Source organism: Siniperca chuatsi, linkage group LG20 (assembly GCF_020085105.1).
Source record: "Siniperca chuatsi isolate FFG_IHB_CAS linkage group LG20, ASM2008510v1, whole genome shotgun sequence".
Classification (NCBI taxonomy): domain Eukaryota; kingdom Metazoa; phylum Chordata; class Actinopteri; order Centrarchiformes; family Sinipercidae; genus Siniperca; species Siniperca chuatsi.
The window spans coordinates 21,379,089-21,667,446 of record NC_058061.1 but is presented as its reverse complement, the minus strand read 5'-3'; the positions used below and the strand labels follow the sequence as shown (position 1 = coordinate 21,667,446).

Here is a 288,358-nt window from a genome sequence, read left to right as displayed (position 1 = left end):
CCAGTGTGCGTAATAGGATTACTAATGGGGAGCACAAATGAATAGTGGTAGGGAGAGTAACAGAGCTCCGGACAGACCTGGATGAAGTGTGATTTCTATTCTGATGCAGTGGGCATATTGTAGTGCGAAAATAAGCACTATAAATCATGTCACTGTCCCAGATGTAAGGAGTCATTAAATTTTTCAAATGAGTGAATTTTAGATAACCTCAGTGCATGTCCCTTTAGAAATGAATTTCAGGACAATAAGGCCATGTCTCATTAATTCGTTGAAATGAATTATTTTCCAGTGTCCATTGCTGTGACCATGGCAAGAATATTAAAGGGTCAGTTCACCCAAATTACAAAAAGCATATTTTCTCACTTGCCTCTAGTGTTATCTAGCCTAGTTTTGGGTTTATTTGCCCAGGTTTCAGATATTTCTGTCTCCACTGCAATGTAATGGAAGTCAATGGAATTCTGTTTGTAGTGCTCACAGCATTAAAAATGACGTTTAAAAATTCAATAGCAACATGTATTTTCAGAAACAGTGCCCCAGTTACTCTGGATCAGTGCTTGAATTGGAATAAAAATGGTGCTAGTACTCTAAGCAAGCAGCCTGCATAGCATTCACATGCTACATGCTTTTGGGGGCACAGATTGCCCGTGAGAACGATTTATTCAACGGTACAAATGACTAATTCATTCTACAAAATACTAACAGTAATTAATGTCCAGCCCGTCCTCACCAGAAAAACAGCCATATAGGTTGTGCCTGCAAGCAGCTTATTACGACCCATATTGACGTTTATTGTTAGGCTGCGACCCCTTGTGGCGGTAGTAATTATGACTGGAGCAGTATAAAGAGTGACAGGGTCTGCATATGGAGGCAGCTGGGGTTGACAGATGGGTCAGACAAACACAGGACTTTCACCCAGGAGCCTGGGATGTTGAATTATTGGAATTTTTAAGTTACAGTGTCACATACCTAAAGTACTTATTTGAACCCAAACCGTGATCTTTTTCTAAACCAAACCAAGTAGTTTTGTTGCCTGAATCTAACCAAACTGCTACTTTTCACAACGTTAACCACGTGTTTAACGTCACGTGACTTACTTGAAGTGCGGTACGCCTGTCGCTGGTACTCTCCACCGGTCATTTTGGGGAAAGTCATTGGCAATTGACCTATTCTGTCGTAGGTATGAGGACTTGTTGTTAATGTCGGGGATGTAAAAAGAGTAGGCCTACTAGAATATTTTAAAGTAAAAGTACTGTTACTTTAAAGAAATTTTACACATGTACAAGTAAAATGACTAAAAATGTACTTAGATAAAAGTAAAAAGTAGGTCGGTTAAAATGTACTCTGAGTTAACGTTACTGCATTATATTTTTAAAAGGGGGGTGGAAGGAGGGTAAAGAAAAAATTGTATATGATGTTAATGTTATATGATAGACCTATTAAAGTAAAGAACACATTAATATGTCAACCTATACTATCACACCACTGAGCCCCTATGTCCAAAGTGCCTTTGCCTTTCATTGATAGGAGCAGCAGAATAGAAACAGGAAATGCGGGAAAGAGAGACGGGGGATGACACGGGCTGGACTCGAGCCACCGCGGAACCGGCTCTGCATATTCTACCGGCCGAGCCACCGAGGTCCCCCAACATATTCCTTTTCTCCAGACGGCACACAGAGTATCAATTATACAGCCGCCTTCCTCAGTGTAGCCTTACTACAATTAACCAGAAAAGAGGACAAAACTCAGACAATTAAAAATTAAAAATGACTGACAATAAATAAAAAGAGCTATGGACACCAAGCAACAAGCATTATTAGGCTACAGAAATTAAATAACCTGCCACTTCCCATAGAATTAACAGCAGAATAAATCAGCACCAAGGCAGACAACACAGAGATGTATAGACAATAAAACTCCAGAGCTGCACAGTTTTTGCACAACGTGTAACACGCACACACGCACACACACTGCTACGTCAGGGTTAGGGTTATGGACAGCTCAGCATAGAAATAATCCAAACAATTCCCTCAATTAAAAACTGAAACAATGACATTTTTGCTTTGGAATGAGGAGAAGTCTCGTTCTTGTCAGCAACTACTATTCTGCACTGAATAGCACTGTTATGTATCAGCTGACATAAAAACAGATTAAACAATTCCCTCAAATTAAATTAATAACAAAAGCAATGCCGTACTTTGGTTGGGAATGAAAAGTGTCTGAAACGAAACTGGTAGTTTACAATTGTGCCTCACGCTCTTTCAGCACCATGGACAGCTCACTACAGGGAGAGATATACACATTGAGTGAAATAAGTAGTTTATTTTATTAACAATATTATTATTACTAACTTTATTTCTGCCAAAAATGTGTTAAAAGACCCAATCTGAGGTAGTCCTGTCTAGATCTTCACCTTCATCTATGCTTGAGTGCTGAAAAAGCTCTAATAAGTTCATCTTTGTCCATCTCTTTGACCTCATGCTCAGTTGAAGTCTGAGCAAGAGGTGACAGAAGCTGCTGGAGCATGGTTGATGGTCAGAGGCGTTTTGATGAGCTTTAGTCACCGCTGGAGGATCCACCATGAGCGTGTTAAAATGTTTAGCATGTTAGCCAGACCCAGCATGCACCTGTTGGTCATGCAACGTCGTGGGTGTGTTTGATTTGGGTCGCTTACCGAGCTCCCCGGGTGGTGCAATAAACCAGTGATTAAATAAATTAGATGTAACCTTTTTTTTTTAATATACCTCTGCCAAGGTACAATAATGCTAACCATAACCCATAATAATGTAAATCTATATTATTACTGCATTGTTGTACTGTTCACAGACTGCTAAGCCAGGCCCGGTTGCGACAGCACCTCTCACACAACCGGACACTCGGCTTATAATACTTAAAAGTAAAGATATTTAAAAATACTCAAAAAAAGTACACAAAATAACGACTTTGTTACAGTAACGAGGGTACATGTAAGTAGTTACTTCCACCCCTGATTAATGTGAGCAAATAATCACAGGCCATGACCATTTATGGGACAGATGATTTTGGGGGTCTTATCCAGCAGCTTTCTGACTGAACTAGACCACATATTGTGCCTCACACAGCTGCACATCTTTGCCTTATTTCACAGATTGTTTGCGCGAGAAAAGGGCCTTTGCCTGACACTTAAAAAGAACCGAAGCCTACGAGCGAGTTCGTTACCATCACATGGCATGCTCTTCTCTTTGCAACATAAATCCAACGCACCCTTTCCATACTTAAGCCGTCAACGCTCTGCTCACTCTTTTGCTGCAAGCCTGCTGCCACTCTCCTGAAAACTGTTATCACTTGCTGCAACGACTGCTGCCGCTCTTCATATAGCATTTCAAAAGCCCCAGCATCCACCTGCAGGCACCGAGTCCACGGTCACTCCCCCCTCCCTGCTGTGCTGAGCTTGATGTTTCCCTGCGTGGAGTGATGAGGTCAGAGCCTCGATGCCACATATCAATGCTGTACATATTCCACACTCACATAATAAATAATTCCATATGAGGTAGCTGACTGAACCACACTGTGACTACCTACATTTATTAGAAAGTGGTGGGACTGAATATTAAGTAATGGTTTCAAGATCAAGGAGGCCATTGACATCTGACGCCAAAGACCATCTTTAACAGGGGCTACCGTGTCTCCTCTTTTATACGACTCCCCATTGTCATGTCAGCAAAGATCCATACTTAGGTCTCGTGTTGACAGCTGAGTTGTCTCCATGACAACTGAGCAAACTCCATTTGCTGAGGAAGTGGTTGAAAGCTCTGAAAAAGCTAGTAAGTGGACATTGAGTTAAGAAATCTAATGTTCCAGTACCATGTACCGGCGTGTATTGGCCCAACTCAAGCAATGCGGATAATCCATAGACCTCGCTGGTTTCATTGGAACTACTTTCTACTGAGGAAATAGTCCTTAGGAAACTGTTCACAGCATGCAAATTCCATTCACACCCATTGTATTGGGGTAGCAGCAGAAATCTGCTTATAGATCCAAATATCAAGGCATGAGTTTGGAATTACAGATCTATAAAATACATTCTTGAATATTAGGCCACTACCTTTCCTCCCAAATGGCAGCTCTCTTCTATTTACTGTTCTCTGCAGATCCTGGATTTTTCAGAGAATTTTGTAGAGGACAACACAAGCTATATTAGATGGTGGCTTATGTGTTTGGGGACTGGATAGATGCTATCCTCTCTTCAAATGTATCCTCATATCAACTGGGCTATTTCTGCTGTGTTTTCTTTTTTTTTTTTTTTTTGAGTGGCCAGAATGTGACGTTGACTCCTCAGATTCGCTGTGCCCGCAGGCAGTAATAAACTACAGACATGTTTCTGCAGCTCAAACTCCACCTTCGCTGCCCCCTCTCTGCGACACAGGCCATATCATTATCCTCCCAAACAACAAAAAATGCCTCTGCAATCTTGGTGTTAGTGGAATTTCTCCTGCTGCCTTCTGTCAGCCGACTCTATCAGGCATCTCTGTGGCTGAGACTTACACTGAATGCACAAAATCACGAAGAAAATCCACACTTGTGATGAATGTGCTGGTGCTTTTTTGTTCCCTGCGAGGAAGAAGAGAGGATAAGAACATGTGAGGATTTACTGGGAGCTGACACCATAAAGCTGGTTGAAAGTGTTTGTATTGTGAGAGATCCTGTTGTCTAATAAGAAAGTACAGCCTAACCTGGTATAGAGCTCCTCTGTTAACATGAGTAAAGTGACACAGATAGTGAGCGCAGACTACAGTAAGGATACAAGTGTTTCTGGCTGCGGTCCCAGGAAGCTATTGATCCTAGATGTTCTGTGTTATGAGTCTGTCTGCTGCTGGATCTCTGCAGTGCTCGTGTGCATCTGTTTGTCTGGCTGTGGTCCAGATAAGGAAGCAGAGAGCGAAGCTTGAGACGAGATGGTGCAGATGACAGTGTAGTGTACAGTGAGCATACTGAACGTGATTCTGAAAGCGTTTCTATCTCTCGTCCTTTCATCCTTTGCAACAGCTTCTGATTGCTCGTCTGCAGGCATCAGCCACAAACAACACTAGATGGCGGTGTTTGTTTCTAGTAGGGAGCTTAACTTCCCATGCACATTAATACTGAGGAGAAAAGTTGTACTCTTAGATTCAGATATTGATATTCCTATGCAATAAAGCAACCACACAACATTAACTGATAAATGCTCTTGTTTGTAATGCTGGTTACTTCTAGCAGTGCAGTTTTTTCATGTATTGATTTTTGAATTAGTCTGTATTGGGATAAGCTTGCCAGCTTTTTTTTTTCCAGTTCTTACTCATACAAAACACTATTTGAGCACAATTCTCAGTTTCCTTCATTTACCCCCTGAGGATACCATAAGCGGTGATGCAGTGAACAATACGAACAACAGAACCTTTGGAGAGGCTGTGACGGAGCGTCTTCTGCTGCCATTAGACCGACAGAGGAATGCAGACAGAGCTCGTCGTGCCAAGTTAAGCAAACCATCAATATGCTATTGCCTGGCAACAATGATTCGCCCGGCATAATGTGAAAATTGGATTGCAGGACTCGTGATTAGAGTCTCTCTGTTCCTGCTATCACCAAGGTGTTACTGAGCGTGTTTATGCTCTCAGCACTGGCGTGCTTGTTGGAAGTATCAGAACAAATACAGCCATGCACACTCTGCTAAGTATCAACGCGCTAATTTATGCCTAAGAAGGGGGTTGGGTAGGGTAGGGTGCGTGTTTTAAGCATGTGTGCGTGTCTATTTTTAATGGGAGAAGCTGTTATAGGAAGGGTCAAAGAGGCATGCGTGGGTTTGATTATTGGCCAGAGAGAGACAGAGTCCTGCTCTTACCCGATAAGCACTGCAGCAGAACAAAATGCAATGCATGGCCCTGCACTGACAGCCACTCGACCCCTTGTTTGTCAGTAGAAGGCATTGGATCACTTTCCATGTATCGATCAAAGCAAATGGAACGACTTGCGTGGAACACAGTGGCCAGACTTGATGTGATTCTGATTGGTGTGTGTACGTGCATGTGTGTATGACAGGCAGGTTGACGTGGTGCCTGGGGAGACCTGATTACACCAGACCTCTGTCCCTGTGTGAGACAGGGGCCCTCGCCTCGTGGCCGTGTCCTTGACAATGCTGTCACATCTAGTGATGTTAGATTCTTTTTGAACGACTCTTAAAGAGGAACGAGTTAACTCGATTCGCAAGCGGAAGTGAATCCAAAATCCTGCTTCTGTGTGGCGCATGTGCAGTTGTGCATAAGAGCCAGGTTACCTTTCGACTTGTTTGTTCCGCACACACCCCCTGAGCCGAAGAACGAGTGAGAGCAACAGACTGACAGCAAAAAATACAGAACCAAAAGAGTCGTTCATGAGTCGGTGGGTGAACAGAACGAACTCACGAGAACTGGTCTTCTCATCACTAGTCACATCCACTGCACACACACACATACACAAACTCTGAGAGACGGTTGACGTTTGAGAGACTGGAGAATAAACTCATCAATAGAGAACCACTGTTATCTGTCATCCTGTCCACCTCTAAATGTTATTCTGGGCTTGGAAATGGGCACAGAGCACCTTGTGACAAAAAGGTATTTGTCTCGGTGCTATCCTCACCCTAAAGGACAGTTACGGTTTATTACAACTTTGGTTTTATTTTTGTAGTTTGGTCAAACATTTCTATTAGTTATGATAACTAACTGTACTCACCAAGTAATTGTTAAGATCTGAGAATACCAAGAACCGACAAGTTTTAAACAAGGCAGCAGCAGAGTATCTAAATCATGTTATTTGGACATGAAACACAATTATGGTAAGTACAGTGAACCAGGAAGTCAGTCTGTGACTTGTGATGGAAGTTTACAACAGAAAGTTTGGGTAATAATTTTACGGTTTCACTTTCATTTTGCTGACCTGACGGTTTGTTTAAAACCTGTTTGATCATCAGACTGCTGATGTTTCTTGACGTCTTGACGTCGCGTTCAGATCTCCGCATTTACCACCAATTAGGGCTGAACCCAGAACAAGTATTTCCTGGCATTTCAAAGTCTGGTCCCATTTCTCAGGAAAAATAACAACAGGATCCCAGATGTTTATTGTGTGTGCTTATGATTCTGGGTGCACCTGTGTGTTCGCATGTGCTGAAACAGAAGCAGATATAGTCCAACCTTAATCGGCCGTTATTACATTAATACACCTGGATCAGCTTTTCATCTACAGCTGTTTCTTCCAATTACTTTTCATGCTAAAACATGGCAACTTACAGTTCAGCTGTGTAGCAAAATATTTTTTTTTAGATTAAAGCGTCTATAATTTAGATTTTTTATAATAACAATGTGTCAAATGACAATATGAAAACATTGTGACAATGTGAAAGGGGTCACGGCCAGCTGTTTTCAGTGTACTGTTTTAGTTCCACTGTACATCTACTCAGCACCAAATGGTGCTAACCGACACAGTTAGCGACTAGCTGGTGAACATAGTGGAGCATTTAGCAGCTAAAGAGACAGATATTTCCCCCAGGAGTTGGTGGAGACCCAAAACATCTAAAAGAGAATGAATATTGCACTTACATTTGTCAGTTGGCCAGAAACATGACTCCACATTAATGCTAATGTTGCTCCACAACTGCTGGATGTGTAAATAAGCAACTGTTTGCTAACAGTTTGCCATACCAACTTAAAAGGTGATGATATGTCAATATTGTGTTCACAACAAGTTTCTGTTGCCCCCAAGTGCCCAGAAAAAAAGTGAATGAAGCAGATTTCAAAATGTGTAAACACAAAGTATTCAGACTGGTGTGCATGAATATTGATTTGTTCCACCCCTGATAGGAGTAAATGTTGAAAACAAGACAATCAAGTGATTCTGTTTGGCCGGCATTGTGATTTTGGGGATTTTTCCACCTCAAAGAGAGTGTACTTCTAATAAGAAATATTGTTCCACAAAAAAGATTACCAGATAATCTTACAAACATGAAGGAATCTAAATTTCATTTGATATTTAACTATCCACAGATCTGTTTTGAAAATCAAATCATTTGAGAAAAGAGAAGTCGTGGGAAAGTGATCATTTTAAAATTACGGGAAAACCTTCAAACACTATTACCATTAGGAATAATGGCTATGATGCTACATAAATAAGACCCCTGTTTTAATAAACTGGAATCACCTTTTAACAACATGTCAAAGATGGGTACAGAGCAGGAAACACACTCACACATGCATTACAGCACACTCACAGGAGGGGGGGGCGGTTATTATGAAGACAGTTATGTGGCCACACATTTCACCCATGCCATGTGTTATAGGCATGGGCGCGGAATCTCATTCTACTGCGTCTGAACTCATGTCAGCTCCACCAAGGTGGGTGTCACCTCATTCAGAAATGAGGCGTCGCTCTCTCCGGCAGATCGCTGCTCCCTCTGCTCAGTGACAGGGCCCAAGAGCTTACCAGAGGCAGAGGTACGCAAGTGATAAATCTAAAGAGACAGTGCAGAGAGGAGAGGAGAGGAGAGGAAGGGGAAAACAGAGGGATGGTGGAAGGAATGGAGAAGGAGCGAGGGGGGAGGGATGGTGAGAGAGGAATGGGGGAGATTGCAGGGGTGGAAGTGAGGGAAGAAGGGGTAGATGTGATGCGGAGGAATGAAGGGTGGAGAGGTGAAGGAGCGCACCAACCCCTCTGCTTCATATCAGCACGACTGCAGCCTTGTTCGACCTCAGACAGCAGAAAATAGGCAGAGCCATTTATCTGTGTACAGAACTGCGGACACCAGATGAGCAAACCTGTAAACCCTGATCCGAGGTCAGTTTTCTCTCTGAACGGCTGAGTTCAGAGGTGGGAGATTGGAAAAGCTGGTCCTCCACAGTCTGACACGGCGCCGCTGCTTCAACAAACAATCAGCACAATTCGTTGAGTCATCGTGGTTTTCCCAATCCTGACCCAGCAAATCACAAAAGTGATGACTCTTGATGGAGATCAGGCTGGTGAACTGCTCTTACAAAAAGAGGACAATTTAAAATTTCCCTATCAGCAGCAGTTTCATCCCTTTAATATTGTCTTACACATACAAAACGAATGGTTGATATATTGTCCGTTCCCCTTAAAGATGATAGAATATTGGACAAAAGTAGTGGATTATTTTTGGTATTTGTGGAGTGAACATGAGGAAATCCTCCAATCAGCATTACCTGAGACTTTCTGAGGTTTTGCCCACAAATTGCTGGATGTAAATCTTAACACACAAGTGACAAACCAAAACTGATAAATATTCTATGAGCACACAAGGGGTCAAGTTGGCTTTTAGCTCTTCAGCTTTTTAAAGGCAGACTATTTTCAGCTTTTCAAAAGGAGAATGTTTTCAACCTCATGAGAGAAAGTTACATCGTTCTACCTCTTTTTCCTTTCATATATTTTGCTAAAGGCTGTGCTGTGTGCAGCTTACTAATATCACATTCATGTAATGTGGGAGTTATCATCCAAGTCATAATTATGACTGGGAAACTAGTTTTTGTCCTGAAAGCTCCAATATATCGGACTTACCACTAAATAATACAGAAATGCCTGAAAAAAACAAACATGGCGGCTTCACGTTAGCATTGTTAATGTTGTTCAGTTAATTAAATGCTAATTTAATAGTGCCCAGTATCTTAGAGCTGGAGTCCGGGACTTTTACATATAAGTGAATGTCCGTTATATTCAAGCCTTTGCAAAACGAGTTCACACAATGCTGATTAAGCCTATCAGCGGCAGGTAAATCTCTCTGTGTTTCGCAGCATGCAGAGTTTTTAAATCTGGTGTCTGTGGCGAATGATGCGTTTTACGACAGCCAGCGATGATTGGTTTGGTTTTGATTTGATTTGGTTTGCCAGAGGGAAACAGGGAGCAACGCAGAGCCACGTAGAGAGCTCTGCGATCCGCCATTGCTGTAAAAAAAAAAGTCCATTGGAGAGTTTATTTTGTTTATTGTTGTTAAATTATATATATATTTATATATGTGCATATTTTTTTATGTGACTGCCCATTGCCCTCAGCATGAAAACCAACATGTTGTTTGTTCATACAGAATGAAATTTTGCTGACAAGTTTTTTGTGGAAGTAGAGTGCCAATGTTATAGCACTGGGAAGATGGATGTGCATACAAAGTGTCCGACTTTGATACTGTGCTTTGCATCCCCTCTCCTGGCAGGCTCTTTGGTTTGACATGACCACAGTCGCTGTCGGGCACATCATCCTGCTGAAGAAAATGCTCCAACCCTCCTTCCAGACATAATGTTGATATTGACATTTTTTAATGTTTTTAATGCTAACGTTTTACAAATGATTTTTTTCTTCACTATCTGCCTATGGCTACGTATAATAGTATGGTTAAGGTTAGGGAAAGATTGTGATTATGGCAAATAAACTCGGGTTAAGTTATGGTTAGGTAACTAAAACACGTTTTTAAGGTCAGGGAAAGATCACGGTTTAAGAAGAGCAAACATTAACTGTTGGATTGTCATGGGACGTGAACTGTGGCCCCTCCCTGACTTCTAAAGCCTTACTTTCCTCTTTGCTACGTAAAGGGCACACAACTTCCTGCATGGATGTATGTATGAACACAATTTCTAGGGATACTGCCAAAAAATCTGGGGTCACTTTGGAAGGCCATGACAAACGACCCATTTAGCCATTTAGGTATGAGGTACTGACATTTCTTTACAAACATTTAAGATACATGACGTAAAAAATATAACTGTGGAGGTGCAGCAGGACCAACAGTTGATAAAGTGATATATTGAATTTAAAATGTTTTTCAGTCTGAATCTTTTCCTCCAAGCTTTGGATAAGTATTTGTAATCACGAAAAAAATCTTATTTTCTGGCTACAAGTTAAACTATGAATAGAATAACTTTCCCTGATTGCATCTTTAAAGCAGAAATATAACAAATACACATGAGGAAAAAAATACATTTGCAGTGTTGAAATATTATAGCTAGAGATTAGAGTAAGAGTAAGAATATGAGCTGCTTACATTCAAGTTCTCCTACATCTCTTTGTCTCCCACTCTGTTACCCTCTCAACACCTCTCTTATTAGTTTCCATCCTTTCATAAACATTAATAAAGACAACAAATTGGGACTGTGTCAACTATGTTCATGAGAAGTTAGGAGGGAGAGCCAGAGAATGGGAGAGGGAGGGAAACAAACCAATTACTGGCATTGATTTACTTCCAGGCTGCCTTACGGGCGGCTTAGCTTGCTGGTCAGGTTTCACGTAATTCAGGGGATTGCATCCATCGCCATGTACTTCAGTTATCGCTGCAATCCCATCTCAGTCTCCATGTAAGCACGCTGTGAGACAGGAATATTAATAAGCAGCTGTGGCGTTCAAATTCTGGGCCCATACGATCTTACGTGATCCACAGTGACACCTCTTCCCTATTTCTCCACTTTCATGTTTTATATTCTCCTGGTGTGTGTGGCGACTTGAATACAAAGAGACCTCATAGCATGTTTCTTTTATACCCCAGCTCTCAGATGTTTCTGGACGAAATCCTTTCAAACATGCCACGGCGCACTTCCTCTCAATACACGATTGATTAATGTGGCACGCACTCTAATCATTCATGGGAAGGACCTTTTCTTGTTGGGCATCTCTAATTATCAAGAGCTGAGAAGACCTCATCCCCCTCTTTTTGATGGTCGAACGCTCCCGTTAGGAAAAGCACTATTATACGGTTCTTCGGCTTCAGAAGCTGAAGGACAAGATCTGAAGGACGAGAGACAAAAGGGAGGCTTGGGCATCCATTATGACCCCCTCCACTCCAACTCAAACACATTCAAATGCACAGTCTTCCCATTTCACATTCCGTCTTCATCTTTCAAACTTGTCCTCTCACCTCTTGACTTTCTCCTGTTTTTCTGTCCACCACCCCCTCCTCTGACTCTTCAATCACAAGCGTTTGGCTGCCAGTGGGATCAAGCCACAGCGAGACGTATGAGCGTGGAGAAAAATGGATGGCTAATTCAATCAAGTCTATTATTCCTCAGGCAGCGCTGTGTTATCAGTGGCACCGCAAAGGTGTTTTGATGCATTGCCTTCGTGCTCAGCCTCGCCCCCTCCCCACTCCCACAGAAATCAAAGTTGTTGTGGTCCTGGGGGGAGGGAGACAAGCTTCACAGAGTCATCAGAGACCAGAGAGGGCTTGTTTCAGCGGGGCGACTCACAGCAGTGAGCCGTTTACAGACGCCACAAGGAAGCTGCTGTCACAGCAGTGAGAAGTCGAGTGTCAGGTGTCAACATCATGTGCAAACAAGGACTGAATCATACACAGTCTGCGTTTAGGTAGAGAGATCAGTTCGGTATGCAGCATCAAACTGATGTTGCACCTATGAACGTAGTTTTTTAATTGCATAAATAAACAGATGTTTTTTTGTCCTTTTTGTGATTTTTGTATGATAATTGACTTAACTTCATGATTAATTCACCTTTAACATAGCATCTCAAACTCTGATTTCACTCTTAAATTAAACCCTCTAGTAGCTTTAAAGCTGCTCTAATCAATATTTTTATGTGAAGAATGGATCAAATGTGTACTGTAAAATGTGTCACAAACCCACAGAGAATTATCACCCAACTCAGCAGTTCCCCTCAGCTCTACAGAACATTTTAGCTTCTTTAAGCTCATTGCTGTTTTATGGCCAACAACTTCACTGTTTTGGTTCAGTCTCAGTGCTCTCATGACGATTTTCAACCACGGCAGGCGGCTGTTTTCAGGAAAAAAGCTCTGATAAACTGATTGCACACTGCCTGCCCTGCACCAAACAGCAGACAGACAAAGTTAGCGACTAGCTGGTGAACACAGTGGAGCATTTAGCAGCTAAAGAGCCAGATATTTTTCTGACACTTTGAGGAGACCAAAACAGAGCTAAAAGGAGAGTGACTCTTGGATATCCATTCGTCAGGTGACCAGAAACATGACTGTAATGCTGCTCTGTGTCTGCTACAGTAGACGTGTAAATAGGTAACAATTTGCTAACACATTCGCCATAACTTTAGAAGTGACACAGTGCCGTATCACATAAACAGTCCACTGAAATCATATTATGCTAATACTGACTTATATAAATCTGTTTCTCCTGTGCTGGCTCATTACCTGTGTCAAAACATGCAGAGGTACAAAACGTCTGATTCCGTAATCAGTATGAAGCTATAGCCTTCCAGCATGTAAAGGGACATACCAGTTTAGCCACCTGCAGTATGTCACAAAGATGGACGCAGAGAGTAGTAGGAAGAGAGAGCAGGAAAAGAAGGTGTGAGATGTAGGGGGTGTGTGAATGTAAAGTGGGAAAACTATGGCAACAGCTGCCAACATCCAAAAATATCACCGGTCTATCTGCTCTCCATGTCAATGTTTTGTCAGCATGGTGACAAAAAGTATATAAATCTATAGCGTAATTTAAATGACAGGCAAGATAGAGCGTAGCACACATATTATATACGATATTTTGTTAATGTTATTTAAAGAGTAGGTGTGAACTTATTATCTGATGTACTGTGTTTACAAAAGAAGGTTGTTTGGCTTTTTGCTGTCTTGAGTGTGGAGGTTTTTGTTTCAGCATTCTCTTTGTAGACACCATTATGTCATTTTGTTGATTTTATGAAGAGTTTTGAGAACATGCATTTGCAAACTGGAACACAGTTTTGGTGTTTGTGTCACACAGTCTCAAAAGTAGGACTTTTTTTGAACCCACTGGTGGGTCCTGCAGGGCTGATGGTGTTAACTAAGATTTGTGTTGGAGAGAGTGTTGACGGATACAAATCCTTTATAAAGTCCGTAACACCTCTCCAGCATACTGACAAACATATTAACTCTCAGTATCAGGTCAGTTGCTTCTTACCAACTGTAATGCCTTGCACTGTATGTGCAGTCATTTCCTTAATAACCTGGAGTAAAATTTGATTTGTGCGTGGTGGAATATAAAAACCTCCAGGGGCTTGACTGAACATTCCCCACACAACAACAAATGAAAAAGAGAACTATAAGTAGTCATGAACGGGGTCCAAGCCTCCGGTGCGGCCCACGGGCGCGATGCAAGTGACAGGTGTAGAGCAGCACAGAGATTGGACAACATTCAGCTCAAAAACAGGAGTTTTGAAAAAAACTAATTTTGTACAGAGCCTCGGAGGGGAAGGGGAAACTTCTGGCCCAAGTTTTGCGCAAATTGGACAGAGCAACATGGAGATATGACATCACTTCCTGTTTTGACTACAACCCAGAAGAAGTTTTTGCTTTAAGAAATTTTTGGAATATCAAAATTCTTTTAATAACTGTTCATCATGAGAGTCCATAGATTCCATATGCAATGTATGAGTGATTTTTTTTAAAGTTTGGAATGTGAAATGTCTAGAAACTTACATTTGTTATAATAAGCCACGCCCACTTTTATCAATCCTTACCAATTTTATGTATCAACGGAGTCATGACCCTAGATTGTGCAAACCGAATGTCATATGAATCCATGTAACTGATTACACAAAATTTTGCACAGAGCCTCAGTGGGGCGTGGGAAAGTACAGGCCTAAGTTTCATGTTAATTAGACAAACCTATGTGAAGATATGACATCATTTCCTGTTTTACTGCAACCTACAGGAAGTTGTTCCTTTATAACTTTTTGGAATATCAAAATTCTTTTATTAACTTTTGATTATGAGAGTCCATAGATTCCACGTGCAAAATTTCGTGCAGATTGGACTCACGGCCTAGGAGGAGTTCGAAAAAGCAGGTTTTGCATATTCAGAAAATGGCGAAATGGGCATGGTCTATATCACGAGATGCAGCTCAATTCAGGGAACACGTTCATGTAAGGTTTTCGAATGCGCGATGTACTATGTGGTAGTTACTGGCTAAAATGTGTTTTGCTTGATTATAGCGCCACCTGCTGGTGGACATGTGTTATTTTTGACATCTGAGGTGTGTGCACCAGTCTATAGCTCCCCTGTGAATTTCCCTTGCATAACTCTTAGTACCACTTTTACCAATTTAACAAAATAAATAAATAAAAAATAAAAATCTGAGCGATTTCAACAGGGCTCCCAGCACTACGATGCCTTGCATTCGTGGTTCCCAGCCCACTCAGGCTTGGACCCCTAATGACAAGCTTAAACACATTGGATAACAATATGCAAATGACAGCAGTAGTAGTCAAGACAGTTGGGAATAAATTGACAGGGATGTGCACTGTGAATGATGAAACAATATAAGTGAGAGTAAATAGGTTTGGACAGGGGGAGAATTGAGACTAGAGACAGATATGGACTGAAACAGAAAAAACAGACAGTGAATGAAATTTAGACTGATGGCTGAGTAAAGACGGAGAAAATCAAAAGAACAAAACAACAGTGCAAATTCATAAACGATGTGCGAGTTATAAAAAAAGATATGAAAAAAGAGAATGATGAAAGAGTGAGAGAGATAGAGAAAGACAGAAAAGACACAGAGGGAGCTGGAAGGACAGAATAGTAAATAGATTCTCTCTATTTAAGACAGGCTGTGCGAGAAATCATTTTCCCTCACGTCCAAGCTGTGTTTCATTTAGGCCATTAATCACAGCTATAATGGAGAGCTGAGCCCTGTGCTCCTACACACTCTCTTGACATCACACACACACACAGTAACATGCTGTATGGTAAGTACTAAGTAGCCACCCTATGGCCACATGGGAGGGAACTACAAAACTACTGAAACAAAGCTGATTTCACAAAACTAGCTGGTTGCCAAAAAAGCAGCCTTGTCCCCCATGTGTGTGTGAATCAGGGCGTGAGATAGAGGAAATTGTACAGATGGATTTTCGGTTGGTTTTCAGTGTAAAAATAACCGCTGCAGGGCTACTTCATTTTCTTCAGAAAATGTATCTGAAACACAGCTGTTGATTTCGTGATTGGCATTGAAAATGAATGCCTTCCAAAAGTTTTGCTACACAGTGATATCAAAAGAAATTACTTCAATGATTTCTGTCTTTCCATATTTTTCAGCAAAAAACTATAAACTAAAGTAAACTATAATGATACAACCGCTGTTGTGCATATTTAGCTATTCTTTAAAGAAAATTAAACAGTTTTTGGACATATTTTTGTTGCTAACATGAAAATGGTATGTCCTATGGACGTTGATACAAGGAGTCCATTAAACGATTTAAGCTGTCTGTCCCATTACAACATGTAACATTTGGGAGGACTCATTGTGCTGTTAAGTTTTTATTCCACTCAAAAAGTGAAAACCAGATAAACTAGCTAGCTAGGCTAACTTGCTTTCACTGCAAAAATGAAAGCGAGTTAGCCAATGTTGCTAACGTTATGATTCTTACCAGACGTTGCTTTTCTTTTCATGTTATTTCAACACTTGCTGAGTTGAGTCATCTGCAGCTACACACTCAGACCTGTGTTTGTTCTGCATTATGAAAAAGGAGGGGGAGGTTTAGCTAGCGTTTCTTTCGTGGGTCTGGATGTGGTGACAGATGGCCAGGCTGTCAAAACTCACAGCAACGGGTAGTCCTGTGACTTCGGCACTCATTTGTTACCCTGTGATTCGAATCATATGGAGTATAGTATGGAGTCACGGAGTCACGTAGGGAATGCTCAAATCACAGATGGGGCTAATCAACAGCTAAAAACTTCAGCCCCGAGCTGGTTAACTGATTTTGTGGCTGTTGGAATAGGCCTTTTTCACAGAAGACATTTTGACATGTCACAGTAGAAGAAGCACAGGTGTAAATAATAAAATGAATGATGGCTGAATTTCATTTTTCTGCTTCATTTTCAGGGTCCTGGTATTGTTCATGCTGTGCTCTCGGTGGGCACACTCGTGGTCATGCTTTCAACTGCGTTTTTGTACTACTTCATTTATCAGCCTCTCAAAGTCTCTTATTAGCTTCAGATATGGATGTTTGAAAACTAGAATTACCACCCTGCGGTTGGATGCCTCCACCAACCAATCACGTTGCAGTTTACATCCATGTCTGTCCAGACTCATATAATATATTTAGTGAATACTAGAATTGAATAAAAAGTATAAAGTGTATTTTTTGGCTAAATGGAAGTTATCACTATACTGATGATACATATGTATGTATGATTCTAGTGAATATACATTGTTGAACTGATTAATGAAGGATTATCGTCGATGTACAGGTACATGTGTACTTGATTACTATGTAAAGATTGATTCTCACAGAGTATAGCTACACAAAATGTGGTGCTTTTGTTTTCTCCTGGCATTTTTAGATGTGAAGCCTCTCAATGAGCTGTAGGTGAAACTCACTCACTCACAGGATCACGATTAGCTAGGCGCGCTCCAATGACACTCGAAATTCAGAATGAGGCAGGAAGTGAAAGGCAGAATGGATGAGATGGAGGAAAGCCTGTGCTGTGCTCATTGTGTCGTCCCAGTCAAGGCGCAATTCATTCTTAAATTATGGCTAAAAACCTATTTTGAGGTCACAATGACCTCTGAGTCAAAAGTGTCACCTATTCAGTGCCTTGACCTTTGACCTTTGACAAGTTCATCCTCGTTCCTGAGATATCGCGTTCACGGGAATGGGGCAGACGTGAGGTCACAGTGACCTTGACCTTTGACCTTTGATCACCAACTTCAGCTTATAAAAACAGGTGGATGGAAGCCCACCTATGGAAATCTGTACGGTTTTTGGCAAAACTTAGCACCTATGACCTTACAACAGTCTCATAACCAGTGAATAAAATAGGCAAAAAAAAGTTTCACTCAGATCAAACTGTCTGTCTGACTTCATATGGGTCAAGCCTCAACTACTATAATGTGAATTATTTACAAAAGCATCTTAACCAATAAACAACAGAGGCAAATATTCAGTAAGCTATGCAGTCTCATCCACCATTAATTAGAATGGGACATTGATGCTCACATGTCGATTGAATTGCAATAATAACACACAAGGAGGGGTTACAATCAAGCATGACAGCTATTTTTGCTTATAAGGACTAAGGGGCTATTGATATGTTGATTGACAGTGAGATAGAGCAGTCGGTTTGTGTGCAAGCCTTACTTAAACAGTGAGTGGGACGCTGACACTCCGCTGGGACAGACAGGGTTAACAGGACACGTGAATAGAATGAAGCCGTTGTTAATGTTATTAGAAACAACTTTGACATGACAAGCGAAAATGTCTGTTGCGAAAAAAGGTGTACTGAAGTAATAGATACTGCAGATGCTACACCAATCAAATTACTGACATTGTCAGTCGGTACCAAAAATTCAAGCCCCCTGAAGAACACTAATGTAGGGGGCGCTATCACTGCAGAAACATCTTATCCAATAAGTACACAAGTCAAAACAAACACCAAGGATATATATATACTAATTTCCTAGCAAAAATGTATTTCCATTTCAGTTTGACTTATAGAGATAGATAATTAATCTTCTCCATGCTAATGCTGTCCTCATAAATATTAAGTATGAAGATCAGACAAATCTTGGGTTGTGGAGCAAAAACAAAGAAGTCAAAAGATTAACATTTTACCCATGAAAAACTTGTGTGTGAGTTTTCAGTGCAAGCCTCAAAGCGCTGCCCTTAAGAAAAGCCTGGAGTCTGTCCTCGTCTGATGATGTCACCTCCTTCTCCCCAGAACTCCTTCATCAGCAAGGTCAGGAGGCTCTCAGCGTGGGGCTCCGCTGTGGCAGCGCTAATGCAGTCAGCTTAAGATAATGGGGAGTTTTTGGGCAGTGGACCTTCAGCGTGACCCTGGAGGCGAGGTAGAAAAGCTGACAAAATTATTCATCAGCTGTCACTGATCCCAAAAAAAAAAAAAAGAAAAGAAAAAATATGCAATGAGTCCCATGCAAATGAAGACGAGTGTTTTTGCCTGTTGGACCCTGGATTCTGCAAAGGCCCAGAGTGAAATGCACAAACAAATCAAAGAATGCACTCACGCCCCCATCCTTAGGAGCTCCTTTAAACAGAAATCAAAGCAGAAAATAAATATTTGCTCCTTCATCGCTCCATTGCATCGTATGTTATCCTGCATTATGTATAAGAGCTGCAAGAGACAACCTCTCTGTGATGAGACATTATGTCTCTGCCAAAACGTGTGGCCGTTCTTCACGTCCTTATTTACAGTACAGTCACGAGCACCTTCAGTATACACAATGCGGTGAAGAATCAGGGGGACGTACAGTATGCATGACATCAGGAACACGTATGCATTATACAGACTGTAACAAACATTTGGTTTATTGGGTTTGCTCATTGAAACTGCCTTCCTCTTGTCCAGCGTAGGTTGCATTAATAATTCATCAATTTTCTGTATTTTGAGTGCCCTTTATATATTTATACCGTGGGCATGCCAGCATGATGTTTGGGAGTGAAAAGTTTGTGGCCCATTTCTGTGCTGAAAAAAGGCCACCATGTGCTTCTCCATCCTCAGACGTTATTGTTTGCCAGTGTGCTCTGAAAAGGGGTTTTGTTGGGATCCATTAGCATGTTTTGTACCCTGCAGCTTTTACAGTGAAAACCCCTCAGTACCCCCCGCTGTGGTGCATATAACCCACATGCATGCACAGAAGTAGGAATACATACACCCCCACGCTCAGCCCATCCCCCACAGCACACAGACACACTCAGTGGGGGGAAATAGGTGGGAGGTCAGGCTCGAAAAAAGGATGGAAGTCGGCGTTAGTTACTATGGTAGCCAGTCAGACCCTGCTTCCCTGAAAGCTCAGCGTAGAGGGTGGCATCACTGTCAGTAAATAGATTTCTTCATGGGAACACCACTTTACCAGAGCGTGTCGGTGGCTTTTCAGATCCACAGAACTAACACAGAATGATCAAATGTGTTACACAAAAATCAAATGCTTTGCAGCCTACACAGGGTCAGCAGATTGCAGAGTTGTTATTCCTATCTTGGTGAGGCCACCTGGTAAGTGGTGAAATATGGGACAGGTCAATGCAGTGAGCTAGCACTTGCCTGGGGGGTTGCAAGTAATGCACAGAACACACTTCATTACTTTATCTACTTTATCAGTGTTTCTGCTAGTCTGATCATTTAAGTTGGCTTTTTTTTTGTCATGACTACATCACCTATGAGCTTCCTTTTACTTAAAGGGATGGAACACTCAAATTACAAAAAAACCTGTTTTCTCACTTACCTCTAGTGGTATCTATCCACGTTGTGACACGAGGATGCTGCAATATTGTTAATGTCGAGATCGCTGCAGTAAAAGCAGCAGCCATTCCGCCATTGTTGTTGTTGTCCTTTGTCTAGTCGAAACAAAGGACAACAACAACTGCTGGCCTTAGTTTACATCCTGACATACTGTCCCCGCTGATGCTTCATTGCATCTTGCAGATGTGTAGCGTTAATTTCTTAAAGGGTCACTCCACGTTCATGTCCCACTCAGGATGAACTGTAATCACTTTGGTGATCCCCTGACTTTCCATCTGGCACCATCATCAGGTCAAAATTTGTATTTGTCCATTACTTTGGTTTATGAGCAAATACCTGCAAAACTTCTGACATCAGCCCATTCAGCCCATCATCCTCAGCTGTACTTTTTATTTAGTGCTAATGTTAGCATGCCAACCTAAGATGCTAGACCTAAGACGTGCTCAACTAAGATGGTGAACATGGTGAACATTATAACTGCTAAACAGCATGTTAACATTGTCACTATGAGCATGTTTGCATGCTGATGTTAGCATTTAGCTCAAAGCACTGCTGTGCCCAAGTACAGCCTCACAGAGTCGCTAGCATGGCTGTAGACTCTCACAAGTACCCCAGCTTTATGGAAGTGCAATACTACATCAGTGGATTACACCTTTAAGACACAACATGTGAATTAAACAGCCCAGAACATTGCTTGTAATTTGGAAATTAAGCCTACGTTAGCTCCAAGCATATTCAGAGCAGTTTATTCAATCTCTGTAGTGAGTGTTTATTCCCAGTTTGGTTCAGTTTTGGCCAGGTGAGAACAATTTGAACATCACTGGGCAAAGAGCCCAGAAAAGTCCATCATGGCCCGCTAAAATACACGGCATTGGAATCAGATTTGTTCACTCAACCCATGCAGGATTACAGGTTAGCAAAACTCCTGAACCTACTTCTAGATTCAAATATTGTTTATAAACCCTGGCTCTTATAATATGGCAGCAATCTATACAAACCTAATTCAAAAATACAATAAAGTAAAAACAAAGACCAAAGAAAACCAACTTTAGGCTTCATCACACCTTAAAATGCTTGTTCATGGTGCTGTTTCTTAGACTTCCTGTCACTTGTTCGCACAGGAAGCGCTACTACAAGTTTTTGCTTATCCCTCTTCACAACATTGTCTAAGAACAAAAGTATATTTCTTGGAGACCAGTACTTTAACTGAGGCACTTATCTGTAAGCTTTGTTCCAGGTTGGAATGACTCAAAACGACCACAAAGGCCCTAGAGACACACTACAAACTCAGACCAACAAAGAAAGGCTCTTTAAAGAGGTTGTGCTGCACTTCCACCCTGCTCTAAGCTGTTAGAGGCTTCCCTATGAGTCACCTGAACACTTCTATTTATCACTGTCTCGCTGTTGCAGCAAAGTCATTCCTCAGCTGGGACAGGAGGATATGTGAGAAATGTTTTTTGAGACTTGGGAAAGCAGTAGGCTGCTGTCTAACCTTACCCTGTCCATGTGATATTTCTGAGTGGGCCCTCAGCAGCAGGTCAAGCTATGCCTCTCTTCAATGCCGACATTCTACTCATCCTCACGTGATGTAAACTGGAAGAATCAAGGATGAGATGCAACAGATTTTCTGGCATCATTTTAGCCACACTACGTGTGTCACTCTAGGGATGGCAATGTTGGTCTGTTGATCTAACATTCTGGTATCTTGACAACTGCTAAATGGATTTCCATGAAATTCTGTACAGACACTATTGATGAAAATAATAGTAAATAGACAGTAAATAAATTAATAACTACTAAATTAAATGATCACTATTTAAAATATGGCTTTAATGATTTCTAAGTAGCATTTTGCTAATGGTCCCCATATAATAAATCTAATGACTTTGGTGAGCCCCAGAATTTACATCAAGTGCCACCATGAGGTTAAAATTTCTCCTGGCCCAACCTGGTTCATGACAAAATACCTTTAAAATCCAAAACACACTGTGTTATGTTTAAAGTGGCAATCCATAAGATTTCAGTCCTGGTTGATTTGGCCACACCTAGTTACTGGTGGTAACAGCAAATGAGGTTTAATACTCCAGGTCCCAGAATTCTGTGGGCAGCATAACAGACTATTGTCGTTTTAATAAAGAAGCCAGACAATAATTGACCTTTTTCTATCATTCTGTGAGCAACCGTGATCAGATTTTATGCTGCACACGGCATGATTCTGCAAACAGCTGGGCACAGTGAAAGGAGTTGGTTACTGAGGAGTTGGAGGTGTGCAGCCTGTCGCCTGCAGCTCTTCATCTAACAGCTCACTGTGGCTGCTCCTTCCTGTTCCATTACTCCCTGCAATATTTCAAACTGATCCGCTGTCAAAAAATGCCGAAAATGACCGTTGTCTTGTTTTGTAGAACCATTTTTTTATGAACGATAGCGATAAGTGCTAAGCTCACTGACAAACACACTGAATTTCCTGTGACTCCGTTATAATAAAAGTCAACTCATGTTTCGCTAATTAAATGCTTTTAATTTGAAGCTGCAGCAGTAGAAAATGTTCGGTTTGCATTAGCAGTAACTTAATAACAGAATTTTTCCGGGAACGTTGCCACAGACACCCAGTTCGTAATACATGCAAATGTAATAGCTTAAATATAATTTCATCAGTGGGCCATAGGCTCACCCACCATTATGTTAACTCATTTGGCAATAGATAGTGACTTAACAGACATTTATTTACATGAAAATCTTCGAGTTTGCCACTTTAAGCACTCCTTAGCATGCTAATGTTAGTGACATGTAATGTATCATGCTAACTGTAACCTAGGCATAACATGTTAACAGCTATTGGATATTAAAATGCTGACATTAATGTTTAAAGCTGGAGTGCGGGACTTTTACATATAAATGAATGTCCGTTATATTCAAGCCCTTGCCAAACAAGTTCACACAATGCTGATTAAGCCTATCACCGGCAGGTAAATCTCTCTGTATTTGGGAATATACCGCAGTTTCTAAAATCTGGTGTCTGTGGTGACATTCGTGCGCTGTCGCACCGGTAATGATGCCTTTTACACAGATAACCATTGGTGTAGCTTTAGCTTTTCCGTGTTGGAGAGCGCTGAGACGGACTGAGGCAGACACAGATGTGGTGTTACTGCTCTTTGGTTGGTCAAATATCTGGAGTAGACTCTGTAGCTATTCCATTTACTCTACCTAAATAATGGATTATTGCCTTGGAACTGTGGAAATTTCTCTGTATTTTTGTACCTATTTCTGAAGATGAGTCTGGGGCGAGCTCACTGTAGGCACATCTTACATCATAGGCACGCGTCAATAATGTTTGTGTAATTACTTTTACTGCAAGAAGGGGGAGACAAAAGTTCCTCACTCCAGCTTTAAAGTGAGTACATGACCTAGCTAACTTGTTGAGCATTAGGCAACTAAACTGCATGTTAAAATGGTAACTGTGAGGACATTTTTGTTTTATTATTCTTATGGCTGTGATGGACACAAACACAGGACTTTAACATGGGAGACCGTTTTGATTCCCGTGTGAAATCAATAGTAGAAAGTAGCCTATTTATTCTAAACCAAACCAAGTAGTTTTGGTGCCTTAACGTAACCAAACGGCAGCCGTCACCTGAAATATTTCTCAGCAAGCTTTATTTTGAAAGTCTAACTGGACGTTGCATATTTATTATTGCTTATTTGACCAGGGGGGAAAAATGTGGTGCAGGCACGAATTCTTTCTGATGCACAGCCAACTTTATGTTCTCTTTTTTCAGTGACACTCTGGTCTTTATCTTAAAAAAGTGGATCAAGGATAATAGGTAGAAAAGGGAATCTATTACTTCTGTTTCGAAAAGACTTCACCCCTGGACAGCAACAATACAATCCCAGAATTACACCCAGCCTTGTCACTTACCGGTAAATGAAACAGGAAGTGTGCGTGCATGTGTGTGGTTGGCAGCAAAGTGGAAACACCAGCGAGAGGATCAGGGGTAAATGAAAATAGATTAAAGGGATTCATCCAGTTATCAAGCCACTGCAGACAATCTCTGCTAAGTGATATCAGGGCTATTCAAAGAGGAGGACTACCCCCGCCCCAAAATCTGGTGTCCACCGCCTACATGTGTGAGCTGTATTTGGGCTCTATAACTGTAACTATAAATTTATTTAAACTGGGAAGAGGATTACTGATGAAATGCTGCAGTTTAGCAGTGTCCATGTAGGCTCACTGTTTTTCACTTTGAGCACTCTGAAAAATGTGATAGCTTTCAGTATGAACTTTTCATTCTGGTTACTGTGATGTGAACAGCCAGTCCCTCTACTCGATGGAACTTGAGCATGTAATTGCAATTGTGTGTAACTGCTGCATTGACCCTCTTTTAGAAAAAAATTCATCTGCTAACAGTTGGTTATATTCATTCATATTTAAACATTGTAGCTGTTTCATTAATTGAAATAGCAAGAAGTGGCTGCAGTAGCAATCTTGTCTGCTATTTCCACCCTTAAACAATTTAGACTAGTTTGACATAAAATCTTGCATACAAAGCAAATTGAGGAAGACTGTGAAATGCAATTGAAAAGTCTGGAAAAAGATAGTAAGTTTAGTTAAATTTTTTTTTTTGTCAAATTACTGTTTACAAAGTTAAGAATAATCTTTCAAGGTCAATCTAGATTTTATTTTATAGACACCCTGCCTTTCAGAATAAGAGTAATTTTTTCAATGCTGGATTATCAACTGGCCCAGACCCCTGGGGCCCCAAACGCCCCAGGCTCTCACTGTGTGTCAGTTGGTTTGTGGTACGTGCAAATTGGTTTGGGGATATGCACCACTTAATTAAAACAGAGTTGCAAAGTTAGGGGGGAAATTTTGGGCGTTCAGCGTTCTGGAAATAAAAGGCCCATTCATTTTCTTCAAAGACAAGGTTAAGTTAGTAGCAGTTGGAGCATTTTAAAGTAGGAAAATAAGCAAGAGTACAAGCCTATGTACGTAAAAAGAAAAAAACTCAACTCCCAGAGAAGTTAACTACAACTCCCATGGTGCATTTTGGTGAAAAGCATCCATTTGCTACTATGTACTACGCAAAATCTACCACGTGCACTGCTGTACAATGAGTGGAAGCTAAAGACATTTTTTTCTAAAAAACTGATAATACAATTTGCAGCTTGAATGTACCCTGTGGAGTTTTTGACCACTAGTAGCGCTACGTTTTTATGAGTGGGTCCCTGTTTTGTTTGAACCGTGCACTCGCATGAGGATGCACATGCACATGCACATGCACGTGCAACGCTTGTTTCACACTATTCCACTGAGCGACAGTTAGTGGTGGTATAAGATTTTTTAAATACTTAAAAAATCGGTTTTGTAGTTTCATGAGGAAGGATATGCATTCATCATGTTTGTTGGACCTCAAGGATACACACAATGCTTTTTGGTGAAAAAAACTTAATGTAAACAGTGCTTTTTTTTGCATATAAGAAAACTCTACAGGGCACCTTTACATTAATTCACTTTCACAGTGGAGCCGTGTTTCAGTCCCAACTGCAACAAAGAAGCATTTTGAATCCGCTACAGCTCGGATTTGCGTCTCTGAATGGCTTTCTTGGCTGAAGCTCTTGGGTATCGTAGTATTTAGTTATCCATCATGCCAAACTGACGGAGAATTTTTTTTTTCTCTGAACAATATTAAAATGATTAAAACCATAACGTATCATTAGATTATAGTGGATTAGTACGGCCATGATTATTGTCATTTTTTTTTATCACATAAGCTAGAAAGGATTTTTAAAATATGTCACAGAAGCAAAATGACAAATTATTTGGCACTGTGGGTCGGATCAGAACTTGGGCAGAATAAACAGCCCTGAGCTTTCCTACACCAGTGCTTTGATCTCAACCCTTTACTCAGAACTGAGACATCAGAGCCAGATGTGTCACATTGACATCGAGATGAGGGCTCGGTCTCTCATGGTCTACCATTATGAAGATTGTGAATGCTCCCCTACCTCCATGTAAAACCTCTTTCCCCTTCTGCGTGCTGGAGTCCACACGTCAGAGGGACTCCTTGGCAACCAAGTCAGCTCTCTCTCTGCGTTTCATTCATATTTTTCTGTGACCCAATTTTCCCTGGTTTAGGCAGCATGAAAAGATGAGGCACAAAGGCAATTTTTCACAGGGCTTAAAGCCTTTTTCATATGAGACAAATTGTGCAAATGGAACAGGGTCACAAAATTGTTGTAATGTAATCACCAGTGCCATGTGAATTAAGCCCAGTTGTATCACACAATCATGTAAGAGCTGATTATGGTAATCCACAGTGGTTATATTTCTCAGGTATTGTAACCTACTGTACGTACAGTCACATTAACGGCTAAATGCCTCATTGGAAAAACAAGTGATCTGCAAATACTAGCTAACTGTGGAGAGGACAAAGTTTACAAAGTCAAAAGTTATTTCCATATCCAAACAGAAATGTGGATTTATGTCTGTGCATGCACTGTAAAGACATTTGAACATGAAATCATGAGAGCCATATCAATACATAATGTATACTCATACTGATCCAAATGCAGTTTGCAAAGGCAAAACAGATGGGCAGATAGCAATGTGTTTTTCAAGCATTTTATCAGACTGATTGTAGATGCATTTGAACTCACTCCTGAGACCTTGCTTAATGATCTGTGTACCTATTGAAATCAGCCTGGAGGATATTGATGCCTGTGTCTGATAAACTAAGGAGAGCTTGACTTCCAAGAGCAGCTTTTGGATCTCATCCAGGTGAGCTTACTTCACTTTGTGGCTCAGTTGGCTGGAGAATTAGAATGAGGCCTCTCTCTCTCTTGCTTTGGCCTATGGCCCTGAAACAAAATGATTATTCCTCACATTTCAGCTAATGACTTTTGCACATCAGCATATCCCGCTCTCTAACACATATCAATTAGTTGGGACTGCATGAATGCCTGAAACACTTGTGTGGGCAGAGTGCTGACACCAGCAATGTGACCGAGTCATCCTCGCTTGACTCTTAAGTAGTTTCAATTCAAAGTCAAAAGGTCCCAATTTAGAGAGCCATACCAAGTTGAGTTCAGTCCAGTCACAAGTAGACTCAATTAGTCAAAAATAATTACTAGTTCTACATTAGGACAGTGACATGTGGTAAACATCCAAAGTACTTATTATTAAGAAGAGAAAAGTTTAGTCTTGCTGCGCAGATAGAAACTTAATAAGAAAAGAAATATGCAAAGTAGGAGAGAGGAAAGAAAGAATGGAAGGAAGGAAAAAATAAAAGTAGGGCTTAAAGAAGTAAAGAAAAAGGTAAGGAAAGAAATTAAGATAGAACAAAGGAGGAAAGGAAAGGAGTGAAGTGTGAACTAAAGAAGGGAAGAAATAAGGAAAGAATGAAGGTCAGAGGGAAGGAAATATGTAAAAAATAACGAAGGAAAGAATAAAAAAGATGTTATGCGCTTATCTCATGTTCAGTATACAATCTAAATTTGCAAAGTACGTAGTAAAAGAAAAATAGAAAGTCTCACAACAATAGAAACACTCAATTAACACTTAAAGTTACTTGAAAGATCATAGCTTAAAGTTATGATCTTTAAAGCAGCTATAATCAATATTTCTAGATCTGGCAAACTTAGGTTTGTCAGGAGGTAAGGAACAAGAACACTTGTGTTTCTCTCTAATACAGGTCTCAGAGTTTCATTCCAAATGTGATGTGTATTGATCACTGTAGGCAGCAAACATACCTTGGGAGGCTCAGTCAGAAATGCAATAGAAGATTAGCAACAAACTGTGGGCTGAGAGAGTCCATTGCATCAGATTGTTTCAATAAAGAAGACAGTAATTCGGCTGGGCCACCGTGATCAGGTCTCATGCTGTGGGCATGGCAGAAGAGGTTTTCTGTACAACTGGACAGCATGGTAAAAGGAGTTGTTTAACTGATGACGAGTTGGAGGTGTGCAGCCTGTTGTCTGCAGTTCTTCATCTAACAGCTCACTGTAGCTGTTTCTTCTTGTACTGTTCCTCACTGCAATAATAAAAACTGATCCACTGACAAAAAGCGCAGAAAATGTCCATGTCTTGACTAGAGCTGAAACAATTTGTCAATTAATCAATTAGTTGATTGTTAGAAAATTAATCTGCAACAATTCTGATAATCCATTAATCACTGAAGTAATTTGTTAAGTAAATATGCCAAATGTTGACTAGTTCCAGCTTCTCCAATGTGAATATTTCCTGGTTTTCCGTAGTCTTCTGCAATAGTAAGACCAACGATTATCTTTGGGTTTTGGACTGTTGGTCAGACAAAACAAGCAATTGATTGATTGACTCATTGATTTTCTTTTATTTTCGTGTCATGCACACAAAGTGCCCAACCCTCTTGGGTTTACAAGACACCAAAAATTTGCAGTTGCAGTGTTCAAACATTTCATTTCATTACAAAATTACAGGTTATTTTACAGCTTGGTCTTACACAAAATATTCTGCCTTCTCTGCCAAGCTTGGCAATAAAATCTGCTATAAAAAAGGTTCCTTTCCAAGTTTTTCAGAACCATCCAGTCAAAAAACAAACAAAAATGGAGGACATTTTACTAAAAAGTACATCCCTTACATCTTTGTAGACAGGACAGCAAAACAAAAAATGAACCTCATTCTCAATTTCACCTAGCTCACACAACAAACAAAGTCTGTCTTCCTCTGGAGTGGCATCAAACCTGCCGGTCTCTAGGGCTAATGGTAATGTTTCACATAGTCGATTGCTTAACTTATACTTCAAATAAGGTTCTAAACTGTAACTATTCTTTATGAGACAATCATTTCGGAATTTTTGACATTTATGTCAGATGTTTGGAGGTTCCCATCCCATATCTCCAATGGCCAAAACTGAAGGAAATGTATGGACTCCTAACAAAGATTGAATAGCTCTATGATGCACAGTATTACAACTTATATGTTCACACCAGAAGCATAGTCAGACACAGGACACACCCGTGAGTTGTGTAAGTATGGAATCCCAGATTACCACATTGTTTAACTTTGTTCAGTACAGATCTCAGTGCTCTGCCCGCGGAAGAAGCTACAACACTGACAGCTTCTTTAAATGTTGTGCTCATCCAGCATCAAGCCAAGATATTTATACTGATCAGTATATGACAGCGCTATTGAACCAAAATTAAAAACTGAATTTCTCTCCAATGATTTTTGTCTACAATGTACATGCGTTTTGGCTTGATTTACAACTAGTCTCCTTTTCCAGCACCATTCTTCATCAATTTAAATATGACCACTTGGGCTTTGGGAAATCATGATGGGCATTTTTCACTATTTTCATTTTATAGACGCATTCTGAGTGAACAACAGTGCAGAATACCACTAATCTTGGTGAAAAATCTATTGCATATCCTGTGGCTGCTTCGCAATAAAAGCCACTCCATGATTCGACAGTTGAACGCTTTTAATGTGATGCAGCAGCGGTAGGAAATGTTCGGTTTGTATTAGCAACAACTTGTTAGCACTATCAGTAAACAGAGAGGCTGTTAGGCTATTATCAGGTAGATGGAATGACAAACATTAACACTGGTGTGCATGCATGCATTGTTTTCTGTGAATCCCTTGTGCATGTTCAAGCAATTTGAGTCCAGCACGGGAATGGCGGACTCCGCCACTAACAATGAAAACTAAGTACAGCAGAGTAAATGTACTTGATTACTTGGACCTCTAAATTACAGCTGGATAAAGCTGACATTTCCATGAGATTTTGTGACTGGTGGTGGGCCCATTTAAATCAGTCCACTGAAAGTGACAATGGTAAGACCATGGATGGTACTTTGTCCATAAGCTTGTGACCATGCCATGTATTCATCTGTATGCATTACTACCTGTCAGGGATGATGTTTCCCTACATGTCCACTGTACTTGTTCGTACACTCTCTTTTCCCCTCCTCAGTCCAGCCACCATATGCTGACTGCCCTCCGCTGGTGCCCTTAATTCCTAATGACAAGAACAGGAAGGTTAAAAGCAGCACAAGTGAAGACAAGTGACAAGAGTCAGCTCAGACCCGAGAATAGCAACCAGCAACCAGGCCAGTCTTACGCTAGCCTCTTTGTATTGGAAGAAATGTGAGAATTTTTTTTTTTCTGGCCTGAGATAGCGCAGGCTGCTGGTAGCAACTGATAAGCTAATAACTGCAGCATGGAAACGTGTTAAAAATATAATTTCAAATGGGGAGAAGGTAATCAAATGTTGGCATCGCATCAAAGGTTTTTTTAACTGATGACTAAATATATGATTAAATAAGACTCAATATTACAGAATGTATTGTAAAATGTAATGTTATTTTTTTTTTTACATTTATGGCCCATTTTGAATTAACATTTTAACAATCCAGCAGTTATTTATTATTAACATGCTGCTATTCATATTTTCTGTCACACTGTGATCTGCAAGTTGCCATGACAATAATTCAGATGACTCAAATGAAATGAATTTATGGCAGAACGAATAGAAATTAGTGTACAATCAAAAAACTTAACAATCAATCAGAAAAATAAGCTTGTTCAGTGATTTAAATGAGTCTGGTGTTTTGCCCATTGATGTACATATATAAACATATAAACCGGTATTCAAAAATGGTCTGAGTCTCAAATAAAAACTTGGCACAGCATGAACGAATAAAGGTCACTAACAAAGGCCAGGTAAAAACAAAACCTTAAAGGGGGTGCGATTAGCTGTAGCCTAATACAATGACTCACATAAAATTCAGCATAATTATGCTAATTTCATTAGTGCAACAAAGTCATGTCACACTCACCAATCTGCTGCTCTCAGTTTCTTTTTTGACAAGAAGTACGCGGCTGTGACATCACTCCCTTGTTCACTCATTCACTACTCCCCATATACTGGACACTCAGTAGTCACTCTATGGTGATATAGTTACTTATCATCAGCATTTTGGGTCATCACTGACCAGTGTAGTGCCGTGCAATGGTAATTTTTGGAGCTATAAAATGCAACGCATTGTATTGTGGGATTGTTGGCAGAAAGTAGTGTACATGTCGTGAATTTTATTGTGAAAAATCTGTAGGAAGTGACGAGTTTCATTCACAGTAGTTTAACATAATTCAAGAGAAAGTGTAATGACAGGAATTAGTAAATGAATGTGTTAGCGCCACAAAGTAGTGAGAATGGCATGTCTCTGGTGTTGTACTGATGGAATAAATGCTGTGAAATGTACAATATACTGAAGTTTATCAAGACTACAGGTATCGTGGAGGAGGTTTTGAGTTTGCATTAATCTGCGAACAGAGTAAATTAAGAATAAAAGTCTGTCTTCAATATATGCCCCTAAAAGCCTGATTCTCTCTGCTATTGAGGTAAATTATTGGGAATAATTGGGATTCACAGTAGCAAACTAGCTAGCTACCTAGCTACTTTAAAAATAGTAACAGAAAAATGGCCACAAAATAGCGACAAGTATGGATGAGAAAGGTGACCAGCTTTCTTGTTTGGCCTTAAATATGTCTCCAAATAACACCTGACATCAGCTGGCTGGGTAGGAGGAGAGAGGGTGCACAATGGTGAAAGAGAGTGAGAGTGACAGTAAGAAGAAGGAGGGAAGGTAAGGGAAATGAAGACAGCCAGACAAAAAGAGGTCAAGGGAGACAGAACAAAGTGAGTGAGCAAGTAGAAGTGATGCTAATATCTGGATGGCCTGTCAGCTGGACAGAAGCAGGACTGTTGGTTTGGTAGTTTCATCACTGTGCTCAGAGGCTGATGAAAACAAGCAGTAACAAACAGTTGAAAGGCTGGCAGCTTGGAAACAAAACACAGGTCCCTTTGTTTTTTTCACACCCTACATGCTGTTTCTTCCCCACCTTGCGCTGTTGTTGCTGTGAGACTACAGTACAAATCGAGAGTTATAAGAGCCTGAAATTGGTCAGAAATCTCAGAGGCATCATTGTGCTGGCCATCAGAGTAATAGACTGTCTGGATGCATTATCTGGTTGCATTATCTCCCTCTGGCTGCGGCAGGGGCTTGGATCGGATCCCGGAGCAAAGTGATTGAAAAGCAAGAGGAATCAGGCATGGGCCTTGTGAGCCAAACCAGTAATATATGATAAAATACAGCAGCCTCACTAGCTTTGGATGTCAGGAGGTGAGAGCAAGAAAAAGATTCTTTATAAGTACATGCAGGAGTAGTCCCTCATCCTGGACGAATGAGGGACTACACCGTCTTACATGCAGAAAGTGGAAGGACTGAGAGGAAAAGCATAAACTAACTTAGGATGATGGAATGAGCTATTTGCAGGATGACAGTTTATGTTTACATGGTACCTCGCTCAATACAAACACATTCCAGGATAAAACACTGTCAGGCCAACGTCGTGGCAGCCCACTACACAGACGTAGATGGGCACATACAAAGAACCTATGTCATACTCCTTGTCGAACTTTTCAAATAATAAAAGTCAAAGCCACTCTTCAACAACACCCCTGTTGTGAATAAGTTGCAGAGCTTTATAATAACCTGTGTCTGCAACAGTGGAAGTAATAGGACCGAACCTATGGACTGAGACAAGCAGCCATTTTATAATGAGGGATGGAACTGCTCAGCCATACAGCACCACTCTTCCTGTTAGGATCCTTAAATTAAAGAAGCAAACGATGCGTGGAGCAAATTCTCGCCCCTAAATCTCCAGGGCTACCTTTCTCTGAGTGGAATCTAACTCCACTTTCTACCAGCTCAACTCTCATCTGCTCTACTGAATCAACCCTGCTCTCGGAAAAGGGAAACAACTCTGTCTTCGGTGTATCATTGAATTGGAACTGTTTTTATGTATGGACATTTTTCATCAGTGCGGAAGAGCTGTTACTTGTGCATTTCATCACTCTGATATCTATGGCACTTACAGCAGCAGTTTCTTAAACTCTGGAGTGTTTACCCCTTTATTTTAGATTGTTGGGCTTGTTAAGAACATGGCCATTCAATTTCAGATGCCACCAAACCCTTACGCTGAGACTTACACTGAGAAACGTGGAAAATTAAAGAAGATTGTGACCACCTTTCAAGTGAGCTGAAGTGCAGATAATTAGGAGTGAGGATGTAACGTGAACCAATTAGTTATGATGCCTGAGTTTCAACTCAGGCATCTGAAGAGCAACACTATTAACTTATCAACATTCTTTAAGAGACTATGTGTAGATTTTTTGTGTGATTACAGAATCTTTAAAATTATGATGCTGGCATAGGTTTTGTCAAAAAATTAAGATAATTCTTTTATCCCATTACTTAGTGTCCTTAGGTCAGAGCTATGAGTTGCACTGCTGTCTTTTCTGATACTGCCACTAGGAGCTGCCAAAGTCAGAAATTTTGAAATTTTTCATATGGTGTAGGGGCTTAAAAGGATAATTCTGGTTTAATGACATCTTGGGTTGTATTTTTGTAAGTTTGTCCATAGTTTCGATGGGTTATTAAAATTGTACTCATCAAAGTAAATGCTAAGAACTTATGAGGAGAATGTGGCAACATCAATAAAAAGAAGTTCAACGGGACAAGAAACAAGCTGTCAGACAGTCATACAGGTTTAAACAAACCCCTATGTTATTCAAACTTAATGTTTTTAAAATTGTCACTTAATACAATATCTGCATGTGGCCAACGCAGAAGTGAATTCCTTGAATGGCCACTGGTCAATCTCCATTAACCCCCATGTTAAAATGTCCAAATTTACAGCAGAAATAAACATGTTAACAGCCTGGTACAAAAAACGGTTTTGGTCTCTAGAGCTAATTTCCCCAACTGTATGGGGGCTTAAAGTTATGCATAATTAAGGACATGGCCACTTTGAGTGACAGGTGGGTGCCCTCTCAAGTGGCTTGCCGCTAAGTGGTTTCATCAACCAGGTTTCATCCAGCCAACCTCAGCTCCACCTCTTTGCCCATTTTTGGATTAGCCGGAGTCTGGGACTACCAACATGGCGACGGCCAGAGCCACCGGCGCTGCCCACTTTGAGCTACACAACGGCTCTCGAGAAACCTATGGGTGACGTCACGGACGCTACGTCCATGTTTTATACAGTCTATGATGAAAACTTAAGGGACCACCAAAGTGATTACAGTTCAACCTGAGGGGGGCATGTGTGTCTGTACCACATTTCAAGGCAGTCAATCAAAAAGTTGTTAAGACGTTTGACTCCACAAAACCAGAAATGTCAAACTCATGAAGGCACTAGACGAAAAGTCAGGGATCACCAAAGTGAGTACGATTAATCCTCTGGGGACCATGAATGTACTGTATGTGCAAGATTTTGTGGTAGTTCATTCAAAAGTTAGTTGCCCTGACCAATCCACAATCCACTCTCCTTGCACCTTTTAATAACAGAGGAAAGCTTCTTTTCACAAACACAAACCGCCTCTGCTCCAACCTGAGCGGGATAAATGTACAGGCGGGTAGACTAATAGAAAATCTCCCAGCCATGCATCATAAACTTTGAAGGCTCAAACTCAGGAGAAAGAGGGGAGAATGAAAATAAATGAGGTATAAACACACACTGGATAAATGTGTGCTTTCGAATCAGCGTAAACACTGGTTATTCATTATCAAATGGGCAGTTTAATTGGTGGTAGAATATATGCCGGCACCCCCGTTGGTATGAAATATCATACGACAGCTTTGACAGAGGGTCGACTCCTCCACAATTTCTTTTGAGAAATGAGATCCGCTGTTATGATTAGAATCGTAAACCAGGAGTCAAACTGCAAACCGGCTGGCGTGCTTACATATGGATTATGGGAAATTTGAATCTGTTAATCAAGCTTGTCGGAAATTATATAAATAACAATTGGCAATTGCCACAGTTGAAACTAATTATCCACATTCTTTATTAAGCACTGTTTGGTAATCCCTCTAAAGATTCTCTGCAGTGGCATCTTTCCAACACTCGCCCCTGCAGTCAGCCAGTCACAAGAGAGAAGAAATTGTTTTGCATGTATACTTCATCAAATCCTGATTTTCCTAGTTGGCTTGGCCAGATACTCCATCTACTATGTGTAGAGTTTAGTCCAAGACGGGCCTTAGAGAGATTCCCTGCAGAGACAGGGATCCGCTACAGAACCTATAAAAACTATTCACTCCCCTTGGAAGTTTTATTGTTTTACAACATTGAATCAAAGTAGATTTAATGTAGCTTTTTTGACACTGACCAACAGAAAGAGACCCTTTAATGTTAAAGTGAAAACAGATCTCTACCAACTGATCTAAACCAATAAATTAATAAATACATGTTTGCATAAGTATTCACCCCCTTTAACAGAACACACCTCAATCATCACAGGTACAGCCAGTTGGTTTAGAAATCACATAATTAGTTAAATGGAGATCACCCATGTGTAGTCAAGGGGTTTCAATGGTTGTAGTATAAATACACTTGTACCTGGAAATTCCAACTTTTGGTGTGTTATTATCGTGGCAAAACTTCCACAATGAAGACAAAGGAACACTCCAAGCAATTCGGCAAAAAGGTTATTGAAAGTCAGAGGATGGGGACAACTTCCAAGGCACTGAACATCCTTTGGAGTGTGGCACAGCTGTAAATCTGCCTAGAGCAGGCCATCCTCAAATACTCAGTGAGCATGGACACCAAGAGACCTACTGTATGACAACTCTGAAGGAGTTCCAAATTTTAGAGGTTGAGACTGAAGAGAGGGTGCATACAACAACAGTTGGCCGCATGAAACAACAATGGCAGCTTTCTGAATGAGTGGCAAAGAGACAGCTAGTCTTGGCCCTAAACACCCATGCTTCACCTACGCCAAATGTTTTCACTTATTTGCCTGATTAGACCTGGTCTGATGGTTGTGTAGACATGTCGAGACTGTGCTTGATTGACATCTGTGTGAACCTCTGATTAGTTTCGTTTCGTACCTTTTTAAGATGGGAGAGGTTAGACCTTTATAATTCTTATTGGTTCAAGTTTGGTGACTTCATATAAATCCAGCATAGCGCCATTCAACTTTAACCTCAGTAGAGGTCTAATTTGCTAGAATAAGTGAAAACACCTGTGAGTGGTGAATGGTGTGCAGGGCCTTTAAAATAAGACTAAGCGTCCTCAGCCATGCTAGTGGCTCTGTGAGGATGTGGTGCTTTGAACTAAATGCCGACGTCGGCATGCTCACAATGACAATGCTAACATGCTCAGCAGGTTAGCGAGCTAACATTTTGCTAATTAGAACAAAATACAGCTGAGGCTGATGGGATTGTCATATACTTTTACAGGTATTTGGTCATAAACCACAAATGAAAATGTTGAGCTAATGATGGTGCTAGATGAAAAGTCAGAGGATCACCAAAGTCATCAGGATTCATCCTCTGTGGACAATGAATGTCTGCACCAAATTTCATGGAATTCCATTCAATAGTTGTTGAGATATTTCAGTCTGGACCAAAGTGGTGAACTGACCGACTGAAAGACCAACATTGCCATCCCTAGAGACATGCCGCTCACATCACTCACTCACATCACATCTGGGTTACAGTTTGCAAGGAGGCACGTTGGAGACTCTGAAGTCAGCTGGAAAAAAGGTTCTTTGGTCTGATGAGACCAAAAGTCTGAGCTTTTTTTGCCATCAGGCTAAACGCTGAACAGAGCACGTTTTCGTTACAGGGTCTTTTTCCACTGATCATTGTCAAAAAAGCCACATTAAATCTACTTTGATTCAATGTTGTAAAACAATAAAACATGAAGACTTACATGAGGTGGTGAACCCTTTTTATAGTCACTGTATTGGAGCCCCTGTTGCGACAAAGAGATCCCTTGACATCAGGGACCCTTCGCACCGGCCTAAGAAAGCCATACATAATTTAGATCAATTTATTGCGAAGCCACTTGGAGGCTGATGAGCTGTCAAGAAATGCAGCGACAAAACTGGGCCTCTAAGGGCAATAAACAATCCCAGCTAACAAGCCTCCTCTGGCAACGTGGAGCACAAATAAACACAACAGTGTTGTCAGAATCAAATGAAAGCAGACAAACAGAAAAGTTGAATGCGAAGGAGGTTGTTAGTAAGACACACGAATCATTTTCACACACACATCGTGGGAACGTAAATGTGCTTTTGACGATAGGAGTGCTGCATGAAAGCTGGAGTCAATGAGAGTTACTGGAGTAGGCATGCACACAATTATATAATCAACATCATATTCTCTTGCACTCGTGAGTCATTCTGGAGATTTGGGGCTCTCTGCTGTTGCCTGCCATCCATACGGTGTCTGTGCACTGCATCTCTTGGTGGAGCTGAGCCTTCGCAGGCATTCACAGTTTAATCAATTTGATTTGCTGCGATTTAAGCTCACAACTTATTCAGGCAAAAGTTAGCGTGCATTTTGTAGGATCTGTGAGAAATTCTAAGGTTTGTTATGTTGCGAAGTCAGAAGGAAAACAACATAAAAAGCTCCAAGCCAGAAAACTAACACAAATCTCTACTGAAGTGCTGAACAGAGAGACATATTTGTGAAAATGGTCCCATGAGTGAGTCATCATGCCTTTACCCATGAGTGTCCAATTTGCATAACCACAGTTGCAACCACTAGGGGAAGTCAGTTTCTCTAAGTTAAGTTCTGTCCTATTTTGTTTCTCAGTAGTTCCAATCATTGCCAAGGGAAATACTGCCATCATCTCAGCACTTGATACTGTACAAGGTTGAGAATTAAAGATCTTTTATCCAGACAGCAGATGCCAACATAATTAGATCGAGTAGAATCCCCCTCTCGCTTCCCAATTGATTCTACAGGAGGGTCACGCTGCAGCTCACATTTCATACTTCTGCATCTATCACACCTTGTATATTCAATGACGTTTTTCTACCATCTGTTACCTGTAGGTGTTTCATGCATACCAGTACACTGCATCCCTGCAGAGAGGGTGCTAATCTTAAAGAAATCAAGTCTCCATTTTTTTCTGTTGGGAATGTTAACATTGAGGTTTCAAGACCATGTGACTGATCAAGTGGCAAGGAGCAACTTCTACTGACACCAGCCAAGGAAAGGTTGCTGGAGCTGCTTTAATACACTGTTCTACCCCTGCCCCCAAGTATGAACAGATGGTGAGTTTTGGCAGCGTTTTGTTGGCTGGAAAACACCCTTTTGATTGAGATGCCCATTCTTTTACATGTCTAAAAAATGATGCGAAGAGAGCAAACTGTGAAAAAAAAAGCATGGAAGCAGAGCCAAATTATATCTTGCTATGTATGCAATGTCTTATAGACCATCTGGATGGTTCATTTGACTGTTCAGGTTTCACTTCACTTCCAAGAAATCTCTGTAAGAGTCAGTGACTACAATCAGGTTTACCCCTCATGCAGTTCAGACAAGTTATGACTGTGAATGCTATTTCTTTGTTGATTGTAGTGGAATCTTAGTTTTAGGAATAAATCTGAATAAAGAAGAAGGTCTTTATTTTCCTGCTGTTAACTGCAGTAATCAGCTAATGGCCAACTTTGGTCACAAACCACAGGGCTCTTCAAGGTGTTACAGTCACCATTAGCCTTATATTGGTAGTGACAGTGCATGTACGCCCAGGTTTCTAAGTGACTTCTAATCCAGTAATTGGTAGAGAGAATGAGTGAGAGAGAGAGAGAGAGAGAGAGAGAGAGAGAGTGGGACAGAGAAAGAGATGGACAGAGAGAGAGAGAGAGAGAGAGAGAGTGTGTGTACAGAGGACACAGAGAGGATTGACCCTTTTCTCTCTTTCTCTAATTAGCAGTATTAGACAAAGAGCCCTGTGAGAAGACAGATTGCATCCCATCTAGAGTGTGAGATCACTCATGTTGGAGTGGCCCTCTGAGTAAACTCAGTGCAATGTGCCAGCATCTGAAATAAATCCGCTAACCCAACACACCTCCTGTGGCTCTAGAAGGACGGGAGCAGAACCTCTGAAGGCAGATCACTGGCAACAGAGCTGGGAAATAAAATCAGTGAAAAAATCTATTTGTTCTCTGCAACATTTTGCTTATGATGTATTTCAGTTCAGTTCAATTTTATTTATATAGCGCCAATTCATAACAGAAGTTATCTCATTGCACTTTTCCTATAGAGCAGGTCTAGACCATACTCTTTATAATATTATTTACAGAGTGAGCAAGTACTTAGCGACAGTGGCAAGAAAAAACTTCCTTTAAGAGGCAGAAACCTCGGGCAGAACCAGACTCAATGGTGGGCTGCCATCTGCCTCGACCAGTTGGGTTAAGAGAGAGAGAGAGAGAGAGAGAGAGAGAATAATAATAGTACTAATACTGATAGGAATAATAATGATAATAACAGTAATAATAATAATTGTAATAACATTAATAATAATAATTGTACTAGTGGTTGTCGAGCAGGAACAGACGGTGCCTTGCAATCATAGAGCCAGACTCTGCAGCTCCAGAGGCAGAAACACCTGCTAAAAGCGACAGAAGGAGAGAGGAGAGAGACTAGAAAGCACAAAAATATGGGAGAGGGAAGATGTCGAGTTAGTAACATGCATTAATGGGATAAAAATGCATGCAGTGAGCTCGCCCTAGGCTTGTGTTCAGAAATAGTTACAAAAATTCAGAGAAATTTCCACAGTTCCAAGACAATAATCCACTATTTAGGTTGAATAAATGTAATAGCAACACAGCCTACTCCAAATATTTTACCAACCTGTCCAAGAGCAGTATTCTCTTCTCTCTCAAACAAGGAAAAGCTAAAGCTGCGCCAATGGTTATCCGTGTTTGTCCTCGCCATCGCTTTCTTTTTTTGGCTGTAACCCTTTCTCTGAACGCCAATTTTCTTCTTTATCTTCATCATCAGAAACTACTCCGTAGCAACGGTTGCTCCAGAGCCATTTAGAAAGAGTTGCGTCATCTTTCAATTCAAGTGGCCGGAACGTCGACACAGACACCAGATTTAAAAACTCTGGTATACTGCGAAATACAGAGCGATTTACCTGCCAGTGATAGGCTTAATCAGTATTGTGTGAACTAATTCGGCAAGGCCTTGAATGTAACGTTCATTTATATGTAAAAGTCCCGCACTCCAGCTTTAAAGAATAATCAAATATAACTATTAATTGGTACATCTAATGATCATTTTATAAATGCTTTCAATTTAAAGCAACTTAAAGGGTTTTTAGATATATATATATATATATATATATATATATATATATATATATATATATATATATATATATATATATAGAGAGAGAGAGAGAGAGAGAGAGAGAGAGAGAGAGCTCTCTTCCTCCTAGACAGGTATTTCTATTTTATTTGGCTGTGTATAGTCAATGGAGGTATAAGTCATAGTGGACATTTCTATAATAATAATAATAATAATAATAAACTTTATTTATAAAGCACTTATCAAAACAAAGTACAAAGTGCTTCACAGAGAGAGAAATAAAATACCACGGTGAATGATAAAATGCATGAAGGGCAAAAAAAAGAAAAAGAAATGATAACAATAAATTAAAATCCAATACAATAAACAGACAGCTCAGATAGGATCAGGATATAGCTCACCTGGTAGAGGGCGTGCCCCACATACAAGGCTGAGTACTTACCGCAGCAGGTCAGGTTTGAATCCAACCCGCATGTCCTCCCCTCTCTGTCTCTCTTCAGCTGTTCCTATCAAATAAAGGCAAAAAAATAATAGTGTTTTAAAAATAGTGTGTTTTAACAAGAGACTTAACAAGAAGACAATGACTCAGACAACCTAATTTCTTCAGGCAGGTGGTTCCAGAGCAGCGGGGTCCTGATGGCAAAATCTCTCTCCCCCTTAGTTTTCATCCTGGACTAAAGGAGGAAGAGACAGAAGACCCCTGCCTGAAGATCTCAAACTACGTGAGGGTTCATAAGGGATTAAAAGGTCTAAAATATAATCTGGTGCCAGTTCATGAAATTAAAAGTAATGAGTAAGATCTTAAAATCAATCCTAAATCAAACTGGGAGCCAAAACAGGTGTGATATGATTCTGTACAGTCTGCAGTCGTTTCAAAGTTTTTTGATTAAGACATGTGAACAGACTGTTACAATAATCAAGGCGTGAGGAGATAAAAGCATGTACAACAGTTTCTGCATGACTAAGATTTAAGATTGTATTTTTGCAATATTTCTGAGGTGATTGAACAAGATTAGTGATATGTTGCTCAAAACATAAATTGCTATCAAACAGGACACCATGATTTCTTGCAACAGGCTTGATATGTTGTGACAGGTAGCCAATAGATGGCAGTATTTGTTTAGTGATATGTTGGGGCCCAATAACAAGGATTTCTGTTTTATTTGAGTTGAGCTGTAGAAACTTTATTGACATCCAGTTTTTTATGTCAGAGATGCAGTCCTGCAGAGAAGTCAGTGTACTAAGGTCTGTAGACTTGACAGGAAGGTACAACTGTGTGTCATCCGCATAACAATGAAAAGAAATCCCATGTCTACGGATGACATCACCCAAGGGGAGCATATATAGGGAGAAAAGGATTGGTCCCAGAATTGAACCTTGAGCCACACCATAGTTGATATGGGAAAAGGATGACATGAAGTTATTAATGGCGACACAAAACTTCCTATTAGACAGTTTGATGAGAACCAGTTTAGTGCAGTGCCAGATATGCCCACCCTGTGACTCCATCTATCTAAAAGAATGGCATGATTAATTGTGTCAAAGGCAGCACTCAAAGCCTCAAGCCAAGTTTTTTTTTGGATTGGTACACAAACAGTTTTAAAGTAATGTGGGATGCTGCCAGTGGGATGCAGCCAGTAGACAGCAAGCTGTTGAAGATAAATAGCAAATGGGGCCCAATACAATCCATGACATGATTTCTGTGAGTTCAGGCAGAGTAATTGCAGAAACATTGCTCAAAGAATCCCTGAGCAGGTGATCCACATCTAAAAAGGCAAGATTGGGGGTAATACCAGATCTTTGATTTTTAACTCTGCCTTTCCTGCAAAGTGCAATAAAAACTTTTCACAATCAGCAGAGGCACAAGGAGAACTGGGTTAACTAAGTGGTCGACAGTTTTGAATAGGAATCTTGGATTGTGCTGATGGGCAGAAAAGTTTGGAAAAATGGCATGTTCTTGCATCTTTCACCATACCATTATAAAGGAGCAATAACTATTTCATAGCCACAAAGTGGACCTGTAGACTTGATTTCTTACATCTGCGTTCTGCTCTTCTACAGTTCCTTTTACAGCTTACAGCTACAGTCATTTAACCATGGCTGTTTTCTAGTCTTTGAGCTTGATCTATTTTTCAGAGGAGCTATGAGATCTAAGGTTGAGAAACACTGATAATTAAAATAATTAACCAAATTGTTAGTGTAGGAGCAATCAGGAAACACATTGCCAAGAAAATTGAACAATGTACAAAATTTAGAGGCACTATTATGACGTTATATTTGTGCCTCATTCACAGCCGGGTCTGTGAGCATGATTGGCTGGCTGGCTAGCTAGCAATCCCCACAGGCACTAGCTTGCTGATGTTGCAGTTTTTGGAGCTTCTCTCTGCTGCTTTGGTGCTACAGGAACAAAAATATGAGCTGCTGTGGATTAGTCGCTCTCCTCCTGGGCCTGTCTACTTCGTTGGGTTAGCATCATAGCTAGGCTAGCGTTAGCTTTCGCAGACGCCTGGAACAGTATAGCCAATCAGTGTGCAGGCAGTCAGTAGGTGTGTGTGTGGGGTAGGCAGGAGACGCTGTCACGCTGCTTGCTGGGAGTTCAGAGAGCAGCGGCACTATGAGCTGTACAGGAGAGAGTTAGACATAGAAATGAGCTGCACATGTCTGATAGTCGTGCCAGACAATGTGCCCAATGTGGATATGAAAACTTGGGCTGTGATATTATGATTGATAGCTTGTGCTGTGTACACGCTCTATGTAAGATGTTTTTCTCTGTGCAAGTATAACTCATGCAACATCTCAGGCCAGCAGCTGTTCTGCACCATAGACTGCAACAGTTAGATAAGAGAACGTGGGGGAAGGTACAAACCATATTAACAGAGGTGCACTGAGAGAACAAGCTGTGAAAAAATACTGAATGTTGTGTGACAGGGTGTGGCTTTAACATATAATCAACTGCTTTGTGCCTTAAACTTCAGACACAACTGGGGAGCTGTAGATTCAAGACGGTGAGCATGTTGTGTCTCCAGATATATTTGTATTGTTTGTTTGTTTGTGTGGATATAAATACTTGTGAAAGACATTTGTAGGTCTCATGTGGATCCCTTCTCATAAACCAACTCGGAGAGAGGTTGGCATACCTCGACACCAACTATCAATCACTGATCACCATTTCTTTGCTGCCCTGCATTGTTCTTTTCCCCTTTGTTTTAAACGTCTACTACTGCTGTGATTTAATTTATTTTATATTTACAAGTAATAAAAAGTTAATAATGCATCCATTCTTCTCCCACTACTGCTTAAACTTTCTCACAACTGTTTCTGCATTCCTGGGTCCTTAAACTTTTGCTACCATGTCGAATTCCAAACTATACACTCAAAAGTATAGGAAGGAATGGGAGTCACATTCTGACTTCAAGGGTTGGTTGAAGCCCTGTATGGGCAATGATTCAAGGGCATACTGTCTTTACTGCAAGGCCGACTTTTGTGCCAAGTTGAATGACATAAAAAAGCACATGTCCACTCAAAAGCATACTGAGAAGTCCAAGCAGCATAATTCCGCTAAGCAATCCACATTGCCAACTTGATTCATCCAAGCAGTCTGAGGCGATCATGTCCATGGGTATTGCTGAGCACTGCTCAATCCTGGCTTGTGACCACTTTGGAGTGGCATGCAAAACTGCCTTTGCAGATTCTGCTGCTGCCACACAATTATGGAAACGATGAATGGCGTGCTGGCCCCATGTTTCCTTACAAAATTAGTGGATGGTATTGGTGACCAGAAATACAGTCTCCTCCTTGATGAATCCACTGACATTAGCGTGTCAGAGTATCTTGGTGTGGTGGTCCGCTACTTTAATGAAGAAAAGGGAAAGGTGATCTCTACATTTTTAGGGTTGAGTTGGAGGGTGGGGATGCCAGGTCAATAGTCAGAGCTGTTTTGGCTTTCCTTGAGAAATGTTCCCTCAAAAAAGAGAACCTCCTGGGCATTGGCACAGACAATGCATCTGCAATGACAGGGGTGTACAATGGGGTACACAAAATTCTGAGAGAGAGAGTAGCCTAAAAGATCTGGTCCTCATCCGCTGTGTTTGTCACTCTTTACAGTTAGTGGTGAGTTCTGCCTCTAAGGACACAATCCCATGAAGTGTGGAATATATAATAAGAGAAACTTACAACTGGTTCTCTATATCTCCAAAGCGAAAAGAGGCATAGAAGGAGGTCTATGAGACAGTAAACTGTGGTCAGAAGCCTTTGCAGATCACAAAGGTATGAGCCACACGTTGGCTGTCCATAGAACCTGCTGTGTCTCGTAACCTGGAGCTGAAATTACACTTTAGCCTCACCAAGGCAAGTGAGCACTGTTACATGGCAGATGTTCTACACTCCATGTACAGTGACCCACAAAACATCCTGTACCTCACCTTCTTAAAATATGTTCTTACTGAGGTGCAGTCTGCTGTCAAGGCGTTTGAGGGGCAGCAGAATGACCTTTTGAAGCTGCATGACTGTCTTATTCATCTAATCAGGTCAGTCTGCAACAGAGTCCTTAACCCGTTGGCTAAAACTGATGTGCTCAAAGAGCCCATTGAAGGGCACATCAGCCCCAAGCCATACCTTGGCTACACATTTGAGGCCAAGGCAGCAGAACTGAGCCTCTCCCCTATGAATGAGAGCAATGTGCAGATGAGATGTGTGAGCTACACCATATCATGGCAAATGAGCTGAAGGCAAGGCTCCCCAATAACATGGAGACACTGCAGCATATGTCTCTCTTTAATGTGGGGGAGACACTGAGGCACAACAAGAGCTTGGCAGATATGTCCAAAATTTCCAGCCTTTTGGGATACTGCCCTTCCACCACTGACAAAGTCAACAGTGGAGGAACATCCACCTGCTTAAGTGGGAAGAAACTGCAAACACATTGGCATTCTGGAATGAGGTAAAAAACTATAGGGATTCAGCTGACCAAAACCCATTTGAGGAGTTGGCTACTGCAGCAGTCTCTGTCCTCTCCCTCCCACACTCAAATGCTGAGGTAGAGAGGCTATTCAGTCAAATGAGTGTGGTGAAAAACAAACTCCGGAACCGTATGTCACTGCAGACCCTTAGCTCTATTCTGTATATTAGATATGGCCTGAAGCTGGCTGGGGATGCATGCTATGAGCATAAGCTGCCAAACAAAGTCCTGCAACTGTTTGGAACCTCAGCTGGCTATTCATTTAACCCATGCCCCTCAAGCTCTGCACCTAAACTCACCATCCAACAGGAGGGAAGCACTGAGGATCTTGACGATGATGATGATGACGAATTCTATATATAGCCTAATACACACACCTTTACATTCTTGTAAATAGATACTGATTCATAAATAGTTTTGCATAAATAGAAAAATAAATAAATACAGAGTTTTAGATAATAAATAGTTGACTTTCTACAATACATACACAGTACAGAATAATATTTTCTCTGATTCTTCAGTGAGAGTAATTAGTTTGTTTGAACTTCTCTCTCACTCTTACTCCTGTAAATATGTAAATAGTTAGTTTGATCTTGTAAATATTTAAATAGTTTGTTTGATCTTCTCCCTCCCTTTGTAGATTTTTTAAAACGTTTTTACTTCAAATATACAATGTTCCTCTAGTGAGTTTGTGATTATTTGGCTAAAGATATCTCTATCTCCCTTTTTATATGGCTTGTTATATGGTGAAGATCCTGATCCGAAAAATTGGTTGGCTGTGACTTTGCTGCACATGTGTGGAACGGCAGAGCGACCAACGCAGACCTCAATTGTAGTGCGTGATGACATCATCAATATGCAAATGGCTGTATGCCGTCATCTGGTGACTTTTAGCTACTTTTGGAGCTAGTGCTAGCTACTTTCATTGGAAAAAAGTTGGCAACACAGTTTAAAACAATGCAGAGGTGATCAGATACAAACATGTCCCTGATTTCCACAGATGGTGTTCTCAGACCCAGACTAAAGACTAAGAGTTAGTGATAATTAAAAATTCAGTAGCAAGTACATTAAAAGACTCATCAACGTGAATATTAAAATCAACACAAAGAACAATTATATCATAATTTAAAACAAGACTGGATCAAAATTGAGGGAGCTCCAACAAGAAGGAGCCAGCTGGTTTAGGGGGGCGATAAATAATAACAAATATGACCAGGAGTGGGCCACCAAGTTTAAACATGAGCCCTTCAAAGGAAGAAAAATCCTTGCAAGCTATGAGGTTACATTATTAAATGCTTCCTATAGATAGTAACAAGACCACCACCACCACCGCAATACCTAGGGCGGCTAAAGCAGTCATAACATGGAGGGCACAATTCAGTAAACTGACCGTGATCACCAGGACATAACCAGGATTCAGTTAAAAACATGAAATCTAAATCAATAGAAGAGATAAAATCATTTCAAATACATGTTTTGTTGGAGGGGGATCTTACCTCATCGCAATGCATCCTGCAAACATATAGTACTCAAAATAAGTTGCGTCTTTTCTCTTGCTTCCAAAACCAATGCACTCACTAGTAGATCAAGATCTTTATGACACAAGGCAGGGGAAACACTACCGCTTTTGTCCACAGGTGTCGCCAAAATCAACACAGAATGAAAGTTCTTTGTAGTTGCTTTAATTAGACCGTGTAGTCCCTCATTTGTCCAGGAGTGTTCTATCGTAGAAAAGGTTTCAGTCGTAGTCATCTGGACACTGTTTTCAGAATCAAAACGTTTGATGAGATGAGGAGTCTATTGTGCACCATGGTGAGTGTAGTTAGCATCTTTTATTTGTTTATGTTGTTTGTTAGCTTGTTAGCTTGTAACTAGCAGTGGCTGACACAGCGTTTTTTTTTTTTACCATACCATAAAATTTGATTGATTGTCAATATAAAAATATTGATTAGTGCAGCTTTAACCCCAACTTTAGTTTTCATGTGCAGATATTGCAGTGACCACTGAAAATGTTGACCATGAATGTTTTGCAGTTAAATACACATATACAAGGTGTCATTATGTTTCTGTCATCCACTTACAAGATAGATATACTGTATAGATATATATGTGTGTGTGTGTGTGTGTGTGTGTGTGTGACTCTTACACATATATAACATGTGTAAGAGTTTAGTTTTTTTCAAGTAATCTGAAAAACCCAACCACTATAAAGCTGATTTTATTATTAGTGTTTAATGAGGCTCAATGTGTTTTACATAGGAGAACTAAATACTGTATATGAGTATACAAAATCATATATTCAGAAATCATTTTCTTTGCATGAATATAGCTGTTCCCCTGAACCCAAAACCATGAGCTTTACATCTAGATACAATGACATCAAACCCTTCAGATCTTTCACCCAGTAAATGTGAGAATGAAAATGTATCTGCCACAGAAACTACACAGAGAGAAATACATCCCTTTTCTGCAAATAATTTGTTTTCCAGTTTAGTTCATTCATTCTGCTTATGTGTAGCCAAGAGACCCACAGCAATTTTCCGCGTTGCACAGAGGCAGTTACACTAAAATAAACACCCTCCTTCAAGTCCTGCATCAGAGCTTTTAGCAGGATAATTTTGGAAGGAAGATACAGTTTATCTAAGGACAAGAACTCTGAAGCTGAAGGTCCTCCGCAATGTAAAGTGCAACAGCCTTATCCATCACACGAATACATCCAAACCAAACCCTCCGATTATCTTGACAAACAACATTAATCTAAGCTTAAGCTGGATAAAATAATGATGAGGTGAGATAAAATCACTGATAGATTGGCAATGGAATATGTCTTTATCATCATCTCCATCTTCCATGCAGAAATACAACGATTTAAAAAAAACATGGAGGTAGTACTTTTCTTTCTGATGATCCCATATTGAAAAGTGCTGAAGATGATGCCTGGAGGCTTACAGAGCGGGATGGGCGGGGGGTACGGCAGCCCATACCAATGACATTGATCCCTGAGCAGGGCCTGCAAGAATGCTGAGACGGCCATATGCACAGTTTTTATTCTGGTAAGGAAAGTGCGTTATGTTCCAACATCAAGTCATCTCAGGGCTGTTTTGATGAGCTGGGCGGTATTTGGGCCATTTCTGTGTCCTTCAGTTTTAAAACAGCAGCAGAGCAGACCGGGAACCAGAGAAAAGGCCCTTTATTGTGTTATGTAGCAGTGTTCTGAAGAAGGGCCTTCTTTGACGCTCCCAGGACCTTCCTCCAAGGACCCCTGGGTGCAATGTTCTACCAGGCCTTGAATCACAATGCACTCTCGCTCTCGTTCCAGGGACCCGCTGGGCTCCAAACACTCTGAGCTTTATTCTAATATCCCTTTACAGTTTCATGTACGGCCTTACATGAGTGTGAGCAGCTGTTAATATTTCATCACATTGTATTATCCACATTCTCCAACTGATGCAAAATTTAATAAATGTACACTATTGCCAATGTTTGTTTCTTCTCAGAATATTCATGATTATTATTATTTTTACATGGAGAAACAGTATTTACAGTATTTAGCTGATGATGTAATACTTTTTCTATTGTGTCTTTTGAAAGTATTTATTGTATGTTTTGGCTTTTATTTTTCTTTCACATTATAATTCACATCCATTAAAGTAAAACCATGAAATCAATGTCCAGAAGACATTTTGAGATGTCACAGTAGGAAAAGCACATGATGGCTGAATTCCATTTAGCTACTTCAGTTACAGGGTCCTGATATTGTGCATGCTGGCGCCCTGTCACACTGTCAATGGCAGCAAAGCCATTGTTAATGTTATTGGCCACATCTGTGCTTTAATTATGAGAAGTCGCAGTAATTAAGTTTCCATCCAAATTTAGCGCAAATCTTGTTAAAATTTCCAGCAAATCGACAAAAGAAAATGCAAATCAATGTGCATTTCTATCCACTGCTGTTATGTGAATATTAGCAGCTGGACGCATCGAGATAAACGGTGGCTATAATTCTCCAGTCAGGAGCCATTAAACTATTGCAGAAGAAGAGGGCGCAACAAGATGTGTAATTAAAAGAGTGCCAGTCAAACCTCAAATGAACAAAATTGATGTGAAAAACGTGATGGAAATATTGCATTTATGTTTGTTTCATGTATTAATTTGAGAAAGGTTACAGTCTCCTCATTGCTCCTCAGAGGTCTGATGTTTTCAGTTGCTGCTACTTTTAGTCTCCTCAGTAGAGCAGACGCTTCACTGGACGTTTAAGTCACATGCTTCATGTATGTCATGATTTATTCACAAAGTCTGTTTCCATATTGCACATTTCTGCTTTTATCGTAAATGAGCCAAACTGAAAACCAGGTGGATGGAAAGGCACTTCATGTTTGCTGTGAAAAGGCCCCATCTGACCAGTCAGCAACAATCAACACCAAGTGTGTCTGTGGATATTGTACTTTCTATGGTGCGTATGCAAGTTAGCTTTTTGATAACCTAATGTAAATCAAGAAGATGAATATTTGCCTCATATCTTCAGAAATAAAATGACTGAGGTAAGGTAAAACCTGGGGTATGAAAAAATTTGAAAATTGATATTTGTAGCTGAAAATAGATACTGTTTTCAATTCAATTTATTTATATAGCGCCAGTTCATAACAGAAGTTATCTCATTGCACTTTTCCTATAGAGTAGGTCTAGACCATACTCTTTATCAGCAGGTCAGATCCAGACTCTGCAGCACCAGAGGCAGAAATACAAGCGACAGAAGGAGAGAAGAGAGAGACGAGAAAGCACAAAACTACGGGAGAAAGAAGATGTAGAGTTAGGAACATGCATTAATGGGATAAAAATGCATACAGATGGAGAGACAATAAAAGTAATACCACACAATATTGTTATGGTAGGCATTTTAAAACTGATACATATGACCTGTGTGACAACATTGACATGTGTTATGGCGTTTTAGCAATGTTTTCAGTCAAAGATACGCTTCTTTTTTAATCTATCTAGCTGCCTACACAAGCTGCATAACGGCTCACATTTTACCAGCGCTTTAACTCTTCAAGTCTATTTTCTTCCGTTTTACACACGCAACTACAGTGATTACGTGTCGTGCTCTGAACGCAGCCAAAACGCAGGTGACCTACACTCCCACACTAACATGCTGCTCACACTACGCCTCCTGTGTGGACACACATGGAGTTACTTCCACTGGGTTCCACTAGCATTTGCTAACAAGCCATTTGACAGCAGTGGTGTCAGAAATGTCCTCTTGCCTGACCTATTCTATTGGTATGTTTAGCTTGTTACTATACTTAGTACCTTGTAGCTTACCTGTACTTTACGATGTCCAACTGGGGCCAATGGGAAGATGACTTCAGCTATGCCTCCATCAAAGTTAAGTTATTTTAATGAATTACTTTGTTACTATTTTAAAACACTGGCAAAATTAGCCAAATCCCTTAAGAGCTGTCACAAAAAGTGCTTGAAGCAGGTTGATTTGTATTTTTTGCTTTCATGCTTTGAATAAAACTGTATTCAAAACAACTGGATTACATTTGGCAGTGTGTTACTGTAAACACTGAGTTTACATTTCAACATACAAAAAGAACTTGAGAGATCAGATGTACTGATTTTCACATTTTGTGTTATGCTGCTGAATGCTATATATCTGTATATCCTGGTGTGGGATAACTGCACTGTAAAGACTTCTGTGCAGTATAACCCCTGTCATTTCATTGTTTCCCCATAAGAGGCAGCGTCAGCAAGCAGACACCCTCTTTACACGGACTCATAATGAAGGTCAATCTGAGGCCGTCATTCTCTGGAGTCTCAGTAAGCTACTGTTTGTCCCCGACATGTCACACACACACACACACACACAAGGAAAAAACACAAACACACACAGAACACACTAATATGTATGTGTAGTATGCATATAAACACTCATGCATGCATGCAGATGCATGCACACTCCCAGTGACACAAAGCCAGCTCAGCACAGCTGTAGTTTGGTTTGTTGGGAGCATGGCCATCCAGGCAGAAGAGGTCGTTTCCCAGCATCACTCATGGGTACACCCTTTTGATCTCTCTGTCTCTCTCTTTCTGTCTCTGTCTCATTCCCTGTTTCTCTCTTCCTGCCTTTTCCTGAGTTTCTTTTTTTCTTTTTCTTTTTATATACATAAAAGATAAAAAATGTAAGAGTGTAGCCATTTTTAAAGTAAGAGTCGAAAAAAAAGATAAAAGTTGCTGATGGGGTCTTAAAAGTCGTCAAATCTAGTTAGAAAAGTTGGCCACACTGGCTGTTATAGTCATCGCCAGTCAGTGATTTTTTGACATATGATTTTTGTGATAATTGTGACATTATGCGAATACAGTTTAAATGAAATCATTTGATTGGACAATTTTTCTGTCTATGACTCGGACTTACAAGATGGAGGTTGATGTGAACGTTTTGTCCACCTCGGTTGCTCATAACTACGGTCTAAACAACATGACGTGAATGTATCATACAAGCCAAGGACAGACAGCATTTTGCTAGCAGCTGTTCAAAGTGCTAAATGATTTAACCTGCAAACTGACATTAGCAGTGCACCCTTCCCCCAGTGGATGTTTGGTTGCTTTTTCAGCAAGACAAGGCACAACACAAGACACGTGTCCTTAACTAGAAAGCTAATGTGGACGTACATTAGCAAGAAAGCTAGTGTGAGTTGCCGTTCAAAGTCTGAGGCTCTTTTTGTGTTGTGCTAACTATGTGCCAACTATTTTCAATGGAAAGTAGCCAAAACCTGCTCGAAAAGTTGCTAGATGACGTCACATGCTAATTTACATAAAGCTCAGTAAGTGAAAATTTGCATGTACATAAAAGATTAAACATTAACAGATATATATATATATATATATATATATATATATATATATATATATATATATATATGTATGTATAGATAGATAGATAGATAGATAGATAGATAGATAGATAGATAGATAGATAGATAGATATATAAGACTGTATAGTAAATAGTGAGTGATTTCAGACACAGCCAGAGAATCAGCATCATTTATACTGGTAGATGCACAGACAGGGCACCAAAAATAATTAAAATTTCTTCCTTTGTAAAATGAGATTTGTAATTTACAGATATCCGTGCTGTAGTAGAAAACAAACATGCAATTTAATTTCAGATGGACCATTTCTCACAGTTTGAATGACAAGCTAAGACTGAGGCTCAGAAAAAAATGGAACTATGTAAGGAGCACAGAGAAACACCAGATATGGAATAGCTTTGTTTTTCTGGCAGCCCTCAGGCAGCTTTCAATCCCCACAGCAGTGAGACACAAGCAGTTGATGGGAAATACAGTAGCTGAGGCATGTGAATATGGCCCTGGCCCTGGACATATGGATGATGCAGAAATAGAGAGCCTGGTGCACTCATTAGTATCTTACAAATCATAACACATAAAGGCCTTTTGCTTTCAGCATCAGCTACTATTTGTTCTCTCTTCGTTCAATTATCAATGTCCACAATGTTACTAAATTCATGTGCTGGGTTTGTCTGCAGCTCGAGAGCTACACTAAGGCACATGAAAACAGCTCTCAGGAGGGATGTAGGGTTTGAGGGAACTCTGGGTAATGAGCTGAAAAACTGCATTGATAATCTTGACCGTCACTCGCCGGACTGACGTGAATGTGCTCAATAAATAATGTGCGAGGTGCAGTCTCAATCTTATGGATCCTCCCCTCGCTGACCCTCTCACTAGTCTATATCTCACTGAGGCTGTTTAATTATGTAAACTTATAGTCGGAGAGAGCGAGGGAGGAGAGGAGAGACAGAGAGTGAACTGACAGAGCCGAGGGTTATTTAACTTTTATTTTGATGCCTGTGTTGTGTAATAAAGTGTGTGTGTCGGGGGGGGGGTCACCTTCAACAAACAAGAGGAACAGAGCAAGAAGCGCTCTCTGAGGTGCTTGTTGTTTTTGCTAACCACTCCTAATGATGTTAAATCTTCAAATGTATACAGAGAATGCCTGATTTACAAATGAACCTTGTGGTTTTTATTCGCAGGAGTGTGTTTGTAGAAAAACACACAAAGAGGAATATTCAGAACATTTTCTCAGCCCAACAATCTACGCAGAAAAAAATGAAAATGACAGTACACGGCTAAAATGAATTTTCCTCAGCAACAAAGATAAGACCAACCTGGGAAACAAGCTTTGCTCGGGTTTGGGAGACAGAGCAGATATCAAAGAGAAATGGAGGGATAGTTGAAAGACCTATGAAGGGAAGGACGCACATCAGTATGACAGCCTATTTGGAAAATGTATGCTCTAGTATTGCCTCTGTGTTGCTCTCACTTCCATGGGAGAGAACGCGGTCAGAAAGCGTACTGGATGAGGGCAAGGGAAGGACAAGGTTGGTGTACTCGTTTCATTTCTCCCCCTCTGCTCAAGGAAACCCCTGCTTTGAGAAAAATGGTCCTTTTTTGGCAGCTGTGACCCACTTTCACACATTCATTCTTGCTATGATATGCACACTTACACACATACACACACCCACAAGCCCACACATGCTGTAACGCATCAGTGAAGAGGAAAACAGAGGCATCTGGAAAAGTCGTCCTCTGGGAGGCATTGACATGATTTGCGGGGGCTCACTGCGTTTCCCATAACTTTGGTAGCGCAGCGCTGTGCTAGGTGACTTCCCAGTGCATTCGCTGTGGCGACTGATGGCTGCACAACTAATTGGTGAAACACATAAGCCGACCTGTGTGGGGAGCTGAGGAATGTACTGTACCATACTGTAAGGACGCATGCGAGACCACACAATGTATAAATAATTGCACATTAATGTTTAACTCTAGTTTAAGTATGTCCTCAGGAGGGAGGGGGAGCATTTAAGTTCCCCGAGGCTCAGCTGGAGCTGAATCGACAAATGTCATCTTAGATGTGATGGCCTTGTTTGTGGTTTTCGATGGTTTTTGAATTCCCTAACACATACTGCAAGCTCAGGTTATTGTTACTTAAGGAGCTCAGAAAAGAACATTTCAGCACACAAATTTGTGATGTGTCCTTGGTTTTAAAGCTCCTTTGTGTTGGATTTAAAAGACTCTGGCGCCCCCAGACATGACACTGTGGTACATCTGAGAGGGGTGAAGGAGTAACTGACGATATCAAATAGGGTGGCATTAATTTGATCACAAACACCAGCTGTAAACCATTACTCACTGAAGAAAAACGAGATCACAGATGCTTTGAACAAGACGCTGCAGAGGCTTTTTTTTTTTTTTGTCAGTGCAGTTTCTTAATGGGAATAAATTATCCATTTAAAAGTGCGCTTCACATGCTGATGCCTCCATGTGGGAGCCAGAGTTCCCACAACACTTTGAAAAATGGGATTTTCAGCACCTAATGTGATGTCAGTGGGCTACACACAGCGAGGTTATGATTACCAACCTGGTAGGTCTGTGATGCTTTTTCATCAAAGGATGCTAAGTGATCTCACGTTGATCAGTCCGGGTTCTTGTCTGGGGGTGGGGTGGGGGTGGGGTTGCTGCACCACCTTGTAATATTGTTAATATGTTCGCAGTATTTAGGAGCAACCCAATTCAATAGTGAGGGAAAGCAATCCGAATATGCTGAAGTACAGTATAAGTTTGAGTCGAAGCCAATGTGGCCAGTGCTGAGTTCCTCTAATGACCGTTAGAGTAAATGTAACGCTAATGTAAAGTATTTTAGAGCCTCAATTGTTAATTGCACTTTTTGTACTATGGGTGCTTGCTGGTGATTTTTAACAGTGTTGATGCAGTTGTAAAAAGATTTTCATTACAGTAAACCATTTTAATACTATTTATGACCAGCATTTTTCAGCAATAGCCAGTCATTGAATTGTTTGCCTTTCCCGTGCACGATTCAAAATGTGATACACAAGTTGCTTTTTTTCTGTTGTATTTGTTACAGAGTAGCTGCTCAAGGTGTGTTTGCTGGCAGCATAATAATAATAATAATAATAATAATAATAATAATAATAATACACTTTATTTATACAGCACTTTTCAAAAACAAAGTTGCAACATGCTTTACATGGTTGAACCAGGATTCAAACATTTCAGGACAGAGGCAAATAAAATCAGGCAATTAAAATAATACAGCAATAAAATGAAATAAAATAAACCCCCTAACAATAAAGATAACTACTACTAATAAAACAAATACGACATATTGGCAATAAAACGGTGTGCTAGAATTACTAAAAGGCTTTTTTGAAAAGATTCGTTTTGAGAAGTGATTTAAAAGATGCCAGTGATTCAGCAAGCCTCAGATCCTCGGGCAGGGAGTTCCAGAGCCGAGGGGCCCTCACTGCAGAAGCCTGGTCACCTTTAGACTTGAGAAGGCACTCAGGAACAGCCAGCAGAGCCCTGAGGCCCTGCGCCCTGGCTCTTAGGGAAGCAGCAATTCGGCAATGTAGTCGGGAGCTGAACCATGAAGTGCTTTAAAGGTGATCAGTAAAATCTTAAAAGCAATTCTAAAGATAACTGGTAACCAGTGAAGAGCTTGTCTTCTAGTATTTGAAAACCGAGCAGCTGCGTTTTGTATCAGCTGAAGGCGTGAGAGATTTTTTTTTTTTTTTTTTTTTTTTGATACACGTGTCATTTCAAACGGAACTCTGGTACCTGTCTTATTGAAGCACACTTTCCATTATCACCAGTAACCACAGGTGTTGCCCAATCAGCCAGAACTGGAATATCAGGGATTGTAAGTCCAATATTCACTCAACTTTCAGTTTCGCGGCCACCGTAGTTTCTCCTACACACTTGGAAGGGGAGGGCGATGTGAGCGGTATTCAAATGGTTGCAAACTACAATTTCACTGCTAGGTAGCACTAAATCCTACACACTGGACTTTTAACAGTCAACGTATACACTAGTGGAACAACATCACACCACTGTGCCCTGATGTCCAAACCAACAATCCATTTCTATAGACGGCACTTTGCAGCCTGTGCATACAGCTGATTATCAATTATAAATATACAGCCGCCTTCCTCTGTATAGAATATGTACTAGAATTAACCAGAAAAGAGGACAAAACTCAGACAATTACCAAAATGGCCGACAATAAATAAAGAGTCTATGGACACTACAGAGAGTGCAACAAGCATAGAGAGCCACATACATTAACACTGACACTGCTTATAGAATCAGCACTGAATAAAACATCATCGAGGCAGAAAACACGGACATGTATAAACAATATAAACTTTCACACACTGTGTGGCGCACACACAAAATGCTATGTTGCTAGGCAACGCAGTGATTGTTGAAGTTGTTATCTGTACAGTGAGTTACAACAATCAGAGTGAGTTTGTTATTTACTCACCTCTCTGAACGGCTTTCTGTGAGCCATGAAGTCCTCCACTATAACCCGTCCACTCAGCCTCTCTGTCCCAGCATCACCAGTCCACTCAGCCTCCCTGTCCCAGTATAACCAGTCCACTCAGCCTCTCTGTCTCACTATAACCAGTCCACTCAGCCTCTCTGTCCCACTAAAACCAGTCCACTCAGCCTCTCTGTCCCAGTATCACCAGTCCACTCAGCCTCCCTGTCCCAGTATCACCAGTCCACTCAGCCTCTCTGTCCCACTATAACCAGTCCACTCAGCCTCCCTGTCCCAGTATCACCAGTCCACTCAGCCTCTCTGTCCCAGTATCACCAGTCCACTCAGCCTCTCTGTCCCACTAAAACCAGTCCACTCAGCCTCCCTGTCCCAGTATCACCAGTCCACTCAGCCTCTCTGTCCCACTGCGCTCCTCACAGTCTTTAACACTGAATGAGCTCTCTGTGACAGGGATTATTGTTGAAAACAGCACAACGGCCTCACACACCTCACTGAAGGTAAAAGTCACTGCTGGAGGATCCACCATGAGCATTTTAGCATTTAGCATTTAGCCAGACCCAGCATGCACCTGTCGGTCACGCAACACTGTGGGTGTGTTTGATATAGGTCATTTAGTGAGCTTGCTGGGTGGTGCATTAAATCAGTGATTAAGATAGAAGCAACCTTTTTTAACAACCGAGGGACAATAATCCTAACCTTAACCCATAATGACATCATCCTTAATATTAATGCATTGTTGTGCATTTTTCTACTGTTCACAAACTGCTAGCCCCGGCCCGGGTGCGACCGCACCCCCATACCCCCCCGACACTCGGCCAGTGAACGTACATCTTCAACATGAGTTGCTGGCCTGAAAACCACGACAATAGAGAAACAATTCTATGTTGGTTCATCTCCAATCACATTACTCATTTGATCCCGTTAATATAAAAAACATTCAATGGCTCGTTTTTTTACAGTATAGATTTGGAATATCCCAAGATTTCCTGATGACAGTTGCAGCAGGTTATAATAATCTGTGACTGATTGCTTACCCTTTGGAAGAAAGCTTCCAATTCCTATATGAGGGCACCATTCCCCAGGCACACACACTACACCATCAGCTCCCATTCATTATATTCTACAAATCAGCACTACAGTAATAATCATTTATATCCCCAACCACTGAGCTCTCTGAATATATGGCCCTGATCAAAAGCCAACACTGAACATCAAACGGGCTCATTCAGTTGTAAGTCTGGCTGTAAATTAGTTAGACATTATAGCGTGCCAGTGCGGGTGCCAGGGACGGGAGAAGGGACAGGATTTTAGACTAACAAGACAGTTATGGGAAGTGATGACAGCACGTTGGCAAGTGCCATTACTCCAGACCTGACCCACTAATCATTCTGAGGAGGCAGCTGGAAAATGGCTAAAAGCTGAGAGAAATATCGACAGGGTTAAAATCTTTTAGTACTCGCAAAAGTGATGCAATGCATTCAGTTGGTTTCATTTGGCATTAGCACACCATACAGAGAAGATAATGTTTGTATTGTTCACTTTTATTGACAGAATATGAGGCTAAAGCAGCAATACATGACACAAGAAACATCTCTTCATATCTTGTCCTTTTTGGGAAGTCTTCTGTTTCCATATTAGAGAATCTGTCTGGGTTTTAATTCTCTGCCCAGCTCGACACTCCACCAGCCCAAAGCCTATGGCTCAAACTTGTAGCCCTGTGGGCAAAAACGGAGCATTATCAGAAATTCTTGACAAAGCACTTTCTGGAGTAGGACTCAGCAGCACGCATAGTTAAACTCAGGGGTACAGTTTCTCTTAAAAGCTCTTGTACCAGCCCTGGCTCTTTCTGCAATTTGGGAAACACAGTTTTCAAAAGAAATTGGGTCATGGTAATGGCAGAAGAACATGGCATATATAAAGGACTGGCCCCTGGAGAGAGAGCAAGAGGAGTCAAGAACAATGGTGGCCTGCGCAGACGGGGCCGCGCTTCATTGCTTTGTCAGCGCTGTAACAGCAAAGTGTTGTCAGCTGAAAAACTGGTATTCTTCAGCCTGCCTCTCTGTTTCCTCCACATTTAGGTAATGTGTATCATCTCAGGGCAGCGAGTGGGCACGGCGCTGATCCTGGGTCATTTCATAAACAAATAAGAAGCTTAAAGTGTTTCTTAGCCTTTAATGATTGTGAACTTTAGAGCCTTTTCGGATGAAGTGGGGTCTTTTGGTGGTCATGTGGAAAAAAGAGAAATCCAAGGCACTCCTGAAGCCTTTATTCTGCATGGCTAGTCATAATTGCAAGCTTAAAATTACAGAGGGAAAAAAAGAGATCCAAGGCACTCAAAAAATCTGTTAAAAAGCCTTTATTCTGCTCAGCTGGTCACTGTGAAGTTTTTAACTCACAGTTATGACTATACAAACAGCAATGCAGAAGCTTTGAAACAGATTTTTGCAGTCCCTTGAATCTTACTTTTAAAGTTGGCGATAAACAAATGTTATAAGTGCCTGACTGTATCAAGGAGAGAATAGAACAGAATGGGGTAACAAATAAAGTCCCACTCTTTAGCATTTATAAGGAGTATATGAACACTTAATTTTGGTTTATAACAGACTATAAAGTGCTGTGAGTTGCCTGAACATAACCACAAAAAACCTTAACCATGCTTTATTTGAAACAAATGAAATATGTTGTCAGTGAACATTTAACCTGCAACTCTAAACACAACTAGGTGACTGCTGAATGTGCACTTACCTGTGGCTGACGTTAACAAGCCAGCCAAAAACATGTAAATAAGACAACTTTGGGATTACCAGGAGTTGCATTTCTCCTCTTCTGGTAGAGGCTAACCGCCTCCCCCCCAACCTCCAGCCCCTTCGCCAAGCTAACACGTCCTGGAGCAGACGGTCCACTGACTGCAGAGAGACCAAACTGATATTAACCCTCCATCAAACTCCCAGTAAGACAGCAAACAAGTCAAACCCCAAATGTCAGAGCGTTACTGGGATTAGTGACTATATACTATGTAATTACTGAATTTTAAAATTTTAATCCCTTACACCACTGCCCAATGAATTACTGCCCAACACTGTTAAAGACATGTCATTATGTTTTACTGTGTTATCAAACATGCAATAACTGTTTATACAGTTATTGATACTTCATCTGATGAGTTATAGTTTTTGATAAATACTGCACATTAATGAACACTTAAAATGAGTTAGTGTTACTGAACAGTGGCCACTGTGGCTAGAAGTGGCCCTTACAGTATAATGGCAAATGCTAATATGGAGTGTAACAACAGCACAAGTACAGAGTAGTCATAAAGTTAGCAAACTCACGCAGTAATGTCAGTTACACAGCAATATCTATCTAAAGTTTGCTAACATTAGCCGCCTTAAGCTACAAGTCATACCAGACCAAGCAAGGCTGCAGCAGCTAACCCCCTGAGTGTGCTGAAGTGAGCTAGGTGTGGTTTAGAGCAAATGAGTTCAGCTTTATTAGTAAAAGGATGAATGTGCTATTTCTTCTTTCAAATGTTGCCTAGTCTCGCTTTACAAATGCCATTATATTTGCTTACGACTGAATTATAGTGTGTTATAAACCATTTATTAATTGTTTATATCATGCTTATAAATGCTAAATAAGGCAGGGGTAAACAGTGCTGTGTAAACAGAATAGAACAGAATATATGATGTAAATAATGCAACCAAAAGCCATATTCATCCATACAATCGTGCCACCAGTGATGATGCACCCATAAGATAAAACAAGGGATGTAGTAATAACACCAAATGCAGCCTCATGCAGGATGCATCCTCAATCATGTTTATTGCAGGAACAGAAATGAATCTGAAACATTAATGGAACATCATCTCAGTCGGTCACAAGCCGCAGCACACAGATGTAGAAGACTCAGGATAAAACATTACCTTCTGTCTATGCATTTTGGTTGCTTATAGACCAGCTTTAGGCCACGTTTGGAGATACAGTAACATGGTCTGTATTCGTACTGTGTGTTTGTATGCTTTGCACCACTGTGTGCTTTTATCTGATGCTCGGCTTCCAGCCCTGATCCATATGTCTCAGAGCACGTCTATATCTCCTGCTGAAGTCCCAGAGAATAGTTCACTAGTGAGTTTAAATTTTCCATCACAACAAGTATGGATGGCATCGTAAAACGTGGTTACCAAGCAACTGCTTCTCCGCCTTCCAATCAGCGGCGTTGTTGGTTTGAGATTGAGACACAAATATCATCACACTCTCTTTTCCTCCTCTGCATGTCACTCAGTTTGCAACACCTATATTGAATGGATTCATTTGATATATAGTAAATGAAAAAACAAAGTGCTTTTGATCAAAAAGTATTTCAATTTAGTCCCCTGAATGACAAATCTATTTCTTAAGTCAGTCTATCTACCTGATGTGCTGAAGGAGTATAAGCCATTCAGGAGATACTGTAAGTTTTATAGGAAAGGCATTTTAAATTAGGATCTTTTTGTACCCTAACCTGCTGCCAGTCACACCACTGGTGATAGTGAAAAAAGATGCTTATGCAAAGCATTTTTTCCCCTACTGTTCCTGTCAGGGAGCTTTTGAAATCCCTTTTCTAATGAGAGCTGGCATTCCACCTTCCTTCAGTATTTCCTCCGGAGGGGAAGCAGGGAGGGTTAGCGACAGAAGGATGACAGCAGCGAAAGTGCCACAGTCAGGAAAAGTCTTCTGCTCCCAGCTTATAGAGAAGCCATACTTGGGTTTGAGATTTGTCTGTTTTATAAACAATGTCACGTGACTGAAAGGCAGCGGTCAGCTGTGTGACCTCCATCTGCAGCAGCGCCATCTGATCTGGCACCGCTGGCTGTTCCCGCAAAGCTTTGACGGGCGGTGCTGATGGAGCTGGATTCAGGCAACTTCTAAAGGTCCCATCATAATCAGTTTTCTTTTCTTTTCAATTATCAAACAGCTCAGAAAGGATCATTTATTTTGCAAATAAATGTAGTTTAGGTACAAATATTTTAAGGACAAGGCTGGGGGTATTCTATATATTCTTTTATTGTAAACACATCCCATGAAAGGAACAAAACCTAAATTTTTCTGACTTCACAACTCTGACTTTGTCCACTGAAGATGTATAGTTTCATTTTTTTAAAAAGCCTCTGTGATTGTCTAAAACAGCTGGTCACTGTAGTTTCTAGCAAACAAACAGGAGGAAACAGTGCATCTGTTAGGGACTATTTTCAACTGTGGATTAATACACACGTGGTGCTCTAGTGAGGATTTCCCGGCAGCAGGACCGTGTATGTGGGATTGAGTCAAAATAAACTACAGTGCGTGTGTTCATGGTAATGAAGGAACATGTCACCCAGTGCAACGGTGTGGCTCACTGATGTGTTTTGAATCTTTTTTTTTTTTTAAACAATGCAGCTCTATGGCACAGAGGAATAAGGCTTTGGATACACACATATAATAAGTATGATACATTCATTGTTGGTTTGAGTCTTTTATGGGATTTGTTGACGGTAAGAAAAATAAAGAATATAACCTTTAAGCCTTTTTCTTAAAATTAACATCACAACTAAGTCTCCACAGACAATGCTGTGTCCTAATTGGCCAACGCTAGGTCATGAGTCCAAGCACACTAGGTGATTTAAAGCTTGATTTATAACCCTGATTTGGCCATGGTAATTTTCAAGATTGTGGCGAGTGTGCACTTATTTGCAATGAACAGGGCAGGTCATCATGGACAGTTGGCACAGAGCAGCTTTACAGCTTTAATTAGTGTGTTCTGACCTCCTGACCTGCTGAGTGCTGGCTTTCCAGTTCAAATACTGCAAACTGGCTACTACAAAGATATTTTGTAACCCTTCTTCAGTAATGATTTGAAATCGAGCAGAGTGGTGGTAATCAGTCCATGCTAGTTGCACATATGTACTGGCTATGTAATGCAGAGAGTGGGCAACTGAAAAGCGCTCAGAATCTTTCATATGAACAGTGAAACATGTTTGGTTTTTAATCTTTCCACAATCCTGTGCTGTACTCTTGTTAAAGCCTCAACTCACAACAAGACATTTCAATAGCCACAACTGAATTTTCAATAGAGGAGGAAGGACTTAAAGCATTAAGTGATTTTTTTTGGCCACTTGGGGGCAGTGGAATAAGCTCAAAACACAACATTGTCATATTATCACTTTATAACGTAGTTTTGACGACAAACAGTTGCCTATTTACACATCCAGCAGACACAGAGCAACGTTAGCACTGATTTGGAGTTGTGTTTGTGTCAACCTACCAAATGTAAGTCCAATACTGACTCATCTTTTAGCTCTGTTTTGGTCTCTAAATACTATGTTCACCAGCTGGTTGCTAACTTTGTCCGGGCAGGCAGTGTACAGTGGGTTTATCAGAGCCTTTTTCGCTGAAAACAGCAGCCTGCTGAGCGGAGTTGTGGGCCAGAAAACCAAAACAATGAGCTAAAAAAGGGTCAAATGCTCCATAGAGCTTGAGAGAACTGCAGAGTCGTTTTTACACATTACACATGTTCATTTGATCATTCTTAGAGTAATAAAAATATTTATTAGTGCAGCTTAAGAGAAATAGCTTGACCTTGATATCATTTTTGCAACTCAACATTTTCTGCATCTTAGTAACGATGTTCCACAACTTACCCTGACAAGTTTCCAAGCCTTTGCAAAAAATTTACTTTGAGCGCTCTCTGCTGAGTATACAGCTCACTGTGTAGAACTATTTTAAACATCCATGACTTATTCTGCATGTACTTCTTTCCATAACACAAATCCCATCTGCTATATGTACTATACATTTTGTTTATATCAATGTGCAAAACACAGTCTAATGAGCACAGGTGCATCACAAGACTTTTGTCCATTTTCTCTTGATTGTTGCTATGTATATTTGCCTGAGACTAAAAAGCTGCAAATGTCCATCAATTCTTAAGCTTTTGCACTGTTCAGTCTTTCCACTGTAACTTGCAACTGGAAAAGTCGTGTAACATGTGTAACATTGAGGTTGTGATAAGGTTGCTGGAAAATTGATTTTGAAAATGCAATAAGTTTAAATTAAACCACACAGACACAATCGCATTTTAACAATGTCTACAATAAACATCCATGATCACATGTTAAATGTATATACTGTAAATGACGAAAAATGTAATTCCTCTAATAGGCTTCCTTTAGATTTTTTTTCCTCCAGGCTATCTCTCCAGGCTCTTATGACACACTCTCTCTCTCCTCTGATCTTTACTAGTGCTCCTTTGGCCCACATCATTACAGCCTCCTGCCTGCCAGAAACACTCCCCAGAAACAATGTGCTGTATTCTCATCACGTTGCATGCATTCCCAACCAACCACTACGATTTAAGGTCCCGCTCTCACCCCGCAGCTTCCACACCTATCTGGAGCTGCTGATGTCAAGACACCCTCGGTAGATTGTGATCGGAAAGTGTTGAGTACAAATATGGCGTACAGCTCAGTGCTCTCCAACCAAACGCCACTGAGAGCAGTTTTTCATCATAACCTGCTGATCTGGTCCTCCTGTCCGGTTAAATGTGTCAATTAGTGAAAGTCTTCGTTTGGAAAGACCTACACTTAAATTACTTAGATTTTAAGCTGTAACATGTCATTTTAATGACTGCTTGAAATGCCCATCAATGGACTGGTGTTGGAAATTAGCTTTGTACAGTACATCGGACACTGCTTCCGCAACTGTCAATGTCTTGCTGTTCTCCCTTACACATAAACTAAATATACATGGTTTTCATTGGTGACCATGGATAATGATAGCTACAGAAGTAGCAGGCATTTTTTAACAAGGACAGCGCTGTGTGTAGGAGTGTGCTGTACAGCTTTGGTTCATTTCAGTGGAGCAGTGTTGAAACACACTTCACTGGTAATTTAGCCCTATCAGTTCTCCATAATCCCCCAGGTGCCATGGCTTGGCTACAGACCAATATGAACGACTTTATCTGAACTAATGAGTGTATTAAGTGAGAGAGCACAGCCAATTACTGTTTCATTCTGAAAACGATGCTTGTTTACAGGCATGTACCTGCAGCACGATAACAGTCAGCTGTACAGAAGGTCAAGGAACTGTGAATGCAAATACACACGCGAGTGTTAAGACGTGCAGTGTGGAGGTGGTTGCCAAGACATCCAGCAACCATGTTCTGCGGACAGACGTCTGTGCAGCCATTTAATTGTAGAAGTGTTAATGCCAATAACCAAGCTTGCTTTCTTGCTTGCTTGGAGGAGGTGGTGGGGTGGGGGTGGGGGTGCAATTTACCGATACTTGGCTGAGTTCTGACGCCAGCACTGTAGTGATGTAAGAGGCGGAGGGAGGGAGAAAGCCGAGGAGGAGAGAAGAGAGAGGGAGAGCCGGGGCTCAGAGCGCTGATGTTCTCCTCACTTTCGGAGACCCAGACAGAGAGCAGCTCCCCAGCGGGTATCCTCACTGAGGTAGGCTGGCTTTTTTCACACTCCCACCTTTTTGAATATCTCAAGAAAAATCAAATGTAGCCTATTACATTTTCTGTTTTGAATTTTATTTGAAAACATGAACAGAAATTGTCCTGTATCCACATTCAGCTGAGTGCAGCGATGGCAGGGATGCAATGCTTAACATAAACATAACACACATTCATTTGGAAGATGACAGTGCTGTGTGGGTGTCATGCTACCAAGTTGAATGCGTCGTGCAAACTGCAAGACTTCAAATAGGATCATTTTTCATGACTAAAATCTGCCAAGTTATTTGGACGTGTAGAAGCCTACTAATTAATGAATGACGTGACTCTGACGTAGAGGATAATGCCTAATGAGCCCGTCTGGCTGATTTGTTTCTCCAGCCTAACTTTGACTTGAGCAGAACTGACTGGGTCTCCAGGAAACAGCGACGCACCGCGGCTCTCACACGCCGCTCAGCCGAGGGAGAGCGCGCAGAGCCCGGGCACCCGTCAGCTTCCCTCCCGGTCGGGATATGGTGCTCTCCTGCCACCGCTCCCCGATGCTACACACAGTTGTCTTCAGCATGACGGCGGCACAGGAGACTGAGCGAGTGGGGGAAGACTCGGTGGCGAAACTTACACAAGACTAAACCCTTGCATGTTTAACCAGACTTGAAGTGTCTTTGCCAAAAACATAAAACTTGAAGAGTTCTTCACACTACCATGGGGATAAGGCACCTTTTGTTGCTGCTAATATATCTGGACCCGCTGAGCGTGCTGAGCGCCGCTACAGGCGCTAAAAAACCCAAGCAGGCGCCCAGGAAGGCTCCCAAAGCCACCGCGGTCCCCACGGTCGTCCCGCCGAAGACCCCGCAGCCGGCGCCCGCCAGCACCCACGACACCTGCCTGGGCTACTACGACGTGAGCGGGCAGTATGACAAGCTGTTCGAGTGCAACAACACGGACCACCGGTACTGCTGCGGGACGTGCTACCTGCGCTTCTGCTGCGAGTACAAGAAAGACCGGCTGGATCAGAAAGCCTGCAAGAACTACCAAACGCCGGGGTGGGTGCAGACGGCCGCCCCGTCCCCCATCCCGACCGGTGAAACGTACGATCCGAGCATGGATCAGACCAACACGGCGGTCTATATCACCTGTGGGATCATAGCCTTCATCATCGTGCTGGGAGTGTCGGTCAAAGTTGCGTACGACAAAGCTACAGAGCCGCCTCAGGAAATGAACATACATAGGTGAGTGGGTAGAAGACTGTAAAATCACATAATGCGAGAAAGACTTGTGAATCCATGCACTGTGTAGGCTTATAAGTCCCATACTAAGAGCTCATCATTTGCACCATATAGAATATGACATGATATACTATAATTCAGACAGACATAATAGACCCCTTTGTAGACAGGGGTCAAAGGTCAAGACTCATGTCATAATATCTGTGTTTAAAGTGGAGGTCAGAGTGTTTTCATTCCCTAAATCAGAAATAATGAACTAGAAATCAGACTGGCAGCGTACTTCTGAGAATCAGCAGATATTAAATCCCTAAGAAGTGTACCTAAAATAATTATGGAGGACTTGAAAGTGAACTAATGAAGTTAATTATTAACTTAGGTTTGGGAGCAGGGCCACGCCTCAGCTACACCTCTAATCACCCGTCAAGCCTACCTATACCTGGTCGACCCATCCTGTCCTGTTTGTCTCAGTTTTCTCGACCCACTCTCCCTTTCCCTCCCCCTCATCCATTTACCTTCCTACCCCATCCCTCCCTCTGCCCATCCCTCCTCACATCCATTCACCCTCTCTTCCCTCCTTTCATCCCCTCTCATTCAATCCCTTGCATACCTCTCCCATCTCTCCTTTTCCAGGTACCGTCTAATTGGCTCAACTCAACTCCAGAGACAGATCCCTCACACTGAGTCTCCTCCTCCCCGGCCTTCAGTATATCCGTCCCAGACCGGCCCCCACGTTCATCCCCATCCTCACATCCATTCATCCATCCTCAACATCCAATACTTCCCCCATTTCATTAAACCTTAAAAACTCACAGTCAGTGTGGTCCTTGTTAGTGAATTACAGTGACTGTGGTAGTCTGGTGTTCACGAAGAAAGAGTGTGTGTGCGCATCTGTTATGTGTGGGAGTGAGAACATTTATATTGGATGTTTGTTAGTTTATATTTGCAGATCAAATCTTTCTTTTTTCCATTAAGCTGGGATAAAAATGGCGTCGCTCATGTTTGAATCTAACTATAGCCCAGATATTTGGCTCATGAGGCAACCAAGTCAGGGCGACCACAACCTACCCAGAGTCCTACGCCACCCCCACCCCCACCCCCACCCCCCACCCTCTGCACATCAGCACATGGCTGTCTGGTGTGTTCAGTTGGGGATATGACAAGAATGTTTAGCAGAGATTGGATACCATGGCAAATTATGCATCTCACCTTCTCAGCTGGCTCCTGCTTCCTCTTGGGGCTTCACCATATGAGAGTTATCATACATGAGTGGACCACATGTTGTAGACTGTACCCACATCAGTGAACACATGCTGACACACATTATTTCCTCAAGATTGAATAGCTTTTTTTTTTTTTATTAGATGCATTATTCAACACTTGAGCAACCTTAAGACTGTGAATAATGGATAGTGTTAACGTTGGGGCTGTGTCAAGGTCGTGTGACATGCATGCACCGCTGCACATTCAATAAGTAACAGGAAGAGGGGGGGAGCTAAAATATTAATTTAAAAGCAAAGGTTACGTTGGTGATACATTTGTCGTACAAAAGCTTTGAGCTGCTGCAGTGCTGCAAAAGTAATTTGATTTCCTTTTTCAAATGTGATGCCAGAAAAGGCAAACAAACACTTTTTGAACTTTCTTTCATCATGATTGCTTCTCCCTCTTTTCCACTCTCCCCCCTCGAGGGCTCCATCCTACCATATGCACCTGGTGCGGTCTGAAAAACATTCAAATTCAACCCAATTAGACGAGATACTCACACATCCAGTGTTTCTCTTGCAAATGAACATTCGTCATGTTCCCAGACGTAAACAAAAAAGCAAAAAAAAAGCAGAAGAAACAGAGCAGCCCTGAATTACCCATAATAGCACAACACTGTCTTAACAATTAGCAGCCATTCGGCATGCAGAAAACAGCCGTGCTATCGCTTCATTTTTAACTCAGTTCAGCTGCACTGAGAGAGAGAAACTACAAGAAGAGAAACATCTTTTTGGTGCTGTATTAACAGTCATTCTTGTTTTTTTTCCAGGGCCCTTGCAGACATCCTGAGGCAGCAGGGGCCCATCCCCATATCGCAATATGACTGTGAGAATTTTGCGGCGATGAACGGCTCACCCAAAGACAACACACCAGTCAGAACCTCATCCAAGAACCACTACACTCCCGTTCACACCTCCAAATCCAACCACGGTAAGAGCTATCCTCTCTCTCCACTCGATACTCAAAGCTTCACAAGAATCCACTAGTTTACGTGTCATGACTGTTGATCAAAAATAGCTTGAAGACAGATTTCAGCAGTTTAGCCCTTTGCTCAGTGTGTCTATGTAAAGCATTTGCGATATATTCATTATTTCCGTGCAAAATTCTGCATTCCCCTCCAAAGAGCACCCACTGTGCTCACCCTTTCAACAGTGTAATCTCCAATGTTAACATCCAGTAATCATCCGATTTGAGCAAGAGAGTGCGAGGGAGAGAGCGACAGCGGAAAAGAGGGGCCTGCTACTGGAGATAATTACAGGCTGGCAAGGTAGCGCGGCCCTGCAGTCTCTGACAGGCTGGAAGTGATGACCTCTCAGTCTCTCAGTGGGTGAATCACACGCAGCACGCACGGCGTGATTTAACCCCACGATTCAGAGAACAGACAGGGAGCATAAATCGGTAATATGGCCGAGAGCTGTGCAGGAAAAACGGGAGTCCAGGCGAACCCAGTCAACGCCGGCAGGTTCTTCGGCAAAGCAGGCGTTATCAGATCGAGAGAGGCAAAGACACTCAGGGAGAGGGACACAGATGGAAAATAACAAGATATTAGAAACACAAAGGAGTCGCTGAGATGGAGAGAAAAAAGAAAGACGTGTAGCCTCAGTGCAGGAGAAGTAAAGAAATATTTCAATGTTGGTTTTAAACACTGGAATAGTTCACACATTAGGTGTTGATTTTGCAGCCGTTGAAAAAGGATGATATGTGTGTAGTTAGTCAGCTACCTGACTTATTTAAAAAAATACTTTTTCCAATGCTCCTTTAACCGGGCATTACAGTATGTAAAACAGGACTTTTATTGAATCCTTACCCTACCCTGGTTCCCTGAAAGCCACATATACCTTCTCAATGCCCGGGAAGACAGGGAAGCATGTGTCCGGGCGCGTGGAAGGCCTCTACTGGTTATGACAGAACTGCAGCTGCATTTCTGAAGTTCTGAAAGCCAAACATCACAGCACCTGATACAATACATGTAGTTGTTACAGTTGATTTGAGCTACAGGACAGACATTATTTTTTTTTTGCATCTTTGTCTGTAAATAAATAATAGATTGTGCATACTCCAGCTGTATTTGGGTTTACCGACTCTTGTATGTCATGTAAACTTGGCCTCTTTCTGTCACATTGCCCTCTATCAAATACTTACTGGGAACATTTTCTTGCAGCTCAGTGTTTGCTGCAACCACAGTCTGTGTTCATACACTTAGTGTCTCCCCCACTCAGTCGCTGCATCAGTCTATTACTAATGGTCACTAGCTGGCCATGCAGGGGCCACGGCTGATACGTAGCTGCACGTGGCAGGCTGCCTTCAGTACAACCTTGCATGTATTTATACTCAGTAAAGGGCATCACTTTATCTGTCTATCTGACGCTCTGCTTGGCTGCGACTGTTTTGCCTGCTTGCACACAATCACTGCAACTCAGGCCGGCTCAGCTCAGTCTACAGCAGCAAAGCCCCCCCCCCCCCCCCACCTCATCAGGGACCACAGCAGTCCTGACGGGGCTGGACATGAAAGGCAGTGACAGGCCGGGCAAAAGCGTGGTTAATGCGCGCCTATAAATTGGGAGCTCCGCTCGATGTCCTAACAGGCTCCAAGGTGCTGTGGAGAGGGAGCCCACTCGCTCTCATAGAAAATGCATATTCATGTGCACCTAAATGGGCATTTGGCACAGAGCGGGGAGGCAGGCCTCTTAAGGAGAGGGTCCTCGGCTGGAGTCGTCGCCGCTAAGAATGGCACCTCACATCCAGAGGCTTTTTGGAGACACTTTATAATCAGGTGGAGAGGCCTCATAAAGCAAGTGGCTAAAGGGCCCAAGAGGATCCTATCAACTTATGTCAAGAGTGGGTATAAAGTCAGTTTCTCATTTGATCCTCAGCATGAAATGATGCCCACTAGCTCTCAGCAGTAATCACTTCCTTACCGAAGTTTTTTTTTTCTTCTTCATCCTCATAGTTTTGTTTAGGCTCAGTTCTAAAAATACATGCTGATTTATTTTTTCACATTGCAGGCCGTGTGTGGTGACACGGTACCCTTGCTGCACTGCAAAACTTCTCTGCATTTTTAGAACGATATATTCCTCTTGAAAAAAAACAAAAAAAAAACAGGGCCTAAAGCAAAAACAGCACAGACAGCATAATATGATACCAGCGCATGTGCTACTATATTTATTCGCATCCACTCTGCATTGTTGTGGGGCTCAGATCCTCTTTTAGGTCGGGGTGTAAACACACGACAAGGATCAGACCTCGAAAGGGAGGAGTAGATACCTTCACAGTTGTTCGCCTTTGGTTAAAGTAAACAATAACCGCTTCTCTGAGTAATGCAGTTTGGCCCACAGCTCTCTTCAAATGTAATTTATTTACCGCACACCGCAGGCAAAGATTTGCCCCTTTTTTTTTTTTTTTTGAAAAGTGTTGCTTGGTTTCCTCTCTGACATTTTCTTAATGCACAGAATGATGAAATATAGTTTTCAGGTAGTGCAGAGAGTAGCTGTTTCGTCTGTCTCAGTTTACTCAACAGAAACCAAAGAAAAAAAACAATTACTCCTATATAGCAGTTCTGCAAAAAAAGAATAGGCAAATTGGATTATGAGTTATGGGGCTGTGTTTACTGCACCAGAAGAATCAGAATAAGCAGAACGAGAAGACTGACTCTGCTAGAGTGTATGCTCATGCAGAGGGAGCAACCTCCCAAGCTGAAAGGTCAGCTGCTGTGGACAATGATAGAAGGTCGTGATGATAGAATAACATTTCCAGCTATTTAGCAGCTTTGACGTGACCTTCAGGTATTTTTAAAGCACGTAGCTTTGTGTGTGTGTGTGTGTGTAGTGTGTGCTCTCTGAGAGTTACTCAATCAAGAAGTTTTGCCCAAATAACAAAACAGTGATTTAGTTACTCTAATTATTCGCCAAAATGCACTTTTTTAATCATACTCAGTAAGCCCACCTGCCCCAAGCACTGCCACACACACACACACACACACACACACACACACACACACACACACACACACACACACACACACACACACACACACACACACTAGGCTTGCCATGGTAGTCGGTGTTACTGGTGTTAACATGGTGTTCGGGCATACAACAATTACACACCCATTACTTGCCCACCGCCCCCACCGCCGTTCCTGCTTTTTTGCATAGAAATAAAACCCATTTAGTTCATTTTCGCTTATCAGCGCCCACGTTCATCAAATGAAAAACTCTAATTTGTAAAATACTAAGCTGTTATCAATAGTTAGTCGGACGACGGACAATTATAAACTGAAAGTGTCTGCTCCGTACAGAGCAGCAGGAGTCAGATTTCACTTGTCACGTGACGAGAGTAAGGAGAGTTGACCGACAAGACGATGGCACAGGATTTGGTGTTGAAGCAAAAAGCAAGCTGTTTTTTTTGCAATATTTCAGATTTAAACCCAATGCTAATAGGGAACCTGATAACGTTAATGAGGCAATCTGTAAACTTTGACGGATGAAGGTGGCAGCATCTGGAGGCAACAACACCTCTAATCTACACACACAGTAAGCATTGGTTTTGTTCAGAGTAAGGGGAGGACCTAAAGAGCTAACGTTAAAGATCAAAGTAGGCGCTCTACAGATATTGAGCGTCATGGACGAATATCTTTTCTTGTACAATGTCCGGTGTAATCGGTAATACCGCTGTTGTCACGAGTTTATTAACTGGTGGGAAAATTTCCTCACCGTGGCATCCCTAACACACACACAGACACACACACACACACACACACACACACACACACACACACACACACACACACACACACACACACACACACACATAAAACACTTCCCTCTTCTTCCTGCAACCTCCCTCCAATTAATCCTTAAAGTGTGCAGCTAAAACATCTCCACTGTGACCTCGCTGGCTCCCCATTGGCCAGATAATCATCACCTACGTGTTAAAAACAACATTTCTATGCTGACTGCATCAACATGTCTAATAGAAGCTTCCTCCTGTGTTAAAGCTCAGCGTCTGAGAGACCCCACCTAATTGTCTGCTGCCCTAGATCTCATTATTGCCCCTTATTATACAGCTGGACCTTTGGTCCCCTGGGTGTACGTGTGTGTGTGTGTGTTTGAAGAGGTTTCAGGTGTGGAGGCAGGGATCCATCAGCATCTCTTTCCAGTAACAGTACCAGTTAATTATGGTGTGTGGGTCAGGACTTACTGCACTGCACCATTAGTTTTTGTGAGAGGGCAGGGGTAGGGTTAAAAGAGGTAGAAAACGCCAAGATGGCGTTTAAAAAGCTACATTTTATTTTCTAAAGAGGCTTCAGCATGTATCTCTCTACTGAGAGAGCGCAAGAGGAAGATAAAGATATGAAGATATGCGATGCCGAGCTCCAGCTGAACAACTTAATCGAGGTGATGTACACAACTCCATGTCCACTCCAGCAGATCGGCATCTGATAATGCTATAAAATCAGTATACCATGTAAATTACCTCTGCCTGGCTGTGTTAAAGCTTAATCGACCTTGGAGGGGGATACCCTCCCAGATGACAGCCACACAGAACCACATCCAGCTCAGTTCATGATATAATTATCTTATTATTCACATTTTCCCACACTCAGAGGTAATTCAGAGGTGTAGGTGTCCAGCGAAGAAGTCTGATTAAAAAAGTATTACCATATGAATCCTCAGCGCCCGCTAGCTCCAGCGGCCGTTCATTTCCACGGCACGTAGTTGAGGTGAAAGTCATGATTTTCTTTGTATCGAGGATGATAAATTCATAATGCGTAGCCTTCCCCCTGCAGGCTCTTCATGCTACCTCACCTTAATGAGCTGGGAATGGGAGCAGGAGGAAAGGAGGGGATTGCTTTTGAAGGGTCTTTCAGATTCAAGGGTTGTCGCAGTGGAGTCGTGGAGTGGCCTACCAATGACAAAGGTGAAACGGGAGACAACAATAGCGTGTGTGTGTCACACACAGAATTGCTGGTATGATGGAATGGGAAAATAACCCCAGCAGATACTCTATCTGCAGCCATGAAAGCAGCACAGGGAGAGGTGTGATTGAGTTCAAAGTGCATTGGTATGTGGGTGGTTGAAACATATTGCTTTTTTTCCTGAGCATCGTCGCACTATGTTTGCCTGTATGGTTCACTTTTCCACCATTTTCCATCTATCTGTGCCTGAGGGAAAGACACCACAGGGTCGTTCACCATGAAAATGACACAACTGGGGCCACTGAGAACATGATGGAAAAGCCCAAACACTATTTTCTCGTCTTTAACATGGGACCTGGTGAACTTTATTTTAGCGTAGTGATCCCTAACCTTTGTGGCTTGTGACCCCTTAAAGGTGAATTCTGGTCATTAGAGCTGAAATGATTAGTTGATGAATTGATTAGTCAATTGACAGAAAAATAATCTACAACTTTTCTGACAATTAGTTGTGAGGATTTGATGATTTGCTTTGTCTAGTGATAGTAAACTAAATATTTTAAAGGGGAACTCCACAGATTTTACACATCAGTCTGTTCACAGGTGTTGAGGAGTACTACTGCATATGTGAAAAAAGGTTGTGACTCCAGAGGGAGCTGTGTGTCTGATGAATTGCCTCAAGTGATGCCACTTGAGTCAGCGTCGGTTGGGGCTGAAGACTACAAGTTTGAAGATGAAACAAATCTGGGGAGTTAGAAAGAAGTGAGCTTACCAGACTTCTGTAGCCCGCTCCTCATCTCTGCTGGAGGCTAGAGGCTGGAGGCTACGATAGCTGCTACTAGCACAACACACCCTGAATCTCTGACTGAACTGTTGGCGGTTAAGTTGCATTGTGGGTAATGTAGGCGCCAGGTTTTGACAAAGAAGAAGAATGTGTGGAATAAAAAAGGCGATATCTCTGATTCTGCTCCGTTGATTTTGATCCTTTTTTTTCTGTTCTTTTGGAGTGCTGTTGGACAAAACAAGACATATTATTCTGCTTATGTACATGTTTTTATTTCACACTTGCTTTTGGCAATATAAACATGTGCTTCCCATGCCAATAAAGCACCACTGAATCGAACTGTAATTGAAGACGTCACCTTGGGCTTTGGGAAATTGCATTTTTATAGACCAAATGATTATTCGATTATTCAAGAAAATAACCGCTAGATCAGTCAATAATGAAAATAATTGTTAGTTGCAGCCCTACAAGTGACTTAGTGTTACTCTTCCATAAAGCTGAAAAACTTGTGAGACAGATTTAAAAAAGAATGGTCAAAATTGAAGCAGTAGATGCTGAGATGCCCTGACTTTATCCCTCTGTTCACACATACAGACTCGAAGCGGCAGGCTCACTCTTGCCTCTCACAAGCCCGAAGTTTGTGACTAGCACTGAGTATGACAAACTCAGCTCTGCTTGGGCAGATATTTTGTCCTATTGCCACTAGTCTTACTCACAACAAAGTCATTCATTTCCAGAGCAAGATTTGTTTCCATGCATCATTTTTATTATTCAAGTATTGGTAGCTTGTGATATCACAGAGAATTGGGAAGCTGTTGACCGCGACACTCAGCATGTCCTCCATGTTGTTTGACGTTTTACGTAGTTGAGTTGAAGAGGAAAAACAACTGTGCCTCCCTTTTTGAAGGGAATCAAACAAGTCCAACCGGGTGTCTCCAAGCTGTTGCTCCAGAGTGTCAGAGGACATCTGAATGAAGTTGAACCTTTCTCCACTTCCCCCATGTCGTGCCTTAGTCCCTAATATGGCTCAAGCTTAAAAAGACTGGGTATTAGAATCTTTTAGAATCTTCATGTATTAGTCTATTTCAGTTATTGTTTTGGATTGGTCTTAGTTGTTTTTATGGTTTTTGATAGCTCTTGGTTTGTTTTAAGGTGCCATTTAGGTTGTTTTTAGGATGAAATCTTACTTAGGATGTTATAATCTCATTTCTGTTTAATTCTTATTTTTTTGTTATCTGTCTTGTCTTTAACCCATTGTTTATTGCTGCCTATCTTGGCCAGGTAGTACTACATGTGACTAGTAAACTGATGTGCACTTGATGTGTAAAATTGTTGGATTGCCCCTTTCAAATGTAGAAATATCTGCTTATGACCTGTTGTCATTGGTTGCATGCCTCTATGGGTCAACCAGATGAAAAGCTTAATCAAGTAATTCATGAAATAAAAAAGTCAAATCATCATAAATATTTTTTTTTTCTGCTTTCCTACCTGCCTACCTCTGGTAATCTACTTGTGATCCCTCAGATTTATCTTGTGACCCCCTGGGAGGGTCCCATCCCCCAGATTGGGAACCACTGTTTTAGCTGTTGCTAATGTTGCTAATGATGAACTGATTAGAATACTAACACTGTGTGTATATGTCTGCCCGACTGATTGTGTCTGTGTGTATGTGCGTGTGCATGCATCCCTGTGTGTTTCCACTTAAATGTGTGTATGTGGACGGTTCTATATGTTCCTGTGTGGTGGCCCTGCATGCCTGCCTCCGTGTGTGTGTGTGTGTGTGTGTGAACAGGTCTCCACTATGGAAAGGAGAGCGTCCGGAGCAGCGGAGGCGCTGACCTTCACAACTTCATCTCCTCTGGCTTTGTGACATTGGGTCGAGGCCATCCAAAAGGTAAAGTACCTTTTACTTTCTTTTCTTTTCTTCTCTTTTCTCACACAGCAGATTGAATTAACTCTTCTTATCTACGAGCACTCTTCTGTATACCTGCTGAATGCTAAAGCTACCCGCGTAATGTTCCACTTACAAAACCGGTGATCAACAGCAAGACACAGACAGAGGTGAAATGTTTCCAGATTCAATTTCCCTCCCAAGCAATTCACATGAACTTCTGCCTCTGCATTTTGCAATTAAATACAAGCAAGCACACACTTACCGCTGCTGATGGGCGACAACGGGGTGGAGAAGGTGACTCTGAACTCACACACACGTCCACAACACACACACACACATGCAGCCATTAGTCGGGGGGCAGAGTTTTCCCATGGGTAATACACTAATTAGTATGCAGCCATGTTGTCTGAGCTCTTGTGATTTATTCCCATCCATTTTGGCTCCACAAACCAGCCCCTGCGTGTGTGTGTTTGTGTCACCTTGCGGGGGTTGCAAGGCGAGCCCCTTTACCTGATACTGCTTTCGAATGTTTAATTGAATGTGTTTGTGCCAGAGCGGGAATGCTTGTAATGTGTCATGGTGGCTGACTGCTTTAGTAAAAATCGACATGATTTAAATGTAATTTGGTTCCACTGCTGCGTATGTATTTCCACTCTTCCTCTTTGGTCTCAAAACCTGCTGATTTCCTGTTCATCATCCTAATTACAGTAGCTGATGACCTGTCGTTGCATTAATAAATACCACTTCAGATTTATGTGTTGCTTGGCAGGCATGTGTGGCTCCTCTCCCAGCAGAATCTGATCGTCTTTTACAAAGTATCATGGCTTTGTTTCCAAGTGCACAAAAAACTGCAGGGGCTTCTCTCCACTTTCATTTTTAATGGCGAACCATCACATTTATGTTTACATGAAATTAGCTGTTTTTCTCCTTGCTTTTTGCTTCATTTGTTTTCATCCCCAGAGGGGGTCCAGTTCACAATGGTATTCATATTCATATGCAGCAAGAAAAAAAACAAAACAACAAACTCTGCTGATATTCTCTGTAGCGCCCCCCACCCTGCATCTCTACCAGAGATGAGTAATGAGAAAAAAATGATTAGGTTTTATGAATCCTGATTCTTTTAAATAGATTTTTCGCTCTGTACAAATATCACAACAGCATCACTCCGGCATCTCCGGCTATACACTTGTCACAACAGCAGCATGGGGTATGGTTTAGCGTTCAGCAGCTGTGCAGTCAAATCTGTGTTTTCTTGCTGTGGGTAGCCTTTGATTCTTCTGCTGCAAAAACAAATGAAACGTGACAGATTGAGATCTTGGAAAGGTCTGCTGGCAAAATTTTTTATTTCTTGTAAAAAAAAAAAAAACAAAAAAACTATGTGAAGCACATACAAGAGCCTCAGTTCTTTAAAAGCATTTTTCTTACCAACGTCTCTGTTTGACTGTCTTGGGCCCAGAGGCAGCTATTACTGTGGATTGAATCCTAAAATCAATGAAACACTGGTCTGAAGTTTGGGTTGGTTATTGTTTCTGCTTGGTATTATCTTTAGCATTTCACTAGTGTACAATCACTTCAGGGTGGTGGAGGGAAACGAACAGTTTAACCAAGCCTCCCCCGCACTCTCATGGTCTCTTTAAAAGCACTCTTCATATCCACAAAAGCGGAATGGCTTCAGCTACATTAAAAATTACTTCTCTCCTTGACTGATTGAAGGATATAAATTGCTCCTACCTAAAGTGTGTTCAGTGTTTTTGACAACACACAGTCATTTCTCTCTCCAGTTTAATGATTCACAAATAGTTAGTAAATCACTTGATCCTTCACTTGACCCAGCAGTGAATTTATCCAAAATCTGTGGATGGATTTTAACGTCCAGAGCGGTGAACCTGTGGGCTGATGTGAACTTGCAGTGATGCGATGGAGTCACGTTGAGGTTAACAGCAAGTAAACAGTCCGGTTGAATTTAAATCATACCGAGCTTCATTATTTTTGAAAAGGTTTGCACAGCTTGGTTTGCTCTGGCTGAGAGTAACAATGCTGGGGAAAAAAAAAGAGAATGCAAATAGGTATTCACTGGTGAGTCAGGGGAAAAATTCAGTTTCCATGTGAATCTGGAAACAGATGTTGCCTTCTTTGCTGTGTCTCAGTTGTTTTTTTTTTTTAGTATATATGTTTTTTGCCACACTGACAGAACAAGGTGTAGGAGTCATGATGTAGTCCTCTGGCTTGGATAAGCCAGCGTTGCTTAATTATACAGGCATACGTGTTTGGTTATTAATTATATGGCAAGCTGTGTGTGTGTGTGTGTGTGTGTGTGTGTGTGTGTGTGTTGCAGCGCAGCCCTTGGGGAGGACATGTTAGGTCAGAGCAGCTGGATGCTTCACATCTGTGTGACGGGGTACAAAACAACCCTGCGCTGAACTCTAAATGAGATCTGCCATGAGCGCTGGGTGGGAAACTAAAATCCAACCTCATACTGCGGTCCAAGAGTTAGTTTGTTGTAATCTACCTTTTTGGTGTACTAACCTTCAGCTCAGCTTGCCCTGTGCAATTCTACTTCAGTTAGTGGTGTCCTACATTTCCCAAAATGCCTTTCAGCAACCTTTTAGAGAAGGGTCATGAACTTGTTGTTGCCATCTCTAGGATACACAGAGATTTCATCTGTGTCCTAATTTCATACTACGTACTAATTCGTAACAAGTTTTGAAGTTTGAAGTTGTTTGTTCGCAGTGGAAATAAAACTTTTCTTGTGAATCAGCTGCAGGAAATGCGCTGTACCTGTCACCAAGATCAGTGGAGCTTTGTTTGCAGGGACGTGCACAGACCTTTTGAGGCTCTAACCTGAAAAAAGGGCAGGCCCCCCCACCCAACCTGATTTTAGGTGTCCCCCATCAGCATGCACCTAAATGGTATAAAATCTGGAAATTTAACTAACCACAAATCAATTTTTAAGAATAATGAAATATAAACAATTGTGTGTAAGTTAACACATTATTATGTGGGGCCGTACAAGCCACAATACATTCTGGCCCTCTCACATACATACATTCTCCTTTCACGTACATATATTTTCAGCATACATATATATTGCAGCTCATTTATTGCGCTGTGATTGAGGTCAGGTCTGAGGGGAGGGGGCAAGGAGAGTGTGATTTACATCTGCATACAGAACGTCATTCTTCCTGAACTAGCAGTCCCCTCGTCCGCTCTGAAGCCTCTGGCGTCGCCGCAGACTCCTGGAAGCCGTCGTCGTAGATGTGCGATCATGTCAGAGGCCATCGTTTGGATTTTGATGCGCGTCTATTCATGCAGTTGTACTGTACAGCCATTGTTTGACTACTTAATGGGATTCCCAAATAAAAACATTATATTACACATCATATATTAAATAAGTCTTATGTGTAGCATCACCAAAGAAGTCTATAATGATAAAACCGTTTCCATGTTAGGTTTGCTGAGAAGCACAATAGATTTCTGCTCAAAATGTTCTTATGGCCGTATAAAATTAGTAGTTTCACTGTACATAACTGTGCAGGGAAAGTCACCTCCATTGTAAGATACTGGCAACTTCCTCATAGCAGGCCTACTTGAACTTTCAAAAAACGTTTTGACTCTACTCTGAAGATATGTAGAGCCAAAAAGTTTGTTTTTTAAAAAAATGCCAGGAAAAAATGCTAAACTACAGCCGCAACCACGTTAATCCTCTGACATGGCTGCACATCTACAACGATGGCTTTCAGGAGTTCGCTTGGAACTCCCAAACCGCAATTAAGTCTGTTTCTCTCTGCTGTTTTGTTCACATAGAGCCTAACGTTAGCTAGCTGTCACATGGCTAGCAAATGTATGAATGTGTGAGTGAAAATATATAAATATGAGAGTGAAAATGTGTGGGTGTAAGAATGAAAATAAATTCATGTTTGAGTGAAAATATATGTACGTGAAAGGAGAATGGATGTATGTGAGAGGGCCAGAATGTATTATGGCTCATACGGCCCCTCATACATTATTGCAGATATAGTTTCTTGTAACTAGTTTCAGCAGCAATAGGATTTTGCGTTTTGAGCTTAACACTGCCATCTATCAATTTGATTGTAAAAGACGTGTCCCTGTATGGTGATCACACCGTTTCAACATGGCACAAGGGTCCTTCATTTAATTACTTGTGTATGACAGCAGAAGCTATGTAGTAAAGCATTCAAACTTTGAGGAAACGTTTTTGAAACCAAAAAAGTGAAAACCACAATATTCAAACTTCAAACATAAACTCTTTGATGATTATGAGTTGACATTGTATACATCATGTAAAGTACAATTTTTAAAGGAGATTTTGCAAATTCGAGCCATTGGAAATTGAATATACTTCACTGTATCATCCAAAACCAAGTATTTGTACTCATATCTCATATCTCCATGAATGAATACCACAGAATGTCTGGATTTCCATAATAAACATTTCTGTCTATGAAATTTCCATAATATAAAGACAGTGCCAGGCAAAATGCTATCAGTCTTTCCAATCCAATACCATTTCATTTCTATAGCGCTTTAACAAAGCTGTTGTCACAAAGACACATTATAGACATACATGCAATTCTGAATTGTAAAGAATACCATTGTCCACAGCGTCTATCTTTCTCTTTATCCCACTCTTACTGGCCTGTATAGTAACTCAGCTCAGCATGCTCTACCTCACTCTGGTCTGGAGCCTTGTGGTTGCGCCTCATCTTAAACTGAATTAATCAGAGTTAAGAATACCATTGTCCACAGCATTTTCCATTCAAAACTGATTGGGCATTGTAGAACTACTATTTAAAATAGCAAGTACCTTATATATACTTTGCCGGTTCAACAATTCTAATCATTTCAATTCTGAACATCCGACTGAATCATCAACTTCCATCTCTCACTGCGAAAATACACTAAGACAACTGAATTTTCATGGACGTGATGCTGACAGTGACTTGACTCAGTGCTTCCTGGTGAAGCCCAGGAATTAGACTGGAGGAGGCTATATCTAGTTTTGTATGTATAAATATGTACTAGAATACAGAACAATTACAGAATGTCATATAGGATTTCGTGAATATATTTTCTGACCTTACCATCCCATATTTCACTACAGCTATTAGAAGTATTTTACTTGATCACCAGGCTCTCCAATGCTCTCTGAACTGGAGCTTTTGGGGTTAGCCCCCTACAGAAAAGCCCTCACACAACGGCGACAATACCAAGTTTGGATGCTACAGTGTCACATGACAGCGGACATCTCTCTGTCCCGCAGAGACATGCCTATCAAAAAGTAATAAAAGTTTGGATGATATGGCGGTTTAATTTAGTCTAACTAAAGCAATTATGGGCTACTTGTATTTATGCAGCCACAACAGCATAAATAAAACAATTGTTTAATTTATTTTTTCCCTCCAGAGGGGCAGCTCAGCCAAAGAGGGCAAATGGGCTGTTGCTCAGGCAACGTTCGCCCACCTTTGTGCACGTTCTTGGTGCGGGATGACCACAATGAGTTGGTACATGAAGAGCTGCAGGTCACCTTTTACTCTGCCACGCTGCCCTATGCAAAACCATTTGTGCCAGCATGGCTTAAATGAAAGAAGTAGTGTACAATGGATGGTCACTGAGAAGATGCTACCTACAATTATTCATTGCAAAAACAGAAAGAAAGGTACATTTAGATGAGTGCCAGATGAAAGTAACAATCTGAAGTCTGAAACCTTTTTGGATTTCTCCCTCTGACACACTATATAGGCCTCTACATAGAATAACCACTGTATATAGAGAGCAGTTAATAGTGAATGAGTGAATGATTTGAGACATAGGCTGAAACAAATTGCAGATGTTGGTGAGACAGACAGGAAGATATTGCAAAACAACAATAAAAAAGTAAAAAAACAAAGTATGAAATTGTTTCTTTCTGAAGAAACTTCCGAGGGACTGTGATGACGATCTTTCTCTGCTAAAACTAGAACAATAAATGTAAATCAGACAGTAAACTCTTTGTACTAATAAAATGGAATTAGGACACAGTGCTGCCTACAGATGTTGTTTTTGTAATTGAGAAAAAAGTGTGCATTTCAAACCTAATTTGGAAAACCAATCTTGTTGCTGCATTGCATTCTGGTCTTTTGAGGCTGTAGAAAGCTGTCGCTGGAAGTTGCTTGATCGAAAAACATTCTCCTCCAGCAGTAGCTGATTATGGATTGTCGATTAAGTTCAGCTGTTCAAAGAAGCACATGAATATATCGCATGTAAAATACATTTGAAGTATTTTTTCACATATGGAAAACCATTTCAGGTAGGGATGCCCAGATCGATCAGCCGCCAAACGTTATCGGCCAATATTCAGTCAAATAATATGCGATATAATATATTAATGCTCTCTAAAAGCCAATCGCTCAAACCGATCGATGATGCAAAAAACTTGCCACAATTCTCAGCTGAGTTGTTGTCATTGTTGCATGCTAACCATAGGTGTAGTGCTGCTGGAGCGCCACTCCGCCACTTTTTTTTCTCCAAGTGAGGAAATAGAATATTTGCAGTTGGTTGAAATTGAAATTCATAGCGTATGTCATGCAAGAGAGCCAATAAAAACAAATGGAATGGTCAAAGTTGTTATTTTGACATTTAAGGTGTGTTGATTGATTCACGACGTCAGCTCATTCATTGAGCAACATGCACAAAAACATTCCACCTTAAAAGCTGCCCTGTAGCTGCCGGTAGCCTTTGAGCGGCAGTCTGTAGCGAGCTAACGTTAACTAGTAAAGATGAAAAGGCGGCAAAACATCCTTTCAGTCATCGCTCACTCTTCTGACATTTTCTGTATTAGTGGAGCATTTGGAAGGAAAGGAAACATGACAAAGCCAGCCTGTTAAACTTGGCCAGCTTGTGCTGCTCCACAACGCCTGCAGGAAATAAAATTAATAATATTTATGGAGCACTTATCAAAACAAAGTACAAAGTGCTTCACAGAGAGAGAAATAAAATACCACAGTGAATGATAAAATATAAAATAAATAAAATACATAAAAACAATAAAATAAACAGACAGCTCAGGTAAGATCAGGATATGTTTTCCGATAAAAATGCGTTTTGAGAAGAGACTTAAAAGAAGACACTGACTCAGACAGCCTCATTTCTTCGGGTAGGTGGTTCCAGAGCCTCGGGGCCCTGATGGCAAAAGCTCTGTCCCCCTTAGTTTTCATCCTGGACTCAGGAACAGACAGGAGACCCCTGCCCGAAGATCTCAAACTACGTGAAGGCTCATGAGGGATTAAAAGGTCAAAAATATCATCTGGAGCCAGTTCATGAAGAGACTTAAAAGTAATCACCAAGATCTTAAAATCAATCCTAAAACAAACAGGGAGCTGAAACAGGTGTGACGTGCTCGTACCTCTTGGTCCTGGTTAAAAGCCGAGCAGCTGAGTTCTGTACAGTCTGCACTCCTTTCAAGTTTTTTTGATTAAGACAAGTGAACACTTGCTTGGCTACGTTTTCAAAGCCTAGCCTATTAGATGAGCTTCACCTCTGCATGCACTGCAACTGGATGTTTCCAGTGCAGCTCCTTTTGCTCGGCACAAGTAAGTAAATGAAATCATTCACAACACAAACTACTTGTGTTCATTCGCCTGTAATTTGTTGCTTAATGCCGGTAATTACAACCTACTACATCCATGGTATTGCCTAATACTACCTAGCTAGATGTAATATTCTCAACATGATGAAACTATTCATAAAGTCAGTCAAACATTTGATCGTGCGGTCAGTTATAGTTGACTACTGTATGTAAACAGTAGGAAAAGCGGTTACATAACCTTCGAAACGAGCCACAACTTGCGCTCTGGTACTTAAACAAATAGCACTACGCCTGGAACCTAAAGGAGCGCTTCACCCCCAAAATGAATTGTATATCAATTACTTACCCCGTGGTGTCTTGAATTCCTGAAGATTCTTCTTTCCTCAAATGCCAATGCGTCCACGTGAACGTAGAACGAATCCAAAACACGCTATCCAGACTTGATGGCCCTCCCGTTAAAACTATATCAAAAGATCCATTTTAAAAAACATAAAGTCAGTCACTGTATGTAAACTAACCTTGAAACGAGCCACAACTTGCGCTCGCACTACGCCTGGCCATATAATCCAAGTCTCACGCTATTGGCCCTCCCGTTAAAACTATATCAAAAGATCCATTTTAAAAACTCTCACAACTCGTGCCATATAATCCAAGTCTCATTTATCTAGTCGTATGCTCAATACTTCCAAAAAGATCCCAATACACTACAAAGCAGTCAAACTGACCTATACTACTGCCGTACCAGCTGCTAAACAAAAAACGATCGCTATCGGCCGATACGGCTCATAGACGCTGTGCAATCGGTATCGGCAGCAAAAAAAACGTGATCGGGACATCCCAGATTTCAGGTGTTTAATATGCGACCACATCGACATGATACAGGCACATATGATTTTCAGACATTTCAGATGTAAAATATGCAAAAAATGCAACCTCAGTCATGTCTGCAAATCAGCAGCTGAATGAATTATTAGTTTGTGCAACACAGATACGGGTGGAGAACAAGACACAGCTAAAATGACAGAGAGAGAGAGACCTTTCCATTTCATTCACATGCACACGGTGTCTTCATAGTCCACTTCACACCAGCTTTCAGACCAGTCACATCTCCTCCGATGGAGAAGAGCGGTGTGACATTTCTTTGTCCCATCAGTCAAACTCCTCCCGAAGCCTTCTGCTTCTATATGGAGTCAGGTGTAGTGTGAGGGTGGGCGGCCATCTGTTCCCTGCATGATCTCCCTTTGCTCAAAGTCCTGGGTTTGCCTTAACACTGAACACCAGAAATACTGGCTGCAGAGGTGGTTTTGATCAGGGATTTTGGAGTGAATGCTTTATTTCTTTTTTTTTTTTTTTCTTTATTTTGGGGAAGATTTAATGGCTCCAACACATGGGGTCACACACATGGGGTTTGTTTGTTATGTTTTTCAAAAGTGTTTAATTCCAGCCTAGTGTTTTCCCAGAGTGACAATCTTTTAGTAATGCTAAACTTTATTTATCACGCACAGCTGCTTACCTTGGTCCTGTCCCCTCAGCCATCTGTCCAGATCGATGCACCGCCTCACACATTCCTCTGCTCCTGTGTATTCTGTTGTCCTCTTGTCCAAAATTAGGAGGCAGGAAGGTTGAGGCTTCTGTCAAACTGAGCCAAACTAATGAGGATGCTCACTGATCTGTTGTGTGTGTGTGTGTGTGTGTGTGTGTGTGTGTGTGTGTGTGTTGTCAGATGGGACTGCACTGTTACACTGCCTTGGGTGTAAAAACTGCAGAACTCAGTTTGAAGCTTCAGAGTCGCCAGTAATTGTATAAAAGTTCTCTGGAAACGCAATCTCAGAAGATAGATAAGAGGGAGCCACAGCAACTTTGCTTCCCCTTGTTTGCTGGCGGTGGTGATGCAACGCTACACCACATCATCGCTTCTAGCCTACGCAGACTGAAGCCCAATCGCAGGCTTATATTAATTGTTCTTGTCACAGAAGAACTGCGGTGTACTTTTCTGTTCACTCACTGTCACCGACTAAGACTCTGCACTGTAAATCACTGTCACATTGTCACGCATATGCCTGTGTGCTGGAGTGTGTTTAAGAAGAGAAAAAGTCAGCGTGCAGGCGCTTCGGATTGAGAATCTGCCACTGATGTAGCTAGATTACAACTCTTAACACCTTGATTGATTGGAATTTTCTGCCTCAGACAGGAGAGTGGATTGACAGCCAGCATGCAAATTTGGTAGTGTATTAAAAATGCAGCTTGCCAGCTGTTATTGGTTGAATGCATCCATTTTAATTATTTTTCCATATGTCGGTCTTATTGATGTGAAACGCAGCCAAGCCACAGCATCCGGAGAAGTGATTACTTCAGACAAAGCCTCTATCCTTGACTTAGCGTGTGCCATACTTCATTACCTTGCTAAGCCCAACTTTTAATTCTGCCCTGTGGAGGAAGTCAAATTGGTTTTCATGGCAGGCAATTATTGTTTTTATGAATATGATGTGTCTGGAATGGTGGATATGGTGATGAAGCAGCAGATTTAGCAGGGGATGTTATCACAGAACTTTTATTTACAGCACAGCACATTAACGAGTGCAAGAGCCACTAATTGACGTGCTTCTTAAGTTGTACTGTAGAACAACGCAGTACCAAGAGACCGTAGTGACTATCAACAGAAAAAAAAGGATCTAACAAAGCAAACACCAATCATTTGGTTCTGCTGTTATGTACTAACAGCTGTTTGCCTTTAATTTGTCCTTTTTGTTTACCTTTTGTGAAGATCTTGATGAAACGGTATTAAAAGCCCCTCTCTGCGTTTCAGTACGTCCCTCTGATTGTGAAACAGTCATCTCCTGTTCCTCCGAATGAATCAGATGCCGTGGAACAACAAGCCCACAGGCAGTATCATCATTTCCAGCCCATGTAATCAACACTCCAGGCTGATGAGGCAGAAGATGAAAACATCCGCCCCGTGAAAACCTTTGGTGTTGTTTAAGGTACACAAGGAAAAACAAGTCCAGGCAGGAACTGACTCAAACGGTGACCACGAAAAGCTCCGATGCATCATCAAACCAGAGATGAAAAATTAGATCTCTGATGCAAAACACACATTTTCCAGCAAATCAAATAGTGTAACAGTCACTGACTCCAACTTTCTCTCCAATTTGTCAGCTGCTATCGCCTCAGTGATGGTTTTGTGCATTTTGCCAGGCTCTCTGTGAGGTGGTGTGCCAGTTTTTAGCTGCATTACTGAGACCAGCGATGCTTTTTTAACCTCCTCTTTAGACTGAAAAATATCTATGAAGTAAAACCACAGTATACAATAGTACGTTGTATCAAAATAATTTTTTATATGCTGTATAAACTATATGCAAGAAGGGCAGCTACCAGGGTCATATGAGATGGAGGTTGTCGAGCTAGCACTAGTGCTAGTACAGTAAGGCTACATTGTGCTTACTGCCGGCTTTAAAGCTGCAATAATCAATATTTTTATATTGACAATGGAAAAAAGGACCTGATGTAATGTGAAAGGGGTTGCTTGTAGTGACAGGGCCCATCTCTGCAGTTCCCCTCAGCTCTAAGGAGCGATTCGGCTCATTGTTTTGGTTTTACGGCCCGCAACTTTAATATTTTAGCTCACTCTCATCGCTGTTATCAACCTTATTTCCAGCAGCAGCAGGCAGCTGTTTTCGATGAAAAAGCTCTGATACACCCACTGTGCACTGCCTGCCCAGCACCAAACAGCAGACAGACAAAGTAGCAGTAGCAGCTAAAGAGCCAAAAAAATCAATGCAGGTTCAAATAATACAACACAATTGGTTATCCAAGCTATTATGACATGGTAAGATCACCACTGAGTAAGATTCGTCTCACTGTTATTTAATTTCATAGAAATCATTACAATGGGTACAATCACGTCTGTTGTCTTTTTGCTGCATTGTGTTTGGGCTGTGCCTTCATTAGCACATAATCCAGCAACACATTTTGAACAGAGTTGGTGGAAACGTTGCTGGGCCAGCAGCTAAAGAAAATTCTGTGATATGGACTTATCCATCAGCTGATTTATGTTGCGCTCGTTGCCATTACTGCGGTGGCAGATTCGAACTGACACAGTTATACTGACAGTGAAAGTAGGGATGTTTGTGTTTTTCATAGTCAGTCAGCCATTGCTCCCTCCAGCAGAGAAACGCACTGTAGCCTGGGTGATCGTGGAAGTTTTTCAGTCTAAAAAAACACAGCAAAATGATTTAATGAAGATAAATTAAAGTGAAATTTCTCTCACGGAGCAGATGCTTTCAGATTTTCTCTTTTTAAGTGTAGTGTTGGAGGAGCTGATAACAGCACAGCCCAGTAGTTTTTTTAGATTATAACCTTTATTTTTTACATTTCAGTGATTATATCCTCAACATGTGACATGTTCTACAGGATCTCCTGGACAGCTATACGAAAGCAGTTAAAAGTCATTTATTTTTTGATGTGAACTACCGCCACAGTGATGGCGGCTTGTTTAGTTCTGCCCTCTTCTCTATGGACTCTGCCCACTCCATAGAGATGATTTTGTAGTCATTTTGTAGTCTTTAGTCAGACACAATTTGTTTCTCTCATGATGACAGCTGATACATTTGCAAATGTTGAATTGAGGATTACATTTGATTACAGAAAAAAGGTAATTGCTTTGTAAATAAAACCTAAATTCAGGAAAAATAACAGAAAAACACAGCAGGTTTTTTTATTAACAAGCCGCACCATATTTTTCCTTTGCTATGAAAAATAACTGGGAAATTTTACATTTCAGGGGCAATTGTGTTGTTTGCTTTTCCACTTATTACTTTTTTAAAGAACAAGTAGTCAGTCAAGCAAGAAAAGTAGCCTCTGTTGATCACCTTACACGTCAAAACAGGCCCTCAAAAGTCTCACATAAATAATACAGTCTTATTGAAAATTAATGAATTATCTCAAGACATTAGTGTTTGCTTTCCTGGTGATGAGTTCAGACTTAAATCTGTCTTAATCTATGTACATCACAGGTTGCTCTACCAAAGATTTCTTTTCTTCCCTCACTGACAAAACTTCCTCTTTAAACACTTTGAAACCAGGTCCCACTTCAGGGAGCAATCTGTACCCCCAAATCAGTTTTAGGGGCTGAAAATCCAGCCAAGGCTGCTCACTTTTCGCTCAGTGGCTGTTTTTGATTGACGGCGTGCTCCCGTCGGGCACAAGTGTACCTCCTCATCTAAATTGATGGTCAGGTTCGGGGGAGGTGGCACGGCTGACCTGCTGGCTAAGCACTCTGCGGAATATCCAATAAGAAAGTGTTAATAAGGTCCTGGAGAGAGCAGGGCCGGGCCGTGGCACTCATTAGTGGAAAGAGAGATCAAGACAGATTTCTCTTCCACACAGTACGGAGAGATGACTGGACATTTCTATCCCTTGCCCTGTCTCTGGAGCTTCCTCTGCTGAATATGCAGGAGATGCCAGGATAAAGACAGAGGTGAGGAATTGTGCTACTGTATGTAAAAGCAGAAAGGAGCAGTATTTTATTTTATTTTTTTACTGGTAAACACAGTGTCTGCTCAGTTAGGGGTTAGCAGGGTGTTGGTAGGTAAAGTAAGAGAGTGTGACATGACTGTTTTATCATTCACTTTGAGCTGCAGCGGGAGCAGAGAGGAGTGGAAAAGAAATTGTGTGGTAGAGTGACTAGCTGAACCTTTACGGTTTTTCTTCACCCTCATTTACACAACTCGCTAGCAATCCTTGGTGTCCTTTAGCTGAGAGGACTGAATTAATGACTATCTCTGGGTATTGAGAAATTAACACATGCGACAAACACCTTGTAGCATTTCCAAAATACTACCAGAGCTCAAATATGTTGAGGTCAGTGAATGACAAGCCACCCTACAATTCCTGACAAGACTCACGGGTATCCTGAGGAACAATAGCACATCCAGATACACTGCAGTCAATTACAGTGATGTGAGATGCGGGGGCAGACAGAGGAAATGACAGTTGGGAGACAGCTCTCTTATCATTGTCCTTCTGTTGTGGCCACTTTGAAACAAGTGGAGCTATTTGTCTGGCAGTGAGGTATGCCGGAGGGAAGAGAAAGAAGGCTTTTATCTCTGAGAGAGACGGGAGAAGGGAATATGCAAGAAATGTAGTGCAAACAGAATATCTGAGTGGTAAAAAGTGAGCGAGCTAAATAAGAAAAGGGACTTTGAGAGCAGGAGTTTGGCAGGTAAAATGGCAGGAGAAGAGATAGAGAGTCCTTGCAGGCAGGTAGTCAGGGACAATGGGCTGACAAGGCTGCTGTGATGTTTGCTCGGGCACGGCAGCGTACTCTTAATGCGCAGCATCAATCAAGATGCTGCCCACCGCACAGCATGGCAACTTTTATCGCTGCTCATTAAAGTAAGTGCAGATATTTTATGCATCAGTTGGAATGCAAGGACTTTTTCATGCTAATTTCCCTCCTTTAGATTCGTTATTCATCATCTCTGATCAACGGGGTCCTGTGCACAAATAAAGTGGAGTGGAGGCTGTGCGCCTGATGAATCTGGAATCCGCCATGTGCTGAAGCATCACATCTGTGGATTGCTACCGCTGCTTTAGTTTATTTAGCAAGCTCAGGAGTTTTATATATGTTTTTTATATATGTTTAATGAAAGTGTATACTATATTAAACCCTCCTCCAGTTGTTTAACAAGTCTTTTCTTTAGAGTTGAATTAAAGAAGTGTAACATTAACTTCTTTTTACAAGGGAGTATTTATCATCCTTTAAAGTGGAGAGCAAACATAGTCTGGAAATCAAGGTTCCTATCCTCCAACTCCTCCCCTGGGAGCAATTCCCTGATGAAAAGAACATTTCACAACTTTAAATCCACACCTTCTTTGCCCCCCCTTCACCCCCACTTCTGCAGGTCCCTCCAAGACTGATAAGATGACTTAAAATGCCATGGCCTGCTCTGAAAGAAAATGAACTTGTGAACTTTGCCCCAAATATCCATCCTTGTGGACCATTTTGCCTCCCTCGCGAACGCGTTAGCAGATGAAAGGAGGCTGGCATGAGCATGTGCTTTGGGTCTGGTCCCAGTCTTTCAAGCTTCTCCACACTGGGGCTTTTTTCCTTCTTCTTCTTCTTCTGCATCACAGCGTACTCAATGGGAATTCAATCCCGTGTTTAGTTTTAATTGATTTTTTATGACCGAACGTGAGCAATGAACACCCTCTCTCATTAGAGACATGGGCGCAGATCTGAGAGCTGTTAATCCACTGCTAAAAGGAATGTGTCGAGCCTTTGCATCAGACAGCCTTTTTCTTCCAACCTTCCCTATTTAAGATGCTTCTCAGTCCTGCCTTCATTTATTAAATTACACAGTGGCAGTTGTTTGGATTTTTGTTTCCTGTTATACCTCTAACCTGGTAATCAGCCATTGTCGCTCGCCCCCCCCAGCTGAGAATCCAACATAACAAGCATAAAGGCGGCTAAGCCCGGAACGGGAGGGATAAAATGTGTTAAGTGCACAGCAGCAGAGCGCTCCACTGCCTGGGTCACGAAATATTTATCAAAAGAAGCACCAAAAATAGCGGGACCAAGCTGTTTATCATATTGAAAAGCATGACATTGTATATTGAACAGCCATGTCCTTCACAGAGTTGCTTTGAGTGATAAAACAGCCATTATAAATAGTCATGTTAAGGGCGTTTTGAGGATACTTCTCCGAGTGTTTTATAAAGGCCTGGTAAAAGACTGATCTTGGCTCTGACGCGCTGACCTCAAGCAGCTTTATACACACCTCCCTGCAAGGCAAACTCCCGCTCTCATCTGTAATCTATTATTCATAACGAAGAGGCAGAGACGAAGACTGGGAAAGGCAGATAACTTGGTCGCTTTTTTTCTCCATCCACCCCCACCCCCGTATTACTATTATCCAGAGGCCATTGTGTGGGAAAACAAATGGAATGATTGCCTTTTGTTGTATAGGAGGGGGGAGAATTTTGTATTCTGTGCAGAATCTGAATGTAGACTTGCTATTCAGAGCACACAAGCTATGACTGCCAGTTGCATTGTGCAAATAATGATGCATGGGAGGGATCAAATTAAAATTTATCAGCTCTGGGTTGGGATCCATCTCCAAATCTATTTCCAGCAGATGAAAAATTGAAAAGGCAAAGGGGAACTCGCGTTTTGAGTTTAGTGTTAATTTGCTCTGTCATTCTTTCTTGTTTTTTGATCGATTCTGGCCAAATGTTAAGAGTCTGTAGTGAGTCTGTTGAAGCAGAAGTGGTGTTTTTAATGTTGATTCCATCTCTTCAGCTAAGACATACACATTTATTTTGAATATATCAAGAGTAACCCTTACCTAAACCATAACCAGTACATGCCCTAACCCCAACCCTAACCTTGACAGTCTCCTTACCTGACCCAACCTAACCAAAACCTTATAGTCTTAACCCTAGTAGTTTACTCTATGGGGACCAGCCTTTTGTCTTCAAATGAGAGTCGCTATAATGTAGCTGTTGGAACAGATTTTTGTCCCCACAATGTGATTAATAGAAGTACACATCCACATATTTACATGCAAAAACACAGACAGCCCCTTGCAAATGCAAACAGACCAACCACCCTGTTAAACAGCCCTGGTCTTATTGTAGAGGCTGATAAATGACTCCTGTTGTTGTGATAATCAGTAATCATTATCAATTTACAGTGGGCAATTGTTTACTAAGCACCTAAACAATTTGTTAATTTCGCATTCACAGATGATAAACCATAATGAGACACCTTTTGCTTATTGCTCTCAGTGAATTAGCGCAGTGATAATCCAATTTGCTGAACTGGGCCGACCAAACCTTTAAACATACCTTTTTATTATCTTTGCAATATATTTAACAGCAAGTCTCTCTGCCTCTCCATAAAGCAGGTGGTGTTTTCATAGGCATCCTTTTCACACTGTTGTCCACGCAACACGCAAGCTGGAGGGACGAGGGATCAACACCTTGTCAAGCTTGGCATTAGGCTCCAATTTGAAAAATCCCACGTGACATGAGAGACTTGACATGCTGAGAGGAGCTCTGTTGGGCTAATATAGCTACTCCATGAGCGGTTGAGGAGAGAAAGCAGAGCCATGTCTACATCTCGTAGCTGTCACAGACTTCATTCCCCCCCGTAGCACATTACGCCACAGCGTTCCCGGCCCTCTCCGACCAGAGCGGCAAATTGCCTCCACATTGTCACCGGTGCAGGTTGTGTGAACTTTTCACACAACTTGAATTATCGCTGATAGAGGCTACAGGTATTCAATCTACACACCCAGACTGTGGGGTAATAGACAGGAGGGGCTGTGGTATTACAATTGAAAGGCCCCTTCAGTAGCGATAAATTATGAAGTTTCCCTAGGGGCCATTAGGGGTTTGGTAAAAGGGAGTGTGTTGGATGAAGGGAGGTGTTCTCACATATATCGAGCCAGCCTGTTAACCCCCCTCTGAGTGAGGCATGGAGGGAATATGATACGGGTGTGAAAACACGGGGGGGGGGGAGTCACTCACAGAGCTTCATTATGAATCAACCTGAACAAGTCTATGCATGACGTAACTGTGGTATTACTGTTAGCTAAGGTGTTATTTACTGACATTATAATTCCAGTTATGAATAGACATTAAAGGACCATACCAGTGGTTTTGCATGTTATATCCAAATCAAATATACAAATACAAATCATATATACTTCACATGCCCGCTAACCACAGTGTGGCCATACTCCTGAACCTTGCTTCAGTTGTATAATCACAGTGAACATAATTTGTCAGTTACGTTATCATTTTCAGGTACTGTAGTGCAGACTTTTCAAATTAATCTGTGCACGATTATTAATTTTCATAATTAATAGAATGGTAACCAATGGCTGCAATAGTCATTGATTCAATTCTATTTTATTTATATTGCGCCAATTCATAACAGAAGTTATCTCATTGCACTTTTCCTATAGAGCAGGTCTAGACCGTACTCTTTATAATATTATTTACAGAGACCCAACAAATCCCACCATGAGCAAGCACTTGGCGACAGCGGCAAGAAAAAAACTTCCTTTATGAGGCAGAAACCTCGGGTAGAACCAGACTCAGGGTGGGTGGCCAGTCACCACTGCCAGTTAGGTAGAGAGAGAGGGAGGGAAGGAGGGGAGAGTGATGATTTATCCTTTTACTCCCACATGAAACAAACTTCAAGGACTGCCTTCTTTCACCTACGCAACATTGCAAAAATCAGGCACATCCTTTCTTAAAATGATGCTGAAAATCTAGTCCATGCATTTGTTACTTCTAGGTTGGACTATTGCAATTCCTTATTATCAGGCTGCCCGAATAAGTCCCTTAAGACTCTCCAGTTGAACCAGAATGCTGCGACACGTGTACTGACAAGAACTAGGAAAATTAATCATATTTCTCCAATATTAGCTTCTCTGCACTGGCTCCCTGTAAAATCCAGAATAGAATTTAAAATCCTTCTCCTCACCTACAAAGCTCTTAACGGTCAGGCACCAACGTATCTTAAATATCTCATAATACCTTATTACCCGACTAGAACGCTACGCTCCCAGGATGCAGGGTTACTTGTGGTTTCTAGAGTCTTCAAAAATAGAATGGGGGCCAGAGCCTTCAGTTATCAAGCTCCTCTCCTGTGGTATCAGATCCCAGTTTGGGTTCGGGAGGCAGACACCATCTCCACATTTAAGAGTAGGCTTAAGACTTTCCTCTGATAAAGCTTATAGTTAGGGCTGGCTTGAGTGAGTCCTGAACCATCCCTTAGTTATGGTGCTATAGGCCTAGACTGCCGGGAGACTTCCCATGATGCACTGAGCTCCTCTCTCCCCCTCTCCCTCTCCATCTGTATGCATTTTTATCCCAATAATTCATGTTCCCAGACCAGGAGCTCAGTACATTATAACAAATAGAATTGGCTGTCGTGTTTTCCAGGTTGGGTGTGAAAGACTAAGAACAAGACTTTCGAATGAGTTATAATTTAGTTTAGGTTTAGTGTTGATTAATAGGCTTGAGTCGAAGATGGCTACAACTCCCCCTCCTCGGCCGCTGCCTCAAGGAATGTGAGGATTAATATGACTGGGCGGAGTGGATTCATTTAGGCGTAACGTATTCTTCATGACCCAGCCAGGTTTCAGTAAGACAAAATAAGTCAAAATGATACTCATCATTGGTTTCCATTCATATATACAAATGTAGTAGCAGTCTCACACTTGCTGTTCACTGTGATGGATTACACAATTCAAACAAGTTTCAAAAGCCTGCTTATTGATTATCATACTGTATAGAAATGAATAGAAACCAATGGTTGCCTGAAAGGGTAGAAAAAGTATGTAAAATATACATAATTTGTAGTTAAATAGCTAAAATGGTCTTTTAAAATAGCCAGTCCTATGTGATCAGGGTAGGAAAGCCTCTGCAACAGCGTTTAGTTCATCATGTGACACTAAAGCCACTGACACCTACGCTTAAAAAATTCTATTAGGGGTTTAGCAGGCACATAAATCAGAGTGACCCACCCTATCCATTCTATGTTAGGGGGTATATGGGATGCATAAGGCATTTAAATGGAAATAAAAATTTTCAATTTCATTTCAGGTTTTACAGACCTTTTTATGTAGCTGTTGTCAGGGAGAAACCTTAATCTTAAACAGATGATATCTTAGATTTAATAAAATCTATACATCATGACATCAGATTTTTATTACAAGCTAAATGTCACGACTGGCTTCTATCTGATGTTTAATAAAAAGGTAAATATGTAACTGTAGCCCCTGTGTACTGCACTGGTAGTTCAGTGCTTTGTGGCAGAGGAGGAACATCATCAAGATGCAAACAAACTTTTCTTTTCCCCAAACTATTCTGCATTCCTGCCATGAGAGTCACATGTCAGTGCCTATAGTAGACTATGCACATAGTAATTGGCACACCATTGAAGCGCTTTCAAATCAGGCAAAATTAGCAGCATGCTGCCGCTTCTGACAGATATGGGCTTTTCAATCCTCTTCCCAACTGAGTGGAGGAGTTTTCTGTGTCTTAATTACCTCACATTTGGCACAGTGCACTGCAGAGCTAGCGGGAGCCGCAGGGAGATAGGGACTCAGCTGAGACACTCAGACAGCGGTTGGTGACAGAAGCCAGGGGAGGATGCAGTGGAGAAAAGGCTCCCAGCTAGCATGCCTGGGATGACAGGACCGGTGGTGGAGGGGGCCAGAGATCCCCGAGGAGGAGCAGAAGAAAGAGGAAGAGCTAGCTCAAGGGAGAATTCCCCTCAGGCACATATGGCAGAATTGAAACATCCATATGCCGGCGTAAAACAGAAGATATTCAGTGTGTCAATGCTCTCAGTCTCTCGCTCCCTCTTCCTTTTGAGATATTGTGTACTGGCTGGTCTGTTTTATTTTTCACACAACTTCAAATCCCCCAGGAATGCTGATAGTAGTAGAGGCAAGATAGGGATGTTTCAGAAGCTCTAGACTGGGAATACAATGTCCTGGTCAGTGTGTGGATGGAGCTATAAAATATAGGCTACCATAAAACAATTTATATTAAAGCTACACTGAAATTTGTCATTTTTCTGCATATATATATACTGTAAATCTTCACTAAAAAGCAGAGCCCCAATTAAACACCAAATCCCTTTTACTGGCTGGGTGTGGCGAGTTTTGACAAATAAACGCAGCTCTCACCGGGTTGCCTGCTCGAGCTAGTTCTAAAATGCTTCGATCTCGCATACAAATATAAATGTTTAAACTTTTGTCAATATATGGATGTGCTACACATCGTTAGATCGGTTAGATGTTAGATTCTCCACAATTCAATCGTTCAGTTCATTTTACAGAAACCATGAGCACCAAAGTATAATTCATTCAGATTTACAGGCATTGTAAACAAGAGAGACAAAAAAAAAGTGTTGCCTCCCTACTTTTGAAGCGGTCATAAAGTCAGAATATGTGTCAATTATTCGATTATTTACCATATTACTGATTATATATATATATATATACTATAGTTTATATATATATATATATATATATATATATATATATATATATATATATATATATATATATATATATATATATATATATATATATATATATATATATATATATATATATATATATATATCCTTGCTGACTTTATATTTTAATTCTTTTTCTTCAGTGACAGCAACCCCTACATTAGTGTTCACCTGGGGGTGTGAATTTTTGGTACTGACTGATGTTGTAGGTATTGAAATTTAATTGGCACAATATCCCTGTTGGCTGGCACTAAAAATAGTTTACATCACATCACTTCCAACAGCCTAAACAGCAGTTTGCTAGCTGGGGGGCTGATGTTTATTTAAGCACTCCGTACTCTAAACCGTACGTTTCTCTAACTCAGCAGGCGTTGAAATAACATACGCAGGAAGTATAGTGGTAATCAGTGCTAACATTAGTAAGCTAGAGTGCGGAGTGTTGGAAAGGGACTGACAGCTTAATTTGCTAACGATAAATTGCTAGAACTATAGAGTATGATATCTTCCAGTCAGTAGAGCACCATAAAAGTTGACAGTGTGTCTTCTAGCAACTTCTAGCAGTTATTAGTCAACTTATGTCATGGGAAATCCCCACTGAGACGTTTGAGGCTTAGACTCTGTTTCCACGTATATGTGCATGTATCCAAAAATGGTTTTACCCTCTTTTGAAAGACTGAAAACTATGCAGCTATATACGTTATGCGGCAATAGCTGTAGAACCGTCATAGTTTATATTTTGTAACACATTTTCTTACTCAGCTTTAAAACAACGTGTTTTGGCTGCAAAATGGCTACAGGGTTACATCCATTGTCAACAACATACCAATCAAATGTCAGAATTAAACAAAATCCTTTCAGCTGGTGTTGAAACACCACAGGGCTCCAATCACTTAAGGGCACTTAAGTCTTATTTCAGAGTCTAAATCAGTATTTACAATTAAATCATCTAATGGAATCCTCCATTAAATTTAATAACTCCATTTAGGTAGAAACTTAAAATAAAAGACTAATTTGCACATCTTATGCCCAAGCAATTTCCAGCCAGTGTTTTCTCTGAGTTAGTTGATAGTGGAAAAGCACAAAAGGACCCTGCAGAGAGAACTGACTCCTGCAGCCATGAGCAATGAACCATAAAGGCTGACAGCGAGGCACTCCATGTGCTAGTGTAAAAACTGTTCCCGTATCCATGCTACATCACTCTGCTACCCAAGCCCATGTTTGCTTGCTCAGTTTTTAATTATGATAGTCAGCTGATTGTGGGTAAACCATGCATGGAGACAGCAGCAACACGACACGGATGTGAGTTGTTGTGACGCTGCAAAACATAGTTGTCCACGTAAACAACTTGACTCGTGGTGGATGTAAAGAAGCATTCTCGATCATGCCTGCTCGTCGAGGCTGTTTTTGTTCTCCTGATGATACACAGCCCACTGAGGCTTTATGTTGTAGCCTAGTATAGTTTCTGTTCATTTTAAACCACATTAAGTAGATCTGCCTCGAGTTCAATTGTGCTCCCTTCACTAAACTGCCTCTATTCCCTTGATGTAGCATTGATCCGTCTACTCAGAGCATTGTCTGTGCCAGCCTGACCAGCGCCATCAATATTGCATTCAGGTTCAGTCTAAACAGCTCAGAACTCTTTTGAAGTCCTAGGTAGATGTAATAAAATTCATGTCTGCCTTCATTCCCTGGGCGATGAGTCACATGACGGCTGATCTCGCCCTATAGCTTTATTTTGTACACCAGAGGACAGAATCCTTTTGTGCCAAGAAGTGAAGTTAGAAAATGATACTCTTGGGCCATGCAAAAAGTGACTTTTACATTATTAATCACCTCAAACATTAATTAGTTATCTCTGGTAATTAGTATTTGGTCCTTTCATCAGCTGTTCCGAGAAAATTAAATGTTTACAAGAGAGTGAGTCAATATTTTCTCGCTGGAAGTTAAATCGAATTATCTGAAGAATTACTTCTGAGCGCTCAAACCCACCTGAGCTGCGTAGGGAGTTGATCCGTCTAGCTCTGTCCTCTGGAACACAGTTGGACCAGATTTTGGCCCAAACTTCACCATCTCCATCTCTCTCCTGACCCTGATGGTTTATCTGGCAGACACAGCAGTCTAGGGAAGCATGTGGATATTAAATTAAACCAGGAGGAATCGGCCATGCAGCTGAAACAATGCCCCCTGGAAAATATAGTAAAAAAATGGAAAGTGTTTCCAGAGGATATCTACAGTGCTGGCGGCTCATTGACTTGAATCCTTTTAGCTAGCTCATTAGCTTTTTAGCTATAACGGATTTTGCAGACCCTGGTGGCTTAATGGCTGATGTTTTACTGTCTTACTTTTAATTAATGGCCTGAAAAGATGATCTCAAAACCCACAGTGTGTATTGTTGTGACACAGAATGGAATTTGATAGTGATTAATGCACAATTAGGGTCACGTGGCAGACTTAATGTCTAAAATGGTTGTTTTGGTCGAGCAAAGAGACCGACCAAGGGCACAGCATATTTCTGAGGGCGTTGTGGCTGAGCTGGCTAACGATCTTGTCCAATGCAATAACCCCCGGCTGCCATCTTGGGCTCTATTTTAGGAACACTAATTGAGGAAATGTCATTTTCCCATCCACGTAAGAGAAGTGAATCCTCTCAGTTTGATAGGCCACACATTTGCATCTCAAGGATATATTTATAAAAAAAAAAACAGGTCTTATGTAAGTGTTCTTTGAAGTAACTCCCCCTAATCATTTAATAGGGCATCACTAATATACTCTAATTTGTTCTAATTGAATATGACTATGTAGTTTCACTGGAGCAGATGCATTTGTGCAAAGAAAAACTACTTTTACACCATCATGTCCATACAGCATCCAAAAATAATGATATACAAAGAAGTTAGAGCTGCAGTATCAGAATAGGTTGCTCTAATTTGCACATTTTGTTACGCTGCATTATGCTGTTTAGTTGAGGATTTTAGTTAAATTTGCCTCATTGGTACCGCTTTATAATAAGTCACTCTTTATATAGGGTTTATAAGCAGTTAATAATGGCTTTATTAATGGTTAATAAATCTTTTACTAATACTTTATAAAGCGGTTAAGAGCAATTTAAGTCTGTCAAAACTTGGCTTTGAGTATTTCTCTAGACTAAATAAGCAGCAATCAAAGTTGGGGGAAAAAACATTCTGGTATTAATTAGGTATTTATTAATTGTTTCACACTCAAAAACTCAAATCTGCCAGATCAGGACTCTGTGGGTGTGATTTTATCAGATTTGATGGACAGTTACCAAGCAACCCTCCAACTGTAAATCCTGATTGGTGCACAGAAGTATATGACATCACCTCTTTCCAGCTGAGCCCCACCCACTTCAAACCAGAATTTAAAAAACAGACAAAAAGAAAAACAGAAATCTCCAATAATTATAACCAGAACTGTTCTAATTTTGGCAGACAGTAGTGTGTTCATGTAGGACCGCATCGCTCATAGTAAAAAGCTGATTGAGAAAATAATTCTTCAGCGACTTTAAAGCGGATATAACTTACAAAATGGTGAAAACTAGCAAGCCATGCTTAACAATAAATAAATAATGACACCAAACCATCAGAGAAGTGTGGAAACATTTAGAATTTGAAAAAGCATGACTAAAGGTAAGGCTGTTTGCTGGAAATATAACTGCCGTACAGTAACATTACCATTGGCAAAAAAATAAAAATAAAATCTGAAATCACCTGTCAGCTTGTCACTCAGTGAGGCAGCACGGATGAACTGAACCTCGTCAGTCCTACAGCGTAGTTCAGGATATGGCTACATGGGTTGCATACAAATTAATGAACACGATACACTGTGTGTGTTAAATGTCATTCGTTCAAACTTGATTTCTTGAAAAAGTGCCAGCCTAAATCTCTCTCTGTTACCTCAGTTAGAGGGTCAAGCTACCAGTTTGTCACTGTTGCTCTCTCTCTCTCATTGTGTGCAGAGGCTACTCAAGGTCAGCACAAGCGTATTCCTCCCAAAATACCTTTGACAGGTAACACAATGACATCCTGGAGACAGAATGTGAGTGATAAGTCCTCCGGCGTCTTTCATAAATAGCACGGCTGCTGTCTGTCCTTCATGACTTTTTTTCCCCTGGCAGGCTGATTGATAGGAATGCACATAATCCATTATTTTGGTCCATTGATTGAGCCCGGCAATCAAAGATCAGTGTTGTGGCAGAGGTAACCGGACCCTCCTATGAGACGGCTCCGTCACACAGGCGCAGGCAGAGGTGTCAGCCGCGGGCCTACTAATCACCCTATGCTGTGAGTAATGGCTATGAAAGCAATCGCAGGGGAAATGCATCATCTCTACAGAACCCTCGATCTATCCACCTGACTCGCTCTCTTTTGACTGAAACGCATGCCAACGTGAATTATGACGCTTTGTCAAAGGCAGAGGAAGCATGTTGGCTCCGGAGCTGCAGAATGTAATAATTAAACACACCCATAAAGACCCCATTGTATTTCATCCATTGACATGTACGTGTTGTGCATTTCTGAAGCTGTTTCCCTAGGTAAACATTTCATGCTTGGCTCCGGTGCATAATTACAATGCTTCACCAGTTTATACAGTTACAATATACGAGTCATTTTCCACTTCAGTCATCTTTCAATTTGTTTCCCCACATGATATCAACAGAGTTACGGTGGAAGAAAAAAGAAATGCCTCGCTTGCACACCATCAAAAAACTACTTGTCAGAGAGTTTGAGGTGTTTCGCCCAAACAAAATCCACAAGCAGGCTTCCTCAGCTAACCAATACTTTTGACAGTTTGCTTTATGAAGGGGAGCAGGAGTAACTCCCTGGTTTTCTTTACAAATCTGGGATATTTTAAGTTGTTTGTGTTGCAGTTTTGGCTGTGCAGATGTAATTTCACACAGTGGGGAACGTTTCCTCTCCAACCACAGGAGTCCCCGGTCCCATCACCTTGCAATCTGGAGGCTGGCCTCTTCCTGCCCTCTTCTCCAAAGTGCCTCTCCATTATGCAGCATGTTGTTAGTCTCAACAGGTGCCCAAAATATTTGCACAAGGCGCCCTAGATTTGCTAGTTCAGGAGTAAACGGAAGCTAGACGACAACATCAAGGCAGAGTTGGAGTGAAAACTGTAGAGGACACAGACAGAGAAGCGCTAATGTGCCAATTTAGCAAAATGACCAACAATGTCAAATGCGGTCCTTCACCCCATAACAAATTCAGAAGATGATTTATGTTTTTTTACATCTAACGAATGCAGTATTTGTTATTTTGAAACAAATTGCCGCTGCATCTCTGGAAATGAGTTCTATAGATTATGCTCTCGGCTCATTCTGGTTTTCTCTCAGCGAGGGTTATTACTTAATTAGATCGGAGGAAGGCTCTGTCAGATATCTCCCCTGCCTCCAACTGAGACTCGCCTTACCCCAGTCACTCACGTAGAATACTGATCGCTCGGCAGACGCTTTAATCAATTACATGACATCAAAAAAGAAATATTGATGAATACATTTCCACAAAGCCTGTTTCTACCTTTTTTTCCTTGTTGTGGTGTGAGTCACTGTTTCTCAAGTTTTACTGCTCATTAGAGAATACAGCAAACTTGATTTGAATTGAAATCATTATAATTAAAACTAAATATCGTACAAAGGAAGGATTCCCACTGCATTTTCAGCAGGTTCAGATGTGTGCAGTGTGCTCTGTCAGAATTTTCATGTCAGGAAAGTTCCGTTTTGACGTCATCAGATCATAGATGCTTCTTCCAGCGGACTTCAGAGTCTCCCACGTGCCGTCTGAAAAACTGTAGCACGTCGAGAGTTTTGTTAAGAGTGGCTTTGTCTTTGCCACTCTCCCATTAAACTGCTGATAGAAGTGTTTTCTGATATGACGCCCCTGTCAGCAGGACGACGTCATTTGTCTGTGCCTTCCAAATCGCTGTTGAAAAATAAACAAGTTTTATTTAGGCACAAATATGAGTTGGTTAGATTCAAGGAAACATTGCGGTTTGGGTTAAAATGTCTGCTTCGTTAAGGTTAAGGGACTTCTGTTGTCGTAGTTACAGTAATAACTACTTAAGTAAGGTTAGGGAACAATCTTGGTCAGCCTCCTGTGTTAAAATCTGACATTTTGTTAAGCCAACCTTCCACCTTGACCATCCTCCCTACGCAGACTTTGTAGCTGTATGATAACGTCACGTGATTCCTTCCTTTGTTCCCGTCATAATTCCTAGAGGGCTTTGTCACTTGAAAATAAACATATGTAGTTGGGGGGCATTTGCTGAAATGACTGATTCTGTCGGTTTCTTGTCTCGACAGTCTCGAGTTGTCATAGGTCTCTTGGTGTCCTCCCTCACTAGTCTCCTTCTTGCACCCTCACTCAGTTTTTGAGGACGGCCTGCTCTAGGCAGATTTACAGCTGTGCCACAATCTTTCCATTTCCGAATGATTGATTTAACTGGACTCCAAGGGATGTTCGGTGCCTTGGAAGTGTTCTTCTTTCTTTCCCCTAACCCGTGCCTTTCAATCACCAGTTGCTTGGAGTGTTCTTAGTATTGCCCCAATACTGACGCATCAAAAGTTGGACCTTCTGGATACAGCTCTATTTATACTACAATCAATTGACCACACACAGGTGATCTCCATTTAACTAAATAACTAAAACCAATCGGCTGCACCTGTGATGATTTAGGTGTGTTCTAATAAAGGATCAAATACATATGCAAACATGCATTTTGTATTTTATATTTGTAATTATTTTGATCACTTTGTGGACATCTGTTTTCTTTGATATTAAAGGGTCTTTACTGGTTGATCAGTGTCACACAAGACTAAGAGTCTACAGCCATGCTAGCAGCTCTGTGAGGCAGTACTTAGGCACAGAGGTTCACATGTTAGCATGCCGATGTTAAGCAGGTTTAATGTTTACCATGCTCAACATCTATTTGGTCATAAATCAAAATACTGGACAATTTAAAATTTTGACCTGATAATTGTGCTGAAGTTATTACAGTTCATCCTGAGGGGAACATGAATGTCTGAACCACATTTTATAGCAAATTATTCATTTGTTGTTGAGACATTTCACTCAAAACCACAAATGTGAACCTCGTGGTGGCGCTAGAGGAAAAGTCAGGGGATCACTGAAGTCATTAGGATTCATCATCTGGGTATCATGGATATCTGTACAAAATGTCATGGCAATCCATCTTATAGTTGTTGAGATAGTTCAGTCTGGACCAATGTGGTGGACCGGTAAAACATGAACATTTCCAAGGGGGTTAGTACTTTTCATAGGCACTGTATATGGAGTGGTATGTGTGAACTGAAAAAGAAAAAAAATGTCAAAAAGAGAGACAGATTTACTTCCCTGTGAGATCCAATCGTGATGAAATATTAAAATACCTACATATGGCGCCATAAACCTGATCCCAAGATACCCCAACCCACCTAGCTGCCTCCAGTCTGATCTAGTGGGCCACAAAATTAATCACAATTGCTGTGATCAGTGCAGCCAATGTGACTAGTGGCACTTTTCAGAAATGTTAATAAAGCCATATTGAATGGTGCACTATTCTCGGCAGGAAGTCCGTAGCCTGTGGCTGCTCACTAAATCTCAATGACTTCATTAAGTCATTACCATGAGTCACGGCGTGCAGTGCCAACAGCAATTAAAACACGACAGAAAAGAGCGGTGTCCTTGGGCCACTGTTCTGCTCGTGAGACTGATACGCTTTACTAGATTTAGCAGGATGATTGACATATCAATAGGCACTGAGGTGGATTAAATGGACTCAATCAATATTCAGATTTGTCTCACTCACACCTCACTCCTGAAGCTAATTGTGCACACCTTGTCAAGTGCTGTCAGCTTTTGTGCTTCAGGCTGTGTGGCAATGCTGCCGTTGAAGCAGGATACCATTTCTCCCACATCTAGGAATATGACATGCCTCTGAAGATTTTATTTGAATTTTTAATGCTAAAAAAAATTTGACTTTTCAGTTTATGGTAATTGAAAAATTACCAAAAGCTAAACAAAGTGGAAGTCTGTGAAGAAATCCTGGAGGGCATGAAAGGTCACCAAGATTTTCTCCCAATACAGAAAAGACTGGTTAATATTCATCCAATTCTTTTGTCTTTTTATTCCGTATTCAACCAGGGGGGCAGAGGAGACGGAAAAATCGTAACTTTCAATGAATATGTCAGGGCTTTAATTCAACTCTGTCCTCTGTCTTTTGTAGAAACACATTTCTATTCATGAAGCCAATCCTCCGTAGTCATGACACTGCATACTTATGTTTCTTTTGTAAAACTCCAGCAAAATGGTAATTAAATTGCAACTGTGGGCTTCTGTCCCCTATACAGACTTAAAGAAGCCTTTATCTTAGCAAATGACTGACAGTTGATTATGAAAAACCCAACATTTCTTTTTTTTTTTCTCTCTCTCTCTTGCGTGAAGGCAGTCCACCCACACCTTCTGCTTTTGTGCGCACTATTGTTATGGCTCCATTGTTAATGAGTTTAGAATTAACTGGCTGTAATGACTGGAGACTGGAGCCCCTGCTGAGCCTGATTGTTCTGTTGAATGGGGAGCTGGAGGAGTAATGTATGGATGGGTGTGCACACAGTGTGCAGGTATCTGTGTCTCTTGCTTCCTTGCTTGCCGGGAAAAATACAAGCGCTGCCAGAAGTGGAAGGGTCGTTTTCGGGACGGTCACACCTCAGTGCTCATTGCTGCTGTTCAACCTGACATCAGGTGTCATCGTGTGGCCATTCATCTACTTTAGGGGATTGCTTTTATTGTGATTTTTGATATCAGGCAGACATCAGCTGGTAAAGCTGTGGCCTCAGTCAGCTGGGGGCGTTAGACTCTGCCCAAACTAATCCATTACACTCTGAATTAGTGCTATTACCTCATTCAGAGACATTTACTTGGCATTAAACCATTGTAGATGTGGATACATCTATTACAGAGTAGAGTAATATTTCCTTTCTGTGTCGTGTTGGACAGTAGCCCATTCAATAATAAGATTACAGACTATATCCACATATGTCTACATCCACAAGAGCACTGATTTTGAAAATGCTGATGTGAAAATAACATGCGTTCACACTAGTGTTCTCAGGTTGGTTTTGTAAAGTTGTCCGTCCAACGGCTCAACAATTTAAAAACAGTTAAACAATGTGAGCAGTGGGACAGAAACAGCCCGTTGACTCTTCTGAGTCTCCGTCCCAATTTAACCCCTTACTGCTCTCTGTGATCACATAAACTGTGTTTTAACACAGCCACACTCCTAATTTAGTAGTTCCATTTACATATGTTTCTGTTTCTGTTATGAGACAACTGAACGAGCCATGGGCTTGCTGCTCGTTAAACCACAATGTCTTGTTTTCCATTCCCACATGTGTTAAATACAGAAGATGTGGCATGTGGGTGTGGTGGCTTCAGAGTTGTTGGAGGGCAACTGTGACCTGAGCTTTGCAATGAAAAGCAATGAAATTACTAATGTAGCTTATCACTACAACTTGCGTACTATAGGTACAAGGCTGGCCCCCTGATGGGGCTACATCAGTGGGAGATGCCTCAGGGTTGAAGCAAAGGTCACTATCGCCTGTTACAACATCTATAAAAGGTCAAGAAAGCTTAGCTGTACATCAGTGCTTAGCAAAAAATTAGTATTAAGTACACTGTAGTAGACGAGCAGGATTTTGGGGGCTTTTTCTATGTGCCTCTTCTGTTTCTCCTTCTTCTCTTCTCTCCCCCTCTGTCCTGCAGCATAATTCTCTATAATGAGCTTGTGGACAGGAGATGAGATATGATTCTTGGAATTAAAACACTTTGATCATCCAGCAGTGTGTGAAGCACTGAAATAAGATTCTCCCCTTCTTTATCGAATCTTTGCTCTCAGTCTCCCCCTCTTAATCTTTCCCTTGCTCGCTCGCCCTGCTCTATCTGAGCTTGGGGGATTGCTGTATGAGATGGAGAGTTAATGAAGAAAGCTTTTTTTTCTCTCCTGCGAGAAGGCCGGTAAACTCTGGCAACTTTGTACTATGCTTTTGTTAATCGCGTCACGATCGGCTTTCATGCTTTACAATCCCAACCCCTGAACCAGTTAAGCATAAATATTTAACATAGTTTTTTTCAAGCCCCTGAGAACATGTCTTGAAGAACTGCATAAGCTGCTACACGAATGAATCAGAACTATTATTTGCTCCCAAAGTTGGCCGAACAGCTTCCGTCTTTCTCTGTGAAAACAATCCCAACATCATCCCCTTTTCATTCCTTTTCATTACACACCATCTTATTTTACATCACTTACAGGCAAAACAGCAGTCACACGGCTCCTCGCTCTCACGCACACACTCACGCTCATAAATGGCCTCGTATCGTACACTGCAAGTTAGATGCAACATTGTCAAAAAGCCATTTAAGATGCTATCATCTAATATGGAGGCGACGTGGGCTGGTGCTGGCAGCGTGGTTATGTAAGCAGCTTTCTCAGGGACTGATAGCAATCCAACACACCCAGCAGGGGAGCGTGGTGTGTGTTTGTGTGTGTGTGTGTGTGTGTGTCGGGTGAGGGGCGGGGGGTGTGAAACAAATCACACATTCAGTACGCTACATAATATTGCACCCAGTGTTTTGCCACAGGTACAGAGAGAGGCACTCCTTCGTGCCAATTGATTTGTTAATATGCTAATGTAGCGTGATTAGCGAAGCCAGACACCGAGCACGTCTTCGCTCAGTGAGGTGTTGATTGAAAGAAATCACCAACCGGGGTGGCAGATGAGAAAGAAATGCACATTTTGAAAATCAAAACTTTGAACTCTTTTTATTGTAATTACAAGCCAAAGTAGATACTTAAAGGATAGGTTCATTTTAATACAATACTCACATGTCATATCTACAGTGAAAGAGGCCTCTCCATACTGGCCATGAAGTGATATCTCTGTATAGCAACTACACTGTTGGAAATGGGGGACAAAATCCACAATCCACAGTGACAAAACACCAGCAATAAACTTAACGGAGCATGTGACTGCCAGGCAGAGGTAACCACTCGATTTGGCCAACTGAGACTGAAGCTGAAGCTGAAGCTTGGTGTTATTTGGTTTGCTAAATGGTTTGTTGTTAAAAACCTGTCTGCGTGTGTGACTGCTTGTATTTCTCGCAACCCTATCGCCAGACAAGAACGTCAAAATCAATTTTAATCCTGCAATAACTGATTTGTAACTGACGTGTCAGCAAAAACTTCCTTATTTACACATCCAGCAGTTCTGGAGCAACATTATCATTCATTTGGAGTTGTGTTTCTGACCACCTGATAAATGTAAGTCCAATATTCATTCTCTTTTAGCACTTTTAGCTTTTAGCTGTTTTTTGGTGCCTTCCAACTCCTGAGGGAAATATCTGGCTCTTTAGTTGCTAAATGCTGCACTGTGTTCACCAGCTGCTAACTGTCTGTCTGCTGTTTGGTGCTGAGCAGGTAGTGTACAGTGGGTTTTTAGAGCTTTTTGCTGAAAACAGCTGCCTGCTGTGAAGTAAAGTTCGGGGCCGGACAGCTGAACAATAAGCAGAAACTCGTTGTAAACCCAGGATAACTTTAATGAGAATGTTGTCACTTTTGACCTCGCTACATAACGGACACACTACTTCTTGCATTGGCACTGAACGTTGGAACATGAGGCGTGGAATCGTCCAATATGGATATAACTACTAGGGATACTGGGTTGTTTTTTGGGTAACACTTTATTTAGATAATCCGCCTGCAGATAGTTTATAGGGTATTGGTAGCATTTCAACATTTTTTGTGTCTAAACCCAACCAAACCTAGGAAACATTTTTATTTGTGAAACAGTTAAATTGTTGAATCTCAACTAATAAGCTGCTGAAATGTTACAAATACTTACTATAAACTATCTGTAGGCGGGCTATCCAAGTAAAGTGTTACCATACTTGTATATTTTGTTATATTTCTGACTTCTTGTCAGCGTGTTCTCAGATAAATCTGCAATCAGCTTGATTAACTACTGAGAGAAATGATGGCCAAAACTATGAAAATAAGACCCAATAAACCAGAAGTATCCTTTAAATCATAGTTACAACAGTGCAGGGTTCTTCCTTCTCAGATTGTGTAGCAGTAAGGCAGTAAAACAGTGAAGTAAGCTATGGCCTTGAACGCTCAGAGTTAGCACATTACAATGATGCATTTGTGGCGATGAATGAATGATCAATTTATTTGAATGCGGTTTTAGCTTCCAGGCTCATAAGCTGAATGCATCGGCTCCATTAGCAAACATGGTTTATGAGACATTACATACGCTACATTATGTGTTAATATGAAATGCTAGAGCATGTGAAGTCTTACAGAGTGAAATGTTGCCCCCACTTCTTCTGGCTGAATTTGCTTCTTGAAAACAAAAACAAAAAAATCCTCTTACCTTGGCTCTGTGTATATTGTGAACACATGACACGTTTGCAGGTGACATTTTAGCGGGCTGAGGCTACATCACTGATTTCAGGAGATAGCCCTGCTGATATGTCAAGGCCAGCCGGGGTAAGGGTGGCTGAAACTGCAGCGCAGCCCTTGTAGAACGAGTTACCTTGGGCTGAAAATCTGAGCAAACATTGTTAAGTGCTGATGGTGGGCATGCTGGCGAGTAGATTTGCCCTGGGAGGGAGGTCTCCTCAGTGCACTGGCTCCTCTGCAGCTTTTCACTCGCAGTTGTCTTTCCCCTTAGTGGTGCTGCACCAGAATTCTGCCTGTTAAGCCAACACCACTCCTGCTGTCTAAATGTAAGCGTAGCAGTTGACTGTAAAAACACCCGTCCTATTCCAATTAAGAAGCATAACCAATGCTGTTTACTGTTGAGCTGCCAACTACACTTATGTCATTTGTAGCTCTGCTTTTTTAAAAATAAATTTCATCCTTCCACTGACAGTCAGTTTTAAACCTTTTGATTTATCTCCTCTCCCTGCATTGCATGAAAATTGTGCGTCAAAATAGCTGACTGCTTTACACGGTAACGCTGTGGAATAAGACGATTGTTTGCTCGTGCAGCGCTGAAGGGAAATGCTGAATCTTCCTGTAGCACTCTTCAACCTTACAAGTTTCTGTTGACTAAAACACTGCACACATCATAAATATACTGTATAATGTTGAGTCAGGAGAACTGTAACTAATGCCTAGGCGTCAAGGTTTCTTGTCACATTTTGGTTCTAAATAATCGCGCAGGAACACTCAGGCCGGTAAACGGATGTCTGAAAGACCATGAATGGGTCAGTTTGGTCTTTTGCAGCTCATATAGCAGGATCACAAGCAGATGAATTACCTGCATTACCTCAACCAAAGCAAAGGGAATACATCCTGCAACTACTAAAGCTAAACGTTTAAAGCAACTACAGATTTCCCTAAGCCTTAAACCTGTGTAGTAGAGTTCACTTGGTCCACCGTGTCCCACACTACAGGAACATGCCCCCCCCCAGGCATAAGGCAACAGCTACGGACCAAACAAAGGACGCAAGAGATGACAGTGTGTCCTCTGGGGGAAACACTCCGCAAACATCAATACGTCAGCCTTGCATTACATGTCTGATGGATTTATCAAGCCGTCTGTAAGTTATCGACTGGAATAACACTCAAGGTCGTCTTGTTGAAATCTCTGTTTGCTCTAATGAGCTAGTTTATTTTTCACTAATGTGAAGATGCAACCTCATTATTGATGTCAACTACAGGCAGCTGTAAGTTGTTTTGTTTTTGCATTCTTTGCTTGTTTGCTGATTTTAATCAATGTCGAGGATTACATGTAACAGCGCTTTAATAATAGTAATAACCTTTATTTATAAAGCACTTTTTCACAACAAGTCAACAAAGTGCTTTAGCAATAATATAAACAGGCAAAGACAACGGGATAATAAATACTCACATTCGCAGATTCGCAGATTTTATATATTACTGATTTATTAAAATGAATGCAATTATTTAAAATTTAACATGTTTTTTAAATGGAAGGGTGATGGTAAAACTTAAAACTTAAAATAAAAAATAAAATAAAACAGAAAAAGGCTGGAATATGGGCATATGGACAAGCAGAAAACTCACTGTAATCTTCAGGAGGAAGCGTTTTCTTTTAGATAAAAAGAAGCTTATGTGTGCATTGTAGTTACTTTAATGTGTACCTATATAAAGTTTGCCCGACAGCGGCCCCTGTGGCCCCAAGTGGCAATTACAGACTAATTGTGAATGCAAATATGTAATGTCAGTAACACAACAATATCTATAGTTTGCTAACATTAGCCATTATCAGACCAAGTAAGGCTGTAGCAGCAAAACCATAGAGTGTATTGAATTGAGCAAAAGTGTGTTTTGTTGCTTATGAATTCAACTTTTTAATTGTAACAAAATGAATGTGCTATTTCTTCTTTCAAAATTATATAGTCTCACTTTAATGTATTAAAAAATACTCAAGACCCCATGTTCAGGTTCTTAAAGTATTCTTATTTTGATGAGAAGGAAACAGCGTGCACTACAGAGGATATAATATAGCAGTGCCATGCTAATCTACAGTGTGTGCCCTCACTCTGCTGGTGCTGATGTTATGTGTACGCATTTTAGTACCAAGCTGTGCTGTTTGCATATTTCTCTCACAGGGGATGTCATGTAAACCTCCCGCTGTTTATCAGTACGCTGATGTGGAAAAATCCGCTGTTCGTGCTCATCGGCGTATCTACAGCAGCACTCCCACCTCTTATCATGAATGTACTCCAAACTATAAAGGTTCATTTGGTCACTGGGTTTAAGGTCAAAACTGGTGTGTATATCGTCTGTAGCTGTGTGTTGCTGTGTGGGAGGCAGCGGCGATGAGAAGCTGATGGTAAATCGATAGTGATGGATCAAAGTGCCTCATGGCTGGAGCCCTGCGGTGTCAGGGTGCGGGGGAACAACGGTGACTTTTTACACCTCCTCCTTTCTTTTCATTATCCTCTTCTCCTCCTACCCCAAATCTCTCTTTTCATCTTGAAATTCCAACTCCTCTCTGTCTTCCCCCACACTTGGTGGCATTTTCCGTGTGTGTGTGTGTGTCTGAATGTGTGTTGGTGTGTGCTTGAGAGAGAGAGAAGTGACTTGATGCTTTGTGTCATGGTGTCAGGTGGCATCAGCCAGTAGTTGACGGGAAAATAAAATGTAACACAATCAATATCCGAGCACTAAAGTTGTTCTCATTTTCAGCAGCAGCCTTCTGCACTACGTGTCCACATATCTGTTGCTGTAACATGTGGGCAACATTTGCCTCATTGAAAGAGATGTTGTACTGCTTTATTGTCTTATGTTTGAGTGCAGAGACTGGTCCTATTCCTGCTTTTCAGTGCAAATACAATAACTGCTGGTTGTTCAATGTGACTGTATTTTTCTTTTATATTACCATACAAGTAGAACAATCTAATAAATAACCACTTGGTTCTGTTTTCTAGGAGAAAAACATTGGCCGGTCCGCTCCCAGAGTCACCATGGTAGGGATGGCTGTTCTTTCTTAAAGGGTCAAAGTTGCCTCTAACCACTTCTTTATGATTTCTGTATTTGTCTTATGAACATGTTAATGATTAATAGTGGTAATCTGAAGTAACATCTGGTTCTTGATCAGTGTTTGGAGGCAGCTTATACCTGGAGTGTTAATTGTAGTGCAGTGCCTTCCCGTTGACCTCTATCTATCTGTATGCCTAACCTGTGTATTTTCCCCTTGACATTTAGCTCTCCTGTCTGTGTGATGAGTACATGTGTTCAGTCTGGTCTGTGTGCGCTGGTTCTAGGGGTGTAACGGTACACAAAACTCACTTTTGTTAAAAAATGTCCATTAAGACAATTGCTGAAGGTTTGTGATTAACTTGCACTTATTTGCTTTCTTGCCAAGAGTTAGATGAGAAGGTCAAGTATGGACCTGGAACCAGGAGGCAATTAGCTTAGCTTAGCATTAAGACTGGAAGCAAGCGGAAACACCAAGCTTGGGTCTGTCCAAAGTTAAACAATATGCCTACCAACACCTCTGAAGCTCACTAATTACATATTAGACCTCCATTTGTTTAATTTGTACACACGCAGAAATGTCAAAACGACAATTTGTGTAGTTTTACGAGGAGTTACAATTGCTTGGCGAACAACAGCTAGCAGCAGTGACTTCCCAGAGTCTTGTCACAATGAGGTTTCCAGGCAAGCGCTAGGTGGATCGATAAACTGTTATGTGTCAAGAAATTGTTACATTATGTAACTCCCTCTAGTTTTTACACAGTTTTTACACCTCTCTGTGATCTTGAAGGTCCATCTTTTGAAAGTGAGTATGACTGCTGGGGTAGTGCATTTTTCCTGGTTGAAAGCAGCTTGTGCTTCTTTGCAGGGCAGGCACGACGGACTGACTAAAATGCACATGTTGAGGAATATTGTAGCGGGCCTCAATATTTTGAGCTAGCATGTTTAATTGTTTCTCTTTCCAGAGACATAATGTCGCTCAACTGTCGCTGTAGCTTACTGGGAAAGCATAACACAGCTCAGCTGTTGTTCTTGATTTGCGTTATGAGCTATCCAACCAGGGGCTAGCCTAACTAGCATGGTCTAGCTGACAGACAACAACTGTGTCACTCCCAAAGCTCTCCAAGTGGGACTCAGACCAAGTTTGACAGTATTAAGCTGATACGAAACGGCAGTTCTGGGCGAATACATGTACCGTTACACCCCTATGTGGTTTTGTTCAAATCAGTGGTGTGGTGATGTGGGCTCGCTTACAAGAAAACATTGTAAAGAGGAGATTTCATTTGCACTACATTTTTTGTTTTCAACCAAGAAGTCCGTTCTATGAGTAGAGTATGAGGGCCTAATTAATGAAGAACCTAACCAAACTAGGACATACTGTATGTAAATAAGAATATTCTGTACCTCTTGATGTTTGTTGTTGCTGGCCCACATTGTTTGTTTTTTTGCATTGTGTTGTGCCTTAAAAAACTGGTCCCATTTCACTCTGTTCTAATTCCTGCCCTTTGAAATGTATGTTTTGAACTGTTTCACTGAAGCTTTTTCTATGTGTCGTCCACTTTACTGAAATGAATGTCCTAACCTCTATGGTGTGCGTGGTCTTCGACTCTGTCCGTCTCAGTGGAGAGGAGGGCTGGTCTATAAAGGCATGGATAAAGGCAGTTTTGATGATGTTACTTCTTTTATTTTAAGAAGACATCAGATAAATCTGTGCTTATCCTTGCTTAAGATATACGGACCCTCCTCTTCCTCTTCTACCTCTTCCTCGCCCTCCGCCTCCTCTCAAAGGAAGTCTGCTTTTCAACAGCCCACAAATGGAGTCGGTTGGTATGTCAATCAACTGTTGAGAGAGTATTATTCCTATGATGTGACATCCTATGAAAATGCCATACTGTTACAATGTTTGATTTTCAGGAAAGATTATTACCTTTAAACCCGGTGAGTCACCTTGGCTTTGTAGTGAGAGAACAGAGTGAAACCAGACGGGCTCTTTAGGAACATCATGAAGCACTACTTCAATAAAATGGATCTCTTATTGCCTTTTAACACACAGGGTCACAATAGTCCATGGTGGGTTCACTGTCTATCACATTTCAAAATGAACTGGATATGAAGTCCATCTCAACCTCCTGCCCTTCCCCATCCCTGCTGAGACTATCATGGCACATTTGTCAAGCTGGAGAGGCAGTGGCATGTCAAGTAACTACTTGGCCTTCGGTGTCTTGGGGGTGATTGTGAGTTATGAGATAAAGAGTGATACTTACTGGCAGTATGGATAAAAACAGTCTGGACTGGGATTTTATTGCACTTGGAAGAACACAGGAACTTTGCAATCTGCAGCTCTGGTGACTCATTAAGGAGTTATCTATGAATGCATAATGATATCTGAGTATTTCAGTGTAGCTATTCATTTCAACCAATTCAAAACATGTTAATTGGTTCTCACTTATTAGCAGACCTGAGCTGTAGATTAACAGACAAGCACAGCCATTTAGCAATATACTGTATTTGCAGACTTTAGGTATGCAAATGGTTATAGCAGCCATACAAAACCAAATAACCAGAATCTGAACTATATTTCTTAAATGGTATACTCTAAAATAGGGGCCTCTAGTTTCACGGCTGTAAACTGGCGGAAACAGCTGATAACTGCAGTGGTATACTAAAGTGATCTAGTGCTATGAATTTTTTTAAGTTTCAATACTTGTTGATAGTGTTTTCCACTGCATACAGCTTTCCTTTAAAAAAAAAAAGTTGGTGCATTGATAAAAGCAATTGAAACAGACTTAGCGAATAAATCATGACGTACATGAAGCATGTGACTTAAACATTCACTGAAGTTTCCGCTCCACTGGAGAGACGAAAGCTTTGACTTTGATTTGACTGACGCTCTTTTAATTACGTCATCTTGTTTTGTCCTCTTCTTCTGCAATGGTTTAATGGCAACCGACTAGATAATTAGTGCCACTAACGGCGCATAACTCCTAATATTTGCACAACAGTAGTGGATGGAAACACGCAATTAACGTGCAGTTTCTTTTGCCAATTTTGCTGGAAACTTGACTACTGTTTGTTGGATATGTAAACAGGTGTTTACAGTGCAGTGTTTACGAACATGCTCGTCATATCAACTTTATAAGACCATAATATGTCAAACATGTGTGGGATGTTCAATTTGTTGTGGACTTTGGGAGTTCTGCCCCCATGTGGCCAAAAAATAGATTAATGCAGCTTTAAATAAACCAAGATTATGGGCCAAGTGTTCCACCTGAACAACTGAAATTTTTTACAGACGTTAAACTATGATGAGGTTCTTGATATCAGTAGCTGAGATGGCTGGTAGAGGGACAACCCACATAGCTCATTATTTTCAGTCCTCTACCGTTGGCTTTGCACGTACATCGTTGCTGCTCTTTCTGCCAGCATATAGTGCCATACCACACAGTTGTGAAACTAGTGGCCAGAGAGTAGAACTAACAAAAACATTGCTATCAGAATCATTTAAAAGATGCTAGGAAAAAACACACACAAATTCTGCACATGGTGGTTTTAAACTGTGATTTTGAGGAGCCAGACAATATGTTCAGGAATGTGGAAGTGACTTGAAAATCCTTTTGGCTCCTTTCAGTCTTGCAGTTGCAAGTTTCACAGCACAGTCAAATTTAGATTTTTATGTTTTTAAGTATTTTACCTTTTGTACCTTTTCAGTAGCATTTCATTTTATATTACTGACACCTTTACCAAGCAGTCAGTGCTGTGCTATAGTAGTTTTGTAGTACACTTACAGAAATCGCTTGTCAAACCGTGTTCCCAGAGCTGTTCTTTCAAATTCAATTTTGCTTTATTGGCATTGCTATAGTTAAATACAGTATTGCCAAAGCAGGTTGTATAAGGTTTACAATGTAAGTAAGTGCTGTTTCTTGCATTGCATATCTGTTGATGAAGTTTGAGTTTCTGTGGGTTGCGTTCTTTTTGTTGTTATGGCAGCTATTGCTAAGCATGCTAACTGCCCAGTTCATCTTTTACTTCCTCTGAACAAGTTGCCATTGCATGAGCTTTTCTGAACTAGCTATAGGTTGAATCGTAACAAACAGCAACAAAGCAGACGTTTATTATGAAATTATACATACTATATTACTGCACAACCTGTTACATTACAGTTTATTCATTTATCATTACTGTACACCTGCCTACCATAGTATATTTAATTTATTTTATATATATTATATTGTATTCCTATATTTTAACTTCTGCACTATTTTATGTCTTGTGTCTTAGATGATTTTCTTTTTATACATACTGTATGAGCATTGTTGGAGGGGGCCTGAAAACAAATTTCATTGCCAATGACTGGTTCACTGTAATTGTTGTGCATGTGACAATAAAGAACTTGAAAATGAGACTTGTATTTAAAGATATAGGTTGAGACTTGTGTCAGTGTAAATCCATGTTTTTAGCTTAAGTCCAAACTCTGACTAACAGTAGCCATTTAGTTAAGAATGAGTAGTGGGAGCTAAAATTAGCGGAGCTAGAAGTGCTATAAATATAACTAAGCATTATCACCAGTGCTGCAATTGGGTCAGAGTTAAGCCTCCTGCTCTCCCAGTGAAATCAATGAGGAGGTGGGAGCTACTTCTGTCAGGGGGCCTAAACCTTTGTCCCCTACTAACCGAGTGAAGTGGGGCTATTATGGCAGTTAACATTTAGCGATTAAATGTGAACACTCTTTGTCAGTTGTTAAATGTCAAGCCCATGGTGGCTTCCCTTTCCTCCACTTCCGTTGCTGCGGGAGGAGGGCAGGGACGTATTGGTAGCTGTCAACAGAGCCAGTAGGACAGAAGAGACATCCGCATTCATACCTGTCACAGACATTTTGCACAGATACTTGCAAACACACACATGCACAGCACACTCTGCACCACCACCTCCACCTCCTCTGGGCCTTTCATAACTCCAGTAGCTCCACTTGGCAGGGCTAATGGGATGGCAGGGCTGTTGGTTTTAGAGAGGGATGTCATGAGGAGAGTGGAGCAGAGAGCTGAGGATGACTCTCTAATAGATCTGGGGTGGGCGATGTGGAGCCGAGGGGTGGAGGGCTGCCTTGTGATCACTGGCCCATGTTGCTGTTTCTCTCCTCTTTTCATCCCACTGCCCCATAACGTGCTCCTTTTTTCATACTTTTCCTTCTCTTATCTGCTTTCTGTCTCAGTTTATCCTGTGTCCACTGTATTTCTGTCTCCCCAGCCCTTTACTTACCCCCCTCCTTGTTGTTCAGAGACACAAAGCCTTTAGGGTTTCCATTAAGTTGTGCCTGTCTGTCTGTATTGTGAGTGTTTTGAAGTCTGTCTGTGTCCACCACGATTTCTCTACTTACAGTTTGCATTTTCGAAGCAGTGAAAGGGTTTCCTGCTTTTATATGCTTAATCACATCTGATGCATAAAGCGCATGTTGCTGCAGGATTTCACTTTTAAAAATCGTATAAACTTCTAAATATAAAAGTATGAAGCTCAAGTTATGTATCATGCCTAAGATTTGAGGCAATGATTTGTGTCTTGTTAAAAAGAAGAAGTGACACATTGGTGACAAACTAAAGGGAACACCAACATAAAGTGTACTTCAAACGGAGTTCTTGTTGGATTGACGAAACAGCGTCTGAAACCCCTTCCACACCTTTCCAAGAAATTGGGGGGACTGCATCTAGCAGATTTTGTAATTTTCTGTAATCGACAATCCAACATGCACACCCACTTCACACAGCGATTGGCCAAGTGTGCAGAGGTACAACTTCCGTAAATACTGTCCAACAGTGTTCGCCATTATCCCCATTTGAGTGATTATTGTGTCTCACCCCTCTCTATGATGGCAGGCTTCCCGCTTACCTTCAAGTGTGTGGACGTTCGGAAACAGCTATAAACCCTTTTGCCTTCAGATGCAGTTGCAAGATAAGTCGCACAAACTCGATAGTTTCAAGCATTCCCCTGCCCTTAAAAAGGTGTTGGGCCATCACAAGTCTCCAGAACAGCTTCAATGCTTCTTGCAATGCTCCAAGTCTCTGGAGTTGGGGTGATAAACAGATATTCTTCCAACAGATATTCCTGCATTTGGTGTTTTGATGATGGTGGTGGTGGCTATCTAATGTGTAGCTCCAAAATTTCTCATGGGTGTTCAATAACGTTGCATCCTTCTGACTGTAAGGGCCATAGCATGTGATGCATATTATTTTCATACTTATCAACCAATCAGTATAGACGATCCTATCACCAGACAAGAACGTTGATAAATGATACAATATATGCAGTTGGTAACTAGAGTATGGTTAAGGTTAGGGAAATGTCATGGCAATGGCAAATAAACTATGGTTAGGGTATGGTTAGGGTTAGGTAACTAAAACACTTGGTGTAGGTTAAGAAAGATTGTGGCTATGGTTTGTGTTATCTGCATTTGAACTCCGGCCTCCTGCATAAAAGTTGGACTCTCTACATATCCACCCACATACAGACCCCCAGCCCTCACATTCCAACTTACATACACACTATTTCCTGCATTGTAATGCAATGTATGTTAATTTGTCACCTGTCTGTACATGTTGCTTGTATGTGGCCCATTGCGTTGATTTTTGGGTACTGCTTAGGTCTGAGCTCACATCTGGTTGTTGCTCAGTTGTTCAAGCAAATACTCTGATGACCTTGTTTGTTTCGGTTTATTTGCTCCCTTTTAGTTCTCACAGGGATGACTGTTACTACTCTCAGAATAACTTCCCTATTCATAGAAATACAAGAGATTGTGGCCAAACTCACTCACGCACACAAACCCTATCCACAGAGAGCTGACTGGATATCATGACATGGCTGTTCAGTTGCTGGACAGAATGCAAATTCTTAGAAATCAATCTTCTGATGGTTTCCAAGATACCTCTGAGCATGTTACCGCAATCGATTGTGCAAATGCTTATTTAACCTTGGCACGGGGGTTCAAGGTGTTTTGTGGTCGGCTCAACATGCCTTTTCTTGCCTCCCCTGTGTGCCGTACGTGGATGTGATGTTTGGAAGTGTGATGTGAAACAAAATGCCATGCCAAATGTCAGATTACTGAGTCACTTGCGTGCCATCTGGATGCTATTATGCAAACTCGGCAAGGAGGTATTCTCCGGAGATCGGTTATAAGCAAAGGGAAATTTAATATGAGTAATCTTCTCGCTGAGGTGAGGGCGACTGTATCCAGAAGAAAGTGTTATACCAGGCTCTGCACCCCACTGATCATAGATATCTGGTTGATTCAGACACTAAATCTGACTGACACCAACTGACAAACACACAGCTGCGTCATCAACATACTGACATCCATTTAGCAATTTAGATAGGGACCCTGTTTAACCCAACAATCTGGAGAGCATGTCAATCATAAATAATCAACCCACTGTATGATTAGACAGCAGAACTGGCTTTGCATCTATTTTAAAATGCCAATTTAAGGAGATGAAGGCAATACTGATGGACAGCAGTGTATCCAGGGGGTCTTTTGCAATGTCAGCTCAAAGAGGTGAGGAGGGCGATGGTGTGGTGGCGTGTTCCGAGCCAATAAGCAGTCTCATTGCTCTGTGAGGTTGGGGGTGCTGGTTGTGCTTCGACTCCTTCTTGAATATGGTTAATTGGTCCCCAGATTACGGAGGGATCGCTGAACATGGCCATGCAGGTTCTTAATGAGCTACAGTCTTCTGCTTCTTCTCAGTGGCCGTTCAGCTTGGCCCATCTCTCCAGACTCCTCAGACCAGGCTTTGAGTGGAAATCACCAGATTGAGACAAAACTTCTTAGAGATCAAGAACATTGGTCATTGTCTGGGTTCTCTAACTGTACTTTAAGTGAAAGACAGGAGCTGTGCTAATTTTCAAGAACATAATACCTATTAATGGGAGAGTTCACTTGTCATTGTGGCCAGTTCTGTGACATCTTTTTCTTTTTGTGACGTTTGTCTTTCTGTGGTTTCAGAGAAGCTATAAGTTGCATAATTAGTGGATCAACTACATTTTCCAGTAGCATGTCACAGTTTATAGATTCTGATCTATGTGTTTGTTTGTTTTCAAATATAACAGGGTATATCAGAGTGGGCTGAAGCTACTCATCACATAAGTATATACTTGTACATGGCTGGCGATGGACTGATGACATGTCCAGGATCACTTGCCTTTCAGTAAATACATGCTGATATAGGCTGGACATGAAGAATGGATGTTTTGATTGAATGACATCACAGCAGACCATTTTTCAAAAGATGTCACAGTGTTTCTGAGTGAAACCTTCCTTCTTTCCACTCAGCTTTTTTATTTATACAGTGATGGTATGTAAATAACAAACCTGTCTACAAACAACTGCATTTATATACAACTAATTTACATTAGCAAATATGTTATGTAGAAAACGTGACGCTGCCCAAAAGTTTGTTTTTATCAGTATAACAAGGAAATGTACATATTGGATGTATCTGGAAAATGTTTTTTGTCTTTTTTGTTTTCCTACAATAGCCACTCCTGTCAATTAAAGCATGATTAACATTTTTATGGTTATGTTTAAGGCAATTCAACGCACTTTGTTCAGGTTAGGGAAAGATCATGGTCATGGTTAAATGTCAAAAATGTCAATGCTGACTCAAAGCATGAGAATAACTTTAAACCAAACCAATAGCTTTTTGTATTGAACAATGTCTGGGACATGGGATGGGTTTAGATGGATGGTTCTAGTCCGATGCTTTGTATGGAAAAAACATCCTATAACTTCTCTGCAGTACAGGAATGTCAAAATTCCTATTTCGGAAAAACTGTGCCAGGAAACGTAATGCAGACGGCAATTACATTTACTCTAACTACTAGTATGTATTAGTATATAAAGGTATTTTGAAGGAGACAGGGTGGGAAAAACTTGCTGAAACTTAAAACTTGTTTAATTTTTGTCAAAGTTATGTTTATAAAAATTCACAAAGTTACCATACATTTACAGACAATCAAATTTAGTGTAAACAAGGTTGTAGTGTAACTACATTTTCAGCACTTTTAGCAATAGTTTCTTTCTATTGGAAATAATATGCAACACTGTGTTTTTTTTTTAATCTGTGGCACCTCCTTTGTGTCGCAGGAACAGCATGTAAAAGCTTTTACATCCTGGCTGTAGGTTAATTTACTCTTGTTATACAACAGATAGTAACTAAACAGTCATATTAATTTAATATATTCAGTGTGAATATCCCTCCTTGAATCATCTCTTCTGTGAGAATCACTGTTAAACATTTATATGAAAAAAGAGAAAGCCAGTGAAGGAACACACAGAAGACACATCCCATTTATCTCCATAGCTCGAGCAAATATTGAAACCCATGATGTGAGAGCGTCGGGCCTCCCTCTCCTCCTTCACTTGGGTGACAGATGTAAATGGACGTTTCAGCAGTTGGCTCTAATGCATTTTTAAACAGGCACAGCAGCAGATGGCAAATGAACGTCTCGCGACGGCAACAGTCTACGACGGGGTCTCCATCTATCGCTGCCTCCTCCTCACATAGAAACATGCAAACCCACGCTTATACATACACACATATATATATATATATATATATATATATATATACACACACACACACACACGGTCCTACACACTGCTGAGAATAGCTGTCATTCATCAACTTTCTCAGTACAATGGGCTCAGTAAAGGTCCCATCTTTCAACCAAAGCACCTCCACACTGCGGTGCCCAGCCGAGCACTGTACCACTGCATCACATTGCCTGTCAACTGCAAACACTCCTGCACAGTAGGATGGATAGATGATTGGATGAAGCTGTTGTTTATTCTCTGAGTTGAAAATTAAAATGGCTCACCTTTCCCAGATGACAACGAAGAAGACTGTTACTGCTGATTAGACCACAGTAATGCACACAGAGAGCCAGTGAAAAAAGGCCAGAAATGGAGGACGAGTGTGTGTGAATGTTTTACAGAATGTTACTGTGGCTAAGAGAGTTCAAAGGACTGCAACTTAGGAAAACATATGTAAATGGAAAAAACACAGTGTTGCATATAAGTAATACACAAGCACATTTAGAAATACATTCACCAATCGCATTCAAACAAAGGAAAACACAATCAAATACAGACATGTACATAAGTTGTACATAACATAACGAATGTGAGTTACAATATGACAATTTAGTGTCTGGGGGACACCAAAAACTTGATGAACACACCTGAAATGCTAAGGTTGAGCTCTTTCAATGATGTTTCAAAATTAGCTAGCAATGTTTATTTTAGTTTAACAAAAAAATATATATATATCTTAACTCAAGGTTAACTACCTTTTTCCAGAGCTTTCAAAGCCATCTCACAGTCTTCATCAGCTAATGGAGACTCTCAGTCTGTTCAGCTGTCATCAAGTGTCATCAAGTGAAGTATGGAGCAGTCTGTATTAACAGTGACATCAACATCGACTGAACCAGTGCCAACCTACCAAACTCCATTTGCTAATTAAAGACCATGTGGTTGAAAGCTCTGGGAAAACATATTAAGTGCAGTGGATCTTGGGTTAAGGTTATTTTGTCAAACTACTATTCCAAAGGTCAAGGGTTCACACGCAAATGTTTACTTGTGTTGTATGTATTACTGGAGCTAAAAGGCCAACGCTAGGTATATAGCATTATAAAATACCTAGTTCTTTGTGGTCCTGATTAAAAGTGGAAGGTACAAGCTTGAGGACATAAAAATGTAAGGTGAGAAGTTGACTACATCTCCCAAGGTGCATTTAGATCAGAAACATCCACTCACTGAGCTTAAAATTCTGTTCTGTGCACCGCTAACAGCGGGCGGAATGTGCACCGGAAATTAATTGGATTCTGGTTCAGTTCTAATTTTTTATTTATTTTTTGCTACAGTTCTGATTCGCGCCTCTGACTAGCTTCTGGCTTCTTCTTCATAGCAATGGTGGCTGAGGCTCATGGGTATTGTAGTATTTTGACCCATCTGCCAAAAAGACAGACAAAACGTGATTTGTCAGAAACAAAATTGAAAGACTGATTGATGGTCATCAGAATCAGCTTTATTGGCCAAGTATGTGTACACAAAGTACAGAGTGCTGGAATAAATATGGAGCGATTAATGTAACAGGTTACTTTATATAACAGTATGCCCAGTGTGCTTTGATTTATATTTGACAATGATGATATATACATGTTAAAAAGTGTTAATTAAACTATAAAAAATGTGTAGGTATAGTGAATATTGCGGTGTTACAGAGTTATTGCACAGGGATTGTTTCTGACACTAGGTGACAGAGTTAAGTGTTCATCATAGTGATGGTGTGTGGAAAGAAGCTGTTCTTGTGTCTGGTTGTTATGGCATCATAACTTAAACCTATAGCTTTATGTGGAAGACTTCTGTGTTTCTATGTTGAGGAACATTGAGAATATTGATAAAAGAAAAAACTGTTCTACTGTAGCCTCTGACTTTCTGGATTCTGTTTGATGTAAACATGTTTCACAGGGAAACCCTGAGGTTACAGCAGACTCCATCTACTGTAGTTTCACTCATCCCACAATCTCTCTCATCTCTTTTTATGTCCATTCCCTTAATTTGAGGAAATTAAAGGGATATTTCACCCATTAAATAAGTTTACCAGAATGGTGACATGTAAAATTCAATTTAAAATGCACACATTTCTCTACATAAATGTCTGTTTTGTGAATTATATAAAAAGCATATTTCAAAATGCCACCAAAAGACAACTTTAACAGCATTTGAGTGAATTATCTCTTTAATTGTTACCCTCACACAGCTACCAGTCTGTATTTGAGCTGACACAGAGCATTCCTCATGGACACTGAACAGGTCTTTCATTGCTTTTGTCATTGCAGGTACCCATCAGCACAACTATAACCATGTGGCTCTAGGTAGCCCTACACGCACACCTAAGAATGGTAAGACAAACTAGCGGGAGAGGGGAATATTCAAGTGAATTCACACCTCAGTTCACTGTTTGAGATGAAGCCTGGACCTGGGCATTAACATGGATGTGTGAAAAACCCATTGACATGGTCCTCTTTTCAATTCGCCCCAACGCAAACCCAAAGCTCTTTTGTTGAAGATTGAAGTGTCACATCCCATAGTCATGAACAATTTTCTGTGAATGGTATCAGGCCACAGTCGCTGTCCATCTCTTTTTTTTTTAAAGGGAATACAATTGGCTGAAGATCAACTTAATGTTCTGTCGAGGTCATCCTGTCCTCTGGTTGACAGAGCGTGTGAAACCTGCGATGTTCCCTGCTGTTATTCCAAGAACAAAATTTATCACCGTAACCTCATGCTCCCCATGAGGAGCATCACTGCGGATCGGTTTTTATTACTGATGTCATGCAGCAGGTTGTTCGAACAGTAGAGCCGAGGCTGGCCCTGGGGGGCGCACACTGGCAGACGTGAAGAGTAGCGGTTGCATAATGACGCAAGGTGGAGGCTGGAGAGAGGAAAGACGGCGGAGATAAAAGGAAAGAAAGGAGGCCATAAGCTGAATATTCACTGCCTTCTGTATTTATTAAATCACTCTGATCTTCCCATTTGATTTATATTCTGTTTGTTTCGACCACAAATATAAAAAAATGACTTGCTTGCTCGCAGGCAAGTCAGGCTGTGCTTGAATCCTGCAGCCAGAATCGCGCTTTCTGTATGGACATAATTGACCATGTGGTCCATTTCACACACACACACACACACACACACAGATAAGCAAACTGTTACTATGGAGAAATGCCTTGGAGATCTATGGAAAACATGAAAAATCCATTTCAACAACACATCTAACACAGTGACTTTGATCACAGGCCGCCTGAAAGGCTTCAAATTTCAGCACGCAGTTTATTTTCTAGATGAAACCTGCTGCCATGACCCCCATAGCAGCCCATGACTGAAACAACCAGGAGATATAGCTGCAAGCAGAAAATGTACAATCGCACACTTAAGTGTTCATCACATCACAAGTAAAGTTATTTTTTTAAGGGGGGGATTTTCTGTACTAGTCATGCTGAATATGGAGTAGGTCTTTGTAGGTTCTGTTCTTCTCACCATCAACATGTTTCTGAAATATTTGTTTTTCGCTTGGGTTTGGTAGCTCACCGATCATTGAGACGTGGTAAGTCATACATACATATGTTTAATTTAGTGTAAAAACTCATTCATTACATTCCAGCACACATTTGTGTACACATACACCACAAACCAACCCCTTCGTTTGTGTCGTCCTGTCTTCCACTTAAATTGGTGTGTTTTCAGACCTGATTTAAGTAGCATTTGCTAAGAATTCTTGCTGTTTGTTTGAACCTGCTTCAACAAGAACATTTGTGGTTTGTCATGTGGGGCAAAAAAGTCCCAAAATCCTAGTATATGAAAGTCAACTCATGTGATTGCTAATGTATAGGACACAAGCTGATGCGATAAAGTATAATTTGTGTTATTCTATATTTTTGTTATTGTCAACAAATCGACAAAGAGACGGAAACCAACAATGTGTTAGCCCGTTTCTCACTATTTTGGTCTTTTCATTGGATTTGTTGGCAATAAGAAAAATAAAGAATATCACCAGACTTATCCTTTAAAAACACACGCTGAGATTTGCAAACACTGTTTGAGTCAGGTCTGTGTGGTTGTACTGTCCATCATGATGAAGCACTGAAATGTGTTTGCTATCGAGATAGCTAACAGCATGCCACAGTCTGAGTTGATTCTCCCCTTATTGATGCAGTGTGGCAGCCAATCCACTCACAGATCGTTCACATCCTTCGAACCCCCTCCCTGCAGCTCCCAGGACCCCCCTGCAGTCGCCCGGCACTGCCGCCACCCCTCTGTCCTACTCTCTCAAGCTTCCCTCCTCGTTTTACCCTTCTATTTTCATTCCTTCTTGTATTTCAGTCTCCTTTTTTTCCCTTTGAGATTCTCTTATCTCCATCTCTTCTCTTTACTTGCCTTCTCTCCATCCTGCAGCAGTTACTAAAGCCCTATTTTTATCTGTCCATTGGAGGCTGGTCTGGAGCTGCACCCATGCCCGCCGCTCTGCACTGCGTGACAGACTCACAGCCCACTGGGGAAAGCGAGATAGAGCAGGAGTGAAAAAGAATATGAGAGACAGGGGAATACTGAATGGACAAGAAAGAATTAAGGAGCGAAGGAAAGTGGGTGGCAGCATGGTAGGACAGATAAGATTGACAGAGCAAGGAAGACAGTGGTGAATGGGACAGACTGCGGATGTTTGTGTGCGTGTGTGAGAAAGAGAGATAAAGAGAAAGAGCGAGAATAAAAGAGGGCTTTGGTCCCCCCACACACACACACACACACACACACACCCGGTGCGTCTTCCTGGCATCATATCACGTCAGCGACAGCCAGTCCCGTCCCAGATCACATCACGGCACTGTCACGAGCAGGGTCACTCTCCAGCACACATCTGTTGTTTGGTGTGTTGTCTCGTTTTATTTTTCCTTTTCTTTTTTGGCCCGCTGTTTCCTCTCGTCAAACCACCACGTCACCTGTCAAGTCAGTCCCGCACCACACGCTCACCGAGTGCCTGATGTGACCGCCTATACTCCCCCATCACAGCCGCCAGCAAGTTGGAGTTTTAGATGTGCAACCGTTTCTCAAAGGCTGGCAGACTCAACTCATTGGTTTTCTTGAATAAGTGATGTTAACCTTAAAAGGCAAGAGGAAAGAGAAGAGACCTAGTGCTCGTGATACAAACCTTAGACTGCCAACAACCAGCCAGGATTTTAGAAATCCTGAGGTCATGAGTCCAAAGTGCCAAACACCCTATATTTGCTGTTAATATTTTATATATTATATATTCACTTAACTTAAAATGACATTTTTCTGTAAATTTTATCTTCCTGAAGAGTCTCTAAATGCTGTTTCTTATCCCTTTCCACAATGCCAGGATTATAATTCTGGTGGGGATGTACTAAGTCCCTTTTTAATTTAGTTTTTGGCCTAAAAACAGTCAAATTAAAGAATTTGACTCTAGGGTTGGATCCTGATAGCTACTTCCATTTTGGATACAGTTCCAGGCTAACAAATCTCTTATCGAGTCTTTAGTTCTCCTCCTTCTGATTTATTAGCAAAACACAAAGCATTCAGGTAGCAGGCTTCTCATTTTGGCCAGCACTGACAGTCACTTTTGCTTGTTGAAATGACAAACGTGCTGCGGCAGGTTATTTGAACTAGGGCTGTCAGTGGTTCAAACAATCTAATTCAAACTAACATGTAATTCATTCAAATAAATTCAAACGCAACCCAGGCAGCCTATCCTAAAATACAGTGTAGAATTAACGTTGTTCTGTTTGTTTCTTGGTTCCTCTGCTGCCTCACTTGGTCGGACAGGCCAATATTACTGCAAGGCAGTTGTGTTTTAACAAAAACAGCCTTACCTTGATCCAAATTTTTTCCATATATGATGCTGAATCCAAAATGCTGCCTCACATTCCTTCTCAGGTTGTTAAATGTCATGATTATCCATTCAGCCGCTCGGCTTGCTCGTTTTTTCCATTTTGCGAAGCGAAGAGAACAGTTTACTGATGAGGCAACGGGGCATGTAATAAATCGAAGTGACAGTGGTATACAAGGCATGGACTGTTGCGCTCATACAATGATACATTTGAATTTGAGCAGAATATTTAATTTTCAAATAAATAGCGACAGCGCTAAAATTTGAATTTCAGGAATCGGTTTCTCCAAGTTAAACTTTCATGTATGTTGTACCAGTAATAAACTCAATCAACTTAATAGTTATGAAATGGGACGTCCAGTATTTGAAGCAAGTAACTCATGAAAAACAACAAAGTGCAAAGGTAATTAGGATTAAATGCTGTTGAACCCTAACTGACTGACTGCTACCAAAACAAGCCTTAAAAACTTGTATGTAAAAATGTAAAAATTCAAGTTTCTCCCCAGGTCATTACAACTCCCGAAGTCCCAGAGACAATACCAAGGGCATGTCCTCTGTGTCCCCAACAGTAGCTACAGCCCTGGCAACAACAATGAATTATTTACACCTCTCACTTCTCAAATGTCTCCTGACAGAGGTCTGAAGAAATTCTGGTATCTATATTTTGTAATATTTTAACCAAATTTACTTGCACAAAAAAAAAACTGTGCTTCCACGAATCCAATCATTGATTCTTACGTCATACCAATGAGATTATTTCTGAGCTTTTTTCAGCCTCAAGGGAAATATTTGTAAAACTAAAACTCCAGCCTGTCCTCTCTGTCTTCCCCTCTCTACCTCAGCAGGTGGTCTTCCGTGATGGTCTGATCCTGGCTAGCTTTTTTGGGGGAGGGGATAGGAGAAGCCAGCCTGCCCATTTGTTTCTCTTCCCTCTTCTGTGTCTGTATATGTATGTATGTGTCTCCAGAAAACAATCGGATAAGTGGCATCCTGACCTCGCAGACGGAGCCCTACGACCTGTCTTTCTCACGCTCCTTCCAGAGCCTGTCACACCTGCCGCCCTCCTATGAGGCGGCCGTCAAAGCCGACCTCAGCCGATTCTCATCCCTGAAGAAACTCAGTAGGTCCAAGTTCACTGCACTAATGCAAGAGTAGGCTCCCTGCCCCGATGCCCTGCATGATAAAAACACTGCATTACGTGTGCTTTCCTGACTCCTGACTGGGACTTACTGAGTGGCTCAGAAGTGTTTCAGCTGGGAAAATGATTTGCTTGCTGTAATAAGGACATCAAACAGTCGAAAGAAAGTCCTCAAACACATTTTACTGGAGATTTTTGCCTTGAATCAGGATCAGAAAATACCCATTTCTCAATTCTGATCCTTCATGAAATCAGCCTAGTCATCTCAAGAAACTATGAGTCATTGAAATTCCACGCTTCCATCGTCTCCACTTAAACGCTGCAGCCACTATTTCTCTTGGAGCGTATAAGTACATTAAGCGGCTTCGTGTGCCTGGCCCGGCCCGGTATTGATTTAGTGGTGCCATGCTGGATTTCTGCTGCGTAATGAGTTCTCATCTCGTGATATTCTCCGAGTGGAACGCAAATATTCCTTAAGGCATGTGTAATTTCATCATGACTGCCCCACTTCACTGCTGGCTTGCAGTCAAAGTGAAGACTGACGATCTACAACTCATCCCGTCAGGGCTCACTCCACACTGGCTCCCACTCGTAGCTGCCAGGCACCATTTCAAACAAAATGGCAAAACGGGTTTGCAGGATGCAGTGCTATTTACTGGTCCTCAGAGAAACAACATTACTGTCCTTTTGTTTGAAGAATGCGCGTGAGAATTAACATAATAGTTTCTGATAGGCGGTAAAGCAAAACCAAATGAATTGAATTGTCAAAGATAGCAGCCTACAAAAGAGCCACGGTGTTAATATGGAAGTGTCCTTCAGTCTTCCCAACTTTCTTTCTGCTTCCAAAGCAAATTATTTGTTGCAGCAAATAGCCAAAAGGCTCGGCAGTTTCTTTTTGTTGCTCAACTAGTGTCTGCACACTGATAGATCATGTTGGATTGTGCTGGAGGGAAGATAGAGCAGCGTTTTCATTGTCGGGATAATAAAAGAGAAGAATGCTACTGCTTATTAATGCAAATTGGTATCAAACTGAAGAAAAGCATTTAGCCCATTGCAGCACAGGACAGTATACGTCACAAGTTATTCATTCACTCTATGGTAATATGGTTGATGAGTTTGCAATGCCCTGCTCAGATCTTGAAGACTATTATGCTTGAGGAAGGAGCATCTTATTTTTATTATCTCTCATAATGAATCGATTTGCAGCAAGCACCCGTGGCTCGAGGCTAAAGGGGATTTTGGCTGAGTGTAGTCTTGACAGGTGGTGTGAACACTGCTGCACCCATTACCCATGACTCCGAGTAACCTACAAATTCTCAATAAGGTGGAGAGGTCTGCTCTCCATAATTTATCCCACCATATAAATGACATTAGTGTTCACCTCTGACTTAGTATGATCGTTAAACATTCATGCTGGTGTTCAGAAGGAATAAAGAATTAACTTCTTTGTAACAATGACCTTAAAAAAATATTTTTTTTTTACATTTTTTATTTATACTGCATTTTGTCACTTTGTCTCTGAAAGAGTTTTTGTAAATGTGCGTCACTATGTGTGTGGTCATGTACTAAAGGACGAGTCTTTATGCATGGGTTTGTGTTGTGTGGCATGAAGTTGATGCTACAGTCACCTCCTACACTCTACTGTCTCTGGTAATGTATTATTGTTTGTTTTTTATCTGCTTCTAAATGCATGTTATAGTTGTTTGTACACTTGAATAAGGATCCAACATCCACCCAAGGACATTAAACCACTTCTCAATGTGAAGTGATTGTGAAATGATACAATTAGCTTTCCAGCATGTATATATGAGGTGCCTGCGTGCATCCCTCCATATCTGTATGATATGACAATGTTTGTTTATAGACTTTCACATGACCTTTAAAAAAGTTTGCCCCCACAGCCAGAGCTGCCTGTAGAATCCCAGATGAAGCCTGGGATGTGTGGATGTTATGTGCCTAGCATGTAATACAGTCTTGACTGTGATTCCTCTGTCTCTCTCTATTTTCTATTCCCCTCCCTGAGCTTGGAAAGGTGAAACACAGATGGGTCCGCCAACACTTCTCTGCATTGTGCGCAATGTTCTCCAATCCCACTTTATCCGATTTCACCCCTTGCATTCTAACACCTACCCGTGTTTTCTCTTACTTTCACTCCCTGAATATCCTTTTCACCTCTTGCTTCTGTTTTTTTATTCCCGTCTCCTCAGCAGCAGATAAAGAAGTCGAAGACTACTACACTCGTAAGCGCCACCTGCCCGACCTGGCAGCGAGAGGCACTCTTCCCTTGCATGTTCTCAAAATCAGCCAAGACCAGGTGGGTACACAAGTGCTTGCTTTAAGTGTGCAGGCGTCTGAACAAGGTCATGTTCTTTGCTTTTTATGCATCGATGAGGCAAAACAAGAGTGCTATCTCTGAGTCTCCAGATTTGAATTTGTTAGAAGCTATAGCTGGTCTTTTGCTTCTTTCTGCAGTGGTGGGTGGCTGAGCCTTTTACCCCTCAGCTTGTGAATAAACTCACCTCATTCATCTTTTGCTCAACAGCACCGGGAACAGCAGCAGCAGCAGCTCCAGAGCCAGCCCCCGCAGTCCTCCATCTCCCAGGCCCCTCCCCAGTCGCAGTCTTCACAGCAGCAGTCCCTGCAAAGGCAGAGGCCCCGTCGGGTCCAGAGGGCCATGTCCCAGGACCGTGTCCTGTCCCCGCAGAGGGCCCCACAGCAGGATTACAGCACATCTTCTAACGGTATGTCCCCATACGGAGGCAGGATCCTCTCAGACGAACAGCTCCTGTCCGCCGAACGTCTTCGATCCCAGGAGCGCCTTCTTCCACAGGACCGCCACACCTCCCAAGATCGTCTGTACACCAAGGACCGTATGTACTCCAAGGACCGGCTCCTGTCGCAGGATCACCTCTACTCAAAAGACCGCCACTACTCTCAAGACCGCCTGTATTCACAAGATCGCCTGTATTCACAAGACCGCCTCCTATCCCAGGATCCTCTGCTCTCGCCGGACAAGCTGATGATGTCGCTAAAGCGCGGCATGGTCAGCAGCATCTCTGGCGGGTTTCGTGGCAGCGATATGTCGATGTCACGCGCCATCTCGCACACAGATGTGTTCATACCAACCACGCCTCTTATGGATCGCTACAAGATGACCAAAATGCACTCTCATCCCAGTGCCTCTAACAATGGCGGCGGCGGGGCACCGGGAGCGGGAGGCTCCGGGCACTCCAACACTTTAGCCATGAACCAGACAACATCTAAGAGGCAGGCGTTTGCCTCCAGACGGACTCATACTGTGGAACAGCTCCACTACATCCCACAGCACCACCAGCAGCAACAACAGCCACAGCACTACCGCACAGGCAGCAAGACTGAGGTGACTGTGTAACGGCAGCCAGGACTACCTGAACTGCACAGGAAGAAGCACGGTTGTGTGCCGGGGGGGTAGGGGGTGGGGTTGATTGAGGTACGTGGGTACACTGGCCTTCTTTTAGAGTAGGATGGTGGCGATTACACTTTCTTTGACTGAGGTTCCCACAAAGTCAGAGATTCCAGGACCAAGAACATCCACTAGCTTACTGTGAGAGACCGGAAAAACGAGCTACACTGTACACTGCAGACACAGGCCCAGCTAGATCTGAAGCCACAGAGGGTCATGGATGGGGGAGGGGTGGTACTATCCAGCTAACTTGCCTACTCTATTTCCACTGTCTTGATTACCCTATTCATCCACAGGCTACGGCCTCATTCTGTGTATGTTTTAGTGAGAAAACACTGATTGCGTCTGTTTAAGCCTTTATCGGCCCCCTTTGTCCAACAAATCTATTCTGTGACCTTTTCTGGCAAATCTTAAAGGGCTTTGCATGGTTAAACACAGACCGATTCCTCCGTGACTTCTGTTGTGCAACACAACACCACCACAGGTGATGAACTAGGATGAGCCTGTAATAACTTTATAAATATATAAATAAATGAATAAAAAACAACCATTTGTACACCCTGTCCTGCTCATAGCGCTAGAGAATCTCAATGAGAGAAATTGAAATGGATGTTATTAGCACTTCTATTTGGTGCCTCTGACAGATTTTCCATTTCTAAAAACGAAGTGGTTTTGTGGGTTACAAGCACAATCAATAAAAAAATATTCTGTTCTGTTTTTGATTTCGTTTTTGAGTTTGAATAGTGATGGCTAGCTTGTTTTGTTCTTAAAGCAATGGCAGGTTTTTTTGCTTCCGGTAGACAATTGTAAATAAGCTATTCTAGAAGCAGTATAATGGACAAGTCAGTACTGGATGGACTTTGTATTAGACTGTCTGTTTTCAATAGATTCTTAAAAAAAAAAACAACTATAAATCATCACTGTTTCGTGAGTTCAGAATAGAAACCCACTTAACCAAGTATTTGACAGGATAAATTAATACTATACTGTGTGTGTCTTTGCAAAACTGTTTGTAGGACAAGAAGTGAATGAATGTGTTGTTGATAACAGATATACCACTGTTCATATTTGGATGTAGACTGTGTTCCATTGACATCAGAGGAGTTGAAATGGATTATAATGCTTGTTATAGTAGGGTCAAATAAACCATCCATATTTTTCTAAACAGTCAACATTTGTTCCTTGAGAGATGTCTGTGTTGTGTGTTTGCTTCAAAAAAAATTGATACACCACCTTACCACTGTGAGTTCCTGGTATAAAATCATATTTCTTGAAGTGGAGTGTTCATCGAGTGAGATCTTTTGCAGTGGAGGCACACGTAACCTCATTGGTTGAGTTCAATTTCAGCATGTGGAGTGTAAGAAGCTGTTTTCCTGGATAAAGTAAAATTAGACTTAATCACTGTAAATAAGGCTGGAGGTAATGAAGGAGGTATGTTAACAACACATATGAGTGTTTTACTGTCTTAGTGTCTCATTGGTAAGATGACGTCAGCAACCTTAGGCAACAGTAACTGCTTGGTTAAGGTAAGGGAAACATTGTAATCACTGTTATAAGAAACCAATGTTAATTATTGGTAGGAGACAAGATGGTGTTAAAGTCACATGATTTCTAGGAACCATTGATTTGGTTGTTGCAGGTCAAAAGAGGTCAAGACTTGAAACCAGGCTAAATTTACCTGGCTTGGTTGAAAAGTTTTTTTAGAGGTCTTAAGTTAAATGTAACCATTGTTTCAATGCCTATATTTCAGTATGTACGACCTGCTTCACATTGATATTAAGTACAGGGTTACTTCAAGCAGAACGCTGAAGTCGAGCTTGCGTTCGCTGATTGGTATCAGCTGCTTCATTTATGCTTCACCAGCTGCTTGGCTACCATGTGTTCATTAAAGGAGGTTTAGTTCTTTCAGCAGGACTCTCATCGCTGCCCTGTTTCTTTTAGAGCTCAAGCTAAGAGCAGGGGCTGTTCTGCTAACTGGATAACCATTTGCTTGAAATACTTTTAACACGATGCTGATATGTAACCTAAAAACGTTCACCTTTTAACTAAATTCAGACAGGTTTCAGCCTAGATGTGCAGACGTCTTTTGACCTGCTTACTGTGCACGCTCCTGGGTCCACCCCAACTTCCTACTAAAAAACTTTTTGGAGCAGTTGAAGAATATCAAGCTTCTAGATGTTCAACAAACATTTACTCTTCAGCCAAATTTAGCCTGCTTTTAACCTTTGTCTGGACGTCTTTTGACGTGCACATTTTAATCGGCTGGAAAGTGAAAGTGGCTCAGAAGTCTAGGTGACAGATAACCATTGTTTCATGTCAATGACTGTATTTTAACATGCAGTCAGGACATCTCATTGACATGCTGTTGAAACAACAGCAATATGTAACCTAGACATCAAAAACTTAAACTTAAATTTTCAAATTTAACCTAGATGCATACATGACCTGCAAATCAGAACATGTTTACCGGCCATGTTGTTCGATCACCACAATCGACTACTAAAGACTAAGAGAGCAGTACACAATGATCACTCTACTAGATGTCCAAAAATCTTTTCAACCAAATTGACCCTGGTTTTAGCCAAGACATCTAGACCTCTTCTGACATGCGTATCAGACCATGCTTACTCGCCATGCTCTTTCATCCACCTGAACCTCTTACTTAAAGGGGCAGTCCATCAGTTTTACACATAAAGGTCTAGTTAATGTGTAAAATTACTAGTCATTAGGAATACTACTCAGCTTGTCAAAACTGCTATTTAATGTCTTTTGTGGGTCTGGAGGAGCTTTCCAAAGTCTGACAAAATAACCCCTGATGATGTCATCAGGGGTTATCTCAAATTGGGCTTGGAGACAGATTTATAACACAAAACCTGCATTAAAACTGGGGGTGTGCCGTTTTAAAAGCGTGGACATGGGCAAGCAGGGTCTACACTATCGAGTTGCATTATGGGAAGTGTAGTATTTTTTTGGAGCTTGACCTAAAAATCAGGATATCTCGGCCTCTGCTGCTTTGATTTTGACCAGTCAATTTCAGTCTCTCGAGTAAGTCCCCCAACTGAGGTGAAGTGCAACACTAAATCTAAGAACCATTTAAGATTTTTGAAGCAGTATGAGAAAATTATGGTACTGAACATAAAAATAGGTTGTCTTAAACAGTTTGAACAAGTACGGAGCCCCCCCCTCTCCCCGTGCGCTCTGATTTTACCGGTTATAACCCGTGCTCTCGGATTCATAATCCATGCCCACGGATTTATAAACAACTTCTTTCTTCAGAGAACAAGGAATGGAGCATTTCAATGGCGACCACATCCGCCAAGTAAGTCCAATTTATCTAGATTTAAGGGTAGATTTAATGCTATATTGTGCTTTGCAATGGACGTTTCACAGCTTTTATTGTGCAACGTTATATTTATTGTGCTTTTCACTCGAAAACCAACCGTGGGCACAGATTGGAAAACCGTGGGCACGGATTATGAATCCTAGAGCACGGTTTATAAACCGTGCGCACGGATTTGTAAACCGAGAGTGCAGATTTACACATGGCTCCTTTTTTTTTTTCTCAGCTGACCTCAGGGGGGCTCCGTAAACAAGCGACCAATGCTGTAATTTTTCTAGTGAGGATAGTTAGGCTACTAAGATAGTTTGAAATTCAATTTCTTCTTCTTCATCACCTCCAGTTAACGAGCTTGCGGTGTGTAAACATCCCTTTTGTCCCTGCCCACTGAGGTGTAACGCAGCCAATGAGATTATTTGTGCCTGCAGAGCAGCTCTGCCTCAGAAAAAATGTTTGTGTAATTACAACTCCAATCTGCCAACTGTAAAGGTTTGATTTTGCAGAGGTGGGGGTCTCACACCTTATCTGACAGTATGTCGCAGCCAGACCCAAATCTTTAACTGACAGTGTCACCATGATATATGGCACCGGTGTTGGCCAGGGCAGCGCTTCAATTTGACATCTGAATTAATATGGTTGACTTTAATGCTGGTCAGTGCAATTTCAGACCTTCTTTAAATTCATGGCAATCCATGGGTGCGAACGACAATTCTCACAGCAAACAACAGCGCCTGCAATTGCGCTCCTCCACAAACACACAAGGAAAAAAAGGACAAGAAAAAAGCAGAATAAGTTTGGGTTTCCAATTTACACTGATCCTGTAGCCCATCAGCATTTAAATGAAAATATGAGTCCGCAATCAAAAAGAATCTATGGATGGGAGAGCTGCTGAAGCATGAGAGGTAAGATGGCTACGACAAGCACTGCAACTCAAGCGGAGGGAAGAGGAGGAAACTGGCCGAGAACAGGGCTTTTCATAAAATAATCAGCAGTTTTCTAACTGTCTTTCCACATCTCATACGGCAACAATGTATTTCATTACTCGTCTCTTCCACTTTTAATACAAACATGATGAGGACTTATTTTGTTGGTTAAAAATTTAGTTTGCACTCTCCGTATTCTCCATTTGTCCCTTGCTTTTGCAGCCTCGGTGGAGCTGTCCGTGAGCTCTGTCAGAGAGATTGTCATGTCTGAAATGATTTGAAATAGAAAGCAATCTTTCAGTTTTGATCCTCAGAAAGTTTCTCAGTGACACTCACAGGATGTAGTTTCGACAAACAAACTTACTGTATTTTCTCACTTCTGGCCTGCAAACTCCAGAAGGATGAAAAAGGTGACAGGTCCGAAACAAAAACCTTTCTGGTGCGCTCGCTCTGAGATAACAATAGAGGGTTTTTTAAATTAAAGCTGCTGGGGATAGAACATGACAGTGGCCCGACCCCTGCCAACACATCCACCGTATTGAGCAGACATACTTCAACAAGGGTGTAGGTGTAGCAAATAACAAAATAACAAATTATGATGAAAATGATAATCGTTCTTTCCAGTAGTATCTTGTAAATGTGCTTTAGTTTCCTTAGCCTGATACTTTGTGAAAGATAATGTTGTATTTACACCTTTACTACAAAAAAAATCTGTCCTTTAGTTTTTTATCTTTGACTATTGTTCAATTCTAGCATTTTGAGAGGCGAAACCCAAAAGAGTCCTCAAACCACTCCTTGCACCGCTCGCCACTGCTCGCTACGCTAACTGCTCGGCCAGCACGGCCATAACTGAAGGCGACTCAGACGTGTGGCAACATGGCGATCAGCTCAGCTGGATTTTGGCTGCTGGACAGTCAGAGCACTCACAGAGATTACTTACAGAGATTTTATTAAGTTGCCTTAGTATTTCACATCTCTTCTCAAATTTAGACAGTGGTGGAAGAAGTATTCAGATTTACTTAAGTACAATTACGAATGCCACACTGTAAAAATACTCCACTACAAGTAAAAGTCCTGCATCATGACCTTACTTAGGTAAAGTAAAAGTATTAACAGCAAAATGTACTTTAAGTATGAAAAGTAAAAGTACTCATTCTGCAGTAAGATGCTCCTGTCAGTGTTTACCTACTCCGTTTTCCTTACTGTTAAACAGTTTATTTACCTTAAAAAGCAGTTTATTAGAAAACAGTCATAATCTTCAAGTTTGGAGATACATGGTTTTCACTGGACAGGAAGGGTATTAAAAAAAAAGGTAATCGGAAAAGTAATTAATAACTAAAGCTGTCAGACAAATGTAGTGGAGTAAAAATATTTACCTCTGAGATGTAGTGGAGTAGAAATGGAAATACTCAAGTAAAGTGCAAGCATCTCGAACTTTCTTCTTAAGTACAGTACTTGAGTAAATGTACTTAATTACATTCTATCCATCCATCCATTTTCTGCTGTTGTAAGGTAGTCCAGACGGCCCTCTCCTCAGCTCCTCCTGGGGGATCCCGAGGTGCTGAATTTAGAACTACTATACATCAGTGCAGATCTCTGCCTAACTCTTGGTAACCCACCAGTAAATACTGAGCTTGGGAAGACCGCCTTCAGCACTTTGCACCTTAAAAGTGGACAATGGATTATAAATGAAGGACGCTGAAACTTGGATGAATTTAGATTTTTAATTTTGGACATTTTTTAGAGGTGTGTGGTTGTTTCTGATGCTGTTTGTTTGTGATTGTGACTGTGTTTTGTTGTGTGTCTTATCTCTGTTCTTATTTCTCCTGCTGTACTCAGGTCTCTCTTTCAAAAGAGATCTTGATCAAAATCTGGTCACCTGATTAAATATAGGTTACATAGCTGAACAGCAACATTTCAGGTGACAGCACCCAAAAACAAGGGCTTACTACAGTTTGAATTACAAGACGAGTATCCAAATGTGTGAGCTAGCAAGCATCAAGGCTCTCGCAATCAAGTACAGGCGTGTCTGTGATTTGTTCAGGTGGAGTGGAGATGACCTAACATTTACATGCTGTGGTCACCCAAAAAACCATTTCTGAATAATCCACATACCTCTGTTTTCTTTGGAACAATGTTTTTTTTTTTTTTTTACAGAAGAAGACAACATGTTCTATGGTTTATAACACTGTTTCTGGAAAGACGTGCTTATTTAAAATGGAATTGTCAATGCTGCGAGTGATAAAAGGCAGAAACCTCAGAGACGCATATATCTTTTTTCCTGAGCCTGAACTTCAAATATATCTAAAAATCTACTTCTAGATCTAAATAGATTACAAATTCAAAATCAGACAAAAATAATAACTGCTACTTTACTAGTCACAAAAATGTCATTGTGTGTTAGTACACAAGTGCCAGCTTGAATGTGGATGGAGATAATCATGGCCATTATGAGTCACAGTAAGCTCCTAACATGCACACAGTAGGTGCTGTTGCTGTGACTAGTTTCTGCCTGGCTGCTCAAAACGTGCCCCAAATCACCATCCTCTCCCAGCTTATCTCCCTGCGTGCAGGACCCAACCCCAGTTATTTGTGATAATCCACAGATTGTAGGCAGCTAACAGACATTTGTTTTACGACAGATGCCAGATTCAGATAAACATTTAATTAGCAACTCATCAGCTCTGTCAAAGCTAATTACCCCAGTCTCCAGCCCTAGCCAAAAGCTCGCAGTTGGTCTGCACAGCAGCTGACTCTGCTGGCTGCGGCGGGACGCGAGGAGCCAGAGGCAGCTCGGAGCCGAGGCAGCTCGGAGCCGAGGCCCTCAGACTGTACCGGGATTGTGAACAGCTAATCCAGCCATTCTGCCACTGCCGACTCTTGTGGGTCAGAGCAGTAAGGAGAATGGTTTAGATAAAATTACAGGCTGAGACGACGTTGTGCTATTTATCAGCAATTTACACGCCTGTTGTGAGAATGACTACTAGTGAGGTGTCCTGGCAGCGCTTTTGGTTGTCACGACAGCACATTTCTCAGCGCTCGGAAGGAGTGCGATGTGAATTTTGGGAGGCATGGTGGACACACTGTTTGGCTGACAAATGATCTCTGGGAAGTGGAGTGCAAAAACAGCACAGAAGTGAGCGCTCAGCAGCAAGGATTGAGCCGAAAAGAAGAAAAAAAAAACTGACAGAAAGAAGTGATGGCAGTCTGTCTTCCACCAAATGACCACAGGATAATGAGACTGCCCTCCTGTTCGAATGATCACTGTTCAAAGCTCAAAGTATCTTTGGTGTCCTTTTCCAGCAAAATTGGTTTGCAGCCAGGATCAGACAACAAAACACACAAAACACCTATACACTGATGGACAATAACAAACAGGACATAGTGGACAGAGGGATTCAATAGGAGTTCATTCAGGGTCAAAGTGCAAAAATAAAATGAATCAATCTACAGACAACAGTTAAAAACTATCTACCATTTAACATGTAAATGGCAGCAGGGACAAAGGAAACCTTCCATCTCTTGGTCCTGATGACAGGCACCCTCAACACGACGACCTGAGTTCAAACTCTGTCCGAAGGGGGAGATCTTGGCACTCCAGACGGGAAGTAGCCTTTCTAAACACCTGCTTGTTATTTAGGTCTGTAAGCTGGACTTGACACCTCCCTGAAATCTTACTAGCCACTTAGATGAGGCTACTGAGCCGAGTTTTTGTTGTCAAATTCACATACCAAGCGGCAATGCAGGACTTTAAAGCTGATTCAATAAAACTTTCATCGTCATCATCTCAGAGGAGACATTCAAAGAACTCATTTTCCTCAAGAAAAGTATTTATAGCTATCAACCCAATGACTGCAGCCTTGATGCCGGTTAGTACAGGACTAGGAGAAGTCTCTCTAAAGCTGATTATCATGTCTTTGGTTTTTGACACATTTAATTGGAGGAAGAACGCAACACACACTGTGTGGGTTTATATGTATGTAGAACATGTGAAGAAAGATATGGTGGACAGCACACGTAGTCAGAGAACAAAGGTGAGAATTCAAGGCATCTTCTCCATGGTTATTAGTTTTTGTTGAGCCCTGCAATCACATTATCACATTTCACTGAAATTAGAACACTGCATGCTTACATAGTAAACACACCAAGGCATCTCTATAGCATTCACATTAGTAGCTTCTCTGCACTGACCTGTAACCTAGCAACCGCCTGACGTCTCACACAAGCAGATGATTAAAGGTACCTTCTTTTCCCTTCTGAGCATGAACCCTTTGATGCATTTCCCCCCTTTCGACTCAAGCATTCTCTCCTCAGTAGCATGCCAGGAACACTCATGTTACGTACAAATATGAAATATGAATCACCACGCTGGTTTTTTAGCCTTTTGAGACCAGGGGTGTGTAGCTGCCGTGGTCTGCAAAGCCCCATCATTAACTGCTCCGGAGAGCTGTTATGCATTTGCCTTTATGTCACGCAGGACAGCAGCTGGTCTGCAGGGGCGCTTGGAGGACTCTTTGGTCCAAAGAGAAGCTCATATTCCGCGCCTGCACCACTCCATGAGCATGAATGAACGACACACACGCTAACGAGTTTGGAAGGTGGTTTTTAGCCTTTGCAAACCCAAAACCACAAAAGCATAATTGTAAGGAACAGATTCAGCAGAATATTTGTCAGCTCTAACATAAGCTGCAAACGTTAGAATGCCCGACTAACGAGCTACAGTAGTAATCTAGTGTTACTTCCAAGGAGCATGTCTTTCGCTAACTACATTATTCTGTGGGGTTACATGTTACCTTAATAAAATTAGCGTTTTTGGATTTGGGGATTTTGGTTTACACTTTTTTGCCAAACTTGTTACCTGAGACAGTGTTATGTTTACCAAAAACATCGGTTCCTCATCCTTACAGCCTTTGCTCTTGTAAAAGTAAAACACGCTTATACAGTATGAACGATAAAGTATAACTTGTGTGTTGATTGTCCAAGTAGGTTTTCCTATACTAGGCATCCACACACAGTTACATTAGAATAAATTAAATTTTTAGCCATGCTAGCAGCATGGCTCTATGGATGGCAATGTGCTGGACTGTCAGTCGGTCAGTCTACCATTTTGGTCCAGACTGAAATATCTCAACAACTACTTGATGGATTGTAATATGATACAGATATTCATGGTGCACAGATGATATATCCTTATGACTTTACTAATACTGGGCTAACTGGCTGTACCCAGCAACACAAGAACAAGGCAGCTCCTTTATTTCCATGTCTTATACATGCATCATCAACTGGCGAGGATGCTGACTGTTTGCTTGGTAGCTTAAGACTCAGTCTTTTAGCATGATCCTATCATGTATGTAGTTGTCAAGTGCAAATATAAGGGCCTTTTAATGGGCTTAAAACTTGACACCTGGAAACGACACAACTGCAGAAGGAGATTTCAACCAACTCTCTGAGTTAGAGTTAGGCACTTTGCTGATACTAGCTACCTACAGCTGATAAAACCTGCTACTGACAATCGTCAACTTCAGCCGACAAAATTGACATCAGGTGGAAATGAAAAGCCTGCTATTGTTTACTTCTGTGTGAACTCAGACTCATTATTTCAAAAATTTGTCCACATTTTGAGTGGTTAATCGTTATCATCATAAACTGCATACGTGCTGTGCTAGAACAGAAAGCTTGACAGGCATAGCGACAGTAACTAAGGGGGTCGGGTTAAGAAAATTGGATGAGTTAGTAATACTTCAGCACATTAGAACATTTTTGCAGCACCACCGCTGCACTACAGGCTAAAATATCTCTCCTGTGCAAAGTTGCATGTGTACTGTACATGCGTACACAAGCAGAATCTATTTTCATAATGCCACCTGAAGGTGTAATTTGGTAGTTTAGTTCTACATAAATTGCCTCACCCTGCATCATTGCTTTCCTCCTCCTACTTCTCCTCATCTGCTCCTCCTCGTCACACCTCTCTGTCTGAGTGCATTGTTGAGGCTCTCCAATAACCAGATAAAGGAGACGCTGGGGGAAGCTGGGCTGAGGCAGCAAGAGAACGAGGAAGAAAGACAGAGGGAGGGAGAGACTTTTGGAGCTGGGTTACGCTGTAGCGTGTGCATGTGCATCTACTGTACGTGTTGCACTTTGTGCTTTGGAAAGGGTTGCTTAATCTCAAATGGGGAGGAAGAAGAAAGGAGTGAAGTGGGAGGGGGAGGAGAGAGAGGGGGGGAGAGTTGGTCTAAAGACTTGGAAGAGAAGAGGCAGGACAGGGAGACTGGAAACGGGAGATAGGGGAATGACTGCATATTGGCACTAAAATAGTATATATTGTAGAGTATATGAAAATAAAACCAAATGCATCTGGACTGACAAGATAAAGCTTCTTTATTATGGAAGTTTTCTGGAAGAAAGTGGAAATCAATGTGAAATGATTTGCATACTTGATTATATTATTAGAACATGTGTACATAGTGTAGGTAGTTGGATTCAGCTGAAATATGTGAAATCACCCAATAGTTAAATTTATTCTATGATATTCCCCAATATTGCCCAGTTACAGCTTCATAACACCTCCTCATAAAGTGACTCACAGATACATGATATTGGGAGAATTTCTCCTCAAACACATACAGATAATTAGCATTTTAATAACGTAGATACAGTAGTTCAAACAAAGTCTACAAACTAATCATGGGTGATTTTATTAGTCTTCAACTACTGAAGGCTCAGAAAGGTGCCTTTAAAGGCACTTGTACACATTGGGGAAAAAGAAAATCTGAAACTGCAGCACCCAGAAAGTAACTACCCAATGAGAGAGGCAACAGATCTTATACTGGTACGTTCTGTTTTTTCTTTGGATTTTACTCTTGATATGTGTTGTGCCACTTCCTGCGGGTGAGTGGAGACAGATTTCCCACCACTGGACATGACACCAGAAATTAATTTGGGCAAACAGATGTGCTTTTATAATGCAGTGAGATGTAATTTTACCAGATATTTGCCCAGTGTAGCTTTAAAGTGAGACTATGTAACTTTTGCAACAGCGGCCACGGTGGCCGCCGGGGGTAATTACAGGATATGGCACATTTCATTTCCCTTCACTTCCAAAGATTCTCTTGAGTCAGGTGGTTTAAAGACAATCATTAGGCGGCCTAACTGACAGTGGGTGGAATGGGGAGAGCCTCCAGGGACCACCACAACCTGCAACTGACGTTACTGAGCTAGCACTACTGCTAGCGAGCTAATCAGCTAGCAAGTTTAATGCCAGCTGACCACTATTGGCTGTGTGAGCTCTTATGCCATCTCACAGACCACACTGGCCGAGTATGTTACAAGGTTTTATATGTTTTCATTAAAAACTTTTCAAATATACACATTCTGGAGAAACTGACTAGAGAAAATGAAGTCTGCTGTCTTTTTACTACAGTGGTACAGAACTGTGCCCTCTTCATGTGATCTATGTGAAATTTTCCCACACAGACACCGAACAAAGTTGGTGGAAGTCTTTTGCTGGACAACAGATCCACACATTGAAGAATTTGAGGAAAGTTATAATAACTCTAATACAGAAACCTATATTAATTGGATCTTTAAATGTGGTTTTCAAAATCTGATTAACTAGATATTATGTTTACATGAGGGTATAATATCATATTGTGGAGAAAGATTGGCTTGCTACAAGTCTTTATTTAATTTGTTTCTCTCATAATCAGTCTTTATATTTGAAAATGTTTTGCATTGATTTGACAAAGCAGTACCTTATCACTTTGTTTAAAAATTAAATAGAGGTGAAAAAATAAGCAGTATAACAAGTCTTAGCACATTTTTCCCTTTGATGTACTGAGTTTGACATATTTTTCAAGTACAGTTGTGTTACGTGCTTCTACACTCATTACCTCCTTACAGTACAAGTAAACAAGCTAGCAAGGCTATCAAAAAGTAGCCTACTAATGCCTTCAGCGCGCTCCGTCTGTCATGTGACCCTCGCTGGTCCCTCAAAAGTCTCCCGAGTGGAATGGGACCGCAAGCAAGAAACATGTCTCCTCAATATATATTCTATAGATATATTGTGTTTACACCTTGTTTTACTTTTGTGACAAAACCATTGAAATGTTTATCTGCGACATGATCAAACTTAGTGTAACAGTAGCACAGGTAGAGTAATAAAGTCAGTAAAGTGACTTAGTAATCACACAGCAATATCTATCAAACGTTTGCTAACATTAGCCACCATGAGCCACCGCCACTGGTCATACCAGACCAAGTAAGGCTAAGGTAGCAGCAAAACCCCTGAGTGTACTGACTTGAGCAAGCATGCATTTTATTTCTTATGAACTCAACTTTTCATTTGTAAGATAAAGACTGCATTATTTCTTCTTTCAAATGTTACATAGTCTCGCTTTAAAATATTTGGTCCAAACTGAATCTGACCCTTGACCCTGTTGGCACCATAACTACCACAATAAAGCACTTGGACTCCTGCTAGATCTGTAGAAGCAAGGCCACTCCAGCTAAGGTCCACTTGGAGGGATTTTCTTTGGTCTTCAGGTTGAAGGTCCATATGTAGGTGGGTCCCCTCTGGCGGGTCTTATAGACAGGACACTGGTACACATTCCTGTTCTCCTGTTTGTCCACAGGAATGGCCCTGATGAAGATGACCGGGATGGTCGGGGTGAGCTCTTTCAGGCGGGCATCTACAATCATGCCAGCCTAAAAGGAGAGGGAAGGGGACAGGATGACAAGCCAGTCAAGCACAGACAAAAACATCTCACAGAGCTGAGGAAAGTTATAAATTAGTTTGAGGTGCAGTGAAAACTTATGTCCCGACGCTGTTCTTGCCATTGAGGCAGTTTTTAATAATGTTCTTTTGTAGGAGAAAAAAATTGATGTTTGACTAATCTTGGTTGGCACAAGCGATGTTAGACTTCCAGTTTGCAGAACACAATATTACGGTAACCTTGAAAAGTGGTGAAAGTCTGCAGAGTTTGAGTCGAAGTCAAGCTGCCCTGCCTTAGAATACACACTCTATAAACACACTGAAACAGAGTGGTCTGTCTCATTAATTAATCCTCCTACACTTAGCGCCTGACAAACAGAAGTTTCTCCATGCATGCACAGTGACTTTCAGGAATAAATGTAAATCCTGATGACTTTGGAAAGCTCAGAGGACAAAGTCCTAATTGCATCTGCATTTGCTATAAAACTTTAAAGAGGTGTTAAATACCAATAACTTTATGTTTGTTTGGGTAAATACAAATGATGGGTATCTTAAATGCAGGCCATGGGGGCTCATTGAGATTCATTACAAATTCGTTTAATGACACTGTATATACACCGTTACTATGGTAACAGATATCTATTTTTATTGCATAATATCACAACATATGGAGATATATCACCATTAAGTGGTGTCCATCGATAAACACACAAGCTTCCCCTGTGTAATGCCTGCATTTCTATCATATCCATTCAGCACACAAGGTGTTTATCATATACAGCATCTAGCTGTCTTAGATGTCTGAAACCCCTCTGGATAAAATGCAAGGTTCATTAATATAGATGAATAGGTTTATCATAAATCTTTGACTTTTATTGCTGCACAGAGCTGTGTCCAGATGGAGCACTGCTTACTCTCCTATTCACTTTCTGCTGCTCCCAGCCAGTGGCACAGAACTGGCCTTGGGGCAAGGAGGAGACGAAGGGAGGACGAGGAGGAGGAGAAGGAGAGTGGAGGAGTTGGGAGGAGAAGCCGCTCGGACGGTCTGTCCACCTGTCTATTTGCCTGCGTCTCCAACTTTAATGAATATAAAAGGAACCACTCCTCTAAAGGGCGATCTAAGTGCTCAAGTGCACACTCTGCACATTCCCTAATTAAGAAGTCTACAGGGATGCTCCTTGAAAGCTGGGCACATATACAGTAGCTGTATGTATGTAGATAGATAGAGCCCTGGGAAGCTGAGTAATGCACTGCGCTCCGAGAGCTGAACGAAGGATGCAAAGCAGAAAATTAAGCCACAAAGGGAATGTGGAAGCCCTTCAGGGGGAAAATATTGAAGTTACTTTACTTGACTCAGTTTAAAGATGCATTTTGAGGTTAGCTCACCTTATGTTCACGTGTTAGTCTATCATCCATCATCGGAAGTTGTGTGTAAAGGAATATTTCTGTACAGGGTGCTTGTGAATCAAAATGTGCTGTTTTTGATTTTGTATCCACACCTTCCCTGGAGGCTAGATGTCAGAATCAGCTATTTGCTACCTCTGTGACAGTCAGCGGAACAAAGAAATCGATGAATAACTCATGTACCTGTGTGTCCCAGCGTGCACCCTCCATGTACAGCCCGTATATGTATGCCCCTTCACGAGGCGGTAAACTGAAGTCCTCACGATTCTTCTTGGTGACATCACACTGCAGACACATGCGATCCAGAGGCCACTCATTCCTGTCATCCAAACACAGGGAGATTTACTGTGTCGCACCAAGCAAGTGGTTTTGAATACATTTTAACCCTTGATGTCTTAATGCAAACCAACCCTACCTTCGAGCCATAGCCTGCATGATGGCTGTGAGGAAGGACTGTGGGTTGAAGAAACCAGCCAGCCACACTGCAGAGGGTAAGACGAAGTCTGTTGACCAGGCTTCCAGCTCCTTGATCCTGGCCAGCAGGTCAGTGAACCACAGGGCCAGGCCAGACATGGAGGGGTAAGCCCGCTTGGTCCAATTGTCTGGCACCATGTCCAGGAAAACAGCATTCTGAAGGTTCTCCATGTCACTGGTCATGGTTAACTCTCCCTGAAGGTTTGAGGGCCAGAAGAAAGGAGAACTGAAATCATCCATTTTGCAGTCAAACATCACTGTCAAATTGATTTTCAAATGTATTGCTAATATTTTTTATTGCTGAAAGGAAGAAAAAAGATAAAAAATAAGACACAGTAATGCTTCTTCAAGCCCTGATCACAGCAGAAAGTGGTACAGTGAATTTCATCCGTGTGTCCTATAAATAGACAGTGCTAGCAGCTTGGCGAAGTAGTGACTACTTGTACAGGGCTAGCCGTATCTGGCGAGCTAACCACTAAAATGCAAGCCAACCATGCAAGCTAGCACTAGGCTAAGCTAAGGATAGCACAAGGCTGAGCTACAACAGCTTCTTCTGTTTTGGACAGAAGTTCAACAAAGTTAAATTTGATGCAAAAGATTTCTATGGATTTACTTCGTCCCTGCGAGCAAATCCACTGATTGGGGCGATTCCATTGAAATGTTTAATTTAGCCGTTTGTCACCACACCTGTGTTTGATTGACAGCTGAGCTGGAAGGGGTACTGAAACACGAAACCTGTGCTGGTAACTGTAGCTTACAAGCCAAGGACAGACAGCATTTTATTAGCAGTGGTGTTGAGGAATAAGGACCATTTAGCGTCAAAACTAACTGATCTTGCTGTTTTATGTACTATTGTTGCCTGCTCTACCCTGAAAATGGATGTTAGCAGTGCACCTTTCCCCCTGTGCATGTTTGTTTGGTAGTTCATTCAGCAAGGCAAGTGGCAACAGAAAAAATAGGCCTTTCTAAATCTGCGTTCTTGTGTGTACTTCTGTTCTTGTCTAGCAGGCTAGCTCTCAAAATGACTCTACTATCAACGTCCATGGTCATTCCAGGGAAAACAGTCTCATCTCGGCAAACCTGTTGACCCTAAAACCTAGGCCTTAGGGTCACAATCTAATATTTGGTGGCAAATTGGTTTGGTTGAAGTTAAAGTTAAGGTTCAAGTTTTTATTGTGCAATAGCACTACCTTTGTGTGCTTTTGGCTTTCTAAAAATAAAAATCTTGCCACACTATCTATCTATCTATCTATCTATCTATCTATCTATCTATCTATCTATCTATCTATCTATCTATCTATCTATCTATCTATCTATCTATCTATCTATCTATCTATCTATGTATATATCATGGACTCCCAAGTTCAACTTACTCGGGAGTCCAAGTAAGTAACTCTGAACTTCCAAGGATGGAGTTCGGACTTGGCGTACTCTGTAATGAGAGGCCTCATGTTTGTAGATAAGAAGAAGACATTAGCTGGAAAGCTAATGTGGTTTGCGGTACAAAGTCTGTGAGTCTTTTTGTGTTGTGTCATGGCAGCTGTCTGACTAAATATTTCACCCTTTTGGTACTTATATTATGCTCGAAGGGGAGCACAGGACACGTAATTGAAAGATCTGTATGCTGTAGCAGAAAAACAACATGCAATTTCATTTCAGGCAGACAAACTTTATTACTGCTATAATTTGAGTTTTCCAGTGTTCACCGTACTTTGATGAACAGGATGCTTGTGGGTATTGGAGAAATCAGTTGTATAATTTGGCTTTCATCCTCTTTTTCATCATCTGGATAATAGCTATTTTAATTAGGATGACTGTTCTCAGTGCTGACAGATGCTGCCTCTTTTGTACAGAAATGTTCTTCGTTGGTTTGTGAATTTCAATTACAGGAAGGAACCAGGAATTCAACATGTCACTTCCTGTTTGTCTCAGCAGCTAAACATTGGAGCTGACACCTCCCAGCCGCATAAGGTGCTGAACGGTAACACGCCCTCAGAAACTACTGATGCATACATAAAATATGAAGACAAGCACACCATGCCAGATAAGGAAACATGCTGTAAGATAGCAAAGAAAAGATGGCAGTGCAGAGTAATGAGACAGCATACAAGTGAACAGTGGTGTCCTTCACCCACTGATACTGGAGCTGATGTATTGCTGATGTATAGATACCTATATGCGACAGTCACATGGTGATAAGGTTCAGTAGATTTATCTACATCTGTGTCTTTACCGTGAACCTTTCACCTTCGCAACACTCAAAATAATCCTGATCCGTCATTTCAGCCACAGCACACTTTGACACACCATGGTACTATGAAGCTGCACCATCTCACCAAGGCTAACATTCTGATAGTTCCTATTTATTCAACTATAAAGACGAAATATGATTCCATTTGCTGGTACAATAGTCTACATGGCTTTTAAATCACTGAGCTGATTTATTGAGGCTTGTAGTGTCGGGAGATCGAAGCCTCATAACTCCTGACAAACGCTTTTACACCCCCCCCCCTCTTTTTCTCTTTTCGTTTGTTGTTAACACATGACTCAGTCAGGCTTGATACACAGAACGCAGACGTCTCATTCCTCTGTGCTCTTCTGTAAGCCAAATCTCTTAGTCATTCTGAAGACTGGGCTTCTGACAAACAACAGAGAAAAAGGTTTAGTTATGCAGTGCAAGAATACTAATGCAGCAGCCTGTCAACAGCAGCCAAGCCAACGTAGTGTGAATTATAGGTGTTGAGGATAATTGAGGGTTTTGTGGTGGATTTTGAGGGACAGTTCACTTGAACTTCATTTGTTTTACATTTAAGGGATTTGGCTCTCAGCACCATCATCCTTGCTGGGCCAGTGGTTCTCAAGATGGGATCTGTGGACATCCGACGGTGATTTAGTTGGTTCCAGGGAGTCCCCAACCAAATGAGAACTAAGCTCCATTCGGACTGTTTTAACATTACAGGGCTGGAGGTGGGGAATGAAGTATTCACCTAATGTAACTCATCATTTCGGATGGCATTTTAACCATCGGGAAATTACAGGATGTGGTCTGTTGGACATTCCACACAGTCTTAGTCTGATGCAATTTTCAAAAGACAAGTGACAGAGTGAAACATCTTCCGGCCTTTTACACTGAAAAACACCCGACCATATGTGTTCAACAAAAGCAGTAACACACTGGTTTATATTTAAAGTGCATCAGTGATGCTGCGATTCAAGGAGACTGTGTTTTACTTGTGCAGACCTGTGAGAGATCAACTTGTATATCACAGATCTGTGCATGGATACAGGATACAGAACGGCCAAAAACTTTGGCACGCGCTCCTGAGCTGCAAACACATCTGTTGTGTTCACTGTTGCTGGTTGACATGAACACCCGCACCAAGCAGCAGGAGTTCAGTGAACGCATCCAGTGCGTTTTGGAGTCAGTTTAACACTTATATAATATTAAGGGGAACAAATAGCTTTCTTTCAGCTTTTTGAGGACCTGGGGGGGGGGATTTCCATACTTCATATACTGGAGCGTGACTCACTGTCCCCCGCACTTGAACAGAGCTAAAAGGAAAGTGAATATTGGACTTAACATTAATCGGGTGGCCAGAAACATGACTCCAGATGAATGCTAATGTCACTGCATGTGTAAATGGGCTATTTGCAATCAATGTTGTGGTTACAGCTTGTTCCACTGCCCCCAAATGGCCATAAATAAAATAAATTAATGCAGCTTTAAATACTTTTTACTTTTTAAATACGCATTTTTTTGTATTACTCAATCAAGACTTTTCTGTTACTCACTGAAATCATTAAACCAAAAGCCTTGGTTGATAAAGAAAGTAATAATTAGGATTTTGCCACGGAAGAAAAAACAAAAACTTCTGCTGAGGTTAAAGAACCTCAACATGATTATGACTGAGAGTGTTTTCACGCACATCATGAGAAAGTAGGGCCAGACATGAATAGAGCTCCAATCAAAAAGTGATAAACTATTAATAATTGTCTGTCACAGCTGATGATTGGTTATATATACTTTGATATTTTCATTTTACTATAAAATACCAGTGGTGGTAGACGTACTCAGATCCTTTACTTAAGTCAAAGTACTAACACAACAATGTAAAATACTCCATTACTCCATTCAGTAAAAGTCCTGCGTAAAAGAAAAAGTACATAAGTATTATCAGCTAAATTTACTTAAAGTATTCATAATGAAATTACTTGTTTTGTTCTTTTAATAAATAACATTATTATTACTGATGCATCAATGTGTAAGAAGCATTTTGCTGTTGTAGCTGGTCGAGGTGGAGCTAGTTTTAACTACTTCATATAGAGCTAGGTGATTTATTCCAGTGGTTACTAAACTAGGGGTCGGGGCTCCTCACAAAGGGTCACAAGATAAGTAGGACGCTGAACGAAGAAAAAACTGTTTTGCAACATAAAATGTCTCTAATCTTTGCTTTTTCTGTGAAATATTTGACAATTTGACCAATCCTTGGGCCTCAAACAATCATTTTAAAGAAACAATGTGAGGAGTGTATCGGTAGAATCTCTTTTGTGGTGGAACTGCTAACAGCTCATAAACTTCTGAAATATGATAAGGGGCCCCAACTAGAGACTGCTTTATTGTAAGGAGTCACAAGCTAAAAAGGCTGGGAACCACTGGTTTGATCTTAAACAAGGTCTAGTATTTTATAAAATGATCATGTGTTTTGTTTTTTTTAACTAAATTCTAAATCTGTAACTACTAACTAAAACTGTCAAATAAATTTAGTGGAGTAGAAAGTACAATATCCCACACCAAGTATCGAGTAGCACAAAATGGAAATACTTAAGTAAGTACCTCAAAATTGTACTTGAGTATAAGTACTTAGTTACATTCCACCACTGTAAAATGCACAGCATACAATCTTGAAGACAAAATTGAACAATGATCCATGTATATTTTAAAGCAAGTTCAGTCTGGACAGACTAGTTACAAATAGTACACAGCACTGATGGAAGTTGTAACTGATGATCATAATTATCGCCTACATTATCATCTGACCCTCTCTGCTAGCATTACAGGCTCCTCACCTTGAGTCCCAGACTGAGCTCACGGAGTGAGCGTCTAATCTCCTGGGTGAGGAGGTTCATGCGCTCACACTCCTGCAGCGCCACCACCTGGTAGGGAGTCCTCTCCTCCGCCTTCCCCAGCAGCTCGGCCATGTTGAACTCCTCCGGGAGCTTCTCCATGATCTCCTCCAGCGCTGCACGCACCTGATAATGCGTGAAGGAATGAAGAAGTGTATCAATGAGTGAGTGAGTAAAAATATTGTTTGATCCATCTTACTGTTACAATTAAAGACAACTCAGGACAAGAAACAAAAGGGGAGAGTGCTCGCTGAAATGAAAAGAATAACAAGAGATTGGGGTTATCTGTGTCATATAAATGCTGACAGCCTGAGAAACTTGCAGTTTGAAATAGGCAGTTCCATAAAATATTCATGAAGATATATTTTGCAAGGCAGCTCTTTGTTTTCAATAACAGTCTAATCCGTCCAGAAAATCAATGCTCACATCATATTTTTGTTGGGTAAGTGATGAAAGCTAACGCCTGTGTCAACATTTTCCCAAGGCAACCAGCATTAGCGATCAATCAGCGGATTAGGTGCCGAACAAAGGATATGAGGTCATCATATCTATGGATTTTTCAGTTCAAATATCTGATCTGGGTTTGGCAGCTACTGAGCATGCTGAATACAAAGTGAGCCTCGTTGGTGCGCTCTGCATGGCTGTCATCTGTTAAGACAGGAGTATCCAGGCTTCTGAGCCAGAAAGGTCACACATCATAATATATTGAGGAATGGACACACACACACACACACACACACACACACAGACATACAACATGCGGTGGTTAAGATGGTTGATACTAGAGGGGTGTTAACTGGTAATATTACTTTCTTAAACTAGGCTTACTTCAGGAAATCAGGCTTATTTTCAGGAAAAGGTACGTTTCATAAGGGACATTTAAGTTGAAGTCTGACCTAAGTTACCATGGAAACGTTTCCTTCCAGACTAGCTTGGTCCAGTGGCTTATTGTGAAAAGGCTCTCTTGAATAAACATAACAAACTGAACCAGGATTAAGCTGTTTCATAAATCCGACTCAGAGCTAATGAGACCAAGTCAAGTCTGGTTTACGAACTAATCGTTTATGACTAAAACACAGATGAAAATGAACATGTAAGGACAAAACTGCAATGTTCACAGCCACAGCATGCATTAAACATATATTATACATCAATGAAACTAAAAACCACTGTAATAATTAAAGCAAAAGAACATTTTTGGCAGCATATTTTAGACCAGCGGTGAGCTCAGACCTTGACATAAATTGAGATACAAATCCCATATTAGTAATCTCAAACTTCTTTGTATCATTAGTGCTGAAAGATTAATATATGAGATGTATTAGCATTAACATTTTCTAATAACATAACATCCTCTGTATGGTGGAAATATTTATTAAATAGCTTTAGATTGGCTGTCTGCTCCTCTGGTATTTACTGTATTAGACAGATTTCTGGGTGTCTGTTCCTCTAATTTTATTTCATTGACATTTAAAGAGGACAATGGTGAAAATGTTTCTTCCTATGACGCTACAGCCTTTGGTCAAAGCCATTGTTTATTGGCTTTAGGCTGCGGTGCATTTAAAAGGACATATGTTGACTGGAGAACTGTGAAGAAAAAGTTAGGAGCTCAGATTTGAACTACACAGTAACTGCAGCCCAGGTCGAAATGTGATCAGTTAAACGTGTGCAGCAAACTGAATGAGGTTCACAATGCAGCAGCATCGAGGAAGGCCTAGGGTGAAGCTAAACCTGAAGGACCAGGCTAGTCTGGAGGGATACATGCCCATGCTAACTTAGGTCAGACTTTAAACCTCCTTTATGAACCAGCTTTTCCTGGAAATAAGCCTGACTTACAGAAGTAAGCCTGATATAACTGGTGATCTTGCTTTCTGAGACATCACTCGGGTCTCAGGCTAGTTTCATGCTTAGCTTCATCTCAGACTTAACCAGTGTTATCGTCAGTCTGCCAGTGAAACAAGTTCCTCTGCCACAGTTCCTCTGTACTGATACAGCACGAACAGCATCAAAGTCAATTTGCAGCACATGTCAAATGTATCACATTTTGACATGGCCTGAATTTAATAATCCAAACAAAGATGGCTGCAGGTGGCTACCTGGACAGGACAGGAGTCACAACTTGAGAAACAGGTTAAAAATCTTTTTTATTGTGCAGCAGACAAAATATTTTGTACAGCTGTAAGTGTTGTTAAACAACCTTCTGGGTTTGTCTGGGGCTAAACCTAAAGAAATGTAACTTTATCACTACTAATTTTTTTAACTGAAAAAATGCAATCATTAGGATTAATAGTGTTTTAATTCATGCTTAAGAACCACCTCATCATTCACAAATAAAAAAGTAACCATGGCCTTATTAAAAAGGAAGAGATCTTAGAAGAGAAATCAGGCTGAGGGTGATAAAAGTTTAAAGAAAAGGCCTGTAACATAACTCACATTTTGCTGCTTGTTTCAAGCAACAATAAGCATAAATTACTTTTTAACAAAGCTAACACTCAGACAACCAAGACCCTTATTTATGATATTAAAAAAGTGACACTTGCTCCATTGAGGGAGTGCGCAAGGCTGCTCTCTCTGACAGAATATTTGAGCTTTTACACTCAAATAAACTTTATTTCAGAGCAGTACTGAACCAGAAAATGCCGTCCCTGTAAAAACTACCCCGGGTGCTGTCTGAGGCCCCAAACAGTTGGTCTGCAATTTATTTTCAATTCAGTGTGCAGCAGCTACAGAAAACGTCACCTGTTGTCATCATACATTTAGTGAGACAGTCGACTTCGAGAAAGGCCTTGGTTTACATATGTGCTCAGGATATCTCCCATGTATGAGGGCTTGACTGACAGAATATCATATCAGAATCAACTTGAGTTCAAATGCCAGCATTTCACCCCCCTAAACCTCACTGACCTGCTTGTGGGTTCTGTCATAACAAATTCATGCTGTGCACACAAACATTGTTTCATAAGGTACCAAAATGTCAAACTGAACTTTGGGGAAATAAAAAAAACATGGAGTCTTGGGTTTGAATATTGCATTCATACATCGTACACAGCATCGTGTGTTGTTCATTTGGTTTTTTGTTTGTTTATTTTGGAGAAGTTAATATAAATTGATCAGAGATGCCATATTTGAGTAATAAAGCAAAATTAGCAGTACATAATATATTCCACTTTCAACTTTATTTTAAGGAGCCTGCTCTCTTTTCTTCCATGAACACATTTAATGCAATATTTGCATTAAGAATAAGACCTTTAGTCACTTTTTACCAAACCAGGCAAAAAACACTTCTTATTAGAAGAGCCACATGTATGCCTCTGAGCTCAGTATTTCTAAAATCCTACCCGGATCACATAACGTCAATGAAGAGCTGGAACAAGCCGATACTCTATATGCAATACTATGAGAGTGTGGAATAAGATGAAAATTCAAACCTTAAAGCTGCTAAAGGAAAAAAAAAAGGAAAAAACTGGATGTTACTGGCAATTCAAAATCATGAAGATGTTGTTTTTGGGATTCTTTGGGAACTACGGGTCAAACTAACCAAACAAATCCAATGAATAATGATAGAGCACCCCCAGACGGCACAATATTTAATCAAGATTTCCCACAAGGTTTTGAATAAGTTATGTCTAAACTGACAATGCAAGTATAATCAAGATTTGTTTTTGTCAAGGCTTCTGAAACAGCATTCACATCCTGGAACAGTAGGAAGAAAATAAATCAAAAAGCAATATAACATACTGGAATCTGAGAATAACGTAACCGAAATCAGTTCAAGCCTTTCCATGAGAATGAAGCGTCGATCAAACATATTTCATATGGCCAAAAGTATTTCCCTGTTAGAGCTGAAATGATGAAACCATTATTCGATTAGTTAATCGACAGAAAATTAATCGGCAACTATTTGATAATAATAATATATGATAATATTAATCATTGTAGTCATTTTTCAAGCAAAGATTCCAAACATTCACTGGTTGCAGCTTCTCAAATGTGAGGATTTGCTGCTTTTCTTTGGTCATATGTGATAGTAAACTTCATATCTTTGGGTTTGGGACCATTGGTTGGATAAAACAAGACATCTGAATGCATCACCTCGGGCTGTGGGAAATTACAATGGGAATGTTTCTGTGATAGATGGCACCCCGCCAGTCTTCTGCCTAGTTCTATACAGACCCCCTAAGCTCAATATTAATTTTTTCAGTGAATTCTCTGATCTCCTTTCCCACATTGCTCCGAAATACGCCAATATTCTCACTCTCTTAGATTTCGACATCCACATTTGCTGTCCCTCCGAAGCCATGACCTGTGATTTTATAAATTTGCTTGAATCTTTTGGTCTCCAACTATCTGTGCATGGCCCAACCCATGTTAAAGGCCATACCCTAGATTTAGTTCTCTCCTCAGGTCTCTCTATCTCCAATAGATAGTGATAGAAGATTTTCACCTATCTGTCCACAGGGCAATTGTTTTTTATCTCAATTTGCCACACGCTTCTCCTGTCCGCCCTGCTCCAGGGTCTAGGCTCCCATCATTACCAGTAGGCTGCACCATCTGATGTGAGCACAGAGGAACTTGTCTCTCTATTTTACAGTACTGTTTCGGCCACAAGGCCGAAAACATAAGCCTTTGGCCTCACCGTGGCTTAATAATAATAATACTACAGATATAAGGAGAGCATGCAGAAGGGCAGAGCGGAGGTGGAAGTGGGATAAATTGCAGATCTCATTTCAAATTCTGAAGGGTCTCTTGGATAAATACCAGCTGGCTGTCAAAAATGCCAGGGCTCAATACTTTTCTGATATCACTGACAAAAACTGTCGTGATTCCAGGGTACTTTTTAGTGTGTTAAACTCTGTCACCACCTCCACTTCCACCTCTTGCTTAGAAGCATCTGTCTCTAAATGTGAGGATTTCTTTAACTTTTTTAGAGACAAAATACTTGATATCGGAGCTAGTATTATTCCACCTGTAAAAAGTCTATCCATCTCCTCTGAGAACACTGCAGTTCTACATTCCCTTAATTCCATCACTTTACCAGAACTTCATCATATTATCTCTTCTACAAAGACCTCCACCTGTTCTCAACATTATTCCAACTAAACTCTTCTAAGACGTTATTGGCACCATTTGCCCCAGCATTCATTCAGTTATCAATAGCTCCCTGGAAACCAGCCATGTTCCCTAATCTTTTAAACACGCAGTTGTCGAGCCACTTTTAATCTAGATCTTTCAGTCCTCAATAATTACAGACCAATCTCCAAACTCCACTTTCTTTCTAAAATCCTTGAAAAAGTAGTTTTTATCCAGCTGTTGTCCCACCTGGCTCAAAACTTTTTTTTTGAAAAATTCCAATCTGGTTTCAGAGCTCTTCACAGTACTGAATTGGCATTACTGAGAATAACTAACGACCTCCTTCTAGCTGCCGGTAACTGCTCCGAGATCTAACTGCTAACTATTCTCATTCTTAAACCAATGGGCAGTGGTCTCTGGTTCTACCTTAAACTGGTTTTCTTCATTTTTATCCAACAGATCTTTCAAGGCCTCTATTAGCAACTCATCCTCTTCCTCAGCCCCCATCTCCTATGGTGTCCCCCAAGGTTCCATACTTGGTCTAGTCCTCTTCTCCATCTAATTGCTTCAGCTAGGCCACATTATTCAAAAACACAACATATCTTTCCACTGTTTTGCAGATGACACTCAGATCTACCTCTCCCTAGAGTCTAATAACTACAACAAACTAACTGACCTCAATAACTGTCTTCAAGACATCAAATCCTGGATGGCAGCAAACGTTCTTCAGCTCAATGAGAATAAAAACTGAAGTTATTTTATTTGGACCACAACATTATCTCTCCTCATCTTGACCCACTGGCCCCCTCTGTTAAATCACATGCAAAAATTATTATTTTTTTCACATTCACAGGATTGAAGTTTGACAAACAAATCAATTAGGTAGTAAAATGAAGCTTCATGCAGTTCCGCATCATCTCCAACCTCAGATCAATTCTCTGTACTTCTGATCTGGAGAAAGTAATCCATGCCTTCATATCCTCCCGCCTCGATAATTGCAACTCATTATATTTTGGTGTCACATATTTATCCCGTCTCCAACTAGTTCAAAATGCAGCAGCAAGAGTTTTAACAAGGTCAAAAAAGAAGGAGCACATTACTCCCACTCTTGCCTCTCTACACTGGCTGCCTGTTAGTTACAGGATTGATATAAAAATCCTGATGTTTGCCTACAAAGAGGTTAAATGGTCTCGCCCCCTCTTACATTACAGTGCTTTTGTGCACAAAGCCAGGTCAATAAAGAAATGGTTTTCCCAGTTTGGTGTGGAAGGATTTGACTGGCCTGTACAGAGCCTGACCTCAACCCCATCCAACATGTTTGATATGAACCGTAACGCCAGCTGCAAGCCAGGCCTTATCTCCCAACATCAGAGAACTCTCAGAAAGAGTGGATGCTGTTATAGAAGCAGATTAATACACATGGTTTAGGAATGAGATGTTCAACAATCACTTATGGGTGTAATATTTGGGTGTCTGCATACTTTGTTCGGTTGTCCTACATACATAAAGTGTACAGTAAATACTGTCCATCATATCAGATTTGGGAAATGAATGGATATAAAGTAAGAAAATGCCAATATCAGCCTATCCACATACCTATCTCTCATATCTACAGATTCGGTGTATGAGTCATCCTTTTTACCTTTTCCTCACGCGTTGTCCCACCGCCCTCACCGACTCCTCCGTCCCTGGGCTGCATCTCCAGCACCGTGCGGAAAAGCTTTTCAGAGGTTTGCGTGAGGAAGCCGATTTCAGCGTTGGGATGAAGGCCGTACAGGTAGGGCGACTCGGCAGGTAGGGCGTCGTCAATGTACTGGGGCAGAAGAAATCAATGTCAGAACTGTGTAGAAATTTTAACATAGATTTATGGATTTCTGTTTGAACCTCAAATTTAGGATTTTAAGGAAGTTTGAAATTCTATGAAGCCGGAGCAAAACCCTGAGTGAAATACATGGTCACAATGGTGGATTTTTTTCTCCTGAAAGTGAAGACAATTTAAATACATGTTTTTGACCTGAACAGGAAAGTATTTTAACACTAACCCTAATTTACCCTAGATTATTTTACATTAACAGCATAAAGATTGGCAACTCCAATTACTTCCTGACAGAAAAGTATTTTTTTCTCTCAGGTGTTTCTTCTAAAGTACCGCTGACAAAGGACAAGAATGGAACCATATAAATGATAAGATATTTCTGGGTGAGATTCAAACACTCAAGAATCAATTGACAGACGGTTAATGACCATAACAAGGAAGGAAATGTGGCATTTTCCATCTGCTGGTCCATAATGAATATCAATATGCTTTTAAGTTAGTGCAGATGAAAGTGGAAGCTCAACTGAGTAAGGCTGTTTTTTGTGGGGCACTTACATTAAATGAAAAAAAGTTCTTCTAATCATAATGTCCTGATGAAAGTTTTGATGGAAAATATATTGGCCTTTAATACAAAAACACTTTGTAGTCAGCTTGTTTGATCTCCTCTGTACATGCTGGCTAGCTTTGGCTGATTGCATATACCTGTATATTGTTGAAAGAGGAGTAAAACTGCTGAGTCACCTTCTGTCTTTGCGCCTATCCCGCCCCTCTCCTCTCCTAAATCTACTGTTTGCTCCAGATGGTTATGAGCGAGGCGATGGCCTAACAGACCCCCGGGGACCCACAGGCCTTTATAGCCCCTGTTCTTCAGCCAAATCTCAACCACTCAGCCCTCGGCTTGGCTGTGTGGTGACAGCCAAAAGTAAAACGCTCCAGCTCTTCCCACCGGAGCCACTATGACAGCCAGGATGCGCCCGTTGCGCAGCACCCAAACCGAGGGAAAATTAAATACAAGTCGTGCTCCCCACTCCCTGTGTCCACCCAGGGACCTCATGGGGGAAATCTGGACTGGAAGAACACATTTTCTGAACCACCGTCATTCATATAAATGTTGGCAGTTTTTCTTAAGGGACACCAGTGAAGCTGGTTGTCATAAAATGAAGCTTTACAAAAATCCACCCCAAAAAACAACCACTCCCAATTCCAAACTGAAATGAGCACAATATGCTTATTTATTCATTTCTGAGAATGAATCATAATATGTGAGCCTTTATAGTGTGCTTCAGCAGTTGACACAACCTACCTCATTTCTGATTTCACCCTGTCAATCAAGGTTTGTGTTAAATGATAAATAACAATACATGACAGACCAGGTGAGGTAGACTGAGGTGAAGCAGTAACCCGATGATGCCTGGAGCTGTCGTGCCACATGTCTGAAGAGATCCAATGCAAAGTCAGGCTCAATCATGTCAACATTATTAATGGTGATCATGGTGATGAAGCTGATGTATGCTGTATGTTTATTCTAAGTATTTTAAATGTTTAACTACCAGGGCAGCGTGGGGGCTCAAGCTCCTATCTACACATCGAGCAGGCATGGAGCAGCTTATTGATTTTAAGTTGTGTTTTTGGCTAAATTAGTCCAATATGCTCTCTCCTTTTAGCTCAGTTTTGTTCTCCACCAACCACTGAGAAAAACATGCGCACCGGTGAGTTGCTAACTTTGTCTGTCTGCTGTTTGGTGCAGTGCGATTAGTGTACAGTGGGTTTATCAGAGTTGATTTATCGCTGAAAACAGCTGCCTTAAACCGAAATAATGAGCTGAAAGATGTTAAAACACTCCATAAAACTGAGGGGTGATAACTGTCTGTGGGTCTGTCACAACACCTTTTACATTACACTTAGTCATTTAACACATTGTTAATTCTGCTGAATTCTGAGTGTTTGTTTACATAAATGACAGCTCTGCAATGGACTGGTGTTGTTATTTATCCTAAGGCATGCTGGGACAGGCTTGCCCACCTTAAGTTTAGTCAACGGATGGATACAAGCACACAGCTGCTAGCACAAAATCTATTCTTTACACCATTTTGTTGTGCATGTGAATAAATATTTTGTGAGTTCCATGACTCATCTAGTTCCACTTATTTTAACTTTCATGACTTTCCTTGTTAGATGACTTCGTAATCTCAGTTTGCTAACATTCAAGTTTGCCAGTTAGACTTACTGGCAAACTCTTTCCACCCACAGAGCAGCTCCACCTCAGAGAAATATTTATGTAACTCAAACTACAATCTGTTATGTCCCAGGGACCCATATGGGAAGAGTTTTATTGTTATTGATTTAGCATTGAATTGTAGAACTCTACACTGTACACGGGGAATAGTGATGGTGAAAAAACTTTTAATTATAGTGATTCAATTTTAGCAATATTAAACCACCATTCATTGCTGGAAGCCACATAGACACCCTTTGGGGACCCTGGTGGCCCCAAGAAAACACCTGGAGTGCCACTGCTGCAATCTTAATATTTCCTTGTATTGTAACTATGGGTTACATACAAACATACATCTTTCTCCCTTGTATCCTTTTTGTTGCTGGAATTACTTTAATTTACTTTTCATGTAATCTAAAAACTAGGAATGGCCTGATCTGAGTCACAGTCTTGTCCGCCTCACCTGATGGTAGCTGTTGTAGTCCATGTTTCCAGGCAAGGGGAAGCCAGGCGCTAGGTACAGCTCTCCCTCCATCATCTCCGGCTTGATAAACTCCTCCAGGTAGGTCCGGCACAAACGGCGGTCCCAGTCATCTGTGATGTGACCCCCGTACATGATCTCACCGAACAAGTAGCGCAAGTCATCATACGGCACCTGGGAATTAGAGACCAGTGGTGTTTAGCTAAGGTCACATGTGTTTAGAGTTCCAATTAAGATTACAAACGGTGGTCTTTGTAATCCTTTGCACAGGAATAAAAGAAAAGCAGAAACACATCTACCTTAGGATTGGCCTCCAGGTAGTTGTAGAGGACGTTGATAGAAATGGTGAGGTCTCCGGTGTTAAAAGGGTATGATCTGTTCCAGCCCTGAGGACCAAACTTCCTCCTCTCTGCCACCACCGCATGAAAGTAGCACAGGGCAAACAAAATGCTCTTAAACTCATTCTCCCGTGCGCACATTTCCAGCGTGTCCTGGAATATACAAAAACAAAGAGTGACACATATTTAAAAGTGACACACTCACACCCTCCTGGACTGTACAGCTGGATTAACAGAGCCACGTCGGTATGTTACAGGTAAAACGTTGTGGCAGGCAGTCCTGTGATCTGTTTTATTTTGTCAAATCCCTGGTGCTGTGGCACACTAACAGACAGACAATGAGATGACTAGATAGCAATAAATCCGACGATGAGATTCCCTTTTAATTGTCACAACTTGTCAGGCGCTTTCAGCCTCCAACCGTCTCCTGGGCTCATTATTCCAGACAGGCAAATAAAAAACCGGACGTAAATGGCACTGTAATCTCTGGGGAGAGAGACAGTTAAATAAGCATGCCAATAACCCCTATGGAAATATGAAGGCTAAATTCTCTTTATTCCAGCATGTGTCATGGTGAGTGCCGCGGTGAAGGCCCTTTCACTTCCCCTGCTGCAGTGCCCTGGGGAGCTGACTCCTACGATGCACACAAGTACAGTGAAAACCGGCTGCCACACACACACACATACACACACCCTTTCGGAGATTTAGTTAATATTCTGCACAGTACTCCTCTGCTCAACACAGCTGAAAGAGATGCATAGCCTCCCTATTCATGACCTGTGGACTGGAGAGAAACAACATGCAGTCAGATTGCAGAGAGAAAGACACATAAACACACACACATGCATGCACACGCACTGAAAAACACACCTCAATATCTCTGAACAGACAGAGGTCAAAGATATGGTAGGGTATGCATGAGTCTGAATAATCTGAAAATGTGTAAGATAAACTGAATTGATCAGTTTCAGCAAACAGGGAAGTGCAAATCCATAACAGGTTATTTAACAACAGTACTATACAAGTATTACCTCAGTAAAAACCTAAACCATTTTGCCAGACGTTAACTTTAGCCTACCCAGACTCCATTTTACAGGCTTCTGGGGATAGAAATAGGCAGTGGAGCTGTACGCATCTCCCAGTGAAAAGGTCAAGAGGAAAGAAACTGTCATTTCTCTGGCTTAGCGCTGGCTTTAGCCACGCGGGTGGGCTATTACAGAGAGTTAGCCTAACATTGATTAGCTTTCACTGAGTACACATGACTGGAATATTTCCCCCATCCTGGACCTCCCTGTGGCTCTGCATAAGGCAGGGCTCAAAAGCATGTTACACTTATCAGGCAGATAGACATTGGCAAACTAAGGATCGTGGAAATGGACTGGGAGGAAGCCGAGCGCTCGCGTAATGGTGCGGATGAAGATGCATTGGCAGCGAAACACTGAGATAATGGTAAGGCTTAGATAGAGAGGAGAACTGATAAGGTAGAGAAAAGCTGGGAGAGGCCATTGCAGCGCACTGATCCATTCTAACTATAGGGGCTGAAGAATGGCCAAGGAGCATGATATTGTCTGGCCACTCAGATAACAAACACAAAAAGTAGCGAATCGACTTTGTTGATCTCCATCCTCACGTAATACCACCGTCTCCCTGCAGAATGTAACCACACAAACTTTGAGCATGTGCTACGTTCACATCTGTCCTCCATGGGTCAGAGGCAGGGTGAGTGAAAGGTGACTCTCCCCATCTGCTAGCTCCTACATTTCTGCAAATTGGCAACTTGATGAGAAATCTGGAGTGAAAATTGGAATATGTTGTCTCAACTGCCACTCATGGCAAACATGAGTCCTTCTGAGGAAAGTAGCATGTTTCAACAGGAAGTGTCAGTTTCCCTCATATATTAAAGATCCCATGAAATTGGCATCTTCAGTGATGACCTTATGCTACACAAGTGGGTGTAACTAAAAGTCAAATTAAATGATCACAGACTTTTCAACTATCCCGCCTTTCATAACTTTCTATCAAATCAAATTGCCTTTCTCACCATTGGTTTACGATTAAGACTGAAAAGATTTCAACAGGAAACACTCACGTTAAGGAAGTAATGGCATCATTTGATGGGACCTTTAAAAAGCCCCTTTCAGAGTGTTATATTAAAATATACATTTAATATAATTTATAATTGGAATATAACTATGAAAGATGCATTGACTTTTAGGCAGCATGTTAAAGTTGTATCTAGTTGAGGTGAGGCTAGTTTTAGAGCTGCATTCATAGATTTCTTGGCCATGGGGCAGCAGAGAAAGCTGTAAACGCAACACTAACATATTATCACCTTATAAAAAAGCAAACTTTTACTTATTTACACATCTAGCAGACAATATTAGCATTCATTTGGAGTTGTGTATCTGGCCACCCAATAAATGTAAGTCCAATGTTCACTCTACTTTTAAGCTCTGTTTTGGTCTCCACCAACTGCTGAGAAAAATATCTGGCTCTTTAGCTGCTAAATACTCCACTATGTTCACTAGCTACTCGCTAACTCTGTCTGTCATTTTGTGCTGGGCAGATAGTGTACAGAGGGTTTATCAAAAAAATGTTCACGTAAAACAGCTGCCTGCCACAGCTGGTGATGAGAATGGTGAGTGTGAACAGTAAAGTTGTGGGCTGCAAACCAAAACAATGGGCTGAAAGATGGCAAAACGCTCTGTAGAGCTGAGGGGAGCTGCAGAGTTGGGTGACTGACTGTTAATATAAAATGATTGATTAGTGCAGCTTTAATTAATTTATATACTGTTGTGTAGTTCAATCAATAACAATGCTTACTATTTTAGCTAATCTTATATTTTGTATGTAAAAAGTAACTGGAAAACATATCTGTCACATAAATGGAGTGGAGTAAAAGGTACAAAATTTGCCTCTCAAATGTAATGGAAACGATTAATTAAAGTAGTAAAAAAGTGCTCAAATATTTTACCTCAAAATTGTATACAAGTAAATGGTTTTAGTTATTTTCCACCACTAAAGAGTGGACCTCCAGATGACCTCCAGGAATAACATCACAACATCTGGTGTATTACCTGGTTGAAGTTGTCCAGGGCCTTGTGCAGGTTGGCGTGCATGCCAGTAGGAGGTTCATTGGTGATCTTGATGGAGTTCTCCAGGATGCCTTGCGGGATGATATGGCCCTCAGGGGTGGAGGAGGGCTCAGCGCTCACAAACACCCTGAAGTTCTCATGGCTTCCCTCTGCATGCTGCTCCAGAAGTTTCTCTAAAGTACTCAGCCAGCGAGCCACTAAGTGGATATTCTACAGAGAGAGGAACAGGAAACGGGATCAGCAAGTGTAGGGTTAAGAAGGAGAATTGCATATTATTGGTTGGGGACAAGTTGTTAGGCAAAATTAATTCTCCTCTGTGAGGGTAGAGAGCCTAATCTACACCCAGATAATGTTTTCTGTTGGATATCTGTGGAAGTCTGGGCTTTAATGGATAACACATAATAGTTTAATAAGGTACTTGATGCTGGAATTGCCTGTATAATTTATATTTGTAATGACAACTAGCAAAAAGGAGCAATTAAAATGTTGCATATTCTCCTCTCTTCACTGTGACTTTGATGTGGCACCAAATTAAATGGTACATAGCACTTGAAACCCATTTCCAGGTTGCTGACATTAAGCGACCATTCTCCGGCATAACTTCAGCTTGACTTTTCTGCATATTCATCTCTCGGTGCGGCACGGGCAGCAGAGCTGACTTGTACTATCACACAAGCATGGATGAGCTCAATTTTCCATCTCAACTGGCCTGACACTTACAGGATATCCTGTGAATGATAAGGACTCAGCCGAGCCCCCCACATCTCACCATGCAGCACTGCCCATTCCCTAAATCTAATTACAGCACTAATAACTCCAGTCATTAATTCATAAGCCTCTTTACTTTCTCATTTCCCTTTGCTCTCCATATTTAATCTTCCTTGAGATGGCTGAAGCTAGCCCTCTTTCCGAACGACGGGACATGACAGGGAGCGGAACGTCAATTTTTGGGAGAGTCGTTGAAAAACAAAAGAGGAGAGAAAAGTTTTACATTCTGTGAGAGAGAGAGGTCCGGGAGGAGCTTGAAGCCGAGAAGGGGATAAGTTAGTTTGCCTCTTGATGCCTAAGAGAATAATGAATGGTATACAAATTAAAAGTCTAAATTCAAGCGCTTTTTCATCAAGCCAGAGTACAACCCTTCCTCTTGGCATGTAAATAGTTTGGCAATAAAGGGAGCCAACAGAAGAAGTGAGAGACTGCCTCAGAACTTGTCACTGTAATGAAACCATTCATCCTCTGGCTGCAGGGGGAGAAGAGGGGGAGGAACGGAGAGAGAGAGAGAGACAGACCAGCAGGCCGACAGACAAACAAACAAGACAGAGGAGCAGCCACTATTTTATGGCTTTTTAATTAACTTTCAGGTGCAACATTTTTTGTTCCCTCAACGTCTTCTTGATAAGGGCCTTCCAGCCGCTGTGATGACTGTGCTGATACTACATCAAAGAGTCACCTATTTACATAATAATATAAAAGTTGAATCTAAAACCCATTAGAAGACACCACTGGCAAGGTCTTTGATGCATTGCTATAAAACACAACCTGAGGGAAAGCACAACGAACTGCCTGTCATGCACGCACACACACACACACACACACACACACACACACACACACACACACACACACACACACACACACGCTGGCTCGTACACAAGAGAAGATAAACACATGCAGGTGCACGTACACAATCTTTCTCTTTCACACACGCAAAAACACATTCGTCAAGGAGCAGCGCTGAGGACAGCTGCACAGCTGGGCTCCAGCACTGAGGAGGCGGCCCTGCAGACTCCAGACTGACGTAGGAACACAGCTAACAGGACTGAGGGACTAACAGGACTGCCGACACACTGCAGGCACTGACAGCATGACAGACCGCTGAGTCTAAATTTAAAATAAATTCACAAATATGCAGGATACAGTTTGAGTGCGGTAGGTTAACTTTTGAGGGTCTTTATTTTATATTGTCAGCTGGCTCTCTGTAAAACATTTAAATTATATTTCATAGTAGCCATAAATTTGTTTTAAAAAGTTTGCTATGGTTCATCTGTCATTATGTAATGGCTAAAATACACAGAACAGGCTACTAATACAGGAATTAGATATGAACAGTACTTAAAATAACTGAGGAGAGGATGGTAGAAAATAGAGTTGTAAAGTGAAAAGGTATTTTCAGTGTCCAGGGTTCAAAAACTAAGTCTCGTTCATTTTCATGTTAGATGACTGGCATTTGGAGCTCTTGCAAAGCTTAAATGGAAATTAAACTCTTGAGGACGAATGCTAAGTATAAAAAATTAGCAACTACAGTGGAAGATATGTATAGGTTATAGATTTTATTTAAATAAAAAGTCAAAGGAACTAGCTTGTGTACATTAAGTAGAGAGGCTACAACTACAACTCCCAAGGTGCATTTCAGTAAGAAACATCCAATCACCGACCTTAAAACGATGTTACGTGCACGGCTAACAATGAGCGGAAGATTACACTTTTCTGAGAAACCACGCTGAAATAGTTAAAACTGCCATAATTGAAGCATAGCGTGCATTAGCTGTTTCATTCATGTCTATCAGCTGACTTGTCACGTCCTATCATATTCATGCAGTTGTCCAGTGCAGCCTTTATAACCTCACACTTCTCACTATCACCAATGCTGTTTGCTGCTGCAGCTCCCTCCACCACCCTGACCTCCTCCTTATGTGAAATATCTTTGGTATAGTTTGGCATACTTGTTTATGTATTTGTTTATTAAGGGGGAATCCTTGTTGCTGCTCTGATTCTTTGAGCCTTTTACTCTATTATTACATTATCCAGTAGACTCTCTGTGTTTTTGTGTTGAGGAACATTGTAGATATCAGTAAAAGAAGACTTTAAAACTGGAATTTACAGTGGGGGGGGGGGATACTTCTGGAACCAGCAGCTCCTCCCATTTCGCAACTCTATTATATGGAGTATAAAATTCAAGATCATTTCCTTCAAATTAATTACTTAAACTGGGCCACAATAGTGATATTCTCAATGTAACTGAAATTGTTCAGTTTATTCCTTGCCATCCTTGTAGGTTAAGAAGTGTCATCTGTGCATCAATAGTTAAAATGTATCTTGTCCAACTCTCAATGTAAGATTTTTAAAAAGGGGAATGCATGAATCATTTAAGTTTCAAGACCACCAAAGCTTTCTGGCTCTACCTTACAAAGGAAAGTGAAGTGACAACATCGAGGGAGGGCATTTTCGTCAAATTGTCTCTCCTGCTTTCTCTCGTATCTGCACTTCTGTCTGCCGCCGGGTGCAAATGGGGTGGCTTTAGCAGTGAATGTGGTTTAGGCCACTCGATTCCCACTGCCTGACCGATGTGGGATATTCAACTTCAATCTGCCCGATTGATTGCCCCCCCCCATCCTCCCTCCCAGTGGGCTGCTTTCAAAGTTTCTGCATCTCTGTCTCCCAGGCCCATCTGAGCAGGAGCTGCTGTTCTGCAGTATAATTACCCGTCAGCGAAGGGGGGACCTGCCATTGACCCGGCCCTCCACTGATGGAGCCAGGCTTGGCAGCGGGTGAGTAAAGGTGGACTGTGAGATGAGAGGGGGAGGGGAAATAGGTAGGTGGATAGCTGAGATGAGAAGGTGAGGAGGGGAGGGAGAGATAGCAGCTTTGTCGGAAAGGTGGGAGGACATGAGGATTGATGAGAGGGTAGATGTGGTGTGAGAAAATGATAAGACTAAAGTATGAAAGTGACATGGCGGAATGAGAGGGTGGGACGAGGCGCAGGAGAGAGAAGATGGAGCGTTATATCAGGAGAAGATACTGTTGGTAAAAACAGGAGAGACGAGAATATGATACCTCCCCTCCCCTCCCCTCTGTTTTCCTCAGTGCCACAGGGGTGGCTCTCAGCGGGCAGACAAACAGACAGCCGATGATAAAGCGAGTGGGAGGTTTGTTGCCAGGGGGACAAGGCCTTTTTAAGCCTATCGATCGGGATTCTTATGCAAAGGTAATTAAACAACTGCTTGTCTTTGCTATCCTGGGTCTGGAGCGGAGAGTGATGGCGTCCCAATCTTTTTTCTTTTCGGAATTTCTACCAGCTATGTGAATTAAAAGAAACGGGTGTCCCGCAGTGCCCGGTCTGCGGTTCATATCTGTCGATACTTCCCATTAGAATTCCACCAAGGTTTCCACTTAAAATGCAAACGCCGGCCTTGCCCTCCAGATAAGAGGAGAACAGACACGGCGGCTGTAGATATTGTACTGTATAATGCCGCGGCCCTTTCAGTTAGAAAATTTCCGCAGAAAATTAAATTCCCTTTTCCATGCAGACAAACCTGGGAGGAAAGCAAACATCCCACTGAGTGTGCAATGAAAAACAATGTGATAATGCACCTCATTCACAACATGCACAGATAAAGGAAATGCCACCTAAAACCACTCCTGAATAGAAAATCCTTGACACAAAATGAGCCCTATGTTCATTTTGCAAAATGCGTTTTAGATATACGCGTTTGTTTTCATGAGCGTCTGTGGCACTTTTTATTGCAACCATACTTTTTATGATTTGACACCTTTTGTATCACTGATTTACCACTCAGTGAGAGGCAGAATGCTTTAACAATCATACTGAAGTGTCATTTTATACATTTCATATTAGTGTCCAAATACCCCGAAATATAACTGGATCTGACCAGTGTGATTGTCAGTACGTTCATGAAAACAAATTAGATGGTATGTTGGCTCTCTGTGAACGGTGAATTTATACGGTGAGTGTAAAATACACAGCAGTATTTATTGTGCATCATATTTAATACCACAGTGAGATATTTTTGTCTGTGCCTGTATGGTATGTGTACGGTTATACTGTACCTGTAATATGACCCAATGGCCGTTCTTAGCTGCCAAATCGAGGGTTTGTTCAGCGATCACCTCCTGACCCTGACCCAGAGAAACATTGTGGAAGTTCTTGTTGTCAAATGTGTAACCCAGCTTCTTCCCTGAAAGAAAACACATAAGTAACATTTCAAACAAAAATCCGACACATTGTTGAACTCATAGGCTTCAAACAGTAGTCTGATATTTTGGAAGCTTAGCTTATTTTAACCTATTGAGAGTTGGACGAGAAGATCAGTGTCCATTTTTTTTTTTTACTTAACAAACCAGCAACATTCCGAACTTACTACTGAAATGAAAACAGTTAGAAACAGTCTCTTGCATGTGTACGTACTGATGGGCGTTTGAACACTGATGTGAAAGTCTAACTCTAATTAAAGAAGCAAATTCCCCCAAAACGTCATGGTATGCATATAACGTCAAAATCAGCAGATGGTCAATGCCTTACTTGCTCCCCTTGAGTCTGCCCAATGAGATTTGACTCAAACAATACAATTATTTCTATCTGTTTCATTAAAACTCCTGACAACCTTAAAGCAGGCAGATAGTAAGGTTTTGTCTCAGGGATATTAGTCCCCTGCAGAGCATACAAAATCACATCATACTATCTAATGAAAATCTAATTGAAGCCTAATACCAATGAGAAACCCAGTAGTCACAGCTATAATGGAAAAGCACCTCTTTGTGGTTCAGTGTAATGTGGCTGCTGCTACTCATCGTCTCCGCGCTCTCTCTACAGCAGCAGCGATTGGTTACTTTTAGCTTTAATGTGATTGACTACGTTAAAAAGTGAGGGTGTTGATAATCAAAAATCACATCCCGTTCCAGCAGTTGCAGTAGGAGTGCTCCCTCGTATCATATTAGGAAAGGATGGTGGATTTCACATAGGGCCGAAGGTCTGTCTACGGCTGATTTAACCACCTGCTGCTGCCTGGGATCCAATTCTTTGTAAAAATGAGACATCTAAAATATTCATAAATAGTGGTATTCCTGCTGTGTGTTCTGGATAACAACAGCTGCATTTGACTGTCATGCTGAAATGAATTGATGGTATGGATTCATGCGTTTAAGAGGGACTTTCAAGCAGAAAAAGAAAATCCCAAAAAGTCAAATCCGACAAAATCTGTAAATTAAGCATGATGACGTATTACTTGAATACAAAAATAATGACATTTGGAAATGTATGGGGACTCTTCTATAGTAGAAACACTGTGGAAATCTCTTTGTTCCGGTAAACTGATACAATCCCTGCAAATCTGAATATTTCATAGAGCTGACTTCAAATACCCACAGACTGAATTATTTGGCAGCAGATTTCAAAAGTGTCAGGCTGTGATGGTACCCCGTTCCAGGTCAGTACAAAAGCTTAGACTTTCTGCATATTTGTGGTCAGAAATCAAAACAGCGCGTCCTGCTGCCATCCGCATTATTCATACAGGAATGTTAAGTAACTCTAAAACCAATGACATTTACTTTCTGCTGCCCCTAATGCACCAGTGTTGTCGTCTCATATATTCCTGACCTTTAGTATAATCCTTTCAATCTACCCAGAGCCTGTTGTGCATTGGCAGTGACGGCTGATATCACAGCAGAGATACATAGCAGATGTGTTGGGATGACTGCTGTTCTGATTCATAATCCTATGCAGTAGGAATCAAAGTGGAAATCATGCATGCAGGTATGCCTACACTTGACTTCAAGAGGCTATTCCATGAAAATCCTGCATGTTCCCACGACAAAGACATTACAGATAAATTGACAATATGTATGCTCTGATAAAAGTCCAGAACACACTCAGAGGCTGAATTTCATGGCTTATTAAAGATTAAACAAGTGAGATTATTACCATGTTTCTCCACATCCTTCAAAGGGTCAACTCCAGGAGAGAGGATGAAGAACATGGGCGTAGCTGGGCCCGACTCTTCAAAGGAGACGGCGAAGTCCAGTGATCTGCCAATCACGTACTTACTCCCCAGTTTCTCCTCTACAAAATCTCTGCGGGGAGAATATGACTCAGTTCTCCTCAACTCTTTTTTATTATCTTTGACCGACAAGCTGAATAACTTGAAGAGTGGGAATCTTCTGTAGTACAGTGCATTAGACAGACAGCTGCTTATAGAAAAAAATATGAACTCTAGTCATGGCTGTGTTGTCAGTTGCTTTTTTTCGACCACTCTGGATTAAATCCTTCAGCCTTTAAAACATCACGGTTTTCTTACTGTTGTTCCAACTGAACCGTTCACTCTTAAGTAAATAGACATTACGTTGGCATGTTTGCTGGCAAAATCATTAAAGCATTTAAAATTAAGTTTTAAATTGCTGTGATTTTGAATCATCCATCAAAAAATAATTTATGTGAGCTTTGTATCTTCAAATATTCTGCCAGCAAGGATTTACATATAGGAAAATATAGTATCGATAAATAGCTTCAGCTATGTATGACGCACATCACAAATATACAGGTGAATTACATAGAGGTCTGCCTCTTAACTGAGCCATCTTACTTAAAGCCTATCGCAGTATTCTGAGAGCGAAAGGGCTCGACAGATTTTTGTCGTCACGACCCCATTTCACTGCTATTAACATGTGATCTGTATTAAGATACATGACCTGGAAAATGACATCTGATCGCGTGGCCTTTGTATACACACCTGGTATTAATAAGCACTTCAATCTCTCAATTCTGCCCACGTTGTGAACAGATCTCAATATGCAAATTATATATGCAGAACTGGTGGTCAAACAAATGAAGTGACGTGGAATATTCTCAGGGGAGCACCACAATGTCCAAGAGGAGAGTCACGGATGGAGACGGCCCAGAGCATCTTTAGGCTACATTTTGGTAGCCTTGCTAACTAGGCTAACATTACTTATACTGTTAGAGCGAGTGAAGTGGTTTGCTAGCACTAGTGCTACCTTGGCTATCCCCATCAGTGACAATTTTCAGTGACAAACTGCAGCAGCCCCTCAACAGTCTCCCAAAGTGACGCAGCTTTATGGGCTCAACTTATATTTCCACTTCTGAAGAAGGGCTTGTCTGTAGCTTTAAAGCTAGGCAGCTTGAGATAGCAGGAAAAGATGTAGTAAGATGGCTTTTCAACTTTTTTGGTGTTTATTCCTATTAAAACCTGCATTAATTGACCGTTTTAGGCCACTTGGAGAAACAATAGCATTTCTTTGGAGTTGTGGTTCTGGCCACCTAATTAATGTAAAGGAGCCCCTTCCCTCCCACACTTGCACACTGCATCCACTTGACACTGACAAGTAAGCTGACAACCTCACACACACACACAGTTCACGCAGAGTTTGGCCAGGCGTGCGGAGGTGAGAAAGTAAGCAAGATTTGAACTTCTCTCTCAAACTCTCTTTTTTCATTCCTTACACAACTATTTCTGTCACATTCTGTCACAACCTACTACAACACTATGAATGCCTTCTAGGAGAGACTGTCTGAAAATGTGTGCCATTATCACCATATTTAAAGGATTATCACACCCTCTATAATGGCCGGCTTTTCACCCCCGTCCTGAACAGCTATAAACACTTTTGTCTTCCTACATGGTTGGACAACATGTTGTACAAACCCGTTCTTTTCTAGCATAACCCAGCCCTACGTCCAATAATTCCTCTCCTTTTAGCTCTGATTTGGTCTCCCCTAACTCCTGGAAAATATCTGGCTCTTGCGCCACTATGTTCACCAGCTAGTCACTAACTTTGTACAGCGGGTTTATCTATAAGAACAGTTAAAATATGAAGTAAAATATATGGGTAGCTCCTTTTTTGTGCTTTAATATTCAGATAAGATATCCAAGTAGAGATTGCATGTTAATACCAGGTGGAAACGGGGTCCACGTTTGATACGATGACGTTCCTAGACAGCGGTTGAGGGTTTTTTCTACAGTCTCGTTTAATAATGAGGCTCATTGATTGTACTTGCAGAGCTGTGTTACTGCCGCTACTTCTAAGCAACAGACAAACATAGCAGCAGTGAGCACAGGTGCCCTGTCAACTCAAACTATAAGCTAAAGGTTAAGATGTTTAACGTTTACACTTTCACCGAACAGCACAGGTCAGTAAGACCCTTCACAGATCACAGAGCAAAGAGCAAGCTATGATTCCACCTCTCACCTGACGGCGTACGTCATGCGGTCAGGCCTCAGGGCCCTCATCATGCACAGTCTCTGGAGCGAGGTTTTGTTCTTCCATTCCTGTGGGAATTTCTCTTTTTCTGGACACTCGGACTCGACGAACTTCTTCCAGCGTTTGGCCGAGCCCTCAATGTCTCGGTCCAGGTTCCTGAACTCTTCCATGGAGCACAGGGACTGGCGGTTGGGGAAAGAAAAATGATTCATATAGAAAAAGTGTGTTTGAAAAAGTGCTGCTTCTTCTGTGATCAGTGATGCGCATTAAAGTTTTTGACCACGTCAGAAACATTTCACAATACACAGCAAAGGGACTAACTTTATTTGCAAAAGTTGGTGGAAAAAGAGAGACAAAAAAAACAAAAAACAGAGAGGAGTGCTTATCTTTCCTCACGACTATATAAATAATATTTATTCAAATGGAAATGCTGAGTAAACACGATCCCTTTCATAACGGGACGGGGGGTTGGGGAGGACTGAATATGCATCCTTTGCAGAACCAGTAGGGGCTTTCTTGTGATGCCCCAGCTGACAGACACCTTATCTCATCGGAGGAGAACAGCAGTGTCACGCAGTGCAGCCTTGAGCAGGTACACTCCCTGATGAGTACACACACACACACACACACACACACGCACATACATGCAAGTGTGTATGCTGTCTCCTGTACTGTATAAACTAATGAGGAGGCTCCTGAAACCTTCCCACAGCAGACACATAGAGCACACGGTTTCATGGAAACAAACGTCCATGTTAATCCATAGAATCTGCTTTTCTACAACTGCTCACCCCTGGGTATGAGGTGGTAAGGTAGAGTGTCCGTTGCTTCAACTCAGTTTGTTTAATTACCACAGGCGGTTGGCAACCTCTTAGCCCCGGTGAGGGGAGAATACACTGGGGCTCATTGGATTCCTGCTCCGCTAATATCATCAAGAGGGCCAAACAATCAGAGGGTCTTATCTTCCTTTAAAGCTTTCCAACTGATTATGTTTCCAACTGCAATAAGAAAATCGAGTGACAGAATTTGATTAGCAGGGCCTTAAACATCCACAGTAGGTTTGAGTGCAGTTGGGGAAAGGCCGTCTCCAAACTCCCAGAGGGGTTTAGGTTAAGTTAATATTCTAGGCAGTACAGATTGAAAAATTCATGAGCACGAGAGGCTAAAAAAACATGCTGCCGTTAGGGTTTAGTCTGCTGATAAACTGATCTGACAAGAGAGGGAACCTCTGCTGCTTGACGTCCACAGGGCTGCACTGCCAGACGTCTGTTCTTTAAGAGGAACTACGGGTATGCAGAGTTTGTTCTAGTGCCCTTTCAATGTTAAAACGCGGGGTCGCAGAGCTAAGCCGGGCCCCAGAGAATCAGATGCTGTCAGAGTGGAGATCTGGGTGAAACAGAGAAAACAGACTTCAGTTATGCTGCCAACTCTTTAAGTATGTTTTCACTTTAATGCAAAGTTGTTGTTGGGAGACTGGGCTGCCCAAATTGCATCATAGGAAGCAACTCCACACACTGCGTAAAGCCGCTAAGTGCTAAAATAACTTGAGGGAAATTGTGGATTTCAAGAAAACTTAATTTGGAAAGAAATAGGAGTCAATACATTTTTTACTAGTGGAGACTATTTTTCAAGATTTCAACACTGAAGGGCATCCAGGATGGGATTCTAAAGCTAGAACTGATGTACAATTTAACACTCTTTATGCATCTTTTTAATACATCTCCAATGACTCTCATGAGGAGAGTTCTGTCTTTAAGGAAGAGGAAACTATTTTGGGATGGCATTTACAGTGACACCTGCATTTCAATCAGCCAACTCATATAAAATGGAATATTATGTGAGTGTAGAATATGTACAGCATTAATACTTCACATCTTGGCTCTGACCTCATCACTCAGCACCAGGCTCAGCACAGCAGGGAGTGACAACACTAACTTACTCCGTAGGGAAAGGCGGAATCAGCGTCTACAGGTGGATGTCAGGATGCTCTCACACTGACTGCTTGAACTAGCACTCGCGCTAGCAAAGTTTCAGAACTAAATTATTGAATTTAAATAGAATTGCAGCAATCAATGGATTTTACTCGCACAGGTGAAGCACATCTGCACAGAGCTGTCTTGCAGAAATAAACCTTGGTGAACTCTGAGAGTCCAAAATGAAGAAAGCTAGCATATTAGCTCTGTTACAAAATCCTATTTTTTATAATCCTGCTCTGCAGGAGTATAAACTGCTCCACAAAGGAGGAATGTTATTGTAATTATTTTTTATAATTGATTAATCTGTTGTTTATTTTTATGATTAACTGATTCATTATTTGGTAAAAAAAAATGGCGAATTGTGAATAACATCCATCACAATTTACTAGAGCCCAAGGTGACATCTTAAAATACCTTGTCCAAACAGTCCAAAACCTAAAGATATTACATGTTCAATTATTTAAAACAGAGAAAAACAGCAAATCCTCACATTTTCACATCACACAAATACAAAAATCAGCAAGTTTTCGAAGCGTAATTTTAACTACTAATGAAACTAATTGTTTCAGCCCTAGCAACAGCCAGCAGTTACCACATCACCTAGTGTCCAGCATCACCTATTGCTGGATTGACCACAACCTGAAAATATATTTGATCTGGTGGTACCCCTTTGTATTTCACAACAAGACTTCAGCTCCTCTCCATTGTTATTACATTTCAGTAGTGGCAAGAATACAGCTATCTCTCTGCCTCTCCCTGTACCTTGATCCCTCCCCAGGAGTGGTTGGACAGGAAATCTACTGGTGATGTTACAGCTGGTTGGACAGGGTATCTCAGAAGGAAGTCCAGCTCTGCAGGGTTTATTTCTTTATTCATCAGCAGGATCTGGGGACACAACAAACAGGAAGGACTTCGAAATGTTGTATTTTCAGCACAAACCACATTTCCTTTCCTCTTGATTAGATCCAAACAGGGCCGCTGGTCTCGGGGGCAACTGATTCAATGGCAAGCTTGTTCTCAAAACAAACCATGCAGAAGATGAAACCGGCTTCCCTTCCTACCTGGAAGGCGAGCTGAGCGATGTACGTGAGCTTGTCACACTCAAACAGGCCTCTGGTGGTGTACTGGAAGACGGAGGAGGTGATGCTGTCAATTAGGTTGGACACCCGCTGCTTCAGAGCCTCATCCGGCTCGGCCTTCAGAACTGCTTTCTGGAAGACCACACTGAATGCCTGGGGAAGCACAGGAGCGGGAACAACGCTCAACACTGTCTCAGTATCTGACATCAAAGTACCAGAGTAACAATATCGTTGAATATAGAGTCACTTAGAGTCAACAGCATATATACCAATAAATCAAATGATATTAATCAATAACTGGGATGAGTTGATATATGGCTCATATTGGCTGTTAATCATAAGTCAGTGTCACCTCCGACATGATGGATATGATGTGGTTTGTTCTAAAGATGAACTAATCAATATTGCTTTGGCTGTTTGTAGAAAGCCTTTAATGTAATTGATTGAAATGTGTTTTGAGTGAAATGAGCGAATGAAAGTCTAATATTCCATTTTCCATTTAGCTCTGTTTTGGTCTCCACCGGCTCAGAGAAAAACATCTGACTCTTTAGCTGCAAGAGGCTCCACTATGTTCACCAGCGAGTCTGGTCAGGTAGTGTAAAGTGGGCTTATCAGAGCTTTTTTTCGCTGAAACAGCTGCCTGCTGCTGCTGGAAATGAGGTTGATGAGAGCGGTGAGACTGAACCAAAAAAGTCAAACATGTCTAACTACCAAAGGTGCAAGTTCTTGTCTAATCTAGCTAGTCTAGTTCTAGTTGGAGAGACTATAAATTGAAACGTTACTAAGGAAATAATTGTCATTATCTTCTACTCTGTGTGCTCTGGTGTCATTTCTGTTAGCTGAGTCACACTTTGCTCTAACTTTATGCGAAGAACACATATTATAACGTATTTCATTTCATTCACAAGGTCAAAGGTATATACACTCTGAATGTGTTTTCATTTGATTATGTTGGGAAATAACTTGGGCCAGGGCAGCTACCTGCGGAGTCGGGAGTGATTGCAAACCATATCTCAGGCTGCCTCCTCTCAGCGCTCGCTGGCTGACAATATGAAAGACATTACGCTCTACATAACCACATTAGGGAGCCACAAACACAATAAAAGCAGGCCAAAGAGCATAAAACATGGTGAGCAAATGGAAGAAAGAAAGGAGGAACAGAGGAGTGAGTGTAAAGAGGGGTCTCACTGAGGGCCCGTGAGGCGGGGAGGAAACATGGCGTGTCAGACAGCCTACCTTGAGAGAGAACTGGTACATGGGGTGGATTTTATTGAGGTCGTTCATTATGAAGTACAATAAGGAAGCCCGTGCTGCTGCTGGTCGGTAGTGCTCCCGAGCCTCATTGATTTTAGCCTCTGTCACCTTGGCTTCTTTTACCTACAGTAAAGACACACAAACAGAATCCCAGTCATAGACACAAGCATACACTCAGGATTCATCAGTCAGCTAATGATGAAATTGTTAGCACAAAAAAAAAAAAAACACCCTCCAGTGAAGAGCAGAGCTATTCCAATTTCACGGTTCCAGCCAAAATGTTCTCACACTGCGTGGAACACGACAATTATGTGCCGTTTTTTGTTTTTTTTTAAACCAGCAAATGCCTGCACAATTATGATTAAGAATGAACATCTGCAAAGGCAGCGCTCATCTCCTTGCTGACAGAAGGCACATTCACAACATACAGTACTTCCTAAGAAGTGCTCTGAAGTATCAGAAGCATCAGTAATTCTCTTCTAGCAGTGATAATGCGCTATGACATGATTTGATTTGCTGACCAAAAAAAAAAAAGAGAAACAAAGCAAGGGGGTAAGAGAGAAGAATCCTGCAATGGTTTAGATTTCAGCATGCAAATTACTGTGTAAATATTTTGTACATATGGAAAACCGATGAAATACTTACTGGGTAGGTACAAGGGAAGAAGTACAGAGAATAATGGGTTAACATACTTGTGGTAAGGAGGAACCTAGAAATAATTTACACAGTAAAAGTACTTTTTTTTAATTCCCTGTTACATATTTAATAACTACAGGGTACAGACAAGGCGCCAACAAACTTAGCCTGTATGTTCTTTTACAATAGCTATGTGAAAAGGAGCCAAACTATGTGTGACACTTTCACTTAGTAAAATAATGATTATAGCAGAGAATCAGTTCTGATGTATCGTGTGTGTGTGTGTGTGTGTGTGTGTGTGTGTGCAGGAATTGGCCCATAAGCTCAAGTTTGTGTTATTTGTTGCCACTGAAGAGAAAAAGAAAAAGAAAAGAAACACTAGCAGAACTGGATCTGGCCAACATGTTAGCCAGGCTTAATTATCCTTATCCAGAACCCTCTAACTTTGGTTACAAAGCCACAGATGTTTTCTGAACAATTTTACAGCCCTTATACCCAGTAACTACACTGTTATTACAGTATAAAAGCCGTGAACAAGGGACCAATTTCACATTTTTCCTATCTTGTTACCCAGTAACTATATTATTGTACCCCATAATTGTTGGTACTCATTTGCCGGCTGTAATCTAAAGCATTAACAGAAGTAGAGAAGTGATCATTAAAAGAAAAGGCGTTAAAGATAAAAAAAGAAGTGGACCTTCTCTTCAATCTCGGCGGCGGTGCGTTTGGTCGTCTCCAGGTTCTCCACCAGCTCTGTGTCACCCAGGAAGTTTCCTGAAGCTGAGGACAAACGGGACAGCAGGTTGTCCTCCAGAGTTTTCAGAGTGATCTTGAAACCGTTTTGCTGTTTCGTCAGGTCGGACTAACAAACGCAGAAACACACAAAAAAAAACAAACTTCAGCTTGACGATTCAATTTGATTCCACATGCCAGAGGATTTCTCAGATACACCACACGCTTGTTGTCTGGTTCTTTTCTGGCCTTATCATCATAATCTGAGGCGGTGGGAGATGTTCAAGGTGTGGGTCAATATGAGGACATGAATACTTAAGGGAACCTCAAAGACAGAACTAATCAATATGCTCTGCATCAGCTATCTGGACCCATGAAGGGAGCTCTCTGGGCTGGATTAGCCTGCTTCCGTCTGGTTGCCGACATCAAACCTCTGCCAAGCGACCTAACCCTCAATGTGACGAGACCGTCGATTGGAGCAAGAGGGGAAGGAGCTTTGATGGTGAACTACACACACACACACACACTCACATCTTTTATGAATCATCAGTTACAAGACATTATGTGTTCAATTATGAACCAATATGGGCATCAGGCAGAAGATGCACACACATAGCTCAGTCATAATGGGTTTTACTCACACACCTCACCATATGGATTAATGCACCCCGTCTTCTAACAAAGCGTGAACTCAAACAGCTTTTTTTCTGTCTTTGTTCTAGCTGAAAAAACAAAAAGTGTTTGAGAGAAACTTTCACTTTTTCAAAGCCTGGCGTTTGAGGCTTCTCTTTATTGCTTCATCCTGCTTTGTCCTTCATTATAGTCTGTTGTAGCTCCTTGTTTCTGCTCGATAATGACTTTGCTTTATTGAAGTTTCCCTTAATAGAGGCCTCAGTGACCTTTGAATTGTTGTAATTACGGGAGGGTGGGCTGTTGTGAGATTTGCCTACTCCAGTGTTGTCGGTGCCTGATAACAGCTGAGGATCTTTGAGTGGCGTGATCCCTGACAGACAGTGGTAATACGTTTCTGGCAGTGCTGTTTCTGCCCCCCCCGTGGAATCACCGGGGGAGCTGGGAGGCTGCTGGGGTGGGGTGGAGCTGTTCCTCCTCCCTGTGCCATAACGTTCCCATGACAAAAGACATACTCAGCCTCAGATCGCGCCAGGGGAGCAGATAGTTTAAGAGATCACACTGCTTAATTGCTCTCTTTATGACAGTATTTCCTATTGCAGTGATGAGAGGTATTTTACACCATTGTTAAAACTAATTGAGCCTCTGCCTTGTTACATCTTACATGCTCTGAGTTTGACGTTATTACCCACTCTGTAGTTGAAAAGTTCTCCGCTGACAAAACTGCACAGAGAAACAAAATGATGTGATTCGTGGCATTTTAAGCAACGACCTGACATGCGTGCGCTTCGAGCAGGGAGAAAAAGTACAGAATGGGTTTGAGTGGTGGACATTTAACCGGGGGACATTTGCCTGTGTGAGTCAACTGTGACCTTCTACTTGGCCGGACTCAGTGCTCTTGAGGGGAAAAGCTATCCACACTAAAACATTCCCAACTGGGTGCAGTAATGAGTCAGTTTTCAACGATTAGCTTTCCTCTGGCACATTGTACTTGTAATTACCCTTGCTTGGGAAAAACAAACAATTAACCAGTCAGCAGAACGCCCTAATTGGGATTAAAATGAGATATTACATCTATCATTTTTTTAGGCAACTGATTACTGAGTGCCACGGAGCAGCCCTGTTAAGGTAATTTGGGAAGTGGAGCATTTTAGTTCTCATTAGCGGCGAAGGTCTGGGTAAGAATGGTGTCGGAGCAAACACACACACAGGGATGTACACATGCACACTAATATGTGAAGAGGAAGGACCAGAGGAGGTAGTTATTGTGGTAAAAGGTTGTAGACGCACAGGGGGGATCCTGTGCTCTCTCCAAAAAGCCAACTTGACATTTTAAGCTCCTTAGAACCATCTTTGGCTCAGTTAAATGAGAGCTCCTTCACCCGGTAGTCATATTACGGCTCAGTAGCAACGCTAACCTCATTAAAGGTATAATATAAACAGGTACAGCCAATTTGCACTTTGCTATCAGTCTGATGATTGTTATCAGTCGGGTTGTTTACTGACAACAAAAAAGCCATTCAGCACTTCATTCTATGGGCTGTGTTTTGATAGGAAGGTGCTTGGAGTGTACACAGCGACCCCCCCACCACCACCACCACCACCCTCCTTCAACTTTCAGTGTTAATTAAAATGATAAGTGAGTTCCAGATCTTGTTTTTTTCTCACCCTCCGATCTCAGTGAAATGCTAATTAAACAAGCTTCATTAAATCACATTTCACTTCTTCTCCATTGGATTTTGCTGAGGGGACAGAAGGCTTAAAATAACTCCGGCATTTTGGCGTTTTTTTCCCCCCCTCCCCCTCTCTCCATTTATTAAAAATGCTGATTTGTCCATGGACGAAAGCCTGCAGGTCTGAGTAAAGCACTGCCTATAGAGGCCCAACACAAACAAGGACACCTCCAGAAAACCATCAAAATGCAAATAGGATCGTGTTAGAGTAAATCCGCCTGACCCGTTAACAGAGTTCCCACATTATCTTCTGTTCTGATCTCTCGGAGACACCGCCGTCAGCCAGACCCCTTCTGAACGGAGAGGGATTTCTGATTTCCCTTTCCCCATTCGACTAACAAGAGCTGCATTTAAGGAACAGTGGAAGTATGTCGATGTGTTGTCTAATTGCTGCGGTACAGTAGCGCCACTGGCCAATCCATTTCAAACAGCTGACTTGAAAAGAGCAGATTGTCGATTAGACGAGCACGAGGCATCATTAGGCGCTGGAGCTTTGATCAAGCGAGTTTTCGCTTAATTACGAACATTTACATTCACACCGTGGCCCATACTGTGGATATCGTAACTATAAGCTGCTCATTATTACTCGAAAGTTGGCCGTACAGCTGCCAGGAGCCTGCTGTACTGTACACAATGTACCGAGCTGCCCATTAACTCTGACCAGCAGTGACAGCTGCTGCTGGTGATGGCGACGCTGATCAACAGAGTGGAACAACAGCTCTCCCCTCCTCACAGTCAAGGGTCGAGGGTCCGCACAACAAAGACAGTCATTTACATTAAAAAGGAAAATACACCTTAAAGCGTCTCCTGTCTCCTGCCTCTCCTTTGATTGTGGAGAGGTGGATGTGGATATGTGAACATAAATGAGTATGCCAAAGTGATAAGAAAAAGATGAAACTCCCTTGAGGATAGCATCAAGACACAATTACACAATTCCTGGAGCTTGATGATAAATGGAAGAGTGTTTCAGGGACAGTACCCCGGGTGACTGTGACACAATGGTAAATTGTTAGTGCTTCAAAAGTTAATTAGATTTTTTGATTTAGGATTATTGGATTACTGTCTTTATGGGTGATTCTTCATGGATGCTACAGAATAACAATCCATGACATTCAAATATAAATACTTTATCTTTTGCTATTGTCTATCATCATTTAAGATGTTGATACTTCAAGTTCATGAAAGCTTTTGGATTTTCTATTTAAAACTGTTTGTTGGGTGAGTCTTGCACAGTTGGTAATGTGTTTTACTAAATTAATGTATAAAGCATTGAATAGTTAGTATGGAAAGTGACGGCCATCATAGCTGAAGAGAAATAATGACCTTTTAAGATTTTTACATCAATTAAAAAATTACAATGATACAATTAATTAAATCATAACCAAGACAGTTAGTAACTTTTGTTTAACAGCAGCAGTGTTGTTAGTAAGTAGTGTTTCTCATAATAACCTCAGTCTGTGCAAGCTTTACTTCGGTTTGTGCTAGAAAAAAATCCACTGTGCTGTAAAGTAATCCGGTAGATTTCTAGCCAACAGTTAACGCTGCACAAATCAAAATTCTTATATTAACAATGAATGAAATAACTATGTGAAATGTGAAAGGGGCCTCTCGTAGTGACGGACCCACAATGATTCATCACCCGAGTCCCTTAGCGCTACTGAGCATTAGCGTTAGTTAGTTAGTTTAGTTTTGTTTGAGTCTCTAGTCAACAGCGTTTCCAGTAGCAGGCAGCTGAAATTGCTTGGATAAACCGGCTGCACACTACCTGCTCAACTGAACATCTAGAAAGACTTTGTAGCAACATGTTAGCCAGCACTCTCCTCCACCATCACAAAAACACCAAATGAGAGAATATCTTTTGGAAGAATGCTGTTCCCTCCAGCAGAGTTCTAAACAAGAATCTATGACAAGCAGCACTGACGCTAGGACCTTTTATGTTGATTTTTCCTGTAATTTGAGAGCCATAGGTACCATATGTGTCTTCGTACTGTGATTATCCACGCTGCCAATGATTACCTCATTACTTGCAAAATATTTAAACCTGCTTTTTTTTTTTGGCCACTTGGGGGCAGCGGAAACAAATTGTGAACACAACATTGACATATCATCACCTTATGGCAAGATTGTTCGGAAAGAGTCGCTTATTTTTCCATCCAGCAGTTACAGAGCAACATTATCATTCATTTGGAGTCTTGTTACTGTCCACATGATGAATGTAAATCCGATATGCAGATATCTCTTACTTGGAAATGTTTGGGCGCCACTCTTTACATAGGAATCAAGTCAAAGGTGCCTTGTGGAGTTTTCTTGTAAACAAACGAAAGTTCTATTTACATTCAGTGTTACTCAGTAAAACAACGCATTGTGTGTATCCTAGAGCTCTAACAAATGTGTTAAATACATTTCATTCCTAGTAAAACCTTGACATTTATTTTTGGATTATTTTAAGTATTTTGAAACCAGAATTGGTTACATGCGTGTTTACTACAGTAGTAATATACTATAATAGTGTGACCTCTAGGACTGTCTATCGCGTCACCTGCGTGCATGTTGGAGATAACAAAGCGAGATAAGCAAAAAGGGGACCCGCTCAGAAAAACAGCTCCATATCGTTACTAGAGGTCTAAAACTCCAGAGAACCTTTAATTCCAACTCCCACAAGAAAAAGAAGTGTTCATTGGACTTTGGACAACAGTTAGGAAATTGTGAAGTCATGCACAACTATTCAAAGTAATTGTAATACTGATTAAAAAGTGATGTGAATATACATTTAATTTTAAAACCATGTCCCACATACACATGCCATGTGAACACACAGGCATCCATGCGTACACAGTGACACACTCACACAGACACACATGACACAGCCGTGTAGTGTCCCAATCTCCCTAAGTGAGGGACCCAAAGCCCCATAATTATCACACATCCACTTAGTTTGCCGTTAATCAAAGGCGCCAGCTGATTGTTTTGGAATCAAAGAGCCCGGACCTGCAGCCTCTTGTGATGTTTAAAGACAGACGATGCTTTCTTGCCAACATGCAGCGTTTCAGATGGATAATGATGAGCGAGAGTGCTACGCCTGGCTTCTGGGGGCCCCTGACTCCTCTTACTGTTTCTTTTAATTACACCTGCACGGAAGAGATGTTAGGAGAGGAACTCAAAAGAGTCCAACATGGAACGGTTGTTTGTTCTCTGATAGCAGCTGAAGAGTGTGACAGATACTACTTTCACGTCTGCTCAGGTTCACTTTCGCATTCCTGCGACATATCAGATGAAAAGAGATCTGTGAAATATTCCTCTTTGTTGTTAAGTAGCTGTATCAGGTAGTGTTTCTCTCCGCCTCCATCCTCACCTTCAGCTGTTCCAGGTCAGGTCTCTCCATGCTGACCACCGCGGCCAGCAGCTGGTCCTCCAGACCGTCTCTGGTCACTGTGAAATTTATCAAGGTGCACTGGGCCTGCAGCTCCGGCTGGTAATGAGGGCTGGCGAGCTTGGTGTGCAGGATGAGGCGGAAACTGGGGTTGTACTCGCACTCCTTGTCTCCGATCTTTATGTACCTGTTTGGGTAAATGAGGACCGGAAATCTTCTGATCATTGAGAGTCGCTGATGTTACCAAAGCAGACACCAGTTAAGGGGATTCGTCATTAACGGCAATAACTCCTCTGTCTTATCTATCTCTTTTGTCTGACGTTTTCTTATATTCAGACAAATGAATCTTCTTTCTTATGTAGCTGGTGTTATTCTATATTTTTCTTACTGTCAACAAATCCCATGAAAAGACCAAAACCCCACTGGTTCCTCCCAAAGACATACATCTTTGATAAAACAGCTCTAAAATATCTAGTTTAATTTTTTTAAAAGGCTCAGTAATTTCCTAAAACAGCTGGCCACTGTCGTTTTTAGCAAACGTCAAAGCACAGGTGGAAATAGGGCATTTGTTGGGGACTATTTTCAGTGGTGGATTAATACACATTTGGTACTCTAATGAGTACTTACGACAGCAGAACAGTGTCTAATCCTTTCATTTTACAGCTCTCGGGAAGTACGCCAATGCAGTAGTCTCTTTTATTATTTTTTTATCACCTTAAACTGTCTCTTTATCAAAATTTAGATTCTTTGCAGTCATTACTTGAAGGAAAAAGGGTGTTTTCACTGTATGTATTTATTGACTTCGTTATGGCTTGGGGTAGTTGCTAATTTACTTTACTTCTTGTTAATTTATCTGATAAATACAATAGGTATGCATTACAGTAGGGGATGTAAAAGGGCTATTGCTTGAGAACCTGTATCTGAAATAGACGTTGACAGATGTTACAACTAGGGTCCAACCAGTATTGGCTTGTGGAAGGTTGATACTAATAATAATATTTTTGATTGAAGCTGCAGTCGTCTGATATTTTGTGTCAGTTTCTAATCTTCTCCATAAGTTTACATAAATTTCATGGTGAGAAAGTGCAAGTGATCACTTTTTGTTTGTTGATCATGTTCTTTTATGTAAGTGGAAAGTCTTCACTATTAGACCATAGTGTGACACTGAAACTTTTCACTCAAACTAATGGCAGTAATAACATTCTGCACTGCATATTTGTGTGAACTCAAAATGCATTTCAATCAATTATGATTTCCATAAACAACCAAATCAGTATTGATCATTTTAACTCTGGAACAAACCACATCATATCGATTATATCAGAGGTGAATGACACTGACAAGATGACATCGTTGCTAATGAAACACATATTTAACAAATACGATATAAAGTCACTACATGTCTCAACCAGGCATGCAAGGCACTAGTGGTGGTAGTATACATGTTTTAGGTTACTTTTCATGAAAAAAATTATATTATTCCATGAATCCAGAGGGTTGAGGATTTATGTACGCATTAATCCACTGACCTCACTTTTGTAATATTTTGTCCCTCAACGTACTTACTGCTGAATTAGTGATCAAATATATTGCATCTGTCCCAACTCCAGCCAACTCCTAGTCACACGCCTAGTCTTTTGTGTGCTCTGTTTTTCCTGCCACATACTAACTCTCCTGTCATTTCAGATCCAGCCGCTTCACGCCATTCCCATCACCTGATCTCCCCCGCCCGCCTACACACCTGTTCCCACCTTCCCTCATCAGGCCTGCAGTATATACACCGGCCCATTTCCACGCACTCCTTGCCCAATTGTCTATTGTGCTTATGCCTTAGCCCACATTTTGTGCCCAAAATGCACCACAGCGCGCCACAGGAAGTTGTTCCTGCCTGTGGCCATCAAACTCTTTAACTCCTCCCTCTAAGTGTCAGTCTGTATGACCCTAGGTCACTAAACTGGACATTGGATCATTAACATCACTGCAATACTTGACATAATTGTGCAATATTCTCTGTTTAATACTCCGGTGCAATATACTCTGTTTTCAGTTTAATTTGATATTTATTCATACTTCTATTACTGCAGTGCAATATCCACCGTCTCATAATCATCTAATAAGCTACACTTAACTTGACAGCACTCATTATTGCACTATTACTTATTATTTATATTATTACATTGTATTACACCGTACATACTTATCAACCTCTAAATCCACTTTGGTACTTACACTTATTTTAGCTTTTATACTTTATATCCACATTGTACTTCATTTATCTTAGCTGTATTATAGTGTATTATATTTTGATTTGCTTAGTACTTCTATTCCTGTGTGCACTGACGTGACAGTGAGCAGCTGTAACAAAAGAGTTTCCCCTCGGGGATCAATAAAGTATTTCTGATTCAGATTCTGATTCTGATTTTCAGCCTTTCCCTCTGCCTGACTGACCATTGGACTTCTGTCCCTCAGCCTGACCCCCTTTTGGATAAGTGAACATTAACTTTTACCTATCTAGCTTGTCTCTGAGTCGTGCATCTGGGTTCAAACCTGTTTCTCTACTGAGCCATTACAACATCACTGCAGGTGGCAAGAGTGAAAGCTATGATTAGAATAGACAATCCTGTTAATTCTCCAAACTGGATTTCTACTGACTTAATACATTTGATAATACACTCTTAATAAACTGAAAATTGGCAAAATTATGATTTAAATCAGAAACTGTCTTATTAAAGAACAAATAAACAAGATTACAAGACAAGATTGAAAGCCCAGGAACAGCTACTAAATGGAGTCAGAAGGTACCAAAAAAGTAAGGTTCAATACCCAGCCCTAACTCACAATGTTAAGTAGTTTTTTAAAGGTTGAGGTGTTCTTTACCTGCCCTTCTTAATGGTTTCTCTGCCCAGCAAAGGTCCAAGCACAGGATCCAACGTTTCCTCCAAGTTCTCTATCAGAACCACATCACCTGCTGCCAGTGCTCTCTCTATGGCATCCAGGTATCTTTTCAGGGCGAAACAGCAGAATCCCTCTGTCAAAATCGTCCCCAAAAAAATGACCGTGTGCACACTTCACCTTAAAGCCTCTTACCCTCTCTGTCCGATGCGGATGACACGTAGGTCTTCGCCATATTTGTTTTTGATCCACTTGATGCCTTGCAGCTGGGGGTCCACCATGAGGGGCCAGCGCTGGCAGGAAGTGAGAATGGTGGCATTCTCAGTGGACATCCTGTCAGCGGGCAGCCCCTCATTCTGCCACGCCGCGATGTCCGCGTCGTCCGTCAGCATAGTCAGAGGGTCCAGGTCAGGGGTCACTGGGATGGGAACCTTACAGATGATATCGATGAGTACGTATGAAGTTTGAATCATTTTTACCACTGTGGTAAAGACTTAAAAGTGGAACATAAAGTTTCTGCTAAGCTTCTGAGTTATACAGAAGTACGGTTTCTTGATTAACCTTTTCTCCAGAAAAAGTGTGGGAGTGTGAATCTGGATTTATACTTGACACAAGCAGTTATGGTGGTGATTTCGCAAGCGGGTTTTTATTTATTGTTAGCGTGCTTTAATTGCTGTATATAGCCCACATTTATTGTGTTTACATTTTTTCCTTCATTTTGTAAAAGCGACTATGGGAAGGTTTGCCTCGTCTTACTTCTAAATAGGAGACAGCTGCCATGCAATCAGTAGCTGATCGTGTTTACATTCTTTCAGTCACCGTGATAGACAGCAGCGATCGCGGCAAGCAGCAGGTTTGCAGTGGAGATGGTTTTGCTAGATGTGTGTTACTGAAAAGGAGAAAATAACTGAGCATTTTTTAATTTTGTTACGATGACCTGCGAGGTAAAATGACTGTATTTGGTAATGGAGTCTGGTGGCTTTGAGGATTCAATTAAATTTTATTTATATTGCGCCAATTCATAACAGAAGTTATCTCATTGCACTTTTCTTTTTAGGAGGAGAGCGATATAACAGCTGTTTCTGGAAAAAAAAAAAGGATCTTAAACAGGTCTATCTCCGTACACTTAGTGGACGTACATTGATGGTGCATTATTGCCCGGAAGGATTACAGTGCAGCACATATCGCTGCTGCCGGCTGCAGTGCTCTCGCTTAATACTGGACCAATTTCAACAATTCCCCATTAGTCACTTAGACACAAAAACATGGAAAAATAGGGTCCAGGTTGAAAAATACCAAAGTTTCCCTTTAACAATCTCCACCAACACCAGAAACTTGCAGGAGAAAACATTAGCAGCCCAATCCATGAAGGTTTTATGTTTGTAAAACATTCTCAGAGCCTAGAAAAGCGTGTGATGTCATCCCAATGTAAAGTCTATGGGGCTAGCAGGACCGTGCGGGCGAGGGCCAGCAGGAGAAAGACTAATGAGCATGTGCAGCGGCCTGCACAACGCTGAAGCAAGCCCGGAAGCTAGAAAATGTGGCTTATGCGCTCGGTCAGCAATTTTAATTCAAGGGACTGGCTGACATCTTTGAGACTCTGTATCCAGCTATAATAAATCCCGGTGTAAACTGTGCTGGACGTCTACAAGGACAGTAGTGATTTTACCATTTGTCTTCATTTTTTCTGGGGGTTTGTTTAACCTTGTCTGATCATCTGACCACTTCTGCTTGTTGCCCAGTCTGACCTATTTTTAGCTGTGTCGCAGCATTCCGAGGTGTCAGTTATTAGTTTGGTGAGCACAATGTTAATAATAACCCGCAGAAATTATGGCAGAAGCTAAAAAAATAAAACCCAAGTTGTTTAACGTTGTCTTCACGCTCAGTAATCCCCACGGGCTTCAGAAATTGAAAAAACACTTGAAACTTAAAAAAAACACAAGCAGCACGAGGTCTCCACATGTAGCCACAGTAGCCCCAACATGTAGTTACATTTATGAGGAAGTGCACGTCAGCCATCACACTTAAGGCCACCCACCTCCAGCTGACTGAGATAAGGCCTCCAGGTGTTGTCCATGAGCTGGAGCCTGTAGCGTTTGGTGAAGTACCCCAGGTAGGAGATGAAGGCGGTGATGAGGAGGACGTCCCCACACAGGGTCCTCTCCTGTTTCTTGAAGTTTTCTACGGCCTCAGCCCAGCGAACATTCTCTGATGCTAGACCTCCCACCTGAAACACAGGGACAGACCAAGAGCACATTGTTTTTTTTTCCACTGAAACTTAGATTACTATAGCATATTCCACATGGGCGCCTTGTGAAATCAAATCTAAATTAATCTACGGCTGCCGTCATCGATACACAGCATCATGAACGCCAGGAAATCTCCAGAACAATGCCTTGCTACCTTCAAGTCCTTTTTTATTAGGTTTTCATATCTTTTATCACCTCTCTGCTCGTGTACCAACACCTCTACTCTTTACTGCGGCAATGATACAATTTCCCTTCAGGGATCAATAAAGTTCACCTTAATATCTTATCTCTTCCAAACTTGAGAGGCCCCGTACTTTGATACAGACTGTAACTTCTCAGCATACATCACGGAAACACTCTACACTTCGGCTAGTTGAAAGCATTTGCATTGATATTTGTGATTGACTAGCAGATGAGCACAACGTCTTGTCCTTTTGTTGCTCCTGTCAGGCCTTTTGAAATCTTCCTCTGAATAATTTAGATTATCATACTAACAGTGTCAACACTCATCTTTTTGTTGTGCTACTGTCAGCAGGAGATTTACACACCGGCAGATGATGGAGGGATTTATGTGTGTGTGTGTGTATGTGTGTAAACATATGTTGAGCACCTAAGAACGAGACAGCCACACTCACAAGCAGAGATAAAAAAAATTGTTTGTGGGTATATATGTGTATAAATACAAGTTTGTACACATCTGTATCTATATGAGGGAAGGTGCAAATGGGACAGATGGAAAAGACAGTGTGTGTGTGTGTGTGTGTGTTAGTGGGTAGCGGATGCTCTGCGTGACCCCGCTGTTGCCCTCCTCACCAGGCGGTTGGCCAGGGAAATGGTGCGCGCGGTTGATTCCGCTTCTTGTTGGCACTTGAGCTTGTCTGCAGTGGCTTTTTCAAACTTGGCTGTCAGCTTGGCCAGGTTCTCATTAAGGTGCTGATAGGCCACAAACGCACAGACAGACACACACAGAAAAAAGAGAAAAATTGGCACTTGTTCAAATACAGCGTGGTCATAAAGAATCTTCAAAGACAAAGAACAAAGATAGCTACAGTCTCTCTATGAAAGAAAGGAGAGTGTGTGAAAAGTTGGGTAAAACTTATCATTCCCTCCGCTATAGATTTATTTGGCATATGGAAGCAATTAGCACAAGGACAAACAGGATTAATCGGTGGAGAGGCACACAGGTTCAATAGATTAGTTTGAGGATTGCTAATTCCCCTTGGCTCCGCACCCACTCTCCGCTCAAGTGATCTGACGGAGGGTTGAAAAATGACAGCGAGAAGTCATGCTGGATCTTATTAAGAGTCGTCACTCTGCACTCTGCAGGGTGTGATGTAAGCAGCCGCCGCCGCCGCAGCGTCCTGAGCGCTGCGCTCTGCTGGGGCTCTCTGGCGCTCTGATGTGCTGAATGTCAAACGCCACTGAGAAACAATTATTTACAGCAGCTTTTATCAATAGGGTTTTTAGGTTGATGGATTTGGTTTTAGATTAATGAACAGTAAAAGCCTTTAATAGCACTTGCACCAGCCTTTGTATTGATGAAATGCTAGTGGTATATCATTACTGGCAGAGCTCATGTGTCAACTGTCACTCAAGCCTTGATAAAATAATTCATATCCTGAATTTCTGCTTCAGCTCATAGCCTCTGGTTGCTGTTGTTTTTATTTCATTTACGTAACATCAAATTCTTATTACACCGCATATCTTCTGGCTTTGATAGAGTTGTTGATCCACACTGATGTCTCAGAAATCGTTTATAGCTAGGTGTCGAGATTTCTGGCTTTCACAAGTCATTTTTCAGCCCATACTCTGTTTTGTACAAAAGTCAGCCAACCCTCTAAAGACACTCTTTAGTCTTTGTGTAAGTGCGTTTCTGTGTCAAAGAAAAGACTAGAAAACAAGAACAGGACTTCAAAGAACAGTAAGTCCTTTCTTTAATACAATGGTTTGGATTTTAGATATTGAAAGTGCCTTCTTTTTAAATAGATACTTGGCATATAGCAAATAAACTTTTCATTTCCTGTGTCGTCAGTCCAATGGGATTACATTGATCTTGCTCTTGATTGTGGCGAGCTTCTCCTGTGCAGCAGCCAGCTCCGCGTTGGCCTTGCTCAGAGCCTGACGCTTGGGCTCCACCTCACAGTAAACCTCGTAGAACTTGACAATGTTTAAAACCCAGGAGCACAGGCCGGCTGCAGCGTTCGACTTGGAGGCCACCAGGTCTGGCTGGAACTCTGGATCCTGAAGAAGACCGAAAAGATGAACTAAGTGCACAAACGCAAAATAAAACACTGATCAAACACCATCAGAGCTCTGAAAAAGTATGGCTTTTTGACATTTGTTCTACCATATAAACATAATTATGCAACTGCACTCTTGAGAAGGGTCCAACTGCGAACCTCACATCTGGGGATCCCAGGTCTGCAAGCCAATGGGTTAGCTGTCTGGGGACCCTGCTCTCTTCCCATTGGTTGTAGCAGAAAAAAAACCCAAGGTGCTTATGATTTAAACTTTTCATTTGTAAGAGGAGGATTGTTATTTCAAAAGTTATATAGTCTATCTTGAACATTGCTCAAAGGCAGAGTGCAGTTGCTACATTTTTAAGATCTTACAAGGTCTGTGACTATGATTTTTAGGTTAAGTTCTTTTATAAGACATTTAGAGTGAATTTTGGCTTCATCTGCTGCACCGACATACTCAATATCCGCTCCACTGAAATTCATAATCAGGGCGGCTGTTAAATTTGTAACGCTTAATTAACTGGTTGATTTTCTCTGGCTGTCATTTGGACGCTCGGCAGCCATAATGTGCCACTGTCATTGTAGTCAATCCCCTGCTAAAATTATGACTTATTAGTTGAACTCGCCAAGCGGCAGACATTGCACACTATGCGCCGTTATCGTCGACTTTAATGAATAAGGGCTAAATGAAATGCTCACCTGCAGGTAAGGCTGAATAGCTTTTAGGCAAGTCTCTGGGATGTTCTCCTTGTTGAAGTTTATTAGAGAGTCCAGGAACGAGTCCACTTTGGCCATCATCACCTTTGCGGCCTTCCAGCTGCGATCCTTTGGGACTTTGCCGCCGGGTGCTGACAGGACCATGACTGCCGCCGTGACGTTGGTCACCGCCGTCACCGGAGAGCCGAATGACTTCAACTCTGTCAGGTTGTTCTGAAGTAGGCGAGACAGAGGGAATAATGGATGGAAAACGAAAGAGCAATGATTTAATTGAGTTTGAACAAGCGCATATCTCTGTGGTCTGCTGGGGGAAAGAGAGAGTGAAAAAAGAAAGGATTAGAATAAAGGAAGAAGAACCTGTGCTGACTTTGAGAAGACAACAGAGAATTCTAATTAGGGCATCTTTAGAGAGCTCTAAGCAGTGATTGAACTGTCTGTTCTGCTTGTTTGAACAGAGAGCACCTTTTAAACACAGAGGGTGTTTTTAAAAATCCCCCAGGCTGCTCATAAACCTACATGGGATGCAAGGATGAAGTAAAATGCCCAGAGAACATAGAGAAGACATTATTTTAGCAAAGACCCGGCTAAATCCTGTGATTCAATAATCTTTTATATAGTTCAAGGCCTGTGTGGACATAACTTATTCTACTGAAGCTGGGAAAACTAAATCAAACAAAGAGAAAAGAACACAACCCCTCTTAAAAAAAGAAGAAAACTAAGAGAGAAGAGTATGTTGGAGCAAATCAATAAGATACAGCAAGGGATAAGAGACTGACTGACCTTATTGAGAGTGTTAAGGGCATCCTGAGCAGCTAGGAGAGCTGGTTCAGCCTTGGCTAAGTCCTCCTCGCAGTCTCTCTGTTTGCCGCTGACCACCACAGCAATGGCCGCCACCTTTTGCTCTTCCGCATCAGCTATCGCCTTCTCCTTGGACACCTTCTCAGTTTCTATCCCAACCACCTGGGGACAGCACACAGGATTTATTTCTGGGTTAATGGTGCAAGTTCAGTCAGTGGCTCAGTTTTCACTGCATGGATAAAATTGTTGGGCCTCGCCTCGCCTCGCCACGTGTGAGAGACAAAGACAGGCCTACCCCGACTGAGAAACAAAGGACAGACAGCAGAACGGCGCCAAGCCCCCCCCCCCACACACACATCTTACATGCTTGCTGATTGTTGTATGCTTATTGTGTTTAGACTAGACGATAGTGGTTGTTGGTCGAAGTTATTGATTGCTAATCAGTGCTACGGTTAAATAAACACTATTGTATCTTTTAAAGAGCAGTTGCCTGTGCTTATTGTGTGTACATGTTGTGATAATAGCTGGTTGTGATGGTCAGTGCTCGGATCACTGTCGCCCCTTTTAATGTGGACAGCCACCTGTTTTTCACATTTGATTATTGGTCCCTGATCCCAGGGTGGTGCCCCGTAATTATTAATCCATATTAATAATTTGATATATATATAATAATTTTAATAATTGTACTAATATTCATAAATATCTTTGATATTTCTGCTAATAACCAAACCTGCCATATCTGAATCCCAACACAATGTAAAAATAACAATAACAACTTATTTAGTGTTCAGTTTAAAATGTAAAGAGTAGAAGTGACTAGAAATATGCACTAGGCAACTTCAAATGCTGACAAATCCCGAGTGGCAGCAAGAAAAGTTTGACATACAGGAAATACCCAGAAAAACACTGCATGCTAATGTTTGCCCCTCCGACCTGTCTGAGATCGATCTATAAGTGAAGATGAAAAAGATCAGAGGTAAAGTACAGCTTTCTCAGAATTTCTCACACAGTAGTGAGCACTTTTTACACCAAACACCAGGAATCTATCTGTGGATTATCCAGAGTATTGAGGACATTGTTCCTGGAAGGACAAGCTGGTGCTGAAATTCTTTAGATGTCATTTTTCATTTCTTTGAGCATCCAAAGCGAAATGCCATTCATCCCCATGGTACTGGGGGTCACTGCAGAAATCTCAGAGACAGATATCTCAAAGCCTGGGCAAATAAAACCAAAACTATCTGCACGGCTAGATACCAATAGAGTAAGTGTAAGTGAGAAAATACAAACATTTAACAATGAGATTTTTTGCAGTGTGTCTAAAAAGGAGCACATGTTCTTGCCTGGATCAGCTTGTCAGCGTCCTCGTTCTTCTGCTTGAGTTCCACTTCTTGAGCAGCCAGCTTGGCCTTGAGGTCATCCACCTATCAGAGGATAAGACAGGGAGACCAAGAGGTCAGCAGGATGTGACGGCTGATATTAGAGCCAAGACTATTTCATTCTGGTCTAATGAATGTGATCTACAGTTCATTCATCCAGATCTCCAGTCTCTTCCAACTCATATTCCATATATATGTATGTATGTATGTATGTAAGCTTATCAATCTATCCTTAATTCAAACTTAAAGGTAACCTGTGGAGTTTTCTTGTAAACAAACATTATTTGACAGCTATAGTTACTAGTTACTTCACATATGACTTAAGTTGTTATATACAAAAATGTGATTTTCTTGATGTATTTTGATACATTAAACTACCCGACAGTATATAAAGGTAGGAGTTAAAATTAGCTCCACTCAAGCATGCTTCATCATTAAAATTCTGTTTACACATTGTTGCAATAAAAATCCAATTATTTTCTTCCTCATAAAATATTTGCAAAGTCAATTTTTAAAAAATATTTTAAAAACTGCATTTTTAATTCATATTTACAACGGTCTTACCGCCATCAACTGTCGGTTAGTGGGAAAGCATGAGACAGCGGGACGTCATCTAGTTCCCTTTCATATAGAACAGTCTTTGAGGTAAATGTGTCAATTTCATTTACCATCACGCTGGGCAATTTGACTGCAGGGCTTTGTTTTGTGGCTTGCATGCCTGCATATGTATTTGCAATACCACCGTCTGCAGCTAGAAACCCGCTCATTAAACCATCGCTCCATAGTGTCACTACAGGTAAAAAAAAAAGGTACAAATCTGGGAGGCCATTAGCCTAGTGGAGAATTAAGACTAGAAGCAGAGGAAAACAGGTAGCCTGGCTCTATCCGAAGTGCAATAATACACCGACTTACACAAACACTCATTTGTTTTATCTGTACAAAAACAGAAACATGAACAGCAGGTGGTTTTACGAGATGGTTAGTGTTTTAATAATCCAGATTGCTTCAGTTTGTGTGTTAAATTTTATTCTACTGCCATTTATGCTCCTCACACATATATGTATAGCTGCCAACACAATAATATTTTAACCATGTACCATAAAGTTAAACAAATAACAAAAGAAAAAAGTAAGTCCAAACTGAGTCTAAATAACAGCTGAGTAAAAGCAAATGGTCCGGGTGGAAATGAGTAGTGGAAATACAACAGGGGGATGTAAAAGCGGGAAAATACAAGTTAGAATTGCATTGCATGATTTTTCTTTAAAAAGTGGAGTTTGAGTATATAATGGGAGGAGGCCCAGATGAATGTTAAGTAGGTCTGAAGTGTCTATGATTAAAAAATGGTACAGAAAAAAGGCCATAATTGCTCATTTGGTCATACTGCATAATTATAAAAAAGGGGGGTTGTACATGAATCAGGAGAAGGTCCAGATGAAAATAAAGTTGGTCTGAATTGTTTAGAAGCCAGGCCAGCGGTTTTCCCTACTTCTACGTTTTATGCTAAGCTAGGCTAACCACTTGCCAACACCACAGACTTGGGGGTTTCCATAAATCTTCTCATCTCACTCTTGGAAAGAAAGCACTTAAGCAAATTTCCCAAAATGTTGAACTATTCCTTAGTTAGTAAGTTAAATAGATATACACACAAACGACAAAGCCTGTCCAGTTTACATAAGATGGGAGGAAGAAATGAACACATGCACTAATATGAGGGGAGTAGTCAATAGAGCATAGGAGTGGGATGCTGACAATAATCTATTTTAGTCTCATTAAATGGCATAAGTAGCAATCAGTGTGTACTAATGAATCCATCGCTATCATCTACTTGAATCTCTCAGGCAGTTTTGAAGGACTGATCATTTTTGTTGTTCGTACCCTCGTTGGATCTTATTAGTAATACAATCGCCGATCGTGCTCAATGGCAATTTAATTGAAACCTAAACATCTTTACAAATCTTCAAAGCAATAAAGAGGATTCTGTGGCTTAGGAAAGTCGAACAAATAAGCTTCACAAAGGGCCTAAACCTTTGCGGATAACATTTTGTGCCCTGCAGGATTGTGCCATGGACCATGCAGGTGACCTTTAATCCATTACTAGAAAAAAAAATCTTATTCTGTCCAAGTAGATAAAGGGGCAGAAAAAGATGAATGGCATGCATATCTGGGGAAAAAATAAAAAATAAAAGCTTTAGGATCAAGAGCTGCTATCAGCACACACAAACACACACACACACACACACACACACACACAAATGCACAGACCAAGTACGGTCGTAAAGAGAAATTAAAGCTGTTACAAACTCCTCATAACTCCCCAACAAATAGGGCTCTGCATTACCGTCCGACTCAATCAAAATGTTGCACTGGGGAAATAAAAACAGACTGTTTCTCATGCTTGTCTTTCAGCTAATTAACAAACAGGAAATCAGGCCGGAGGGAAGACGGCCCTTTCAGGTTGCGACGATTCCACGCAGAAGATTCGGTCGAACATTAGACGAGCACCAAGTGAGCCATCAACATGATGAATAGGCAGTAGGGAAGACAAGGGGTGGGGAGGAGAGAGGAAGGACGAACTAATTGGTGGGAGACATGGGTGATATTCAATACATCTGAGCGGCGTCTGTGTTTATCTGCTGCAGATGGAAACCCAAGCAGGAAAACATGTCACTGTTCCTGACTGTCTTTATAAAACCACCCACTCCCTGCTGCTGTTAATGTAGATTAGAACAATTGTTTCTTAAGGCAAGATGTGATACCAAAGCAAGAGACTTTACCCATTCATCCACGTGTGTGATGGCTTATGGACTCCTGGTGACTAAGTATAGCTTCATTCATGCAACAAAGAGACATCTGGCTGTGTGTGTGTTTGGGGGTCTAATGTTTTACAGTTATTATCCTTTTAAGGGAAACCTGTCATTTTTCTTTTCCCCAAAGCAAAGCTGTGGGTGCAGCTGATTTTGGTTAGAGATTAGCTTGGAATGATTACATTTAACACTACTCTGGTCACTTCAGGAGGGACCTTCTAACTGCTAGGAGTTACTAACTGCTACTACTATTAATACTACTTGCACCGCGACTAGTATTACAGTACTAACACTACTGCTAATACTACTTCTACTTTTCTTTGACTAATACTATGACTACAACTGCCACTACTTGTGTGGTGGTTGTAACTATTAGTAAATTGTACTACTAGTAGTATTACTGGTACTACTGATATTACTACTACTACTACTACTACTATTAGCACAGATGCTACTAATATTACTACTACTACTATTACTACTCGTACCATCACTAGTTTTAATACTATTACTAGTATTACTACTACTACTCCTACTACTGTTACTACGTGTACTTCACCTAGTATTACTAGTAATACTACTGTTACTACTCCTACTAGTACTATTACAATTTCTACTACTACTATTACTACTTGTACTACTACTAGTATTACTAGTACTACAACTGTTACCACTACTACTGCTACTGCTATTACTATTCCTACTATTACTACAACTGCTACTTTTACAATTTCTAATACTACTAGTATTACTAATACTCCTACTCTTACTGTTATTATTTCTGCTACTACTACTGCTGCTACTACTATTACTAAAATTAGTATTACTAATACTACTATTATTACTATTTCTGCTACTACTGTTACTACTATGACTACGCTCATTACTAAAACTGCTACTACTTTTATTAGTACTACTAATACTACTACTATTACTACTCCTACCACTAATATTACTAAACCTGCTACTGCTATTGCTACTAGTAGTATTACTTGTACTACTGCTACCACATTGTCAAAAAGTCTGAGGCACATGTATGTGTGTCTCAACGAGTGTTTCTGAGACGATAAGTGGGCAAGCACAGCGGTGCACTGAATCCACACACACACACACACACACACACACACACACACACACACACACACACAGCTACTCAAGACTACAGCAGCCAAAGGCAGGACACTACCTCCACAAAATTGAAGAGGAAAAAAAAACATGTAATGTGTCCTCTGGGGAGCAGATGACTCATACCCCCATACACACACACACACACACACACACACACACACAGATCCTTTGCTTTAACCCTCCTTGTTTATCATGACCACAGCAGCCCCTGGTGAGCCATGGATTCTCTTGCACAGAGTGTGTTAAATAACAGCACTTATAGTCGCGTGGCCATCAGTGTGGATGCACTAACAAACGCAGGGTGCTTTAATGGTTTCTTGCTGCTGTAAAGGGTGTGCACTCTAATTAGAAGGTTCCTCAATTAGCATACAGCCCCTATATGTGTGTGTGTGTGTGTGTGTGTGTGTGTGTGTGTGTGTGTGTGTGTATTGGCTCATTCCTGGTGACGGGAAACAAAAAACACAGAACTCGCTGGGGCTTTCAACACATTGACGTCAGTTATGTGTAAGAGGTGTTTATGTGTTTATGCATGTGTGTGATTTTGTGCAGGTGGGTATGTGTGGGCATGTTTAAGCAAAGCAGCGGCAATGCACGGTATGTAAGAGAGAAATTATGCATATGTGCATGTGTGCGTGTGGTTTTACATTCACTTGCACAGTGTAGCAGACCCACTATAATTAGGGCTGCTCCACACACAGACCTCGTCCTGCATTATTCATATAGCTCTCTTCTGCAAAGGTGTGGAGATGGTAAACATTTGGACAAATGGATCCAGGTGTCGATATTAAAGATGGAAACATCAAATGATGCAAATAAACATTTCTCATGACAAAATAAACAAAGGATAAAAAGTCAACCAGGTATTTTCTGCTCTACGTATATCTTAGTAGGGGTAATTGGCTGTGTATGGCATAGATAAAGTATACACATGGTGGCAGGTATAATAGCATAGCACTACCACGATTACTACTACTAATACAACTACTTTACTACTACCATTATTATTTAAACTACTTCTACCATTACCATCATAGTATTTCTACTACTCCTTCTACAACTACTAGTACTATTATTATTACTACTACTACTAGTGTTACTACTACTACCGCTGCTGCTGCTATTACTCTTATTACTACTACTACTACCACCATAGCAGTATTACTACAGACTACTACTACTTCTACACTACTAGTTCTACTATATTACTAATGCTATGACTGCAACTATTATTATTTATACTACTTCTACTACTACTATTATTATTGCTACTAATGTAACTACTAATACTAATAAGAAGAAGAAGAAGAAATTGAGATAAAACAAATATAATAATACAAGGCCCACGGATAGAAAAAAACAGATAAAAGAGATCAAATAGAATGTTAAAACAGTAACATACAATCTGGTGGTAACATGACAGAGCTGTATTAAGCAAACAACAAGGTCTCTTTTAGTCAGTCAGGACAGAGATTCGATAAAAATGTGTTTTGAGGCAGGATTTAAAACAGAAACAGTGCCAGCAGACTGAATACTTAATGGAAGATTGGTCCAAAGCTGAGGTACGGCAAAAAAAAAAATCATCCCTTGACTTTAACCTGGACTCTGGAACGGCTAAAAGGCCCAACCCAGCAGATCTAAGAGGCCTCTTAGACAGTGAAGAGTTGTAATTTCACTGATTCACTGATGAAATCTGGTGACTGGTCATGTAAACCTTTGTATGTAATTTGATGCTCAGCCACAGCTCGAGTGTTAAGGGAGGGACACAAGGCATTCAAATAGTCCACACAAGGACATAAGGGGATGTATGATTTTCTTACTATTAAAAGACAATACATGAAAGAAAGATGTAGAAACACTTAGGGGCGAAGTCACAAAGAATGAATTGCAGCCGCTGATAGCACCACGAATTGTGCATCATTTGCAACCGCTATCTGCGCCGTCTCAAGGTCCGATTCGCAAAAGATATTGAGCTAATGATATTACAGTGCAAACACGCCACTTTACCACCAACTCTCTGAAGACGCTAATAATTTCCCTCTAACTGCGTGTGGCTCTTAGCGCTGGTGTTTGTGAATTTGACCTTGTTTTTCAATGAGGCTCATTTGCATAGAAAGGGGCCAATTTTGCACCAAAAGTATGGATATTACCTCATTTACATACCTGCAAATAGCACCGGAGCACCGAGACGCTATTTGCTTGGCAGCGCAGTTAGGGGTGCAGTTCACCCTTTGCGGGTGCTTTGAGAATTACACCGTTTCTTTTTGTCGTATTTATGCAGGCCACAAAAGCCGCGCAATCCTTTTGTGAAATTGTCCTCAACGTACTACTATATAATCAAAATTCTTCATTCCAGAACAAGATGTCAACCATTAGATTAACGGCTGACACCTACAGTGAAAACTGCAGTGATTCTCAACTTTAGTCGTTGCCATTACTCTTTTTCTGGCCAACCAATTTACACCTGTCAGGTGAAGGGCATTCATTACCTGGTTTGATAGGAAACCAGCAGTATTCAGGGTCCCAAGGAACAGAGATGGAACCACTGTATGACTGAGTTCAAGGAAGGTGTGTGTTTTTCAGTCTTATTATCATAATTGTGGCCATTCTGACTGAGTCATGCAATCTTTGCAATCTCCTCTGTTGTAGAGATTCAGGAAACACAGACGGCGACTACTTCTCTAACAGTACAGTACACACACTAAATAGATAGCAACCCGCAGCTTCACACATTAACAGAAACAGGCTCATTTCTGTGTTTACGTTTGGTCAAACTCAAAGACAAGGGTTTGAAATGATTTCTTATTATTGGAAGTTTATTTGGAGAGCTTTACGCTGCCCTGATATACAATGTTTCACCGGAACCGCATTACTCGAATCTCTACAACCGAGGAGGCTAGTGCAGAGTTATTACAAGTACAATCAAAAACTGTAACATAGGGTATTGAGCAGGAACCCTCTGTTAGGAAGCTGATTTCAAAATAAAATACCTCCACCGGCCACAGTCAAACTTGCATGATGACTCGACAGCTCTCCTGCTGTTGACAAAACAATCTGACCACAGGTCACCACAGGTGTTCTGGAGCTTTTGATTATACCACATGATCTTCTTCAGCAGATGGAGTTTGTCCAGTTGTGATGGAATAGTATATGTTCAAATCTGCATTTCTTCTGAGCATTTTCAGGACTTTTAATTCATGTTGGTTTAAAATTTGAGATCACACTTCAACTATCTATTTCAACCTCTAAAAGTTGAAATCAGATTTTAACCAGAACAGCTACTAAATGGACCTTGCAGTGTGATTATTTTCCCAACTGCTGTTTCCGGGGTCAACTAATAACTTTTAACTCTAACTCAACTTTAAAGCCAACATGGACGAGAAGTCCTTAAAGTGCTAAAAAGAGGAAATTCATTTAAAAACATTTACAACTCCGTGGCAAACCCCATATGCTTATGAAGATCATGTAATATTAACAAAAGTTCCAGAGCCGCTACTAAATGGACCTTGTAATGAGATTATTTTGTCAGCTGCTGTTTCCGGGGTCAAGAATGAACTCTTAAACTCAGCTCTTCAACTGCTAAGGTCATCAGAATTTTGGGATGCAAATGTGGAGCCATGGTTCCCCAAACGCTAAAGATTATAAAATTAATTAGTTGCGGAAAGAACAATAAATAGATTTTTTTTTAAATGTTATTACAGATGTAGCCTAGTCCAGTTCCTGAAATGGGGAACATTTTGTATGAGACCTGTGGCAAAGAGAAATACATCATTACAAGTTTTAAATGGGTGCTTGTGGAGCGTACCTGAGCGGAGGTGCTGTTGAGCTTCTGCAGGCCGTTCTCCAGCCGCTCCATCTTGGTGGTGAGGTCTTTACTCTTCTGGCCCAGCAGACTGCGATATAGCGTGATCTGCTCTAGGAAAGACTTGGGTGTGGTGTAATTGTAGCGCCGCTCGTTGGCCAGGTACTCCTTGGACGTCTGATTGACACTCGTGTGGACGTATGCCATGAATTTACTGACTGACTCCTTCACTTGAGGCTGCGAGAATTGTAAATCACAGAACTGGTTACTTCCCATTAAAAGGAGATGACTGTGCAGATTTAGCAGGAAACCAATATTTCCTGAGGCTCAAGCTCTGAATTAAATTTTCGGGGCCTCCGGTCTGCTCTTGAAATTAATATCACATTCGTTGTGTCACGGTGCCTGACATTGGAAATTATATTTTCAGAGTGTGAACATCATTTTTGTGGGTGGCTTCATCCCTGTGTGTATATTAAAGTATAATCTGTTCTCACTTCAACATTCTCCACCTCCTGGAGGAACCTGAAGCTGACAGACTCCAGCGCCTCCTGCGGCCACTCGTGGAACCAGTCGATCGCCGTACAGTTCACCACTGCAGGGAACTTCCTGCTGCGAACCCTCAGTTTGCTGCCCACTGGAGAGAAACACAGAGCCACCTGCAGTACAAGCACACACACACAGACACACACCAAGGTCAAACAGAATTGAGTGTGAAGTCTGTTATAGCAGCGAGATTATAGTCATTGTCTTTTTTCTAGAGTCACAGTCAGGCTGAGAAAAGAAGGGCAGGGAATTCCTACTCTGGGGCCGTATTACAGAAAGTTCCTAACTTGCAGATCCTATCTTAACTGTTTCGTAATTAGGGTTAGGACCTGATTTAGGAAAAAAGCCATTACAGTTCCTAAGTCAATGTTTCTATCCTAATTTAAGTTAGGATTTGCTTCTGTAATACCAAATTGGTATCTTAATTCCTATCTTAACTTAAGACTCAAGATAGGAAGTTTCTGTAATGCGGCCCATGAGTGGCACTTTTTCGTGGTCAAGAGGGGGATGGAAAACTGTGAATTAATTATTTGCAGCTACATCATTAAGCAAATAAAGCCTCCAGCAAGCATGTGAATTAAAAGAGTGTGTTGAGCTGCGGGCTACGTCAAACTGATTTTCACTGTTGGAGACTAACAGCTGGCTTGTTGAGAAGCTCAGCCAGATGCTCGATACCATTAGACTGAAGAAACAAACATGCAGAAGGCACACCCACAGACACTACTGATGATAATCAACTCCGGAGAAAGAAATAGCTGCATGCATATTTTACATTCCCTGTGACATCCCTGTGCTTCTTTACAGTGCCACGAGGTTACAGCACTCGTGTTATTCAACATACGTCTCAACCAGCTTGTCCAAACCGCAACATGTTTTGCTAGTGGGGGCTGTATATCTCACAGACTATTCATTATGTATGTATACACGGTCCACAATCCAGTACGAAAATTAGATTTTATTTTAGTTATTCATGAAATACAGTGAAATGGCTTTGATAAACTGTTTCTTTTCATCATTTAATCATTTCATAATTTCCTCTTTTTCAAGTATTGAACCAGACATGTCCCAGAACATTATGTCTACTGCCTCTTCAGCAACAGTAAACATGGGCAGCGATGCTCTGGAAAAATGTTTTGCCCAGTCACTGAGGAGACATTTTGCAGCCGACTGAGCATTCTTCACCTCGATTCCAGGATCAGTATCATCCTTCTAAATTTGATCATTTCAACAATGTTATTTAGGTGCATGTTGTTGTAAATACAACAGCTCATGGATTAATTTGTTGCCTTCAGCTGGAAGGCGTCTGGGGCAGTGTGCTTTGGTAGTATCATTACCTTCTAACTTTATCATTACTCGGCTAGAAACGATTAGTTCTACTGGTAACTCGACCTTCAGTGTACAAGTTGCATGTTCGTGGTGCCGCCAGCATGTTTTACGATACCGCTGCACATTTGAATAGAACGAGTGAATAAAAATTGAGAAAACTCCTGCTCACTCTCTCACTTACTGCTGGAATATTTATTAATTTAAGACGTTTCTGTCTGTTTGACCTTCATCTGGTATGATGCCCGATGAAAGTGAAATATTCATGTGTGCAGATGATTTTTTTCATTTTTTTTTTTCAACGTTTGTGAACAAGTATTTGCAATGTACAGATTCCTGAAGCATGCCAATGAGTTGTGAGCAGTTCATTCAAAGAGTGATTTTCCTTTTAGAGGCCTGATGGGGAAAAACTATGCAATATTTCACCAGAGGAAAAAAAGCAAAGATTTGAGAAAAGTCTAGAAATAAATATGATTTTGCTCAACATGCAGAGTTACATGCAGAGACACACAGTAGTCAGTAATTTAATGCAAAACATTCTGAATCAGATTGCCAACATTTTTGGGAAAGCACCCTATCCATCCAGACAGACAATTTGAGAGACAGAGAGCCAAATAGTTTGAAATCCACTCTTTACAAGCTCATGCCCATGGGACTGCCTTCCCCATTTATTCACTCTCCAACCCAGGGAGGCTTGAGCTGGGAATGAGGCGGGGGTGGAGGATGTGGGTGGTGGTGGTGCACACTGTAATAATGACAGGATAAGCAACCCCCTGGAATCTCTCTCTCCCCAGGGGGAACAAAGCAGCTACATGTTGGTGAAATTATCTGCAGCTAAACGGTGGCTTTTCTGCTCATGCCGGTGATTTATAACGACGTGCACTGCCTCCGGAAAGCATTCAAGTTCATCTGAAAATGTCAGGAAAGAAAATTGTCTGGGGAAAGGCTTCATCATAAAGCCAGATGTTTATCCAAGTATGAGGGTTTTTTATTTTGGAATGGTAAATTAGAGCATGAGGCGGCATGCTATTGCTATATTAAGAGAGGGTGAAGATCAAATACAGACACAGTTCCATGAGAGAGATTGATGGTAAACTTTCCCCCTAAGGAGAACCACTGTGAACAACGTTTTCTGGATGATAAGTAGTGAAATGCAGAATCAAAAAGGACACCAATAACTCTTTGTCCTGTACTTGTCTGATTATCTGACTGGTTCACCTTGAGCTGTCTGCGAACCCGGTCGATGAAGAACTTCCAGCAGTTTTCCCTTGTATCCATCAATCCCGAGCCCCGGACCTCTGGCCTGACGCTGCCAATGATGTTCTCCACCTCGTCGTCTGGGAACAGGTCAGGAATCTCTCCTTGAATGAATAAAATCCCTCACATTACCACTGGGAAGACCACCAAGATTGTGGGAAGCAGTTATTGTGATGATTTTTCTGTTTGAGCTAAACTCTCTAGAACTTTCTTATCTAAGTTTCTGAAACCAGGCACTTCATTTTTGCCCCAATGTTCCACCAGAGCACCTAAGTGGCCCAGGTGCTCCAGGGTTGCCCCTCTGCTCGTCACATGTCCCTCTGGTTAGCTCAAGATCTGCTCTGGTGTGACATTAGAGTCTGACATTGTATTTATTGTAGCTAACTTTTTGTTTGGGTAAGGGTGCTAACTGTCCCACCAACATAATTTTCAACTGATACTGATGCTGCTGAAGCAGTTGCTAGGAGCAGTTAACGCTTTACAACGATCAAAGAAATATGCTGATTTAAGAGATTATATTTCTTTAAGTAAAATTACAACAAGCTCTGGTACTGTAAAATGATGTCTCCATTCTTAATCTGGCCAATAATATTCTGAAAGGTTGTTGGTTCAAACAGTAGTCTATGAGCAAAACACCTTAAAGAAATTGTAGATATGGGCAACAATTCAGAGGTGTAGAACCAGGCTAACTGTAACCCTCTAGATAGAATGGGTGCCCCGTATTTCATTTTTGGCCCCGTCCCTTTAAAAGTCTGTGCACGCCACTGGACGTAACAATATAGCGCCAAAGTAATTTTGAGATGAGTATGAATACAATAAGCAAACAAGATCATTACTATGGAGACTTTGACACTTCATTTTATGTTTGTTTTGGGTTCAAATTGCATACTATACATTAATTCTAACTGTGCTTGGAATATGTAGTACATTCACACTAAAGAATTTTCAAAAAGTAGTATATTTCAAAATGCTAACATGCATAACATGAAGTACGGTGTGTTAGCTTCTTGTTTTACTTTTGTGATATAAACCATTGAAATATTTACATGTGACATGCTAAAATGTAGTGTAACATTAGCATGTAGTGTAATAGTAAGTAAAGAAGAGTCATAAAGTCAGCAAACTGAATCAGTAATAACAGTTATACTGTTCACTTAAAGTTTCTAAAGTTTGCTAAAATTAGCCGCTATAAGCTACTGGTCATTCCGGACCAAGTTAGGCTGTAGCAACAAAACCTCTGAGTATATTTAATTGAGCAAGTGTGCGTTCTAATCCTTAAGAATTCATCTTGTTTATTTGTAAGAGGAAGATTGAATTATTTATGTTTTTAGAAGTTCATAGTCTTGCTTTATGTCTTCAAATTTGAAATTGGAAGTTGTGTTCTAAAGTTTTGTTGTTGTATTGGCATATGCCATCCTTTCCAGTCCTATAAAAAATGATATAGTACCTTCATTTTTTGCATACTAACTGCCAAATTAATGCCAACATTAATACATTGATAATCATTTTATATTCATATTTCATTATGGTATAAGTTGCACCCTTCCTGAATCTCAGCCTTGCTTGCAATTCTTCACAATGATGTGTTGTAGTTGATGAGTAATGCTGCATAAATAGCACCACACTAGTTTGTTGCTGCGGCAAAGCAAAAGCATTTCTCTTTTGCAAAACATGTCACGCAGTAATTAGCGAAGCCTGCTGTTACCCGATGCCAACAGATCGTTGACCAGAACGAGGAACTTCTCGTCTGCCACTTGGGCGTCAGTCATTAGGAACACAGTGCCAATATTCTTCACGCCAGCTTTGATGTAGAGGGACGCCAGGTCACTCTGGGTGACAGGGAGAGAGAAAGAGATGGAGTGGGAGAGTGACACATATAATGAGATTGGCCTGTGAGAGGGCTAAAGATTTGTTATTTTGCAGTGATACATGCCTGAGACCTGAATCACTGTGAGGATACTGTGTGGATTACCAGTACTGTGTTTACATACTGTAGGGATTATGTCTATATTTCACTCAGATACGCCTCCATGTTTAAATTAAACACGGAGGTGTATCTGTATAAACCTCCATTTTAAACCTCACCAGGCTGTAAGAAACCTTATAATACTTAATATGAGACTAACTGAGTTGTTCAGATGGATGTTTTTTGCAGTGTGGTATGTCTGCCATGTAATCCTCCTCATACCTTGAGGTCAGTGATACTGTAGCCTTTTCTCAAGGTGATCTGGAAAACCTCAAGATTGGAGATGAAGGCAGCCAGTCGGGTCAGACTCTGCTTGCCGCTGCCACCCACTCCGACCAGCAGCGCATTACCCCGTGGAGACTCCAGGATTCGGTTTATACGGCAGCTACATGTGGAGGTGTAGACAGTCGGGGGAGGGAAAGGTGTGAGGGAGGAATCAGTGGAAGGGTGAGATAAAAGGTAGGGGGAGGCAAGCCGGATAAAGACAATCTCTGTCTGACTCATAAGACAAACAGCAGAAGACAAACAAACACAGGCAGCTTCTGTCTCCTCTCTGCTTTTATACTGCCCGTCACTCTGTTTCATTCAGATGTACCAGTATGAAATGTATTAAACATTAGACTAAAGTGTACTGTGCTCCTGAAAATCTTTATGCCTTCAGTAAAACAAAGGCATAAACATTGACATGTGTCCATGTTAAAAATAAGTGATTTAATTTTAATTTTTGTTGCTTCATTTGTTGCCAAAAGAAATACATCAACTGAATTCAACTGACATTTCAACTGTTTACAGTGCACACACCTCAGCTTCCTCTAGCACTAACTGCTTTAATCTTTTACAGTTCAACTGACATTTCAACTTTCATTTCTTATACTTCAGCTGACAGTTTAGGTGCTTTCAGCTCTTACTCTTCAAATGACAATTCCACTACTTTCAGCGCTTATATTTACATTGCAAAGACCTTAAACGGTTCAACTGAAATTTCAGTTGCTTTCATCGTTTACAGTTCAGCTGACATTTCAACTGCTTTCAATGCTCACAAGTCAACTGACATTTCAGCTGCTTTCATAGTCAGGTGACAGACTGCTTTCAGATTTCACCCTTCAAATGTTAATTCAACTTCTTTCATTGCTAACATACAAAATGACAACTCAATTTCCAGGGCTGAAATTGAAAATTCACTTGCTTTCAGCAATTACACTTCAACTGATTTCATCTACTTTCACCCTAACACCTCAGCTTTACTTAGTGCTTCAACTTCCACTGACACTTCAATTTAGCCTGTTTACAATTTTTACACAATATGTATATTCAACATATGTGAACACACTTTAATTTCCTTCAGAAAAAATATTTTGTAGCTTTATTAGTCATCTTACCCATTAAATGATGAAAACCTAAATGCTACTGCATCTTTCTGGTAGATCATTCAGCTCCATCAACATTTTAGAAACACTATGTTGAACATCAAATATATAAAAGGACTGACCGAAGGAAGTTGGCAGTGTTTTTTATTATATGACTTGCACATTTATAAAGAGAAAACCAAGAGAAAGCCAATCATTTTTTGGTACTTTTCTTGAAATCGCTTGAAAGATGCTATATTTTTCTTGTTGTCAACAAATCCCATTCAAGAAAAATGAATCCAACAATGCGTTTTTTTCAGTTTCTTAATACTTTCTGACTTTCCTACCCTGTCTGTGGCTCTCAGCCCCAAGCCCACTGGTTCCTACTTAAGACATAAATCTTCAAAACTGTTCCACAAGTATTGAGCTGCTTCATTTTTAAAAAAGGTTCAGTGATATCCTAAAACAGCTAGGCACTGCAGATTTTAGCAAACATTACTCAAACAGGCAGAAATAGGGCCTCTCTTGGGCACTATTTTCAGCTGTGGATTAATACACACGTGGTGCACTACAGCCTTAAGATATATGAGGGATTGATTAAAAATAAACTACAGTGCCCATGTTCATGATAAGTAAGGAACATGTGTGACAGTGTTACTAATTTTCACCTCGTAACACAAACTCATGCTGTGCAACCAAACACAGTTCAAACCCACAGAACTTTATATTTAATTCTGCTGGAGATCCCACAGTTTCTACAGATACCAAATATGTATGTCTGTGTTAAGACACAATGCGAGTGTCAGCCATAGAGCCCCATGTTAAAAAGCCCAACTTTACAGCAGAAAAAAACATGTTTACAGCCTGGTACAAAAAACAGTTTTGGTCTCTATAGGTAATTTCCCCCTTCATGACAACTGTTCAAATTATAATAAGGCTTAAAGTTGTGCCTAATTAATGATGTGGCCGCTTTGAGTGACAGGTGGGTGCCCTCTCAGGTGTCTAGCCACTAGGTGGTTCAGCAACCAGGCTTCATTCGGCCCACCTCAGCTCCACCTCTTTGCCCATTTTAGATTAGCTGGAGTCGGGCATGAGCTGCCAGGAGCCGCCCACTTTAAGCTTCACGACGGCTCTTCAGAAACCTATGGGTGACGTCACGGACGCTACGTCCATGTTTTATACAGTCTATGGTCAGAACACACCTTGAGACTGAATTTTGGTTAGGTTATTTTTCCAACCTTAAAGCTACTTAAGGACAATTAAAGGGAGAAACTGGAAGTTAGGGGCTTAATAGTTTTTTTTACATTTTTAGACTGAAGCAAAACCTAACCTGCCCTCTTTATTTTTGTTAGGTCTTCATGATGTATGCTGCATTTGCCTGTCTCTGCTTTTGCTTTCTGCTACCTGGGAAGCCTGTTGATTTCCTTGACAGACAATAAAGGAACTGATGAAAACACTTTTTTCTTTAATCTTTCTTTACTCCCCCCACACAGTCCCCGAGGTTCCAAAACCACTCACATGTGAGCCATGGCGTCCTCAAAGAGCACCAAGTTTAGTGTGGCGTTGACCTCATTGTAGCTGTCCAGCACCTCCAGCAGGGTTTTATTGAGGCTGCTCCAGGACTCTGCAGCCATGTACCTGGCCTCCCCCAGCCCACGGGCAAAGTGGCAGTAAAGGTTCATCTCCTTGATCTGCTCCAGAGTCTCCTCCATGTCCTCAGGACGCACACACATATTGCAGTGGTAAACATACAGACCCACACACTACCCCTGTCAGCATAACATTAGTGTTAAGCTTAAACAGTCTGGACAGGGACACAGCTGAATATCACAGCTGCGCAGAGGGTGACCTAGTTCATTTTCACCCTGGCAACTGTTGGGCCCCGAATATTTCACTGGAGAGATTTTGTGTGTCTCTTAGGGATGCTTGTTTTCTCTGCTAACTTCCACTGGCATAAAGTTGCAGTAGGTGTGATGAATGAGGATTTTGTTTTTTGTTTTTTACAAATTCACATCTATATTGTGGTCATTGTCATAGTATCAAGTGCACGTCCTTACAGGGCTCTAAAGACTTTCTTGTTTGCATGTAAAAATAGCAAGAAAACATGCTGCATATTGCTCTGTGGCACAGGGGCAAATTGTCCTAAGTTTACAGAAGGTGCCAACTCTGAATAATATATTCTGGAGTGGGTAGTATTATTCTCTCTCCTTCTCTTTCTGTGGGTGTGTGTACACATATACTTGTCAGGTTCTTCATTGTGGCATGACTAGTGTGCATGCGATAGAGCCAGAGAGGGTAGTGAGGGGAGCAGTGGACAGAAAACCATTAAAATGTTTTCCAATTTGCCGGGCTGACAGCACAGACCCTGACAGCCAGACCCCCATGCCACACTGATTAATATTCTCTCCAACCCTCTCCTGCCCCCCCAACATTCCTTTTTCTCATCTCCTCTTTTTCCTCGCTGTGTTGGCCACTGATGTCCAGGTCCAGACACAGAGCAGGCAGCCTAATGATTTCCCCCCTCCCACCATCCTCCAGCCTCCTGTTCTTGTCTTCCTCTGCTGAACTTTGTAAAACTCTCACCTCATAGAACTTTTTCACTGTGTCCGCCTGCAGCTTATCAAAGACCTGGAAGTCCTGCTCCTCCACCAGCTTGTCTCTGTAGACCCGTTTGGACTCGTGCAGGTAGATTTTCAGCAGGTCCGGAGGGGCTTTCAGACACTCGCCGGTACAGAAGAGAATGCCCTGGGCAGAGAGGGGAGAGAGCAAGGCTTAGAGTTTCTGATTTGGCCCATTTACACCACAACAAGGAGGGAAATACAGCACAGTCACTGTGGGTAAATCAATGGATATTGAGTGGGCAAGCTGTTAGTAGGTGTGTCAGAGTAACTCAGAAAATAATGGCAGCGCTTTTCTTTCATCTCACTGTCTCAGAAGTATTGCTGTATGTGGAGATAAGTTCTGTGGGCAGGTGTTGGATGGAAGAATTATGAAAAATCAAAGAAAGAGTCTGATGTGACTGTAATGCTTCCAAAGAGTGTTTATTTTCAAACAAGACTAAGGCCGTGTCCAAAATCTCTCCCTATTTATTATACAGTGCTCTATATTTGCTGTCTGCCATTTAATTTGAGTGTCCGAAATCTGAGTGTGAATTTTAGGCCCTATATACTGCTCTGAAAAATTCCCACAATGGAATGAAAAAAGTGGTGTCCATGGACACTACTTTCTGCTAACAATTCCACAATGCATTTCATAGATACAAAAAGTGTCTGAAATCTTCATTTACTGCTCAATATAGAGTAAACTATGGAGTGCATTATATACAGAGTAGTAAACGAGTGAATGAGGGAGTGATTTCAGACCAGACTAAGAGTCTACAACAGTTGGGGAGATAATATCTTACTCAGAATTAAAATATCAACTTCATGGTGGTGCTAGTGGAAAAGTCAGGGAATCTCCAAGTCTACAGGATTCATCCTGTGGGGACCATGAATGTTTGTACCAAAAATGCCAATTCATCTTGTAGATGTGGAACTATTTTACTGGATAAGTGAACATTTTGACCTGCTGCTACATGAAAAATCAGGGGGCGAACCAAGTTAGGATTCATCCTCTGGGCACCATGAATGTCCGTACCATATTTTTTGGCAATCCATACTATAGTTGTCAAGACACTTCACCAAAAAGCAAAAATGTCAATGTTAGAGGAAAAGTCAGGGGTTCACCCTGGAAATCATTAGGATTCATCCTCTGGGGAACATGAATGCATGTACAAAATTTTATGGTAATCCATCCAATAGTCAGTCTGGACAAAAGTGGTCCGAACTGACCAACAGATTGACCAACACTGGCATCCATAGAGCCACACAGCTTGCAAATAGAAATGTTTTTCTGTAATTTATAGGTCTCTTCATCCTCTGTTCAAAAACAGCAGAAATTAAAACAGAAAATCATGACGATGAGCAGATGAGTGTTTAGTGATGATTGATGATTAATGTGTCTCTAGAGGTGGCCTGTGTGACGTGTTGGCTTTCCCACTGGGCCACACATGATGCAATCAGGCGGAACTCGGCACAATCTAGATGCCTCACATAACAGGTGCCGTATAGGATGAGGAAGGGGACAAAGAGGCGCCCAGGCACTTTTTGTTCCCCTCTGCGCACTGTCACCCAGGAGGCAGAGGCAGAGGCAAGCAGATGCTGTGTGTTTCCAGCCCCAGAACTTATTCTAATCAACAGAATTCATCTCTGGGGGTAAATCCAGCTGAATCTGATCTGCCTTCATATCTGAGCCCGCTGAATGTGACAATTGGCTGCTAAATCCACTGTGTAATGGTGCAGATGGGAGGTGTGCCTGTGTGTGTGGATATTTGCATGGATGTGTGTACTGAAGATTCGAACTGAGCCAGAATTATCGCTGCTACTCTAGATCTACAAAAGTCAAGATGTTTTCCACGAGAATGTGTGAGTGATCTAATCCTTTGACTTTTAATAGATCTGTCTTTTCTACTCCATTTCATTGCTTAATGGTGTCAATCATGACACCCTGCATTTATTGTGTAAAAGTATGCCTGAGCAAAAAAAACCCACCATATGGCAACTCTATATAACAGTTGTACTCGCAGGCTTAGCTGTTTGTTGTACGGCAAAGCACTAACTGAGAAGAAGAGAGAACTTTGTTTTCTTTCTCTCCAGCCGACTTTGGCAGACTATCTCATCCTCTCTGTCCCTGATCTTTCATTGCTTTGTTCAACTCAGAGGAGAGGGATTAGAGAGTTCTGGGTGTCGGCATGTATCTGTCTGTCTGTCGCGCAGTCTGCAGCTTTCCTCGTAGCCTGACAGCTGCTCTGAGCCCCAAACAACTCTTCCCCCACTAACAAATGCCCCCAGCTGACTATCAACGGAATATCATACAGACATATTGCGCAGTCAGTACAGTTCGGCTCTCTGCACTGCGAGTCTCATGTACTCTCTTTCTTTCTCTTTCCCTTGTCTCTGTCCTCCTGTTTCACTCCGTCCATCTTTCTCCCATCTCCTCCCTCGCCTCTTGAGCTTCGAGGAGCTCATTTAGGCTGACGTGGGGAAGACAGGCCCTCGGATATGCCCGCTGGTCATGGCAGAGAACAAACACGGGCAAACAGAGCTCTTTGACAACGCTCCCAGTCGGATGCCAAACTGTTTGTCTTGCCCTTTAAGTGGAATTTGGCTACTGTACTTCACTTATAGTATGTCTAATTTAACATCCACGATGCGTAATGATCGCCCCAATGCTTGGAGAAAGTAGAGATTTATGGAGACAGAGCGTATGAAGGAGAAAGATGGAGTACTGTAAGAAAGTAAGTAAGGGACAAAGTGGGAAAAGTAGTAGAGAAAAAAGTCGGAATGAAAGGAAATTTGCTGGCATTAGCTCCTACTTACTATTAAACAAAAACCCCTAACCTGATAATTTTGTCAGCAAATAACAGCAACAATTCTCCTAAAGATGCAACCTGAAGTGTTGTCTGGACCTGCTTCTTTTGTCACATTTAAAAACACCTTTGCAAGGAGTGTTGCAAGCTCACACAGTCCCTGAGCTCAGTTTTCTGGCTCATTAGAGTTGATCATAATGAGATGGTTGCCTTTGACTACATCTCCAAGTTCCAAAGTTTGAAAAAACAAAGTGAATCACAAAAAGATCCCCAATTATTTCAAGCTGAGGCGAACATCTGATACGTCAAGCCAGAAAACACCATTTAGGCCTCGTGCTCGAAATTAGAGGAAGTGTTTGTACTGTCTCGCCAAATACTTACTTTCTGAAGGTGCAAAAGCACAGAGATATGGTGGGGGAATTACAGCTGAGGCAGCGCTGTGAGCTGCAAGGCTGCTCACCTCTTCCCAGCTGTCCTGACGTGTTAGAGCCAGGAACTGAATAAGTTAGGCAGAAAAACTTCAAACAAGCTCCTTTTCTGGCTTTCTTTCTATTTTCTCTATGGGGGAAGAGAGGAACAGCGAGAAAGCTTCAATACTGTTTTCTCTCTGTGGTTATTGGACGTGCAGCAACGTTGTGCAGACCCCTTAAAAAAACAAAGACTTTGACAAAGTAGGCAGAATGGCCTCTTTAGACGCTGGCTGCAAAGTGCTACGGTGCGGCTAAACTTCCTGCTGCTTCAAGGCAGTGATGTGTGATCAAGGGTCTGGAAGGTACTGTAAGTCTTGGGGTCATCGGGGCTTGAGCTTTAGGATGGTAATTATGCTTAATCTCAAAGCGCAAAAGGCTCAAACTCGCTACAAATCATTATAATGGCTAAAATCCAGTAGTCATACAGGAAATAAGGTTAATAATAGCATACTTAAAGACACAGTGAAATGGCATCATTAAGGCATCAATATGCATAAAACCAAGTGGTGGTTGGATGGTCTAAGAGTGTCTGAAACCCTCCTCCGATGGCAGAAAACTATTTGACATTAACTAACATTAATTCTTTCATTCTTCACACAACTACTTCCGTTACTTTACATGCGTAGAACAGAGTGCAACACCACGAATGGCTTCAAAACCACAAATGTCAACTGATGTTAGGGGATCACCAAAGTCATTACGATTCAAAATGTGGGGACCAATCCATTTGGTAGATGTTGAGATATTTCACTGGATAAGAGAAAACTTTATGTCCCCCTCACGATGAATTGTAATAACTTTGGTGATCCCCTGACCATCTACTACTGTTATGTGAATATTAGGTGTTGGGTGCGTCATGTTTCCATTGCACTTTGTTGCGTTTTGTTTTTATCCATACGCCAACTTTTCTACCTCAGCCAAAAAAACATATATCCACGTCAGCTGTACTTTGTGTTTTGTGCTACTTAGCTAAATTTAGCATACTAACACACTATAAGATTGTGAACATGGTAAACATTATACCTGCTAAACATTAGCATGTTAACATTGTCATTGCGAGCATGTTGACATTAGCATTCAGCTCAAAGTACTGTTGTGCCTAAATACAGCCACACAGAGCTGCTAGCTTAGCTGCAGACTCTTAGACACTGCTGCCCCTTTAAACTTTTGCTTGTTTATGCCCCTTTGGGTATAGCTGCATGTCCTAATTGTCTACCTGTTGTCAATATCTGCCTGCATATTTGAGCAGCTGTTGATTTTAACCAACTTACCTACTACGACCACCTCCTTTTTCATTAAACATAGTATTTTGATCCATTGTAATATAAAAAATATTGATTAGTGCAGCTTTAAAAAGGTGAATATGAAATAGTATATTACTACACCTATGTATTTTGTACATTGTGTAATAACAGTATAGCAAGAACTCAGAGCTCCCTTTGTAAACTTCTAGATTCTAGATTCATCTTTATGAAATATGAAGTTCCTATAACTGAGTGGCTTAAAGCATTAATTATACAATGGAATGTGTTAAATGAGAGAGCCTGCCCTCCATGAAACCGTGGAGGATTTTGACAGAAATATCGCCCCAAAAGCTTCTCCCTTGACAGCCTTCGCGCTCTGATATTATATTCATTTAAATACATTAAATCATCACTAACACCCGTGGAAGTGCAAATCCATTCTATTTTCTGTTACACTTATTTCAGACTTATTTCTAGCTTTCAGACCCAGCTCTTAAATCAATAATAATTTAGATGAGAAATTAGTGACAGAAGCCTGGCTCTTTCCACATGGGAAGCAGAGCCGTAAAAACAGAGAGAATCAAGGCAAAAATATCTAACTCCTTGTCTGAAATGGAAAGGGGAGTGATATGAAAACTTTTTCGATTTAACTTCTGACATTTAATTGTGAAAAGATTAACCTGAGGTCGTTCTTCTAAAAGAACATCTATGTAGATAAATTCATCTTCTTATATATTTTCTATCTATGTCTCACCTGGAATATGTTGGAGAGGTCTCGCAGGTTGAAGATGTAGTGGAACTTGACTGCGGTGGGGAGAAAGGTGGAGGAGATGCGCTGGTGCAGGGCCAGGGCTAACTGGACCAAGGTGGGGCAGCTCTTCTGCAGGGCGGCGTTGAAGCCTTCTCCTCTCAGGTGCTGAGACAGGATGGAGGTGTAGATGGTGCTCAAGGGCTCGGCTCCAGGAAACGACAGGGCGAAGACAGAGAAGTGCCGCTGTGGAGGGAGATACAGCATAAACAAGACAACGGTAAACATGTTGTTCCTCACTAATGATGCAGTCAGTTATCTTCCGGACTAAAAGCAAAGGTCACCCTGTGGGCGTTTGCAGCAGTAAGTGAAGAGGGACTGTCGCTCAGTCAAGCGCGCCTTTTAAATTCCAATATGACCATCTTTAAGTTATAATTATATCACTCTCCTTCGGAAAAGTAGTCCTCTAAGTTAAGTCAAAAATGGATCAGTGAGTATGTTCTGTATATCCCAGTTATAAGTCGTATCCTGTCTTTGATCATATACTGTATACTTATTAAGTTAATTTAATTCCAGTTTCTGATCACTCTCCGCTGTCTGCACAGTGTATTCAACGCCTTGCCAATCTGTTCTGTCCACTGAACTTTGAGGACAGTTTAAGATGAGCCTAATTTGCTTTATGGCTGCCAAAGGCTAGAAAATCTATGGGCTCTGACAGGATCAGGTGCAAGACAATTAAGGTGTGTGCTGATCAGTTAACGATCCCCTTTCAGAGGTAGTTTCAGTGGTCAGTAGAAACGTACAGGCAAGATCCCTGACCTGTGGAAAGAATCTTGGATTGTGCCGGTCCCTAAAAGTAACTGACTAGTTGAAATGAACAATTACCGCCCTGTGGCTTTAATATCAGTCCCAAAGAAATGTCTTGAGAAGCTGATCTTAAATCATCTAAACCCTGACATCATCTCTCACCTCAGTCCTTATCAGTTTGCATGTCAGAAAGCTAGGCGGGTTGAAGACGCACTGCTGCTTATGTTAAACAGTATTTATGAACATCTTGAACAGGCTCATGGCTTTGTCAAAATTCTGTTGTAAGTACTTTTAACACCATTCAGCCTCACCTACTGTTTCAACAGATCTGGGTGTCAACGGCAACCTAACTGTGGATTTTTTTGTAAAATGTAGCCAACAAGTTTAAGTAAATTCTATACTGTCATCTCCTAGAATAAGTACAGGAGCGCCTCAAGAATGCGTCTTATCACCTGTTTTATACACTTTTCACACAAACCAATGCCAGTCCTCTCAGCCAAAAAGTTTTTTAACGACACAGCATTGGTAGGCTTTTTAAAATCAGATGTCAACTCTACAATGTATTTTGAGAAAGAGAGAAAAAATTTGATCAGATCTTCAGGTCAATGTAAAAAAAACAAAACAGGGCCATGCTGACTTTAAATGTAAAAACTGTGATGTGCCCTTGACTTGGATTGGCGGTGAAATTAGTTAAAAGAGTCTCAACGTTTAAACAGCTTGGAATTGATGTTGACAATAATCTAAACTTTATGGATTGCACTGCGTCTAAGGCCAAAAGACTGCAGTAACGAATGCAGTTTAGAATGGATCATCACGTCCTTTTTACAAGTCAGTATTACAGAGTGTTTAGACTTTTGGTACTGAACACACATCAGTAGAATCTAGTAAGTAATGTCTGAGATATCACATTAGAACACTGAATGAACACATGAACAGTTATTGTGGCATCCATCTTTCACCACTGTGTTTTTCTTGTGCTTAAACGTTTAGATACATCAGATCAGCCTGAGATATGGCACAAACAACATGAACAAACAAATGAACAAGCAAATAATGTGCCCCCACCCTCGGGCACACCAGTGTAATTTCTGAAACGTAATGTTGAGACACACCGTAATTTGCTTTTTGTTAAAGTTTTATATAAATCCAATCAACTGTGCATGAATGGCCACGCAAATGAATGAGCGGACAAATGAACAAACAAACAGAAAACAACATGAATGCGGACAAACAATGTATTGGTCCAAAGTTTTGCCAAAAAAATTCAGCTGAATAAATAAATGAATGTGGAGCAGCACATGTCACCTAATTGTATAATAGGAGACAAATATAGATAAAAGACTGTCTATGATAACAAGTGCAAGAGGAATTAGTGCACATGTAACCCTAGCAGTGTGTTGCATAACCAGTGGAACACAATGTGCTGTGAGGACATGCTGAATGTGTGTCTGTGTGTGTGTGTGTGTGTGTGTGTACCTGCAGTCGTGGATTGATGGTGAAGCTGCCGGCTGTGGGGTTCATGCAGGACACGTATTGAACGCTGTGTATCTCCTTCAAAAGCAGCTTATTACGGTCATACCTGGGAGTACACACACACACACAAACATACAGGGGGGAAAAAAATCATTATTTAACAGCCTCGCATGCACACAAACACCCACACACGCCCTGGCACACACACACACACACACACACACACACACACACACATACACACACACCTTCCTCACACTTTTACCGATATGGACGCCTCAGCTCCCACTTAAGCTGGCGTGGCTCAGTAGCATCCTCCCTCCTCTCAATTTCATACCTGAAATCCTCCCAGCATATCTCTAATGGGCTGACCGTGTCTAAGCCAGTCAGCCTGTGTCTGACGCAGTGGAACTATGTTCAGAATGGCCTCACTGTGTCAGAGAGATGAGCAACAAAATCCTTTTTAAGAGGAATCATACAACCCTGCACTCACATTTGACTTGTGACACTCATAAAAGTTGTAGAATATTGATACTGAGGCAGGGATCTGTCTGAATACTAAAAGATGTTTTCAGTAGAAAGGCTGTTCATCTGAATTATTAGGGTATTACACCTATCAGCTGCTGGCACTCTATTATCTGAATTATCCTTTTCGATGTTAATACATGGGGGAAATTGTCTGAAACTGTCCATCATTTATGCAATTACAGTGAGGAACTATCCCCTGCTGATGTGGTATTTTCTGAAAATCACCTAGATAGACAGAGTCTAGGCATAATGTCATCCGCTTTAAACAGCACAGGCATGTACTCGTGTTTGTTCATACATATATATTGCATAGCTGCACGTAAATGACAGAGCCTTACCAGTGGTTGTAGTCCATGTGTTGGCGTATGAGCGTGTGAGGTTGCACCGTGCCATATGCATCCACCTCGGGCATATTCATGTCGTCTATGAAGTAGATCAGTCTTCTGCTACCCGGAGGTCCATAGTTGCGCCCTGCTTTCTTCTCAAGGGGCTTTTCCAACACCGCTGTGTAGGAGAGGAATGGAGGAGCAGAGAGCAGAAATGCGGGAAAGAAAAAATGAACACTGATAAAGGTGTAATTGAATGCCAATATTCATGGAGCAGTTTAGAGCTAGAGAGTCACAGGTCAGTGTTGAGACTTTTGATTTAACTGGAAGAGTAGGGATCCCCAAAAGGGGTTGCAGGATGAATCTAAGGGGTCGCGAGATGCTTGACATGTAATAAGACAGAAAGTCTGCTACACAGAAGTTGGTTTATTGTTTGAACTTTTTTTTTGCCTTTGCTTTTTTTTATTTTGAAATACTGTATAGTTTGACCTTTTTAGACCTCTAAATATTATGAAACCGTCTAGGAGGGAAAATCGCACTTTAATTAAACTGCTCACAGCTCATAGTCATGCACCCAGTACGAGGGGTCGCAAGTAGACAATTCTTTGTTGCTGTATTAAAGCTTAACCTACATAGGCAATAATGCAGTCTGAGGTGTTCCAGTATAGAAAATGTTTGACTCTGCCAAGTCTAGTGCATTATCAGTACTATTGTAGTTTTCATGGCAAGAAAACAACAGCAAAATTGAAATTAAACTTCTTTGGCTAATGTGGAGTCAAATTGTGTTTATTCAAATAGTTCAAAATCAAAAGTGTGTCACAGAGGGCTTTACACTTAGCCTGGTTCCAGACCTCTGAATCGCCTACAACATCTCTGACATTCAAATTGAATTCTGCCAGTTGGAGAAACAGTCAACAAAAGGGGATCAAAAATAGAGATTGTATTGTCATACATTGCTAGCTAGCTATCTAGCTACATACAAGAAAACAGCAACAGAAATGGCCTTAAAAACAAGGATGTGATGGATCCTGCTGTACAGGTTGTTGTAAGAACTTAAATTGGAATAATTATTGGTATAATCCTGTGATACATAATTTTAACACACACCTGCCAGCCAATCAGAAACAAATATTTGACATGGCGATAGTATAAAGCCTGATATACAAATGTATGGTTCCTACCTTGGAGCATAGCAGACGTGGTGTAATAGTTAAACGGAACATTTTTAATCATGTATTTCTCTGCGTCCAACGATCCCAGTTTGTCCCCAACCAGAACAGACTTCCCTGTCCCAGCGTTCCCGACCAGCATGACGGGCCGACGATGTTCCAGGAGGCGATCCATGAAGTAACGAACGCGAATGGTCTCTGTAGTGTGGACCAGACATGCCTGCACATGGGAAACAAACATACAATATGTATACACATAAAAATCATACAGTATGTGCACAATCCTTGTTAAGATGTTAATATACTGAAGGCTTATAGGGCTGCAACTAAGGATTATTTTGATTATAAATTAATCCGTCAATCCACAAGTTCCTAAATGTGACTGTGAATTTGTCAAAGAACTTGTAATGACATAAAACAGAAAAGCAGAAAAACCTCACATTGGAGAAGCTGGGATGTTTTGCATTCTTGCTTGATAACCGATACTGGATTTTTGAGGCCAATACAAGCACTGATGTTTGAAAGTTTAAAAAAAATAATATAATAAACAATATATCAACCAATATTCATTTTTTAACACAAACAAATAACATAAACACATATTTTATAAAGACCCCTTAAATTTGGATCAATGAAAACATGAAGATCAATGAATTGTGACCAAAATATGTACTGAGCTGGACTTTTTACAGTTAAAAAAGAAACTTGTAAGTGCTCTCTGGTGGACAAAACTAAGTAATGGAGACACAGTTTCAAAATTAGCTCAAACATCTTTGGCATTTTTGTACTGCAGCTTCTTATTACTTATTAGCGATCATTTAACCCAGTACCGATATAACTGTATATAACTGTGGTAAGTTATAATCAGTCTGTAATATTGTCAGTGCGATCAGGCTCTATGTAGGATTTTAAGCTCCATTAATCTGTGTTTTTATTTTTTGGCCACCTGGGGGCAGAACTTCCGAACAAGTGAGAAACACAAAAGGTTGGCTAACATGTTAGTATGTTAACATATTCACACATCCAGCAGACACAGAGCAACATTAGCATTATTTTGGAGTTGTGTTTTTAGCCACCTCACAAATGTAGTCTTGTGTTTTAGTCTTCAACTCTTGAGGCACTTAAGAGGGTCTTAAGCTGCTAAATGCTCCAGCTAGTTGCTAACTTAGGTACTGGGCAGGTTGTGTACAGTGGGTTTATTAGAGATTTTCATTGAAAAACGCTGCCTCCTGCTGCTGGAACCCAGGTTGACAAGAGCAGTGAGAGTGAACCAAAACAGTAAAAAAAAAAAAAAAAAAAAAAAAAAAAAAAAAGTCAACTGAAAGACGCTTAATCGTCCTTGCGAGCAACTGCAGATTATACTGTCTATATACAGTGGTGTGAAAAAGTGTTTGCCCCCTTCCTGATTTCTTTTTTTGCACGTTTGTCACACTTAAATGTTTCAAATCATCAAACAAATTTAAATATTAGTCAACGATAACACAAGTAAACACAAAATGCAGTTTTTAGCTAGCTGGTGTGTTTTGGATCATTGTCCTGCTGCAGAACCCAAGTTCAGCTTGAGGTCACAACAGATGGCCGGACATTCTCCTTCAGGAGTTTTTGGTAGACAGCAGAATTCATGGTTCCATTTATCACAGCAAGTCTTCCAGGTCCTGAAGCAGCAAAACAGCCCCAGACCATCACACTACCACCACCATATTTTACTGTTGGTATGATGTTCTTTTTCTGAAATGCGGTGTTACTTTTACGCCAGATGTAATGGGACACACACCTTCCGAAAAGTTCAACTTTTGTCTCGTCAGAGTATTTTCCCAAAAGTCCTGGGGATCATCATGATGTTTTCTGGCAAAAATGAGACGAGCCTTAATGTTCTTTTTGCTCAGCAGTGGTTTTCGTCTTGGAACTCTGCCATGCAGGCCATTTTTGCCCAGTCTCTTTCTTATGGTGGAGTCATGAACACTGACCTTAACTGAGGCAAGTGAGGCCTGCAGTTCTTTGGATGTTGTTGTGGGGTCTATGAATGGCTGAAGAAGAACAAAATGAAGACGTTGGAGTGGCCTGGTGGAGATAAGTTGAGCAAACTGTCTGCGAATGTTTATTCAACATCTGTTGCATCATAGCCGAACCTTATATGGATTCAGATGTGAATTTGATACAGCATTCTAGTGAGGCTGACAGACTTTGGACCTGACCTGAATCCTATTGAGATGCTGTGGCATGACCTTAAAAAGGCTGTTCATGCTCGAAAACCCTCCAATGTGGCTGAATAACAACAATTCTGTAAAGATGAGTGGGCCAAAATTCCTCCACAGCGCTGTAAAAGACTCATTGCAAGTTATCGCAAACGCTTGATTGCAGTTGTTGCTGCTAAGGGTGGCCCAACCAGTTATTAGGTTTAGGGGGCAATCACTTTTTCACACAGGGCCATATAGGTATGGATTTTGTCAGAGAGCCAACACAGACACCACCAGCTCCACCCACTGCAATCAACAGATCTCACTCACCTGAGTACTGATCACACAACTGCCACCAATCACCAACCCCACACTATAAAGTCACACTCCCCTACTTCACTCACTGTCTGGTCTCGAACCTACTATGAGATTCAACCCGACCGCAGTATCTCCTGAAGATTCCCCAAGGACTCTGAACTCCACTCAACCGTTGCGTGTGTCTTCGACTCCTGGCTCTCCTGTTTCCTGTCTTCTCCAGTGGACTGAACTACTACTCATAATCAGATAAGACTCATAGACTTTCCACTGTATTTTGCTTTACCCAGTATTCTGTCTTGCTTTACAATAAACTCCCTTGTCATTGTACTGACCTTCGTGTCCCGTGTCTGCCTGCTGACAGATTTTGTTTTCCTTTTTAATAATAACAACCTTCATTTAAAAACTGCATTTTGTGTTTACTTGTGTTTGACTAATATTTAAATTTGTTTTGATGATCTGAAACATTTTAAGTGTGACAAAAATAAGAAATCAGGAAGGGGGCAAACACTTTTTCACACCACTGTAGTAATTTAACCCACTGTTAATATAAAAATAGTGATTAGTGCAGCTTTAAACTATTAACCGATTATCAAAATTGTATGTTATGTAATTTAAGTCCAGTAGATGAAATCTCTGTAATTCCACCAAAAACGTGCCTATAGCTTGAATACTCTGAAACAACCTGTTGTACCTGAAGTGGTGTATCTGTATCCATCTCAAACTTGGGCACCATCTTGGACCAGGGTTCAAACTTCTTGCTTTCGGGGTCGATGTAGTAGTCAAACACGGTGCCCTGGGATGGGAACTTGATGGTTTTGAACTCGGCCGTCCACCACTTGCTGAACTCCACTCTGTAGTCGACCAGCTACACTCACACAGAGCACACACACAGAGACACAGAGGGTAGACGGGCGGTCAATACTCTAAAATGACTTCCTCTCTGCTTTTTCTCCCCCATACAGTAGCTATGGATCTGTGCGTTTGATTTACACTGGAGTGAATACAAACCAGAGGACAAATAAATGACGACAACACAGAGATACAGTCACAGCAGTTGAAGGGTAGAAAATGAGAGATGGCAGGCCTATCTATCCATCTGTCTGATTCAGACAGTGAAGTAGCCTCATCACCTGCTGGCTGGCAGTTCCTCGCCTTCCTCTCTGCCTCCCCACCCCTTGGTACCTGTCTCCTCTATTCACTACCAACTCTCCAGTCAATAAAACCACTTAGCATTTAAATGCATCTGTGATGGGAAAATAAAGTGGAGTACATTTGTACCGAGGGGAGAGCAGTTTTATCCCATAACTTAGATGGACGCGCTTACTGTACAGCACTAACTGGATTGCTTAGCAACTGCTCGCCACGGCTCTCCTGCTGATTTAAATTCAGCCAGTCTGTGTATTGTTGAGCAGGAATGGAGTCCACTTCATTTTCAGATGGAGATCTCTCCCTTTTCAAAAACCTGCCATTTCTTCAACTGAAAATAACTTTCAAATGACTTCTCATAAATAGAGACACAAAGTTGAGTTGCATAAGAGCCATCAGGGCTTGAATAGTACCGAGGAATACCCATAATGCAAGTGCAAAAAACTCTTTCAGGAAGGAGGAAAAAAAATCATTCAGCTGTTTTAGTTGTGTCCCATTCTTTTCCCTCTTTATGCAACCACTTAGTAAGCATCTCACATGCCCAGAGGCCCATGAAGTACCTGGTCCTGGAACATGGCTCCCCCAAAGGCCCAGACCGCAGCAAAGACAAAATAGAGCTCATATAGTTCCTTTGCACAGTCTGGCGGGGTGTTTTCTGGAGTCAGCAGACACTCCAGCAAGTAGCACAGCATCTGGACCATACTCTGCTCAGGGATAGGGATGATCTTCTTAAACCTGAGCAAAGACAGGCACATTACATCACTGGATTCAAGATTTACCACTGACTTGTGTCTCATATAGCACGTAAAATAACTACTGTGCTGAAAGAAGAAAATAAAATGTTAAATTATCACCTTATGTAATTTTGAATTGTGTCACACATTTTTTTTTAACAGATTTAACAGAAAAATTAGTTTCTTTTGACAAAACAAAATTCAATTCCGTTTGCTTCCAAGAAAGCGGATGACAAATGTATCTATGAATATCTATGTGGCATTGTGTTAATGTACAGTGGTGCATTTTCTGGATTTTTGGCCTGGCAATGAGGACAAAATATTCCTCCTCTCTGTCTCCCTCCTCTGCTTCCTGTTTTTGTTGTCTGCTCCAATAGCAGTGGTGATGGAGGTGTTTGAGGAGGCGAGTGGTCCTGTACAATAGAATGCAGGATGGCATCCAGTTCTTCTGAGTCAGTCCCTATTTGCTTCAGCCCACTTTTGCACTGTCCCTCGTCTTGTTATGTCACACCCCAACATCCTGCGTCAACTGGACATGACTGTAACAGTGTCATTTCATGAGCTGTGGAAGAGCTGTGTTACCTTGATCTGAGGGCATCCAGGCAAGAGGGGAGGTACTTGTCGAACAGTATGGTCAGGTTGGCCTTTTCTGATTGGACCTCCCTCCTATCGATCCAGCTTGACACTGAAGGGTTCCAGCCGAGGTCTGCTGGGTTTATGTACAGGATGCCTGAAAAGAAAAACAGGGAATACAACACATTTACTGAATACAGTACCTGCCAACATGGCTGGATTAACCTGTTATGGCTTTCCCGGGGCAACAATGTGTTGTTGGGCCCCTTTTGATCCCCCCACACCTCCTGCCTGTGTATGTGCCATGTCACCGCCCTCCAACAGACTATATGGCTGCTCCATTATTTGCCATTTGTCATTCAAATTGTTTGGAACACAATCCACATAGACAAATCCTAAATTACGTTAAACAAGACTAGTCTACAGCCATGCTAGCGGCTCTGCTGATATTTAGCAGGTATAATATTTACCATCTTAGTTTAGCTTGTTAGCTTGCTAACATTTGCTAATTAGCACTAAACACAAAATACAGCTAAGGCTGATGGGAATGTTAGTAGTGTTGCAGGTATTTGGTCATAAACAAAATAATTGGACAAATTGACAAATTTTGACCTGATGATGGTGCAAGACGAAAAATCAGGGGATCACCAAATTTATTACAATTCATCCTGATGGGGACATAAATGTGTGTACCAAATTGCATGGCAATCTATCCAATAATTTCACTCAAAAGCACAAATGTCAACCAGCTGGTGGCACTGGCAGATGTAAAGTCAGGGGATCACCAAAGTCTGTGGTATTCATCTACTGGGAAATATGGGTATCTGTACCACATTTCATGGCAATCCATCCAATATATATTATATTTCAGTCTGCACCAAAGTGGTCACTGTGTGTTCATCACTCCAAGCAACCCCTTTCACATTACGTGTAGTTATCTAACAAATATTTATCAGTAAAGCTTTAAGGTCTTAACCTAAATTTTGACACAGAACCTCAAGATTAGATAATAATAATGGACCCGCCTCAGTTGACATTGCTCTTTAGTGGTGCAAACAAGTGAACATAATATTGACACACAGTAAAGTTTGGCCTCTTTGGGCCCCTGTGGGTCAGCTGCCCGCTGTGCCTGGTTGGTAACCCAGCCTTGCTGCAAAAGGAAAATAAATCCAGTACAACCACAATATTGTCAAAAGTTACCAAGTAAAAGGATGAGACAAAGAAAGGAAAGCAGGGACTACCTGCTCTGGATACAGTAGCGGGGGTAGCAGTGCGAAGGTGGCTGATCTCAAACACCAGCCTCATGGTGGGGTTCAGAGGGATTCGCTCATTACTGGCCAGAGTCAGCACCTAACAGAAGGAGACAGCGTATTTACACACAGTGTACAGAGATATGACTGTGTTTTTGTGCTTTTTACACAGTCTTAGCCTGGATTATGTCACCTGCTTTCCTCAGCTCTTTTCACTATTTTTACTACTACTACAGCATTAAACACACACACACACACACACACACACACACACACACACACACACACACACACACACACACACACACTGTCATTTATTCTCTCATCCACAGAGTACAAATAGTTTACTACTCAGTGATGAGTCAACCAAATCTTCCTATTCATATCTGAATGCTGATTTAGTGAACAACAGTGAAAATGTGTAACCTTAGTCATTTTGATACTGAATAAAAGACTAAGCCCACACATACACACACACACACACACACACACACACTCAACTCGCTCACACCTTGTTGTCATCCATGACTGTGTTGAGTGACTCAATCCACATGGGGTCAATGTCTCCATCCAAAACAATCCACTTAGGTCCGTTGTGACTGACATTGGCCAGTTCACGCATTATATTGGAGAACAGGCCTGTAGGGAGAAGGAGTTCACATTTTGGATATTTGACTCAGGTCATTAAACACTTTGTACTGAGCAAACACTGTTTCTGCAGGACTGCAGTAATCACCATCTTTCCACTCTCTGGTTGCCGGGTTTATTATGCCAAAAAGCTCGTCATTGGTCACAGCCTTTGGGTTAAGGTCGGCCCACACAGGTCTGCGCTTCATGTTCTGATAGGTCCTTTGGAGTGACCTCATCACCTGACTCTTTCCGGTGCCTGCGTTCCCGATCACAAACACAGAGTGACGCACCGCCAGCAGCTCCTCCAGCTGCACCACCTAACACACACACACACACACACACATACAGAATGAAACATTTTATTTTATGCCTTGTTTACATCACGTGAAGGACACTGATGACATGGTATACAAATAAACCCTGACCCTTTTACAGGGTAATGTTACATTTCATGGGTCACTACACTGTACCACTCAGTCTACTGCATCTCGTTCTTAATGTTCTGGTTTATGGTGAATATATAGTGATGCAGAAAGACGGAGCAGTAGCTTAGCACACTGTTCACAGACTACAATAAATGACAGCAGGGGTCTTCTGGAAGGACAGATATCTGCACCCTCATTATTCTCTGTTGGCCACTCCAACTATTTTACACACGAAGATCAGTTTACATGTCATAGGGATTAGTATTCAATAGTCTATGGACACCAAAAGTGTTCAATATTAAATCAATAAAAAAGACATTATGAAATGTATAAATGCATATAATAAAAAAATAGAATTAATACGGACAAAATATGTTATATAAATGTGGCGATGGGAAATAATCCAATATTTTTTAAAACTCAGCTCCAAAATATGAAATGTTCCTTTTTTTCCGAAAATGACCAGCTGAGTTTTAAAAAATGATTGGATTATTTCCCATCTCCCATCCATACTACATACTAGTTCCAAGCAAATTGTAATTCTGTTCTCTGATTGTTCACCCACAATGTAACACACAAAGGAAATGGAAGAGCTGCCCACAGCTGCAAAAAAGTACAAGGAATTGTGGATGGTGGTGAAACAGCTCAAGAAAGACCTGAGGAAAAAAAACCCTGAAATATTAAATATTTGGACAACCAGTTAGCTTTCTATTTGTGAAGTTTAACTGACAGTGATATTTTAAGATCGCAGTGGGACTGAGGTCTGATGGTGCACGTATTGTACCTTTTCCTGTTTCCTGTTGCTAACAGCAAAAAACACTAATATATAGATAAGTATACTACATACTGTATACAATCAGTATGTAGTATGTGATGAAAACTGGTATTATAAAATAAAGCAATCAGTTATTGGGAAAAATGCTGTTGTGAAATTCTGAAATAAAAAATAGAATAAAATGACATGACTTGAAATATAAATGCAATACTACAATAAAGAAGCAGGATGACATAATACTTCATACTGAGTTTTAAAAATATTTTGGATTAATTCACAATTTCATGATTATATTAAATATTTTGTCTCTGTTTATTCATATTATGACTCATTATTTATTCCATATTTAACACTTTGGGTCTCCATACATTTCTAAACGTCTGAGAAAGTAATCCTGATGATGTCATCATCATCAGCTTGAGATTACATATTTATAACAGAAAGCCTGTGTTACAAACTGGGGGCATGTAAATTGAGAATTCATCTAAATTCTAAATAAATATTTCTCATCTTTAGTAAGATGGATATTTTCCCAGTAATATATGCTCTTGTAAAAACTTCTATGAACAGAATAACCTTTAACCAAAATAAAAAACTCTATAAACAGTGTATAAAAATAATTGCTTCTCTACTTTGGACACAACTTTTGGGGTGAGAAATATTTCATGTTGGGCCGTACCCCTCAACAGTCTTTAGTCTAAAGTCTAAAGTCAATCATTTGTAAATTAACAAACTCACACTCACACACATTTTCCTTGACTGTGACACATTTTCTGTCAAATCAGGTATGTGAGGTGACACCACAGAGTGTGTAACAGAGAATTACAGCTAGAAAAAGGGAGAAAGAGAGATTTCCTCCCCACTTCCACTCAAACATACAGATGGCGAGCTCAATCAATGCCATCGACCGGGCTCCTCGCGGCTCCTACACCCCGTCCATTCAGCCGGAGCGCAGGCGGCTATGCGCTCTCAAAGGCCCCGGCTGATTACTGCTTTGATGTGGGGAGGACTAATGCTAGCACAGGCTAACGCTAAAGGTATGCAGTCTCTCTCAGCTTGCCTGCTCCCCCCCTTCTTTGTCTGAAATCAAAAGGTTGGTCGCACAAACAAAGACAGTAAAAGTTCAGGCTCTGGGGGTGGATGGTTGTTATTGACCGCTCCGCCATTCTCTCTCTCTTGCTCGCTGTATTTCTCCTCCTCTTTGTTTATTTCTGTGGCTGTCTCTCACAATGTCAGGGTTAAGTGGCATGGTGCAGCGCCAGCCTCCATTGATGGAGTGTTATTATGTGGTTCCCGTGTCTATTTGACCTGAGGCAGATTGCACTTATTTCCCCTGGTCCTGCGTTCATCTGTCTCTGACATATAACGCCTTCTATTGTGCATGTGCGTGTGTGTGTGTGTGTGTATCTGTATGTAATATAATGTCTAGAATTAGGTCAGCAGCTTGGGCACCTGAACGCTCATCGCAGCCAACCATTGGCTTTCTGCAATATTTGCCCGATTCATCCAGATCCTGCAGACTTGTTTGACACTAATGCGTATTTCCCAGCAGAACATTATAACGTGAGGTAAATAGCTTTTGGAAAGAACTGAGATAAATCTAAATGAAAGTGCTACAACTGTAATATCTGTCTAAATTGTTAAAGATGAAACCCCCATTTGGGGGCTTTGCTCGTGCTTCGCAGACAACTTGTGATTGTGTTTGCCTTCATCCTTCGCTTAGCAACACTTGTTGTAATCAAAACAGAGTCTGCAGCAGACAAGCATGTCAGGAGGATATCGGAAAATCAGGTTTTATCATACCTTGAGTACAAAATTGTCCTCGGCCTGTAACTTCAAGTCCAGAATGGAGTCCTTCACGTGCTTCTCAAAATCCAGGTCTCTCTTCCTGGGGACGTCCAGAGCAGGAAACAGGTCTACTATCAGCCCCATGAACACGGGCATGTCATCGGTCACAATCTTGGGGATGTTGAAGTCTCTCAGAGCTCGCATCAGCACCTGGTCCTCTGCTCGGCCAGGGTCTCCTCTCTTCAGAGAGCCGGCCACCACCAGGACTGACTTAATGGCTCGGAGGCCCCAGTCATAGTGGTCCTTTGGTAAAGGCCAGAGAGACGTCAGTAAGCAGAGAGAAAACACAGGCTTCTAGTTCCACAGCAGGACGTGCAAAGCTTGAGTAAGATTGAAAAAGTATGTACTAATTAAAAATAATCATCAGAGTTTATCTGTAACATTTTAGTTCACCACTGAGATCCATCAGCTTCCAGACAAACTAATATTTCCCTCCAGCTGCTGACGGAAATCTGAGGAGGAACACTCGCTCCATCATCTTAAAATATAAGGAAATGTGTCCACTATGACATCTTAATATCTTTTTTCATTAAGTGTAAAGTATCAACAAGTACTGAAACAGGGCTTCCGATGCCGGTCGGTCGAGCCGCGACTTTGGTCCAGACTGAGATATCCCAACAACTATTGGATGGATTGTCATGAAATTTGGTGCAGATGTCCGGAGAGAGTGAATCCTACTGATTTTGGCGCTACCAGCAGGTCAAATTTTTCACTTACTATTTAGTACAGATATTCATGTTCTCCACAGGATGTGATTGTACTTGTCAACTATTCATGCAGCAGCATCATCCGGTCAAAATTTGAATTTGTCCAATGCTTTGGTTTCTGACCAAATACCTGCAAAACTTTCATTCCCATCAGCCTCAGCTGTACTTTGTGTTTAGTGCTAATTAGGAAATGCTAGCATGCTAACACACTAACCTAAGATAGTCAAACTAACTAACTAGCTCCTCAACAGTGATATGATATTTTTCTCATATGATATCAGTTGAATAGTGACTGTCGGTGTGTCTGTCCTGCCCAGAAGCTCTCCAGTTGTGTCTGCCAGTTGTCTGTCACAGGTGCCTAGTGTAGTAGTTGAAGCTGAACAGGCAGAATATTCATAACACACCCACATCAGGATCAACACGCCCAGGCCAACCTGTAGAACACACACTGCCACAGCATCACCAACCGCCATTTCACTGCCATGAAACTAGAGGCCACACTGATTTTGACAGCATGAAATATATTTCACTGCACTCTCTTAGCATGCTCTGGTGTCTGCTCGCTGGCAGGAAAAACAGCATAGTCGTTCTGCACAGGACCATGCAGCAGAACCTATGTAACATAAAATCCACAATTCTGAACCACCGTTTAACTCGAGTAAGTAGTTCTCTGAATCTGCATTTTCCATTGATTTGCAGTTTCAGCCATTGTGAATATAGCTTAGAGAAGCAGTCTGTTCTTTATCATTTGATTTGAAGTTGCTAATGTCTGAAAACTTGCAATGAAACTCTGGCAAACAACTTTGAAGTGTAATTAAGGTGATATTTAAAAATGTCCGAAGAACTAGAGCTTCATAAAACAGCCATAAAAAGGATGTAGTGTGCTATGACACTTAAATGGGCCTGTGGTCATGGGAAATTCATCCAGAACCGAGGGCTCATTAAATCGCTTACCTAAGTCGAGTAGCTCCACTGTAACTATTAGTCGGCACCGTAGGAGATTTTATTGCTTTTTTAAATAATTAAAATAATGGCATGCATGTAAAACAGGACTGGACTAAAAAAGGATTAAAGAAAATTTTTGATGGAATAACATCCAAACTCCCTGGAGCTTTTATTCATATGCATGTAACACTTCACTCAGACAGTTAAGTTAGAAAGCCAGCTTCTGTGTGGTGCCTCTGAGTCATTCCTTTATCAAAAGCCTCAAATATAAAAAGAACATTGTGTCAGTCGTTCAGCTTTGAAGTGGAACTGGATCTGGCTTTTTCTGACCATATCAGATGTATAACATCAAAGAAAGCAGATAGTACCTGTTTGGACAACAGCTCTTTACACAGTGTGTAGAGGGTGATAAACTTCCTGGCGAGAACCCGAGCGTTAATGAAGCCCTCGGCCACCAGCATGATTTCACAGATCAGCTCAAAGTCCGGCACCACCATGGCACATGGTCTGTGGAAAAATGGAAAGAAAGCATTAAAAAGAGCTCAGTTGCAGTTCATAATCACAATCCTGGATAATAAATAAATGTTTCGTCATCTACAGTGCACGCAGTTCATTCAACTTGTACGGTCTTTTTACTGAATTTTTCACACAACAGCAGAGCAACAAAAGCATCAATACAAGTCACAATCCATCACAATTCAATACCTACCTTCATCACCTAACATGCTCTCTCTCTCTCTCTCTCTCTCTATACACACACTTGCTTTGGCACCTGCAACCTTGTGGCACTTGCGTTAGGTGGAATTTGACTGAGCATTGTGGCACTTATTGTCACTAGCTTCTGCTTGATCTACTGTGGCTTGGATTGTGCCTCACATATATGATACTTTGGACAAAAGTGTCTGCCAAATGACCAATGTAAGTGTATCAGGGAGGTATATGAAGATGTTTTCCTGGTATGTTATACACAATCCATCAGACTTTACAAGAGAAATATACTGTAGATTGCCATAAATTACATTTGCTGTTCAAAAATAGGAATGTTTTGAAAATAATAAAGTTCAGTTAAAGGAGGGTTGTGTTTGGGTTACTAGAAATTACTTATGACTATCCACAAATGACAAATGTGGTTGGTTCACTCAAATTCCAAAAAAATACATTTCCTATCGCAGATAGTTGCGGTTTGTGCAGGTTTTGAGATAGTCGTCGAATAGAATAGAGGTGAATGGACTTTTGTTTGTGCTGACAGAATTGAAAAATGACATTGAACAGCAACATGTGTTTCCACAATTCGTCTCCCTGTTACTAATATAATAATCCACAGACCTGTCAACAGTTTTCAATAGAACTAATGTCCCTATAAACGATTTTGTATACTGTGTTTGGAAAACTGAGATTGAAAAAGTATGGAATTTGATGTTTTGAACAGAAAACTCTTTTGCCCAGCAACATTGTCATGTCAACCCATCTATTGATGGGTTAAATTTTAATATCCATCCATCATAAATTTCTACTTATCTTGCTAAGGGTCACGGGGGGTGGAGCCTTTCCCAGCTCCCAGTGGGCAAGTGGCGAGGTACGCCCCAGACAGGTCTCCATATGTTTTAAGATGTTTGTAATGTTTCTTGTACATTTTTAAGTTTGTTGTCCAATTGTCACTTCAATTTTGCAAGTAAACAGATTTGATAATATAGTCAGATTCAACAAAATGCTCTTGAACTGCAACCTTATAGGCTTTGTATCATTATAATTTAGAAAGTCACATGACTAATTGATGGATTAAACCTTAATTGATGTACTCAACCTGAACCCAGCTAAAAAAATAAATAAAAATAAAGCACAGTATATTGAATTAGAACTGTGCGACTTATGATGGTCCCTTGACCTACCTGAACAGAGCCTTCAGGTTCTCAGGAAGCTCAGTCCTGCCAGCGTAGCCTGGATTCATCGTGATGAAGATACCAACAGAGGGGCAAAGATTCACCTCCTCTCCCATGAAGTTAAACCTCTTCTTCTTGTCTCGAATGGCGTCCTGGATGCTTTTGACCTGCACATACAGAGGACAAAAACACAATACAGAGTAGAATGAATTGTCACTGTTCTTGGTGGGTATCCAACCTTAATAGTTTTTTGGTACCAACCAAAATATGTCCATAACATCAAGTATTAAAAACAGTTTGTTAAATTGTTAAAAAAAAAAAAAACTAAGCATCTACAGCCATGCTAGTAGTCATTTAAGCAAAATGCTAATACCAGCATGCTAACATGCTCACAGTGACAATGCTAACATGCTGATGATAAGCAGGTATAATGTTTACCATGTCTACCATCTTAGTTTAGCATGTTAGCATGCTAACATTTGCTAATTATCACTGAACACAAAGTACAGCTGATGCTGATAGGAATGTCACTAGTTTTGCAGTCATTTCTTTTTAAGTATTGGACAAAATATTTACCTAAAAATGGTGCTAAAGGAAAAGTACATTCTTCTGCCTTGTTGCACCTACGTTACCCACAATGCAATGCAACTGCTGACAGTTCAGTCAGAGATGCAGGTGTGTTATGCTAGAAGCGGCAAATGTAGCCTCAAGCCTCTGGCCTCAAGCAGAGACGAGGGGCGGACTACAGATATCTGGTAAGCTCACTTCTTTCTAACTCTACACCCCCAGATTTTTTTCATCTTCAAACTTTTAGTCTTCAGCCCCAACTGACGCTGACTCAAGTGACATCACTTGAGGCAATTAATCAGACTTCACACAGCTTCCTCTGGAGCTCTGGAGCCACGGCAGGCTTTGTACAACTTTATTCACATATGCAGTAGCACTCCCCAACACCTGGAAACAGACTTTGATGTGTAACATCAGTGTAGTTCTCCTTTAAGGGATCACCAAAGTTATCATAATTCATCCTGAGGGGAACATGAATGTACATGTAGAGATATTTCACAGAATAAGGGAAAAGTTTGACCTTCTGGTGGCACGAGAGAAAAAGTCAGGAGCTCACCAAAGTCATTAGGATTCATCCTGTAGGGAAAGAAGTTTCATGGCAATCCATCCAATAGTTTGGGGGAGGCTGTGGCTTAGAGGTGGAGCGGGTCGTCCGCTAATTGGAAGATCGGCTGTTCGATCCCCGCTTCCCCCAGCCCGCATGTCAAAGTGATACTGACCCCCAAATTGTGAGTGTGTGTGAATGATTAGTTTCTTTGTACTGATGAGCAGTTGGCACCTGCCATCAGTGTATAAATGTGTGTGTTAAGTGGTCAGAAGACTAGAGAGGCATTAGGTAAGTACAGTCCATTTACCAATTAGTTGTTCAGATATTTCAGTCTGGACCAAAGTCATGGACCGACTGCCCTACCAACATTGCCATCCCTAGAGCCACATTGCTAACATGGCTAAAATGGGTTTGGAGAAACTTAAGCACTGTATTGGCACCACTATCAAAAAGTTTCAAACCATACCCAGTCCTAGTCGCTGACAATTAACACTCCTAAAAGACGCTTCCAACTAGCAACCCTCAAATGTGATGCAGCCTGGGAAAGTTTGGTATCACTCATTAGCATATCATTTATATCATTAAGCAGATACCAGAGTCAATTTGTAACAGCCTGTCAAATTGTTTTGCCGTATGCACCTTTTTTTTTTAGGGGACACAATTTCATTAATAACATGAGCATGCTATCAGCCAGGGTTTACTGGCTGGATGAACTGCCAAGGATCCGCTTGTCTACATTATGATTGAATGAGATATCAGAAATGAACTATGTGTGTGCGTGTGTGTGTGTGTGTCTTGGCCTAAAACTCAGCCTGTAAGAGGCTTTATGAATTTAACATGCGTGTGGTAAAAGAGCGGAGCGAGTCGACAGCTGGAAAGAGGAGGAACATCTCTTCATGGATGAGTACTTGGCTACAGATCACTCAGTCATACTAATACAACAGGGAGAGGAGGGGGAAAAAAATGCAAAAACAAACAGTGCAGCTGCAGCACAAAAAAAGAACAAAAGTTTTCATGAGAACATCAGCGGGGCTTGTTTTTTATGTGAAATGACAGCGGCCCACCACTGCTATCCTACAGGGATACGAAGGGAAGTAAAACACGTTTAAAAAAAAAGGTGTGATCCAGCGGGGTCTGGCTCCACTCTTTGCTGTCTCTTTGAATGTACAGACTGGAGCTAGCAGCATCAATTTATTCACAGCGCAGGCCTGTGTTGGCTGTAACAGAGGCAGAACTTCACCAATTTATCTCCATGTTGTTATGTCTGGCAGCCTTCTGTTTGTCTCTGCTATATTTAATGTAAAACTGGTCCCGCCACCTGTGTTAGCAGGCCTGACCGGCAGCCGAGCATGTTGCTCTGCGATGCTAGCTGCTCCCACTTTAAGAGGATGGATTAGGTGTGTGCGCTATGGTGAGAGATGGCTCTGCATTGGCTCCACTGAAGCAGGCTGAGCGCTGGAGCAAGCTGCCAGCTGTCACAGCAGGAGTTTGATGCTCCTCTGTTCTCAAGGTCTACTTCTCCACGTATAAGCCACCATGATTTATTATTCATTACGCCGCGCAACACCTATTCATTCTTCTGGCACTTTAAAATTCTCTGAAGTACTGTAGACTTCCACAGCTTATGGAAGAAGGCTGCTTGACTTTCATTGTTGCTTAAGAGGGAAAGAAGGAAGGGCAGAGAAGTGAGTGTTAAGTCTAGCAATGAATAATGATCCTTTGAGGAGCTCTTTCTCCATTATCATTATGATCATGATCAGCGTCCTTATCAACTGTATACATTTTGCAGTGACAGTATTGCACATGCACGTGGCAACAGCAGGCAGGATCTGAATACATCAGAGGGACTCAAGAAACCACAGAGGGAGGATCTGTTTGATCCATGATAACAGAAAAAGCAGCAGAAAAGCTAACATCAGCTGAAACACACAGAATATGGTTTCTCAGAAGAGTCCTGTATTCGAATGGTTAGCTACTGTAGGTCGCCCAGAGTATATGCTGTTCAGTGTGTAGAGAATAGGAAGTTCTCTTTTTTTAACTTTATGTGTCACTACACATTAAGTGGAGATAGAGGAGGAGAACAAAGGCAAAGACACTGTCAGAATGATCCATTCAGTTCATCCAGAGAGCTCAAAGATGTAAAACAAACCAAACCACAGTAAAGTTATGGGCCCTAAAACCATGGGTCCGGAGATTTCTGCCTCCACTCCAATACAATGGAGATGAGTGGCAGATGACTGACAAACAAATGTCATTACATTACATTACATTCACTACAACTAGACTGAAACTTTTTTTATTCAGTCATAGCTTAAAAATTATAGTCATGTAAAAGCTTATATTTATTTGCACAAGACAATGTTACGTTATCCAAAAGACTCTTGTGGAGATAGTAAATACTCATTATTGTAACCATGGGTTTTCTTGCACTTGCATTCAGCCACACAACATAACAGGGACACTTTGAATTTGTTCCCAGCACCATAAGGCAGTCCCAGGGACCATTATTGACAATTATTACATTGGTATTCAAGTCAAATGTTTACTGTTGTCTGAATGTCATCATACCCCACTTCTGACTAGACTGAGGGGGGGAAAGTTATCTTTTAATATATATCTATGTGGGATGGACAAAAAACCTGCTACTAAATAAAAATTACATATTAAATTAAATTGGCAAATTTTTATGACAAGAGGCCAGGTTCGAGGCTATCAGGTGCCAGTCAAATCTGGCAACACTGGAAAGCTTGTTGCTTCACTAAGATGATTCATTTAAAAGAAAATATTCATACTCCATATTACAAGTACAAATCATTTGTTATTTATAGACATTTGCAAATCAAGTTTGTACTATACTAGTATTAACACTGAGCAAATAGTAATTCACCCAAATTATTGCAGCACGTCCTTTGAGAGCTTGGAGTTTGTCCATTCAGAGTTGTTGTTATTAGTGTTGAAAGATGTGAGCATTGTGACCAGCACCACAGGCGAGCAAATCCATCCTCGACTCTCAAATCAGATCAGAGAAGGCTCCAATTATGAAGAAGCTCTGGGGTGCAAAGGTGCCAGCCTTGGTGGATTAGTCTTATAGCTGAAGCAATTTACGCTTGCAATCGGTGATGAAGAGGCTATTTACTTCTGCGGTGCTGTTTTTAAAGGCTTATTTTCACCACAACTTGATTTGGATAGACCACTTCACAAATAAGATGACAACTCACACATTCAGCTCCACCCGCCTGGGGTGAAAATACACACAAGCTGCCCTCACGATGAAGTCTCGACCTGAATGGGATTTTGGGAGAGGAACTAGACTATGTTCTTACCTGCACAGCCACCACAGATAGCACCTCCACTGAGATCCTGTTAAATTCGTCAAAGCAGCCCCATGCCCCCGTCTGAGCCAGGCCTTTGTAGATGCTCCCACAGGACTGGTGGACAGAAAGAGAGACAGACATTCAGATGGACACAGCAGGACAGGGATTCAGTCAGGCCGGCTCACAGGTGGACCCCTGTCCAACTGACTGATTGTGGTGAGGCAGAAACAGACGTATCGCCAATTAGACAGAAGATATATGGAAAAACATTCATTGCAGTTACCAGAGTGCAGCTCCACGGCAGGCTGAGAGTAGGCGAATAATAACAGGATGATACATAAGCGAGGCCTCACACTAATAAAACAAGGCGTTAATGGCAAAAAGAGAAGAGGCTAAAAAGGCTACCACCCACATTTTAGTTTTCCCAACATCAACTTAAGAGCAGGTGAACAGCCCTCCGGAGAGCAGCTGGACCGGGATGAAGCAGGCAGCTGACTTTTCTCTCCAATTACAGGGCCGAGGAAACCTTCTCTGACGCAAACCGGAGCTGACTATAGGATTGATTCAACTTGTGTATGTGTGTGTGCACGGCTGAATATGAGTAACAGTGTGGGGCTCTGAAGCCAGTGTCTAGTGCCTGCGTTCCTCCTGGAGTACATTAGCACTTCTCTCTGACACCTTGCTGTGGCGCGTATAGCCGGGGGTGCTGTACGCCTCTATACTGTAATGATGCCCCCGTGAAGCCGGATCACGAGATTAGGTTTATGTGTCCCTTGAGCAATCTTTATGCATAAAGTGTGTGTGTAAGAGTATACAAGAGCGCATTATAAAGCGAGGAGGAGGATGGGCACAGAGAGGACATTGTGACAAGGTTTACTATAGAAATAACAACCAGAGTTGAACTAATCAGCTTTTCTTTCGAGGGGGAAGCAGGCGAGAGAAAGAAGGGCATAAAGGTGGGCTGACAACTTTAATGACAAATGCATATTATATATCGCTGACAAAGGCAAAGATGAAAAGAAACATGCATAATATGGGCTGCTGTGAATGCACATTCGCTATGTGCACAAGCACAGGCTCGGATACGTGTGTGCGCACTTGCTCACCTTGTAGTCCATCTGCTCAGAGCAGTTAAATACGTAGACCATGATGCCGAGGGCTCTGCCCAAGTCTTTGGTAGTCTCGGTCTTCCCTGTACCTGCGGGGCCTGCCGGAGCTCCACTCATGGTCAGGTGGAGGGACTGGGTCAGGGTGATGTAGCATCTAAATATAGTCAGTCAATACACACACACATATGCATCACTGACGAGGACTGGAGCCTGACAGCTAGCAACAAAAAATTGCTTTTGACTGATTCGACTGACTGCTTTTTCATTTATAAAGATTAGGACAAGGCCACTTCCTTTCACTCATTCACAGCGAGGAGCTTGACAAGACACACTGGCACATTTTTAGTTATGTTTCAGTCATCTATGGCGACATGTTAGCTCGGGGGTTAGCATTGTCTCCTCACAGAAATAAGGTGGTAAGTGCAGTTCCTGGTACTGACCTTTTTCTGTGCAGTTTGCTCTTTACTGTGGAGTCTAAAATGTGCCACCAGAATAAATCTAGATTTTTTTTCATACAATCAAATAAATACATAAAATAAGACTCAAATTTAAAATGTATAATTTTTGAGAGCAATCTTAAAGGAATCTAGTTTTAAATGGAATAATACAAGTAAAAGGTAAAAGACTTTTTAAATCTTGTTTTGTGATTCCATTTAACATTCAACTATTCATTCATTATCTAAAGAAATAGTTCAACATTTTGGGAAATATGCTTATTTGCTTTTTTCTAGTAGTTGAGGAGATCAATACCATTCATGAGACGATCAATACCATTCCTGTCTGTGTCTAAAGTATGAAGCAGGGAGCCAATTAGCTTAGCTTTGCACATAAACTGCAGTGGGAAACAGCTACCCTGGCTCTGTCGGAAGTTCAAAAACACACCTACAGAAATATTTTAAAAAATGTCTAATCGTGGTTGTAGAGGGAGTTGTGTGATAAAGGTATTTCTTGGCGAGTAACAGCTGGGCACTCGACTTCCTTGTTGTCTTGAGTCTTGTTGTTGCTGTGGGGTTTTTTTGTTTCATCTGTACACAAACAATTTGTGGTTTTAGAGTTACAACAATTTATCCATCTTTACATTTCTGTTTCTGTGCAGATTAAATAATTTCATACAACATGTTAATTAGTGAGCTATGAAGGTGTTGATAGGTGGTATTAATCTTATCTCATCTTGGAAAGAAAGTGAAAAATAGTGTAATAGTAGTTCAAAATGTTGAACTATTCCTAAAGACAGAAGAAGGGACCAGAATTATTACTGAGCAAATTTAATGTCTATTTATTTTGTTTTTCAGTTTGAATTTATCAATGCATCATTTAAATGTGAGTTTAATAAGTCAGTTTATGAATGCCTTTTAAACACTGACAAAGTGACAAATCATTAGTCTGGTGGCACACTTCATACTGTTTTCCTGTCTTCATAAAAATGCATATTGGAAATAGAGGAATTGAGAGTTCCTGGCAATTCCCACAAAAATCTACTCCCTTTTCCTGGGCAAAATACGAGCAGAGAGTGCAGGATTTTTAGCATGGAAATCCAAGTTTTCCAAGGTAAACAGTGATGATGGTATTCCCAAAAAGGAATCATTTTAAAATCATAGGAAAACATTCAATACTAGCTGGGAATGGCTCCAGCATCTACAAAGCTCCCCATCAAGCTGCCCCATTAAATAATCCAGATTGACTTTTAAATAAAAGCACCCTAGAAAAAGGTTTCATTTCTACAGCAGTATTACAAAAAATGCACACAGCTCTAAACAATACAAATTACAAATCCTGAGTTGACACAGTCTTATAACCAGCACTGACAATGTCTTGGTGTCGGCTCAGCCATCATCGTACATAACCTCATTATATGATAATATAATCTGCTCCTGTGCTTTGATTATCACACAGGCTGATTAGCGACACCAGTGATTGCTTCTCCTGCAGAACCTGTCAGGACTAACGAACAGTCTGCCCATCTAGTATCAATAAAAAACAGCAGCATCATGGACGTGAACTGATGGAGACAATCAGGACTTTATTGATCAGGGCAATAAACGCAATGGTTTGCCTTGAATATCAATACAGCAATGATTTTAATGAGCTGCTGGTTAATAGATGATGTATGGAAGGGGAAAATATTAGAAAGCATAACGAGAGACAGAAACTCAGAGAAGTCAAATGATCCCATCTGTATACAGTGTATCATCCGGATACCAGTGCCAACAGGCTTTATGGCTCGCCCCTGAAATATGGCCAAAAATCTCACAATCAGTTGTCTAGGAAGGAAGGATAAGGATGTCCTGCATGGAATAAATAAAGCCAGATAGAAGAGTGTTTGAAGCTAAAGTGGCCGGCTGTGACAAGGTGACTTGTTTTATTACAGTGTTTTTAAAAGAAACCGCTATATATCAGTCTGTCTGTCTGACTTATTCTCCCTCCATTCCTCTCTCTGTTGGTCTGTCTGTGTGTGTGTGTGTGTGTGTGTGTGTGTGTGTGTGTGTGTGCGCTAGCTGGGTGAAATATTCCTGACATTTTGCATAATGGTGCAGCTTTGGAGATCCCGCAGTAAGTATTGAGCGAATGCTAACATTGTGCCGATAACAGCCCTGCTGTTATAGATTAGCGAGCATGATTCCTTTAGCCTAATTATACTGCTGCAGAAGGTGAACAGACCATACTGACTATAGTCGGCTTGTGGTAAACAAGCACATACAGGCCTGTTTTCATTCTAAATATTTTCACAGCCGCTGCACATGTATGGCTTGACATTTCCTATATCACTGCTGTGATATACATCCATTTAGATCATTTTTACGTTTTAACTTTCACTGAAATGATGTTTATCTTTATTTTATTTAAGATGGGACAATGCACGTTAATTAAAATGAGCACTCGGGTCCATCATGTATATGTGCAATAAAGCCTAATTTTCATCTACAGTCCCTGGCAGGTTGATGTACGGTGGCCCACAAGGGCAAACGCACTGCAACTTAAGAAAACATATGCAAATAGACAAAAAAACAAGCAAATCAAGAGAACATCTTCATTCATTTTACAACATATGCGCAGCATTTAGAAAACACGCTGCAAAGACACACGACACAACCAAATACAGAAGCGCGCTGCGAATACAAAACGACAACGGAAGTTTTTCAGAGGACACTAAAAAGATTGGTGACTCGGGTCCGTATCATCTGTTCATTGTTTTTCTGTTATTTTGTTTGGTACTGTTTCTTCACTTTGCACATGCGCAGTCTGATCTGCAGCGTGCACTTACCTGGGAGCACACAGATTCAAAGAAAAAGTTTGTAAAGCATTTTTGAAACTGAAAATTAAAGGTAAATTTGAAGGAATTTGAAAAAAGTTGGAAAACTACTGTTAATCAGAGATAATAACCAGGTTCACCAGTGGTGACAGGCGGACTGTAGCCTGCTATGAACGTTGGAGTGCACATAAACAGCATTTCCTACAGTCTGCAAGGTTTCCCGCATTAAACCCACTGGTGAAATTGTTCGTTCTCACATATAAGTTTTTAAGCGTGGGAGTTTAGACAGTTATCCTGTGATGCACAGTGAGGAGACAATAAAGCTCCTTGATTTGACATGCTCAGGTCGTACAGCAGCATCTTGTGACCACGGTCGTAAAGGCAGCTTCATTAGTGATTTAATCATTTATATTTCTGGTCTAATAATGGCTTTATGATTATCATGCAGGCTACAGGTCATCTGTCAACACTGGTGATAGGATAGTAAAGGTTAATATCTGTCATAAACACTTCATTTACTCACAAATTAAAATTACTGATACTGCAATGTCTTGCGAGGCACATGCAGATGCAGTGGTCACATTCAGTAGAGTAGAAGTCAGAAACCCATGAACAACATAAACATGAACGGATGATACACGGACCCAATTTCAATAACTTCATGAGTCACAAACCGTGGCAACAACAAAGCGCCCAAGCCGTGTTCAGCATTTTTTTGTGTCCTCTGGAAACACTTCCTTGTCGTTTAGTTTCTTTGCAGTACATTTCTGTTTTTGGTTGTGTTGTGTGTCTTTGCACCGCGTTCATGTATTTGGTTGTGTTGTGTGTTTCTGCAGCCAGTTTCTGTATTTGCAGCGTGTTTTTTTAAATGCTGTGCGTGTGTTGTCAAATTAATGAAGATCTTTTCTTTTTTTTTTTAAATTGCTTGTGTTTTTTCTATTTGCATGTGTTTTCTTAAGTTGCGGTGCGTTTGATCTTGCCGGCCACCGTACATGAGGGCATATAAAACACAAGTTACAAGTATGGAAGTTCTTTTATGACCTTTGGGTTCAGTATGTGTCACGAAATATCCACAAAAAGACCACTTACTGGCTTTCTTTAGAGCTTTCAAACACATCTCATGTCTTCATAACAAAATGGAACTGGTTACACAGCTGAGGCTAATGTTATTAGCTTATTTTGACCTGATGATGGCACTAGATGAACAGTCTGGGGATCACCAAAGTCATTAGGATTCATCATCTGGGAAACATGAATGTTGCATGGCAGTCCATAAAAAACTTGTTGAGATATTTAAGTCTGGCTAAAAATCCGACAGTAGCATCTCCTTCCTGAAACAATTCCCTCGTTACTCTACAGAACATTCTGTCAACAGTTTTTATATTTTTACTATTTCTTTAGTAAAGTAGTTCCAGTAAAAACTGTTCACAGTGAGGTTTGTCTAAATACCACTAGCAACAGTCAGGGCTCACCTTGAATCCCTGATGTTAAAGACCACAAACCGCACTCGAAACCTGGGTGCGGTTTGAAGAAATAAGACTTACACTTGGTCTTAGCAGGACTTAGAAAACGACTCTAATATCGTCTTCACAGGTCTCTCTAAAAACTCGATCAGATAGCTGCAGCTGATTCAGAATGCTGCTGCTAGAGTCCTCACCAAGACCAACAATGTAGATCACATCAGTCCAGTTCTCTGATCTATGTGCTGGCTTCCTGTGTTAAATAACTGATTTTTAAAATACTACTTTTGGTTTATGAAGCACTGAATGCTTTAAGGCCAAAATACATTTCTGATCTCCTGCTACAGTATGTTATGAACCGTCCAGACCTCTAATATCTGGGACACGTCTGCTTACTGTTCCCAGCGTCAAAACTAAACATGGAGTAGAAACAGAATCAGTTTCTACACACCACATATTTTGAACAAACTCCCAGAATGTGTATGTGATAAAAGTTGATTTGATTTAATTAGAAGGTGCTATTCAAATAAACTTGCCTTGCCTAGAGGTAAGTGAGAAAAAAAATGATTTGGGTGAAATGGCCCTTTAAAATCCTACAGGATACACTCAAACATGCATATTGTCACACTAAAAACAAGCCTTGTATTCTCAGCTACCGTGATGTTTGGTTAGGTTTTCACTTGACGCCATCAAGATGTATTCTCCTCTTTTCGGCTCTGTTGCAAAGAAAGTTGTGTAACAATATCATGATGCAAACATGCTTTTAGCTATTTTCTCAAGTCGTGGATTAAAGGATTTGACACCCACCCCCCTGGTCCATGGTCCATTGTTGAAATGAAAGCCAGTGGAAAACTGTGTGAGTCGCAGCGAGGGCATGCACCATATGGTGAAGTCTTGCTACACGGCCACTGATCCGCCCATCAAAGCCTATTGTTTCTGTTTGTTCAGGCTTCAGAGGGAATACTGGTCAGTCTGACAAATCACACAGTCAAACGCTGCAGTTTGCCAAAGGGCTCAAGGAGGCAGGTATTCTTCTCTGTGTAGTTAAAACTTTATCAGGAATCCTGCAGAAACATTTGCATGTGAACAAACAAGCTGTTGGCAAAGTGCCCGAGCTGAGTTGTTCTAAAAGGTTTCCTTTGCGGTGGGTGTACATAATGATTCAAATGAAGATCATTAGAATGCGTCAGATGGTTATTATTAGATAAGAAGCTTGTATCTTCTAGTCAGTTTTTCAATTACAAGGAAAAAAAGACCAATTTTCATCAACACGATTTTTGAAAATGTACTTCTAATGGTTTCTGAATGGGCTTCATGCAGACTGGCATATTTGATAAACCTCTACAGGACACCATGCTTGATAGTCTTGCTTTTCACTTAACCTTTATCAGGAGTGAAAGGGTTGGCAGCCTTTGCTTAGCCAATGCCCAAACAGCAATTGTCCAATCATAGCTTAGCAACCGTAACTAGGCACAGCAGGCCTGCCAAACTTTGGATTTCTCCACATGCTGAAGCTGTGTGCATGGGACTGTAGTAAGAGAGATACTCGATACTAGAATTTAATGAGTTTGGAGGGTGCTGCCAAAAATACAAGAGCAAAAGTCTAAGGAATTGATTAAAAAGTGTTTATCTGCTCTAACATAAGATGCCATCATTAGCATGTCTGGCTAACTGACTTACTGTAGCAACATAACCCATTACTTCCAAGGCCAAGGAACATTTTATTAGCTAACTACATTTTGTTACATGTTAGCTTAAAAAAAGCCCACTGTGCAGGATTTTTCCACTGTGTGGAAGCCAGTCCCAGATGCTACTGTATCAGAGTTTAAGCTAACGTCAGGGGCTCGGTCCTGCTCTGTTTTGGATTTTTAGAAATTTACACTCCAGCAACACAGCCAAACTTGTTATCCAAGATAGCGTTTCCTTCTTTTAACGTGAAGTGAAACATTCAGTTTGAAAATATGAACAATAAAGCATAAAGTCCAAACATGTAAGCTAAGGAGCCAAACATGCGTATAATAGAATGAAATTAAGATTCTGACTTTTCATTTCTTTAACCTCAGTCTTTTAGCACAATATAATGTACGTATGTAACCATCAAGTGCACATTTAAGACCCCAATTTGAGGGGGGGGGATTCTCTTTTTAAAACAAGTCAGTCATGTTTTCAACCAACTCAGGGAGCTACCGTTAGCTTACTTAGCTAACTACAGCTGAACAGTCCACCAGTGACTGTTGTTTCAGTAAAATCGAGGGGTTCCAGTTAGAAATGAGAAGCCTGCTTTAGTCTACTTCTGTCTGAAATCAAGGACCTGTTGTCTCAATAAATACTGAGAGAATGGAAAGCTTGGTGTAGCAACAGTAAGCAGTAAACAGTCAATTGAAATAGTTTCACCTATCAGTCAGTTGACAAGCAATCATGATGTTTTGTTTTGCAGTCAGAACAAAGACACCAAGAACGACACGTGCGTACCTGTCTGTAAGAGGAGTGATGACTAATCGTGGCGTGTTGCCCAGGTATTCGTAGGAGTAGAGAAACTGGGCATCACAAATGTTGGCAAAACAGTGTTTCTCCTTCTCATCCCAACGGTGTCTCAGCTGGGAGAGCCACACAAAGGCCTGAGAATTCTCCACCTTAACAAAAGAGTTGAACAGAGAGTGCCAAGGTTTGAGGTAAAGCCAGAAATAATCTGTGCTTTTCCACCCTCTAATTATGGTAATGACATACCTTGCTTGAATATCTTGAGTGCATTACTCACTGGTAATAGACTCTCAAAAAATACAGCAGCAATCATGGTGTCTGCATAAGAATTTAGACAGTACAGGTTCTTGGCCAGATGTAACCACCGTGCCACCCTCACCTTCTGAGTAATCATCTTGGCCACCACGTCTCTGGCGTGGACGTCGATGGTGCAGATGGTCATGACCTTCTGCCGATCGCCTGGTGTAAGCTGCCCGATAAGCATGGAGATGAGGGTGTTGAGCTGGGACACCTGTTTCCTGTAGTACTCCTTCATGGCATTGTCATAGCCCTCCTCCAGACGGGCGAACGTCATGCCGACGTCAGAGGTCCACCAGATCTGAGTGCAGGTCAATGCCACCTGAACCAGAGACAATGAAAGGAATCACAGGCGGATTCTGTAGAAATATATAGTTGAGAAGATTTATGTAGGTGGATCTCTGTATCTGACTCAGATTCCCTCTGGTTGTTTACTTATATCCAAATTGAAATAGCATCTAAATATGAAACAAATGTATGAACTGAGCAACCTAATGAATACGAAAATGAATATGTATATGTCCATATGTTTCATGCATAAAACTGGCAACGCTTTGCCTGTACAAGTTTCCTCTTTATTTCTGTAAGTGGGAAAATTTGGATTGAGATGCAAAGTTTGCATTTGTCGGCCATGGCTGTTTTTGCTGACCGGTGTGGAAAGTCAGCTTCAAAGAACACTAGATGGGTTGAGCAGGTGTTTTGAGGTCTGGCCATTGATGGGCACGGAATTTAAAAATAATAGCTGTTAGGCTAATCTTGTTTTTCCTCAGGAAAGAAAATCTGAAATTCCTTTTCTACAATCAAGCATAATTTCAACTCAAGATGGGAGGGAGATGTCCCCCTCACTTTGTAGAATCCTATTTCCGTCCCCTCTTTGATGTCCTCACTAAAATCTCTCGAAACAGTGTCCTCTTACTGTCTAGCTGTCATGATCCACATGAGAGAACCTCCGAGTTGACGAAAACGTTGACACGTTCATGTAAAGTGACCTTCATGTATTACTGTGCGCTCACAGCAAGAAGCTTTCTGAGGACCAGTGAATGATTTCTGAGCTTTTTTGCTTGAAGTTTTGCCTCTCAGGCTAAAGGTTGCCATAACCCTCTGATTAGCTGATTTTTTTAGGGTCCACATGCAGCCGGAGAGGAAAACCTGCAGACATTACTGAGGGCTGAAAAAGTCTGCATGTTTTTTGGATGAAAATAAAAAAAAATCCTTTAATCTTTGTTTTGATTTACAATTTATATTCTCCTAAAAAGACTTTAGAACTATACATCAGACCAAGAAAATGCAGTAAAGAACAGTGCTCTTTTTTAAAGACGTAAATACATTATCATCAAGTATTAGTTCTCTATCAGTAAACAAAACGCAATTTTAAGTAGGGTTAGGGCATTAAAAATACAGAAATGTACATTTATTTTGTTGGATTAACAGTATTATAGAAATCATGAATACTAATTTCATGATAATGTGTTATTTGCTAGACTGATTATATTTATCTATTTATTTTTTTGTTGAAGAGCCCCTGACTTAATTGTGTCGCCCCTCACTTCTGAAACCAAACCTATAGCCTTGCCTACAGTATTGCACAGCTGGCAAGATGGTGGCATCACAGTCAGTTTCTGGTGTTACACCATATTCTGTGACCCACCAGATTCTGTGACCTTAGGGATCTCAGCTTTATTGCCACTGAAAAAGCTCATTATCATTGTCATATACTGTATTTGGATAGCTGTTTGTTACAAAGGGTGACAGATAGAAATACTAGAGATGCAATTGCAAATTATGACTACTATGATAGCAGAAACTGTAGTAAGTAGTATATAGACTTGTCTGGACATCACTACCACCTCACCTGTCGATATTTGGTCAACACATCGGCCTGTTTTAGTCAAATCTCCAGCTGACGGGTCACACATTTTGGTGCAACGTCAGATCATGAATGAACAGACGGGAGATTTGCAAAGGAAACACACTGAGGGGAAGATTTACTAAACACACTAAGCACACTAAAGTCCTGAATCTGTTTTTTAAATTGCCGCACTCTGTGGGCTGAAACTTCCCACCATGTACCACTTTTAGCCACAGTGAATCAGTGATATCAGGCACATATTTTGCCATTCGGAGCATCAAATACGTACTTTCAGAAAATCATTAGCATTTCCAGGTAGGGACAAGCGGTCCATTATCACAGACGCGCACACATAACAGCGCACTGCTGTTCAAAATACTCAACAGAGTCTGGCTGCAAACTGTGTATGGAAAGCATTAGTGAGTGTGTGCACTGGACTGAAATATCTATGAGAGTCATAGACATGATTATGGTACCAATCCATCGGATGTTGGATAAGGTGACTAATGGGAAAAAATCCTAAAGTGAGTGTCATCAGTTAAATCTATACATTCATCACTGAGCCCGTTTACCTGAGCCGGATAGTCAAACAGCCACTGCTCTCTGGGTTTGTCCTCATAGGCCATCACTGCCTCGGTCATCTCGTGTCGAACAGTGGAGCGCATGGTGTCCAGAACCCGGTTCAACCACACCTCCACCTTACACAAAAACACAAAAACCAAAGAATACAAATGCAGAAAAACATTGCAATGTGTGTCACGTGAGCACCGACGGGCTCTCTTATCAATGGACCCTAATGAGGTCATTAATAAGCATTAGAGTGGAAGTGGAGTCAGGCAAATACTATGGAATGTAATGGAAAATTAATGAATTTATGGGCTTTGATATGCAAAACCCCAGGGGCAACTACAGACTCAATTTCATTTGGCTTTTTTATTGTTCGTTGTGATATCTATATTTGATATATATTTTCTTCCACTGCAGAAAAGGGCAGGTAAGTGAATTTCCTCATCTATTCCATTCTTCTACAGACAGCCGTCGTGCCATTGTCAGCAGTGAGTCTAATGAAGATAATAAATGTCTTTAGCATTTAGCTCAACCTACAGAAGTTATGGTACCACAATTTCAGACACATGAAGAAAAGATTACGGTGTATTTTACCTGACCAGTGCAGTCACAGGACTGACTAAAGGGGACATACTCCTCCTCTTTGCTGTACATGCCTAGACCAGTCTTAGAAGGATTCCCCTCTCCATCTGCTTCAAACCGCATCTTAGCCATGTTGTCAAACAGCTTAGACAGATGCTTCTGGACCTGGACAAACAGACACATTCAGCTCAGGCTCAATTTACACTCAGCTCACGGTCTGATTGGTATTTTCTTTGCCGCCACGCAAATAAATAACGTTTCATTACTGTTTTCCAGAATCATTTATAGAAGGGCAGGACCCATGTTCTGCAGCATGCCTGCTAACGTCCGTTTAGAGAGATTTAGTGGCAAGTTGAGCTTAACAGTGATTTATTTCTCCAAGGTGGAAATGCATAAGACAATGTCCTGATGATGGAGGCTGGAGCAGGCTGCAAAACTATGAGCGACATTGCCCCTGTGTGGACACTGCGGGTACTATAAAAGTCAACAGCACCCAGCAAATGGAGCTAAACGGTGCAATTGAACAGTTTTAGAAAACTGTTAAAAAGGAACTTTTAGAAAGTGCTATGCATGGTGCAAAAAGGTTTTTTTCTGACTCTGTGAACAGACTGAAGTATTAAATTCATTGCTGCCCCTTAGGAAAAAAATTAATGGAGCCACCTGGTGTGGGTTGGTCCCGTTAGACAGGATGTCCAGCAGATCAGCTGAAGAGATGAAGTAAAATCTCGGGAAGGCCAAACGCTTGGTGTCCAGGTATTCTGCCAGAGCTTTTTCACATAGAGACAGCCTGTAGAGAAATAGAAATATACAGAGTCAGTGTGTGTGTGTGTGTGTGCATTCATGTGTAAGAAGTATACACAGAAGTATAAGAGTGCCCCTGATAACAGACATAAGGAGTAGACACAGAGAGAGGGCTCACCTGCTCTGGATGTCCTCCAGTTTACCAAACAGGCCCGGTTTATTGGTGGCCTCTACTACGTTGGGCGTTTGATGCACGGTGTTTGCCAGCTCTTTGAAATCAGCATCAATCCCCTCGAAGCGCCTGGAGTCCTGCAGAAGATTTCATAAGGGAGCCAGGCCAGGGGATTTAGGTTCCCAAAAGAGAGAGGGGAGAATCACAGGTTTAATATCAAACATCTGGGTTTAAGCACAGCCCAAACATCGTGGGAGCAATTAAAAAGTTGTGTAATCTCAGCTCCTAAAATAGGAGTATGAGCAAATGAATGTATTCTTAATTAACAGCTATAACAGTCATGCTATCTGGGTTCATATGGCAACGACAAGGGCGCAGGTTAAGGGCTGAATCCTTGTCAGTGATATATACTTATAGAGCTGTAATTAACTGTGTGTGTGCATGTTTGTGATTCGATCTGTTCAGTGTGTAACCTCAGGCAGCTGTGAGCGGATGTCCTCTGAGCCAATGAAGATGCTTTCCAGGTGGGTCCATGTCCGCTGCACCTCGAACCAGATGGAGATGACAGAGTCGGCCACAGACAGCTTGCTCTGCCATGACGACACTTCATCCAGGAAGTGGGCGATGTACTTGGAAGATATGAGGTTCTGCAGCTGCACCTGGTTGTCCTCCAGCGTCTCGATCAGCTCCTCGTCTGTGCGCAGCAGAGGCACCTTGGTCCGGTGGTGGGGCTCATACTGGAACTGCATACCTGGATGGGATCAATACACTCCGTCGATAGGTCGTAAACTCTGGGTGGCAGGATTACAGTGTGGTAACAACAAAGCGTCCCCTTCCTGTACCTGTCCATGTGTAGTTGAGCTCAGAGAGGACTTTCTCCATTCCCATCTCTTTAACAGCCCTGTCCACAATCCCTCTCACCTCATCTTCAAAGCAGTGCAGGTTCAGCTGCAGCAGGTCAGCCAGAGTGGTCTCCTGCTCATAGAAAACCAGTTCTTTACCCACCATTCATATACGCTACATTATATAACACAATAATATTAGTAACACATTACTGGTGAGCACCGGCTGTGATTGCTGGTTTCAGTTTAACGAGGACACACAGTGTCATTAATGTGAAGCAGTAGAAACCAGCCATTATAATCAAAGTGCAGAGCTGCAGTGAGATAGGCTCCACACCCGCAGTTCCCATCCAACCTGCATCACCTACAAACAGGAGGTACAATTTCTTTAGGAAAATATTTAATTGCAATTGTTCTGACCACTGTTGCTATTTAAATTGCAACTATTTAATAATTATTAATTAATAATGAATTAACTCCAGGCCTGTATTTGTGGTCTACATAGTATCAAACAAGATGTGTTTGTACCATGCATCATCACATCAAATAGTAAAATGGAGACTGGAGGGCAGAGAACACCCAGGACAACCCAGACGAAGGCCAGGAGGTTTTTTTTGGTTCGGGCCAAGAATGTGTGTTAATGTTAATTAGCTACAGCTGAGAACATTTTTATTAACATCGCAGTTCCAGCGATTTGACAGTTCCACTCTTTCAATGTATGATTTTGATGTGGAAACGATTCATTGTTCAGCCAAAGCTGAGCAAACTGAACATGTAAACATATGTAATACATGTATCAATAGATTACACTATGATCTTTTTCATCACTGGGGCATATTCAAAAGGAATGCCTGTTAAATAATCCAGGTACAAAGCATGGCAGAGTAAACAACTGACACCTTAGAAATGTCTCCTTACATTCAAAGCAGTCCAACAATATAAATACATACTTGAAAACGTTATGTCCAATTTCATTGCAAGAGTGTAAAGATAAAAAATTGTGTTTTCTTATTTCGGTGGACCACCCTCAAAAGCGAGGTGGGTTGTAAAGGATTATATTGCAGCAGCTTTAACTGTCTTTGCCTGTAGGTCTGCTGCTCTTACTTTCCTTTCCTATAAGTGGCGCAGGTTAGCAGGTATAAAAGCAGTGACTTCAGTTTTTGAGTACATTATAAGACGAGTTACAAGGCCAATTTAGTCTCTGTAACACATTTTTGTACAATAAAACTGGAGAAAACTACTTTGTGTGTATCCCCTCTTGAAGTTTGCCCTTAAATTATGGGCACGTTATTAACATCATTGCTTCTTTTAGATATTCTAAATAAAAAATGCGGCAAATGTACAGCTCGTAAATTCAGTAAACGATAATATAGAAACATTCACCCAAAGTCATGAACAGAACTATATCAGTCATATGTTCTTATTGATTATCTCTAGAATAAATTGGAAACCTGGTCCATGGTGAAGCGGACTCCAGTAGCAGCCATCAGCTGATGCCAGTGTCGGGCTCGTATGGCCGGGTTTTGGAGCTCCGCCACGGCCCGGAGGGAGATGAGGAGGTTCTTTACCCTGCTGTCCAAACCTGTGAAGGCCTCCCACACTCTAACCTATCAGAGACAAACGCCAGGAATCAGTACAAGGGCTTTTGACAGAGACTCGGGGGGCTTGAAGCTGCAAATTTAATTTTAGCTGTATTAATTCCAGTGAAGTTGACATTCATGCATATACACACATTTAGAGCTTCGCAGCCTTGCTCAAGGGCCTGTAACTCCCAGCTGCAGTTGAGAGTAAAGACAGAGGGAAGTTATTGCTCTCCTTTCCCTGACAAACTACTTCCTTGCCTTTGAGCAACACATTAAACACCCACTTGAGTGTTTGTTAATCCCCGACATCGGGGGCAGATTTACTACTTGAAATTTTGAAGAATTTTTGAAACAGTGGGTCCTTGATTTCAGACAGAGGCAGACAAAAGCAGCTTTTCATTTCTAGCCTTTCGCGTTTTCGGGAATTTGGCGGCCACCGTAGTTTATCCTTCACGCTTGGAAGGGGAGGGTGAGGCGAGTGTTATTCAAAAGGTTGCATAGTGCAATTTCACCACTAGATGCCACTAAATCCTACATTCTGCTCCTTTAATGTAACAGTAGAAAATGATTCTAGGATGAGGAGTAACTGGTGTGCTTAGCAAATAGGAATTAACTATCTTGGATAATGTTGCTTCTTTTAAAGTAACCTGTAACCCCACAAACTAATGTAGTTAGTTAATGATACGTTCCTTGGCCTTGGAGTAATGCTCCGTTACCACTGTAGGTAGCAACAAGCTAGTTAGCCAGACATGCTAATAGTTGCAGGTTACGTTAGAGCAGATACACACACTGTTTAATCCATTCCTTACAGGTTTTGAAAAGGCTAAAAAAAAAGACACCACCCATGAGAATCTCTCTTACTACACCCCACTGCACACGGCTTAAACATGGAGAAATCCAAAGCTTGCAGCACTGCCATGTTTAGTTACGTTCGCTAAGGTTATGATGGGAAAATCACTGTTCGGGGGAGGGGTTTAGCAAACAGTCAACTGCAGTTGGGAGTTACTTATTGATCTCGCTTTTTCGAGATTAATTTGTCCTATCCACCTTTTTTCAGCCTCCCACACTTTTCAGCCTCTAGGCTACATTAATTATCTCTTCCCTCACCTCTTTATCCAGCGCTCGTATATCTTTGGAGAAGCGTTTGCACTCCAGCTCCATGTCCTCCACATGGATCTCTCTCCAGGGAGTCGTCCTCCATGCCGCCATGCTGGATTCCACCACGGTGATCATGTCCCACAGCTCCTTCAGCAGGCCCACCTCACGCCTTGGGGATGAAGGAGTGTGGACAAAGTGAATTAAACCAGCATGAAAATTGGAACTGTGAATGTAAAAGAGCTTCTCTGCCATAACGGCTCATTAGTTTCGAATTGGGCACAGGCTTGTGGTATTTTCTCCTTCCAGCTTTGGGCTTTACCTGCATTGTCGGAGCTGTTTGTACTCTGAGACGGTGACCTCGAACAGGCTGGCAGACTCCACCAGGGAGGCCATCACTGCCTCCCGCTCCTGGATCTGCCGGTGGAACGCGTCCAACATCTGGTAGGGATTCTTGCTGTCAAACCTGGACGAGTGCATGAGTGCACACAGGCACCCATCAAAACACACACACATTTGCACAAGCTCAGTGTAAATCAGGCTGTGTTTAGGTAATGAACGGCTGCAGTTTTGCCAAGCCTGACTTGGCTGCAGCATAACCAGACCAGAGTCTCCAGCGCTAACTGCTCACTGTGACAATTAACAATGACTTCCATGACATTAATGGGAAAATAATCACCAGGTTATTAAGAGACCAATTACACACATAACTAATCTGACAATTAGACATTATGACGAAGCATCTCTACCTATGAATTAATTATCATTATGTTAAGATTCAATTAGCCTTGTCGGATGTGAGAACCTCGAGATAACACTTCCCTAATATCAAGTGAGAAGGCAGAAATGTGACATTCTTATCTCTTCAAAGGTACTCGCTCAACTTAGTTACCAAAGGAAACTATTCAGCGAATTGTGTTGCCTTCACTGACTGACTCTGGAACTCTCAAATCAAATGGTAGCACTTTATTTTAACCTCCCCTATTTCGCATTTATATTACTGCTTATAAATAAACAGTAGTATTGTAATCATTTTAAGTGTTTATTAATGTATTTGTCAACAACTATAACTCCTGGTGGAAGGTGGAAGTTATTTTTTTAACATTTTTTGTTACTATTAGCAAAGTCAAGAATGTCATCATGAAAATAAGTACATTATATTTGTTCAATCATATATCATTAATTATGATTACAGCTATGTTATACTGTGTAATCAGTTACAGACTGCTTCATATACTTATAGAATGTAATAAACCATTTATAAAGTGTGTATATGCTGCTTATAAATGATTCATGGGAGTGTTAAAGTAAAGTGCTCCCAAAGAAACTGGCAAAAAAAGCCAATATCTATTCTACCTGAGGGGCCCGTTGTTGCGAAAGTGCTCCCTGAAGGTGTGCTGCTCCACATCGAATGAGGCACACTTTCGACGCAGACTGGCCACCTCGATGGCCTGCAGAGGCGCCACCCGCTGCTTCACTAACACAGCCTGCTTTCTCACATTGTTCCACTTTTCTGGCAACTCCTGCAGATCGACAGATAGATAAACAGATAGATATGGAGAGAGGGAGATAAAGAGAAGGAGATAAAAGCAAGGCGGGCAGGAGTGACAGATGATGAATTGCCAGTAGGAAGAGGACAGAACAGAGATGGGCGACACAAAGAAAAAGGAAGAGAAATGACTCACCTCAGCTGAAAAAAACACAAGAAAGAATATATGCTAGTAAAAATGATGTGAAGCGATCAGTACTTACCTGTAACTGTCTGTAGACCACATCAGGCAGCTCCTGCTCATAGACCTTCAGCAGAGCGATGGTTTGTTGCAGGGGCTCAAACATGGCATCTGTGGTGTTTTGTCTTTCCTTAACAGCCAGCAGGTGACCCATGACCCCCACCAGGCCACCGTAGTCACCCTCCTCCACCTGCTGGCTCAGGCCAGCCTCAGCCACACTGACAAACGTCTCCAAATCGGACAGACTGGGGATAGATGACAATGATCATTAAAGGGACACTCTTTTAAGGGGCATTTGATGTGTAAAATTGGCACAATCAGATAAGATCAGTTGTGCATCATGGGGAGAACTTCTCAGCCTGTAAAACTTAAGGAGCTTTCTAAAGTCTGAGAAAATAACCCCTGATGATGTCATCAGGGTTATCTTAAGAGACCACAGATGTTTAACAGAAAACTGCATTACAAACTGGAGGTGTGGAGTTTGAAAGACAATACATTTACCGGATAGGGAGGGTCTAATGGATAGACACTATCAGGTTTCATCCTTACAGATCTAACTAATCTAAATCTACTTACCCCATTCAATATACAAAAGTACTATCCAGCCAGTTGGACTTGCTATTGTAGTCTTAAAGACTCATCACTCATTCAATAGGGTTCATCAGCGCTACTGATGCAGACAAATATCCTATGATTTGGCATTACTGTACACATGGTATGAATACTAATGCACACTACAAATGTGCCTTTTACATGTCATTTAGATTTCAAATTTCAAAAGATTGTCAAAATTCACCAAATTTGAACTCAACACGAAAGGTTTGCCCACGTTTACTTCATCAATCCACTGATTGCGTCGATTTCATTGAAATAAATTAGGTTTACAGTGAAATTTTGGTATTTTAAATGCTGCCGTGACCAGGCTTTACCAGTAGCATGCACAAGTACAGAATAGTCATAAAGTCAGCGAACTGACTCAGTAATGTCAGTTACACAGCAATATGTATCTACAGTTTTCTTACATTAGCCACAATAAGCTACTGGTCATACCAGACCAAATAAGGCTGTAGCAGCAAAACCCCCGAGTGTAGAAAATTGTACTTCACCTGTTAGTTACATGGTCGATGAGGTGCTGTTTGAACATGAAGCTCCACTTTTTGATGGTGTTGAGCAAGGCGCTCTTCATGCTACGGCCATCCACCCTCATCCACCCGTGGAACACATGCACCAGCTCCAGACCCTGCACCTCCTCGTAGATCTTCTCATACCTACAGTATGAGGACAAACAGATTTCAGTCAGGTAAACAGAAGCTAAACCTAACACTCATTTGAACTGTTCTTTAACCTAAACCTAATTTAAATCTTCACTAAGAAAAAACAACAAACAAAAACTCTAAGGATTCTAAATCCTAAACCAACCATTTATAGAGGAGATGACCATATAAATGACCACAGATAGAAATTTAGGGACACACAAACATTCTCGCACACTCCAATTGACCAATACCCACCCTTCCACCTGTTCTTTAAAGTTATTCAGTGTCGGTGGGCTCTCTGAGATGCCATCGTCAGTGTAAACCTCCGTCTCTTGGCTGGTGGGAACGTGGCCGTACAAAAGGAACTGACGCATGAACTCCTTTCTGTCATCTACATACAGGTAGCTGTAGCGCTCCAGAGAGTTGCGAAACTCGCAGCACGTTGCCATGACACCTTGCACGCGTTCCATGAGGAGATGACGCATGTCTGCTAGATCAGCCATGTCCTCCATGTCAGCCTGAGGGGAAAGGATCAGAAGCCAACCACAACATTGCAAGTTGATGGGAGTGATCTGCATTTCAGATACTTCAAGTGAAAAAGAAGTTATAGATGTTGGGGCTGCACCAAATCGTCAGTACCTGGTAGTGGGGGAAGGGGCTGTGCTGGGCGAGGCGTGGCACCAGTGAGGAGATTCTGAACACATCATTGATGAGGCTCTCCACAAGCTCAAAGAAACTGTCTCTTGCCCCAAACTCCAGCGATGGAGTGAACACCATGTCAGGAACCTTCAGATCCAGCTGAGCCTCAAAGAGAGGGGCCACAGCCGCTCTCTGGTCTGGACCCAAAGGAAACAATTGGAAACAGTTGAAACTGCCGTGGAAACATTGCTAGAGAAAAGCTATGGATCTGTAATGATAACTGAAATTTCTGTGTTACTTTGAAAATTCTGCAAGAGATTACATTTAAGAATACATTTTCAGTGTGTTCAAAACTTTCACCAAATGTGCTCCCCAAACTGAAAACATACCACATCACTAGAGAATGTCTACATGTGGTTTATGGAAGAAGAAGGAGAAAGAGGAGTGGAATAAGGAGGAGAAAAAAGAGTGTAGAGGGGGTAGATCCAAATTGCATGCTTTTCCATTGCCTAACCACACAAGCAACATGCGAGTAAATGGACATTGAGTTTAGATTGTTTTGTCAAATGCCGTTTTAAAGGTTGAGAACTGACTGGCAAGCTCAACTTTTAATACAACATGAATGAGAAGTCCTAAAAGTGCTCAGAATAATGGACAGTTTGAAAATCTACAATTTCGCAATACTGTATTATCAAAAGCTCCAGAACAAGGGAATAAATGTAGACCTGGAGTTGAGGTTGTTTCGTGAAGTGATGATATTTATCTATTCGGTTGAGCCTTTATAAGAACATAGAAGTCATTTCTCTTTTTGTTATCATTTGTTTTAGGGATGTTTTCAGTAGATTTGTGTGAGAAAAAAATTACAAAATGAGTCAATGAGTTTTTGAGCCCTGCTGGTAATCTAGCAGGGGTCCAAACATAATGTAATATTGCATCTGCTAGAACATGGAATGAAGACATTATCCATTGGGTCTATATCGTTTTTAAATGTTAAACCAAAATCTTTGTAACAAATATCTCTATAATAATTTTATGAAATAATATTTCATATAAGATAGTCTTGTGTTTTTCAGGCTAATCAAAATACTGTAAGAAGGAAAGTACTGAGGGTTCATTCCTTAGCCTCTAGAGGATGGCTGTGCTGTTATCATAGCTGCCCCTGAGATATTTCCAGGTCACTTCACTCAGTTAATAACCTTCCTAATCATAAAAGACAGTTTGAACCCACACAAGGAGGAAAAGAAGAAGAAAATTAGGAAGTAGAAGTGAAAGAATGTGGAGAAAAGGGAGGAGGAGGAGAAGTGGACACAGTAGCAGTCTGGCAACAATCCACTACATCTTGAACCACATCCCAGTCCATCTAAACTGGTTGACAAAACTCATGCCAGCAAGCAAGTCCAGACCTATTTCATGTCCACAGCCAATACAGGCTGACACCCAAATGACATCAAAACCCCTGAGGACGTTATGCTAAGAAGCTGTCCAAGTCAGTGCTGGCTGAAGGATGATGTTTATGGTTCGCTGTGGAATCAGGGTAGCAGGGCTGAATCTTTGGATATTACATTTAGGACTGTGGGCAACATTCTGGCTTTGAGACAACAGTAGTAACACTGCTGGCATCACTACAGCACTACAAGTAGTAAGTGCGAGTGTTTCTTTGCGTGATTAGATTTTTCTGTGCATCGTTTGCTCGTGAACGTCTTACCAGTGTTATCCAGGAAGAACTTGAGAGAGCACTCGATGCTGTTGAAGAATCCATCTATGATCATGTCATCAATGTACTCCACGTAGGCCTTCCATGCTACAGAGGTCTGCTCGGCTCTGATCAGCTCCAGATTGCTCTAAGACATGACAAAGCGTGACACTCAAACTCAGTAGGCGATTTGAGGGGGGGTGCCATCCCCCTTGTTAGCAAAATGACCAAAATGCATCCCCCTTGTTAACCTGCCATCCCCCCTCTCCATCCCCTAGTAGCAGAGAGAGTGCAGGGCAGTGGGGTTGTTCAGCTGAATATGTTCTGAATATAGTCTAGTCTGCCTGACTCATTGATCCTTTATCTGACTGAGGTTTGAGCAAGTTAGAATATATGGCCCCGACCATGGCTCTGAAATATGAGTAGCCTAATTGTGCTGTGTAGTGATAAATCCATGGTGCTGTGCGTGGTGCTGAAGTAGCAGACGGATTTGTAATTGGACTTTGAGTCCCGCCCTTCTGTCAGTTTCGTCTTGGATCTATAATATTCTCTAAATAATACAGCTATGTGGATGGGGGGTGGTTCATGAGTCGGTTCGTTAGTTGCGGGTGAACGAAACAAACAAGGAAACCCTCCGCCCCCCTGTTAAAAATTTACAAATCGCCTACCACTTATACTGAATCATCATCATTACCACATTTGAAAATGACTGGAAAAATTTCTAAGCAAATCAGAAACCGCCGACTGCATAATAACCTCGTAGAATGATGAAATGTGAGTGAAACTTAAAGCCAATTTGACATGTCACACAACCAGGAGGAAACCTTTTTTAACCACCTTAAGCAGGAAGTGGATCTTTTCTCCAGAGGACCGTATCAGACCGTAAAACCTGTCCAGCCTCTCAGCCCTGTCCTCCAAATTGAGCAGTGCGTCTTTTTTGCCCTCCCTCCTGTCAAACATGGGGCTGGCCCAGGACCTCATGCAATTCTGGATCTCCTCCACATTGTCTTTGGTCCTCTGGAGTCGGCTCTCCAGGTCACAGATGGAGTCTCGCACCTCCTGGATATACTGCCAGATATCTGGAGGGTAATGGATGATAGAGACGGGCGGTTAAGAGGTCAAAAGGACATAAAATAAATGAAATAATGAAACTAGAATGGGAGTGTGTTAGAGTGTGACTAAAACACTGGAATCCCCCAGAAAATGTTCAATATCAGATCTTTTACAAGGTCTTCTTGTGCCTGACTAGCTGACCATTTAGATGCCATTATACTGTCATTTAATTCACCTTAAAGTTGAAGTTATCTGTTGTTTTAACATGTCTTTACTGAGGTGCAGGTATAATCACAATATTCTAAATAAATGTTTTAGGTTCCAATATATACTTGTATTTTGATCCTATTTTGGATAATTTTGTCATACATTATATTTGCAGTGCACACTTAGCCAACAATATGCTTGCATTCAATTAATAAAGTAATTTACATATGTCTGACAAGTGACCTCTGCAAAAAAAATTTATATATAAAAACCTGTCTCACAACTTTTGTGTCCTATAATATTTTGTATAGTATCTTGTATTATTTTGTAAGATTTCCATGGACGGGATTTAGACCTTTTGAATCAACGGCAACACTGTAGAGGTGTGGTTCATCTGCTAAATGTTACTGAAACAGACGCAAAATTACTGTTTTTTTAAGTGGCTCTGCTCACATCACTCACTGTAGCTCGTATCATGCTGGCAACAGCTTCTTTATTTTCCCCCCTATTAATCAACAAGACAAAGAGTGTACAGCCACAGTGGCAGCTCTGTGGTGGTGCTTTGAGCAAAACAGTAATGTCAGCATACTAACATGTTTAACAGGGAATATTTATTACATTCCCCATCTTAGTTGCATGTTAGCATGCTAACATTTGTAGTGGAGGAATTGTGATTCTGACCTGATGACGGCGCTAGATGAAAAGTTAAGGGATCACTAAAGTGAATACAATTTATCGTTAGGGGATAAGAGGATCATGGATACCTCTACCAAATTTCATGGCAGTCCATCCAGTAATCCAGTAGTAGAGACATTTCACTCAAAGCCACAAATGTCATCCTCATAGATGAAAAGTCAGGGGGTCAAAAATGTCAATAGGATTCATCATCTGGCTACCATAAATGTCTGTACCAGATTTTGTGGCAATCTATCCAATATTTGGTTAGATATTTCAGTCTAGACCAAAGACGTAGATGGACCGACTGAGCTACAGGTACTGACAGACAGACCCACATTTCCAGCTCTAGAATCCTACAAATACCTAGAATGGCTCTTGATTCAGGTGATTGGCTAGGGCCGTTCTTACTAGAACCAGACCAAGAAAGGCTGATTATCAGCTGTTATTAGCTTGCCACAATTATATCATTGTTGCCAAATATGAACAAGAAATTGCAGTACAGAAATGCCGAAGGTATGTTTGAGGGGATTTAGAATACTTATCCTCCTTATCAAAAATGTTTTTCAACTGATATAACAACGAGCAGCAGCAGCCCCCAATAGTGTCCGCCTAAAGTCTGACTGCAAACTCCCCTCAGCATCAGGTGTTTAGTGCAGTGTGAGCAGTGAGTTTATTTAACAATATGATTTATTTAACACTGAACATCAGTGTGACAGACTAATTAATTACAAAAACTTAGTGGGGGGAAGTTATGTACTTCTCAAAGTATTTGTTACATAGAGCACATGGATACAACCACAACATACATGTGAAAATCTTATCTGCTCTAAAATGGAAAGGATGCTATGTTTCCCTCCACGTGGGAAACTCACTTCAAATACATTTTTCACTGAATAATCTAGTGCTCTGTCGGGGCCAGAAGAAAAAGGGCCACAGAAATAATGGCCACCACTTTCACCAAATATATCTACAGCAGACAAAAATCCTCAGAAGCTTTCAATAAGTATCCAGAATGCACACACACACACACACACACACGGCACAACATAAAGCAGATAAGTGTGCAACTACTGTATGTTCTGCAGTGGGACTATGAGTTTATCCCCACAGACAGTCAAGTGCATCGGCTTGTACCGTAAACACTCTTCTCATTTCTGCTACGTCCTCGGGGAATCCTGGAGTCGAAGAAACTAACAACATGCCTGCCAGCAGATTGTCAAGCAAAGCTTATCAATGATTGAACACCTCTCCCACTCTTATTTTATATGTTTTTCAAAATGCAAAGCCTCTCTGTTCATGTCACATCTCGGAGCAGCCTGCTCTGCCCTAGAAATGACAAGGATGAAGGGAAACACCGGGGAGGAGGAATGAGAGGAATATTTCTAAAATAACCTGGGAATTTTGACACAAATAAATATCTGCTTGACCACTATGTTCTGCAATTTCTCCATCATATACTCTACGATAATATAGCAAACACATATACAGTATATATTCGGATAGCTTTAACATTTGCTGTTCTTTCCAAACAAAAATCTCTGGTACACAGAGAGGTACACAGAGCAAAAGACATCCCTTAGCTGAACTTATTCTCTAATTGGCAGCTTAGCATTCAAGATGTCAACAAAGATCAACAAAAAATAACCCATAATGTAGATTACCACTTTAAGTAATATAGTATGGTATTCGCTCTATTCTGGAGAGTGAGGTGAGAAGATTATTATCCATCTCATGTCTGTGTGTTAAGTACGGCGCTGGAGCCAGAAGGTGATTAGCCTAGCTTAGCATAAAGACTGGAAGCAGGGGTAAACAGCTAGCCTGGTTCTATCCAGAAGTAAGTAAGTTCAACAAACCCTTACCAACACTTCTAAAGCTTACTAATTAACATGTTTTATCTCTATTGTTTAATCTGCACACAAACAGACATTTTACTTCTTAACGTGTAGCGGTACGTGTTGGAACTATTTCTCGATGAATGACGGCGTCTCCGTCCGCCTAACACTTCTGTTCAGCATCTCGAGCTATAGCACTGGTTGCCAGATACGGTCAGTGAGCGCAGGTTTTGGTATAGGTCAATGTACGCGCACAATAATACCATACCTGGCAACCTCACAGTGATGCCAAGACTGGGAGGCAGAGTGAGTCCTCCACAAAACACAGGGTTGGCGAGTCAGTCCCCAGCTCCTCCTGTCACTGAACCCTGCATGGTGTGTGTGTGTGTGTGTGTGTGTGTGTGTTATAGAATGGGTGAATTAAGGGCAGATTGAACAGTGCTTTGGATAAAAGCACTATATAAAAATGCAGTGTGTGTGTGTGTGTTATAGAATGGGTTCACAATAGATTTGATTACAGTGGTTTGACAGCAATATGACAATGAGGGCAGACTACTGAGTCTCTGTTGTTAAATGTGATTCAATGTGTTAATTACTGAGCTGCTGTTAGCACCTCTAAAGCTTTCACTGTTTTTCACAGGCTAGCTGTTTCCACTCCTGATGCTGAGCTAGGCTAGGTGTCTGTATTTGACTCACAGGCATGAGATCGATATTGATTTTGTTATCTTACGCTCAGAGAGAAAGCAAATAAAGATATTTCTTGAAATGTTGAACTATTTCTTATACCCCTGTTTTCATAAGGGACTATTTCTTCAGTAGTTCCGTTGAAAACTGTGCACAGCGAGGTCTGTGGGAAGACACGTTGCTGTAATTTGTCTCCAATGTAGTGGGGTGGAGGTAGAAATCTCGGAAACAAATATCCCTAAACATGGTCACTTAAACTATACGCATGGCTGGATACCACTGGATAAAATGAAAATATGTTTTTTTTTTGTAATTTGGGTTAACAGACACTTGAACAGTAGAAAATTAGACATTTAAATGTGTCATTCCTTAAGCGCTGTATCTGGTAGTTTTCAGTTAGTGTCCTGACCTTGGTTGTTCCAGTTCAGACTCTCCTCTGCCTTTTTGAGCTGAGTGTCGATGTCCCTGAGCTGGCCCCGAACCAGAGGATGCTCCACGTCGAGCAAAGAGTGCATCACCTGCAGCCAGACAGTGGGGGTAGAGAAAAAGGAACAGAGAAAGATATAATGTGATTTTCAGCTCCCATTAAGTGTGTACAGAAATATAATTGTAATATAACTTCTGTGTGGCCTTGAAGCCCAGAGCATCAAGACGGGATGTCTTCCTCATTAAAGTCACTGTTTCAGGATTGTTCCATGTTGCCATGACTTAATTGGACTTGAATTTTAACTACCTGAAGTAATGAAATGCTATATTTTTTTTTTTAAACGTAATCATCTGATTGAGGTAGCTGCCATGCGTGTGGTTGAGCTTTGTGGGAGCTGTCCTCTGTAAGGCTGAGTTAATTACATTAGTGATTGCTCTTACATTGTTTTATGCTACATTATTGAAACTGCCCTTTTGGCTCCATTCCCAGTTACTATTAAGACCAACAATAGAATTATGTGTTTGATAGTGTCTGTGGCAAAGAGAAGCATATTTTATGTACTAATTCTTTCATTTAGGTCATTAAGTGAATACACACACACTGCACATCCTCATTAGCATAGTTTGAAAATGAAATTCAAATATTCCTTGTTTGTTAGCGCTCTACATGCACATCAATCACTGTAGTTCAGCTGAGTAGAATGTATATGCTCCATGCCATGATTTTGACATTCTGAAATAGTATCAGAAAGCAGAAAAAGCCTCTACAGCCATGATAGCAGGTCCACAAGGCTGCAATGCTCTGCTGCACCAGAAAACAAAAGTGATGGATAGATGGAAAAACTGTCAACTCTACTCATCTTAGATTTTATTTTTTTTTTGTCACTAGAGGGGCAAAAAATGTTAAATGTGTCCGGAAGGTGGTTAGTTAGTTAATGTGGTGAGCCAGCCATTATAATTGCAAAAGCTGAGCTGTTTATTTTGAGATATCAAAGTAAAAAGTTGGAAATATGACCAGAGGGTGGCGCTAAATGCTCATCATTAGATAAGAAAATCATTAGAATATAGCCTCTGAGGACCATGATTACTCAAAGCAAAATGTCATGGAAAATCTACCAATTTCTGTTTTACAAACTGAAATTGTGATATCATGGTTGCACTAGAGGAGACATGAGGCTATCCTCAAAATAATTAATATTCATCCTCTGGCAACAATGAATGTCCATACCAAATTTCTTGCAACTCCATCCAATGTTCCCGTCAAAGGAAGCCTCATACTGACATCTAGTTGCCAATTGTGGCCCCAGCCCATGCTGTGAGGTCAAAAGGGGAGACTTTCGAGGGACTGGTACGACCTGCAAGCTGACGGTCACGTGACAGACGGAGACAGCCGAAGGCATTAGTAAGCTAACTTTTCAATAGCCTTGCTAGCCTGGCTACTTGTACTGTAAGAAGACAATCAGTGATGAAGCGCATAACACAACTGTGCCTGAAAATGTAGTAAAATTCTCTACTAAAGGGAAAAATGCGGTAAAGCTTGTTAATCAACCCGCAGTGTCTCTTTATTCTTTCATCTCTAGTTATATTACAGTTTTATTATTATCCCTCAAATTCAATGTGTGGGTCTGTTGCTCAGCAAAAGACTTCCAGCAGCTCTGCTCTGAATGTCTGACTGGAGAAATATCAGATAATGTTTAGGCCACCGCTCAAGGACATGGTTGTAAAAAGGGAAAAACACTTGATTTTCAATAACTGATTCCTACTGAAACGTAACCAGTGTCACATTTTTTAACAAAAAGTTCAGAAAAAACATTGTCAAATCCACGGCCAGTGCAGTCTATATTGACTTTATGGGGCAGCCCATTTTTTCATTAGTTCTATTTCCTGTTTTGTCTCTTAACTTCCAGTCGCCATTGCTGGCTAGAGTAAATACAAGTAAAAAGTCGTGGTCCTGATTGGTTCACACAGCCTACAACACATTGCTCAAAGATGGGAACACACATCCACATTTATGAGCAGGTCATATGACGATCTTCCAGTTCTGTCAGTCCTTCACACTTTACGTTATGTTACAGAACTGGTCAGATATTTGCTAAAATGTAGGCACAAGGCGATCACAAGCAGATGTCAATCTAGACAATGTGACGCATTCCCACTTCCAGAAACTTGCAGACAGGAAGTTCAAAATAAAAACACTAATCTTTGCTGAATCACATAAGATCTACAAGATAACATTGTAATCAGAGCTCGTACAGAGACAGTAGTGGTCAGCTGGCAGTAAACACGACATCACGTGACACTCGCCTTGGAGGTCACAGCAGAGTACCACTTTAGAATTCATCGCTCTGACATCCAACGGCTAGGGTGAGTGAGTGTAATTATCCCTTAGTACCCCGTAATCTATGCCAACCTTGTTGTATCTGCCCACAGCGAGCTCCAGGTTGGCCACATACTGCCACAGCTGCCCCCTGGTGGTGTAGATCTGCACTGCAGTTTCAGGGATGGCCACGGTCTGTCTGGCCTCCAAGTACTTCACTTCCCTCAGCACAGACGCCAGCTAGGAAGAGGTCGAAAAAGAAATTAAAGAACTGTAAAAAATAACAAGACATTCACAACCAGACACTCAAATTAGAGTTTCCGTTTTTATTAGTACAGGCTGCCAATAGTGTTTGCCAATATTCACCATCTTTACTACATCTTTACCCAATTTCACAATAAAAAAGATGAATGAAGTACTAGAGTTTTGGCGTTGATGTTAATGAGATGTAGGTTTGAAATTCTTTAGAGCAACGTGACCCAACATTACTGCCTTTAAATGAATGAAATTGAAATACTGAACCAACTAATTAAAAAGATGAATGTACAGAGAAAATACTACTTTATTTAAGGATGTATACTCTCTCAAGCAGCTGTGGGCACGTATAAAACACTTACTGGAAGATATTTGATATATCACCAAACTAATAAATCACTCCGATCCTGTCCACAGTTGTTCAAAGCAGAAGGATTACAAGCAGTGACACATATAGCAGCCTGGCTTGGATCAGTTTTTTCTAGCATGTGGGCCCAATGTAAAAACCTGCGGGTTGAAGTTGACTGAGATCAGCTGAGTGGCCGGATCTCTGCGGATTAATGGCAGGCTGAGGTTGTACTGAGAACTCTCGCCCACGGTCTCTGTCCACGTCTCATACAGGCTGGTGGAGTATCTGGAATACCAAACACAAAGAACACAATCTGCGATCACAATCAAACAAAAGTTATTATCACAGAAAAACAATTTGTACCTTTCCCGACAGGGTATAACATTGTTTTATATTTCTATTGAAAGGGCCGAGGCTTTTGTTTCCCAAGGCCACAGGCGTGAAAACGGCTCACATTACGGAAATTAACCTAAGCAACAACAAAAAAAAAACAACCAAGCAACTAAAAGGCATATGATTGAGCCATTTACCAATCCTCTGAGGTTGTAAACAGAATGAGAGGCGTGATTCGCTCGTCTATATCAAGCAGACAATAAGGGCCGCGGGAGAGGTAGTGCTGAAGGAGGGTTGGATAGGCGTGGGGGGGTAATGTGAGGATAAACGCTGATTCATCTGGCTGGGAACAGAGAATATGTCAGGGCTCTGTACAGCTATATCAATCTGTAAATAGCCACGATTATGATGAGAACTTCAGTGCACACTGTGTGCTCCTTATTGGATTTCTGCTGTGAGCTTCATTTCCTGATAGTGGCACCGCAGACGCAGAGGCAATCAAATGCCTTGGTTGCGGCCATAAATCACGCTGCATTTTGTCTGTGGGGGTAATGAGTGAGCATGCCCGTCCTGTTCCTGACTGGAATATGTATAATAACGGCGGTGTGCATCGGAGGCAGCGACAATGATTATTACAGCATAACAAGCGCTCTAATTTCTGATGGGAGTAAATTGAGGGCAAAGAACTGGTGTTGTTCATCATTCCATTACTCTGGGTGGGGGGGACATAAAGTGAAGGAGTGATATTAAGTGTGTCAAGCATAAAGAATGGGCGTTTGTCGGGGTGTGTGTAAGTGTATCTGTGTGCGCACACTGTGATGTGCATCTCATTCACAAAATAGTTATTCACATACTTCTGGTTATAGTGCACCACACACACTTTTAGATTACCATACTTGTAAGGACTGATTCCCTAACCTTTAACCTTTCGCAACACACACCCAATTTAATATGGTAATGGTAAATGGACTGTACTTGTATAGCGCCTTTCTAGTCTTCCGACCACTCAAAGCGCTTTACACTACATGTCACATTCACCCCACTTAGCATGGCAGATGCTAACTGCTCATCAGTCCACCAAACCACAGCCTAATCTAATCTAATACTAATCTAAGCTCTAAAAAAGGGCTGCAACAAACGATAATTGTCATTATCGACTTATCTTCTCAATCGATAGATCAATTGTTTGGTATATAAAATCTCTCAAATGCACGTTGACATTCAAATTGCTTGTTTGAACTGTCCAAGGCCCATTCAGTTTCCTATCACAGAAAACACATAAAAGCAACAAATCCTCATATTTGAGAAGTATAAACCATTGGATCTTTGTTATTTTTGCTTGAAAAATGACTTTGATAGACAATTAATCTATCAAAATTAAAATAAATTAAAATAAATGAAAAATTGATTTTCCGTCACTCGACTAATTGATTAATTGACTAATTCTTTCTCATCCTCTAACATGCTTCAAAGCCACTCTGAATTTTTTTTTTTTAAATGGTGTGGCAACAATGCACATGCTGTCACGAATGAAGGGCTAAAAGCAAAACAGACTGCACACATTTTCACTGGGACTGTCTTATTTTTCTACAAAAAAAAAAAGGAAACTGACCCATAAAATCAATATTTTTTATATTGACAATTAATATAATTACTGTATGGTTCGTCTCACTGTCATTAACCCATTGTAGTCAGTTTCACCAAAAAGCTATGCTAAACTGACTGTTCACAGTGCTTGGCAGACTAAATTAGCAGCTAACAGCTAGCTTGTGAAGAAGATCAAAGATCTAATGTTAGCAAGCTAAAGCCCCAGACATTTTCTCCCAGGAGTTGGTGGAGGCTAAAACCAAGCTAAAAGGAGAATGAATATTGGACTTACGTCTTACATTCAGAGCAGCAATGAATGCTAATGTCGCTCCATGTCTGCTAAATGCGAAAGCAGAATTGTTTGCTAACACGTTTGCCGTACCAACTTGTCGTATAAGGGAATAATATGTCAGGGCTGTGGGTTTGTGCGCTTGTTTTGGGGTTCTTCTGCCCCCAGTGCAATTAATGCATATGGTCCTTATTGCTTGGTGTACTTTGTCTTTCACTGTACATCCGACATTTAGCTATTGGATATTGTCTGTAAGCCTGCACAGCAAGAAGTGAAACAGAAAACGGTCAAATAACATACAGAAAAAAATACTGAAAATAGAGAGGTACTTAATGCTGCTCAACGTTTTTAAATTAACAATGGTTGATGAATGTGAAAAGGGTTGTTGGTGGTAACAAACCCACAAAGAATTTTCAGCCAACTCTGCAGTTAACTCTCAGCTCTACGGAGCTTTTAAGCTTCTTTCAGCTCAGTTTTGGTTTTTACGGTCCTGCTGTTCTGATTCAGTCTCACCACTCTCATCAGTGGCGTTTCCAGCAGCAAGGCAGCTGTTTTCAGCAAAAAAAACTCAGCACCAAACGGCGGACAAAGTTAGCTACTGGCTGGTGAACATAGTGGAACATTTAGCCGCTAAAGAGCCAGATATTTGCCTCAGAAGTTGGTGGAAATCAAAAACAAGGCTAAAAGAGATTCACCTGGTGGCCAGAAACACGACTCCGAATGAATATTATTGTTGCACTGTGTCTGCTGGATGTGTAAATAGGCAACTGTTTGCTAACATGTTAGCCATATCAACTTTATAAGATGATAATGTTGTGTTTACAGCTCGTTGTACGCCCAATAGATGTTTTTCATGGCATTTTGACTTGTCATAGGAGGAAAATCACAGGTGAAACAAATTTCGATGGCTCAATTCCATCAAATGTCCCTAAGCCATGCCGGTGAGCTACCATGCAAAATACCAGGGCCCTGGAACTAGCTCATCTGAATGGAATGCACTCTTTAATGTTACTAATTACGCTTTTCTTGCTGTGACATGCCAAAATACCTGCTGAGATAAAGGTCTATTGATGCAAGTCTAAAGGCCACGTATGCCCACACAAGTGTTTAAATTATTCTGCCGATTAGATTAGATTATCACTTGTCACACCTGGAACGACATGATGTCACCGAAATCACTGCCTATTTACTATATAGTGCACTCAAATGTTCAGTTCTTGTTTAAACTGTTTTGCAGAGGAGTTGATTCAGCTTTATGGTCATTTTGGAGGCTGCAGTTTGTGTTGCTGCTGAACTGTACTGCATTACATAGAGAGGTGTTTCTGTTATTTAGCCTGCCCTCATTGATATACCTGTCAGTATAACACAATACAGTTTAGCAGCACCACAAACTACATCCTCCAAAATGATCATACAGTTGAATCAACACTTCTCTAAAACAGTTTCAACAAAAACTGAAGGGAGGGTTTATTGCAGAACTGTTGTACTAGACTGCATTAGTTTTAGCTATACCTGTATACCTGAGTGTATTTATCCTACGCCATTTTATTTGAGTGTCTGAATTCTGAGCGCAAAATGTATGCACTATATAATGCAATCAACAATTCCCACAATGAGAAGTAAAAAGTAGTGTCATGTACAGTACTTTCTGCTAACAATCCCACAATGCAATGCATCACATTTTATAGATGCAAAAATTACAGTCAAGCCTGCGTCTGTCAAGCACAGTAAATCACAACAAAACATGTGTAGTAATGATGCAAAATGATGATGAATCAAAAGCGTCCAGAATCTCAATTTACAAGTCATGATTATTACATAACCCCCCCCCCCCCCCCCAAATCAAGCTGTAACCTACAGTGGCCTTGTGGCGAAGTGAAAAGAGGCAAAACATGTTCACAGTGTGGGATTTTTCTTGTCTTTATGTGAGGACGCTTCTTCAAAAGTATAGAAATAGAAAATCTCTCTATCTCTTCCTCTCTCTGACTCGCACACAACTCAGTTTAATTCCATAGAAACAGACCCCCTCCCAACCCCACCCCTTGCAGGTTTTGATGTTGGATGTGGTCTAAAAGGCCATTTCTCACTAGGCATCAGTGGGCAGCGTCAGAGCATATGGGATTATGGGAGCCCTGTGAAATAATCTGCAGAGCAGCACCACAGTAATGAGAACATAAATCATGCCCAGAGCTGCATGTCTACATGCTATACCACAGGGGCTGCTTCATAAATGTTACACACTCTAACAGAATCACAAATGTTCAGTTTCAAAGCAGCGCTTGTGTGAAATTACAGGGAAAAAACATTTCAGAGACGGAGCTCAAATCTGATTCATGTTGTTGGCTTTTATGACATTTACAGTCCAATAAGGGGGCATCCTATTCTGTCACTGTCCACTCTGTTTAATCTTCCTTTCTGTTCTTATATTCAGTAACACATACATCTTAACATGATGACATATAGTGTAATACACTGAGATAAGATCCACACATACACACACACACCTGTCCAGCAGTTGCATCATCTCCTCATACTTCTGGATGACCCTGGCTCCCTCTGCAGACTCCAGGCACCTGCAGAGAAGAGGAATGAAGATTTTACAACCCATGCAAAGGTTATATCCAATATCTTTCCACTGGCCAATACTCCAAAACATAATTTTTATGAAGCCTTTAAAACAGCTCACGGAACGATTAATTCACCCTGAGACCACTGGAAACGCATGACCACACCAAAATAAATTTTTTAATCTGCTCTTTTGGAGACAAGAGAGGAGACTCACGGGTAGGAGAGGTGTCTGAATTTGCAGAAGGGGGTCTGGATGCGCTGCTGCAGCTCCTGGGCCCATCTCAACCCGCCAGCTACTGCTGGCATATTCTTATTCACTGGAGTCCAACCTGAGGAGGTCAAGAGTCATTACTTACCGTTACACAGGTAATTACCACAATGGCAGCGAAAGATTGAGCTAAGAACTGCACATTTTATTTTACACATAATTCACAAAGTGGAGCTGCACCACAGTAGAGTGTACCAACTCATTTCACAGAGATGCCATAAATATGACATGCAGCATTGCCCAAAGCACATTCTGATGTGGTATGGTGATGTTATGGCCCGTGGCAGGAAATCTTCTGAGTACAGGAAGTGACAAACCAAAATTTAAAACAGTCCAAAAACTCCATCTAGAGATTGCTGGACTTATATAGCATAGTATCCTTTCCAGCATCACATTGTGCTGGATTAGTCAACATTCTATGTGAAGGTTATCTATATTGTCTTACTAAATGCCCTGCACAATGCCCTACACGTGTTTTCAGCACCTCCAGCTGATTAGACCTCTAGTCAAGTTGAAGTGGGGTGGAGCTATGTTGGGAATTATGCGTGTCAGAAAAGTCAATGTACCAATAAGAATAATAACAGGGTAAGTTGTCCCGCCCTCACAGATGCAACAAAACTAAAAGGACAGCGAGGGAGCTGTCTATCAAGTCTGATTACCCACCCACACAATCCTGACAACAGGTCTAATTAGACAACATGAGTGAAAACACACTGTGTGGGTAGACTATGGATGTGTAGGGGCTTTAAGGGTTTTAAATGACTTAAAGTCTGCAACATTTCAAGGATCTCTCTTGATCTCCCTCTTTTTAATTAAGAAGTTTTCAAATCAAGACCACCCCAAGTTTAATCTCGACAACAACCAATGTGCTCCTTCAAAGTGTCCTTGAGGTGTTCTTATGGCTCTCACTGTTGGGTATAGATTAAAGTCACATTCTCACTAAAACTTTTTTTTCAAGTATTTTTTGGGAAAGTCTATGTCTATATTATAGAGCTCAACGTAAGGGATGTGACAGGAAATGAGGGGAGAGAGAGATGGGGAACGACATTCAACAACGGACATTGTGGTTCATGTTTGGGGCCTTAAACCCCTGGACCGCCCCTCTCACTCAAACTTAAAGGGTTGGTTCACCTAAATTATAAAAAAACTCTAATGCTATCTAGTCACAAAGATGTTTTTTTTTATTTCCCCAGGTTTTGAGATATTTTCTTTTTTTCATCCTCATACCTAACCTTAACAACCTAATGAGATCCATAAATTTGCACCCTGCAGAAATTCATACGTCTTTCTGTGACGTGACTAAATTGAACGAGTATATTGTGTGAAATGCAGACATTGTTATGACTCTCACCCAGCTCCTCTGCAGTTTGGATGTGTTTGTTGTAAAGGAGTTTACAGCAGTCCAGCTCTTTGTCAAACATGGAGACAAGGAGAGGGTATCTGTCCAGAGCATCTGTGGCCACCAAGGGGCGTTCCAGCAAGCTGCCAAACATATCCAGAACCTGCAGACATCAGATAAGTAAAAGGGCTTTCAATAAATATGTGTGAATGTGTGTGTGTGTGTGTGTGTGTGTGTGTGTGTGTGTGTGTGTGTGTGTGAGAGAGAGAGAGAGAGAGAGAGAGAGAGAAACCGAAAGAGATTAAGTTCTCAGACCTTGAAGGCGTGCTCCAGCCCAGAGGCGTCCTCAAAGGCCTGACAGAAGATGGCTCCCAGTCGTCGGTCTGTGTCGTCCACCTTAAGTTTGAACTCCCTCATATCTTCTTCATACTCCTGCAGGGCAGATAGCTCAACTAGACCAACAGCCAAAACACCACACAGCAGTGCGAGCCAAACGCAGAGCCAGCACAGCATATTCCTTTTCACATCTCACTGACTCAAAGCCATCCAGCACGGCGCGCTGACTGGGTCTTACAAGCAAAGTAAATTGCTTTTCTTGCTATAACTCAGGAACATCTTGGTTAAGCAACTAGATGGCACTGAAAAAAAAGTTTATTTGGGCAGGAAAACAATTTGCTCCACAAACGCTGGAGTGACCAGGCTGTGGTGGTGTTTGCCAGCCAGAGAAAAAAAAAAAAAAGAGCATGTACTGAGAAGTATTCAGTGGTAAAAAATGACAGAGCTTGTAGCCCGTATTTCATAAAACCCTTTGTGAAAATGAACTGACCTTCAAAGCCGCTCTACAAAATTACAGGCCATTTTTCCCAGCAGGCAAGTGAACAAAACCTTCCTGCCCCCTGTGATCCTGATACTCCGTACCCTGTTGTTGAGGTCCAAGCAGTCATAGGGCTTCTCTGTGAAGAATTTGTACGTGTCCACAAACTCTTGGTGGAGCAACTGGACCTGCTGGCTCAGGGCTCTGCCTCTGACGCCTCCAATTTCCAATTTCTCAAGCTTCAGCAGGTCCACAGCTGTCAACAGGATGTTCTATAGGGCGAAAGAAATGAAAAATGGAAGGCAATCAAGCTAAACTGCAGTATCACTGCAAAGAAAGGTCTTTTTTTTTTACATAAGGCAAGTGTTTGGGTTGTTTTTTTTGTAATTCAAGTTTTCCAATAGATAAACATAATGCATAAAAAACATATTACAGTAAATCAATGAAGAACAGGTAACAAAACGAAACACATCTGGGCAAGACACAGCAATTAAATGGGGGGGGGGGTGTTAAAGATTTAAAAGAGGCTATGTCTGTCATTAATTTTAGCATTCATCAAAACAGGCTTTGTCTGACTCTTCCAATGGTGGAGACAAATCCTTCAAGTGCCAATTAAGTCTGCCAAAGCAAGTCCACATTTTGTTTGGATACCTGGTGGTATGAGAGACCTGCCTAAAAGGCACAACTGGGGAGATTCTGGCAATGGTTTATGCAACCACTCTCCAATACGTTTGACTACTGGTTTCCAGAAAAGAGAAACAAAAGAACAATCCCACAATAAATGAAGAAAAGTACCTGCTACCTGACACCTCTAACAGTATTTGTCATCCATGAGTCCCATTCTTCGAAGTTTAACTGGTGTATAATAATACTGTGTGTAAATTTGCCCACAGCATCTCTGACTGACCACCCAGCATCAGTCAGTATGTTTTTCCGTATATATCCAAACTCTTTATGCAGCTCCTAATTTGTAGATATCACCAAAATTCCCTCTTGTCCGTTAAGCTCTTATCTAACCATGATTACTACAGGATAGTTTTCTTCCCTATTCGAATTGATGGACTGTTCCAAATTGAAGAATATCCCTGCTTTATATTGAGAGACATGTAACAGCTTATGAGCTTCTATCCATGTGTCTTTGGAATGCTCCAGAATCTGATTGGTATTCGTGCTTGGTACACTTTTATGTGACAGTGCCTCTATTGGCCCAAAGGGGGGGAGCAAGCTCATTTTCTATCTGTGTCCATGCAAGTTGATTATCATTTCCATTATTCCAATGTTAAGCCAACTTTGTTATTTTAAATGATATTCCATATAATTCTACATTTGGTAATGCCAACCCTCCTAAATTCCGAGTAGTGTATAGTTTGTTTACTCGGGGCTTCTTCCCATTCCACAGAAAATCTCTAATTAACTGATTAAACTGTTTTAAAATCCCTGGAGTTGTTGACTGGCACCTTCATTGAAATATAATTAAACTGAGGTGTAACTACTATTTTAATAATCCTTATCTTTCCCCATAAACTCAAATATATTAGTTTCCATCTTTCTAAATTTGTTGGAATCTTTTGTAGTAATGGTTACATATTCATTTGGATTATGCTGGTGAGATCTGCGCAAAGTTTTACCCCAAGATATAACATTCCTGTATCTATCCATCTAAATTGTAGCGAACTAATTACTTCCTTGATGCTGGCATTACCTCAGACTTGCGCCAATTAATTTTGTAACCTGATGTCTTTGAATATGTTTCAAATAAATCTAATAATATAAGGGCTGAAGAGGCAGGGGCTGTGGATAACCCCAAAATGTCATCCTCATAAAGGAGCAACTTGTGTTCTCTTCCTGCCGCTCTATTAAGGAAAGTTTAAGTTTGGCATCTCAATCCACATACCAAAAATGCAGACATTTCTCAATGATTTGGCACCTTGTGGGTAACGAATGAGGTTTCCATACTCACCTTAATGGTCCTGACTCTGTTAATAAAGTGGTCGAGTCCAGAGAAGACCAGCAGTGGGGAAAAGTCCCAAGGCCTCACCAAGCTCCCGTTCCTCTGGTACTGGCTCAGATTGGCCCTACGGTCCTCGTAAGTGCTCCTGAAGAGCTGAAGGATCTCCAGGCTCGTCTGCACCTTCAGGAGACTCTCTGAAACCTCTCCTGTCAGAACCTCTTCTGGAACTAGATACACCCGGGCCTGGTGTTGGAGAGCAGTAGCAGGTTAGTTCGGCTTGTGCTATAGTGACAGCTAAAAAATCTCCAGTTCATGAAAGCGCAAAATGGATGGTCACCAGCTGAAAGCCCAGAGTTTCAAAAATTCTTATTGCTACTATTAAGACATTCAGATGAGCATCTCTTTTTCTCATGTGTTTCTTCAAAGATGTTTTGGGATAGTTTCTGTATTTGGGCTTATCAAAATAACTTGGGTGTCCGATCTTTCGATTACAATGATGTTAAATTTGGCGTTGTAGTGGAGGACAAATCAAAAGATTTAACAATTGATAGTATGATTGTTATGTCAATTTTTTTCATTCACAAATGTAAATTTGGCAACACTAAACCTTTATTTAATGTTTTTATTCATGATATGACATCTTTAAAAGAGTCAGAATTTTTGTAAATCTAAGAATGCACTTTGGCTATGTAATAATTTGGATGCTCTTTCTTTGAACCCTGTAACTCTGTAATTATGGCTTTCTTTGTTCTTGGACTGTACATACAACAAGATGGACGCCGTTACATTGAAGCCAAAACCCTGCCATGGATGGGACATGGTCCAAAGTAAAAAATCTAAGTATACGTGCTATAGATTTTTCCCAAAGATGGTTTCTGTCATTTTAGGTACGGGAACTGTACGTAGATCAGGAACGTCGAGAGGAGATTTAACTTTAACTTTACATATAACCACGATTGTCTGTTTCAAACCAACAAAATGAAACGATTATTCTGCAGTAAACTGTACTAACCGACCTGAGGGATCTTTGCAGTTTTTTCGGTAAGTTAAATTTGTGTTTTGTAAGCTAATCAGTAAGTTAATGTTATTAACTAGCTAGCTAAGACCACAAGCAGTCTAACGTTAGCTATGTGGAAAAAAGCATGTGACTGGTAGCTAGCAGTTACTAAGAAATTTACATTTTTTATAAAATAAAGAGGTAAAACTTACTCAGTCCCAAAAAATAATTTTAATAAAAAAGAACCGTAGTATTAGCATTAGTTTCACATCACTGACTGTACTTGGCAGAAGGATTTTAAGACGTGCAGCAATTAAGATGTGAGGTGAGGTATTGAAACTGTTTTGATGAGAAACATTTAAAGAAAAGTCTTCTGGCCTGTCCAATCAGTAATGTTAAAGTTACTGTAGTCTGATTGCTGGGCTCCACACCCCGATCACTACTGTGCAGACTCTGGCTCCAAATGGTGTCACCAGCGCAAGATGGCAGCTCCCCCTCCCACAAGTGGAGTCGCGTCGTCCATCTTTATATGCAGTCTGTGGTTATCACTGTAAACTGCATATGCATTCACGGATGGAAAGCTTGACAGGTGTAGCAACAGTAACTAACTGGGCTTAGCAAACGATCAATTCAGGGAACACAGATAACCATAAAATGAACTCAATTAAGCTGCAGCAGCAAAAACGTTTAACGATCATCAACTTTAGACCACAGCGGCAAATATGTGTGTAAATTCACGAGAGCAGTAGCCATCCTCCCTCTCCTCGCCCCTTCTGTCGTGTTTACATTGGAAACCATAGAGGCAATAGAGGGAACAGTTCACTGTCTGAAAATGCCTTCAGTGGCTTCAAAAGCTCCATATTAACTGTCCGCATTTGGCAGTGATTAACCGCAAATTTGTTTGGGAATATGAACCACAAAAGCAAAATAAAAGTTGAAATGAAACGATAAGGGCCTTAAAAGAAATAGGTCAACATTTAGGGAAATACACTTATTCGCTTTCTTGCCGAGAGTTAGACGAGAAGATGAATACCACTCACTCGAGTTTAGAGACGATAAGCTTAGCAAAGCATAAAAACTGGAAGCAAATTTCAAAAATCCACCTACCAGTACCTTTTAAAGCTCATAAAATGACATGTTATATTTAGTTGTTTTTTTTTTATTCGTACACAAACAGAAATGTAAAAATCATTAGTTGTGGCAGTGAACTACGGTTACGCTGGAACTATTTCTTGGCTGGGCACAGTGATTTCCTGGATTGTCCGCACCAGTCAAGAATAGCTGCAGCTCTTAACTCCCCATAAAACCACAACTTTCAGTCATTATTCTAAGACAATTATCTCCTGGCTCTAACTATATACTTACTGGACAGACATGAGTGTGGTAACGATCCTCTTATCTAACTCTTGGCAAGAAAGCGACCTTTATACTGCATTTTTACCTAATCTTGAGACCCTGTATTTTTATTATTTCAGTTGATATTGGTACACTATACATTTTTGGCAGCAAAAACAGAGGTTTGTTTTCCAAACAACTGAACACAAAAGAGAATTTGATAGCATGAACAGTGAAAGCCTTCATGGCCGAGAAGAATAAAGAAAAGATTTCCACCCACAGAGAGTAAAACTTCATCATCATCATCAACAGAAAAAAGACGAAAAAAATCACAGTACTACCCACCCACTCTGTACTGACAGGTGATATCTGACAAGTGCAATTCAGAAACACCACAGTAACTACTTAGCAACAAAGATTGCTACCACACACAAAAAAAAGAAACACAGAAAAGAGACTGCAGCTGACCTGCTGTATGAGGAGGTTGCAGGTCTCCTGCAGCAGAACGATGATGCGTGCTGGGGTGTTGTAGTATTTGGAGTTGGCCCACACCAGGCACACTGTGTGCAACAAAGGGCCGATCTGACCCCTGACATCAGGAAACTCGGCACTCTCCATGTCCTCAAACAGGCGCTGCAAGGGCCTCAAGTAGATGCAGATGTCCTTTGCCTCCTCCAAGGCTGGCAAGAGAAGATGTGATCAGAGTCAGTTCAACCACAAAATACTGCATGTGAAAACACAGATGATATGATGGAAGCATCATAAATCACGCCTTAGCCCTTCAATCAAGCATGTGCTACACCTCAAAAAGCAGGCCTCATTTCACTTCTCTGTATTGTCAGGTATATGGATTTTGTCATTACCTGCAAGGACATCCTGTTGCATGTTAGTAAAAGCAGGGGAATAGCTGCTCTCAACAGCCTCCAACAGCATCGCCATCTTATTCACCTTAGAGGATTTTAACTGGGAGTGGATGCACTCCAGATCTGCATATCTTCAAGGAGAAAAGAAAATGGAGAACAAAGGTTTCTGTCACATTTGTAGAAGACCGCTGGACTGGGTTGCACCAGCTACTCATAAGTCCATTACTAAGTTTGTGTGTAAACTCCTTCCTAAGTTCTTAACTACTACTGCACCAATATCGCTCCATAAACATTACAGAGAGCACAAAACAAACAGTTTGCGTGGCTTTAGGCGACTGAGGCGCACACACACACACACACCGACCTCTCCATTATCACAAAACACCTTTAAGACAGAGTCTGTAACAGGTTACGTAATGAGTCGGACCAATAATGTATCCTCGCGCCACTGAATGTAATCCGGGTTTTGCCAAAACGTTAATGGGCCCACTGAAGTTTTGTTTGTTGCTAACAGCTGTTTGTAGGATTCTTTCCTCTGAGTTTATTAAATACAGAAGCAGGATCCATACGTCTCCAAAGTGAGAGTCGCTGTGCGCATTTATGCACGTGGCACAACAGCAGTAACTTCATTAATTATTCCTAATTATTAATTATCCCCATCACAGAGACAGGATTGGTCAGGACCTCCAAATGACATCCTGCATTTTTCTACACTTCAGACAGGTAAGCTGTCACACACAGATTCCATGTCGATAGGCTAACATCAAAAGATTTGTTACATAGCGGCCATCCTCAGGTTGAGTCCTGAGCTCCATCAGAGCTGTCGGGACATTTTTATTTTACTGTAATTAAAAGTCAGATCCGTTTACTCTGTAAAGTTAAAAATATTTTCCTGTGATGTCAAGTTTACTATTATGGGTATTTTTTCGTTTTGCTGCTTAAATTTAAAGTCTTTCCAGTAGTGGCATTATTGTGCGCATGGATGCGTTCCCATATACAGGAAGCGGCCTATCTAATCATTAAAGTAAATAGCAAAATATAACAGGATGTAACAATGAAAACACTTTTTATTGTACCACAATATAATGTAGTTAGATAAACCATCATTGTGTATGGACATGATTTCATAAATCCAACCAATAAAAAGATTAATAGCAACACAGACAGCTTATCTGTGCTGATGTATAATTATAATAATAATTATTTGGGGTATTATTGTGTTGTGGGACTTCATGCTTCACAGAGATTAACTTTTTCCCCGTCAAGTGCGCCGCTGCCTCTTTCTTCTAGTTCTCTATTTAAAGGGTCAGTTCACCCAAATTACCAGATAGGTTTTTTTTTTTTTTTTTTGTCTAGGTTTTGTAGGTTTGTAGATGAATGGAATTTCATCTTTGATGCTCACAGCATTTAAAAAAGCATTTAAAATTCAACATCTCCGTTCAGAGTCAGTGCCGAATACAATGGAGCTGAACAGATAATCTGCAGAATTGAGTGTCTAAAATTTTCATAGGAATATTTTCTACAGAAGGAACAGTCCATACGAAACTGTCCACAGAGTTATGCAGAAAGTTGCTCCATTGTACTGGGAGAAATCTCTGAGATCCTACCCCCCACCCACCATCACCACCACAAAAAAGAAACAACCCCCCCAACAGAATCTCACTCCAGCTGGTAGTTGAAAGTTGGCAACCCTGTTATTTTCAAACTAGTGATTTACTAAATCTGATTGCACCATTAAAACTTAATGAATGTCTTAGCTAGTAAAGCCTCAGTATTGTGTCAGTCAGTTGCTAGCAAACATCTGTGGTAAACAGAAAGTCACTGTAGCATCACAGACTGTAACATAACAGCTTTAGGGGCCAAGCGATATATTAAACTACCAATGCTATATACTTGTAGGTATGACTTTACTTATGTGTGTGTGGATGGCAAACTATGTGTTTCAGAGTTAGCAGTATTAATGTAGTTTACAGTGAGAGGAAAATATCCAATTATGCTAACTATTATGCTATTTAGTCATTTAGTCTAACATAAACAATATAGTATAACATTTTGTAATTTGAGGTATATTGTGTTGTTCTTGTGACATGTAATTTAAAATCTTCCCAGTTTACATTGTTATCAAACAGCATGTTGATCAAGTGTCTGGTCAGATATGTCGACGATATTCCGTATTAGCTACCTCTTTACTCTTCAAACTAACATACAGTATACTGGCTGCATGTTAGCTTGCTGTAAGCTAACATTGGTTTTGTCTGTTAGCTCAGTTAGCTACGCAACAGTTCCACCTGGCACTTACTGGGTGTAAATATTTAGTTACGACCAGTCTCTATGTATGAACTAGTATGTGTGGTGCAACCAGTTTTAATTTAGTTTAATCACTAAATGTAAGTAAATCTTCACTTATTAAACAATTACATTATAGCAGGGCTAGCTAAGTTTGAACTTATCAAGAGCTTGTGCAACCGGAGTGGATGCATTCCATATCTGCATGTTCAAATAGAAAACAGATGGAGAACAAATAAGTTTTTCTCACATTTGTGCGGAGGAAAAAACAAATGATAAAAGTAGTGGATATTGGCCTCATAAGATTTCATTCTGCTGCGTAAGTACAACAAAGAAATAAAAAGGAGCGCTCTGGGCTGCAAATTACATTATTCACTTGATAGCACAGGTGTTTTGAAACGCCAATAATTAGTGGCACCAGCAAAAACTTCTAAAACAATTCAACTCTGAGGTCCTGTAGGGACGTGTTATTTTCACACAGCCACGCCAGTGGATATTCAGTGTCTGTAATAATAGAGGTGCTGACCTGTTCTTCCAGAAGAGCAGTTCTGTGTGTGGTGTGGGGTTTTTGCCTTCCAGCAGAGCCTCAGAGGAGTCTTTCTTCAGGACAGCGCTGATCTGATGGCTCCACTCAATCACTGCCGACTCCAAGGAGTGGATGATGCTCTTATCCACTATTACCCCCCTGTGAAGTTTCACGAGTAAACCGTTAGATGTGGGACAAATGATGTATTGATGCGCACCTTTAGGCCTGGGTCTCATGTGTTTGTTTACCTTTTGTCTGTCTCCAGGGCAGCTTGCTCCACTCTCTCGGAGCCTGCGGGGAGAGGCAGCAGAGTCTTGCCTTGAACTTGGCCCGACACCACAAACACATTGGTCTTGAGGGAGTGGACGTGGCGTCTGATGTCCAGAGACACTACCTGCGGCCATTCAGTGTGGTTCCTACTGTTAGACAGCAATGGGGCCACAACCTGGAGGAGTAAAAGGAAATAGGAGTTTTCTGAACATGGATGTTTGCTTTGGAGTAAACTTTTGATGCATACAGTGGTGGAAGAAGTATTCAGATCTTTTGCTAAAGTGAAAGTAGCCCAAGTAAACGTTTTGCATTAAAAATTGAACTTAAGCAATCCCTTAAATATCACAAGTAAAAGTACCCATCATGCAGCAGAGTGGCCCTTATTTAAAATCTAGTCTTAAAGCCTTTATTCATTTAGTATATATTGTGCTTATGTAACCTTAGTTACTGTACACATTACATCTTGGTTTACTTTACTTACTCAAGTTCATCTTACTCGTGTTTAACTGGCCTGTACAATACACTATGGTAAATAATATATTTTTAGTAGTAGTTCACTATATTATTTTGGACTGTTGTAGAATTAAGTTTTTTTATTAGATGTATTATTCATTTTTCATTTATGGCACTTTTATAGCACTATATTACCATTATATTACTGTATGTAACAGTTTAATGCATTTACATATAAGGAGTATTTAAACAGTGTTGCCAGATTGGAGGTTTTCCGCCCAGTTGGGTGGTTTTGGGTTGCACTGTGTGCGGTAAAATGGGCTTGGGCGGGTGGACAGGATTTGGGCTGGTTTTTAGACACATTAAAAATGTCAGTATATTAAAAAATATATTCATAAATCATATTCCTCAGTTATGTGCCCTGTAAGATGTAGCCTCCTATCTGCGTTCTAGCGCACTTGTGAACACTTGAATTGTTGTTTTATTATTATGTCATATAGAAAAATTGTGATGAACCACAATACTGTTGCTACTGTTTTATGAATGAATTTGGGTTGTTTATTATAGATCATATTTGGGCGGAGTTTGAGCAATTATTGGGGCTGGAAACATCAAACCAATCTGGCAACACTGTATGTAAATGCAGTAACTGCAGCCGTCACATTCATGCAGTGGAGTAGGCCTAGGCTAGGAAGTAGGCTGCTTTATTGCTTTCCACCACAACCACAAACGTTTTGCAAGTTAGAAACTAATGCACACAATGCACTGGGAGTGAGAAAACGGGTGGGGGTGGGTGGGGTGCGCACAGGGGCACAGTTCATGGGGGCTACAGGTTGAATTTTTGAAATGTAGTGGACTGCAAGTAGAAGTCCCTACTTAAGTAGGCTGCTCAGTAAATGTACTGTGTCACACTGGACCACCGCATGCTTAACAATGGGGCACAGGGAGAGCCATTCATCTCCTGCTACAGCGCTGCAGTCTCACTGTGGAGGAGAGCCGTGCGCCTGACAATAATTAACATGTTCCGCTCTGCTGCTTACCTCCTCAACTAGAGCAGAAAACTGATCCAGTGGAGCGTAAGACAAGTCCCCGTAGACCAAGTTCTTCCTCATGGAGTCTGGACTCAGCGCCGCTTTGCCTTGTTTCACGAAGTACACCGCCTTGTTTTTGGAGGCGGCCGTGAAGGCGGCGGCGGGCTGCAGCAGCCCGGCCGCGCTCAGAGACACCAGCAGCGTCCTCCGCTCGGCTTTGTCCAGGAACTCCTGCAGCACCTGCCGGCTGTCCTCGCTGGACACGCACTTCTGCCATTTGTCCTGTTTCAGTTTCAGGGTCCGCAGCACGTAGTCCCCTATAAAGTCCAGTCTTTTGTCCTGAGCGGGTGACTCCTCCATGTCCGCAGGGCGCTCTGCTGTCCCGGGTCAGTCCCCGTGAGTGTATGAACTGATTGTGTCTCGGCCTCCATAGCAACGCAGTGTTTGCATTAATCAGGCCGTTGCTTAGGGGACACGAGCGACCTGGATCCGACCCAGAACCAGGACATCCCTCTGACCTCCTGACTGACACCTTCAGCCTTGAGTTTGAGTTTCAGGGGAAGTTGTTGTCAAAGTGAGGCGATACAGTGGAGCTGAAATAGGAGCATGACTGTATGTCAAAACTACAGGGACACATGAGATTTTCCATTTGAAATGGGGTTTTGCTTCTTTATTTAACCTTCACCTTGCAACATTATGAAGGGGTGAGTTCGAGTAAGAGTGGGACACTTAAACATACGGAGAGTTTACTGTGTAAGTGTTGATGCCAGTCCCAACGGTTATTGTGTCAACTGGACAATGAAGACAGGTCTTGACTGGTGTGATGTCACAGCTGTGTGCCTCACCCAGGAAACCTCGTGGTAAACAAGCAAGAAATGATTTAAAACAATCTTCATACTGTTTATGTCTTAAAATATACCAAAAAGGTTGTGGGACAAACCTTTAAGCACAAAACAACTTATATAGCAGTGATGAAATTAATCAAAATACCAAATGATTTGTCAATTTGTTGTTGATAATAAGTTGATTCAATATGTACGTATGGAATTGCAGTGATGGCTCATATTTTATATGAACTGGCCCACGGGACATAACAAGCACACTGCTAGGGAGAGAGGAGGAGAGAGGAGGGAAATAAAAATAAAATATTAAGTAAAGCAGAGTAGAGGCAAAGGGGGAAAAAATCATATATCCAAGGAGGAAAGTCAAATGGAGAAAAGGCCAAATGTACAAATGCAACGTCCAAAAATATGCTCTTAAGGCTGGAGCAAACAAGGCTGAGCTAATGTTTTGTTTTTAATCAAACAATATTCAAGCTTCTTAATTCCATTCATTTCGGTCACTTTTTATAGTTTAATATCTATGTCCTTCGACCATGTTGACTACCGATTCACTGCATTCAGAAGTCGATGTAGCTGACTACTGAATAGTGTGCATCAGCTAAAGCAATGCAAATTGGATTAAACAGAAATATCTGAATAAACACCGACAAAAGCGTCCCACTCAAGCAGAAAGTTACACTGCAGCAAAAACGAGTGCCAGTAACTTGTTTTTTAAATAAATTCTACAGTTGAATTGCACGCTGATGAGGCCCTCTGTCGGTGACTTTAGTTAGCCTGGATCAACTGTTATTATCTAAAGAGCGATTTCCCAACAACTGGTCCGCTTCACCTGGAATCAGCACGAGTTTGCAAAAGGTGTTTTCACGTTCACCTGCTGGAGATGAAAAACATCATCATTACCTTCATCATCACCACAATGGGCGTGATTTGATTAGACAAAACATTTCATTAAGCAAACAGTAGCCTGTATTGTTGATACTATTTATTAATTAACCTTTTCTCCTGGTGGTTTTATGAGGACTATTATTGTGATCTATTTTATCCATGCAGTTTTGGTTGATTCAGAAACATGTGTTTGCCATAGTTGGCCACAAGCTGGCACTACTGTACTTATAACGTGTCAGGGGGCTGTTCCATGAAGCCCTTACCCAGGGTGCTTTGTAGAACAGATCTTTTAACATCAGCGCATGTTTCAG

At 41.2% G+C, this 288,358-nt stretch overlaps 2 protein-coding genes and 1 long non-coding RNA gene across 19 annotated transcripts; 2 read left to right on the top strand and 1 right to left on the bottom strand.

Moving 5' to 3' along the window:
- Nucleotides 1–64,980: 64,980 nt before the first annotated feature.
- On the top strand, nucleotides 64,981–133,577 carry LOC122867748 (protein shisa-6). Of its 16 annotated transcripts, none has more exons than XM_044178917.1 (10): nucleotides 64,981–65,132; nucleotides 65,522–66,369; nucleotides 68,396–68,556; nucleotides 76,117–76,218; nucleotides 112,328–112,366; nucleotides 124,260–124,322; nucleotides 125,507–125,527; nucleotides 128,793–128,945; nucleotides 131,174–131,277; nucleotides 131,506–133,577. In XM_044178917.1, the coding sequence occupies exons 2-10, from the start codon at nucleotides 65,843–65,845 to the stop codon at nucleotides 132,352–132,354; spliced, it is 2,019 nt and encodes a 672-aa protein (XP_044034852.1). In that variant the 5' UTR covers nucleotides 64,981–65,132; nucleotides 65,522–65,842; the 3' UTR covers nucleotides 132,355–133,577. The 16 variants fall into 16 exon arrangements, with proteins under 16 accessions (XP_044034852.1, XP_044034851.1, XP_044034854.1 ...); XM_044178916.1 differs by having other exon boundaries at nucleotides 131,171–131,277; XM_044178919.1 differs by lacking the exon at nucleotides 112,328–112,366 and having other exon boundaries at nucleotides 131,171–131,277.
- Nucleotides 133,578–143,028: 9,451 nt separating this feature from the next.
- On the bottom strand, nucleotides 143,029–286,928 carry dnah9 (dynein, axonemal, heavy chain 9). Of its 2 annotated transcripts, XM_044178887.1 has the most exons (79): nucleotides 286,330–286,928; nucleotides 284,815–285,011; nucleotides 284,567–284,725; nucleotides 281,755–281,885; nucleotides 281,360–281,571; nucleotides 278,569–278,802; nucleotides 276,713–276,880; nucleotides 276,110–276,226; nucleotides 275,807–275,957; nucleotides 274,402–274,516; nucleotides 274,124–274,192; nucleotides 269,569–269,695; nucleotides 268,900–269,046; nucleotides 266,473–266,581; nucleotides 262,447–262,688; nucleotides 261,622–261,757; nucleotides 259,917–260,113; nucleotides 259,533–259,795; nucleotides 259,128–259,289; nucleotides 258,044–258,266; nucleotides 257,648–257,814; nucleotides 256,614–256,757; nucleotides 256,304–256,463; nucleotides 255,065–255,220; nucleotides 253,614–253,746; nucleotides 253,245–253,522; nucleotides 252,778–252,908; nucleotides 252,519–252,645; nucleotides 251,871–252,023; nucleotides 251,282–251,407; nucleotides 248,943–249,182; nucleotides 248,635–248,715; nucleotides 248,555–248,589; nucleotides 241,370–241,526; nucleotides 240,273–240,377; nucleotides 235,845–236,002; nucleotides 234,324–234,462; nucleotides 232,259–232,546; nucleotides 229,362–229,572; nucleotides 229,137–229,264; nucleotides 228,617–228,725; nucleotides 227,385–227,532; nucleotides 226,629–226,803; nucleotides 225,614–225,787; nucleotides 222,440–222,647; nucleotides 221,271–221,436; nucleotides 220,408–220,510; nucleotides 218,131–218,370; nucleotides 212,839–213,000; nucleotides 211,774–211,970; nucleotides 209,132–209,294; nucleotides 208,649–208,772; nucleotides 206,905–207,047; nucleotides 204,315–204,476; nucleotides 203,824–204,057; nucleotides 196,054–196,134; nucleotides 194,696–194,875; nucleotides 193,898–194,128; nucleotides 193,005–193,199; nucleotides 191,772–191,891; nucleotides 190,748–190,936; nucleotides 188,905–189,140; nucleotides 188,695–188,817; nucleotides 185,800–186,004; nucleotides 180,050–180,214; nucleotides 178,699–178,839; nucleotides 177,445–177,615; nucleotides 177,146–177,268; nucleotides 174,396–174,589; nucleotides 172,114–172,262; nucleotides 170,244–170,371; nucleotides 165,378–165,605; nucleotides 162,262–162,453; nucleotides 161,945–162,136; nucleotides 159,093–159,263; nucleotides 152,324–152,506; nucleotides 147,198–147,451; nucleotides 146,966–147,101; nucleotides 143,029–145,371 (listed from the first exon to the last, which is right to left on the bottom strand). In XM_044178887.1, exons 1-79 carry the CDS (start codon nucleotides 286,678–286,680, stop codon nucleotides 145,144–145,146), a joined length of 13,350 nt encoding a protein of 4,449 aa, XP_044034822.1. In that variant the 5' UTR covers nucleotides 286,681–286,928; the 3' UTR covers nucleotides 143,029–145,143. The 2 variants fall into 2 exon arrangements, with proteins under 2 accessions (XP_044034822.1, XP_044034823.1); XM_044178888.1 differs by lacking the exons at nucleotides 221,271–221,436; nucleotides 222,440–222,647; nucleotides 225,614–225,787; ... (41 more) ...; nucleotides 284,815–285,011; nucleotides 286,330–286,928 and adding an exon at nucleotides 220,742–220,770.
- On the top strand, nucleotides 279,420–284,966 carry LOC122867725. Its single transcript, XR_006375978.1, has 3 exons — nucleotides 279,420–279,600; nucleotides 282,420–282,477; nucleotides 284,832–284,966. It is a non-coding gene; the product is annotated as an uncharacterized LOC122867725 (long non-coding RNA).
- Nucleotides 286,929–288,358: the final 1,430 nt, after the last annotated feature.

Bases quoted from the DNA above. Each gene is read 5' to 3' on its own strand.
- LOC122867748 (XM_044178916.1), top strand. From the start codon at position 65,843: ATGGGGATAAGGCACCTTTTGTTGCTGCTAATATATCTGGACCCGCTG. The intron at 68,557-76,116 runs GTAAGAGCTATC...GTGTGTGAACAG, and splicing joins CACCTCCAAATCCAACCACG to GTCTCCACTATGGAAAGGAG. The intron at 124,323-125,506 runs GTAAGACAAACT...TGGGTTTGGTAG, and splicing joins TACACGCACACCTAAGAATG to CTCACCGATCATTGAGACGT.
- dnah9 (XM_044178887.1), bottom strand. From the start codon at position 286,680: ATGGAGGAGTCACCCGCTCAGGACAAAAGACTGGACTTTATAGGGGAC. The intron at 259,290-259,532 runs GTGGGTATTGGT...CTCATACTGTAG, and splicing joins TTTAAAGAACAGGTGGAAGG to GTATGAGAAGATCTACGAGG. The intron at 236,003-240,272 runs GTAAGAACATAG...CTGTATGTGCAG, and splicing joins TATCTGTGGTGGCTGTGCAG to GTCAAAAGCATCCAGGACGC.